We start from the raw sequence: 205,547 nt of genomic DNA, 5'->3' as shown, positions 1-205,547 counted from the left end.
CATAATACACACTTATATATACACTCACATATACACAACACACATGCTCACATTACAACACATACACTCACAACACAACACACACTCACACACATACACACAAGTCACACACAACACATTACACACAACTCACACACACTCACAACACAGCACACACACACACACTTCTACAAACATGTCTGCCATTTGAATAATTCTCAACATGTTTCTACATGTGAGGTTTGGTTGGTTTTGGTTTTTACTCCTCTGTGAAATTTTACCTGTAGCTTCCCAATTTTACTTTGGATTTTATCAGGGTCCCTTTTCTCCTTCATCAAATGAGGTCTGTTAAAAGCTCGTATGTCCCAAAGCAAAGCTTTTAACCTTTTCTTCTGAACTCAGAATCTGTTTTTTTTTTTTTTTTAAATCACTTCTACTTAGCCCAGCATTGTAGCCCAGCATAGTTAAAATGACTCTCACCTGTAATCCAGCCCCCAGACTCTGAGGCAGGAGGGCTGACTTTGGGGCTAGCATGGAGTCTATCGACACCCCACCCCCAACCTCAAAACGAAGCAAAACAACAACTAAACAAACAAACGCCAAGGAGAATATAGCTAAGTTAATATTTTTTAATATCTCAACTTAAGAGTTTTTAGGTAAAAGCTCAAAGAAATACAATATTAAGACCATTTTTCAAAACTACTCTTTCTAACAAAGAATAAAGTAATACCTTTTTTTTCTTTTACTTGTTCACTTTTTAAAACATGACTTTTCACTTTTCATGAGTTGTAAACACCTATGATATCAATAAAGAAGTTTAATTTAGGGGAAATTCCATTTGATAATTTGAACTGTTTTGATTTAGACTAGATTTTAAGGTTCTAATGGTTTGAAACCATGGTAATAATTCAATAATACTTTTGGTTTTCAGGAGATTAAAAAAGAGAGGCACTTGCCCAGCCTTTTTATTTCCTCTACTTTCCCCTATAAAAGGGCCCCTGTAGTCTATTAAATTGTATTCTCAGTACTATGGGAGCAGAAAACAAAGTGGTAAAGTTTAAGAAGGAAAAATTTTGGTTTTAAGATGAAATTTCATAGCCTATGACCATATAGTGGGGCAGGAGGTCTCTCTTGGTCTTAGACCTAGGGGAGGGGAATAGGGTGAAAGCGGGAGGGAGGGAGGAATGGGAGGATACAAGTGATGGGATAACAATTGAGTTGTAATCTGAATAATTAATTAAAAAAAGAAAAGAAAAAATCTTGGTTTTGGGAACAGCTGGTCCTCTCTCCCTCCCTCCCTCCCTCCCTCTCCCTCCCTCCCTCCCTTCCTCCCCCACTCCCTGCCTCCTGTTCAGTCCTCTCCCCCATTATCCCCCTCCCCGCTTTACTGTCTATCAGCTTCATGTCAGTATCCCCAGCACTCAGAAGGCCAAGGCAGGAAAACTATGAGTTCTAGGTCAGTGACATGTGATTTTAAAACAAACATACAAGCAGCCCCGCCCCCCATACTCCATGTATACATTGTTGAAATTAACACAAGAATTTTGTTTCAAGTGTTTGACCTTTACTTTTGTTCACTGTGACCCTGACACATCTTCTTGAAGCTTAGTCTCCTCAGAACTCCATCTGTGAGATGAATGAGAAAATGTCACATCAGGCTCCCAGCAGGATCTCAAAAACTGTTACTCATCAAGCGTGCAACAGCATTGCTTGTTCTGGTAGTTACTTCTGAGCATCAGAGCAGAGCACTACGGGATGGCTTTCACACGTTGTTTCCCTTCTAGCTTTCTATCTACCTGCTTTCCATTTGACTTCTGTATCTCTTTCTTTCTGATACGTAAAAAGCAAAACAAATGCAGTCTAATGAATAAATCTTGAAAAAGCTACAAATTCAAGATTTCTTTATGGAAGTGTTTTTCTCGTGTGTGTGTGTGTGTGTGTGTGTGTGTGTGTGTGTGTGTGTGTGAATTTAAATCCTTGGCTTTATACTATAAAACTAAGTATATACATACGTATATTTTCTAATATAGTTTTCTAAAAGATAGATAGTATATTGTAATTTTATATTATAATATTATATAAAATAGAAAATATTAGCCTGGACTGGAGAGATGGCTCAGCAGTTAAGAATGATCAAAGCTCTTACAGGGTTCCAGCACCTACATCAACTGTGTGTAGCTTCAGCTCAGGAAACACAATGCCCTCTGGCCTCCTTGGGCACTACATGTACATAGTACACATAAAACTCTCTCGTCCCTGTCTCTGTCTCTGTCTCTGTCTCTGTCTCTGTCTCTGTCTCTGTCTCTGTCTCTGTCTCTGTCCCTGTCCCTGTCCCTGTCCCTGTCCCTGTCCCTGTCTCTGTCTCTGTCTCTGTCTCTGTCTGCCTGCCTGCCTGCCTGTCTGTCTGTCTGTCTGTCTGTCTCTCTCTCTCTCTCTCTCTCTCTCACACACACACACACACACACACACAGTTTTGGTGTTTGTTTTTCCTAGTAAAACAGCTCAGGGGTCATGTTTATCACTGTTGTATTGCTAACTGCACTCATTGCTTTGAAGTTTTCCCTGTGTGTTCAGTGTCTTCTAGAAGATGTAGGGATGTGACCATGTCTCCGCCTGGTTGAGGTCCTCTAGTCTAAGACATGTTATTTTGGTACAGGTATTCTGGAAAAGCCTCTCTTTCTTACTGAGATGCAGGTATCTAGAGAGCAGAAACCAAACTCTATTCATCTCTTTATACCCAGACCCACTATACCTACTATGACTCCAACCAAGTAAGCGGATCATCTACGACAGATTCTGGGTGTTCAACATGTAAACCTGAGCCTGGTGTGCAGTTGGTGCCTACACCAACTGAACCATGCCTCCAGAACCTCCTTGGCTATTTAAAAATTATTAAAATAGTAGTGAAGTCATTAACTCAGTAATGTATGGAAGTTTAATGCTTTGAGGCCCTGTCCTAGCAGAGGAACTATTGTCAGCTGATGACTGCCAGAGGAGATGGAGCCATTCTCCCCTGGACATACACCCACTTGTAGGCTGCCCAAGCCCTGGTGGATGCCCCCATATCTGTGCACATAGGGAATCAGTAATTAAATTTAGGGAGTTGTTAGCAACAATAAAGAAAGAGAGGGGCAGGCATGGTAGCACATGCTTCTAATCCAAGAATTTAGGAGGCAGAGGCAGGAGGATCTCTCTGAGTTTGAAGCCAGCCTGAGCTACACAGTGAGCTCCAAGGTAGCCAGGGCTACATAGAGAGGCTCTGTCTCAAACAATAACAACAACATAATGATAGTAATAAAAAGAAATGAAGTTGGGTGGTAGATAGGGTGAGGGCCCAGGGGGGAGTTAGAAGGAAGTCTTGGTGGATGGATATAATCAAAATATACTGTACGAATGTATGACGTTTTCGAAGAATGAAAAAAAATCTTAAAAAGTCCTATGCTTATCCTTCCTGTTTATTAAACTTCCTGCCATTTACGCATATGCAAGTTCTCAGGCTCGGCTTTTGATCCGGACCTTACTTAGATAACTGTGAACCCCTGCTTTTAGAGATATTTTTTCTTAGAAATCTTTGGACCCAACTTCCCATTTTGCTCTTGATGAACTCTTAACCTCAATTTTACGTGTCCAGACCTGGGCTTTCTTAGGGCATGGCTTCAGGTTCCTTCCACTATGCTTTTAAGGAACAGAATACACACACCCCCTTCATGAGAGGCCCCTTCCCGCTCCCACCGCCCCCTTGCACCTGGGTACCTCTTTCTTACATTAAAAACTGAACCCTGTGAGCTAAGTGGCTTCCATACTTCTTGCCGCTGCAGTGGCCATCGGAACGACTTCCCTTCCAAGTTTTCAGGGTGCCAGCCCTGGTACCCCACACCCAAAGAAGCATTTTTCATACATTTGGATGTGAAATTTGGAATTCATTTTTTAGGGTCTGATGATTTGGCACAGACCAGAGCTCTGTTTTACATTTTTGCTGGATTTTTTGATGTTTGGGGGACTAGTAGGTTGGTCATGCATCACATTTATACATTTAGACAAATTTGTAGAGGAGGGCGAGGTGGGGGTGGGGAAGGATGTGGAATGATGCTCTGGGGGTGGGTGATACTTTGCTTATTGACAAAACATTTTGGCATGTCATTTCTTGCATGGATATATTCTTTTCTTCCCAAAATATTTTTTCTGATATTAATCTCTCATGAAGCCTGTTTACTGTCTTAATAATATGCTTTTATAGTGCCCATAAATAAATAAATACATTTACTTATGTGTCTTTAAAATATATATACTTGTGACTTTTTATGTATCTGTGTGCATGAGTTTATATGTACTGTGTGTACATCGGTGCCTTTGAATGCTAGAGGTTACATAAACTTCTCAGCAAAAGTCAAACAGCTTGTATGTGAGTGCTCACCACAGCATCGTTGTCCGTAAGCACCACAGTGGAAACTCTGATGTCCATCAGCAGGTGAGCAGATAATGACTAATGATGGGTGGTTAGTCAGCAAAGGGGGAAAGGAGTGGTGGTGGTACAGCACTAGGCTGGCATACTCAGAGCCCCAAGTACCATCCCCTTCCCTCCTGGGACGATACTAACAGGTGTTACAATACAATACTGATGGGCGCCCCAAAACACAGTAAATAGAAGGAGCCAGACACACAAGTCTGGAGAGCGGAAGATTCCTTTTACAATGCAGTGACCATAACATGTAAATTCACAGACAGGGAAGTAGATGAATGGCTCCTGGGGAAGGAAACTGAATGACAGATAACGGACAGAGTGTCTTTGAGGGTAACAGGATACTCTAGAACAGCAGTTGAGACCCCCTTTGGGTGGTAAGCCACCCTTTCACAGGGGTCACCTAAGCCAATCAGAAAACAGGCATTTACACTATGATTCATAACAGTAGCAAAATTACAGGTGTGAAGTAGCAACAAAAATAATTTTATGGTCAGGAGCCACCACAAAGTGAGGACCTGTATTTAAGGGTCACGGCATTAGGAAGGTTGAGAACAAGTGCTCTACAATGAGAGAGATAGTGACAATTAATATGAAAACCTACTTAAATTGTGCATGTAACCTAGGCATGGTGGATCACAGCCCTAGGGAGTCTAAGACAGTAGGGCTATGAAATCAAGGCTAGCCTGGGCTACATTGTAAGATAAAAGAATATATTAACTAATTAACTAAAAGGATGATTTCACTACATATAAATTGTATCCCAATAAAAATCTATTTAACAATAGGGTTGGAGAAACACTAGTCTCTGTACTGATCCCTTACCAGGTGCAGGCTTGCTGTTTCTTTTCTTAGCCTTCTCCACTCACCTGCCATGCTCCACCAGCCAGTGTGAAGTAGATTGTGACTCTGCAGCAAAGTAACCAACCAAGTACAAAAGGGGCTGAGATCCAAGACCCTTCTGAAGGAAGGCCTGCCTCTCTTTAGTTCACAGAAAAGTGTCCAGCAGTGGCCTTGATCTTCTTAAGAGCATTTGGGGCAGAGAGAGTGGGTAAGCACATGACCTTACTCAAGTCTTCCATCTTGAACCTGAAATCAGGAGCTTTAATGACTATGATAGCATCACGATTTACACTCACAATACCTTCTCCTGAGTGGAGAGCCCTTGGGCCTTCTTTTACCAAATTGGCTCAAAAATTATCTGAGTTTTTTTTTTTCCTTTGATACAGGGGTCTCTTTATAGAATATGCTGGGCTTAAGCTCAGAGATCCGCCTGCCATTGCTTTCCCCGGGACTAATGTCAAAGGTCACCACCCAGCTGTCTGATTGATCCAAAGAGCAGGCTTCTGGGTTGTGTGTTTGGCTCCGTCACACTGGCTTTCTCTTTTGCTCCAGAGGAATTCAGGAACTTGTTCAGCTTTGCATTGTGGTCCCTCTAAGGGAGGTCCAGGGTTTGAACTCACAAGCGCCGTGACCCAGCAGGTTTCTAAAGGCACTGTTCCATTAGACTTTACTGGCTGCATTCCTCTGCCGATTTCAAAAGAGCTCAGATAATTGTATTTGCTACACTAAATTTAATCGGTGACTCAGTACACATTTATTGAATTACTATTATGTTCAAAATAACACTCTCTTCCAAGCAGGAAGAGCCTCAACTCCTAGAACTTGACATAGCGCGTGCTGTGGGCTGAGAACTTGGCCGTGTCTGTAGATGAACCAATAAACGGGGAGCAGTGTTATTTATTTGTGATGCCTAAGGAATAGACAACAGCTCATAACCACTGACCTTAATAGATCCTTAACTCACGTCACATTGGAGAATAGACACTTTCCAAAGGAAAGAAAAAAAAAAGTGAAATAGTTTGGAGCACTAAAATAAACCTAAGGATTCTGGCATGTCAGCAACTGCTCGGCTTAGCACTCACTGTAGTATTTCCAAATGATAATTTTTTTTTTCAGGAATTTTTGCTACTTTACCCACTTGCTTGTGAAGTATTACTCCAGAAATATTGACTTTTAAAATCCTAAAAGAAAATTTAACAATTAAGTATCAGTTTTGAAAGCATAGCTGAGCGTCCAGTGTTTTTTCTTAACGAAATATTGGGAGGAGGCCTGCTATATGGCTCAACAGGTAAAGGCACTTGCTGCCAAGTCTGATGGCCTGAGTTCGATCCCCAGGACTTACATGGTGGGAAGAGAGAACTAATTCAAGTGGATTGTCCTATGACTTCTACACCTGGGCTGTGGGCACACATATATGTACAACAAACAAACAAAACACAGTAACTTGCTAAACTGGAAGTATTTTTAAGATTTATTTTTACTTTTTAAAAATAAGGTACTATGTGTGCATTGTACAGATGTTAGCAGAGGCTAGGAATGTCAGACACCTCTGGAGCTAGAGTTACAGGCAGTTATAAGCTATCCAATGTGGGTGCTGGGAATCGAACTCAGGTCCTCTAGCAAAAAAAGGAGTATTCTTAACTCCGTCAGTCTTCCTGAATAGGAAGGTCTAAATAAAGTCAGATTCCCCTCATTTCTAATACAGATGCTGTTCTTCCTTCTACAATTCAGTGCTTGTTATATACAAGTAAACTGGTGAGTCATCTCTGTGATGGAAAAGCAGGGGCCAGATAGTCAGTGCTGTGTTTTATTGTGTGACTTGTAGAGAGAGAGTCAAGGGAGAGAATCGCCTTCCCAGTCATCTGAGAGCTGTCACTTATGATGCTATCTCTCACAAAGAGTCGGTTTTTTTTTTTTTTTTTTTTTTTTTTCTCACGGAAAAAAACTGTGTAATCCCAATAGCTCTTGGTAAAAAAAAAAAAAAGCAAGCTGTGGAAACTGTAAACATATTCACTGTGTGGAGGAAACAGTTGGTATTCAGTAAATAGCAAGTAATTTATTGACTTGGCAAGATTCCCTTGGACTCTAGTATATAGTTAACTCTTAATTACCTCAGAGCAGATTGACTATTTGGTAAATTCTTTGGCATGTTATTGAGCCATCATCTGGCTAAATTCTAGGCTCATAGGAGTATGACTAAGATTCCCGTGTGTTTAATTGAGCTGAATGGTGGCCTGGGCCAGGGCTCGCTTTCCAACCCTACAAGGTATGTCCTTCTGTCCCTGTTCTGTTAGAGTGAAAGACGGAAGCCACTTGCAAAGAGACCAGTGTAATAGAAAGGCAAGCCCGGAAAGAAGAAACAGAAAGACAAAAAGGTGGCACTGTGGTGAAAGCCCTAATCTCATTCGCCAGGAGGCCACACAAGGCGCAGGAGGAGATTCTCAAGTTCAGTGCTAGCCTGAGTGATACAAGGAGACCGGCCTCCAGGGGAAGTGGGGGCAGGGGCGGGGGCGGGGAGAGAAAAGGGAGGAGGGAAAGGCAGATGGAGAGATAGGGGACAGAGAAATGGGGAAGGAGACAGGGGTGCCAGGAGAAGGGACAAACGGGTGAAGAGGGATGGTAGAGCGAGTAAAAGAGTACTCTTGCGGACAGTACTGTCACGTGACACAACAAAGGCAATAAGGGCAGGCCGGGTGGCTTTGGGGAAAGACAAGATGGAAGCTGTGAGCACAGTTTACTAAACAACTACTGCAAACATCCCCGTCAGATGAACCATTTGAGTATCACTTTTTTATTTTGTTTTTTGGGTTGGTTTTGTTTTGTTTTTTTTTTGTTTGTTTGTTTGTTTGTTTTTTTAGTTTTTTTGGTTTTTTGAGACAGGGTTTCTCTGTGTAGCCTTGGCTGTCCTGGACTCGCTTTGTAGACCAGGCTGGCCTCGAACTCACAAAGATCCACCTGCTTCTGCCTCCCAAGTGCTGGGATTAAAGATATGCCCCACTATACTTGAGGGATTTTTTGTTTGTTTGTTTCGTTTTCGAGATGGGGGCGGAGCTGAGCGGTGACGCAAGTATAAAACTCCGGATTCGAATCCGAGGCATGAAAACAAAAGATAAATGCCAGCCAGGGACATGGAGAGCTCTTGCATGGGGACTTGGAATTGACTGACTTAATGAGGGTAATTTAGAGAGATGATTTTATTTGTCTTCGTATCTCAGAACCTTTTCGCTGTACACTCCAGTGATAACATCCCGCGGGGTGCCGCGGGCTCCTCTGTGCTTCCCCCTTTCACCCACGGTTGGGTTGTTCTAATGTGGGACTGAGTTACTCAGAGCTCCATGGTGCCCAGTGAGGTGCCTCCTCTGATCTTGCTGTGCTCCTGAAAGTGATTGGCATCCCAACCTCCCCCCCTCCTCCGCCCCTCCCCGCACCAATTTATCCCTAAGATGTTAAGCACATTTAGATCCGTATCGCAAGGATGTACAAACAGATCGATACTAGATCTTGGTTCATTCCTCCCGGCGATGGTTTTGTTCAATACAGGAGATTTTGATCTTCTCAAAGGAGATTAAATTGTTCCAGAAATGACCAGAGGGGCTGGGACCGGTCACAGCGGCAAGGTGCTCACTGAGCATGCGCACATGGTCCTGGTTCGGTTTCGCAGCATGAAAAACGCAAAATGAACCCAGAATTCAGAGTATCTATGGCCAACCGTGTTAAGTTACTTTATTTCTTCTACTTCAAAACAACTGCTTTATGTGGTATGACTATGTTCTTGCTGAAAGGAAGACAGAAATTTCCAGAACAAACTATTCGTGTCACCACTCCCCCCCCCCCCACATACACACATAGACCATCTACATCATTGTCTAAATGAGACATTTTTTTCTCAAGTCTCTTGTCTGCACATTATTCTAATTACATGCTTCCATACACACATGGTTTAGCACATGTACACCTTTACTGGCGTTTAGCATAAATGATTTAAAGTGCATTATTCCATGGATTTTTCATTTAAAAAGTGCCTTTTAAAAATCAGAACATATGCCTGGTGGTGGTGGCGCACGCCTTTAATCCCAGCACTCGGGAGGCAGAGGCAGGTGGATCCCTGTGAGTTCAAGGCCAACCCGGTCTACAATGCGAGTCCAGGACAGCCAAGGCTACACAGAGAAACCCTGTCTTGAAAAACAAAACAAAACAAAAACAAAAACAAAAAAAATCAAAACATATAAGCCTATTCTTGGTAAATTCCGTGTACATTTAACTTTCGAAATTTGTATTTATTTATTTATTTGAGATGCCATCTCCTTATAATGCTCACACTGGCTTAGAAGTCAGGATTCTCCTACTGTGGTCTCCTAAGTAGCTGGTGACACAGGCTTATTCATTTATAATTTTTTAAATTGACACGAGATAATTATATATGTATATATCTAATGTGTATATATTGAGAGAGTACATTGTCAAAATTATACACACATGTCATATCAGGGTAATTCATATTTCTTTTTAGTTAAAATTTTCTTGTTTCTCTATGTTGAAAGGGTTCAACTTTCTCTGAGGTCTTTACAAATGTTTAATCGGTATAGGGACGTGGCTAAATGCCACAGTACGGGCTTAGTATCCCCAGACCTCTGGGTTCAATTCCCAAGGTGAAATAAACGAAAATGAAAATTAACTGTTATAAACTGTACTCACTCTCCTAAGTACATTTCAGGGTTATACTCCACTCACTCTCCCGCCTACCTGTCTGGATCCCGGAGCCTCTGCTGACCCCCACTCTACTTTCTTCTTAGGAGACCATCTTTTTTGCTTCCACAAGGAGAACATGTGGTACTTGTTTTCCTGTGCCCAGGGCAGCTCAGAATAAAGTTTAGAATTTATCTTATATATAAGAGAACAAAATAAAGATGACTTTGCTCTAAAGCCCTTGATCAGCAAACGGCAACAACTGCATCAAAACTATTTCTCTATTTAATTATTTATTTGAGAAGATATACTAACAACATTTTTCTTACATTACTCTTTTCTTAACCGTTGTGATATACAGAAGGCCTAATGTAAATATTTTTGCTTAAAGCCCAGTATTCTCAAAAAGAAATGCTTCAGTAGAAAAATAGTAGAACGCCATTTAATGAGCATGCATAATTTAATACTCTGGATCCCACAAGGAAGAAATAAAAAGAAAAATACCAAATATCTTAGGATAATGGGAGTTCTTACAGCATTCAGAGACATTGACTATTCTTCTAAAATTTATTATTCTTGTTCATTGATATCTAAAATAAAAAATAAATAAAATAAAACTTTAGCTAGGCATGGTGCCATGCATCTTTAATCCTGGCAGTCAAGAGCCAGCAACAGAGTTTCTGGCAGAGCTGTGAGTTTGAGGCTCTACCGGTCTACAAATTAACACTCCAGGCCAGTTAGTTAAGGGCATGTTGTGAGTCCCTGGCCTTAAAACAAAACTAAAATGTTGCCAGCTCCCACTTACAGATGGGTTCTGCATGGATAGCGGCTTTCTCTTGTGGATGGCTTTCTCTTGGGTCATTCTGATTCTTTATCTTTTTCTGAACTTCCCAATTTAAAAAACAACAAATATGCATTGGTTTTCCTAACTGGAGCAAAACTGAAGCATTACAGTGAATTAATAGCAAAGGCCGCAGGATGACGACTGTGTCTCTTGAGGAAACCAACTCTTCCTCTCAGAGCCCGGCGGCAGCTCAGGAAGGGTTCCTGTCTAACGTGCATGAAGCACTTGGTTTGAGACTTGGGAAATGGAACCTCTCTATGTCTGCATTTCCCCAAACTACGCTGTCTTAAGTAACTACCAATCCGTACCTTTAGCATTTCTAAGAACACAGAGCAGGACCCACCCGTTCTGCTCAGTGCTTGTCACACACACAAATGCAAGACCCTGGGCTCCATGCCTGACATCAAAAGAAAAAAAGTAAATAAATTCCTTTGGTCATTTGAGGCAGAGGCAGGAGGATCTTTGTAAGTTCGAGACCAGCCTGGTCTACAAAGCGAGTCCAGGACAGCCAAGATTACACAGAGAAACCCTGTTTCGAAAAACAAAACAAAACAAAACAAAAAAGCTTACAATTATAGTCTTAGGTTAAAAAAAGAGATAGATTTTAAGATGTAGAAAAATACATCTAAAGCAGTTTCCTTTAGTAGCATTGGGCTAATACACACCACATACATTTATTTACTAATTTGTTAAATTACTACTAATAATTTTTACGTTATAATTTTAAAATGCTTATTGTCACTTCAAACATCAGGGAAGCTGGGCTCGGCAGGGAAGTTGCCAGGAGTTTTTCACTTAGTTTTTTTTGTTGTTGTTGTTGTTTGTTTTGTTTTGTTTTCAATGACTTCTCTTACATAAGAGCTCTGTAATCTCTCCATAGGGAAAAATAACACAGGGCCACATTATGTCTTTAATTTTTCCTCCAGATAATGTTTACAAATGAACACAGAGAAGTGACTCCATGTTTAAAGGCAACGTCAATGTCCATTGCCATTAAGGACAATTGGTAATTTTTAACAATCAATGAGAGTTTATTTTAGGAGAAAACCTACTGAAATTTGCAGGAAGTAACCTTTTTGTTCCAAAACAGCTGTCATTGAACACCATTATGCCTACAACAATTAAAATTATCTCTGGTGACTTTTAGCATCTGGCACGGCTCCATTATTGTTCAGTTAAATATTTTTCAAGTTAGTTAGGATTTTTGCCCACCATGTCCTTTCAGCTCTTTATTGTCAATATGTATCTTAGATTCACCTTTGTGACACTAGTTTTTTGTATTATGCGAGGCTGTGTTAATTTCTGCTATGAACTTCCATGAGAAACCAAGTGATATTTATGTGGAAACTGCCCTCCATATCTACACAGCACTTACAAAAATACAAACTCCATTTACTCCCTGAGAGTTGGCAACGGTGTCCCTGTGTTCTTTTTCTAGAGCCTTGTAAAAAATAAAAAATTAAAAAAAAAATTAAAATCTCAGCTTAAAGAATTAGCTAATGTGTATGGGGGAGGGGGTAGAATAAAGAGCAAAGGGCATCTTCTGGTGGTGTCATTTTGATACATTTGATTTAAAAACCACGAAGAAAAGTATCCAAGTTGAAGGGAGTCACTCAGACCATCCATGTAGGCAGGGTTTGAGAGTCAAATACAAAGAAGAAAAAAGTCTAAAAACATATACCAACTTCCACTGTAATAGAGGAGAGGAATAAAGCCCAGTATCTCCATAAAAATAAGCTGCCTTGGAAGCTTTGAGAGGATCTGCTCTCCCGGGGCTGCCTGATAGTGAAGCAGAGGGCACTGACTGAAGGAAGGCAACACCCTTGTGCTACCTCAGGCAATCGCTCACTATTAGTCCATGATCCCATTTCTAGGGAAAGGCTTTGTTTGTTATGATTTTACTGAAACCACATGGGTATTGGAAAAATAAGAGATAGCGCTGGTGACTTAAAGCCACCAGGGAACACTTCTCACACGCTGATACTTTTCGGAACGCTTGCCCATCAAGAAGTAACCTTCCAGATTAAGATATAAAAGTTCCTGGTGAGGACTCACAGGAGCAAGTGGGGGTGAAATTAACTCCTTTCAAAGATCTGCTAAAGCGACCCCAGCCTGATGTGCTGTCAGCATGCACACTGTCACTCTGCACAAACTGTTCTCACGCTGACTCTGTCTATTTTTATTCCTAAAGGGTCTCCCACGCGCGTTTCATTTTACATAATCAAATCCTGAGCTGCTTGTGAGGGGGATAGCAGTAGCTCCTCCCCGGCTCTCCCCACACCGCTGGTGCCAGGACAGAGGCCATGCAGGGCAGTATTCACAAGCAGCAAGAGGAACTTGTATCGGATTTTCAATGGACGGAGAATTCAAGCCAAAGTATCCACATTGCTCACAAGATCTTCACACCAGGGCACAGAGGTCCCATGATTTTTCCCCCCTCCCTTAATAGTTTTGAAGTTTGTAGAAATTCAGCTTTTAGTTCTAGAGTTTGTGACAGTGCAAAGGCCAAAGCTGGGCCAGCATATCCTGTAAGCAGCAGACACTGAAACCTGTTAGAGAATTCCAGAACTCAGCACTAGTTTTTGTAAAAAAAAAAAAAAAAAAGGCATCCAGACCTCCAAGCCTTTCCTTTCATTTGTGGAACGTAAAGTATATTTTGGACCAAAACGTGGAACATTCTAGACAATGCAGAAATCTAGAAAGGAACTGCACCTGTATCCCCCCACTCACCGCCAACAAAACGCAGCCACTGAATAAATACTCGCCTTAAGCGAGGGAAAGGGATCGAAGTCAACTTTCCCACTGTACAGAAAAGGGAAATTTTGTTCTTGGCACAAATCTGTTAGAATGTGCAGGGCATCAAATACCATGAGGGGTATCCCTCATGGTGTTTTTGTTTTTTTTTATTACACTGTTAACTTTTAAGCAGGGACAACGTTTTGCAGAACACAACTGAGAGGTGTGTCTGACACCATGGGGAAGAATCTTTTTCATAGGACAGTGTGAGGTGACCTCTGAGGGGAGCTGCAAGATCTGAAATTGCAGGCAGATGGGCAAAGAGATGTTTGATGTTTCAAAAAAAAAAAAAAAAAAAAGTCAAATTATGGCTAAAGCATTTTAAAGCAAGAGTTGTTAATGTGGGGCAAACTGTGATTATGACTTTTACAAATGTTTTCAGAAGTTGTAAAAGAATTCTGACAGGGGGCGCAGGGAGAGGGGGAGGGAAGGCAAGAGATAAAAAGGGAAGCTGACAGAATCCGGGCATGTGACAGACATGTGACTTGGCCATTATGTCTATTTTCTATAAACCTCAGACTAAAGAGGAGAGAGAAACGAAGAGAAGACAGGTTAAAATGTAGTCCCCTGAAGAGATCTTTTGCTTGTATATCCCCCCCCCCCATGCCATTGATCATTTGTTAGGTGATTTTCATGGTAGAAAACCCCTCCAACATTCTCTATCTTGGGAAAATAAAGAGAAATTTAGTATATAAAACTATTTTTAGTCATATATAGAAAAGAGACCAAGACTTAGTCTTGAGCTTGTGTTTTAAATTTCTTTTTAAAAGTGATCATTGTTGCATTGTTATGAAATATATATAGTGGGATTTAGTGAGATAATGAACACACGTTTAACAAGGAATGAACAACAACAACAAAAAAGGTGAGACCTTACAATTTCTTTTTTATTAGCACATAGGCAAGAGGATGCTGACCCTGAGGCCACGAAAGGCTTCATGGTGAGACCCTAGCTCAAGAGAACAACCAACAAAAAAAAAAACACCAGTTTTTTTCTTTCAGGTATCTTTAAAAAAAATTTCAAAGCTACAGCAATGGCTCAGCCTTTAGGAGCATGTACTGCTCTTGCAAAGGACCAGAGTTCAAATCCCAGCACCCACAACAGGCAGCTCGCAAGTGCCTGTAACTCTAACCTCAGGGGAGCTAGTACCGCTGGCCTCCACAGACACCTTCACTCACGTATGTATACTCACAGACACACATATAATTTAAAAATAATTTTAAAAAATGAAAAAGGATCTACACGCACGCACACACACACACACACACACACACACACACAATGTACACTCTATGTATGCAGTGCCTGGGGCTATATTGGTGCTGGGAATTGAACTCAATCTTCTGTAATAGCAGCAAGTAGGGTGTTGGCTCCTGTTGCAGGGATCTTAACACATGCTTCAAGGCCTTGTTGTAACCAGTTCCCATCTGGTAAGATGTCTGCATTTCTTTCTTCATACAGCTTTATTTTCAGACTTTCCATTTCTGTGTGTATCACTGCCTTAGAATGTTCTCTCTTCCATGCACATGTTTGATGGTATAACTTATTACCTTTCCATATGCATAATATATATAATATTATGTGTATAACAATACAATTACATGCATAAGTCCAGCATTGTGTTAGATAGCAAACAACTCAGGAAAGTTTTCATTTTCAAGGTACTCCATGTTCTTGCCTCTAAAAATGTTTATTAAGTTTATACAGGTTCAAACGCAACAGTGGCATCAAAAATAAAATTTCCTTTCTAATTTGGAAACCATGAACATTAGGCATTATTTCTTTCCTAGTAATTTTCCACACACCAATCATCCCATCTTGGAAATGCCCCTCAGCCTTAGGCCGGACCTTTCCTGGTGTATGACTTTTCCCATGTGACCCTTTAAATAAATGCTGAGATTTTTTCCCATAATTAATTAATCTCAGAAATCAAAATGAAACATGTCACCAGGGTCTTATTTAAAGCCAAGAAATATTGGCTCCTTTCCAGACCTCTTTCTAAATTAAACAACCCCACGCGGGCTTCTCACCATTGTAGCTTCATAATTTGAGACATTTCTCCTCAGATAAATGGGCCACATGGACGATATATATACACACCTCAATTAAGACATTTAGAATTTTTTTTCATTACTACACAAGGAACTTGTCATTTGAAATATGTATAGTCATGTGCTTAAAAATAGATTCACAAGAGGCTGGAGGGATGGCTCACTGATGAAGAGCACTGGCTGCCGTGCCATCTTCTGTCCTCTTCAGTCACTGCACACACACGACACACATACACACATGCAGGCAAACATCTGAACACACTTAAAAAATATATAGAAATGTGAAATAGAAACCAATCTTCCCATCCTCGATAGTAAAATGCTATTTTTGTTTGCCTACTTCTTTACTTACTTTTAAGATCTGGCCTATATGTGTGGAAGACTGAACCAACGGCCCATGTGTGTCAAGTACACATTCGGCCTCTGAGCTTTTCCTCCAGTCCTTTGTTTTTCATTTTTTGAATGATCAAGGAAAAAACAAAAACAACAACAACAGTTCACAAATCATTTTTTAACCTTTCAGTTTTACGTTGGCACAACCTTTATGCTTCATAGATGAGATATTTGGATTTTACTTCATCTTTGGTGACTCAACTGCCCTTCACCTTTGCTACTTAACCAGGTTCATGGATGCTGGAAATGAGCTGATCTCACATGGGTTATGTGTGTAGAGATTAATCGTGGGGTGGGACCCCAAGCCGAACTCAAGACTGCCCATTAATTTACTCTTACTTAGTAAATAATTAGACATAAGTAAGGGGAAAGCTAAGCTCTCCCTTTTCCTCCCTCCCTCCTCAGTCCTGTACCCCCTTCCTTCCCTCCTTTTCTACCTCACTCATGCGTCTTTTCTAATAAATGTCCCCCATCTTAGCCTAAAGCAACTCGTTCTTTGCAGCAGGGAAGGTAGGACACATCGTGTTCAACTCTCGCTTTAATTTCACCCAGTCTTTAGGAAGCCTCTGATCTGGCTCAGACTGTTGCTCCCCTGGTGTTGAAATAAATGGCCTCTCAGTTTTCCTACAGCGGCCACCTTTGCATACATCAGACCTAAAAATAACTACATTTCCTTGAGGTGGGAGAGCCCAGCTTACTCTGGGTGGTGCCACCCCTGTGATATAATAGGCTGAGCAAGCCACAGGAGCAAGCAGCATTCCTCCATGGCCTCTGCTTCAGTTCCTGCCTTGTGGTCCCACCCCCCCACCCCCCCACCCCCCCCCACCCCCCCCCCCACCCCCCCGACTTCCCTCAGCGATGGACTCTGATGTGGAAGTGTAAGCTGAAATGAACCCTTTCCTGCCCAAGCAGCTTTTGGTCATGGTCTTTATCACAGCACTAGGAGCCCTAACTAAGACAGATGGCATGGTTAAATTTAACTTTAAATTTCAGATAAACAGCTAGTAGTTGTTGAATGTTGAGTACATCCTATGAAGTAGTTGAGGTGTCTATTTTAAAAACCAAACATACTCACTGTTTATCTGAAATTCTGATTAAACTGGATGGTCCATGTCTTAGGATGGAGGTCTTCCAGCCACCAAGGAGATGCCCTTGCAGTAGACCCTGGAACTCGGCCCTTTCTTGTGTTCCTTTCTCATTTTCTGGCCCCAAGGTGAACATCTTTGATCTAACATGCCCATTGGCCCATGAAAAACTCTACCTGCCACAGTCCCTAAGTATGGTGTGGACAACCAGTCTCAGACTGAAACCTCCAAGGATGTGAGCCAGAATAACTTACTCTTTATAAATTACACAAGTAACTGCTGCTTTCTTCTTCAAGGCGGATGGACATCCGGGCCGTGTCCATTGTTTAGCCTCTATGAATATGTTGATATGAGCCTTAGTGCACCAAATTTTACATGAGGATGTGTTTTTATTTCTCTTGGCTAAATACCTAGGTGTGGACTTCTTAGATCTAATGGAGCCATTTCACAATAAGAAAAACATGTCTTTGGTTATCCACAATTGAGCTGATTGCCCTACATAAAACCATAACATGGGTCCTATTTCTCATCTGTTGGAAGGTATCCAAACTGCTAGCACATTGACTAAACAGATTTATCTTGGGCCACTACCTAGTACTAGTAGTGCTTTTAAGGGAGTAATTTAAGTGCTATTCACAAACTACATGATTTTAATTTATTTTCACCGAAGATAGGACAAGGGTCAAATATTAAAAATTTAATTAATTAATTTATTTACTTGTGCGTATGTGTGTGTGTTTTGTGTGTGTCTTGTATTTTGGTAATAATGAATCTAACCCATTCAGTGAATATGGATAATGGAATATTATTCAGCCATTAAAAAAGAAAGCAGCAATCTATCTGGTACTATCTCAGAAAACTGGGAATAGGGCTTCTGCAAGACCCAGCTATTCCACTCCTTGGAATATACCCAGAAGATGCTCCAGCACACAACAAGAAACTTTGCTCAATCATGTTCATAGCAGCCTTATTCATAATAGCCAGAACATGGAAACAGCCTAAGTGTCCCTCAGTAGAAGAATGGATAAAGAAACTGTGGTACATTTACACTATGGAATACTACTCAGCTATTAAAAACAAGGAATTCCCGAAATTTGTGGACAAATGGTTTGAACTAGAAATGATCATAATAAGTGAGTTAACCTAGAAGCAGAAAAGACTCAAATGGTATATACTCACTTATATCTGCATACTAGCCCAAGGGGCATGTCCCATGAAAATCTTCACCTACCAGGAAACTGGAACAGAGGGGAGGACATCCTATTGGGACTCTAAATGAGAGAAGCATGGGAGAATAGCAAGGTAGAAGGATCCAGAGGGTCCTAGAAACCTACAAGAAGAACATTATAATAGGCAGATTTGGGCCTAGGGGTCCCGCTCAAACTATGGCACCAGCCAAGGACAATACAGGCCGTAAACTTCAAACCTCTACCCAGATATAGCCAATGGACAGGAAATTCTTCACAGTGGAGTGGAGAGTGGGGTATGACTTTCACATGTACTCTGGTGCCTCATATTTGACCACGTCCCCTGGATGGGGAGACCTGGTGGCACTCTGAGGAAGAATAGCAGGCTACCAAGAAGAGACTTGAAACCCTATGAGCATATAAAGGGGGAGGAAGTCCCCCTCAGTCACAGTCATAGGGGAGGGGAGTAAGGGGAAAATGGGAGGGAGGGAGGAATGGGAGGATACAAGGGATGGGATAACCACTGAGATGTAATAAGAATAAATTAATAAAATAAAAATTAAAATAAATAAATATAAACAAAAAAAAGCAGCCCATTTTTGGAGAAGGATATAACATGGAAGATGTAATGCTAAGCAAATAAACACAGAAAGAAAAGTACTGCATGACCTCATGTAAATAAAGGATCTAAAAGGAAAGGAAGGAGTCACAGAGCAAAGGTTGGGATTATTGCCAGAGGTGGCGAGGTCATAGGGATGTGTCGAATACAAGCTTTGGTTATAAAGGAAGTCCAGGAATCCTAGTGTCCAGCAATGCTGTTATAGATGCACTGTGTTGTATTGAGTTTTGTTTTGTTTGCAATGAAATCTCACCAAGATGGCCAGGTTGGCCTTAAACCCTCAATTCTCTTCTTTCCAGAAGCACTGGGATTACAGATGTGTTATCAGCTAGCTTGGCTAATTAATTTCATTGTGGTGACCATTACACAAGGCATACACACATAAAAACACTATACTGTACACTTTGGATGTTTTCAGTCATTGTTTGACAAATTCTTTTTGGAGGCAAAGTCCTCTTCCCAAACCGCCTCTGAGGTTGTCACTCTCACTACTGGGACTATTTACAAAGAAAACAGTAGCTAAGAAGGGCAGAAACTGTGGCTTTCTAGTGTGGGGGTGAGGGGTGGGCAGAATGTGAGTCTCGCTTTAGGAGAGCACTCGAGTAGAAATATGTGGGGTGGTATAGCCCTTGGCACTATGTAGTGGCGCGCAGTCTTTAGCACTGACCTCCGTACACTGGAGAAAGTAGGGAGCAAAAAACCAACAAGGAGTCTAACGTCTAGACCATGCCTTCCCATGAACCACTCCAGATAGTTCACATAGTCAGTAAGTTTAAAGAGCCAAACCCCCTCCGTCTTTATTTGCCTGTTTGTTTACTTTTGAGATGGGTTCTCGTAATGTTTGTTCCTTGCTCCGACCTCAAACTTGGGATCCTTTGCCTCCACCTCTAAAATCTCTGGGATTACAGACATGCACCACTCTACCCAAAGAGTCAAAAAATATTTGATGGGCTGGCAAGATAATGCGTGCACATGTGCACACACATACACACATAAATTTAATTAAATTTTTAATATTTGACCCTTGTCCTATCTTTGGTGAAGGGAAATAAAAACCATGCAGTTTGTGGATAGCATTTAAATTACTCCCTTAAAAGCACTACTAATATTAGGTGGTGGCCCACGCCTTGAATCCAGGCATGCTGGAGGCAGAGGAAAGTAGGAGTCTATGAGTCTGAAGCCAGCCTGGGCTACATAGCAAGTTCCAGGATAGCCAGGGTGTCTCGCAGAAAGAGGAAGAGAAAGAAGAAAATCTGGTCTCCTGCACTCATGTGGCACACACAAACTCATGCGGACTCGCGGACATACAGATAAACAACAATAAGATCTTAGAGTGAGAAGTGGATTGTGCATGTCCATACATACCTTTATGCCTTCATACCCTTTATTCCTTTGGACTATGATGACCAAGATCAAGCAGATCAATTTTAGAACTAGACTTTTAGCAGAGTAAAACTGGCAGACCTTGGTTGGCTCTGAATGAACAAACCAACACCAGGAAGTTGTAGCAGGACACCCTTGTCATCCCTTCCCTTTGTCTTGCACATTTGTTCTTCGGGAAGGTTCTATTGCAGATTTCCCACCTCACCTCTCTCTCTCTCTCTCTCTCTCTCTCTCTCTCTCTCTCTCTCTCTCTCTCTCTCTCTCTCCCTCTCTCTCTCTCTCTCTCTCTCTCTCTCTCTCTCTCTCTCTCTCCCTCTCTCTCTCAACTGGAGAACTGCTAACTGAGCTACATTTCCAGCCATTAGAGCTTTGCTTACTCTTGAGAGAAAGACACTTTGACCAAGAGATCTCTGCAGACGGCAGTCAGAGTTGGGTGGCTGTAGGTATGGTCTGACACACTAGAATGTCACAGCACAGAAAATGATGTCAGGAACTGGCTTCTTTTAGGAATGCAATCACGGGGCTAGGGATTGAGCTCAGTGGCAGAGAGCTTGCTCCACATGTCTGAAGCTTGCATTCCACGCATGGTGTCACAGAAGTAATAAAAAGACAGCGGTGGCCTAGGCATTCGAATGTGTGGTTTGAAATAGAGACTTGGGCTGCTGTTCTGGTATTTAATGAGGAAAAGCCAAAGAGAAAAAGTACCTGAGAAGGAGAGTCAAGATGGTTCCCACCCCCCCAGGACATTTGCAAGCAGAGTAGATTTTCTGCTGCCTGGGATAGCACAGACCAGGTGGGCTGTGATAACGATCGCTTCAGCCCCAAGGGAAGCCAAGCCAGGGCTGGGGCCTGCAGAGACCCAAGGCTCGTCATCTTTGTCTACACAGGCCTGGGAGATAAAGCCCTGTGTACCATAAAAAGAAAGTCCATTTTCAATGTGGAAAAGATTGGGAAGCTCGAATTCACATCAGGCTGGATGGAGAAGGCACCGAGGTACCTGGTATCATTCAATGAGGATGGGAACTTGACACATTCACAAAGATAGACACCCATACGGTCACTGTAAGCCACCCCTGTTTTTGAATATAGCTTTAGAATCTGGTTTAGTTTTTCATATTAATTGGGGCATCTCTCCTATCTTTAGGGAGTGGCCAATGAAGGGTCAACACCAGCTCTGCCTCTTGTTTTAATGTGTTTCTTGGATTCTCCTAAGTGGGGCTCTCCCTGTGCCAGCCCCTCGATACCTATTTGGAATGCTACCCCAGCTCCCTAGAACGCCCCCCCCCCAAGCGTCTTGTCCTTAGGACTCTTTCCTCTGAAGAAATGAAGTTCTCTGCTCCCGATACGGAGTGAGGGCTTTCTCGAAAGAAAAATAGCTTGTGGAGAGATGCTGTGACAAGAACAAACATGGCATGTCTGGTGGACGCTCGGGGTTCAGCGGGACTGAAAAAAGAAATGGAAAGACCCAAGAAGTGTCATACAAGTAGAGAGTTAGCGAGGAATACATCATAAATGCCTGCGTGTCATCAGAAGAGTATTGAATGCGCTTGCCTGTCTGGGGAAACAAACACGACACATATATAATTTTAAAAAAGAAAACAAGCTGGGTGTGGTGGTTGACACCTTTACTCCCAGCCCTCCAGAGGCAGAGGCATCAGATTTCCATGAGTTCGAGGCCTGGTCTACATACATACAGAGTTCTGGGCCAGCCAGAGCCACATAATGAAATCGTGTCTCTAAGGAAGTAAACAAACAAACAGGGTGTGCTATGATGGAATACTTTAAGAATAAAAGATATTACCTATTTATTTTTACAATTGGTCTGGTAGTAGGGAGGGGTCCTAGGGCCTCAGACATACTAGGCAAGTTCTACCACTGAGCCACACACCAGCCCTCAGCTTATTTTCCATGTCTGACAGATCACTACTTAACATGAGTGGAGGGGTCTGCTCTGACCATGGAACTTTTCCATCACCTATTCTTCCATACAATTCTCCCTGAACACAGTGTTAAGCCTGCATGACGCCCAGGCCCCAGTCGCAGCCCAGTGATGCTGGGTTCTTCGGAGTTTTCACATTCTAGAAGTGCAGCAAATGTTCTCATGTCTACAACTTACATTCTGCTCTGACGGTCTCTTGTGGATGGTTTCCTGACAGTAGAATGTTGGCTCAAAGAGCGAAACACTTTACTCGAATTACAGTTTCCACAGCAGTGGTTCTCAGCCTTCCTACCACTGTGACCCTTTAATGCAGCTCCTCATGCTGGGGTGACCCCCAACTATAAAATTATTTTTGTTGCTACTTCATAACCGTAATTATGCTACTATTATGAATTATAACGTAAATATCTATGTTTTCCAATGGTCTTAGGTGACCCCTGTGATGACCTCCAAAAGGGTTGTGACCCATAGGTTGAGGACCACTGCTGTAATGCTTGCTTTTTATATGGGACTCACCCACTGAGCTTGTTTTACCTCCGCCATTCTGTCAAGCAAACAGTAACCTTTGTTTTATTTAATTTTCACTAAAAAGTAATGTATTTAGAGCATAATCTTTTGGTCGGTACATGGAATATAGGAAGAGAAAAGACAAGCTAATTAACATACACATCACCTTTAAGGATCCTTTTTTCTATTTATTTATTTATTTTAATTTTGAGACAGAGTGTCACTGTGTGGTCCTGGAATTCACTTGGTAGAGCAGGCTGCTCTGGAACTCAGAGAGATCTGCCTGCCTCTGCCTCCTGAGTGCTGGGATTAAAGGCATGCGCCACCACTTGCAGTACAAGTTATATTTTGTGGAGAGGACTGAAGAATACTTCTAGTAATTTCAAAACACACACACACCACACCACACCACACATACATGCATACATACACACACACACACCACCACCACCATTAACACAGTCCCCATGCAGTACAACAAATTGCTTTGAAATCCATCAGCTACCATCTGCCCTTCCTCCATTGAGCTCCCCTGAAGCCCCTGGAAACCACTACTGTGCATTTTATGCCTATGAGAACTATTTTAGGTTCTATGTGTAAATGCGATCATACTGGGTGATTTGTCTGGTTCCCTGGACCCCCAGTTTATTCCTCAGTGTACTAGATTCACCATCAAAATGACAGAGTTCCTTCTCTGTAAGGGGTCTTCAGTGTCTAATGGGATACATATGCCATGTTTCCTTCACCTGCTCATGCACACTTAGCCTGCTTCTTGTCTGGCGGTTGTAGACATGAGTGTGTACACGTGTCTTGGACGTACTGACTTCAAACCTTTTGAATATAGACTAGGAGCTGGCTATGTGGCTCAGTTTTAACTTCCTGGCGAATCTTCATATCTCCCATAAAACTGCGTTCTCACACGGTTGCAGATGTCCCTAATTCTTTACATGTGTCCTTTTTGTTGTAGCAGCTTCTCTGACAGGGATGAGATGTGTGGTGATTTTGATCTGTGTTTCTTTGATGACTTGTGATATTGAGCACTTTTTTTTTCATGAGCCTGATGGCTGTTTTCACATTTCCTTTTGGTCTTTTACCTGATTTTCAGTCAGATTATACTTGTTTGTATTTTGCTGTGGAGTAGTACTGGCTCCTAGCATATTTTGGATCGTAAGCCCTCCTCAGAGCTATGATTTGTGAATATTGTTCCATTGGCTGTCTCCTCTGTCGATTGAATATTTCCACCTCTACCTGGTGGAAGTTTTTTAGTGCCATGTAAATTTTGTCAAATCTTTCTTCTGCCACTATTGACATGCTCATGTGCTGTTACCTTTCATTTAGCTAATATGGCTTATCACGGTCTGTGATTAGTATCTGTTGAAACATCCTTGCATTCCATCAGCACATTTTTTAATGTTATATTTGATTTTATTTTATGTGTTTGAGTGTTTGCCTACATGTATGATGTGCAGTGTGCCACAGGAGGCCAGAGAGGCCATCAGATCCTCTTGAACTGGAGTAACAGATGGTTGTGGGCCGCCCATGTGGGGTGCTGGGAACTGAACCTGGGTCCTCTCCAAGAGCAATTAGCACTCTCAGCCTTTGAGGCGTCTCTCTAGCTCCTGAGGGGTAAATCTTACTTGATCACAGGATGGAACCAGTAAGGCAAGTTTTCTATGCCTGAACTGCATTGCCAGTATAGCTGACCTTCTCTGCTGCTATTTTCTGAGGGGTTAATACATCTCTCTTTCCTCCTCTCTGTTTATTGATGTATAAATCAATCACAAGTGGGCTGAGATACTTTAAGGCAATGCTTCTCACGAACCTAAGCCTTGCCTTTGCCTTTGGAGTTACACATTAGACCAAGGCCCATAAACTCTGGGAAAGAATTGTCACGGGCACTATCCTTTCTTCCTTGATGGTATGGATTAACTCAGATTTAGTTACGTTTTCCTGGAGCGCTAGGTGATACATATGGATTCTCCCTGCTCCTATTTGATAAGTCACATAATGCACTTGCCCTTTGCTGCTTAGCATCACCCACTAGAGAAGTAAACACAACTACGTACCAGCCATGGCTTCATACACATCAGCCAACGCTTACAAATCTGCCATTAATTCAGTCAAACAGCAGAATCATAAAATAGACTCCTAGGTTATACTTTATGACCTAACTCTTAAGCCCTGTGAGGCAAGCCGAACTGCACCCCAGGGAGTTTACTCTTCCTAATTGCTCCACAACCTAGGGCCACGAAGTGACTTGAGTTAGTCTGGTCTCTGTCCAACACCTGCTGCAGATGTTGATGGTAACTTAGCAAGAAAAGCCCAGGAAGTGAGCTGCTAACGCCCATCAAATATGAGGCACCTAGTACATGTTTGTTAACCTCTTTTGGGGGTAGAATTTCCTACCAATTCTCATCCTATGTTCTAGTTTTTTAGTTTAGTTTAGTTTTTTTTAGACATGTTTCCTCTGTGTCTCTGTGTAGCCCTGGCTGGCCTGGAACTTACTCTGTAGACCAGACTGACCTCAGACTCACAGAGAGCTATATGCTTCCATCATCCCCACCCCCAACTAGCTTCTGTGTTCTAGTTTTGTTTGCATTATTGGGGGCGGGGTGGTGTATATGTGAGATATATGGGCCTGTCCATGCACAAGTCAAGTCAGAGGTTGATATCACCCTCTATTGCACTATACCTTAGTATTTAAAAAACTTTTTAACATTTGTGTGTGTGTGTGTGTGTGTGTGTGTGTGTGTGTGTGTACGCACATACAGAAACTTATAGCATAAAACTTGTGGGGAAATTAGAGAGCAAATTTGGGGGACTTGGTTCTCTCCTTCCACCATGTGGGTTCTGGGGATCAAACTCGGGATATCAGACTTGGCAGCAGTCACCCTTACGGAGTTGAGCCATCTCTCTGTCCCTCCACCTCATTTTTTGAGACAGAGCTGCTGATTGATCCTGGAGCTTACTCACTGGCTAGACAGGCTGACCGGTGAGTCCCAGACTCCTCCATCTCTTCCTTCCAGTGCTGGGACTGCAGCTGTGCACCCTGCCCCCAGGGAATTTTACAAAATGCACTCAGGTATTCATGAGTGCTTAGCAATGCTTTTACCTATGGGAGTCATCTCCCCAGGCTCTTGGTTAGCTTTGTAACTAGTGAACTGTTAATCACCTATATAACATTGACATGAGGCTCTCCCTTCTTGGGACTCCTGAAGTTGCTCTGTTTTTCTAGGTTTGTCTTGCAAAGTTATACGGAGTAGCATAGATGTGTGTGTGTGTGTGTGTGTGTGTGTGTGTGTGTGTGCGTGTGCGTGTGCGTGTGCGTGTGCGTGTGCATGTGTGTGTGTGTGTGTGTCTTATGGAGAACCAGAACATAATCTTACATCCTTACACTCTTTCCTGATCAGCTTTATCCTATCTCACCCCAGATGAGACTTTTAGGGCCATGTCTTTCCTTCTGACTACAAAATAATTCCCAACACTCCAGCTCAGGTGCTGTTTGGAGAGGAGTGTTGAGGCCTGCCATTGCTGCTGGTGGCTTCGTACTTTGCTTCCTTCATCTGGATCCAGGTATGCACTCACATTCCAGAGAGACAGAGTGACTCAGACACATTCCTTCCTCTCTGTTCCCCTTTGAGACACCATCAAAATGACAGAGGAAGGACTTTGCATTCAAAGAGAAGCACCAGAATAAAGGAGATTTGAAAGGCAGGATCATAGAAATGAAAAGAGGGACCTGTGGGGACTGACTAGAGTACAGAGTGAAGACCGAAGTCTTCCAGTGATAGAGGCTGACAACTCGTTCTGCAGAACCCCTGAAATTTTAGGAATTGATGCATCAGGTAGTCCTTGGGGAAGAGAGTGTGCTGGCTTGATTCAACCTAGAATTACCTGGGAAGACAGTTTTAATGAAGAATTATTTAGGTCAGGTTGGCCTACAGGCATGTCTGTGTATTGAGGGGGCGGGGACTTGATTGCTAATTGATGTAGGAGGATTCAGGCCACTGTGAGCAGCACCATTCCCTACTCAGAGGCTCCTGAACAGTATAAGAGAGGAGAAGACAAACTGGGAGCAAGAGAGTTAGGATGTATTTGCTCCCTTTCTGTTCTTGCTTATGGATGAGATGTCACTTCCCCAAAACGATGAATTGTGACTTGGAATTGTAAGCCAAACAAACCCTTTCCTCGTCTACATTGCTTTTTGTCAGGGCTTTTGTTGTTGTTTCACAGCAACAGAAGTGGAACTAGAACAGAAGAACTGAAGATGGGTTACAACTCTGCTCCCAGACCACTTAGTTCCTCGACTCCACCTCTAGTCCATCCAGCTAAGCCGTGCTCCCCACTGTCCTACAGAACAAAGCAGACTTATTGTTTTCAGAGACTAAAAGAGGCAGAGGTTCTAGGTACACAGGACTGTAGGCAACATGGACGGCATACTTAGCAGCTGGCAAAGCTCTGCCTTGGGTTCCAGTATCCCAGCTTATTTCCCTTAACTATTTGTCCAATCCTTTCTCTTACCCTCCCCCACCATTTCCCAATTACAGGACCAGGGGAGCCTGGTGAAACTACCGTGTGATCAACATCTAAATGTCGAATGTTCTCCAAAGAAACTTAACAGATTCTGCCCATGACTCATCTGAGATATAGCTGGTCCTTCTGAGTAATAGTCAATGTGAAGGTCACACAAAGGAGATAGATAGGGTGGTGGTTGTGCACTCCTTTAATCCCAGAAATCCAGAGGCAGAGACAGATAAATCACTGTGAGTTCGAGGCCAGCCTGATCTAAAAGTGAGTCCAGGACAGCCAGGGCTACAGAGAAACCTTGTCTTAAAAAACAAAACAAAACAAAACAAAAAAACCAACAACAACAAAGAAGAAGAGGATAGATGATAGATATATAGATAGATAGGGAGGCTGAGAGAGACAGAGACAGAGAGAGAGATTGAAAAAGGATGGCTAGCCAGGCACAGCGGCACACATCTGTAATGCCAGCACATAGGGAGTTTGAGGCCAGCCTGGTCTACAAAGTCACTCCAGGACAGCCAAAGCTACACAGAGAAATCCTGTCTTGAAAAGCCAAAAGGGAAAAAGAAGAAAGGAAGAAGAAGAAGAAGAAGAAGAAGAAGAAGAAGAAGAAGAAGAAGAAGAAGAAGAAAAGGCCAATAATATCTGGAGTGGGGGCACTGCATCCATGAAATAAAAAGAACAAAAAGCAAGAGCTCTTAAAAACAAGAAACTGTCCCAGAAAGAACTAGAAAACCTAGGCATAAAAAGGAGGGGGGGGGGGGAGATAAGAAAATCAGAGGATCATGCAGGTGTTTGGGAAACAAGAACTCTAAAAGCAAAGAAGGGATTGAATGAAAAGTCACTGAGGAAAAAAAAAAAAAGCTAAGAATCCATACCAAGGACAAACAGTAAATGCATGCTCTGTAGATGAGCAATGAGATCATAAAAAGATGAATGGACAGGCAGGGAAGGAAAGGGAGTTGCCAGCTTTCTGTTACCAAGTACACTGAATAATCAACTTATAAAGAGAAATAACTTAGTAAGGCTCCTACTTTTAGATGGCTGATTGGAGGCCTTTTAGGCCTTGATGTGGGCTTGTTACGTAAGGACAGGCGAGGGCACTGGAGCAAACCTGTTCATCTCATGGTGGCCAAGTGAGAGAGAACAAAAACCCAGGGCCCAGGATCCCCTTTGATGACTTAAAACTGCCTAGGAGGCCCCACCGCTTAGGTTATCAGGCTGGGCACTAAGGCAGCACACAGGCTTTGGGGGATGTTCAGGAGGCAAGCTGCGGGGCTCTTGTTTTTGACAGCGTGCACAAGAGTCACCGGTCTAAGTGAAGGGAGGGCAACCACAAATCACTTACTGTATTAGTAAATACTGATTCCAGCAGGAATCGTTAATGGATGCAAAGCCTGGAGAAACTGTGCGGGTTCAGAGGATACAGAATGATTATGAAAGGTCTTCTCAAACCACCTAGTGCAAGAGGACAAAAATAACTATAGAAAAAAAAGTGAACAGTATCTTAACCAGGTGGCCAAACTCAACATCACTAATAAGGGCAGACGGGCACTGAGTGTCTCTCACAGCTCATGCCTGGGGAAGGACATAGGATCACTGGTGTGGTGTTCTGATCGGGACTATACTACCTGAATCTAACAAGACATCAAAAGGAGAAGAATTCTGTAAAATATAAGGGAGGGGCTTTATTTGGTTATTTTTAAATTCATAGAAGACTAAGGCTGCAGCCATGTTTCAGATGAAAGGAAACTGAAGACCCAGCATAGGCAAATATAACCCTAGACCTAAATGCAACATGGATCCCAAAAAATATATACATAAAACATTTCTGCATCAGTTGAGGTGAATATGGGGAGGGAAAGATTTGATGAAAGTATTGCATCAATATTACCCGTACCAAAGCTGCTGATATGTAGGATGATGCTTTCAGTCATGTGGGCAGTTAGGGATAAAGGGCCACAGAAGCTAGCTCCAACCGTCTCAGAACTCTTTCACTTAATATAAATGTACTCTCTCTTTCTTCTCTCATTCCCTGCCCCTCTCCCCTCCCTTCCCTCCCTCCCTCCTTCCCTTCCCTCCCTCCCTCCTTCTCTTCCTTCCTCCCTGCCTTCCTCCCTTTTCTGTCTGTCTGTATAAAAGCAAATAATAACAAAACAGACAAAGTGGGAGGAACAGAGAAGAGGTGACTATTTGATGTGCAACTCTTGTGGCTTTTCTGCACAATTTAAAGCTATTTATAAAGAGTGTCTCTTGAATCACCTCCCGCTCACTTTTTTTTTTTTTTTTTTTAAACAACTCTACTTGAGGATCTGCTCTAACAGAAGACTGGTGTAGACTTAATTACACAGGAGACAAGAATCCAGGAAACAGAAGAATCAGCCCCGGAGAAAGGAAGGGCCATCCTCAGGATGACTGAAAGCCGGCTTGACACTGAGCAGACAGACAGCAAGAACAGCTAATCCTGCCTGGGGTGGTGTATAAGGGACTGCCAGAGAGATGTCTCTCCAACCCTCAGAAAGACCCGTGCAGATCAGCTGCCCGATGGGTCTGTGCTGGGTGGGATTTTACATTTCTTTTGGAGAAAGGGGGCACCTAGTGTAGTTACTAAAGGAGGTGGTGGCAGTCAACCCTAGGGAAAAGCTAACAGGTAAGAAAGGAGAGAGCCATACTCATGACTGACTCCCTCGGCTCAACTGTGACCAGTGTTTACGCAGTAGTAATAATGCAAATATGTGTTCATCTACCCAAAAACTTATGATAAAATTACATTGAGAGAATAAAAGAAAGGAGAGGACAGTGACGATGCCAAAGTTGAGGGATGAAGAAAAAGACTGGGTGAGCACATTGGGTAGAAAGATCAAGGTTTGGGGGTTGGATCCAGCTGTCATTTACAGAGCTAAAATAAGAAATCTGTATCCAGGATGCACTCCAAAATACCTGTTCAGTGGCAGGCAGACAAAACATCCTTGCAGCAACCCCAAACATACTTCTACATATTCAGGATGGTTTGGCTGGATGTTCACCTAGCTTATTGCAGGCCTCGAGAAATGGGCTGTGCGGAGCTTGGGCCTTTGTTTTAATCTGTCTCAAGTTAGGTTGGGGCTCTTTGCTGTCAGGGATTATGATTGGGACTCTTGCCTTCATGGTCATATGCATACATTAGTTCATAGTGTTTTGCACAGACAGAAAATAGAAAGATTTGTAGCCCAAGGCTTCCAAGCCAAATCAGGAATTTGTTGAGTTTAATTTAGTAGTTTTGTCTCTAGTGGACACGTGGGAGATTTGGGAGCAGGGTTTGCTTTCTTTTGTTTTAATGCAGTAGAAAGCAGCCAATCATGACGTTGCCAAGTTGTCATAAAAAAATAAAAATAAAAACCTGAGGCCAGTGCAAGGTCGAGTATCCTTTGGAACCACAGAACTGTCCTGAAGAGGCAACAGCCAAAGGTAACTTTGTCTATCTGTCCCTGTGAGAGAGCCGTTCTCACAGCTCACCTACTACTCCATGTGTAGAAATCAGGAGGGGAAGAGACTCAATCAAGTGAGTGAAGAAAGAAAAGAAGGAAGGAAAGAACAAAAGAAGGAAGAGGAAGGAGAAGAGGGAAGGAGGAAAAGAAAGGAAGATCAGGAGAAGAGGGGAAGGGAATGGAGAAGGGAAGAAGGGAAAAGGGAGAAGGAAGATAGAAAAAAAAAGGAAGAGAAGGGAGGAGTGTCTCTTTCCAATAGCTTTATCAACATATTATATGTCTCCATACCTGTGAGTGGCCTATAGCCCCACAGCAAAGAGTTTGCATCCCACAGCTCTGACACAAGTGGCCAGAGTTAAGAAGGCAGCAGCAAGGCCCCTCCTGCCATTGGTTGCTGTTTTAACCAAGGAGCCATGCCGTAACTCCGTGGGGAGCTTATTCATTCTTCCATGACTCCCCAGGCTCTCTTCCAGGAACTGCCCTGCTTTACTGTGGCGGAAGAATAGATACAAAGCAAAGAAGAGCAGGGCAGGAGGCTACAGCGGGATCCACAGAGGAACCCAGCATGGAGGGCTGACATAACCAGCCTGTGGTCCCACAGCCAGCGACACTGAGCAGGCCTTGTCCTGGTTACCTGCTTTCTGCCTCTCTCTGGAGGACGGCAGCCTAACCTTGCTCCCCCTGCTTAGCTTCTCTTTCTCTCAGACTTATTTCCCTCTTCTCTCTCATTTTTATCTTTTGCCTAAACAAATCTTTTTTGTTTTTTGTTTGTTTATTTGTTTGCTTTTGAGACAGGGTTTCTTTGTGTAGCCCTGGCTGTCCTGGAATTCACTCTGGAGACCAAACTGGCTTCAAACTCAGAGATCTGCCTGCCTCAGCCTCCCCATAGAACTATAAAAGCAGACTAGGCTGTAAGGTTGATCATCTTTTTTCTTCCTTTTTATGTTTTTGTTGTTATTGTTTTAGGCAATGCTTTACTATATAGCACTGGCTGGCCTGGAATTCCCTATGGAGACCAGGATGGCCTCAAACTCACAGAGATCTTTCTGCTTTTACCTTCTGAGTGCTAGGAATAAAGGCATGGCCACCAAGCCTGGCTGATTAGTTTGTTTTTAAATTAATTCATTTACGAAACCCCTTGATTTTTTTTTTCTTTTTTGGTGTTGAACTTTTGTGTGAGCTAAGCCCCCACTCTACCACTGAGGAACTCTCTGCACCCCCACTCTTATAAAACTCTGAATTCTCCCTCACTGGACCACAGCTGTATTTGCCATGCTGTGGCCCTGCACCAGCTTCCCTTTGGCACCCATCAGAATGGGAATTACTTTCGCGCAGTTCTCCTTACACACTGCTTACCACAGCACCGTGGAGACGCACTGGCTTAATAAGGAGTTTTCAATGTGATGACAGCAACAGTAATCAAATGTACCACAGACACAGATATCCTTATGCCTGGCCCCCAGAAATGTTTTCTTGGTATCATGGTTAAAATTCTAGTTGTTGGCCAAAGGAGATAAGTCTTGTCAGGACCAATCTCTAGGAGAAGAGTTAATTAATGAAGGTTATGGCATCCTAGGAAAAGCACCCTCCTCTCCTGGCCTCTCAAGGCAGCATATGTTCGGTCTATTCAAAATATACTGGCATTCTGGTTAAGAAAGGGTTAAAACAGAGGCTAAGGTTTTAGCCCCAGGAAAAACTGAATATATTATTATTTATTTTTGGTGTGTTTAAAACAATCAAACAACAACAACAAAACCCAAAAAGCAGAAAACAAAGAAAAAAAATGGGACAGCAAGGTGGCTCAAGAGACAAAAGTACTTGCTTCAAGTGCGTGGTGACCGGAGTTTGAGCCCCAGAACCTACATAAAGGTGGAAGGAGAAAACCGACTTTACAGTGCTGTCCTCTGACCTTTTCATGAGCACCATAGCAAGTGTATCTCACCCATCTCTCTCCCTCCCTCTCTCTCTCTCTCTCTCTCTCTCTCTCTCTCTCTCTCTCTCTCTCTCTCTCTCTCTCACACACACACACACACACATACAAGCACACGTAAACACTTTAAAAAAGAAATAGAAAAACACTGGTTCATAAAACTTCCTTAGATTGACATTGGCATGGTGATGCATGTAACAATTTAGGTGGCAGAGGCTACCCAACCAGGTCTGTATAGCAAGACTGTGTTTCAAAAAAACAAAAACGAGTCTTCTTTAGGCTTATGGCTCTGCGATTTGGCATCATGAGTTCACTAGTATTCAAAATGTGCAGTATGTCTTACACTTAAAATGAAAGCTGAACAGCCAACGGTGACTCACCCAACAACAAACATGAGTCACAACTATAAGAGAAGGAAGAAAAGAAGATGCCTGAGAAGAGGGGGCGGGGCCGGGGGTGGGTGTGGGGAGGGGGAGGGGGTGGGTGTGGGGAGGGGGTGGGTGTGGGGAGGGGGGAGGGGATAGAGACAGGGAGGGGGTATTCTGGACACACAGTGGTTGGACTGCTCCAGAGCATTAGTTCAACTCTTCTCACTGTGAGGTCGGACTTGCCATTTTGAAGGCACTCAGGTCATCTATCTCTGAGATAGCAGTTGTGGCTGGATAGTCCGTGGTTTTATTGGTGTTTGCATTGCTTTTACTTGCCCCATTGTGGTCTGAGATTTCTCTGTGCTGTTTTTCCTAAGACAACAAATTCCCATTTTTAACTTTCTCCTGCTACATGTCAGTGCCTTTACTGGGGCGGCTTTAAGTATGTGAAAGGAAAGAGTCTTGCTTTCCTTGGCTTGACACTTCCAAGAAAAGAACAGTAAAAAGAAAGATGGGGGCTGGCAGATCCCTTAGGCCAAGTGCAACTAAAAACAACATATTAACGAGATCTGATCTCTCCTTCACATAACTCAAGGTGAGGGAGAACAGAACGCACATTCATTAGGGTGAAGACCGACACTCGTTCTTTGAGTGTCTCATTCAAAAACAATAGATGAGCTATCATTAAAAAGGCTTATGGGGAGCTGACATGTTTATAGTCCTGTATCCAGAGCGGCTACTAAATCTCCTCGGCTCTAATGCCAGCTGGGAGCTGACCCCAGGGCTTGAACTCTGGCAATACTGAAGGATCTACGTGTTGTCGACTGAAATGCTTTTTGGTGGAAACTGACTTCCAAAGGTTTGCCACACGAATTCATATTAGACGTGCAAAAGGTTGTTTTAAAAGGAAAGTTCTGCTAACTCACTTTCAGTAAAATATTTAGCATCTCCAGTAAAACAAGTGTGTGCGTGCATGCATGTTGTGCGTGCATGCGTGTGTACATTTGTATAAATGGTTTCAGAATTGGCACAAGATGAATCAGCCATTTGAGCTCCACATATCTGTAAATAGAGACTGTAAAGTATGTGCACCCCAAGTGCTCTCTTTTGCCACAGCTGCACTACCACAGAGACTGCAGCAGCTGTCAGCGAGTTCAGTCAGGGGCTTTCTGCTTCCGGATCATCTGTGGACCTGGCTTGGAAGCAGGAAATAAGACACAGTATGGTGTCTTTGGCTGGTACCTCCCAGCCCTCCATCATTCCGGAGTCACTCTCCTGAGGCCTGCCCTCTCCTCTCCACCCCACCCCGTGGGTGAGATTGTCCTCAGTTGTCACCTGCCAAAATGCAAATATTCTCTGAGGAGGAGGAGGTTAGGGGGTTGAGGGGGCTGCATACCCACCCCCACAGGACTCCTGTCTGCTGGTTCTATTTTTCGGAACGGCAGTTGCCGAAGAGCGAATCTGAGAACGACATGTAGGAGTGACAGTGACATGCGTGGAGACGTGCACAAGAAGTAGACACTGCTGCAGGGGTCAAGCAGAGGATGTTCTCTGCAAAATGGTGGCAGAGACTCAGAGAGGAGGATGGAGCCCCCCCCCCCCCATTTCCCAATGCAGCGGGTACCTTTGGGCTATCAGAGCTACGCTGGGATGCCTGCAGCCAAGCAAGGGGAAGAATCCTCCCACAAGAAACTCGATTCTTCCCATTATTATTCACTTCTGGTTACATGTTACAAAACTGAAACTCTCCCCATGAAGCACTAACTTCCTCTCTCCCCTGGCCCCAGTCCTCAGCCCACTGACTTGGTCTCTCTCTGAGCTTGACTTGACAATTCTAGGAACCTCATGTGAGTGGAAACATCCAGCACCTGCCCTCGGGTGACATTAACACGATGTCTTCCAGGTTCACCCACGGTGCAGCATGTGTCAGAGCCTCATTCTTTTTTTTTTTTTTTTTTTTTTTTTTTATGGCTAGTGTTTAATGAGTACAGAGTCTTAGCTGGGGATGATGAGAAGGCTCGGGAGCAGGAACGATGGTGGCAATTACACAATAATGCACTCACTGCCACAAAATTGCACATTTGAAAAGGATTACAATGGTGGGTTTTATGTATACTTTGTACAGCGAATGGTAAAGAAAAAGAAATGCTCTTGCTTAAAAAGTCCTTGGGAGATAAGCAGCTTGTGAGTGCACTTTTAAGTGAGTGTGAGATAGGAATACAACTGAACTATAAAATAAAGGAGACAAATGAAGGCAAGGTGCTCCCTCCCATGTGCCCAGTGGCTGCTGTGACATGGGGCTGTGTCAAGAGGAACAAGCAAATTCATATGTTGATACCCTAACCCCAAATACTTGAGAATGTGACTATGTTTGACAGGGTTTTTTTTTAATAATAAGAATGATTCCATTAAATTGGGTTAAATGGCCAGAGAGATGAGAGATAGAGGAGCGAATGAGAGGGAGAGGAAGATGAGAGGAGAGAGAGGGACGAGGAGAGCGAGGAGGGCGGAGAGGAGAGAGAGAGAGAGAGCGGAGAGAGAGATGAGGGAGAGGAGAAGAGATGAGGTATAATGTCCAACTTGAATCCAAATTCTTAGTGTCCTTATACAAAGCGAAACTTTGGGGCCGGGCGTGGGGGTGCACACCTTTAATCCCAGCACTTGGAAGGCAGAGGCAGGCAGATCACTGTGAGTTTGATGACAGCCTGGTCTACAAAGTGAGTCCAGGACAGTCAAGGCTACACAGAGAAACCCTGTCTCAAAACACACAGAGAGAGAGAGAGAAAAGAGAGAGAGAGAGAGAGAGAGAGAGAGAGAGAGAGAAACTTTGGGCATGGACACAGATGGAAAACCATGTGATAATACAGAGAGAAGGTGCTATCTACAGGCTCTGAAAAGAATCCTTAGATAGATCCCCATATGGCCTAATCTCAGAGTGCTAAACTCCAGACTGTGAGACAGTAAATTACTACTGTTTAAGCCTGTGGCATTTTGTTATAGCAATAGTCACAAATTAATACATTGCAGTGATGTGCACCTTTATTTAGTTCAGCAACATTGAGGTAGGGTGTGCATGTGTCCAGGCAGACACCATGGAAGCCAGAGGTCAGTGTGGGCATTTTCCTCAATTGTGTCTCTACCTTATTTTTTGAGCTAGTGAGTCTCTCGGCGAACCTGGAGCTCACCATTTCAATTAGGCTGGCTGGGTAGCAAGCTTCTGGGATCTGCCTGTCTCTGCTTCTCAGTGTTTGCCTCACAGATATTGCACTGCCATGCCTGGCTTTTTACATGGGTGCTGGGGATCCGAACTCACACCTTAGAGCTTGCACACGTGAGCACTTTACCCACTGAGCTATCTCAACAGTTTATGATGTACATTCTTATAAACATTTTACAAATAAAACTTAATCCTTACAATGGCCATGGGAGGCAGGGGTTACTATCATTTGTGTTGAACAGGACGGGGGCCAAACATAAGGAAATCAAGAACCTTGCCCATGGGCTCATACTTAATCATTGCTAGAGCTAGGATTTGAACCAGGGCAGGCCTGCTTAGCCCTTTTCGGTCTCCTGGGATTTAGCAGGGGTTCTAAGATGCAGAAACAGGCTGAAACCTGTCCTTACAATGTTGTGTACATCTGCTTTTTACAACCAAATGCCACACTGTCCCCTATGCCAGAAAGATAGAGATCAGATTTCATAATGTCTTGCTAGATGTTCAAGCTTCATATTGAGGGTGACAACTCGGGATTCCTTGCAAAGGGGGTCCTTGCAAAGGACCTGCTGGTCCATGAGGGGACACTGGGAACTCCAGGTTTTGGGTGGAGCTTTTGTCTTTAACCTGGCAGCATTCCATGGAGACATGAGAAGGCTAATGCTGTCTTGGCCAATACGGAGAACTTCTGTGCAACACAGAAGGCCATGCTTCGAGGCCACAAGCACACAATGGGTGTCCTTGCTGTGTCCTTGGCTGTAAGGGAGACTCCACTGCAGCGTTCAGCTGCTTCGGCCCAAAATCAACCCTCTGGTAAAACCAACTGCAGAACCAATGGATACATGTTCTAGACCACGAGCAACTAAGGGAAAGAGGGAACTCTTGTCTCCGGTCAGGACACGCAAACCTTTCGAAGCCTGGGGTTGTCTCAGAGGCATTTTCCACAAGAGCCATCAGAAGCTGTCTGCAGTTCAGTGGGGACTTAATTTCTTTCTAATTATTAAACGGACGGCAAGCACACATGTCTGACCTGCTGAGCATGCCGCTTCAACCTTGCCTGCTCTGTGCTGCAAAGCTTCCCACACCCTGTAGTTTCAGCGCGAAGCCTTTGTTTGTAGTCCTTCCTTGCTCATAGTCATGTGTGCGAGAGCCAGAAACACACCTCTTTCCTTTTTTCTCTTCTTGCTGACTCACCTGTCGCTTTTATGGAGGTGACCATAAGAGGCCAAGGCAGGGCATGGGAGGCCACGATGGTGCCAGCAGAAGTTTGGATTTTAATGAATCAACATTCTTAGTGATTAAAAAGATAGACCGAAGGGAGGGGCTTCTCACACTACAGGCATTCGATGGCTTTCCACATCACTCAGGTGCAGGACCCCAGCTGTGCAGTGACAGTTCTGAGAAGGTCAGTGACAACCTGTTCCAACTGGGACGAGACACAGAGAGCAAAGTACCCTCATCAAGAAGCCTGGCATCTTTATAAGAACCAATGTGGCTTTCTGGCTTGTTCAGATAGGAGGCGTTGGCATTTCTTTTCCCACATTATCTCTGGTATTTCTAAACAGGCCCCAGTCCCAAGATTTCTCCTGTGGAGACATCCTAGGCAAGTCTGCTGGCAAGTCTCTCCTGTTGTATGAGCCAGCTCTGGCCCAGGTGTGCTAACAGGGACATGAGCTGCACAGAGCCATCCGAGAACAAAAGGAGAGACACATTATGAAACGTGATTTCTGCCTGGGATGTGCCAGGTAGGAAGGAAACACCTTTGTCAGGAAGCAGGTCTCAGCCTGAGTGTCAGTGCCCAGCAAAGAGGATGCCAGAAGGTTTGCTCTAGTGGCGGCGGTGATGCCGGGACGGGTGGGAGGTTGGCATAGAAGGATGCTCAGGGATTTCTCAATGGGGCTGCCTGGTTCCAGGGAAACAGCAGGATGCTGACATGTCTGAGTGACAGCTGTCAGCACTTGGCCAAGCCAGGGTAGGGATGCAGCCATTCCAGGAGGAGGCTATCCCACTTCAAGGTAGATGTAAGAGGCGGGGTGGGATTCGCCTACTTCAGGCATGAGAACACTCTTCGAGAAGCCAGCCGAAGAGATTTCATAAGAACCCGGGGAGACGCTGCTGCAGTTCAGATCTTTGTAGTCTGAGATATCGTTGGAGATGTGGCTAGAGAGCACAGTTATAAGTCAGCTCAAGGCGAGACTTGGGTTTCTTGGGGTAGTTCAACCCAAGTGGTGAACTGTGGAGAATTCCAGCCTTCCGTGTCGTGCTAGAAGTGAGATGAAGCACTGCCCTTCTTGCCCCCACCCGCCCCTCCCGTCATACCAGAGTTCTTTATCCCTTTCTTGGGGGAGACATTATGAGCACGCAGCAGGTGGCCGTGTGCTCCCTCAGGTCTCACATAACTCGCATAACGACATTGCTAGATTATCGTTTGCAGCTAAGTCAGGCCATACCTGTCCTGCAGGATTTCTAGGTAAAAAAATGATTTGCTCAAAGAATCTGTCCATTTCTCATCTGCCTTGGTGACTCCAGAGAGACTGACAAAGAGCAGAGATAGGAAAAGAAAATATTTGCAAAAGCAAATCAGAGTCCCTGCTCCCTCTCCTCTGCGGCACCCTTTGTCTTCCTTGAGAAATTTTTCTAAGATCCGGTCAGGTTGAGAGCTCAGCACATGCCTTCCCATTGTCACACTGCCACTGTGTGTATAACGGCTTGTCTGTTTCACTCTGCATTAATGAACCAATGCATGCAGATGGAGCCTACTTCGTAGGAAGAATACAAGCTTGCACTTACTTTTTTGATCACAGGCCACGGGACAACTTGCTGGAGGAAGTGTGTTATGGCACAGGCAGCTCTTTCTGAAAGGAACATGCGCGTTTTCTGATAGTTAGCCTAGGACACTGGGTTCATCTAGAGATCACACACACACACAAGTCTTATAAGGCTATTCTTTAAAAAAAAAAAAAAAGCTGATATTGATGAAAGTGTCTAACATAGTTTCTCATCCCCCACTAACTCTTGTTGGTTAAATTATGCTGATGGCTTGCATAACTGAATTAGGAACTAGGAATGCCTAAAACCCACTTGAGGTTGAGAGAGCAACAGAGTTAGAATAACTGTGGTCACCAAGAAATGGAGTCGAGAAAATGCTCTGGGTTCATGGGAGTGATTTGGAGAGAAAGTAGAAGGCGTTCCATGGTCATGTGGTAAAACAGACTATCAAGAGATCTCAATGGGGCAGTCCAGCTCTCATGACTGTTGTACCACACTGTATGCGTGCCACTCTAGGGAACTCACTTCTGGGCTGCATATGTAGAATGGGATGCTGGGTTGGCTGGTGTCCAAGACGCCTTCCGTGACTGCTAATCTGTCAAACAGGTTACAGTAGTCTATAGTGTGCTGGTTTGGGGGCAGTGATGTATTTTTTGCTTGTATGTGATTTAACTAAATTAAAATTTGTACTGCATTATAATGCTTGGGATCCCCCCCCCCCTCGCCCCAGTGGCTTTTCTAATCCCTATATTCAACTGGGTTAGCCAGGCTGCTTAAATAGTTTCAAACTAAAAAAAATCTCTAGTTGAAATTAATGCCAGAGGGAGGTTATCAGAGCCAACTGTCAAAATAGTGGGAGGGATGCTGGAATCAAAGAAAAGAATGAACATGTAAGGCTCAATCTAGCTGGGGAACGGGGATAGCAAGAAAGGAGAAAACACATGTTCATAATTGAAACCAAACAAATCTTTAGTTTAAAAATATAGAAAATAGGATAACAAAAATGAACATTTCTAGTACTGAAGAAATAAGGTCCTAGAACATAAAAATCACTCTTGACACCTCATGGCCATGAGCAGGTAGAGCTGTCTTCAGTAAAGACAGCTCTCTGTGTAAACAGTAGGTGACACAGTGATCTATCTGATTTAGCAATGGTTCTGCCTCCCAGGCTCATACACCTATAGGGCCGAGCATGGCCTCCAAATAGTAAATGGGGCCATAGTTGCGGGGTGGGGGGTACATACCTCTAATCTCAACACACAGGAGAATGTGGAGTCTAGGGCCAACTTGAGTGACATAGGGACACCTTTTCTGGAAACAAAAAGAAAGTTCCAGAAGTAAATAATTACGCAGTTTTAAACTGTACTAATACGAGTAGCTTAGTAAAATCTCCCAGTCCCACCCCAGCTCTGAGTCATCTCTTTGTCTACCATACCCATGCTGTGTGTGCTACCCACCCATTCGTCACTTGCCAGTCACCTCGGCTACCAGCCTGAACATTATACCCTGTCACAGTGCTTGCTTTCCTTAAGAGGGCCCCAAAGCCCAAGAGCATCGGTGCTTGCAACTCAGACACATCATGGGGAAGAGGCAAAGTGCCTCCGCGGAATTAAAAGGTTAATGTGGTATGTGGCAGCACACAACTGTAAACCCAGCACTTGGGAGGCTAATGCAGGAGGATCAAGAGTTCGAGGTTATCCTCAGCGACAAGGGAGTTTGAGGCCAGCCTGGGTTACATGAGACCCTACGTCAAAGAAAGGATAGAAAGACAGAAAGAGAGGGACAGGGGGAGAGAGATACAGCATTCATGCAACCTTTGTCACAGTATATAATTCTCTGTTATTTATCATTGTTAATCTCTTCCTGTGCTAATATCTTCACATTAATTTCTAAACTAAGCTTCACTGTGTGTATGTACAGGTAAAATTCTTTATAGATAGGGTGTAGTACGGGCCAATGTTTTGGGTCGTAACCAGGCTTCTTGCAGTGTATCCCCCATGTACATACTGGGGAAATATTATGGAAGCACTAATTTGGAAAAGGCTTTATTAGCATACATTAATTATGTCAATATGTTTCATCATGACATTCTCATACATGCATACACATATGATTGCATATTATTGGGGAACATGGAGCTCTGTACATTCCTCTTATGGATGGCAAGGATGTTACCTCTTCAACATGACAGAGTGATGGAACCTCAACTGAGGTCAATTCAGCTCTGAAACAACGCTACTCACTTGGAACATATCCTCTGTCTCTCAAATAAAATGAAAAAAAAATATATATATATATAGTTGAGCAGACAATGGGTGTCATGAAGTCTGTGCTCCCAATTAAATGAATTTAATTCATAGGAAAATCCATACACGAAATCCAGCAATAATAGTCTCTATGCCACATTCAATTTATATTGGATTTTTATTTCAGCTTAGTTCAATTTAATATCCTCTTCCTAATAGGAAGATGTGGCCACTACCAATGATTCTGTGAGAAAAGGACCAAAGAAAATGGCACGAGACAGGAAAAACATCATAACTACAGGGAATAGAAGTCTAGAGCTGGGGGAAAAAAAACAAAACAAAACAAAAGTCTAAATACCTTGTTATGCTTAAGGGTCCTATTGCACTGTGGCTCACTGCAACTGATAATTTATAGTGTGTTTTCAAGAAAATGCTACCCTATATATTTTATTTATAAGGGGAAAAAAAAAATGTCAGGAGGATTTCCTTCCTGGATCGTTTATGTTATGGTGCCAGGGATGGAACTCTGGCTTCCAGAAGGCTAAGCACACACTCTACCACTGAGCCACACCCCAGCCCAAGATCTTATTTTATAAGCTTGGCTGCTTCTTCATGGCCAGCCAGGAAGTCAGGCTACCCAGACAGTGCTCCTCCTCTGAGGGTTTTGCGGGGCTAAGTTATGCCCTGCGTGTAAACACGGAAGGCAGAGGTTAATGGGCACAGCTTCAGCAAAGGCTTTAGTATGGATCTGTTTGCAGCATAGCCAGGTAGCAATACTTTAATATCCTATTTCTTTCTTTCCTAATCAGGCCTCCTAGAGAGCAGGACAGATAAGCATAGGACCAGGTACACAATCTCCCAGGTGAATTAGACAATTAGAGGTGCTTTTTAAAACCAAAAAAAAAAAAAAAAAAAAAACCCACAAAAAACAAAACAACAACAACAACAAAAAAACCAAAAACAAAAAACCAACACATTTATTTGTATGTTTAATGTGAGTATGAACATGCTTTGTCTGTGCTTACCACATATGCATGTAGAGGTCAGAGGAAAACTTTGGGGGAGTGCTTTCCTTCCACTATGTGGGTTCTCGGGGGGGAAAAAAAAATGCAGGTTGTCAAAGTTTGGCAACAAGTAAGTGCCTTGGTCTGATAACAAGGAGTTTGAGGCAGCTCTTTGCCTTTGCAGCCATCCATCTCTCTCTTGCTATGCTTGGAACTCACTGCCAGGAGAGAGAATCTGGCCTTGGCCAAGTCATCATCCTTGGACAAAAGCAAATATCTAGTAGAGAGCCGGCAAAGTGCGGACAGATCTCACTGCGGCAGAAGTGCCTATGTATCTGTGCCTTCCCAGTGACTCACCTCCACGTGAGGAGAAATTCTTCCTCAAAATGTATGGAGCTAGAACACCAATGGAATTGAGCATTTTGTGAACCGCTGACTCATTGTGATGCACGGAGCCAGAAGCTTATGCAATTGCTCTTTTATCTCCGGAAGATCTTTAGTAATTGCTGGCACTCCCCTTATTTCAATAGCTTCAGAGAGGGACTGTTGACACCTTAGATTAAACCAGTGGATACATGCCACCATTTCCATTCATAAAGTCAAAGAACTAGGAGGTACTGAAAGTAAAGGATTGGACTTACATTTTTAAACCTTATAGTGTTTTTGGTCTTCCTTAAAAAACAAAAATCAAAACCTTTTTTTTGTTGTTCTCAATTCTGTGACACCATATATATGGGTATGTGCATGTGAATGCAAGTGCCCTTAGAGGCCAGAGATGTCCCATCCCTCTGGAGCAGTCGTTATAGGCAGTTGTGAGCTACCTGATCCCCTACCCAGACAACCTCTGCTAGCCAAATCCCTCCCAGAGGACAGAGGAGTGCTGAGGACAGATGAACAGTGACCATGGCTGTCTCTCACTCACCTGTGTCAGCCTCTCACAGGGCACTTAGCAGACATAGCATAGGCGATTCAAAAAATGTTAGCTTCGTGGCTAATTTTTTTTTCTCAGATAAAGCGTGAAATGTTTGCTAGGCCTCAGAGAGGAAGCCATCTACCAGAAAACATTAGGAAAACACTCAAAATAGGAACCAGGTCCCCACAATTTACAAAACCCGAATGCTGAATGTAAGTCAGGAGAGGCAGTGGGCCACACTCCCCCAAAACAGAATCTTAGATTTTTATAAAGAAGCTATACGATTTCTCCCCTCTGTGAAATGATGAAAAAGAATGTGCCTGGCCTGATCGGCACAGTTGGTTGACTGACTCCTGAGATTCCTGAGCAAACTGGAGCTCTGCTGTTTGTTCATTGGTGAATCATGCAGGAGTGGAACTTACTCCACATCTGTAACCTTTTAAATGCTGGAAGGAATACAGCAATGCCGTTGAAGGCAGCATTCCGGTGGTGTTAATGGTTAATTAAAAGTCCATCTCGAAGGGGTAATTTCTGAAGTATGCCTGGCCTTGGGGAAGAATGGGTCTTCATTTAGACAACGTGATGCATTTCAGGTGAGCTGTTGAAGTTTCTCCAAGCTGTGGGAGACCCAGAGGCAATCTGCTTGACCACATCTCTCTCTCACTCACTCACTCATACACACACCCATCCCTATTTTACCTAAAGTAGGAACACAGCCATAAAGAATATTGTTCATAAGACTAGGGAGTGGATTAGAGTCCTACATCCAAAGATAGTGGCATTACTGATACCAGATCTGACCTCCAGCTGGACAGATGAGAGAGCATACAGACCGCAGAACTGAGACTTTAGGAACAGCAGCGAGCAAAGAAACCCTGGGGTCACCTTGGCTATCAGGACTGCTGCTTGGGAAGGGGGAGCTCATGCCAGGTGTGCAAGTCTTACTGAACAAGGAGATGAGAGTTCTGGGAGGCTGGTGAGATACAGTTTTTCTGGGCAAGGAAATTTCCAGAACTATTGCCTGAGTTCTTTAGTTTGTGGCTGGATGGTAAACTGAGTATCCATAGGACAACCCTACCCAAGGCAGACACCACTGGGAAGAGCATAGCTCTCAGGAGTTCTAAGACAGGCAACCCACAGAGCTCAAACAGGCTAGGCGATGTCTTTGTTTGTTTAGATAGATTGACGCACAGCAAAGGCTGGTCTTGAACTCACTATGTAACTATGAGGCTGTCTTTGAATCCTGATCCTCCTGCCTCTACTTTCCAGAGTGTTGGGACCACGGGCATATATCAGTATGTTTGACTAAATCCAGTCCTCTTCCAACATCCAGGGTATTTAAGTAGAGACTCCAGAAAGGCCATGCCTTAAAACAAGGGCTGACTTGGGGCCAGCCAGATGGCTTACACATTAAAGGTGCTTGCTGCTAAGCATGACCACCTGTGCCCGAGACCCAGCCTCCACAAGTTGAAATGGGAGAACTAACTCCATATATGGCAGTGGCATGGCTGCACACACACACACACACACACACACACAGAGAGAGAGAGAGAGAGAGAGAGAGAGAGAGAGAGAGAGAGAGAGAGAGAGAGAGAGAGAGAGAGAGAGAGAGAGAGAGAGAGAGAGAGAGAGAGAGAGAGAGAGAGAGAGAGAGAGAGAGAGAGAGAACTAAATTAACCATATTTAATATTGATCTATGGCTACATAAGAAAAACAAATCTTAAAGTCCTGCAAAGAATCCAACTGATCATAAAATATTTTAACAGCTTCCCCCTACCCTCACAACACCCTTTGAAGGAAGATACACAATCTAAACACTTAAGACAACACACGATGATACCCAGTATCCAATAAAACATTACTAGACTCAAAGAAGGAGGAAGCATGAGCTTAGAGTACAAGCCCGTAGAGACAGCCCTAAACGCGGTGGAGGTGGTAAGAATACCAGGCAAGGACTTTAAGCTACTGTAAATGTATGCACGGGTTTATGATGAAACTAAAGATGCGCTAAAGAACTAAATGAGCACTTTCCAGTTGAAAAAGAGAACACATAATATGGAAAATCCACCGGATGGGGTTAAATGGCGCTTTAGATGATACAAAATAAGACCAGGAAACTCAAAGCTGTAACTACAGAAGTTATAAACAGCAAAAAAAGAGAACTAGGGATACACCACTGTGGAAAAGCACCCCCACAGCATGCACAGGCCCCCCTCTTTCAAACCGTATATAAACAAACAAATTAATAGAAAAACAGATTTAAAAAATAGGGGAAGTCTTTGGGACTTCGGTAGAGGAATGCCTTGAGTGGATATAGCAGCTGTCAATAAAACGTTGTTTAGCCAATAAGCTGGGTAGGACAGGAAGTGGGAGGCGGGCCTTCCAAGGGAGGAGGGAGGAGCCGGGAGGAGACAGTTGACAGTTGGTGGAGAGAAGCCACCGGAGGAGGATCATATTGGCAAGTGATGGGGATATATGTAGGTTATGAGGACATAGAATTAGAACAGTTTATTTTAATTTACTAGTAGATAGTAGTAGCTCAGCATAGTGCTTGCAGCTTTAAAATACACTACAGTCTCATTGTATCAGTTATTGGCTTCCTAGGCCATACAGTTAAGATAATTGCAACAGGCTTATATGACAAAACAAAGTGGCCTTATGTGAGTTAATACGCTGTTAGTGCTCTGACACAGATATTAAGTATTATAACATGAATATTAAGTAGTCTGACATGAATAGTCTAACATAAATATTAACAAACCTAATGTTATATGGTCTAATGTCGAAGAAAAAAGATAGAAATAATATGAATAAAGGGTACCAGATACAGGATACAAACCTGTAAAATCATAGCACCTAAGAGGTAGAGGCAGGAGGATCATAAGTTCAAGACCAACCTCAAACACAAAACAAAAAACAACCAACCAAAAATAAGTAAGTAAGTAAGTAAATAAATAAATAAATAAAAGCCAATTTACCACACAGGTTGGAGGGAGGGGAGAAACAACACAAGTATCTTATGCTGGTTAATTTTTTTAATTGTCAGTGATACAATTAGAATCACGTGAGAAGAGAGACCCTCAACTGAAGAACTGTCTCCATCAGATTCGTCTATGAGAATGTCTGTGGGCAGCTGCCTTGATCGATGATTGACGTGGAATGGCTCTGCCCACTGTGGGAGGCATCATCCCTAGGCAGGTGGCTAAGCATGCCAGAGAAATCAAGTCCGCATTTTCTTCCCTGACTTCCTTCAGTGATGGACTGGGACCTGAAAACTCGAGATGAAATAAACACGTCCCTTCCCTAAGGTGGTTTTTTTCAGTGTATTTTATTATAGCAACAGAAAGCAAATTAAAAAAACACCTCTACAACCTGAAAATACGAAAGACTCCGTGGATCCTCACCAAGATAAAACACCAATGTAGCGACATCAAGGCATATTGTAACCAATTTGCCAAAAAGAAGTTATAAGGAGAATATTTCAAAGCAGCAGAGAAAAGAGACACATTATAATGAAGAAAGAAGAAAAAAAAAAACAAAAAAAAACCTGAGTGACTTGTCTTCAGAAACCATGCAAGCCAGATGAGTTTTAATGCTGGAAGAAAAAAAGATAATCAGCAAAAAATATCTCTGAAATATAAAGGTCCAACAGGAACCGAGAGAAAAACAACAGAAGACCCACTTCCAACAGACCAAGGTTGCAAGAGGTATTTAACGTTTACAGAAACATGAGTTAGGGTTACTTACTGGAGCATGGGCGACTTGCCAGTGGCCACACTGCTGAAGAAAATGACTCCTACTCCTCTAGCAGCCATGACCTGCCAATAGCACACAGGGAGGGTAGGGCCACAGGAGCCCATCTCTCATCCATGCAGGATGCTCATGGGCCCTGCCTCATGGGGATCTTGCTCAGGGAGCCATAGCCACTGTGAGTCAATGAGTGGCCCCTGTCTAGGAGTCTTTCCTTAGTGAGTCAATCTTGCTTATTATATGTCTATTCAGATTGTTGGTTTCTTCTTGACTCGCTTTTGGTAGTTTGTGTGTTTAGGTTATGCAGTTTGCATAAAAGTATTTCTCATATTCTCTTACAAACCCCCCTCCACTCCCACCCCCAGTAAAGTCAAGAATAATGGCTTCTGATGTTACTAATTTTATTTTATTTTTTTTCAGGTCACCTAACGAAAGGTCTTGTCAACCTTTTTCAAGAAGCATCTTTTGGTTCTGCTAATATTTCATATGTTCTCTTCTTTCTGTCAGCTCAGGCTCACCTTGCTCTTCTTTTCCTAAATCCTTATGTTATGTGGTTAGGTTACTGACTGGGTCTTGTCTTTTCTTCAATGTAGGCTTTACCTAGAAATTCTCGTCTCAGAAGTTTCTACCACATTCATAAACTCCAACACTGCCCCTTCCCCCACCCTTGGCCCTTTGGTTATTTAAATATATGTTAATTCCTAACAGTTTTGGTTTTTTTTTGTTTTCCATTTAGATTTATTGAGAATTGTTTTTCTGGTCTTGAACATGTTCTACCCTTGAAAGCATTTCTTAAACATTTTGAAGACTGTGTACTCCGAACTCATTGAATGGAGTGCTTTATGGGGCTAATTGGTTTATAGGGCTGTTCAAGTCCCCCATTTCCTTATTGTTTTTTCTATCTGGTTTTACTGTTATTGAAAGTGTGTTGCTGACATCCTCTAAGGACTATCACAGTCCTCTGTTTGCTGCCTTTTATTCTGTCCATTTTTGCTTTATGTATCTTGGGTCTCCACTATAGTCACATATATGACTAGAATCATTATTTTTTCCCCTTGGGTTGAGCTTTTATCAAAATACACCTACACGTGTTCTGTAAACTTTGACCTATACAAAATCCACATTCTCTGGCAATAAGAAAGCCACCCAGTTCTCTCTGGCTACCGTCTGCATGGCATATGATTTTCAGTCCTTTTACTCTGATACATTCAATGTTTTCATCTATGATTTTCTGCAGACCCTGTAGAAATGATCATATTTTAAAGTAATTCCACCAATCGCTGCCTTTTGACACTGAGTTTCATTTGGCTATGGTGGTTACTTAAAGCAATCACAGATGAGGAAAGAGTTCTTTCCTGCTGCGTGTCAGATGCTTTCTGTTCTTCTCCTAGCAGTTCTTTCTGTTTGTTTTGTTTTGTTTGTTTGTTTGTTTGTTTGTTTGAGACAAGGTTTCTCTGTGTAGCCTTGGCTGTCCTAGACTTACTTTGTAGACCAGGCTGGCCTCGAACTCACAGCGATCTGCCTGCCTCTGCCTCCCGAGTACTGGGATTAAAGGCGTGCGCCACCACGCCCAGCTCCTCTAGTAGTTCTTAAAGATCACTTTGCTGTTGACGGCACAGCAACTGTTTGAGTCCCTCATCTTTCATTTCTGTCCATCTTTAAGTTGTTCTTTCCTGTGACTAATCTGGCCTCTACGCTTCTCCACTCCTCATCCCTTCTGACAGTTATCGCCACACATTACGTCTTTGGACCTGGTGCGTCTGTCTGTGGATTTAAGCAGTGGCTTCATGCATTTGCCTTTTAAACTACGTAGGAACAAAAGTACAACCACCCAGGTTGTTATCTTCATCTGTGAAGTTACCTTTATCCTGTTTCTCACATCGCTCTGGGTTGTGTCTGGTGTCATTTCCTCTCCAGCCGTAGGAGGCTCTTGGATATTTCTTAGGGGTCTAAGAAATTTAGAAAATTATTTGAGGGGGTGCTCCCTTTTCTTCTTTTTAAAGGATGGTTCTCTAGAAATGAAGTTTGGGGTTGGATTTTTTTCTGCTTTTTTTTTTTTACCCTCTTTTTCTTTCAGGACTTTAAGTCTGTCTGTCTTCCCCATGCCTCCTGGCCTCTGGAGTTTCTGATGAGAAATCAGGTCATCTTACTGAAAGTCCCTGGGAACAAGCAGCTTCTTTCTCTCTGGCTTTGCGTTTATTCTGCTCAGGGTTTGACAAGCAGCTTCATGTCTTTCATCAAACTGGAGGAGTTTGGGCCTTTCTTTCTTAATAGTTTTCCTCTTTCTTTTTTTCTAATGTGCTGATACATTTGATGTTATCCCCTACTTGCCTCTGCTTATGTTAATTTTTTTCTCCTCATTGTTTTTATTTCTATTCTGTACGTTGGGCTATTGTAGTTGCCTCTTTTCAGCCATTTGTTTTACTTTATTTTATTTGGTATTAGATTTAGTTCTGGAATTTTATTTTATTTTATTTTAAATTCTATACCTTTATTCACTTTTATTATTTTATTATATGCCACCAGATATCTGTTACTGTTTGGTTGATGGTTCCTCTGAGCAGATCAAGTGTATTTACCACAGATGACTTAATGTGTTCCAGTATTCAGTGCAGTATCTAGACTGCCTGTTTTTATTTAGATCAAGTTGTTTTGAATATCATAGTATGGTCACTTGGAAGTTGACCCTCCCTCTTCTTAGGGGTTGATAATGAAGGCTTATAGATTTCAAGGCCAGCCTGGGACCTAATGTAGGGGTGACCAACCCTTTGACAGTATAACACAACACTGAAATCTACAAGTGTATTGGGCCACATTCATAGCTATCCTAGCACATATCTATAGTCCCTGGACCACAGGCTGAAAGGGAAGGAGGTTCTGTCTCCTTCTGATAGACACCAGGAAGCTAATACAGCCTAAGGGGGTTGAAACAGAGTGTCTACCCCTAGTCCTTCAGAGAACCACTATGTCAGGCAAAACATACCATCAGAGATTTGGGGAGACAAAGTCCTTGCCACTTACTGTCTCCAACAAGGCACCCTGCCAGTACAGGTGCCAACAGCGGAGTGGGGTCGAGGATAGACAAGGGTGGCTGAATCTATACGATTTCTGTTACCAAAGTCCAACAGCCTCTTTCCTCACAGAGTGCACTCATGGCTAAGTACACTCTCATATAAATGTCAGATCAGGTTCTAGAGCTCTGAAAGAGTCCGTTCTCATCACTGTGGCTTTCAGCTTAGTGTTTGTTTCTGTGAACAGCTGAGTTCTGGGGCTACCTACCTCATTTCTTTCTGTTACCAGAAAATATATCCTGTTCAGACACCACACTATGAGTGAGAGGTAGAACATCATGGGGCTGTGCTAACACAAACATGCACACTGAAAACTCAGAAAGAAGCACAGAGTGCCAGGCCATATGCCAATCAATTTTCCATTTTCTGGTAAAAACCAGTATTCTAAAAATGTTAAGTTAACCCAAAGGAGGCAGGAAAAGGCCAAAGAAAAGGAACAGAGAACAGATGGGAGAAATGAAAACAAGAAGCCGGGTGCAGTGATGTATGACTAATTTCAGCTACTCAGGAACCAGAGGCAGGAGGATTGAGCTTTCGAGCTCCCTAGGCAACTTAGTGAAACCCCCATCTCTAATTGATTAAATAATTAAAACAACAATAACAATAAAGAAACAGCTAACGAGACAATAGCTCTGAACTTGATCATACCTGATTATATTAAACGTAAATGGTTTAAGCATTCTAATCAAAGGGCAACAATTCTTAATCTTAATTTTTAAAATAGTCCATGAAACATGGAGAAGGACAAAAAGATCCTAAGATGAGACATCACTTGACTGGGACAGTGGTAGGGGAAAGTGGGGACCAGAGTAGGGGAATGATGGAGAAAAGGAGGGGCTGCCTGATGGACCCATGTATGGAAACGTTACTTCGAATCCCACTAATTGGTGCAATTAACATGTTCAATAATTACAAAATCCCAGATGTAGCTCTTACAAAAGCACATTTTAAATATGAAGAAACAGATGAATATAGTATATTAGCACATACCTATTATATGTAACATATGCATATATGCATATATATACATATACACATATATATCTACTATATATTTACACACAAATATACACATATGTTTACCTGGGCTGGCAAGATGGTTCAGAGAGTAAAGGTGTCTGTTACCAAGCTTAAAGACCTTAATCAAATCTCTAGGGCCCACGTGGTAAAAGGATAAAACCAATTCTCATAAGTTGTTCTCTGACCTCCACAACTGCCATGGCACATGCACAGACACACACACACACACACACACACACACACACACACACATACACACACACACACACACAAACACGCACTCCATACAGATAAACAAGCGTAACAAAAAACTAAAAAGAAACACTAATAATTAAGTGATAAAAAAAACAAATAACCCAATTAAAAATAGGCAAGTATCTGACTAGATAACTTCTCCAAAGGAAAGCATAGACACTCAGTGATATAGTTTAAGTTTTAACTGACCCTCTCCCTCTTCACAAAGGTTGTTTGTTGAAAGGCTTGATCATCAGCTGATGGCACCTTTGGAAAATGCTGGAAGCTTCAGGAGGTAGTGCCCAGTTGGAGGAAGTATATCAGTGAAGTGTGCCTTGAAGATATATTGGGACTCCAGCCTCTTCCTCTTTGCTTTCTCACATTCCCACTGTGTGCTCCCCCCACTGTGTGCTCCCCTCACTGTGTGCCGCCCCCACTGTGATGCACAGGCCTAGAGCAACCATGAACTGAAACTTCTCAAACCATGAACCAACCCAACCCTTTTCTCCTTTGGTTTTCTTGTCTATTTTGCCTCAGTGACAGGAAGGATATAAAAAGATGCTTAGAATCTTCAGCCACCAATGAAATCCATATCCACTGGGATGGCCATGAACAGAAAAGACAGATAATGCCGAGTGATGGTGATAATGGGCAGCAGTGAACCCCCTCATACAATCCAAAGTGAAATTAGCAAGTTAAGATAGTATAGAAAGTCGTTATTAATGTACATTGTGGTGGTTTGAATAGGAATGGCTCCCATATGATTATATATTAGAATGCTTGATTTTCAGGGAGTGGCACTGCTTGAGAGGGGTTAGGAAGTGTGGCCTTGTTGGAATGGGTGTGGCCTTGTTGGAGGAAGTATGTCATTGGGGTGAGTTTTGGAATTTCAAAAGCTAAAGCCAAGCCCAGAGTCTTCCTTTTCCTGCTGCCTGGTGATCTGGATGTAGGGCTCTCAAGCTGCCTCTCTAACACCATGTCTGCCTGTGTGCTTCTTGCTCCTAGGCATGGTGACAATGGACTAACCCTCTGAAGCTGCAAGCCAGCCCCAATTAAGTGCTTTCTTTTATAAGAGTTGCCTTGGTGAAGGTGTCTCTTCACAGCAATAGAACACTAAGACATATACCCAACAAGGTATAGTTGGAAAGTACAGTTTTAAATATACTTATATTAATATCCCCAAACCATGAATTATTTAGCAAAAAAATTATAAAATATGTATAAGTTTTACCTATACAGTGAAAAACTGGAAAACTAGCCAAAAGAAGATCAAATTAAAGAAAGCATTAAAATCATGTTCTTAACTTAAGAAACTCAGTCCACAGATTAAATTACAGATCATAGTCCAAAGCAAAGTCTCACCAGTCTTTAAATTTAAAAAAAGAAAGAAAGAAAGAAATTTATAACTTGATTCTATAAGTCATACTGCAACCTGGACAAATCAAAGTACTTACTTTACCTGATTTGAAGACATGCTATGAAGCAGTAACAAACAAAACTGTAGTGTTGGTATATGGAGAGAGCTATGAGATGAGGGCTAACAGGACGTCCATAAATAAACTCACAGTGCATAAGAGCAATGAAACAGTCAGACACGTGCCAGCCTGAAACCATTGGCTGTAAATGTACAACAAAAAGCAGAGAACATTCAGGAAATTCTGTCCAAAGAGGATACTGTGTAGTTCAGGTCTTCAGAGCTAACAACAGTCAGTGATGAGGAAGGGAATGTGTGAGTATGCTTCACCATTTTATCTTCTACTGTGGAGATAAATGGACCTGATGGGAAAAGTGTGGACTTAAACCTAATTACAATAATAACAGCAGCTATCGGTGCTTATGGGGAACAACCAGGCTCCCGGAAACAAGACACTGAACACTCTTTTTTTCCCCTTGTATTGTCACCCCTTTGTGGTGAGCCAGTGAAATGCATACTGTTTCTCTTACCACCCACCACAGATGAGGAAACTGAAGACCTGGAGGGTGAGCAACTTCAACTGTGCTTGTACAGTTTATAATCTAGGAAAATACAGGAATTAAGCTCAAGTTTACTGATCCCGAACCCTCTTTCTAAACTATTTTTCTGCTTCAAATTACAGTTGGGTATTTTTTTTTTTTTCAGCTGCGTGTCCTTGGGCAAGTAACAAGATCCCAGAGCCTTTAGCAAAAGACTTGAAGGCAAGAATGATTTAAAGAGGGCTGTAATAAAGATCAAATGAGATAATTCAAGCTAAAATGACTTAGCTTGGCACTTGGAAATAATAAGATAAATACTAGAGTTTTTTCTCCTCCTTTTCATTTTAGACTTACTTACCAGCTTACACACAATATAGAAGAATCAAATGGGGGAGTTACATCCAAGTCCCCACACCACCACCACCCCCAACAAGAAAGCTTAATTTTGATGACTACGATAAATACATGCAAACATGAGAGAGAGCTAGTGACAGCTTTTATATAAAATTGCTTTGCACTGGGGATGTACCTCAGAGGCCGTGTGTCTCCCTTGTATGTGTGCAGCCTGAGTTCAATCCTCAGTACTGCAATAAATAAAATCAATTTATTAATGAGAAACAAGAAAATCAAACTGTTGGGACCGCTTTAAGTTGCTAGTTTCTAGCTAGTATTTGGGGTATGGTGGTACATGGTTTTAATCCCAATTTTTAGGAGGCAGAGGCAGGTATATCTCTACAAGTTTGAGGCCAACCCAGGCATCTACATAATGAGTTCTAGGTCAGTCAAGGCTACAGAGTGAGATCCTGTATAAAAATAAAAAATAAAAAAAAAAAGAGCTAGTTCCCAGATACACCTACTCAGGGTTGCCTGTAAAACAAAGGTTTCTGGGTCACAGTGTTTACCATGTCTAAAATCTCTAGCTGGCGCCACAGCCCTGGGATCTAGATCATTCTAGCTCACCACAGTGTCTGGGAATGACTTCCGTAGGAACACTTCTTTGTCTCTATCCATCTTTAGCAGCCATTTAAGGTATATTTCTCTGCCAGGTCCTAAGACCGATGCTTTGCAGTCAAGGATGTCAATTATTTATAACTGGAGCCTGACGTACACGATGGCATTCTGTGTGGGGTTGTGAATCATCTCCACTTAGTGCTGAAACCATTTCGTAATAAATACCCACTTTCAAAAAAAATAAATAAATACCCACTTTCTGACACACTTTTCTTCATTCGCCAGGGTCCTCTCCAGAAACAAAAACAACAGGACAATACAGCTGCCCTCAGCACTCACAGATCCTGCATCCTTACGCTCAGCTGATGGTGGACCAAGAACATTTTAAAAATATCCTCTCAGTACTGAACTCACAGCCTTTTTTTTTTCTTGTCACTGTCCCCTAACAATACAGTATAACCAAATATTTATTTAAATTTTATGTTGTTAGGTAAAATTGATCCGTAGAGAATTTAAAATACACAGGGGGATATGCGTAAGAAACTGGGCTTCTGATGCTTCTGGTACCTGTATGGATTCCGGGAACCAATCCCTTAGGAGTAATTGATGAGGGGAAGGGAGGGGAAATCAATCTGTGTGTCAGGGGGTGAGAGAGAGAGAGAGAGAGAGAGAGAGAGAGAGAGAGAGAGAGAGAGAGAGAGAGAGACCTAAAGTAGATAAGGGCAAACAGAATAAAAGTACTGATCCATGCTACAACATGGGTGACAAGCAAAATATGATAAATGAAGGACAACAGTGACAAAAGAAAGCTTGATACAATGGCACACACTTGTGATCTCAGAACTTGAGAGGTGAAGACAAGAGGACCAGGGGCTCAAGGCTGGCTTGGGCTACAAAGCAAGATCCTGTCTCAAAAACAAAACAAAACAACCAACACCAAAACAAAACCTGTCAGATAAAAATAACGTACTTTGGTGTTGAAGAGATGGGTCAGTTGGTAAGATGCTTGTTCTGTAAGCCTCAGGACCTGAGTTCGGATCCCCAGCACCCAGACACAAAGCCATGGAAAACTGGACACTGAAAAGTGCAGCTGTAACCCTAGCCCTGGGAGGCAGAGACAGAAGGCTTGCCCACCCAGCCAGGCTAAGCGAGCAAAAGCCCCTGGCTTAAAAGAATAAAGAGAAGAACTATTGGGGAAGACACCCAACGTCGGCCCCTGGTCTCCACACCAGCAGGCACATAGGTGCAGACACACCCACAAAGAAGAAGCATCTTGTTTGACTCTGCTTATACAGAATGCCCAACACAGGCAACTGCATAAAGACATAAGGTAGATCACCGGGCATCAGAAGCGAAGGAGAAGAGAACAATTCCTAGTAGATCCACGAGTTCCTTCTAAAGTGGCATGAATGTGATAAGCTTAGATTAGAATAGCGCATAAACCTGTGGGCATATTGAAAAGTACTGTAGCCTCTACAGGGTTACAGAAAAAGATGTCAGAAATTCTAATCGAAGAGAACTGTGGGGGCTATAATGACACCACACAGCATCATCATGCCTGACAGAGAGACAGACATAGGCGATATCTGAGGCAAGACGTTGTGAAAAAAAAAAAAACTTTATTCTAATAAATTTGAAATCTTAAAACAATGGAAAAACTTCTTCTAAAACACACCCTTCCAATAGCAACATATAAAGGCAGAGGAAATGCGAATTATGGTTTATTGACTAAAAAACTAAATTGTGATGAAAAACTTTACTAAAAAGAAAATTCTAGGTCAGACTGTTTTAACAGTAAGCTTTGCAGATATTTAAGAGAAAAAACCACTACAATGAAATAGAACAGAACAGAAGTGATCTACCCAGTAGGTTTCATCAGGCCAACACACAGTGATGACACTGGAGCTTGGAAAGAAAGCCATGATTCATACAAAAAACAAACAGAATACTGGCCAAGAAAATCCAGTGTTAAAAATAAAAGAATACATTATAACCAAGTCATGGTTGTGTGTGTGTGTCTCTGTGGTTAAGATTTACTTATTTTATGTGGGTGAGTTTGTTCCTTGCATGTATGCATGTGTACCACATATGTGCAGGCCAGAAGGGGGCATCAGACCCCCAAACTGGAGTAACAGACTGTTGTGAGCTGTTATGTGGATGCTGGGGACTGAGCCCTGGGCCTCTGAAAGAGCAGCCAGTGCTCTTAATGGCGAGTCCCCACCAATTCCCAAGTCTTGTTAATCCCAGGAACCAGAAAAGTTGGCTTTCAATTTGTAAGCCAAATAACCAAATCCACAAAGGAACAGATGAAGATGAAAACCCATGTGATTACCTAACAGACAAATATCATTTGATAAAATCTATTCACAGCTTAAAATTAGGGACACTTCTTTAATCTGATAAAGGGTGCTTTGAAGAAGAAAAGAAAAAAATCACCAGGTTGTGTGTAATGGTGACATATTGAAAGTTTTCTATTTACAGGGGTATCTGCTATGTCCACCTCAGGCAGAATTATACTAGAAGTTCCAGACACTGTAACAAGTCCAGAGAGAAAAAGACAAAAAAGCACACAGGCAAGAAAGTAAGAAATGGAAATGCCATTGCCTACATATAATAAGACTTCAATATGTAGAATCCAAGATAATCCAACTACTAAAATATGTGAGCTTGGATTACTGGGTATAGGTCAAGCCACAGAGGCATCTGTTATATTTCTATACACCAGATATAAATAAGAGGATACAATTTACTTTTTATCAGCACTAGAGACTGAACCTAAGGTGTCATGCAAGTTAGGCAATTCCTCTACCGCTGAGCTGTGTGTCCCAGGCTCTTCCTACTTTCAGCTCTAAGACAGAGTTTCACTAAGTTGCCCAGACTGCCCTTCAAACCTCTCTGTAGCCAGAAAGGCCATGAAGTTGCAATCCTCCTGCCTCAGCCTCCCGTGTAGCTGAGATAACAGGCCTGCATTGCCAGGCTTTGCTAAGAGAATACAAATGTTTAAATTACACCTGCACAATAGGAAAGAAACAAATCTCAAAGAAAAGCAAACTGGCAAAACATGTGGCAGAGCTGTACAGAGAAACCCACAGAATGTCACTTAGAAAATTAAAACAGCTGGTTAAACGGGACACACCATATTCACAGACTCATGAACTCAGCACTGTGGCCGTGCCAATTCTTCCCAAATTGATCTTACGAGTTCCTAATTAACACGACAGATGATTTTTTAACTCTCCAAGTTACTATCGTTCACACTAACGGTTCATGGGGACAACCTCAGAGCCTCGTGTGTGCTGTGCCCTCCCTTTGCCACCATGCCTCACTCCAGCTCCCGTCATAATATTTCAGAAGCCTCCAAAAGTTTGGGAATCACTTTTCTATCAAATGATCATATAAGCGTCAGACATTGTTTCTTCTGACCATCAGGGCACCTACCATTTCTTAGTGTCTTTGTGTTTCTCATTAAGGAAAAAAGTTAGCTAATTCTTTCCATTGAAGCAGCTTTTTACATTTGTTAGTTTCAGTTTTTAATCTTATCAACTTTTGCTTTTATCCCTACTGACTTTTCTTCCCATTGATGATGCTCCTGCTTCTTAGTCACACGCTTAAATTAACATTCATCCAACCGGCATTTACCATTATCAATCTCCTTTCGGGCCATGCTTAGCAGTACTGCTGAGATTCTAAAATACGTTTTCTAGAAAATTTAAGGAATCATTTTACGTCTCTCCTTTGATCCCAGAGCTCTTTGATAATATTTTCAAGAACAGAAGCTTCTCTTTTTCTTTTATCTTTCTCCATCCCTTTTTTTTTTTTTTTCAATATTGCAAAATTGGAAATAACAGGATTTGAAAGCATGAAGTTTTACTGCTGATCTGTGGGCGCTTGCAAACTTGATTTGCACAGCTCCGTGCCAAGTTTGCGATGGGTACGTTGGGGCTTGATGCCCTCTGACGTTCCTTCCAGTTCTACATGTCTATGCCCCGATCAGCGGCGGGGGGGAATCTGTTTTTAATGACGGCTGCTCTCTTTAGAAAGATTTCCTGCTTGCCGAGGAAACTAATGCCCTCGGACCTGACTCACACCAACCTGGTTGCAGGGAAGACTGGGCTGACTTCAATTGGGTTTGAAACGTCTTAAAGGCAGTGAGTTTGGGACAAAGTACTGGGAGCAAAAGTGGGGGATTCCTACCCCAATTACTGCCACCACCAAACACAGCCATGTGGTTCAGGGCTACCATCTGGTGTCACTCTATCCCACCACAGACTGATCATGCTGTGGTCTGTTGGGAGTGGGCTTCATACACTATTTCTACCCGACCATGCAGCAAGAACTGTCAGTCTCACTCCCACACGGGTACCGTGAAGGTGTTGGTCTGCAGCTAGGACTGCTACTGTTTTCAGAAGAAAGCATGGAGTAATTTTATGTAGAAAAGTGTTGCTTCCTGCTTCCACACGACAGCTTGAACTCTGTGTTCAGAGGATGCGTGAGCCTATTTTCCCCTCAGAAATGTTCTGCTCATGTTTTCTGACATCCACTTTCCTGTCTGGCTTTTAGCGGTGTTTGACCTACAGACAAATACATACCTTCAAAAATCTAGCCTTGGCCATCTGGCTTTTTCCTAATTTGGCTCCGAAGCTACTCCCTTGGAGTGTACTTTCAGGGTGTCTTTAAAACCCAGTCGTACCTAAAAGACTGACTCCAGGTTTGCTGTGGTTGCTGAACCCCACAGATGCTCAAGTCCCCTCTAGCTTCCCTTTAGGCCTGATGCCATGGAAACCCCATAGGACGAGGTGCTCAGTGTTGGTTAGGAAGTGGTGACAAATAAATGGTCTGTCCATGATCAGTACTGAAGCCACCATCCCAGGTTAACAGTACGTGCCGTGCAGAGCCCAGGGTAGGTCTGATTCACTGTGTGAAACCCAGAATGAGGAGAAGCACAGCCAATGGGATTTTAAATGAGTTACTTCCTGCACAGAAATCTGTACCTTCTCTTTCCCTCTGTCTCCAAGCCCTCCGGCCTCTGAGCGCCCCGGGCTCCTCGGAAGGCAATAACACCTACGTCAGGGCTGAGAGGGGCTCTGGTTTTGCCCTGCCTGGGGTTACACTGAGAGGCTCTGGAAAAGCACTAACAGGGCCTTAGTTCCCCAGTGCTCTTCCGTGTCAAAGCAGAACTCTGCACATGGAACTTGATATGAAGACTCTCTTCCCATAATACCTTTCACATGAGCATCTGTTCCAATCTCCATTGTCTCCATTTTCTTGTGTTGTTTTTGTTGTTGTGTTGTTTTGTTTTGTTTTTGTAGTTTTTTTTTTCCCAAGACAGATTTTCTTTGTGTAGCCCTGGCTGTCCTGAACCTCACTCTGTAGACCAGGTTGGCCTCTAATTCAGAGACTCGCCCCTGCCTCTGCCTCCCAAATGCTGAATTTAAAGGCATGCCCTACCACCTCTGGCTGTCCAAACTGAATCTAGTTAGCAAGAATTCATGTATTTTCTAATCACGAATATTTAACTTGGGCTTGTTTTCTTTTCTTTTTAGATTTATGTGTTTTGTGTGTGTTAGTGTTTTGCCTGCGTGTATGCATGTGCACCACACGCATTCAGATGTCCATGGAGGCCAGGGGAGGGTGTCAGATTCCCTAGAACTGGAGTTACAGGCAGTTGTGAGTTGTCTTGTGGGCTCTGGGAATCAAACCTGAGGCCTATGTAAGAACAGCCACTGCTGCTAACCCCTGAGCCCCTGATCCAATCTTCTGAAACCTTGGCCTTCCTTATAGGAAGACTAACGTGACAAAACAGCAGGGCACAGATACACTTTTAATACCTTACTTAGCCTTGGTAATCTCTCATTAGACTGCTCCTGTCTCTTAGGGTAAACGTTTTAATTAAAATGATATTTCAATCAGCCAGCAGCCCCAGGCTAGAAGCGGTCCTAAGGATAAAATACTGCCAGGGAGCCCAATCCTATTTTCCAAGGTGCTTGCTCCCTGTGGAGCACCTCATGCTGCTGGCCTGCCTCCTCTGAGCTGCAGGCTGTGGGCGCTGATCCAGATGAGACACAGCCTCTCCCAGAACTGCAGATGCAGCACCGGGCACACACACACACACACACACACACACACACGCACGCACGCACGCACGCACGCACACACACACACACACACACACGCACGCACACACACGCACAGACTCGCACGGACACACATGCACACACACGTGCGCGCACACATGCACATGCACACAGACACATGCACACATACACGCATGCAAGCACCCCACCTGTTATTCTCTGTTGAAGGGCCAGGCCTCTCGCATCCCAGGAGGAGTTCATATTAAGAAGCACCTACCTCTTCCTGTTGCTAAGGGCAAGGTGCTTAGCTGCAGCAGAAGCGGGATGCTGACTGCCTGGTATTTGAAGACAGGCTGGGGAGCAATCATCTGCCATAAACAGTGGGTGGCAGGGCTGGCTCTAGTGGGGACCAGATCAGTATCAACTGTGCCTGAAGACACCGCTTCCCATGGCAGGAAACAAGGACCACCTTAGGGTGTGGTATGGGAACTATGGAGAGACCAACTCACCAGTGTGTCTGACCCACATCCCTGAATAATCAGAATAAATTCACTACAGTCTGTTCTGAACATTTAAGTTCCATGTCAAAATCTTTTTAAGAAACAGCATTTGGGAACCAAAGAAAAAGTTTAACAGCCACTGAATTAAAAAAAATTTTTTTTTTCTTTAAGGTTTATGGATTTCCTAGCACATGCCCTGTCTTATAGGACTTAATCTCCACATGTCCTGAGGACTTTGAACAGGACTCCAGGTTCTGAGAAAACTGCTTGAGCAGAAGTCAGTGCTTTAAAGAGGTGATTTGGGTGTTTGTTTTTGTCCTTAATTCTAAATAAATGAATGCCATCTTAGCACTTAAGGAACTAAATCTGGCCCTACAGAAAAGGCTGGAAGGCCATGAATATTCTTTTACATTTGGATCCACCTAATTTTCCCCCTGAGGAATTAAATGCATGAAGTACAGGGGTTTTGTTTGTTTGGGTTTACTTCTTTTTGGTTCGAGCCTAGCCTTCAATAGCCGAGCCTTCTCTCCAGTTCATCTTTGACTCTTTCAAGCAGACCATGGTGGGATCCAAAAGGTCTCTACAGTCCCATGTTCACTGGAGCAGAGATAAGGTTTGGATCCCTAGTCACTGGGTCATCAGAGATAACTTCATTGTAAACCATGAGAGAGGGCTCTAGAGGTTGGGACTCTGTGGATAAGCAGAAGGGAAGGAAAGCCCAACTCTCTTCCTCCGAGAAGAAGATGGGAGCAGGCAGGATTGTAGTGGGGGACAGCTGGGAGAGAGGCCATCAGTGTGGAGCAGGGGACATGGGGGCAGCATAGGCAGGGTGGATTCAACTTCTGTTGGCTGAAGGCCTTGATGATAAGCTGTAGATTGGAGTCTGTGCTCTAGGCAGTGGGGAATTATTCTGGGTATGTGAGTCAGGGGTACACAATGACGAAAGTGGCGCTTCGGGCTTTATCTGGCCTAGTGTTTTAGAAGGGACGGGGGAAGCTGACTCTGGGAGCAGCAGGCCCATCATGAGGCTCTAGTTTGGGGTCTTGAACAAAAGGCAGGGTTTGCCTTTGAACGCTGTAACATCAAAGTCCAAAATGGTGGCCTGATTAAGGAGTAGTCAGAGATGCAGGTTGGCTGGTTAGGCAAGAGTGTAGCTGCCTGGCTACCCCCTCGAGGTTCAAGGAGAACAGGGCTGCGCTAACTTGCCCCTCCAGATGGAAAGTGTCTCTAGGCTTGCTCCGTGATCGGTTTAACCACACAAAGATCTAGAACAGCGTTTTCAGACAAAAACCAAGGAAGCCTGGGTTGGGGTTTAGCTCCACATGGTAGAGCAGGTACCGAGCATTCCCGAGCTCTGGATCACCAGCATAGAACAAACCAAATGCAACCAAGCAAGAAATCCCGCTGATGTCTGTGGCACTGGACAGTTCTCTAAAAAGGTTTATTTTGGGGTAGGGTGTTTGAAAAAAAACCAAACAAACAAACAATCCCTTCTTCCAATAATATCTCTGCTACTTCGAAAGGCCACAGGTCTTCTTCTGAGAGAAGCCACACTCCAAGGTTAAAAATACAACCACAGACTAACACAAAGATGTGAGATTTCCATAAATGCCATGGCCCTCTAAGACGACCCACTTACTCAGACCGGGCTCCTTGCATTCCCAAGCCATCGGCTAGCAACGTCATCACGCTGCAAGAACCAAATAAAAAACCAGCTTCTTGAGAAATGTCACTGACTCAAGGCAAAACTCCAGGGGAGGCCTACTCTTAATACATTTTTGTCGATATTTATCACTCAGCTGTGGTATGAAATACTGAGTTCTTACAACATAGGCATGTATTTATCAGCAGATACAGGCAGCTGTAAACTGGCTGCAGCTCTCTTAGACCTGCCCACCCATTTTAAGGTCCAGTGGGAGTTTTTGTTTTGTTTTGCTGGGGGTGTGTGTGTGTGTGTGTGTGTGTGTGTGTGTGTGTGTGTGTGTGTGTGTGTGTGTGTGTGTGACTGGGAGATCTCAGTGAGTTTTTGCAAGCGTGAGTAATTGTGCTGCCTTCCAAGCCATTGACTGACTATGGTCCTATCACCAGCCCCATGCCAGGGAGAGAGAAGGATGAAAGTCACTTGGCAGAAGTGGGAGTGTCAGCAACTTACAAGGAAGAGCAATGAAGAAGAACCCAAGACAAGGCTCTGCCACTCAGTCTTCCCATGGGTCACAGGCAAACTCTGAGGACTATCTAAACTGGTGTATTTAGTAAATACAAAATAAGTAAAAGGGGAAAGAAACAAGAAAGCTTGCCTATTTAGACAGCCCAGTGCCTTTGGAAATGGCAACTTGAGAAGAAAGCATCCCACTGAGGATATGGTTCAGCCAACCCATTCACTTTGTTTCATGGCTGACCTCTGATGTCAGAAATATGAAGACCGGCTTTAGAGATGTCTCTGACTTCTTTCTTTTCTGGTGCTAGGGGGAGGGGTGAAACTTGAGGCTTCACACATGCTAGGCAAGTGTTCTGCCACGGAGCCACAGCCCTGGGACGGACTTCCCTGAGACCAGGTATGGACCCATCTCTTTACCTTACAGAGGGAAAGGAGAACCCTGTCATAGGAACGTGAAAGAAACACCACAAATTGTCAAACAATTCTCCAGGAGCAGAACCTGTAGACAGCTGTGAACCTGTAGACAGCTGTGAGGAAAGGCCATGTCTCCTTCATATGTTCTCCGGATATTGGAAAATGAAAGCCGGGCTCTGGGGCCCCTCATAGTTAAATCCTTACCCATGAAATTCTTTGCTCCTGCATTGGTCACACTCCCTGAGTCTAAGGCCTCTTTTGCCTGAGCGCCCTCAGCCCTCCTGGCATTGGTGTTGCTAGTCACCGCGTTAACTGCTGAGCACAGGACAGCCCCTATGGCCACCTACCCCAGGCTGCACTTTCATGACTCCCTCGGAGCACGTGCTCTTCTCTGCAGGGATGCATGAGGCATGTGTTGTGATTACAACAATTTTGCAGTCTCATCACCAGGTCTTGTGGAAGATAAAGAGATGACTGACACATGAAAGCATTTGCAGATTAGCACTGAAGGCCCGGCACTTGTCTTTTGGGATGCCTTTGTGTTTTTTAGTAACTTCTTCCTAGAGTCCTTTTCTAACCCAAACTGGGTTGGATCCTTCATTATCATTTTCCTCTTTATAATGATCTGTCCAACATCAGTCATCCCCACTAAGTGACTTGTTCCACAAGAACAGAGCCTTATTTGTTTTGTTTCTGGGACTTGGCAGAATAGTAGATGATCACTTTGTATTCTATGGTTAAACAAAGTTTAATTGCTTGATGCCTTAGAATGTTAGATTTGTTGTTGTTTTGTTTTTTAATGTATATAGTCGGATGAATCAGGTTATAGTCAAAGTTCTTAGCAGATCAAACAGATTTGTAATGAATGATTCTTGAGGCTGATACCTGCAATTGACTACATAATACACACAAATAAGACAGACCGTCAGGTGCAGTGGGAAGCTCACATGTGGGAGACGGGAGGATAAAGACTTTATTAGTTGTACATATAGGCAGTGGGTACAAGATGCTCACTGTTCAGCTCAACTCTGTGAAAACCTTTGTAATAAAAACCTGTGGGAAACACGGGGGTTTCAGAACAAGGCCTAAAACAAGGCCTTTGGGAGAAAAGCTGAAGAAACAATTTAATGTTAAAAATCAGTAACAGAGCTGGGCTTAGGTGGTAAAGTGTCTGCTGAGCAAGCATAAGGGCATGAACTTGATCCCCAGCACTCATGTAAAAAGCCAGGTGTGGTAGCACATGATTGTAATCCCAGTGCAAAAGATTACCAGATCCACAGGGCTTCTCATTAGCCCTCCTTGTCTAACTACCTTCAGGTGAGATACTGTGCCTAAAAAAAAAAAAAAAAGAAAAACAGGTGGACAATAATACCTGGGGAACAAAGCCCAAGGTTGACCTCTGACCTATAGGCTCACTGGCACAAGCACACATATCTACCTACACTCATATAAACACACACACACACACACACACACACACACACACGCACACACGCACGCACGCACACACGCACAGGCTCACATGCACATACACAGACACCTACAGGGAAAATAACAACAGATCAGAGTGGTGGTCTGAGCCTATGGGTCAAGCAACAAGACAAAAACAGGGATCTTGAAGTTTCTATGGATGTAGTTGCAACTGGAGGGGACAGATAAAATTGTAAAGTAGCCCTGATGAGAGTCAGATGTCTCTAAGCTCTTCCTCTTTTCTGTGAGGGATCAGCCTATGCTGCCTGGAATATACTATCTCACTTAATCTTTACAACCACCACAGGAGGTAGGTTTTATTACGGCCACAGGTGTGGCTAACGAGGAAGCTGAGGCTTAGAATTTGGTCATCTGCCGAGGTTGCTCAGCTACCGAGTGGTAGACCCAGTACCAACACCAACCCACGGCCTATAGACTTAGCCACTGGACATGCTGTCTCCCTGGGAAACAGAGGTTACTCTCCAGAGGGCCTTCAAGACCAAGTTTAGGAGTGTGAACTCTACTTCCTGAGCCTGGGGATTCACTGACGAGATTTTGATCAGGAAAATGACAAGGTCAGATATTTTAAACAAAGTGTGTCTGGTGGAAGTGGGTAGGAGAGTACAGCAGGAAGTTCAGTGAAAAGGCTATCACAGTGATGGTGTGGACTGAGGCCCTAAGACAGAACAAAAGAGCGGTCCTTGAGAAGAAATAACTGACTCTCCTCCTCCTTCTGATAAGATGTGGACTGTATTGAATAATTATTTGCAGTTAATGTTGGTTTGTCTATTTTAGAGACAGGGCCTCGTGTAGCCCAGAATGCCCTCAATCTATGTAAAGATGACCTTGAGCTTTTAATCAGCCTCCCTTCACCTCCCGTACAGTGCTCGGATGGAACTCAGGGAAACCCAGAGTCTTTAGATTCCAAGGGTTATGGTGTGTCAGCCTAGTGAACTCCAAACACCAAAGCAGCCGCCTAAATTTATTCTAGCCCAGAGCCCAAGCTCATCAGAGACCAGGGTGATTTGAGATCTTCAATTCAGTAGTTCATGGTTTTGGCCTTTTTAAAACCTAACCTCATTTTTTGCCCCCTGTCCTTACAATGTAGCTCCAGAGAGAAGCAAGAAGTCAAACCTTTGTTGTCCCAGGACAAATCCTACAGAGCCATACTTCCTCCGAAAACTAGATTTACAACTAGAAGTGTCTTCTTTTAAAACAGGGTGGAGGAACTTAGCCTGATCTGCTGGAGAAGCTTTGGCTCTCAGCTGAGAGCTGCCTGGAGGAGCTGGCTGACAGGAGGAAATTCTTATCAGAAGAGATGAATGCGGAGTAGCTGAAAATGACCAGAGGGGTGTCCCTTGGGGAGCATTCACCTACAAGTGGGGTGAGGTCTCTGTAACAGGTCTCCGATGGTCTCTCCCACCCTGTCCATCAGGTTATCACCCTGATAAAAGTGGAGGGGGATAGGGTCCACAAAGTAAGAGTAAAAGAGACATGAAAATACAGCCCAGTGAACAAACATGTATGTGTGTGTGTGTGTGTGTGTGTGTGTGACTATTAGAGAAATAGCAAATTCTCAGGCTGATGGGGTGTTGAATAAAATGAGGATAAACCAGAGGGAGAGACTAATTGTATTGTTTTTCTACATGTTTACAGTTGACAGGCTTCCGGTCCACAGAGACTTATGAGAGGAAACAGAACATTCAATTATGAGACCCTGTCTTTAAAAAATTCTCACTTGTTTATATTTGGACCTCACATATACTGTAGATCAATCCTTCGACTCGATTCCCAAAGAGAAAATTTCCTTGAAATCCCAGTTTACTCCCTAAGATGACAATTCTTAATCATTCTCTGTGTATGTCAAAAAGTCTGCTAAAACGTACACAGAACGCACAGAGCAGTTCGTCCAGGAATCTCTGGATTCCTAGGTTTAAATTTCCTGATCTTCCTCAAGTCACAGAAATTCAAGTAATGTACTTACAACAGATGTGCCTAAGCAGCAGCCCGGCTAGAACACGTTTAGTCTCCCGGAGGCATGGCTTCGGAGGAATCCAGACCACAGTGGGGGGGGGGGATAGTGGAGGAGGCGGGTTTAAGAGTGGGTCTGTGGTAGGATGGAGAGACAGGCTCTGATGCAGAGCACCTGCCTTGCTCTCAGAGAACCTGAGTACAGTTCCCAGTTTGGCTAGGAATTCAGCTCACACCCACTTGTAACTCCATCTCTGCCAGGAGGGATGGGGTGTGTTTCAGGCTTCTGGCTTTTCTGGGTACCTGCACTCACATATACCCAGACTCCCCAACACACACACACACACACACACACACACACACACACACACACACACACACATTAAAAATAGCAAAAATTAAAAAAATAAACCTCTTTTTAAAAAATGCTGGACTTGGCAGGTAGAGCTAGGTGAATCTCTGTGAGTTAAGGCTAGCCTGGTCTACATAGTGAGTTGTAGGCCAACCAAAACTACATAGTGAGACCCTGTCTTAATAAAATAAAAAGTTCATGAGAGTCTAATGGGATTTTTCATTTCTATACCTGCAAAGGTTACAGTGGAGGGGGGGGGAACACCCATTTGCTCACAATCTATCATTGCCAGTGGGAACCTTGGCAGCTGCATCTGTTTCTCCAGGTGTCCACCCTCAACTCTAATTCTCCCTCAACAGCTACAGCCTTAGGTCATTTCAGCTGGGTTTAAATTGCCCTAGAGCCCACTAGCCTGAGAGCGGGAGAAAGGCACTTGGCTACTTTGGGAGGCGTCACATGGCAGGGGGAACTGGGTGTTCCTTGAGACAGAGGTGGAATTTATTGTGATGGTCTCAGAAACAGCCATTGTTAGAAGTGGGCATTTAGCACATTAAATTCTTAAATTCACCCAGAAAAGGGAAATTGGAGACAGAAAAGCTAATAATCACTTGAAAGGTCAAATCAATTAGCCAACAATTAGCAGAGCCTGGATGTAAACTCACACTTGATTCCAGCGCTCTCCACTGGCTCACATTATCTTCCCCCTTCCTCCTGGCCTGTCACCTGCTTCTACACACCTCTCCTTGGAGAGGAAACCCATTCCATTTGGCTCAGGAAGGACACATCCTACATGATCCTGAAGACAGGATTAAGGCCTGTTTATTTGTCTACTAACTCCCATCATGACTGTGGTAAACGGCCTAAGTGCCTGGGCCTCGATTTTCTCATCTGTAAAGAAGCAGTAAGACTAGTCACTTCTTTCAACTGTAAAGCTCAGGGAATGTACTCTTTGCTCCTACCCCTCTCCCAGCCGGCAGGCCTCCACAGCTGTGGACTCGTCCCAGCTCTCCCCTACCTACCGTGTAGGCTTTTCTGACCTGGAGCTAGACATCCACTCCACCGAGACACGTACAGCTTGTCCGTCTTACATTTGCCTAACGCCGCTTACTCAGTCTCTTTCCACATCTTATCCGGCCTCATCTGAATCCCTCACGTATTTTAACTCAGACTATTCTCATTTACGAACGAGTCACAATATATGATTTAACTCCTACAGTGAGGGACAATTGTCTGTTTCCATTTTAGGTTGGGTTTTGTTGTTGTTGTTGGTGGTGGTGGTGGTGGTGTTTTTTTCCGTGTTGCAACCAATATTCTTTTGCTTGCTTTCCTTGTATATATGAAGTTTCGACAAGTACCCAGAAGTGAGAGTCCTGAAGCACAGCTGGGCACTGTCGGATCGTGTTGGAAGTGATGCCCCCACGGTGGTAGCGCCCACACATGTTCCCACCAGCAGTGTGTAAGCGTTGAGTTTCCCACATTCTCGTTGATAACTGTCAAGCTGAATTTTCCAAGCTGACTCCATGACTGCATTCCTTAAGACAGTACACTTGCTTTCTCTGTTCACACCATCTCCCCTATAAGGCTGTAGATTTTGTGAGTGCAGAAACCTTGGTTAACTCGGTTTTATATTCTTCCCATGAAATTTGTTGAGCTGAGTGAATACACACAGAATTGTCAGCAAACTCATAATGAACAGAATTTATTCACTTGATCCAGGAGATGGGGGCACCCTATGAAGACAGGCATGGATCTTGCTGTTTGCTCCTCTGGGCTGAGATTGTCTGAGGGAATTCCACAAGCTATAGAGAGGTAATCTGATCTGCATGGAGGGCAGGGCTGGCCTACAAACCGAAAGATTGTGGCCCAACTTTTGCTCATTTTCACTCACACTACTCACTGGATGTTTGACTATTGTACCGTCTTCCAAGTCTCTCAAGCCATATTAAGTACCAAGAGGCCTGTTTCTCAATGGGATATCCCCCCGACTCCTACGGATCTATTACTAGGGGGTAGGTAGAACTCCTGGGTCCCTTGGACTGGGGTACCGCATGACTATGGCAAACGCCTCCCCTTTCTGTCACCCTAACAGTCCCTCCAGGGTGACTCATTTTCCTAAATAAGCTACGTGTGGTTTTGGTTTGACATCACATGTGAATGAATGAGTAATTTTTTTAAGAACCAGACTTATTTTTGATCCCAACAAGACATACAGTGCTTGTTACTCATAGTTTTACGCCAGGGGGTCAACACTGGTAACAAGTCCACCAACCTTTTACCCCTTTTCCTCCCTTGGCCAGGTTTGCATATACATCATGTGGCCACACTGTGAAAATTTAGTAAAATTATTCCTTATTGATCCTGCCAGATTAAATAAGATACAGCAAAGTGAGTTAAAGCCATGTGCCCCGCTGTGTTACTACTTGGCTTTCTCTTTGTAGTGTGCATATGTGTATGCATTTGCGGGTGCGACCACATGTGTGTGCAGGCCCACGTGCATGTGTGTGAACACATGTGGAAGCCTGAGCTTGAGTCTGGATCTCTTCCTTGATGCTCTCCACCTCATACATTGAAATGGGGTCTCTAGCTGAATTTAGAACTCAACCTTTTCAGCTCTGGGGATTCCCTCTCTCTGCCTCCCACACACTAGGATTATAGGCAGGCAGCCACTCCCACCTTGCTTTTCCCCCACGGATTCTGAGCATCCAAACTTTTATTTGGTCTTCATATTTATTTCAGGTTTGTTGTTGTTTTGGTTTTTTGAGGCAGGGTTTCTCTGTGTAACAGCCCTGGATGTCCTAGACTTGCTTTGTAGACCAGGCTAGCCTTGAACTTACAGAGCTCCACCTGCCTCTGCCTCCTAGGTGCTGGGATTATTTTCATCCGAAGGCAATATGCATCGAGAGGCACAAGGAGGGTTCTCTGACCTCCCTTTGTACCTGAAGCAGAACTCAAAACTCTCAGAAGAAGGCGTTCCCTCACTAAACCATACAATAAGAATGTTTTTACTACCAGACTAGGAATTAACATGGGAATGCATTCATACAAGCAAAACCTTACTCAAGATTTGTGACCTTTCTCCTTCACTATTTCCCCATGTATATCCCAATTCCTTTCCCACAGTTCCCTGGCTTTTGACCAGACCTCTTTGTATTGTTGTTTACATTGATGTGTGTGTGTGTGTGTGTGTGTGTGTGTGTGTGTGTGTGTGTGTGTGTTGGATCTAACAGCTTTTTTGAATCTTCATTTTTCTTATGAAGACAGAATGCAGATGCTGACCTGGGCCCGCAGAGGTACAGTGCTTACATAGCGTGAGCAAGACTCTGAGGCCCTGGGTTCCATCCCCAGGAGGGAGAGAAAGATCCCTGTCTTGCCCTTTGGCTGCCTGTAGGTATGTGTACTGTGCAAGGAAGGATGAAGTCACCCTTTAGGTGCCATTCAATAGGGATTGGGTGTGGGAATCCTACTTCTTGACTTACCTGCCTCAGTTCTTGGACCCTACAACCATGGGATGAGTGTGACTCAGAAAGGAGGCCTGGTACCACAGCAATTCATTTTCTTCCCTCCTGTAATCCCTGCTTATGAGCACACTGGTGGTGGGGTGGAGCGGGGGTGGGGATGGGGGTGGGGTCAGACAGTGGCATTTCAACTGAGCGTTAACTTGTTCAGTTCATGTCCCATGGTACCACATGCCAGGAATTACGTAGCTAAAATGTTAACACACTGATTTTCTTTTTTCCTTTCTCTTAAACATGTGTAAATGTGGACTTTTTCTTCAGAGCACTGGTAGTCTTTGGAAACATCCTCAGCATTTGACTCACGGAGAAGTTGGACTAAAATGCCTTAGGACCACCCCGGCGGCGGGCCTTCAGGATGCCTGAGCTACAGCTCAGATGGCTGCTTCTACCTTGTTGGGAACTACTTTGTAGACTTTAGCTGAAGATCTTGAGCTGTCAGGAGCTGTCAGGATACTGTTTAAGATACAGACACATTCTTAAGACAGACATGCGCACCTGCCATCCCACGTACACATAGCAACAGCAGCTTTACCCTCCTGGGTTTTTTCCACTCCTTCCTCACAAACACACTTGCATGCCCCACATATGCGTTCAACCTAGACAGGTTCAGGGGCATGGGGGGCGGGGTGGGGGGCGGGGCGCCCAGGGGAACGGGACCCCAGGGTTGAATCAAATGCTGATTAATGCTGCTACTTTTATTACACCAAGGTCTTGACATTCGTTAGGTGAGGAACACAGAGACTGGTGGGCTGCTGTGATAGCGGCATGCATTCTTTCTACAGTGTGGCTTAGGGAGGCCGAGGTTACTGCAGCTCACACAACAGAACTGCTCTCCAGAGGGAAGAAGGGAGACACTGCAGGTCCTTGTTCCCTTGTATCAGCAGACACAATGAACTTCACCACCATAGCAGCCTAGGGGGTGCAGGGTCAGGTGAGTGTGCTTTCAACAGATGCCACAGGAGACCCAGCTTTGACAGGAAGTTCCTAAAACTTACAGCCAACAGTACTTCTAGGTTAAGTACATACTTCCCACATGTTGCACTGATTACAAGGACATGCTGAGCTCTGTGTCTGGGCTGGGTTAAGCTGCCAGGAGTCCTCAGTTACAGACATCCTGGCTTCACAGGGAAGAATAAGACACGATGGCTCTGTCACAATAAGGCCACTAAATTCACAGCAACAATGACTTCAGAATAAAGCTCTTAAGACTACAGGGAAACAGCTTTTCCTCTCTTGTCAGGTCCTTCTCAGGGTAGGCACTTGCCCTGAGACTGTCACATGGTCATTTCTGGGCTGCACAAATAACTGAGCACAAAGGAACAGAGGGGGGCGGGGAGCCACACATGTCAAGTCATGAGACATCGCCACCAAACATGGCAGACTGTTGTTGGTGAATGTCTTAGATGCCTTTCCTGGTTGGGCCGGATGCCCTCCTGTATCTGAAGAGCTAATCTGAAAAGAGGCTGGCAAAGGACTTCCTCAAGCTCCGGATGGTTTCCGCTTTGGCTTCATCCTCATTGGCTGAAGACCGGAAGAAGGAGGAGTCAGAGAAGCTGAACGCATTTGTCAGGGACTGCGACTTGCTTGAAGATAAAAACCAGAGAGAACATGAGGAGGGTGTTCCAAGTGAGGCAGCGAAGGGCTGTCACAGGAGGGTACACAATAAGAACGCCCCACTCCCTCACTCCCTCCCCAGGGAGGACAGGGCAGCAGGAGATGGTTGGGAGGGCGATGCTAGGCATTGGGAAACCCTTTCGCTACTTCCTCACCTTCAGTGCTTCTGAAACAGGAAGGGATGGGAACAGTGTGGGGACAAGACAGAAGGGCGAAAGAGACAGGGGAAAGAGGAAGAATGGGTGACTCAAAGGCTATGTCTTTTATTTGAGGCTAAAAAAGTCCCCAACTTCTAAGTACAGATCTAGGCAACTCGCACCCTTTTCCTTTCATGAAAGCAGATGCCAGCACTTATTGGGCTCCTGGCCCATTTTCCATCCGCTGTCAAGACTGGCTTAACACTGGAGTCTTGACTCTGCCACAAAGTCACGTCTGACCTCAGGCAAGCCATGTGTCACTCTGGCCCTGGCCTTTCGTGACGATTTTGGTAGAATGATGACCTCTGGGGCCTCTCGGTTCCTCCGATTTTTCTATTTCAAAGGAACCTTCAGCTTGATCCTGAAAGTCTAATACCTCCATTACTCTGGTCTTGCATTTTTTTATTTTTTATTTTTAAGAGAGGACTAATGTAGCTCAGGTTAGCCTTGAACTCCCTGTATAGTTGAGTATACCTTTGGGCTTCTAGCTCCTAAGTGATTGATAATAGGCATAGACTACAACACCATGTTCTATGGAGTGTTGGGGCTCAAACTGATTCTGCTGACTGTGCTACATCTCCAGCCTCATGTCTTTGATGATGATGATGGTTTTGGTTTTTTTGAGATAGGGGTTCTCTGTGTAGCCTTGGCTGTCCTGGACTTGCTTTGTAGACCAAGCTGCCTCGAATTCACAGAGATCCACCTGCCTCTGCCTCCCCAAGTTCTGAGATTACAGGCGTGTGCCACTGCACTTGGCTATGTCTCTGTTCTTAATATGGGCACAGTCACCCCATAGACGACTTCCTCAGAGGACCCTTGATATAAGGTTTGTGGGGTTCAGGGTACACAGGAGTAAAAGAGACACTTTATCAGGTCATGATTAGTACTAAATATTATAATGGGAAAAAACCACAACCTCCCATACACACACACACACACACACACACACACACACACACACACACACACACACATACACACACACACACACACACAGAGAGAGAGAGAGAGAGAGAACTTATTTTTCCATAACAAGTGATTCAGAAAGAAAAACTGTGAAGGCTGAAAGGTGGGGGAAAGCCAACACCACAATGCAGGAGGAAACATGAGGTTTGGCTTCCCTTGTGGCCTGGCTTGTCTTGACTCCCACTGAGTCCTTCGGGCTCTAGCATTCCTCTGGGACCTCCATCCCTCTCCTAAATGTTGAGTGCATCCAGGAAAGTCCCACCTGTGTGCCATTCTCTCCTCCCACAGGGGCTGTGGACAGGTGTCCTGCCTTTCGTCAGAGCTGGTGACAAGCCCTCACATGCTGGCCTCTCGGGAAGGAGACCTCTGCGTGCACAGGCAGAGGGCACTGGGTACAAGCCTCCAGTTCATCATCAGAGGCTGGCTCTGCTCATCAGCTTCAGCCCAGAGGCAACGGCAACCCAAAAGTTTGCTTTAATACTGGGGCCAGGGCAGATACGATGATCCCAGTCAGTAAGTAGAAACTGTCCCACTGGGGAAGTGACACGGCAAGTTGGACGTAAGAAGTGCTCCTGGCTTGAGCTGGGGAATAAGAGTAGCCATGTAAGATCAGAAGACCTGGAAAAGTGACCATCTGGATACCCAAGGCCCAGGCCAGATTCATCGCTGGTTTAGATGGGTGCCTCTGAGCAAAGTTTTCTTCTGTGTGCACAACTCATCAGTGCTCACCTGGACTCTGAAAGTCCACAGCCTCCCTCTGAAGACTCACTGTCGTCCTTCATTTTAGAGCAGTGGTTCTCAACCTTCCTAACACTTCATGTTGTGGTGACACCGCCCCCCCCCCCACAACCATAAAATTATCTCACTGCTACTTCATAACTGTAATTTTGATGTTATGAATTATAAATATCTGTGTTTTCCGGTGGTCTTAGGTTATTAATGGGGTCATACCTCATAGGCTAAGAACCACTGCTTTGAACCTACAAGCAAGGGTGGACCACCCTCGTGTCCCTGAAGCTGCTGTGATCTCTGCCAAGAGTGGTGACAGAGTCTGCATAGGCACACTAAAACCAGCACATGTGGCTCTGGGGAGTGTGGGGAGCAGACTGCATGGGGGCCACCCTCCACAGACAGGACCACTGCTTCTCTGTGCAGCAGAGCACTGTGCAGGGGCCCCAGGGCTGGATGTTGAGAATGACACTACAGGGAGTATGGGTCTCTTTTGAACTTTAACTAGGTGCCACCTTTGTTAGCCACGCTTCCTCCAAACAGAGCTGAAGATAAAGGCGGAGATGGAGTTAACTACGTATTCCTTTTCCTTTGGGAAGCCTTGCTGGTTGCATACTCTTGAATCTGAAGTAGGAATGACTTTAAGGGGTTTTTGTTGTTTGTTTTTTTGTTTAAGTTTGGGAGATATGCATATGGAGGGGGGGAAAAAGAGTATGAGCCCTAAGTAGGCAAAACAGAAATGGACCAGTAACTTGCTGCAATTCCTTATGAAGAAGAGTGGCTGTGAACATCCAGCTTAACCTGAGGCAAAATTTAACTTCCTTCATTTCTCCCCTCCCTAGTCAATCTAGCCATTCTTCTCACACACACCAGAAAACAAACAAACACCCACAAACCATCACCACCACCACCACCACCATCCCCAGATCATCAATATCTGTGGCAATCTGAAGGTGGTTCTATAGTAGTTCAGAAGCCCACAGCCATGAAGGGGAACAGGAAAGGGGGTAAGGAACTGCTGGGTTATCTTACTTGAGCTGTGGGTGAGGCTGGGGCTTCTGTGGTGGAGCAGCCGGGGGTGGCTGGGCCTCTGCCAGGGAGCTGCTGCTGGAGGATGCATCACCGTGGGTGGTGGTGGGGCCGCCCGGCCTCTGAGGAGCCGAGGAAGAGGAGGAAGAGGAGGAGGAGGAGGAGGAAGAAGATGGCAGTGATGGTCCCGAGGGGAGCCGACGTGGAGGCAGCACCTTGCCTGGGGGCTGCATTCCTTGGGGTTGCCCAGGGCCCCCTAGGTTCAGTACAAGAAAAACTTCATAATTTAACCATATCAAAGGGTTCTCTTAGTAGATTCTATGCCTCAAATGGTGTGGTTAGATCATTGCTAACAGGATCCGTGTAATTGTAAATAGCTACCCAGGGCCCTAGAGGGCTGGGAGGGGAGTCCTTAGCCAAGATGTCTTCACTGCTTGCTCCTCCTTAGACACTCAGCAACTTAGCCAGAGCAGAAGGCAGAAGGGCGGGGAAGAAGGCAGAAAACTGGGAGGCCCCACAGAGAGAAGCTTCCTTACAGAAGGCCTCCTCCGGCCCAGAGGGACTGTGATCTGCTTCCCAGAAATCCTTACGAAGGAGCCATCTTGCCCTAAGGCTTCCTAAGAGCCCCAGATTCTACACACAGGATGCAGGAGAGGGCAGGAGACAAACAGGAGAACGAGAGTCAGAACATCCGAGAAATAACCTATCGGTGACACTCCCCTAGCAAGATGCCAAGCTTCTCTGGGCCGTAAACCATTCAGAAGGCCTACCATTGTGTTTTAAAGACAGTAGTTGTTTCAAAGATGATGAAGGATGAGGACGTTGTTCAGAAAGGGCTCTGTGTCTTAAGACCAGCAGTGACTAACATGGTTTTAGTGGAGCTGCCCCTCATCTGCTCCAAGCCTGCAGGTGTCTGATTGCCACACCCATCCCACCACCTGACCTTCGCTGGAGCATTAACTCCCATGGCCAGGATCAATCCTTTCTTCCCAGACACTCTTTGCCTGAGTGCCATCCTCAGGGGCTCCAGCACAACAAACCGCTCAGGTGTGTGGGGAAATTCTCCAGACAGCGAAATCCCAGTCTCCCCCAGGGATGTGGGTACCATCTGGCAAACAGCCCCCTTACTATCAGCATACCTTTCACTCAACATGAGACACAGAACCATCAGACAGATGGCCCATTGAGGAAAAAAAGCTCTCCTTTGTCTAGGGGATGACGAACAGAAAGTGTGGTATCAACTCATATTTTTCAGAAGGGGATCTGGACATCTCTGAAGTCAAAAGACCCCCACAGACACATGCTGACTAGTGGGAATGATCCTTAATTGTCCTGGGAAATCTAGTTTCTCACTTCAATCCCAGAGTTTACACTCATGGGCCCGTTGCAGCTAAAACTGGTGCTGTTATTTTCCTAGAAACCAGAACACCCCTATGTCCTCTGCAGAGGCAGGAATGTGTCTATGCTACTGTGCACCCAGGACCACCAGCTAATTTCCCTTCTATGTGGCAAGGGCTCCCCTTTGTCATCAGTCACCAATTAATAGCAGGGTATGTTACACATAAATACATACATATATAAAGTATGTGGAATTCTATATGTTTAAGGGTTTCAAAGCCAAGCTAGATAACTAAATGACCAGCCAATTATTTCATGTGAACCAGCTTCTGCCTCCTGAAGTCTAACACCAAGACCATTACCTCATTAGCATTATTGCTGCATCGGTGTTATCAACTCAGGTTGATAACTCAGCCTCCTGTATCACAAACCTGAGTGCTTTCCCACCTGTACAGAGGTCATCGAACAGCCAGAAACTTTACAACTGAACACTGAAGACAGATATAACTTTTCCTTTATTGCACATTGAGCTGTACAAGAGAATCACAAAGGAGAGGTGGTCCATCACACTCCCACCAGCGGCTGAGGACCTCCCAGCCGTATTGGTACAAAAGAATGGGGGGGGGCAGGGGGAACAACATTGGAAAAGAAATGGGAACAAAACACCTGAACAGAAACCCTACACTGTGACAAAAGTGCTCCCCAGGCCACAGAGTTGTCCCTTAGCATGCTGCCTGAGGGCACGTGATAGTCAGGTGCTGCTGTCTGCTTGCGTGTGGCAGTGGGAGCTGTAATCAGCTTCTAAGCCCCACCTGAGAGGCCTTGGCTGATGCCACCCTGTAACCTGACTGAATTCAAATGGCAACTTTGTATTGTGGCTCACAGATGTCACACAAAAAGCACCTGGATGTAACACACTGAAAACATGCAGAAAAGCAATACCACCATCAGCTCGCCACTGGGACAAAGAAATAAATTAATTAATTAAAAAAAACAAACAAAAATGTATTCCTCCATTCTGGGAAATGTTCCTTCATTCTATTCTAGCATTTCTTTAGACCAGGAGGTGTTTAAGGTCCTGATTCTCAACCCACCTGGAAGTGCATATATGCATATATATGTGTGTATATGTCTGTATACATACATACATATATATATATATATGTATGTATTTACAACTGGCTGACTACTATCTTCATCTAAGGGAAGGGTCACAGATGTCAACATTTACACTGTATGCATTTCTCTAGAGCCTCAGATGTTTCCAGAAACCAAGAGAAAACAAGGCCTATGCCTGTTGACTCAGTTACATACAACCAATACTGCTTACTCCTTAGACTTGGAAATCCCAAAGCCAGCCATGTCACCACAAAGGTGGGGAATGTAAAAGTACAGACAGAAGCATTTCTTCTAAAAGGCAGATGGCTGACATGAGCTCCCATATGGGCTGTGGTACTACAGAAGGCCACTTGGAACCTATTCCCAGTCCTGCCCACAGACGGCAAGATGAGGTACTACGGACCCTCGAGTTCTGGCTTAGTTAACAGCTACATCATCTGTCCAGGGCTCCTTGTCAGAAGGAAGGACAGACACACCGGCAATGGTTCTCCAAAGAAGCCAAAGCTGAGAACTAAAGTGGTCAAGCCCAGAGTTATGTTGGCGGAGTGCCCACTCAGGTGACATGAGACACATCTGATCTGGTCTCATGTTGGGAGCCTGGGGTGTGTTCAAGTCCTTCTCAGACTGTTGGTCCCTGCATTCTCTGTCCAACACTGCTGGAGAATCAGCTCTGTTCATAGGTCAAGCTTTGAGGAATACATGGCAGCCCAGTTCCACAGAAGCACATATGGCCACTTCAGAAACAGCAACAACAAAGAAACAACTGCAGGCACTGAGATCAACATATGGGAAAACACGAGATCATTTAGTTATTGCACATCGGCGGCCCCTTAGTATTATTTTTATTTTAACCTTGTAGCTAGTTGATAATCAAAACGGAAGGGTACACAGGGTGTAAAATACAGAACACATTCCTGGAAGCAGCTGGTTCTTTGCATTTCATCACTAAAAACACAAGAGCTCTACAGGCACAGCCAGCTTAATTCACACACACTCGAACTGCACCAGACCGTAGCGAATGGAGAAAACGATGTATGCCTTCAAATTCAACGGATGGAACTATGAAAAGCAGACCTCGAAAAGAATCTCTTGGAAGTGCTATCTATTTACCCTAGTCATGCAGGGAGGAAGTAAAACACAGTTCACTGAAGACCCCAAGCACTCGTGGAGGTAAAGTGGGGAGGTGGTGAGTCTGAGCCCGAGGGAGGAGGAGAAGAGAAACTGGGCTGACTTTGTGGTAGCTGTCTCTCCCCATCCACCCCAGCGCTAGGACCTCATCCCTCATTGTGTGATGCTTTAACAACACGACCAAACCACCCGGAAGATAGTCACGCTGGACTTAAGAGAGGCACGACTCTTTTGTACGCTGTTGACAAACAGCCCTGGAACCACAAGGTATACAGAAGAACGCGAAAGCATTGTAAGCACAAACAGGGACAGGTAAACAACCAGACAGGGAGCTGACACTGCATAGGAGAAACAGTCCAGTCAGCACTGAGAGGGCACAGCAGTGCACCACTCGAGGGTCTGCCGCTCCCCTCCCGCCTTCCTTTCTTTTCTCTTCTTTTTGTTTTTGGCTTAAATTTTCTGCTTTGAGAAATTAACTACCAATCCCTTTAAGAAGCTTGGACTTGTTTTGGACCTACGGCAATGCCATTACAGTCGAGAATATACTGTAAACAACCTTGCGGGGGTGGCCGCTGAGGAGGGGTCTTGCTGGAGTCCGGTTCCTTTAGTGCTCCACTCTGGAAGACAAAAACAAAAACAAAAACAAACAAAACAAAACACAGAGATAAAAAAACAAAGCTCCGAGTGAATGCCAAAGACAAGTGCAGTGGCAAGGCTGCAGGGGGATGGGGATGGGGACCCAGGGTCTGCTCAGAAGTCCTGGTGTTCAGACCTCCAAGGCTTAGACTTCTGTAAGGAGTAGGCAGTGCGGGGCTGAGAACTATGGTGCCGGGCGCCTATGCCTCCACTATGCTCTTTCGTTTTGCTCGCTGCAGACTTCCTTTATTGGAAGTTTATGTTTGTGCTTGGTTTGCACTCCACACACCCTGCCACCCAGGTTCTACTTGTACTTTGTAAGCCGCCTTATGAAAGGAAAGCAACTGGGTTATGCATGGCTCTTGGGGAGGGTGGGGTAGATGTGTGAGCTTAGATGTGGCTCACTGAGGATCGGGATGACCTGTGTGTAGAATGGGTTCAGCTCAGGGTTGGCTGGGGTCTAGTCAACCACTCTTTGGGCTAGGCTGTGCTGCCCGAGGGAGAGGGACCCGAAGGAGGGTAAGATGCTGCAGACGGTGAAGCTCTCAAGGCCAAGTTGTTTTGCTGTCTCGAACTGCAGAATTATAGTCTGCCCAACGGCATGGCTCCACTCCCACGCTTCCTCTCCTCCCAGCTGGGATTCTGATTATGTCCTGACAGGATCAAAGATGCATGTGACTTGGTTTGTCTCACACTTGCGTTTCAGGCAGTGCATGTTTGGAGCTTGTCTTCAGTGTGCCGGAAACATCCTCTAAAGCCAAAGTGTGCCAAGTGGGTCGATGGTGATATCAGGGTGTACCTCCCCAACAAGGGCTGAGAAGTGGGCTAAATGTACCTCTGAGCAGCCTCCCACTTCCCTCTCAACGCCCTCATGCCTGGAGATAAGACCCCGAGCCCTATTCCCACATCAGTGCCATTTCTCGCCCCCCCCCCCCCGCTCCCCACTTGGCCTGGGCTGCAGTCTGGCCACCTCTCTCCTCCTGCTCTCTCTGGCCAGTTTTTAGTTCACATACCCTGGAAGTAGAAGTGTTCCCTTTGCAGTATCTCAGTCTTTCAATAATGACATCATCTCCAACTGTACAGGAGTTTGTACGGGAACAGGCCTGGCCTTTGCACCTCACAGCAGGGAAGCCCATCTTACCTGTCAACCACCTTCAACACCACCACAGAAAAACGGACATTTCCACCCATTTCTTCCAAGCACTGTTTCCAGAAGACCTGTTCTGAGCCCTGACACTGAGAGACACACATACACATACCCACTAAGCCAATTGGTGGCCACCTAACCCATCAGGGCTCCTCAGTTCCTCCCTCTTGGGACCATCTTCTAATTACCAGCTTTGATCAAGCATTTATCAGTTTCACTTAAACAATAGTGTCCTAGTCCTTTCAACTCATCTCTCTAATCTTTCTTCTGCACGGCCATTGCTACCCTTTTAATATTTCTCCCTAGTTGTGCCCCTTCTCTCAGTAGTTTACATCTGGAACTTCTTGAGTGTTCACTGTGTGCTGGGTCAATGGGCCCATTAGGTGGCCTCTCCCTTACACCTAACAGTGGCTCTATCTGGTAGATGATGCTTTACTGACATTCCCAATTGCTTCAGCACCAGTGGACTCAACCTCTCCAGCCTTCAGTTCCCTGATGTCCTAAAAAATATCCAAACCTTCTGAGCCTAACCTTATTGTTTAGTCTTTTTTTTTTCTTTTCTTTTTTTTTTTTTAGGCTGTATGTTCAGTGTCATGGCCCCTCATTATCCAAGACAGAATCTCGAGAATCATACAGCCCAAGCCTGTGGAGCATGTAGACTGATTCTCTCCCTCCAGTGCTCTGCTCTCCCTCAGGCCTCATGGAAGGCACTCACCATGCAGGCTGACCCTGGCTCTCCTCAGTCACAGAAATATACATGTGAGACATCCAAGGATAAAATGAGCTCCAAAGTCCGCTTCCCAAAGCTTTAGGGGAAGAAGTCCCAGAGGCAGTCCATAGGGCTAGACCCTGGGAATGTGCCTTGGCTATACTTGATGGTGCCTAGAGAGCGTCTTCTCCTGTCCCTGGTTTCAAGGAGGTTGTAGATGGAAGACTTCTTGGGGGCTGATGGAGGCCAGGAGGAGAGTCCCCCAGGACTGTCCCTTGCCAGGCTGAGACACTCTGGCTCCTCCCACAAGCCTGCTGTCTTCCAGGGGCTGAGGGCTTATTCCCTACGGGGTTTGGCTACCACGGGATCTGTCTCCAGTCACCAAGAGCCTCCTGGGATGCTGAATTCCACAGAAGTCTGGCCACTCTGGCGTCACTGCTAAAAATCTGGCCTATAGCCAGCCCAAGGCAGGAACTCATGGTCAGCCCGAGAAGTAGAGTTTCTCTCAGGAAGCTGATTGATTCAAACAGGTAAGGATGTTTAGCCCAGCTCCTGTGACCAGCTGCACACAGAAAAGGAGGAAAGCAGCCTTTGAGCTGCCTAAAGAGCCCCACGAAACTCTGACCTTTATGGAATGACTGCCAGAGGGTGTCAGTTTGATGCCACTGCCAAAACTGATGTGACTGAAGGTGCATCTGTGTCTTAGTAAGGGGGAGGAACAGACCCATTGCCTTCTTGCTTGGTCAAGTCTCATGAGAAAGTCCTCCCACCACTTCTGGGCACCTTTTTGAGCAGGTGCACTGGCAGGGTCTGTGAAGAGTTAAGAAGCTGAGAGACTGGAAACATCTTCCCTTATGTAACTTTTGACAAGTTACTTCATCTCTGAGTCTCAGCTTCTCCTAATGGTCAGACTACAAGGACTAAATGGTGACGTGACCCTGGCAGCACCGGTGTTAAGTGTGAGTCACGGCCAGGGGTAGCCTAGGTAATAACGACTCTCCCTCCGTGAGAGCTCTTCATCTAGCACCTAGAAAAATTCAGCCAGAGATCTGTAGAGGGGACACAAGTTGTCATAGGCAGATGACTTCTGTGGGCTCTTCTGGCTCCAGGCTTCCACTAATTCTCTGTGCATTTTCCAACTCTCTGGATGACTGAGGTAAGAGATAAGCCCTTCTTAGCAGTGCAGTCTTGAGGCAAGAAAAGCCCCAGGGCTGCTGGGCCTGAACAGAGATATCCTGCAGGCACAGGCTTTGAGGGACTCGGTGAAGGGAGTATGCTGCTGCCCTTAGAGGCTCACTAGGCTAATATCCTGCTCTGCTGGGTCTATGGGGCTTTAGCAATCAGAGGAGCCAGGGGCCAGGACAGATGAGCCTCCCGTGAATCAGCTGGTTGAGCATCTGGCTGTCAAGGGAGGAGAGCAAGCTTCCTCATACAGTAACCCAAGTGCCTGGGTTTCTCTTTCTTTCTTTCTTTTCCCCATGTTCTCACAGGTGCATCAAAACACCATGGTGTAATGATATTGTATAGAACCCCCTGAGCTGGGGGGTTAGAACGCCCAGCTCTCCTTAGCAGCCAGGTGACCCTGGGTAAGTCATGTTCATTGTCTTTCCTGATACGGGGGCACACACACGGAATTACCATCCCAGTTTCTCACACGAGGGCTTCGAGGTTTAAAAATAACAAATGAGCTTTATAAACTATCAAGTCCTAGCGAGTGACTGACATAAATCAGCATCATCGCTTCTGTTTAAACAAGGGCAAATCTATCGTGTGAGAACTGCGTGTATCAATGGAGAAGATATTGTTAAATAGCTTTCTGTCATCTTGTGCATAGTGGTCCTTGCATGGGAGAGTCTGGGTTGGGTTAGACCGTGCTTTCCCTCTGTGCATCACCGCCTTAGTTTGGGCAAGATCCACTCAGTTGTGAGTCACTGTCCTGGAAGAGAAACCAAGCCCATGGCTGAGGATCTATGGGATTCCTGCTAAAGGTACATCTTATTTTCCACCCTGTAGCTTTCGCTAGCAAGACTGACAGAGGAGCGCCTGAGTGAGGCCCCAACAGGATGGAAAGCTGAGGAAGGAAAGACATTGAGTGACTCAACTTTTGAGAATTGTTGGCTTAACACCAGCTGCCCCCACCAGGAGGAAGGCCTGTGCTTGCTCAGCATATCTGAGACAGGAAATTGGGAAAGGGTCCCAGGGTCTGGCCCCAGGAAAGGGGCCAGGCCAAGCTCCTTGCTGGCCACGCCACAGAACTATTCTGATCAGCTCCCCCAGGCCTCTCTTCCCCGGTCCAGTACTCCAGGGAGAATGAAGCAGGAGGCAGGAATGTGGTCAGGAGGTTGTAGAGCAAAGGGGACGGTGTGTTTTCAGCACCTTGAGACCTTTCTGGACTCGCCCTTTCAGACGCTGCTGTCCCCTTTCCTTCCTCTGCAAGGGTATAAAAGGTATCCAGGGGTGAGCTGAGGCTCCTTCTTTCCCAGGGGACCCGCTCTGTGGGCAAAGACCATTGCCTGGACCGTAGCCCTCCCATAACCTGAGGACACCAGAAATGGTCCGTGGAGGCCACAAGTCCTATGGGGGCTCTGAGGATCAGGTCACCCTGGGTCAGAGTGTCAGTTTCGAGTGATTAAAGATGTCCCCGAAAGTAAAGACAGTCCAAAAATAACCAGTTTCTCTTAATAGTTCGTTAAGGGATCCAGACACTGGTGGCTTTATCTGAACCTGCCCCCAATCTCCTTGAGTTCTCAGCTTCTACTCACTGGGGAACATGGTCTCCGAAGCCAGTCCTGCTGTGGGAAGCAGGAAAGCCTTGGTTTGTCCTAACTTTACCTCTTAGAACAAGTGAAACAGCCCCGATGTGGGGCTGGAGGAATGGTTGTGCCTCTCTGTTAAGTGTCCAGCCCTGGAAGTTACCCTTCTCAGAGTGAAGAGACCTCTTTTCATTCTTGGTCTTCTCGTTGTACTTACGAGCTCAAGGGAAAAACGTATTTATTTTATCTTATGTGTATGAGTGCTTGCCTGCATGTATGGATGGATACCATGTGCATGCTGATGCCCACAGAGGTCAGAGGTAAGTGTCCTTATCTCCTGGGAGACTTGGATCCTCTGCAAGCACTGAGCCATCTCTCCGGCCCCTCCGTCCATTTAGTCTAAACTCTTCCTCCTACCTCTCCCAGGTCTGGTGGTTACATGCAGCCTGGAGCACAATGCTCTAGCTCTGGAAGATTCTGAGAGTTACTTGCTCCATCAGCTCCCACCCACCCTTCCTTTCACCACCTCCCCAGTAAGTAGCTTATCCCGCTGAGATCTGAACATTAACGTGGCAGTCCCACGGTCCAGAGCGGCAATCTCTGCTCTCACCATCAGTGGGTTGATTCCATATACAAGGCTAAAGCCTGTCTTCCAACAGATTTGCCTCTGGGACCATTTCTAATCCGTGACGGCATCAGAAAGCTAAAGACATTGAGTCATAGGCTTCTCGAAGCGGCTGGTAGCCGAGTTCCTTTAACTTGTTTTGCTGTGTGTGAGACAGGGTCCCACGTATCCCAAGCTAGCATCCAACTCTCTGTATAGTCAAGGATGGCCTTGGAACTTTTGATTCTTCTGCCTCCACCATAAGAATGCTGGGATTGCAAGGGTGCCACCACACCTGGTGCTGGGTATTGATCCCAGCGCTTCATGCGTGCTACGCAAGTCCTCTGCGACTGAACTACAGTCCCTGCCACCATCCTTCCACCTTTGTCCATAGAGTAGATGAGCCACGAGCCCCAACATCCTGGTCTCTCCTCTGAGAACACTCAGTAGGAATCCATCCTTTTACACTACCAGCCCTGGACTAGAAGCAACATTCAAGATTCAGGGAGAGAGCTTCATCTTATCCCAGGTACCAAATGCACATCAATGCTTCCAAAGGCCTCGTCTTAAACTAGGTCTCTATGGCTCTCACCCACAAGCCAAATCGGGAGATGGCTAAAGATGTAACAAAGGGGCACTGGAGAAAGATCAGCCTTGCTTCACTCGTCAGCATCTGGAATTCCTGCATTACTGCTTGGCATTTAATCTCTGGGAGATTTCACAGGAAGATAAAAAGTGTGAGATTGATGTAATGAGACATACAAACAAACAAAACCCAGCAGCCACATGAAGACAAGAAAGTCATCTCTCTTGGCAAAAACCTGAACCCTCTGGCTACCTGAAGGTCTCTCCCTTGTTTCTGGGAGTCTGGAAAGCAGCTCTCAGCTCTCCAGAGCCCCAGCTTCAGGCCCAATGATTCACCCCACACTTCTCAGCTATTTCCCAGTCGTCAAGCTGTTCTTGACATACTTGGTGGCCCTAGGTACTAGATTTTTCCTAAGCTCTAGAGATGAAGTTGTGAACAAGTTCCTACTCTCAGACTGAGTATGTTTGGGGGATGGGACAGCAAGGGTGACTGGCAAAGAGGGTCTGTAAGTATGGACCACAGAGGCTCTGCAATCGTTGGCCACCAGGTGTCACTGCCACCCTGAGAACAGCATACCCTGTTTAGAGGTTTCCTTGAATGGGGCAGCTGGAGGCTAACAGGCCAGGCCAGACTGAGACGGAGTCACTGACAGCCAAATCAAGCTTTGCTGCTCATCTCTCTGCTTTTGGTGACATGGTTGGTGCTTCCCTGATTCTTAGAAGGATGCACAGCAGTTAGCTGACTTGTGTTTTCCATGTTTAATCCACTACTCCAGGTAAGGGGCAGGCCTGCAGCAAGGCAAGGCATACCCATGCCTCGACATCCTCTCCTCCCTCCCTCTAGCCTGCTTCAGGTAATGTTTAATCATAGGAAGGAACTCTCTAGTGGTAGAACAGGGACGGACAGAGAAAGAGGCACCGGCAAGTCACAAATCTGTCCTGGTCCTCTTCTATATTACTGGGCAAAGGGCAGATCATAGGACTTTGTGATTTAAGCCAGAAATCTTTTCTCTTTCAGCCTGTGATTCCATGGTCACAGCTGAAGCTAACAAGAGCGGCTTGACTGAGGATTGGCATACATGACACAATGCAGGGACTTGGCAGGAGACATGACACGTAGGCTGGGGGCCCAGGCAACGTTTCTTGGTTTACATCTCTTCTGCTTGCACACTACCAAGGGTCCCTTAGCATCCTCACATTAGCTCCAAATAGAATGATAGGGCCATTGAAGGTGTTGGTTCCAAATGGGGACACATCGTCAATTATGTTCTATGAAGCCTACTATAGGGACAGAGGAAGTAAAGTAAAAAAAAAAAACTTGCCCGACCAGGAAGAGTATTTTACCCTTGCCATTTAAAAAAGACCTGCTACTAAACTCAGAGATGTTAAAAATAGATTTATATTTGTTATTGTGGTTTACATTTTCTACAGACAACTGACTGCAACTTGGGCAAACTGCTCTCAACCACCTTTTTTTTTTTTTAAAGAAGACCTGTGATGTTCACATGTGCTGCATAACAATATTTAGCTCAATGACTGGCCATACACATGATGGTGGGCTCATGAAATTACATTGCCTAGTCATGGCATGCCCTCTTAGTTTGCACTACATCAGTGAAGTCACATGAGATCAAAACTCCCCAGGAATATCCCAGTTGTAGAACCCTGCATGACTGTATCCAATGGCTGCTGGGTTCTGGAGGCTTTGCTAAGCCCTTGAGATGGAATGGTAAACAAATTCCTACTTTCAAAGTGTTTGCATTCTGGTAGAAGTGATAAAAAAGCAAAAAGAAAAGAACAATCTTATCCAATGGGAAGTGGGGAAAACACAGCTCAGGGAAGGAAGGGTAGCAGCTGCTAAGCAGGTGGCAACTTTGGATAATTGAAGAAATGTTGTACTGTTGTGAAAGTTTCTTTACCAAAACAGTGAGTTGTGCCAAAAACAAAAGAGAGAGGGCGTTTTAGGGAGAGGCTATGAGAGATACATAGGCCTTTAGGACTAGCATCGCTTGAGTCTAGAGCACAAAGTGCAGATGGCACAGGGGTGAAAGGTCGGCGACATCCTATTTAAGTAGCTTGGGAAGTGTAGGCGAAGGGAGCGGATAGGGTGTTGATGGAAAAGCCAGGACTGGGCTTTGGCTATGCTGTATTGAGACAGGCAAACGAAGGTGCTGAGCGGGCATTAGACACATGACTCAAGAATTGCAAGGAGTGGTCAAGGCAAGAGATAAATAGAGGCTGGCCAAACTTAACAGGGAGTTTTTCAAGTCGGGGTACATCTAGAGATTTATCAGAAGTGGAAGGGCCAGGAAAAAATATCTGGGAAAGAAATGTTAAGACCAGGCTGCCCTGCTTTAAGTTATTCCACACTGTATAAAACAGTTGTTCTTGTAGACTGTGCCTTACTCTAAGGGACTCTATTTCATGAACAGTTTTGGGTCCCATTTTAAAGATAGAGGACACCTGTGCCCTCGGGCGTGCACACACAGCACCATCTGTCCAGCACCATCTACATGGCACCATCTATTTGGCATAGACTGACAAAGTACTTGTTCCTGGAGTAAAAAAAGATGCCATCGTATAAATTTATTAGGGTGTATTAAATCACACCAGGGAAACTGGGCCTAAGAACTTATCAGACACACCAGATAAGAAAGGATATTCTTTCCTGGATACTCCCTCCCTGGTCCCAGAGGCAGACTCCCAGAACTACAATGATAATACCCCTCACTGACGTGTCATCTGGCCAGCCTATGTATGCACGAAGGACTGGCAGACAGAAAACTCCTGACTATCCTTGAGCTTTGACTCAGTCCCCGCTGCTGACATGGCTATTCAATTTCCTCCTGCCTGTGTGACCTGCCATTCATCCCACTGCTCATCCCTCCCTCTAGACTTCCCCTGCCCCCTTGCCTCTGCAGACAAACTCACCTCCATACTCCACTCTTAAAGCAGCAGCTGACAACCGACAGCTGAAGTGACAGCTGCTTCTTCAGCTTTTTCCCTGCAGCAAGGTTTAGGTCACTCTTCTCCTAATCAATATAGACTCTGTTTATACTCCTACCAGCCCCCTTCTGAAAAGCTCTTGACTTTAGCCTGCTGTAGCCACTCTTTAATCTACATACATACATGGAGAAAGATACTGTGAGGTGTGTGATGAGCAATCTTAGAGTTAATATTTGTAACTCAGATTGCAGTGAAAGAGCTTCTGATGCCTTTGCTAGGTCACCATGAAAAGGTGGGAATATTTGGCAAGCTGACTGTTAAAAAAAAAAAACACAAAACCATTACACCTTGTGAATTTATTGCCGTTCAATAAATTCTGACATTGCGGGAATGCACAAACACGTTTGTCTGTTTGACATAACACATTCACGACAATAAGTCACCGAGGTAGAATGAAATACAAGAAAGAATGCGGTTACAGAGTCTTATCAAGCAGTACCCTGAAGGAGTCAGCTGTATCAAATGCTATTGTGAAACCAAGACAAGAAGAGACATAAAAGTCAGACTCGGTGACGTGGAGGTGACTCTGCTAGGAGCAACTTCAGTGGGATGGTGGTGGTAGACTGTGATTTGACTTTGGGCGGCCCAGTAGCCAGTCCACATCCAAAAACAGTCTGACACCACCATTGGGGTAGACTGAGAAAATATGATATGATAAAGAGGTGACAGTGGGAAAAACAGTGTGGGGGGGAGAAGTTGAGCTAAAGTGAATCGGGTTTGAAGGGTGTTTTATTGCTCTTTGTTTTTTTTTTTTGTTTGTTTGTTTGTTTTGTTTTTTTTTGTTTTTGGTTTTTCGAGACAGGGTTTCTGTGTAGCCTTGGCCATCCTGGACTCACTTTGTAGACCAGGCTGGCCTCGAACTCACAGCGATCTGCCTGCCTCTGCCTCCTGAGTGCTGGGATTAAAGGCGTGCGCCACCACGCCCGGCTGCTCTTTGTTTTTTAATGGGAGATGTTTCCACATGGTTGTGACCATTTGGAAAAGGATAAACTAATTAAGGAAAAGAGAAGGAATACTTTAAAGCAGATACCATTTCTCTATAATCAGAAAGGATGGAAATATTCTAATCCCCCCAAAATTTATTATGTGTATATTGGGCTTTTTCAGATAAGGTCTCACTATATAGCTCTGGCTGGTCTGGCACTCGATTTATAGACTAACTCCTAGAGATCTGTTTGTCTTTGCCTCTCCAGCTGTGATTAAAGGCACCCACCAGGCCTTGCTCCAAAGAAAATTTTAGATTGGATCGCCTGTGATAGACAGTTAAACAGAGCCAGAGACGGGTCTAACTTATCAACTACCACATTGTTTCAATTTAGTCAGTTTTGGCAAAAATATTTATTATACCCCATGTTTCTACCTACTTTAAACAGCATACATTCTACTGACTAAAATGACAGGTCTCTTGGCAATTCAGGTTCATAATCCTGGATGTCAGCCTTTCTGTCTACAGTTCTGCAATGCTTGAGTGTTTAGGGTAATTAGCTTCTACCCTAAATAATAACCTAGTCTGATTCTGCCTGCCTGGTATAAACATCCAGCCCTTTATTCTTCCTCAGTGAAGGCTTTCTAGAAGGCTGATAGCTTGCTCGTGAGTGCAGTGCAATCTTGGAAGGCATTTGGTCATCGCCACACAAGGTGGTTGTGTTTCTCCAGGCCTCAGACTGTACCATTTCAACCCAGAATGCGCCTCTTGCACACGCCAGCCTTCACTGGGGGCTTCATGTTGTTCTGCCTTGTTTTAGGGTTTCTTCTCTTAATTCTCACGATGCTCTATGGACATGGACTGTGGTTACCTTTTCTTAACTATTGCAATGGACCTTGTCCAAGGCCATAAAGCCAACAGATGCAGGTTTAGAATCCATATTCGGGTGATGGTCATTTCAAATGGACTACACTGCTCTGTTCTGTTCTGTTACAGTCTATTCCCAGAACTCTTTCTAAGTGAATTTTGAAGGAAAAGGTTTCTAAGGGAATCCTAATACAAATGCCAAAGCCTGAGCCTCATTAAAGGGAGATGATTCCTCTCGAAGTTGCACAGATGCCTTGGGAGCACTTGCTAAGACTCAGTGCCCTGATTCGCCATCCAAGTTCTTATTGCTCTGCTACGTTCAGCACAGAGAGTCGTGGAGATATGCATTTCAGAACTTCAGACCTGAGGTCTTCTCTGTTCTTTGGCTAGTTGCAGAGCTGCTGGGCCTAAGGTTCTGCAGAAGTTTGCGTGGGTTTCCCAGTTGACCGGCATCGAGGGTGCTGCCACTATGCTGGGAGTCGTGTGCCACATTAACCGAGAAATGCCCCCTTCCTTCCCAGGAATGAAAGCAGGTTTCTAACCTGAATTTTACCTTGTTAGTCTTCCTCAGAACTGGGGGCTGACTTTTTCCTCCTTCCAAACAAGCAGCCTTCTAAAAAAGATGCTGCTACATACACCAGCAGTGAGGAGCCAGTGAGCCACTGGCCTAGACTTCCCTCAAAGATCTCCTAGTTCAAAACAAGGCTTCCTGAGTCACAGGAGAAATGGATCGTAGCTCCCTGGAGCCCTGGGTACTCTGCTCTGATACTGCAGACTGCTGAAGAGCAGGCCTCTAAAAAGGGGTACTTGAAGGTAACCCAGAGGAAGGAGCTGAAGAGGAAGGAGAGAGAAAAGACCTTGGATCCCAGCTAGGCCTGTAGGTATCTGACCTCTGTCTCTTCCCAGAGCCACAGTGTCTGCAGCAGTGGCTCCCGACTATGCTGTGTCTCTTTGCAGTTCCTTACCTGTGGCTGCTGGGTGGTTAAAGGTCTCTGAGGAGACAGGGCAGGAGTCCTGGACAATAGCTGGTTCATCTTGCTGATGACGAGATCAGTGATGAGTTGTCTGTCCTCCACTTGGTGGTCCCCAATCAGTGGCATGCTACAGTCCATGACCTAGTGAAAGATGTGGAACTGTAAAGGGTCCTCTGTGTTTTATGTTTTATGGGAATGGATACAGTTTAAGCCAGCAGAGGTGGTCAGTTGGCTGGAATCGTGTTCCTCAGCCAAAACAAGAACCGTGTGCTCCTGATACAAACATTTGCCATGACCCCTTTCCTTTCCCTTTACCGGAGCTGAGATCTGAGATGCAGACTGGCTGGCTCCTGGGAGTGGGAAGAGGAAAGCAAGGAGAAGGTATGGCCTGGGGCTGGAAGGTTACAGTGAGAAGAGCAGGAAAACAGGAAGGGACTGCCTTAAGAGCAGGCAGTTTTCATCTTCTGACTTTTCTTTGTCTGTCTGTCTGCAAATGTTCTGCTCATGAGCAGCCTGACTCTTGCCCTTGCTCCTGATGGGTACAGCTTCTCTGCCTGCCACTCATCTTGATTCTTCCTGTATCTAGGGCAATGTTTCCCTGCCCCCTTTAGGAAATATCTGCTTTAGGAGGCTCATAGACTCTGGGGGTCCGAGTCTCACTTGGTGAGGATAAACAGGCTGACCTAGAGAGGGTGGTATGGTTATCTAGAAAGCTCCATGGTACGCAGGCTATGGAGTAAATTCTGAATCTAAAACCCACTTCGGCCTCCTGACACTGGTATCCTGGAAACACCAGAACTCCTATACTCCCAGGAAGACTGAGCCTAGTGGGAGGAGAGGGTGGTGTTCACACTGGCATAGCTTTCCCTTCAACAGGGGGAAACAGTTAGCCAAGCTTGGTTAGGGGACCTGGCAGAGTAGAGCATCTCAAGGCCAAGAGATGGTAAAAAGAACCAAGTTGACACTGATTCACCCTGAAGCCATAAGCACATTCATGGCAGAGAGGCTGTCCTTCCTCACTTAATAAAGTGATTGGGCTGGACTGAATGATTCTCAAAGGTGGCTTTCTCAGAGTTAAAAAAAAAAAAAAAAGATACAATCACTATAATGTCTCCATAAAGACAGGCTGGGGACCAGGAACCTAGATGTGCCATCTGTTGTTCTTTGCGTGGCTTGGCCAACAGCTCTCTGCTTAGAGAGGAAGCTTGCTATGCAGATCCACCATCTTGGAGCTCCATAATTAGAAGACTCTAAATGTAGTATGGGATAGTCACACAACTTTTGAGCCAAGAGTCCGGTACTGCACAGTTATCTGTCCCTTGGACTTACCTCAAAAATGTAGTCTTTCCCATCTTTGCCATGCACAGCTTTGACTGCACAGATGTCCAGGCCACCAAACATCTCAGAGCAGGCATCTACCCAGAGCTTGTACCTGGACGGGATAGGAAGATGTCCTGAGGCTAAGAAATTGAGCTTCCATCAAGCCTCCATTCTGGTAAGGTCTTTCTGCCCTACCCCTCCCATCCCCCACTTCTATTTCTTTTCTTCTGCCCCATCAAGCACAGTCCCTATTTATGGCACCTCCTCTTCCTTATCTACTGAACCTACCCATATTTCTAAGACCAGAGTTAGGCCTCACCTTGTCCAAAAGGCCTTCCAGACCACACTGTTATTTCTTTATTGGAACTCCTATGGTACATAGCCCTTATCTCTGTAACAGCATTTGACTTGGCCCTGCCAGATCTTGCTCACTGGCTGCCAGAGCTTCTGTGTTTTATTAATCGTCTCTATAGAAAGCCTCCCTCCCTTTAGATGTGGCTATTTCTAACACATCTTTATTGACCTCTCTCACTCACCGGTCTGACATGGCGATCTGCTCCAGCATTGCGGAACCAGTGTTTGTCTTCCAGTTCCCTGAGATGGATGTCCTCCTGAAACAAAGCCCCACCAGGAAAGGACAGGCTGTGAACCATACCAGGAAAGGACAGGAATTCCAGAACTACAGATTACCAGATCGCCCCTGTGTTCCCTACCAGAATTCCCCTGAGCAACCAAAGGGTCTATCTGTTGGGCCTAGAGTCACCTGTGATGCCTTGTTTGCTCAACAAAGGTCTATCTCATACAGCTCTGGCTCCATGGAGCCTGCCCCAGTGTTTTCAACCAGAGGAGCTCTTGCTCTATTTGAACCCCTAAAAAAACGACCTATATCTCACTCGTAATCTTAGATCTACTTTTTACCTTAACTATTTGAGCTGAGTTGTAGGCCAAAACTTGACCATAACTATATCAAAGTCTTGGGGTACCTCTGCCTTATGCTCCTAGCAGCCTGTTTAGAGTCTGGACTGACTGAGAGTAATGCATGAACAGATTCCCACTAGCTCTCATGGATATCTCCCACCATCTTTACCTGGACATTTTTTTAACAGTTACCCTCTGAGGGTCTCTAGAATAGTAGCAGTTTAAACTTAGTGAGTCACTTCCCCTTTGGGGCTTGCCTCAAACAGCTGAGGAATCAAGAACCAGCCTCTGCTAGGTTGTGCTCCTCCCATGAAGCCAACCAATTCACAGTTTGAATAGAGCCAACTAGTCCTGGCTAAGTAGGCGGTAGATGGCCAAATTTCTGGATCTGGATTGGCTGGGTGACCCATAGGTCACTCTATTTCTCTGACTCTATCTTGTCTGTGAACACAGGGTTACCATGAGGGCCAACTGGTACAAGCTTAGATAAAGAGAGCTGTTTCTATTGCTGAAGTTATTGGATTTTACCTCTATCCAGTCAGGAGGGAGGGGGAGCCTAAGGGACCAAAACGCACTTTTTAAATTATGGGCAAGGAGCCGGGCGTGATGGCGCACGCCTTTAATCCAGCACTCGGGAGGCAGAGGCAGGCGGATTGCTGTGAGTTCGAGGCCAGCCTGGTCTACAAAGTGAATCCAGGATGGCCAAGGCTACACAGAGAAACCCTGTCTCGAAAAACAAAAACAAAAACAAAAAAAAAACAAAAACAAAAATTATGGGCAAGGCCTTCACATGCTGTCCTTAGAACTCAATGCTACGTGGAGGGTTCTGGTGCCGGTTCCTAGGTGTTTCCTCCCTGGTAATCTGATTCCAGACACTGAGAAGCCCACAAACACAGCCAGCCTTTTCAGAGCTTTACAGTGATGCAGTGAGTGAACTAATGGGGTGACAATAGTCCTCCCATACATGACCAGTGCAAAATGCTTTTGAAAGTGCACCACGGTCAGAAAGTAGGAGTCTGTCCAACTTTACAGATAGGAAGAATAAGGCGCAGAAGGCTTCTTGTCTGTAATTACATCTCTAGTCAAACCAGACATGAGAATTTCAAAAGTCCTGGGTACCCACTACGCCAATCAGAAATGAAATGAGATTCTTCAAAGCTAAATTATACCATAGGTTAATAAAGTTTAACAGATATCTACAGAATAACCCATCTAACAGATAAGAAATACACCTCTCAGAGGCTCATAAAACCTCTAAAATCAAACACACAGAGGCCACAAAGCAAACCTTAACATAACAAAAAACTGAAATAATTTCTTATGTCTTATCAGACTACAGTGGAATAAAACTACAAGTCAATAGCAAGAGAAATCACAGATCTACACAATTACATGGCAAATGAAAAATGCACTTTTGAATGAATAGCAGCTCATTAAAGCAATCACAGAGGAAACTAAAAACTTCCTAGAATCAAATAAAAATGACAGCATAGCTGATTAAAAGCTCTGATACAGCTAAGGCAGCTTTAAGAGAAAAGCATATAGCCAAAGTCCTAGTGTAAAAAAAGGAATCAGCTAGGTCTCAAACAAATAACCTAATGATGTACCTCAAGATTCAAGAAAAGCAAGAAGCCAAACTCAAAATGTAGTAACTGGTAAGAAATAGAGATAAAGGTAGAAATTAGGAAAACAGAAACTAAAGGACAATATACAGAACCACAAATTTAAAAGTTGGCTTTTTGAAAAGAGCTAAGCGGAAGAAACAGAAGACTAAAAACCACCAAAGTAGAGATAAACAGTAGATTTGTGACAAGAGACTTTAATGATAGCCAGGGATCATTAGAGAATATTTTGAAAACCTATATTCTAAAAAGCTAAAAATCTAGAAAAATGAATGCATTTCTAAAAGCACATATGTCCAACTAAAATTAAATCAAAAGATATAAATATCTTAAACAGACTCCTAACAAGCAACATGATTGAAGCATTAATTAAGTCTAAATAGAAATAAAAACAAGGACCAGATGGAGTTACTGCTGAATTCTATAAAGATTTTTAAGAAAGACATGACATCAATACTTGTAAAACTTACCAAAAATGGAAAGGAAAGAGATATCACAAAAATTTATTATACAAAGCCAGGTAGCCAAACCAGGTAAGAAAACGAAACAAAAAGAAAACTTTAGACTAATTTCATTGATGGATATAGATGCAAAAATTCTCAACGAAATACTTACAAACCAAATTCAAGAATACATTAAGAAGGACTGGCAAGATGGCATAGCTGACAAAAGTGCCTGCCACAAAGAATAATGCCCTGAATTTGATTCTTAAGTCCCATATGGAGAGAGGCAACTCCAACAAGTTGCTCTCTGACCTCCATGCCTGCACTGTAGCAGTGCACACACACACACGTGCACACATACATGCATGTACTCATGCACACACGTTCATACACACACACATAAATAAATGAGATAAAACATTTAAAGACACATTAAAATGATACATCAAGGTCAAGTTGGTTTCAATCCAGGGATGCAACACTGATTTGTCATACAAAAATACAAAGAAAAAAAAAAAATAGCACCAGGCAGATCTGGGCCCAGGGGTTCTGCTTGATCTATGGCACCAACCAAGGACAATATGTGCAGTCATCATCAAACCCCTACCCAGACCTAGCCAAGGGACAGGATATTCTCCACACTTAAGTGGAGACTGGGGACTGACTTTCACATGAACTCTGGTGCCCCATATTTGGCCATGTCCCCTTGATGGGGAGGCCCGATGGCAGACTACCAAGAAGAAACTTGATACCCTAGCATCATATTCAAGGGAAGGCGGTCCCCATTAGTCACAGTCACAGGGAAGAGGAATGGGGTGAAAGCGGGAGGGAGGGAGGAATGGGAGGATGCACGAGATGGGATAGCAATTGAGATGCAATATGAATGACTATTTTTCAACAAAAAAAAATTTTTTTAAATAGCACCATATAAATAGACTTAGTGACAGAAGTCACATGACTATCTCAATATACATAGAGACAGCACTTGGTAAAATACAGAAGAAAGGAGGAGCCCTTTTCCTCTATCATCTGACCCCAGCCTAGCAAGTCTCACCTGGTCCAGTCCGAGGACTAGGGGGAGGGGGGGCAGGGAGGAAGAGGAAGGGAAGATGGGACTGGGAGGAGGTGAGGGAGAGGGCTGCAGTCAGGATGTTAAGTGAATAAAGTAAAAATAAACAATGCTTTTAATAGAAAGAAAGAAAAGGAAAGTGGAGACAGATCTGGAAGCGAGTAGACAGTGGTGGTGGTGGTCAGCCAGTGATGGAGGGTGGACCTGTAAGAGGGGGAAGCCAGTCTGACACTTTTTTCATGTCACTTTTGATAAGAGTCCTCAGCTCCTGAGCCAGAGGGAAACATCCATTTCCTCTGAATTAAGAACTCCACATGAGGTAGTAGTTGGCCTGAAGGGGAGGATGCGAGAAGACAAACAGGGTTGGAGATTTGTCATCCTAGCTTCTCCAGACAAAAGTGAAATGATTGCTCATGAGTCACCAGAACTGTAGATGCCAGGACAGGGATGACGGACATTCCTTCTAGCTGCTGCTGCAGTTCCTTCTAGCCGACACCGCTGGATGTGAGGTCAAGATTTGATCAGAGCCGCTTAGGTCAGCTTGTCCACAACGGATCTACCTCCCTCTGGTATGCAGCGGTGCCATAAGAAGGTCAGGGAAAGCCAGATGAAAATCGGGCACTTCATACAACTGCCCAGATGTTTCCAAATAGCTGAGTGAATACTTGCTTTCAGCTATGGGGGTGTGATGACTGAGCTTCTCACTTTTGGTTTAAAAGGGGGAGTTGAGTCACGTGATGCTGATTTACCTTTTTACTAACTCAGTGAGAGAGGGAGGGCATGGGTGAGCAGGACACCTCATGTTTTGGAGGCAGAACTGGGAGGAACTGGGCTGCGCACGAGAAACTAAAACCAGGTAACCAATTGTCAAAAAAATTAACTTTAAAAAAAATTAGAAGAAACTAGAAACAAAGGACACCTCAGCATACTAAAGACTCCAAGCCTATAGCCAACATTATTCTAAGTGGAGGAAGCGGAGAGCATTTCACGTAAAATCTGGAGTAAGACAGGAGTGCCTGTTCTTGCCGATCTTAGTCAATAAAGTGCTCAAAGCAGGAAGGCATCCCCAGCACGCTTCAGCCTTCTTCAGTGGTGCTCCCTAAGCCCCTGGGTGCCCACTGCCATCCAAGGTGGGAAACAGCACTCTCATCACTCTCCCACAGCAATTCACTGCTGAGAAGAGCATGCTCTGTGGGAAGGACTAAAGCTGAGTGGGGCAGGGATGGGAAGGAGCGCAGGGAAGGGGTATTTCCCTCTCTCCAGAGGAGCCAGCAGTGAACAGAGCGGGAGGAGACTGGGCAGTGAGGGCAGGTGGGTATGGCAGAGGGACAGGAAGAAGGCATTCACCCTCATGTGCTGAAGCCCTGAGTGGCAGAAAGCAAATGCATGTGTTAATGATGTTCTTGATTTGTAGAGAAAGCTACGTCTTATCCAACTTTTTAAAAGGCCAGAGGTTATTATCTCAAAATTGGAGCTGTACACTATCTGCATATGTATGCCAGAAGGAAAGCCCGGCAGACCTTGAAGTCTTCTGTGTTCCGGACATCCTCATTTTTCCCTGTGGATGTGGCTATGTGGAGCAGCCATCCACTCTTGCGAAAGCGAGGCCTTCAGTGTTTGGTGGCATTTCCAAGGCTGGTGTTTACATTAGGGGCTCAGCTGCCTCTGTGCTCTTGCAGTCTGGTGAAGCATGCAGAGCCCGCTGGTAGTATGAAATGTGTAGTGTGTGTAATATATAAAAGAAAGTACACAGGGTCACATGCTACACATCCATTTTTTAAAAAATATATCAAAATAAGCATTTCTGTGAACACGATGTAGCGGCAGGTTTAATGTCTGCCATGGTTTTGGAAGAGTAAAGACGGGTTAGTGTCCTCGATGTTTGTCATATCCTGCATGACAGTGGGATTAAAGAATTCCTGTAACTACTGTTAGTAAAAAGGCCCATATACTGCATATACCTCATATTCTGCAGTCTACAGCCTGCTCCTGTCTGAGGAAAAAGTAAAATCTACTTAGAGGCTAGTGAACTGGCTATAATTTTATTTCTCGGACCCCTCCCCACCCTGAGCTATAAGGAAGTCAGGCTAAGAAGCCTGACATAGGGCCACCCTCTCCCTACTGCTACCTTCTGGATCAGATGAGGTTAAACTGAGGTTGCTGGGGGCAAATGGAAAGTGCCCGCTGAACACCCCACACACACTCACATGTAAGCCTTGTAGTTGTTGCCAATCTTCTGAACCCGGATGTCATACTTGGCGTCAATGAAGGGTTCTGCTGTGGCATAGGTTTGGGTGAGGGCCACCACACTAGCAATGTCCTGGAAGTCGTAGTGATTTTCCACTTTGACCTAAGGTTGATGTAAGGCACACAGGAAAGGCGACATGTGCACACAATCACTGAGAAGCCACAAGGGGCTGAAGCCTCCAAGCCAATCACATAGTTTCTAATACTGGCAAAACATGAGCATCCCATCTCCCCAGCAGTTCCTTTGTGTCTATTCCCTCCCCAGAGCCAAAGTCATATTTGTTGCAAAAGATCTAAGGAGCCAACTGGGTTGGTTGTACCCTTCCTTGTATGATTGGACAGAATCTATGGCTTCCAACGGACCTGGTCAGGTCCTTGGGAAGAATCCACTAATGAAGGAAGAAGAGTAGCTTGCAAATTGGCTTGCTGACAAAAAGCCCCTTTTGACTCCCCCCAGGCCACCACCAGCCATTTTGCCTTACCTTGCCCATGCCTGAGTGAGCATGGCCAATCTTCACCACCACAGGGAACGTAGGAAGTGTAAGCTGAGAGCAGAAAAGGAAGAAATGGACTGGTCAGTAAGTCTTTTCTCTTTGGAATCCTAAAACATTCTCCTTGGGAAGACCCTTTAAAGAACCAGTGCAGGGGCTGGAGACAGCTCGGTGGTTAAGACGGCTTACTGCTCTTAGGGAGGACCTTGGTTTAGTTCTCAGCACCTACCCCAAGTGTCTCGGAACCATCTGTAACTCCAGCTCCAGGGAATGTGACACCTTCTGGCCCCTGCAGACGCCCACATGCACACAATGAACATGAATTCATACAGGCATACATACATCCACACAGACTTTAAAAAAAATTGGTGAATATTATAAAAATGCATAGCATGAGAGTCTTGAATAATTAATAGAAATACTGAAATAAAATAATGAGTGCAGCCTACTGGTCCTATACATGGGACCCACAGAACGACAGCAGTGTTTGCAAGGTCTCACAGGAGTGGAGGCAGAGCTGTTCTCCTGTCTGGCGCTCCACATCTCACTGCCTCAGTTTTCTCTGTACTAGACAACCCAGGCAAGACATCCTCTCAGCTAAGGAGGATTTTATTTATTTATTTTTAATTCATGAAAGAGTAAAAATTGCTGTCTGTGAGTTGTACTGTAATAAACTAGGAATTGTCTGGAATGCATTTTGAGCACCTTGATGTCTGCTGAAACATGCGGCCCTGCCCACCTCTCCCTGTCAAGTGCCATCTTCCCCATGTCAGCCGTAACTGTCCTCTCTCTCTCTGTCACACTCTTCACTGCCTACCAACACCACAGTCTCAGTACCAAACACAGTCTGAGTATGCGGAGGCCTTTCTCTGTCCAGCTCAGGATTTGGAAGAGATGACATAAGAACTCGGTAATGTTTACTCTTGGGAGACATCCTTCAGCAAGTAAACTCTTCCTCGAAGCAGCCCAGTTTTATCCCAGGAGGAGTAAGATTTAAAGGAGCAAGAACCCTCCAAAGGCAGGATTTTGAGCTACCACAAAATGCAGGCAGAAGTAGCATGGAATCGAGACAGCGTAGGGAGAGCGCCAGACACCACAGCGGCAGGTGAAGGCTCCAGTTCTGTCAGGTCACTTGATGGCACCAAGCCTCTCAGCTTTCACATCTGCCAAGTGACAAGAGTGGACTGATGCTTTTCAGCTCCGGGACCTGTCACTTGCCTTCGTCTGACTTCGTTCTCTTCCAATTTCTTTCTTTTTAAGCACCACCACCACCGCTACCATCTAACTAATGTCATCGAAAGGAGATGGACATCGATGGTAGGGAAAAGTCAGATTGTATAATGTAAACTCAGAGTTCCACGGAGTGTAGCTCTGATCAGAAATGTGGGTTTGGTGTTCTGGACAGCAAAACTACGAGAAGGAGAAGCCATGTAGTTCAGTCCTATTTTCTGGAGAGAGAGAGAAAGAGAAAAAAAAAAAAAAAAAAGAATGGGGCCCAGAATGGCAAAGATCACGAAGGGACCCAGTGGCAGTCAGAATCAAGACCCAGCCTCCTGTCCTCCCCCAGGCAGTCATTCTACTAGCTTCTTTCATTCAAATTCTTGGAGCACTTTGCTGACAAACAGTGGACAAGGCTTGGGTCACAATGACCCGAATGCCTGGCTTGTTTGCTAAGCGGCTCTACCTTCTGCAACATGGCAGTCTCCAGGGGGCAATGATGTGCAGTGGGGGGAGCTCTGAGGTCCAAAGTTTGCCCTGAGCTACAGGACATCCCGTATTTTAAACCCCTTGGAAAGAACTGCCCCAAACTCTCAGCAGAGTCTTAAGGCTCTGGCTGTTTGAAAGGGTTTTAAAGCACTGGCTACTTTCTCTGACATCCTACCCCACCCCCCAGCTGACAGCGCCAAGACACACACACCCCAACTTTCTCTGTCCTGTTCCCTGACTGTTTGCTGTTGCTTTGGAGCCTCATAAATAGGGCATTGAAAACACTTCCTGCGGCTGAAAGAAGCCCTGAGTAGCTTGTCTCATTCCCAGTGTGCAGCTCAGCGAGGGGTCCGTCCTCCTCTGTCACTGTCTCTTTTGCCTGTTGTAATTCTGTCTGCCTCTGACTTGGCCTGTGTCTCTCTGTCTATGCCTCTCCTCCCTTGCTCTTAGTGCCGGAGCCTTAGTCCCTCATCTTTCTGCCTTCTTGTCTCTTCACTGGTCTTTGCTTTTCTCTTGCTGCCCCTAAGGCCCGCCGAGTCTTCCTCTATTTCCAGGCTGCTGCCGTTTTAGGAAATCTGCAGGCTTTCCTCTGCATTGCTGGGTCTGTCGGTCCGGTCAGGAGGGCCTTGGGTCCTTCAGCCGTGGGTGGCCTGGTGCCAAAGGAGGGAGGAGCCCACGGGGGCGGGATTGGCCCTAAAGCCACCTCATAAAGACTGAGACTGCACGAGGCTTTCAGGAGGTGTCCTGGAGAAGCTGTTTGTTACGACTGGCAGACCCCAGGAGCTCAGCTGGGGCTCTGCAGTGTCATGCCCTGGAGTCCCCTGGCTTCGCTGAGCTGGGCACTGGTGCTGCGGCTGCTGGCCTTGCTGCGGCCACCCGGGTTGGGTGAGGCTTGCAGTTGCGCGCCTGCGCACCCCCAGCAGCACTTCTGCCACTCAGCTCTAGGTGAGTTGTGGACCACAGCAGGGGTTGCCTGTGAGAAAGTTGGTTTGGGGCAGAGCTTTAGACCAGGAGTCTGAGGGAAGGGGTGGAGCTCAGATCATGTATGGATGCCTCCTGCTGCTGCAGCGGATAGGTCAGAAATGGCTATTGCTTTATTGACCTTGGAAGTGCAAAGCCTGATTTGTAAGAGAATAAATGTTCTATTATGGACCTCCAGAGTCCATTAGCTAGCTTGATGGGCCCTAGCTGTCTCTGGAACTATCTAGTAGTTTTCAGAACTCCTGGGGTGCCGAGGGTGGGTAGGGGGGTGGGGTGGGGTATTCGCATTACAACACCTGCCTCCCTGCCTGAAGCTGAAGTTGCCAATGTGCCCCAACAAGACACCTCTCTCACACTTTTAACTACTATTTCCCCTTCACTCTTCTGAAGATTTCTTGGTTCCTTGCTGATGGGTGCTGCTATTTTTCCTAAGGTGGTCTCCACTAGATGAACCTCCTGCAGGGGGAGGACCCTGTCACTGAGCCTCATGCCTAGTGCAAGGTCAGACAGAGAGGAAGAACGTTTAAAACAGACTTTTTCCAGGACTGTACTTCAGTGATAGAGCATGTGCCTCTCACGCCTGAGGCTCTGAGTTCAGTCTTCAATGCAAGGGGATGGGTGGGGGGTGGGAGGTGGGGAAGGGGGAGGGGAGAAAGTAAGGAACAAACAAACCAGTTCTTGACTAGATGACAAGAGATGAACTTCCTCAATGGAGAATTGAGATACTTAGAAATTCGATAAACACATATTACTGTCACTTCTAGGTAAGCTATGGGGTTCTAAGATGTATCTATAACACACCAATTGCCTTGAAGGGACTCCTATTCTGCTCACTGTACCCATGGCTATGGAGAATTGTGGAGCTGTTGGAAACCAATAGATTAAAAGGCCAAAAGAGGACAGTTTGAGGACCTAACAGCCTTGAAGGGTTTAAAGCTGGCAAGCACTGCAGAGTAAATTCCAAGTCTCTTCTCTCATACTGCTGAGAACCCAAAACACTTGAACCAAAACTTCTCTGGACACTCAGAGGACCCCAGACCATCCAGATCCCACAGTGTTGGACTTTCCCTTTTTTCTGTGCAGTAATCCGGGCCAAAATATCCAGTGAGAAGGTAGTTCCTGCCAGTGAAGACCCTGCTGACACTCAAAAAATGATCCGGTATGAAATCAAACAGATAAAGGTACATGGGGGCAGCAAGGGGCTGAGCCATGATGGGGTGATGGAGGGCTGGGGTTTGTGCTACGGGAGGGATGAACCTGGTGGGAGTCAGGCGGTGGGCTCAGGCCTCCTTATGAAGGTGCCAAAGTGGAACTGTGTGAACTGCACAGGGGATGGGAACCAAGCAATATTCAGGGTGGGGACTCGCTGTTTATCCTGTCCTGCAGCTCTCTGTCCATGGGACCTCCTCATCTCCCTGGGGTACACTAAGGTTTAGACTTAAACAAACAAAAACAACCAAACACCAGCAAGGTCATCTGTATACCAAACCTGAATTCGACTCCTGTGTAACGTTTGGAAAGAAGTGAGCGTCTTGTAACCTGCTGCTGTGCCCATTGCACGCCTGACCCAGTGCTGCCTTTCAGATGTTTAAAGGCTTCGAGAAGGCCAAGGATGTTCAGTATGTCTACACACCGTTCGACTCTTCTCTTTGTGGTGTGAAACTAGAAACCAACAGCCAGAAACAGTATCTCTTGACGGGTAAGCTAAAGGGCTAAACCGAGTTGTGGCCATGATCATGGCCTCTTCATTGGGAGGCGCAGTGAAACTCCCTTTCAACGCAGGAGTCCCTCTCCTGCGATCTTGGCCACTGTTTCACCATGTTAAGGGCAGGATACTCTACCAATCTAGACCAGATAGTTCCACTGGGAAAGTTTTAATTGGTATAAGGTGGGGTTTTTTTTTTTTTTTTGATTGTTTTTTTGTTTGTTTGTTTGTTTGTTTTTGTTTTTTTTGTTTTTTGGGTTTTTTTTTTTTGTGTGTGTGTGTGTGTGTGTGTGTGTGTGTGTGTATCTTGAGCCCCAATATGTCTCTGGAAAATGCTCCCTGTTTATCTCTGCCCTGTGCACAAGCTTGACTCTAACAGCTCCACTTCCATGAGTCTGGGGCTGGGCCAGCCTCCTCCATACTGAACTAGTTGGGAGAGAACAGTCGCTGAGCCACCTATCCAATACAGCCAAGAATATGACCTGGGAATAAATGGACACAATACTAGAGTATTCTGGAATTCGGGAAAAGAGGTGCTGGTGTAACTGGGAACGAGAAGGGCAACATCACTGCTTGAGTGGGCTCTTGGATGTTCTACAGATAGAATAGCCATAATAAAGAACGCAAGGAAAATAAAAACCATAGGGCTCATAGGGAGAACGGGGAGGAGTTATTCGTGGAGCCAGCAGATGACCATATATACTACACACTGCCAGCCCCTGGGTAGGAAAGTGGAGATTCAGGAATAGGTCATGGCCCTCAACGAGTTCATAGTCCAAGCATGTCTCCTGAAGAGTGATAGGAACCAGAGGACACAATGAAAGGGGCTTCTTGGCTCTAAGGATGTGGGATTGTGCTGCCCTGGCAGCCTCTGCAGAGATAGTACATGACATCGTACCCTCTGCTTCCCTCATAAGCATACCAGTCCCTTTACATCTCTTGATACCGCATCCTGTTCCTAAGCACCCACTTCATGTGTCTCACCCTCACTGAGGCACTGAAGTATACCAGGGAAAAGAGAGCCCAGGGTGTCTGTCCTCAAGTGGGTAAAGAACAACCAAGGGTGAGGATACACAAGAAGAGCATAACTGCAAACAAACAAACAAACAAAACAAAAACAAAAACATGTCAATGGCGCCCATGTCTTCATGAGAAGCCAATGGTTCCTTCATTGATAAGTAAAAGTCCTTTGTGACTAGAACACTGTGGCCATTGTAGCTTTTTCTTTGTCACTTGTCAGTGACATAGTACCTTGCCTCTTCCTCCCTGAAAGCTGAAATGAACTACCTGTAGTTGCAAGGTAGATGGCTGTCCTCCTGCCTTTGTCCAGACAATCCCAGTGTCCAGAGGCCTTTGCACTTGTTTGACAGTGAATTTGCACGCATCCCTTCAAGGAAGTTTCCTTTGTCTATTGTCTTCTGCACTTGGGGATAATCATGCTTTCCTTTGTTCTTTTATCTGGGCAATTACAGTCCAGTAACCTATGCCAACTTCCTTTCTATCCTCCTAAGGGGCAAAATCCTGTCACATTGACTTCTGCATCTGCTACTAGGTTATAGCATCTGCTCAGTGAATAAGTGGTTGAGTGTCCAAGTTCTAGAGGGATGGCTTTGATGAAGAGATGTACTGGGAAAGATCAATAGGGCCAGTGAGATGGTTCAGTGGTTAAGAGCACTGGCTGTTCTTTTAGAGGACCCAGTTCAATTCCCAGCACCCCTATGGGGGCTCACAACTTCTGGGCTGCTTAAGAAAAAGATCTATGAAGCCCGGTGTGGTGGCGCACTCCTTTAATCCCAGCACTCAGGAGGCAGAGGCAAGCGGATCACTGTGAGTTCAAGGCCAGCCTGGTCTACAAAGTGAGTCCAGGACAGTCAAAAATAAAAAATAAATAAAGAAGAAGAAGAAGAAGAAGAAAAAGATCCATGAAAGATTAGAAGTAAATTGATAAGTTTTTAAAAAGTATTTTCTTAAGGGGAAATGCTCATTAAGATAGATATCAATGGAGCAAGAAAGGCCAAAATGGATATTGGAAAGGGATGGATAGCTTTTGTGGGCCTACAGCTGTACTGAGAACTCTGTAGACATTCTGTCAGCTTTATTATTTCCATCCTCCATTTGAAAGCTCCTGTAACCTTCTTTAAGGTTATAGCAGCTAGTATGTAAAAGAGGGAGTCGGGCCCCACTCTCCCCACTAGGGATCTGGCTCAGGCCTGCTCACAAGCTAAGCATGTACTCTACTACTGAGCTTACTCCCAAGCCTGCAGTCGGTCATTTTGTTGTTTGGTTTTTTACCTGTCCCTTTTGCTTGTTTCTCTAAGAAAAGGTCTTGCTATGTAGCCCAGGATGACCTCCAGCTTTTGATCCTCTTGTCCCAGTCTCCTGAGGGCTAAGGTTACAGGCACGTGCCACCAGATCAGACGAGCTACCATCTGCCTTTAAATCCCACCTTCTTTCTGCTTCATGCTAGAGCAAAAGACCTTCAGCAGATCTCAGAATCATGCCTTGTGCAGACACCATGCCCTAGTCTTTGCTTTAAAGATTATAGGGATTTCTCTGGTCCCTTCCCCTAAGTTGTCACTGCTGTCAAAAAGCCATTTGAGACTAGAGTTTTCTCTGTGTTGTATAGTGTATGTTTAGCATACATAGGGCATGTTTTTAGTGCGCACGCGCACACGCGCACACACACACACACACACACACACACTCACACACACACACACACACACACACACACACACACACACACACGGAGGGAGGGAGGGAGGGTAGGAAGGAAGCAAGGAAGGAAAGAGAAGAAAGGCCATTACAAAAGTTGCTCTTTTGGACTGCTTAGTGACTGGAACCCCTGGTCTCCTAACTGGACTCCTTTCCCTCTCTCCACAAAGGCCAGATTCTCAGTGATGGAAAGGTCTTCATCCATCTGTGCAACTACATTGAGCCCTGGGAGGACCTGTCCTTGGTGCAGAGGGAGAGCCTGAATCATCACTACCACCAGAACTGTGGCTGCCAAGTAAGGGAATGTCCATTTCCAAGGTCTTTTTTGTGGGTGAGGGACACGTTTAGAGCCTTGTGGTCGCATCCTTCATGTATTCCTCCACATACATGTATTTACTCACTTCCTGTACTTAAGTTGTGCCATGAAGGTTGGGGACGGGAAAACAGGGTCCATAGTACCTTACCTCAAAGTGCTCATACTCAGGGTAGGACACCAGCAACCACAGCTGGCAGACTGAAATGCTATTAAACCACTATTTAAAGAGAATGTGACCCAGGCCGCTCCTGTAATATCAGTACTTGAGAGGCTGAAGCAGGAAGGGGAATTCCAAGTTTGAGGCCAGTTTGGGCAACACAGTAAGACATTGTCTTTTTATATTAAAAAAAAAAAAAAAATAGAAAAGGAAGCATGGAAAGACAGACAAAGTACTCTTTTCCAAGCCCTGTAATAATTTTATTTTCAAATTTTAATTTAGTCTGTAAGAAATTTATGAAGAAGTAAGATGCTTGTTCTAAGGTAAAGAAATAAAAGTTCTGAAGAGTTTTTACAGTCATGGTGAAATAGGCCCATCAAAGCTGAGTCTATGTGACACCAGGGAGATAATGCTGTCCATAAGGAGACGGGGAGAGAGCTCGGGAGGAAGTCTGGGGCTGGGAGAAGACAGGGGCAGATGAGATGGTGGTGAGAGCACAGGAGTGTGTGTGAGAGGCAGCAACAAAAAGAGGATGTGCTGTTCACTCTCAAATTGTCTGATCACGACTAGATCACCACTTGCTATGCGGTGCCCTGTACCATCTCAGCCCCCAATGAGTGCCTCTGGACAGACTGGCTGCTGGAACGGAAGCTCTACGGGTACCAGGCCCAGCACTATGTCTGCATGAAGCATGTTGATGGCATCTGCAGCTGGTACTGGGGCCACGTACACCTCCAGAAGGAGTATGTTGACATCATCCAGCCCTAGCAAGGACCAGCGACCACCTCCTTGGAAGAGTTCTGAAGACCAAGCCAGTTCTCAGTGGTACTCTGACCATCACCACCTACCATGTTGCTGCCAAACAATGGGAAGTGACAAGTGGATGGCCTGGCCAGCAAAATGGAGGCTGTGGGGGCATGTGACACCTTATGTCCACATCTCAGGCTCACAACTTTCCAAGGGCTGGGAAGGTAGTATGATTTATCTGCCTTGCCCTCGGCTCCTCTCCTCAGTCTCCCAACCCTTGTTAGTCTAGTTTACACCTATTACTGAAAGTTTGTATTCTGGCTCTGTTTAACTGGCTTTTCTTAACTCCTACGATAAAGGAGCAGCTGTGACTGTCACAAAATGGCACAGCCCATTGCGATGTATAAACACGGAAGGTGGGCCAGCTGTATCCTGAGTGGGCTGGGTGGCTAAAGTGAGAAGAATACAGTAAAGCTCCGTAGCCTCTGCTCCCACTGTCTCGGCTTAGCCTAATCCTCTGACACACTTTCATCTGCTTGAAGGACACAGTGAGAGCTGAACAGCTTGCTCTTCCTCAGTGTCCTGCAAGTCCCCTGATACTACTGCTGGCAGAAGGTCTAGCCCAGTTGGCACACATCATTGTACAAGAAAAGACTTACATACTTGAACAAGCATTTTCCCTCAGGTTAAATATCTCCATTGCCTTCTATTGGTGACCAGGGACTTCTCTTCAGCCTCCTTTGGGTTGCTAATGTCTCTGTTCCTACTTTAGAACCTTGTTTTTAAACAAGAAGGGGGGAAGGGGCAACAACCAAAGTGACCCCGAGCATGATCTTTTCCTGAGGCCACATTTCAGTAGAGGGTGCGAGGGAGACAATACAAGGACCCTCTAGGGACAAGATGCTAGCTGGGGACACACCTTGCATTCACTTCAAGTTTCTTCACTCGCTCTCCTTGCTAAATGTTAGAGCGGGGGTGGGGGGTTGGGAGGAGGGGGAAGCCAGCTGTGACCCTGAGAGTACTTCCACCCTTCAGCTCAGTCCCCTTACCCCTGTGTCTTGGACTCTAGCTGCCAGTCCTGAAAGCTCCTCCGCCTCTGTAAGTCTTCAGGCTTTGTCTAAATGGAAATAACACTGACAGTGGCCTCTGTGGTTTATTAAGTCACAGAGCTCAGCATCCCCAAACTTTTTCCTGGGGAAGCTCTAGAAAAGATGGTAGAGGGTATCAGTTCTTTTTTGACAGCTCAGAACTATGTTTCACTTTTGATATGTAGTCAGCTGGTGAGCAGGGCCATGTGTGCTGCACTGGAAGAAGGTGCTGGGTTCAAAGGCAATGATGGAGAACCCTTTTGGAGGAGGGGGTTGGAGGGGCCAAACATCATCTCTGTCCCAGAACACAGGACTTGGCAGGTTCTGGCAGTGATGTCTCCAAGTAGGACCATCCATCCAGTGATAATCCCCATAGCATCCTTGGGCAGAGGATGAGGGGATAGGGAGGAACATGGAAAGTAACCTCCAGGTCGCTCAGTATGAAACATCCTCACAGCCTTCAACCAACCATTTTTCTTTTCCTTCTGACCTTTGGAGGTGGACTCAGAGGAGGCATAGGAGTATCTGTGCTTTGTCACAATTTGGTGGTGGCCAAGGACATGAAAGCCTAGTGAAGAATAACAGGAGCAACAGCTTTTATCTCAGGAGGCTGCATACCTACCAGAAGGCTATCACCTGAGGAACTTGTCTGAAATCATGTGTACACTGTATTAGCTATCTTGGTCCAGGGCAGCTATGCCCTTAGCATGGTTGGGAAACTGACGTCCAGTGAAGGAACGTTAACACGCCAGTGACACATGGCTAAGCTAGAGCTACACTCAAAATCATGAAACCTCCTGACTGTTGGGTCACAGTCAGGACTGTTGGGTCACAGATGTATAATTCTCTCCTGTTAAAATGCCTTTTGTTTCTGCTCTTCTCTACTCTGTCAGCTAGCTACCTCTGCTGCTCTAAGCAGCTCCACAGCTGCCTGAGGTGCTGTCGAGGCTCTTGCCAGACCTCTAGAGTCACCATGTGGCTAAGAGTAGGAACAGCAGAGAGTCAAAGCCCCACTTAGCCACCTACCATCTCTCGGTGATTGGGGTAGTATGTCTGCTCAATGAGTGGAAATTTCTCCCCTCCCAGCGTCTTGAAGATGGCCACCATCTGAGCAAACTGCAAAGACAAGAAAGAATTTCAATGTATCTTCAATCCCTGGAACAGACAAAGCATCAGTTCATCAAATAAATACAGAACCTTTGCTCTGTAGAAGGCAATACTGAGATACTGAGAAAGGCAAGGTACATACAATTTCTATTCAAGGACGTATGCTTTAGTGAGGGAAGGCAAAGATAAAGCTAGTATTCATCAAGGGCCTACTTAATTGTAATGACTTCTACATAGTCCCTTTTCAAATTGACAAGGCTGCAAAGGCATGGGGGAACTTCACTTGAATCATAGAACTGGGGCTGGGAAAGTGGTAACCATCTGTAATCTCAGCACTCAGTAGAGGTAGGAGGTAGCCAACCTGGGCTACATAGTGAGCTCCAGGCCATTGTGCTGGGTTACATGGTAAAATCTTGTCTCGAGGAAAAAAAAAAAAAAAAGAACTAAAAAGAGATGAATCTAGGATTGAAACTTGAGTCTCTAACTCGAAATGCCTATGCTTCTGAGTAATGAGAAGTATAAAGCTGAAGAGGTAACATGCCAGGTGAAGAAATAAATGATACACACACACACATCCATGTGCTATGCAGAGTCTGCACAAGACCAGAGGGTCAGTGGGAAGATGGTACTGACTTACTGGACTTAAGCACTGAACTTGCTCAGCCCCTTTATGTGGTAAAAATGAGAAAAAGCACAAGGTTCAAATATTCAGCACTGGGGCTGTAAGGCTTCTGGGGTACATCTTGTACTCCTTGACCTTTCAAAAGCAAAGAAATTAAGAACAGAGAGGTCAGCGGCCCAAGGTCACACTCTTGAGCCAGGTTCACTGCTAGACCTTTTATTCAACCTTCCAAGTACCTACTTTTCAGATTCTGCATACTCTTCTCACAGAAAGCAGAGGACCTCCCCACCTAGGCCAGTGATCCCACAATGCCAGCCAACCCCAGTGCATGGGCAGCAGGGGAAATCTAGCATCTTTTCTCTAGTGGGATCACTTCAGGCTCCAAACCACTAAAAGCTTGGTTGGCTACATGAGCAAGCTATTAGCTAACGTGACCTCTAGTTGTCAGAGACCTTTTTACAAAGTTTAGGTCCTGTTCTCTGTAAGGAATATTAGTGTGTGCACTACACAGGATGGCTATTAACAAAGTAGTCTTCTGGTGTTTTTCCCTTAATTTGCTAGTTAAGTCCAAAGGCTCCTCCTTCCCAGACTCCCTCCTCAGATGGGAGTGGAGAAGGGTCAGTTCCATCAGCTTCTCACACTGTGCATCAGGAAGAACGTCTTTTATTACACTCCCCCCCTCCCCAAACTCCTCTATCAGACCACGGTCCTTTTTTTTTTTTTAATGAAGATTTTATTAAAACATGAGGACACTTGAGCCTTTCTTGGCCACAGCTTTCAGTGACAAGAAACTTTAGAGTTCTAAGACTTCCTTTAGGACACTTTGCTGTTGAAAAAGACTTCAGGCAGACTCCATTCCAGGTCTCCTGTTTTACGTGTGAGGAGACTGAGGCTGGAGGAGCCTCAGGGCACACCTGCTATTGAGGCCATCCTGGGAGAGTGCCCGGGTTTCTTTCTTCCTTGCCCACTGCATCCTCTGTTGTTCTTTGTTTACTTCCCATCCATGGGTTCTCCCATTTTCCTCTGACTGCCAAGACTGACCCTCCGCCCCTTTCTTCATTCTCCGGTCCCTCCTACCACTTCACATGACCTTCACACCTATTTGCCCACCTGGACCTGGCAGGATTCCTTCTGTGCCCAGGCTTCTAAGACTCTCCAGCATCCTCGGGGAGCTGCTGCCAGCTCTGCCTAAAGACCTCTGTCCTGCTGCAGCCCACACTCTGGCATGGCACCAAGACATGTGGGGCCCTATCTTCCCTTCGTGTGGGTGAGTTACACAGACAAGCACAGAGATGCCAGCAAGGCCTCCGGCAGACTCCCAGGGACCTGGGACAGCCAAGACTAAAATGACAGCCAGTTCCCAGGCTCCAGTTGGGTCCCTGAGAGCTCACTCTACCCTCCCCACTCCATTCTCTGTCTGATTAATGTACTGGGCTTGGCATCAAACCTCTGCCTCCCTGGAAACTTAGATTAAGTTGCAAGTACACAGTTACCAATTAAACAAAGGTAATATCTGATAAGGGCTATTTCCTCTATGCGGATTGAAAAAAATGAATCTGAGAGCTGGTGTGGAGTTGGCAATGAAGAGAAAGATGCTTACTTAAGCCACTTATCTAATGACTCAAGAAAGAATTCATTGAAGAAATGGGTTTTCAGGTTCTATTTGAATAAGGTGTTATGCCTATTTCTCCTAGACATTAAATGCTTTAGTTTTTAACCCAGGTCCATCCATCAATCTCCAAGTAACCCAGAATTGAGATACATCCAGAGCAATCAGGGATGGTGGCATTCTTGCTTTCTTTGCACTGTTGCTTTCACTGACAGAACTACTTCTTCTGAAAACACATAGCTGGCCTGGCCAGTTTTGGGGATGACAGAGTCATTGCTCAGAGTCATCCTGGTGCAAGGAAATAACCTTCTTTAGCCCACCGGATGGCTCTCTTCACATCAAGAGCACCCCCAGTAAGAAATATAGGAAACACGAGCCAAAGTGATCCTATCAGAGGGACAGTCCCCTCACTGTCACTAAATGTGTCCACTTCTACTGACAAGCTGAGAACAACGTGTAAAATGTCGTTTGTGTGGCAGCTGCTTGGTGAGGCTGCAGGGAGAACTTGGCACGTGGCCAGCAAGCCCTGTTGTTCCCATGCGATGCCAAAGGCAATGTGCTGGGATTGGGACTGGGTGAGAATGTGACCCCTCACCAGATCCCAGATCCCAGGAGGGATCTCTCTGTTCCTCCCTTCTCTAGCTTTTATCACAGTTTAGGAAAAGAAAGCACGGGGCCATTTTCTTTGGACGGTCTCAGTATCAGGGAACTATAATAACTACATTGGCAAAGTAACAACATATACTGTTTTTTTTCCTTTTTAAAAATATTTTATTAATTTATTCATAGTACATCTCAATTGTTAGCCCATCCTTTATATCCTCCCATTCCTCCCTCCCTCCTGCTTTTCCCTATTCCTCTCCCCTATGTCTGTCACTGAGGGGGACCTCCTCCCCCTGTATAACGCCATATACTGTTAATCACAGTTAATAGTATACACAGAAACTGGGACATATGAGATGGTTAGTCACAGGGCTGCATCATTCAATCACTCAGTAAAAGCTGATACCAGTGGCATCACCCTGTGTAGCTATGAGAGAACCGAATTCTGACAGGAAGTGGGATGGAGTAGGTTAGGGCATATGTCAGGAGGAAAGTCATGTGACTGAGAAGAAATGGGAAGTTCCCAGAAAAGATATTTGACAGACACTTCATATGTGTTTTCTGAGATAGACAGCACACTCAAATCACACCACCCTTTTAGCCCATTTCTGCAGAACAGTAGGATTCCAGATGTCACAGGCCACACACAGGGGAAAGAGGCAAGTGAAGCTTAGGAACCCAGCCCCTCCTTAACCACAGCAGCTCTCAGACTCCCTCCTCATGGTCCATACCTCTTTCTCCTACACTGAAAGGTCTCTTTGGTATCCAGGGAGCAAGAAAGCTACCCATTTAAAAACAAAAGAGTCAACAGCAGAGTTAATAGGCCCGTGTGGTTACAGAACACCCCTCCAGCTCCCAGAGTGAAGATGTTTAAGGTTCAGAAATGTCACAATAAGTTTGGTGGACCTTGGCAATCAAGCATGTGTGGAATTTGATTTTTGAGAAACAAGATGAAGAGGATATGATTGGAGACAAGCATTTCCTTCCATGAGGCCAGCCTGCGGCAGCAGAGCTTGCAGTGGGGATTACTACCCCAGTCATCCGAGCCCCCCATGTCTCATTCTTTCAATGTTTCCTCTTCTTAAAAGTTTCCACAGCCAGGGCTGGAGAGACGGTTCAATAGTTAACAGCACTGTTTGTTCTTCCAGAAATCAGAGTTCTTCTTCCAGAGTTCGATTCCCAGCAGCCACATGATGGCTCACAACCATCTATATAATGATGCCCTCTTGTGTTGTGCAGGTGTATATGCAGATAGAGCATGTGTGCACGTGCGCATGCACACGCGCGTGTGTACACACACACATAATCTTTATATAGATATATAATAAATCTTTAAAAAGAAAAGTTTCCACAGCTCTCCTAGGTTTCTAGACTGGCTGTGGAAGAGAAAACCAAAGCCGCTCTCCTCCACTCCATGTGAGAGGCAGTGAGACTTAGAGAAAACCTGGCTCTGTAAATTTGGCAAGGGACTTAATCCTTGCTGGGCCTTATTTCTCTGTACAAAGTGAAAATAATAATACCTCCCTGGTAAGCTTATAATGAAGATGAAATGATATTACGTAGAATAATCTCAGAGGGTGGCACCATACAGAAAGAGGTTTCATGTGCCTCGCTTTCAAAGGGGTAATAATACTTGACTATCTCAAAAGAAACTTCTAACTCACATTGACATTCCTGCAGGTGCCGCTGAATCTGATGTCAAGGATGCTGAGGCACTGATAGAACTCTGTCTCTAACGCCCTTCTGAATTGGATCTCTCTGCTAGCTTTAGGCCCTTCCAATAGTTTGCCCATTTTAAGAAGCAAGAGGCACTTTCCCCACTGCAGCCCCTGGTCAAGGAAAGACCTAAAGGCGTGTAAGGATTTCATCATAGGATCTTTGTGCAGCACAGCAGAGAGGTCAAAGGTCAACTCTGCAGCAAAAGTGTGCAGCCGTGACATCCTGGTGATATGCTACTGTAGTGGTCTGCCCCTCCCAGCCTCCCAGCTGACAAGTCTCTCAGATCTTCTCAGTCAGGGCTACTGGTGGAGTTCTGGGGGTGGGGGCAGGGGTGTTGGGGGCTAAGGGTGCCTTACCACCCATGGCTTGTCACAGAAGTTGTAGATGGACTCCAGTGAGTTGATGCTGGGGAGGCCTGCATACTGCATGCCAATGACCAGGTGGCGGAAGTCTTCATTCTCCGCCATGCCAAACGCATGCTGTCGGATGAGCACGAAGTCTGGTCTGAAGGACCTGGTAAGAATGCAGGGGCAGACTTCCATTAACTAACACTTCAAGTGACACATTTCCAAAGCCTAAGACAGAGAGGAGATGCCAATGACCATCCGGTCCATGACCCTTGTGTTATTACTGCTCCTTTCTGGATGGGGGACTGAAGTATCATGACGCGTTCCAAAGGAGACCTGAGGACTATGTTTCTGAATCCCTCTCATTTCCTTTGGACTAAATGTGTTTTTTTTTTTTTCCTAGTATACAAGTACTTGCAGGCTGGAAGAGAAGACACTTTTAGATCTCCACACCTTAAGTGAGAGAGATTTTTCTTTGTCCTCGTATGGTAGTGTGAAAGCCTGAAGTGCCTGTGGCTCCAGAGTTGGTGCTCAGATCAGGTCCTGGAAGACCACATTACTACTAGATCTCTGGTCCTGACGTCCGATTCAATTCTTTAAGGCTGCTCCTTAAAATAGGCAATGCCCTCATGAGGCCCCAGGAGAGCAAAGGAGCTAGGCTGGCTGAGGACACATGCCAAACTCCTCAATGTTATTCTTCCAAAACGGACGCTAGGGAGGGGTACAAATATTTTTCACAGAACTGAGGTTGAGCAATGGGGCTGCAGGAAGCAGTGAGAGTACGGAATGTCCCCGTGCATGGGAAAGCTCCCCTGGTTTCACCTCTAAGCCAGCAAAGCTCCTAGCCCTAGCCGCTTTAGAGGACTAAGTTGCCTGTCTTCATGGCCTAGCTTCAGAGACCTTCCCAGAGAGGCAGTTTGTGGCAGCATCTGCCCCCAAGGCTCTGCAGTTCAGCATTTGACACCATGTACAATGGCCTACCTGGTCCTCTGCCCAGGCACTCATCCAACCCCCACCTACAGATCCGGCCCAACCCAGCTCAGAGATTGGCTCTGGTAGTGAGGGTTAAAGGAGCTTCTCTCAGTCGTTCAAGCGCTTACTACCATGATGGTATGATATGTGCTTAGGGTGCTCTGACCTCATGTGGGTCCAGATAACCCCTGCTGTTGGACACTGAAGCCCAGCTGTAACCCTGATATCAAATCCCAATCCTTTATCCCAGTTACAGCAATAATCCAAGCTCCCACATTGGCAGCTGCCCTGGAGTCCTGTTGCTGGACCTTCTGTCACTACCTGCCTATGTGTGTATCTGCATGGCACATTCGACCCATGGACGAAGCCGGTCTGTCCTGCTGTAGGACCTGCCTAAGCTCACTTCACACCTAAAGGGGCATCTGCTTTTCCTCTGCTCCTCTTCACATCCCAGAATGGGCAAGCCAACTTTCCCGTCTCAGACATAGCCAGTCTGGCCTTTCCTGTTGTTGACCCAGATCCCATTGGACACTAGACTCCTAGGGCTCGGGGTCCCATGACTGAGGTGAGGAAGAGAATGCTATAGCGAACCCCTCCTCGAACAAGAGAAAACCTAAAGCAACACTAATCTCCTGGGAAGAATAGAAGCCATTCCTCCCATCTGGAATTCTCGTTCCCTCCCTGAATGAACTGCCGTGCATACATCGACATCCCAGACTTAGGCACCCAGAACACCAAGGGGCGTGGGCATGCTCAGCACCTGGTTATTTTCTTCCATCTGCAATGTCTATTCCAATATTAGATTTTCCTGTCAGACACATGAATTGTTCGGAATGAGGACTAAAGAGAGGATACGGGGATGAGTGCTGAAGGAGCATGCATCCAGTGCAGGCCTTTACCACACCAACTGTGCATGAATCTATGCAAATCAGCCTAAATAGGAAGGTTGGGTGTTTTAAAAAGCAATGGAGGGCTGGAGAGATGGCTCAGAGGTTAAGAGCACCATCTGCTCTTCCAGAGGTCCTGAGTTCAATTCCCAGCAACCACATGGTGGCTCACAACCATCTACCATGTGATCTGATACCCTCTTCTGTAGATAAAGCACTCATATACAATAAATAAGTATTTAAAATATACAAAGCAATGGAACCTGGTTTTCCAGGGGAACTACTCAGAGAGATAAAAGCACAAACTCATGCTGACTTGAGGGTAGACAGCAGTCCTAACAGAATCCAGTCACCTCTAAGTGAGACTGGGAGACTTAAGGTTGCTTTCTCTGCTGTCTTCCCTAGCACTTCCATATAACCCACAGTGCGACTTTGAAACCACCACCACACCAAGTCAGAGGTGACAGCAACCCAAGGACAGAAAGGTCCTTACCGGACAACCTTTGTGCCATTCCGGAGCACCTGCATGTCCACAGCATAGGTTCCATCTGCATGGGCCACCAGGTTAAGCTCTGAAAATTCTGCCTGGAGAATAACAGTACAGCAGCGAGTCAGTCTCAGTGCGCCTTCATTTAGTTTCTATGTGTTCTCACATTTATTAGATTTCACCCAATACTCAGTCAGGTGCTAGAGAGAAAACTACCCCATCTACCAAAGGAGAAAGCTGCCTAAGCCTCTCGACTTTCTACACCTATCACTGTGTCTGACTCCCAGCTCAGCATCCTCTGAGCCTCTCTACAGAGATAGAATGTGGCCAGGACAAGCATCTCCTTTCTCAGTCTCCGCATGAAAGCACTGCGTTCTGGTTAAGCTAATGGGTTTCCATCTCTACTCTCCTTGACACAGCATGCCAAGTGAGGTACATGCCCTGCCTGGGTTTCTGTTTCTTCACTTTCCAACACAGGGGTAGCTTTTTATCAACCCAGAATACCTAACAAGGTTTTGTTTTGTTTTTTAAGATTGGAATATAGACTGGGCATGGTGTTGCACCCCTTTAATCCTTGCACTCTGTAGGCTGATCTCTGTAAGTCTATTGTTCCAGGACAGCTAGAGCCACTAAGTAATATCCTGATGTGAAAATGAATAAATATAAATAAATAAAAGTAGTGATAGACAGGAAAAGTATCCAACTATTCTACAAATCCTAACACACAAATAAGGAATAATTTCTATTATATCACAGAAAATATATTATTTAAACAGGACATCTCCCCTACCCCCAAGGGACCTAATTTTCTATTACCAGAGTGCAAGAGGCAGAAGAAGGTAAACAAACAAAGGAAGAAACAAAACAGCCTTTCAAGTTCCCTTTAAAAACAAGGGGATGTTCTTTTGTGGGTTCCCTCTGAAGTGTAGCCTCAGGGACTGAGTAGGCAGACAATTAACAGAAGGCGTGTGCCCACCCAGAATTACACTGCCATCAATAGTACATGGGTGTGGCCAGTAGCCTAGGAAGACACTCCTTAAGGCTTCCTGAGTTTAGGAACCCTGCAAAGCAAGAGACCACGGGGTAGCACATTGTTTGCCTCTGAACCAACATCTGAACTGTTAAGGGTCAAGGAAATGAACCACTCAAGGACAAGAGACACAGCGGAGGACCCAGTGAGGGACTGAGGGCATGTGAGGCTTCATGCTGATTACCTGCTCCACCTTGATGTCATAATCTCCAAGGACTTTTTTACCTCGAAAGCACTTGGCCCTAGAGAGAGGGAGGGAAGCACACAAATTAGTAAGTGTGTAAACGCATACATGTGATCTCCACAGTAAGAAGACTAAAGCAATGAACCCCAGACTGAGAGTCGGGAGACTTTGGTTCTGGCTCTTCACTTGCTTTGGGCTGCCATAAAGTCTCCAGCAAGCCACTTCCTTTCTTTTAGCTCCATTGACCTGCCTGCACAATTATCCACAGGACCCTTTCACTTTCAACTGTCTTATTATTTTATGTTCTAATCCCCTGTATTACACACACACACACACACACACACACACACACACACACACACACACACACGTCTAGAAATAGGAATTTCCTCTGTATTGTTCACTTGATAAAGACCAGGTCTATCTTATACACTTCTGAGTTTTCTTGTTACCTTGGTTTTCACTCCATTTAAAATTGTCACACACCTGTGGACTTTTAGGATTTAAAGAAATCCCTATGGACTGGGTGGGTTGCAGTCAGTTGAGTTGTTGGCTGAGGGGACTCCTGTGGCGATTCCCAAACAACCCAGGCTGATGCTAGGACTACGTTAGCTCTCTGCAAACTGTCCCATTGCAGAGGACAACATCCACATGGCTCACTGAACATGGAGAGGAGAGGTTGAGCGGGTGCCTGCACAAAGCCTTCACCCTTACATTCTAATCTCTTTGGTGTGGGAAGGCACTCTGCGGGCTACAGAAAGTGAAACATGGCCACCAACCTAACCACAAAACCTTTGACCTACAATCTCTCCTGCCTGCAAGAGGTGCTGGGGCAATCGTAGCCCAGAACTTGTGGGAATGGCTAAATGATTTCTAATTTAACTTGAGGCCCATCCATGTCCAACACTGCTTGGATGACCAAAAACCAGAGGCTGGGTAGCCCAGAGACTTATGATAGAACCAAAAATGATGTGTCTAAAAAAAGAAAATCAACGAAATGGTTCCTAACGGTATTCCACTATACTCATAGATTAGTGGCCCCTTCTAGTCATCATCAAAGAAGCTCCCTCCAGCAGCAGATGGAAGTAGATGCGGAGACCCACAGCCAAACTTGAGAAGAAAGAGTCTAAACTGTTGGTTTTCACTGGGTCTCTACCATTGGAGCTTGAGGAATACCTCAGAAGAGGGGACAGAAAAATTGTAGGAATAAGAGAGACTAGAGGACACCAGGAGACCGTGGCCCACCGAATCAACTAAGCAGAGCTCATGGGGGCTCACAGTGACTGAAATAGAAGCATGGGGCCTGCATGAGCCTGCACCAGGTCCTCTGTGTATATGCTGTGGCTGTTAGCTGGGTGTTTTTCTGAGACTCCGAACTGTGGGAGCAGGTGTGTCTCTGACTCTTTTCCTGCTCTTGGGACTCTTTTTTTGCTGTCTGGTTGCCTTGTCCAGCTTCGGTGTGAGGGCTTTTGCCTTGCCTTGTTGTATCTTGTTTTGTTGTGTTTGGATGTTGTCTCTTGGAGACCTGCTCTTTTCTTATGGGAGACAGAGGAGGAGTGGATCTGGGGGAGAGGGGAGATGGATGGGAGCTGGGAGGAGTGGAGGGAGGGGAAACTGAAGTTGGGATGTATTGTGTGAGAGAAGAATATTGTTGGTTTTTTTTTCCAGCTAGAATCAAAGTGAGAGAGAGAGAGAGAAAGAGAGAGAGAAAGAGAGAGAGAAAGAGAGAGAGAAAGAGAGAGAGAAAGAGAGAGAGAAAGAGAGAGAGAAAGAGAGAGAGAGATCGGTACGAACTCTGATTCCTTCCTATGCATACCAGGAGAGCCAACAACCAAAAAAAGCAACTGCAACAGCATAAAACTCAGCCTGTATCACAGACACTCAGGAAAACAATGGTGCCGAGTTATGTAGCCCAGTGCCTTCTCAACCTGTCTGGGTTGAGAGGAACTTCATGATGATGCATCAATGGCACTGGCCTGTGTGAGGAGAGCACGTTCTTGCACATAGTTACATAGTCACATTTCTTCTTTCCTGCCTCTAATCTTCCTTCCCTCTGTAGGATTTTTTTTTCCTCTCTGCTATTTGGACTTTGTTCTCTGTTTGTAAAGAAGTGCCTGGTTACCTGTACCTAGTAAGCTAAATTATGCTTTTTTTTTTTTTTTTCCAGTGCTCTCCACTTGCAGTTGGCTTATTTTGTCAGAGGTTTTTTTGAATCTTGCCACAAAAAATAAAGGAATAAACCGATATTTCATCTGACGTTGTGTTCTAGGTGCTATATACTAGTTGCTTGTAAAAATATTTCATTTAATCCTCAAAATGACTGACTAGACAGGGAGACAATTCTCTGAAACAAAGAAATTCAAGATTCGTGGGAAGAAAATGACATTTCCAAAGTCATTTGGCCCTGAGTGCAGCAACCCCATAGCACCATCTTCCTCTGCTGCTATGTCCTTCCCGCTCTCCCACACTGTGGAAACTGACTTACCATATGTGCTGCACCAATTTTTTTTTTCTCGTTTTTTTCTTCCGCTCTGAAGACTTAATGATGCTATAAGCACTTGTCCCATCACAAATACTTCCTATCCTGGTTCCTGTCAACTTACTCAGGATGAGGCCAGGCTATTTCCTTTGCTCTATGGATTCTGGAACAGAGCGTTCTAGGAAGTTGTCATTTGTGCTATCCAAGTCCCTGGCCACCCTGAAATTGCTCCTCTGAGGCACAGGGCCATCCTGGAGCCGGATCACTAAGTCCAACCCCCCTCCCCCACCACCTCTGCCCTAATTCCTTCCTAAGTTTCACATCAGCTTCCTTCCAGGACCTTGATCAACATTCAGAGACCAGCATGGCCCTCGGCAGGGGCCCTGTACCACATGCGAGTCTCTCGACACTTCTGTCTATGCATCTCTGTCCCTGTTGTGCAGACACCGGACTCTGTCAGACTTTGCTCTTGATTACAACAAGGAGGAACTAAAATAAATGACCCGTGAGATGGCTTTTCTATGGTTGCATGCCTACAATGCTTTCACGCATGCTTTTCTGATGCTTCTTCCTACCTTTGTGTACCAAATAGCTTTTCTGTAGGATTAGCCTCCGAGGCCGCAACATTAACCTTCATTCTGTGTGAAGGCTACCATTTTCAAAGCACGTTCTTTGACATACTAGTTTCTCACAACTCTGTCCATTGGACCGCTGGGGAAACTGAAACCCTGAACAGTTGAGCAGCATGCTGATTCACAGAAAACATCGTAAGTTAAGCTGAGAACTGAGGGTTTGCACCTAGAGGTTCACGTGTTGCCAAGTTTTTTAACTTGCTCATTTATCTTGTGGGTTTTGAACAGTGCTACTCAGGTATATTTATAGATCTTGGCTGGGTTCATCGGCCACTTCCTGCACCTGCCCATTGACCAAATTGGCTAAAGGACTGTTTTCATGCCTTTCCTCCACCCCAACCTTGCAAGCTATCCTGATTCCTGTTGGAAATCTTAGTTTGTGTTTCCTGGCTCAGGGTCACTGACTTTTCTTTGCTAAGCCACCATGTTACCATAATAAAAGAGCTAATATGGCAGCAGATGGGGCACAGATCCCTCTCCTAGAGGATGAACAGATTCATGAAGCAACTGGCCCTTGCACATTCTGATTTGTTTTCTAGGAAGAAAAAAAAAAACTTCATAAAATAAGTTTTATAACTTGCTATCAAATGACAGAAACACCTCCTGAGCTTAAGAGGGCACTAACAGGAAGCAGTGTGCTGGGACAATCTCTGCAGCTTACTCTGGGGCACGAGTGCTGGCTGCATCCTTTCCTGGCTGTGTGACCTTTGGGAAAGACCTTACATTTAAATAAATAAAAACAAAGTTGTTTTATATTGCTATTTTTATTGTTTGTATTACTATATTTATATTAAACCCATCTGTATTCAAAACAACATAAAAGGAAAAAATGTAAATGTTCCATGTTTCTATTCATCTCTTATCACATACAACCCCATTGTCATTTGCCAGCATGCCCTTCCATTGTGGTGGGGATGTAGACATGACTGCATGCTCTAAACACACACATCTTGCTACAAAAACTTTTTGAGCCTTGACTTTTCTCTCACTCAAGAGCGTGTCTCAGTGATAGGCTTTTTAGCACACAGCGGTGGGATCCCTGTAGCAGCTACAGGAAATGCTCTACGCGGTGATTTCATGGGTGTGTACTGCTGAGTAGAGCTCCGTACAACACAGTGAAGTCTTTGCTTCACTCGTACCACAGGCCCACATTTTGCGGAAATGATTTTTGTAGAATTCCTGGTGCAAGAAATAGACACTGCTTCTTACAGAATTATTAAACTGCTTCCCACCCAAGGAAAAAGTTATATCACACTTCTTCCTGTTTGAAAGTTTAGGAAATGTATTCCACCTGCCTCGGTTTTCACATACTATCTCTTGCATAAGAGTAGGCACTTAGCATGGGCTTTCTGATTGACAATCTTATAAAATAATCCAGGCTCATACCTTTGTTCTCACTCCTAAACAGAACCCAAGATGTACATCCTTGCAGCACAGACTAAAAATATCTGTGGTGCCTGCATTGTCAATTTCCCCCTATTGTAACATTTTCTTAACAAGCCTAGCAGCTGAGGATCCATGTGAGTTTAACGGCTTGCAGCTTCCTTAATGGACCAGGTAATAAACCATCTCCCCTTATTGCTAAAACGGGCAGAGACATCTAGATATAACTCTTGTTATTCAAAGAAAATAATATGAGTGGTTCATGATGGGTGGAAAGATGGCTTGAGCCCAGAAGTTAGGGACCAACCTGGGCAACATATTAAGACTTTATCTCAAAACAAAACAATTGTGAGCTAATGACAAATTTAATAACTAGCAGTAAAGACTTGGTGATAATCAAATAGTACATGTTTTATGTACTTTATCATATTTAAAAATACCTGGCCTGCAGATGCTATGAAGGGAATGATGGGTGTATGTGAATATGGTCTTTCACACATACATGTGTGAAAGCTTCATGACAAAATCATTATATATAATTAATATATACTCATAAAAATAAATTTTAAAAAGGAAATGAAGTCTGGTGAAAGTGTTTTGAAAGCTCTGAAATACTAAGGAAATGTAAATTACTGTTAGAAAAACACAGCAAATATTGTTTATATTAATGTAACCAATGTGATTTCCTCATCTTCTAGATGTTTACCATATTTGTCTGCTCATGGCACTTGGCTCACAGCAGTTGCATCTAATACCACCTTTCAAAGTCAATTGTCTAATAATTGGATGCCTGCCCCACATGCACACCCATCCCTTATGTAAATCCTGCCTTTTCCAGAATCCCTTGGATTTAAAATATCTACTATGTTCTGTTCTGGGACTGTATGTTCTAAATAACTATAATCACTATGTATTAAATGTCCAAATCCCTCATCAGTCTCCCACTTAGCAGGCTCACAATCAGGAGCTGCTTGCTTGCTGGAGATGCTGGGAGTGGTGGTTTGTGAAGGGCTGACCTAGAAAACCAGAAGCCATTCTCAGGACCAGTCTGTCTCTGCAGACCTACATGCCTCTCTTCATATGTGCCCATGCCAGACTGTCATGTCCTCTTGTCCTGACCCTTCCACACAAGAACACGTTTTCAAACTCTAGCTACAGTGGCCGATCAGGGGCCAAGAAGCCCTACTGTAAGTCTTCCCCAGATGCCTGAAATGTGCACAAAGACCGAACTTCAAACTGAGAATAACTGCTAATGCGGCATCTGTAGGCTCCAGAAGGCACAGAGAAGACTTTCCTAGAACTTTGGAAATAGCCCAGGATTTAATAGATGCCTAGCACTGGTCTAGACATTTATCTCTAACAAAGTGTTTCTGGCTCTTGGTGACTTGTTATTTTGACCAAGCACCTCATTAAAAGAATTTGAAAAACTGGAAATACAAGATTCCTGTTTACACACACACACACACACACACACACACACACACACACACACACACAATCAATCAAGCCTGTCTGACTGTTCTGCTGAGTTTGTGGGCTCCTGCTGCCACCTACTGGAAAGATGTGTCTTGGAATTTTACCTTATTGCTTGGTAACCGCCACAGTCACTACCCCTCCCTCCTCATCCCTCCAGGTTGGTTGGTGAGAGCTGTGAGAGCTTGAGTGTAAAGGGCTTGCCTGACATGCTCAGGGCCCTGGGCTCTATCTCTAGCAAACAACACAATAGAATTGAGAATTTGTTGTTTGTTTTAAACCTTTTTCTTTCTTTCTTTCTTTCATTTTATTTATTGATTAATCAATTATTTTTCTAATAAATTCATGAATTGTTTCTTCTAAAACACACATATCTGCAGAGATACCACACTAGAGAAATAGTACTTTGCAACATGCATAAAAAAGGGAGGGGGGAGCTGTGGCACATCAGTAATTTCAGCAAGAGTTTGCTGAGTGGCCAGTGTTAAGTTCAGGTGAGATTGGTGGGGTATTAGCAGTTGCTAGGTAGACAAAAATATCTACAGAGGACCAATATCCACAAATGATTGCTAAGGTTCCTTACAACTCTTAAGACTTATCACTGACAATCACACTTCTACTCTTCAGTCTTTCTAAATATTTTAAGATTTAAAGCATACAATCACAACGACTATATAAAAACAAAAGGTTCATATAGATCAGAAAGTTTTCTCAATCTTCAAGGCACATAAATAAGTTTTCTCTCACAGGTTATTGAGGAGACAAAAACAACCATACAAAATGGTGGTGCAAGAAATAAGCCACAGAAGCACAAACAGGCACCATCGGAACTCAAATAAAAGAGCAGCTCCTGTCCCTCCATCAGAGTAGTAGGGATAAGGAAGACAAGATTGAAACGTGAAGGCAAAGGCCTGGAGACTCGAGGAAGGCTCCAGATACTGCGGGACTAAAGCTCACCTTGGCTTAGCAGAGAAAGGGGCTGCATATGTGAGACTTAAGGGCTAGCCAAGATTTGGGGTGTGTGTGTGTGTGTGTGTGTGTGTGTGTGTGTGTGTGTGTGTGTGTGTGTGTGTGTGTATGTGTATACACAGCACTGAAGGAGGCCAGTAAGGGAGTTGGATCCCTTGGAGCTGGAGTTACAGGCAGTTGTGAACAGCCTGACAGGAATGCTCTTAACTACTGAGCTCTCTCTACAACCCCTAAAAAAATATCAGTTTTTTTTTACTGTGGAAAATTTTAACCTCAAAACACTATTTTGCCAGACCTTCACATCTTTGTTGCTGGGCTATGGTGTAAGGTTGTCTGTTTGCTTGTTTTTAGACAGTGTCTCAGCTAGCCCAGGCTGGCCTTGAACTCTGGATCCCCCCTGCCTCCACAGGGTGCTGGGATTAACAGTGTGTGCCACCACACTTGGCTTTGGTTAAATATTTCAAAGAAAATCCCCAAACCTATTTCTCCTGCCCATTTTTCAGTAATACCTTTAACTGGTCAATGGTTTAATTTTATTGTAGAATAATACACATAAACCTTTCATGTTAACCACACATTTAATCACATTACATATACTCACTGTGCTGTGTAACTGGCCCACTATATATTTTTACAACTTTTTCATCATCCCAACTAGAAAACACTCCTCTGTTCCTTCTGTCCTGGAAACCTTGAATCTATTCTCTCTTTCCACAATTTCCTAGTCTAGGATAATGGCAATCCTTTCAGGCATAAGACCATGCCATCCCATGAACAAAATGAATACTTTTATTAACATCTTTACTGAGTCTATGTTCAAGCATTCCCAACTGCTTCCAAAAATACTATCAAAGATTTTAAGCAGTGAGGTGACATAGCCAGGAGAGCCCAAGGTCAGAGAAACCACGTTGAGACTACAGGGGCTAATGCAGGGCTCAAGAGCACCCGGGGACTTGTGGTACAGTGGGCCTCAGAATACCTTGTTCCTCTGAGACATGACAAACACAGTTATTTTATAGCACTCCCACGACAACTCACTCACTTGTTTGAGGCCTGGGAAATTGGGACACTACTTGGGCTATGACATTAGAGCTGAAAAACAGGATTTAGTGAGATGAAAGAAAGTGACAGAGAACTCCACTGTGAATGCCCCGGAACAGAGACTACAAATGAACCCTGAGATAGTCAGGTTGAACCTCTTATGTTGGTGAAGAGATTATTAACTCAAATTTGGATTTGAATATAATGAATTTCTTTCAGGACATGGGAAAATTCTTGTTGATTTAGGAATAAAAAATTAAGACCCAAAAGACACTGACACGGCCTAGGTAAATGCAATATTCATGGGCTGGTTTTGTATCATTAATTCTGTGATTGAGTCACTGGATCAAACACTAAAAGGAAGGCACTGTTTAGATAGAGCAAGTGGCATGACAGCTTAGTCAACATTCGTATAAATGATTTGGAAGAGAGTGCATGGGGAAACTGCCAAGTTTGCAGATGGCATTCAGCATTTCCAGGGATTAAAATGCCAAGCTGATTAGGGGTAAACTGAAAGAAGATGTGCACGTGGGCAGAAAAGTGGCAGAGGAGTTTTAATGTGACTAAGTGTAAGAAAACACATTTTGGGGAATACATTTCAGAATATCATTAACCGTTGTTCAACCACAATGTGGTAAAGAAGCCCAAATGGCAGAAAATTATTCCCTCAAGAGAGTCCTGAGAGATGTCACAGGGGCGGGGGGAGACTAAGAGAGAAGTGAGGGGAAAATGTTACCAACAAGGGGAGTGGGAAGTCAAGTCAGCACAGAGGGCTTCTCACAGCCCCACCCTGTCTTACACAAGCTGTAGTACTTAGTGATACAATGCACTGCGTCTTGTATTCTACACCAACAACACTATGAAGGTAGAAATGATAAAGAGAAAAAAGAACCCAATCAATAGCTCTGGTTTTGGGAAACGACAGTAGTAAGCAATCCTTCCTCAAACTGTAGGCATGAGTGTGGAGAAAGGAGAATGCCTGGATAGCTAGACTCATTCACCCCGCCTACATTCATCCTTACACTGTGTAGTGACCCCTATAGCAAAGCCACCCCAATGTTACTGATTTTATGGGGAAATGAATCCACTGTCTTGCTTAAAATTAATAGTTAGTGGGTGTCACAAGGTATCAAAATCAAATGCTCTTCTGATGATCATGTTTAGAGACTGGACATCTCTGTCTGTCAGGCTGTGTAAGTCTCATTTTTGTATACCCAATGCCTGTTCGGCTGCTTGACATAAAGAAGACACACAGGAAATATCTACAAGGTTATTAAATTGGCTGCAGCTCAACATCTGGATATTAATATCAGAGAGGGAACCCAGGCTCAACCTGACAGAGTCCTGGGCTTAAACACCCCTGAGAGTTTGCGCTTGGTCCTTTTTTTCTGAGCTTATTAAATTCCTTCAAGTGACCTTCAGGAGAGCTTCAAGCCTGAGCTGACAGATGGGACCCCTCAAAGGAAAATATCAATCTCAAAGCTCTAAAAATAATGAATTCCTGAGTAAGCACTCAGTTGTCACTTCAGTTGGAAACAAATCCGATTTCCTGAGCAGATTTTCTGAAGACATCTATATTGGGGAATAATTGAATGATGCAGCATTACACGATAACAAGATGATCAAAATTAGGGAAAAAAAATCTGTAACCCAGGAGAACACATGATGGGAAGATTGGATGCATTGTCTGTAATTATAGTGAAGCCACAGAACAGAATGCTTTGCAGTCATGGGACAGATTCTCTTGCCATGACTGGCTTATAAAATTACATCAGGCTGCTTTGATGTTGAAGCAAAGTAGGCCTGTTATCAAGTTTGCTTTGGGAAAAGATCAGGCAAATATAATTTTCAAAAGATAAGGACGTATTTCATGTAGGATAAATACGGTTCTCGGCATTGAGAAAGCTCTAGGTTTACCTCCCATGAAGGGTTACAAATCATAGCCAACAGTCACTGCCACTGTGGGTCACATTTCTATCCTTCAGCAGCAATCTAGACACAAAGAAATGCTCTCCACAGTGACACACTACCGCTCTGTTTCAAACTCGGGCCTGGCTAAGTCAATTAGGAAAAGGTCTTTTCTTTGGGTGCTTGTACAGGATGCTCTTCTGCACTGGGGCACGTGGCTTGGAAGCACCGTGGGAGGCCTTCCAGTCACCACCTGAACCATGTACACAAACATACATAACAACTGCTACCTACAGTTACTCACCTACCTCTTCCCAGTCACCACCACTGTGCCCCTGTCTTCTGCAGCCACACTGTCACCATCCTTTAAGGTCCCTATCTCTTCTTCCTACAATAATTTCTTTTCTTTTTTTTTTAATTTTAAAGGCTAATATGAGGAGCTGGAGATATGGCCTGGTAGCTAAGGGAGCAGGCTGATCTCATTTCCCAACTGTCACATGGCAGCTCACAACTGTCTGTAATTCCAGTTCCAGGGATCCAACACCTTATTCTGACCTCTTCTGTCATTTTGTGCACATGGTGCACAGACATGCATGCAGGCCAAATACCCATACATGTAAAATAAAAAAAAATTATGTAAAGAAAGCCTAATATAAAACCCATCAACTTGTCACTTTAAGTAGACTCAAACCAATGTAGCTAAATTTTCATAGTTGTATCTCCTCCTTTTAACCATATCACAAACCTCATGGGGGTAACAGTTTCTTGAAGATCTTACACATCCTATTGTTCAACAACTCACCCTCACTCACTTCTACTTTATATGAATCACACCTATGACAGTTACTTTCATATGTCAACTTAAGTAGAGTATTAGGTGGCCGGCTCTTTTGTTAAATGGTATTTCTTATCATGTGAAAGTGGTTTTGAATCAGTAGACTAAGCAAAGCATATTGCCTTCCCCAGTATGGCTGGCATCATCTAAGCATGAAAGTGAGTTCTCTCTCTCTCTCTCTCCCTCCCTCCCTCTCTCTCTCTCTCTCTCTCTCTCTCTCTCTCTCTCTCTCTCTCTCTCTCTCTGGTAGACTCTCACCAACTTAATTCTAAACTCAGGCTAAAACTTTTACTATTGGTCACCTGGGTCTCCCAGCTTGCCAACTGTTAATCAAGAACTTCTTACTCTCCATACCTGTGGGAGCCAATTCTGTTTCCCACCCTGTGTGGGAGACAGAGACAGACAGACTGAGAGATATAGACATAAAGAACATTATAGCAATGATTTGCTGTTGCAGGGACTGCTGTATTTATCTTATGTCCAGCTCAAATATACGCAAAAAACAAACATTTACAATGAACACTTACTCCAACATGTGACAGGGACAAGCTCTATCTTAATTGTTTTGGCTTGTTTGTTTGTGGGGGTGGTTGGTTCTTTGAAACGAACCCAGGGCCTTGTGTGTGATAAGTTAGCACTCTACCATGAGGTGCACCCCAGATCTTAATACGCTATTTCAGGTACAAATCGACATGCCAGTTATTGAAGAGCTTGCATATTTTATTCTCATTATAACAAGAACACAATCTTCTCTCATCTCTCTAAGAGAAGGTTTTGCTTAGGGGCCCTTCACTTATTATTTATGAGGAACAGGCCCACAGAAAGGAAATGTTTGACTAGTTCAAGATCTAACAATAGATTGACGTCTAAGAGCACACACCTGTCATCCCAGGACTCAGGAGGCAGAGGCTGGAAGATCACAAATCTGAAGACAGCAGGAACTAAGCCCTGTCTCAAAACAAAAAGAACACCATCAAAAAGGCAGGACGTTGCTCATCCTGCCCTGTGTTAAACCCCAGGGGGAGGGGATCTAACAGAGGCTTGAGCATGTTCCCTTCCATCCCTCAGTGCTACCTCTTTACAGTAAAATTTGTAATTCTCCCCAAAACCAGATGCTAAAGTGGAACAAAGATCCTGACTCCTGCTTAGAGCGCTTGTGAGACAAGGACCAGAAAAGGCCGAGCAGGGCTGAGTGCAGTGGAGCTGGTTCTTTGTGCTTCGCCCTGTGGATCTTGGGCTGCTGAATAGCCAGAGCATGATTCACAGAGCAAACTGCAAGAATCAGGGCGCCCCCCCTATGCTCTATTCTCATTAGCAGAGGGGGCTCCAGCCTCCTTTCTCAGTCCAAGAGCGAGCTGCGGGGACTGGCATTGTCAGCCCACTCACTAGCGTAGCTCAGCAGAAACATCTTCGTATCTCAAGGCAATAACGCTTTGGATTTCCAAATCCCAGCGCAGGTGGCACATTCCATTCCACAATTTTCCAGCTGGCACCACGTCAGGGAGAGATGCTGTTCACCAGAATAGGTCCTCACAACTGATTCTGGCAGGCTGGAAAGAGACCTGGCACTGTCCTGGAAGACGCATGCCATGGTTTCCAAGATGCACCGGAGTACAGCAACGAGAAAGCGAGAATGTCTATAGGTGCCCTCTTCTCGTTTTCATGGGTGGAGAAACTGAAGCTCAGAGGAGAAAAGTGGCCAACATCACAGCATCTGAATCCCGTGGGAATGCTGGTGCGATAGGAAGCTCATGCCAGGTACTGTTCTGGCTCTCTTCTTTGTCAGTGTGTCCTTACCTCTAGCCACTGTTAATGACCTGAAATAATCTTCACGCGCAACAAACCCTGAAGAGTTGTTTTAAAAAACAACCCAATCCTGAAGACATACTGAAAAGAATTATTTGGTACCATTAGTGAAATATATTCTACAAATCCCTTAAATATAATTCTCATTCATCTACTCATTCAACAAAGGTCTATTAGGTTGGGCACCTATTATTGGCTCGTCGATAGGCCAGGCACTGTGTAGGGAAAGGTCGCATCCAGCTCTAACACAAAGAATGAAAAATGAGACGGTGTTGGTAGATTACTTACCTGGAATATATGCACTAGAGTTAATAATGGATAGCATTTCTTACATATTTAGAACTGGCTTCTGTGTTAAACATTTTATTCACCTTATTCAATCTTCAGGTGAGAACTGACGAGGAGAGAACACCACTTCCCCACTTACTCCTTCACTACTCTTCTAACACCTAGCATTATTTTTTAAAAAACAACAACAACAACAAAAAAAAACTTTAGCCAGGCATAGTGGCGTACAACATCTCTGTTAGTTCAAGGCTAGCCCAGTCTGTGTAGTGAAACTGTGTCATAAATTAATAGATAATAAATAGATAGGTATAAATAAAACCAACAATAACACTAACAAATAGAACTCTTAAAGGGCATCCGTTCACATTTACATCCATTTGCATTTATTTGATATTGTAGATGAAATAATTGAGCATAACAACTTCCATTAATATTAGAACACATGTTTCCAAGGAAACATGACTCTCCCATGTGTCCCTCTCCCCCTCATGCTGGACCCTCCCTCCCTTTTCTTAATGGTCCCCTTATACTTTCATATATTCTTTTAAAAACACAGATTTTGTGTATGAAAGAACACAGAATATTTGCTTCTGATCATGGCTTATCTTGATCAAAATGAATTCTTGTTCTATCTATTTTCCTGCAAGTTACATACTTACGTTCTTCTTTATGGCTGAATAAAACTCCACTGTGTATATACACCACATTTTCTTTATCCATTCATGAGCATCTGGGCTGATCTAATTGTGAACAGTACCACCTGTGTGTTTTGAATGAAAATGACTCCCCCCATAAGCTCACAGGGAGCCACACTGTTAGGAGGAAGTGTGTCATTGGGGGTGGGCTTTGAGGCTTCAAGTGCTCAGGCAGGCCCAGTGTTTCTTTCTCTTCCTGCTGCCTGCTGATCTGGATGTAAAACTCTCAGCTACCTCTCCAACACATGACTGCCTCCGTGCCACCATGCCTCTTGCCATGATGATAACAGACTAAACCTCTCAACCGTAAGCCAGTCCCAACTAAATGTTTTTCCTTTGTAAGAGCTGCCATGGTCCCAAAAAAAAAAAAAAAAAAAAAAAAAAAAGAGCTGCTGTGGTTGTGGTGTCTCTTCACAACAACAGAAAGCATCAACCTGGATGTACAGCTATCTCTATTATGTGACTTAGGGTCTCTCAAGCATACTCAGGAATGATGTAGCTGGGCCATATCGCAGTTCTCTTTTCAGATGTTTTGAGGAAAGATGTTGCTTTCACAGTGACTGGACTAATTCATATTAGTACCAGGTGTGTACAGAGACTTCCTCCCTATCCTTCCTTGACGCTTACTGCATCCTCACTGGCACTTTTTTTTTTTTTTTAACTTTTTCTTTCTTTCCTTTATTTTTAAAGGCAGGGTCTCACTTTGTATTTCGGCTGATCTCAAACTCCCAGTCCTTCCACCTCGGCCTCTGCAGTTCTGAGATTTCAAGTGTGCACCGCCACACCTGGCTTTAAGCGCTTTCCTTTACCAGGCTTATAAGCTACTCTCAAGCTCTTGAAATTAAACTTTTCACTTTCTTGATAGCTAAGGCGCGCGCGCGTATGCACGCACACACACACACACACACACACACACACACACTTTTCCTTCCTTCTCCTTTTCTCATTAAGCAGCACTGGGTGGACTCGCACTCACACGCACACACACACACACACACACACTTTTCCTTCCTTCTCCTTTTCTCATTAAGCAGCACTGGGTGGACTCGCACTCACATGCACACACACACACACACACACACACACACACACACACACACACTTTTCCTTCCTTCTCCTTTTCTCATTAAGCAGCACTGGGTGGACTCGCACTCACATAGACCAGGCTAGCCTAGAATGTGAGAGTCTGCTGCCTTTGCCTCTTCAGTACTACGATTACAGGTGTATGTCACAATGCACAGCTGTATGCATGCTTTAAATTTTTCTTTATCAGTCTTATTCAGGAAAATATCTCGAACTCCTTATGTTCATTTCTCCAAGGTCACATTTCCCTAAGAGATAGTATGTTCCAAGGAAGCTTCACCGAATAAGAACTCAGGTTTGCCCAGCTTCTAGTACTTGCTACCTTATCAGGTCTGCCATGACCATAGAGGAGAGTGTGCTTAGGTTCTAAAAATGCTCTGAGAACTTGGCCTAACATTTCTGGAAAAGGAAACTTCCGTCTTAGACTGAAGAACCTTACCATATGTGGAATGTTTATTCACCACTCGGCATTGTCAATCTTACTATTTTTCTTTATTTTCTTTTCAGATTTTTTAAAAAAGAAATACACCATTAAAACCCACTGCTGATATCTCTTATACAGGAAATGATAATTCTGACTCAATTCTGGTCATTTCTCTATATGTATTCATCTAACTTTACTACATGGGTCTGTACAACAAACTATATGTTGTACTTACTTGCTTGGTAGGGAGCTTTGCATAAGCGGTATTTATTATCCTGCATCTATCCACCTTTCTCACCCAGTGTTACATTTTTGACATGTATTCATGGTATTAGACAAAGCCCTGACTCATTTCTTTTTAACATTTTAAACATATTCCAATCTATCCTGCTAATGATGGATATTGAGGTTCCTTGGCTTGTTTTAGACAAGTAATGCTGAGTTCCTCTTTCTCAGCTTTTCTTTTCATAATTGCTTAGTAATTATGCCATTTGATTTCTCTTTTCTTTGAGGTTACCCCTTAGCTCTGACACATGCGCACCTTGCTTAACTAAACAGCAGTCCTCCTTCCCTCTCTGATTTTAGGAAGCTTTAATATTTGTCAACCCTCTTCTCTCTGTATCTCTCTTCTTTGCCACATACTACTGTTGCTTGATATTTTAATTTTATCTTGTTTTTATACTCTCTGAATTCACTGTTTTTGTTGTTTTATATAGTCAAGATTTTTCTGAGTTTTGTTGTTTTAGATCTATGCATATTTACCAATTTCTTTGTTAAATATTGATTTTTATGTTATTACATCCTTTTGGATTTACTTCCTGATAATGTTTGGGTTTTTAATGTATTAATTTTAGGAATTATCTATAAATATTACCACAGCCCCCTTACCTTTCTCTATTATATTCTCATCTTCAATGAAGGTATCCAAGATGGAGTGAAAGCTTGGGACTGACCAGATTTTCCTCTCAATATTCCGGCCTTGCACCACAGTCTACCTGTGATTCTTCACTGGGGGTTTTCTTTTGTCTTTGGATGCTCTTAAGACCTGCTTTTGTCTCTGACGTTCTGTGACATGTCTAAATGTGGCCTTGCTGAACCCTTGAGATGGGATGTACACTCTTGTTGCTTTGGAAAACCCTGAGCCATTACTCTCTGAACAGCGTCTCTTTCCATTCTCTCTTCCTTCCATTCAGAATTGTGATTGAACATACATTTAAAATCCCAACTGTCTCATTCTATCTTCCATTCCTCCTCATTTTGCTTTCCTATTTCTCTCTTCTCTTATCACACTTCTTGTTCACACTTCTGTCTTGCACACACTTGTACACACTAGTGTGTAACTTCCTCTTTTACGAGCTGGGGCTGTAGCTCAGTGATAGATGCTGTCTAGCATGCACAAGGTCCTAGACTTAGTCCCCAAAGCAGCAAAATCACAACGAAAGGAAAGAACAATCGGGGAAAAAAAGGTAAGCTCTTGTTTTTGCAGTTGTCATATTTAGTTTTTATTTTCATGTATATATGTATGGGGTGTGTGTGTGTGTGTGTGTGTGTGTGTGTGTACACGCGCCAGAGCACATATGAAGCATTCAGGTGCATGTAGAGGCCCCAAGTTGACTTCGGGAGCTTTCTTATCTGCTCTTCCATCTTACTCACTGAGGCTTGGTCTCTCAGCCACTCACAGAGCTTGCCAATATGGCTTTTCTTGATAGCCAGCTCACTCTGGGGATCCGATCTCTACCTTCTGTGGCTGGAACTACAGTGAGCTGCCATGCCCACACCACATTTATGGGTTCCAGGGATCTGAACTTTGTGTTAAGCTGTCACTGGCTGGGCATACCTTTTACCTAAATATTGAACTTATAGGACCTCAAATCACCCAGGCTGTATAAACTCAAGTGAAAATAGACTTGTGCTTATGAATTCTTAAAGGGAGAATTTTTCTATTAAAGATTGTCAGCTGATATAGACAAATTTCTTATGTAAATGTATAAATGAGAGTATTATTTCCTAGCTATCATTTTATTAAAGGTCTCAGTTTTTTCAAAGGCCCACTTTCCAAGACTCCTGTCTTGTGACAACTCAAGCCACCTTCTCCTGTGTCTTGCATAGGTATTAAAAGCTAAGCCCTGAGGTTACTAAAGATAGAATATCCTCTTCTAATCTTACTACTCAGTCTGTCTTCATTTTCAGGATATGCTCTCGCTTCCTTGCAAGCTTATTCGTGGATTTCAAAGAACATTATTTTTTATTTGGAGTTGTTAGAATTCAGTGGTGGAGGATTTTCAGGTTACTGAGCTTAAATGATTGGTGGCAATAGAAAAATTTCTGAACTGCAGATAAAAAGCCTAATTCAAAAACATTTATTGGTTGGTCATTGACTGTGATGATAAAATTTTATATACCAATTTGTCTAGGCTATGGTTCCCGATTACTTTATTAGACATTAGTTTAACAACATCTAGACTCTATATGTTGCTCTGAAGGTATTTTGTAGATGTGATTAGCATCTACGATCAGATGACAGTAAGTAGGAGTTAACCTGAAAATGTGGATGAGAATACTAATTATTTGAAGGTATTAATGAAAAAAAAAAAAATACCAGGTTTTCCAGAGGAGGGAGATCTCTACTGTTAGTCTGTAACAGAAAGCCCCACCTGAGTTCCCAGCCTGCTGGTCTACCCTAGAGATATCAGACTTTTCTGCAATGCAAGCTTGAACATCTAGTCTGCAGCCTTCTGCACAGAATCTGGATTTGTCTGCACCCACAACCAAGAGTCTATTTGTCTGTCTGCCTGTCTGCCTGCCTGCCTGTCTGTCTGTCTGTCTGTCTATCTATCTATGCACCTGTTCATCATACTGTGTCTGTCTGTCTAGGGAACCCTAGACTACTGCACTTCTTATGAATTTAAAGGGAAGAAATAGATTATAATCATTCATATCTCTATGTACACGTGGATTTTAAACTGCTCATAGACAAATAACTATTAAAATGTATAATATAATTCAAAACAGAGTAGTCCTAATTATTCATTCATCATGTTTATTAAGCACCAACTATGAGTGGATGTTTCTGGAGGGTAGAAACACAAAGAAGAGGCACAGGTTATCTCTCTGGGAACACTGAATAGTTTGGTACACAGATAAAACAAGGGTGTGCACAGGATCCCGAGAGGAACCTAAGCAAGCTTGGGTAGGAGAGGACAACTTGAGAAGGGATGCCTAAGCTCATCCTAGATTTAAATAGCGCTGAGCCAGACAAAAGTAAAAGGAAAGAGTAGAGCAAGACACTCTGGGCCAACAGCCTAGAAAAAGGCACAGATATACAAAACATCGGAGCATGAGCAAAGATGCTATGCATAAAATACGAGAAGGGGAACAACAGAAGACAAAGGCTACAAAGTTAACCAAACAGCAGAGGGAGGTTGCACAAGATTGGAAATTGAGATTTCCTGAAAGAAGCTTGCTCTGGAAAGACATACATTATTTTAATAGGCAAGAACAAGGAGGAAAATGCAGAAAACAGAGCACCTGGGAGAAAACCCGGGGTGCAGGACTTAAAACACTAGGGATAAAAAACCATGAGACCACAGAGAACGCTGAGTGATGGACTGCTCTCAGCATAGAGGCTGGAATCTGTCTCCCTCAGGGAGTGGCTGGGGGCCTACTAAAAACAGGAGGCAGTGAGGAAATTGCGGTTACCAACACCTACCACCTCCAAGGGCTTGGAAGGCCCCGAAAACACACCTGGCCGTGGCATTCAGCTTGTTCTGAGACACACAGCCAGACTGGCCAAGGGACAGGAAACATCTGTGCCACCTTGACCTGCCTGAATCCGCTCTCTCTACCTATCCTTCTTGGCACCACAAAAACTGGGAGCAGAACAAAGGCTGAGACAAGCCCCGGCCTGGGTCCCAGAGAAAAACAATAACAAGAGGGGGCCAACCTGATCTTCTACAAGGGAAGGAGAGGTAGACCCTGTCAGATTTCATCAAGGGGAATACAATAAAAGACTCATTGTTCCTGCTTCCTCCCCTTGGGAAATGAAGCTCCAAGCAGTAAATTGTGGTTAGGAGAGCACTGGCCTGGAAAGGAACCTTGCATTCTGGTCCAGACCCTGCTCCTAGCGTACTGTTTGCACTGGGCACACCGTCTCATTTCTCTAGCCTCTGTTCTCCCAGTTGTACTGGGAAGGAGTTAACACAGCTCTTGGCTCTCAAACAATGTTCCGCGGTGCCCTGGAGTATTTCTAACTTGTTTCAGCCACGGCAGCTCCATTTTCATACACAGGGTTGTTTCGTGGGGGGTTGGGGAACATTGTTATAAAACGTGAAACCCCCTGGACTTTGCAGCATGAGTCATCTGTGACTGTGGTGAGGTCAACAGACCCTGAATGCACAGGAGCTCAGAAAGAGCAGAGGTAGGCGTGCAGGAAGAAGAGAAGCCGCATGCTTGGGGAAAACAAAACAAAACAAAACAAAATACCAGACAGCACAGAATAGGCAGCTGACTAGCCAAGCTCCAAAATGACCCCACAAGCTTTCCAGGCACAAATCAATAAGGTCAGATAACCAGAAAGGTGACTGCACAAAGGGATGCTGGAGAAAAAAATGTGGAATTGTTTTAAAATTCTGCCCATGCCTTTTTTTTTTTTCCTCACCAAAAACAATGAGAGTTGCTTGATTGCATCATCAGAGAAAAAAAAAAGCTACTGTTGAGGACGGCAAACAGAGATAGTGAGGTATTCAAGAATAACTCATTTATTTGTTTAACTGTAAAATTTTACCAAGTTTCTGCTAGAGGTCAGACCCCATGCTAATTGGGTGAGGTTGCAGAAATGAGGAAACCCCCATCCCTGTCCTTACAGAACATGGTTAGGGATCAGACTGGTCCATAAGTAAGGTGCAATGGAAGTCCAGTTCAGAAGAACTTACAGAGAAGGAAAGGCACAGGACAGAGACCAGCAGCTGATTTCAAACAGCTGGAAGAGAAGTCAAACAACAGAGTGTATACAAACCGAACCAAGGGGAAGAAAAGACTGTCTCTAGGGCCAAAAGATAGGAAATAGGCAAACCCACCAAAATAAAATAATAAGCACAGGAATTAAGGTTAGAAAGACAGAACCAGAGAGGGGTAAATGGAGACTGTGGAAGGCTACACTTTCTAACATGAGCCGTCAGCCATGATGGCTGCTGCTTAGCACCTATAAGCAGATAGCGTGCTATGGGGATTATACACACTCAATTTGGGAAAATCGGCATAAAAAAGGACGGTAAAGCATTTCATAGAAACCCGTATTAGCCTGACATGGTGGCTTTATTATTTACATGTCTTGTTGCTGGGACAAAAAGGATTGTTTTGGCTCATGGTTTCAGGGTAGCCCATCATGATGGGAGGAGCTTAATGCAGGCACATTGATGGATTCTTTGCTCCCTCTCTCCTTTTATTCAGTCCTGGACCTCCAGCCCGTGGCATGGTGCTGCCCACCATGGTGGGAGGGTCTTCCCACCTCAGTCACCCTCATCTAGATACCCTTCATAGACCTGCTTAGAAGTTTGTTTCCATGGTGACTCTAAACCCCACTAGGCTGACAACCAGAAGCACAGAAACAGAAGTCTCCAGTCCTATTACTCAAGAGACATAAGCAGGAGAATTGTGAATTTGAGCCCAGATTTTTCTATATTAAGTAAATGTTAAGAAAAACTTTGAGGAGCTGGCAGTGGTGGCACAGACCTGTAATCCCAGCACTCAGGGGGGCAGAGGCAAGTGGATCTATGTAAGTTCAAGGCCAGCCTGATACAAAATGAGTCCAGGCAGGACAGACAAGGCTACACAAAGAAACCCTGTCTGGAAAAAAGAAAAGAAAAGAGAAGTACTTTGAACATAATGTGTTAAATACAAGTTTGTTTGTTTTTTAAATGTTTACTGTGGCTACCAGAAAATCTGAAGTTTTACGTTTGCAATTTGTATTATATTTTTATTAGGGAATACCTTTAAAACTCTTTCAAACCCAACAACTAAGACAGTATATTACTATAAATAATAGCCTTAGGTTGGAATACGAATCTACAAATTCTGTGTGGTAGCACATGCCTGCAATCCCAGGACTTGGGAAGTCAAGGCAGAAGGACTGTGAATTTGTGGCCAGTTTAGGCAACTTAGCAAGTCCCTGCTAATAAACAAACAAACAAAAAAGCCCCAATATTCCTCACATCCTGCAAAAATACAATTACATAGGGCCAAAACTATATCCATTATATTAAGTCTTATGGAAGCAAGGCAAAGAGGCATAGCATGCAAGAGCAGATGTGGCATCTGCTGGCACAAGCACGGGAGCACGGCACAGGTGGTGGTCTGTCTCTCTGTGTCTGTTTCCCCACATTAAAATGGGACACTGTTACCTTCCACCTGCTTGTATTTTAATTTGAGTTTCCAAAGCTCCTGGTTTAGTATCTCACTTGAACCTAGAGGTTTAAGCAGGTCAAAAATTTTACACTGTCACTGCCTTATTCCTTGTTTGTTTGTTTGTTTGTTTGTTTGTTTTAGGTAAGTGAACTAAAGAAAGTTAAGTTCATTCACACACAGCCCTTTGAGTCTGATTCTCCAAGAGCAGGCCCAGTGTTCTTGCCTCACTTCATACCACCTCCCTTGCCCAAATATTTCCTGTTCGAAGCCTAGTCTTGCTGTTTATTTCGCTCTTGCTGTGCACAGCTCAGGTTCTGTGAGTACACTGTACCCAGGTTCACCTTTGTAGCCACCATCCAGCGCTCTTCATGCTGTCTAAACTCGGCATCAAGACTGCAGCCCAGGTGGGGCACGATAAGAAGGTACAGGAACCCCCATTTCCAACTGCCACAAACTTCAAGGCAGGAAGGGCAGAAGACAGAAAATACAGTCAGAGGAGCCTGACAGTCTGTAGTGCAGCCTCTAGGCAAATGCTTTTAGCAGGTTATACAACAGACACTGACTACTCCTGCCTTCCAAGACATCTTTGATCCATCTCCAGATGCTATCAAGGCTGGTGGGCTGTACTGAGGAAGCATTCTATCTCCCTGCGCCTTTCTAAACAATGTGTGGCCCAATCTTACACAGACCCTAATCCAGAACAATGCAATAAGTCGTTTCTGTGAATTTTTTTAAGACCGAGAAAACAAGATACTTCTTTTCCTAATGATTGTTTCTGGTGCATTATTAGGGACCAAGTCTATCTGACTCAGTGTCTAACCCAAAGCACCTGGCAAAGCTGTCACTCAGTAAACATATGCCTAATGACTCTTCAGCCATCATTTGACTGGTCAGTTTTCTCTAGGAAGAAGTGGGTCAAATGTTGTGAGTAGGGAGGAATTACAGTGATGGTGCCACTTAACTGTGTCTCTTACCTATCTATAGCAGTGGAGAAAAGCTGCTTTATGTACATTCTAACCAGTGTCCACAGAAAATTCCTGGGTAACATGGACACTAAAATGCCCTTTGCTTAGCCCCAAGATTAAATCCCAGTCAGGAATATTCTAGAACCTAGTCTACACCAACATTTATAATCAACAAACAGGAATCCTCTTGGCTACGGAGGATAGCTATCTTAAAAAGCCTCTTCCCTTCCTTCCTAACCTAACATGTAAAGCTCACTTGGAACTCTAAGGTCCTGTGAGAGTAGAAAAGTAAATGGTAGCTAAGGACACCACAGCTGAGACAGTGGCTTTTCCACCTCCAAAGAAATGGGTCTCTAGCAAAAAGTCCATTTGCCACCAGATACCTACCATTCACAAAACCAGCGGAGGCCAAAGCTACTGTTATTTCAAATGTTCTCTTTCTGTGTCTCTGCCTCCCACTCCCACACCTTATGTGTGTGTCCCTTACATCTCTCCCCCGCCCACCTTTGTCCTTCCTTTTGTTATAGGTTTGGTTATAGGTTCATTGAGAGTGGAAGTAGGCAAACACAGAATGTTTGTTAAGGCCTGAAGACAATCTTTTCTTTAAGACAGGGTCCCTAAATGGCCTGGAACTTTGCACACAGGCCAGGCTAGGTGGCTGACAAACCTCCAGGGATCGACCTGCATCTGTCTTCCATCTCCCTACTGGTGGGATTACAAGTGTGTGCCACCATATCTCTTACATGGGTTACTGGATTTGAACTCGGCCCTTCATTGCTTGCAAGGCAAGTGTTTACGAGTGGAGCCATCTCCCTGTCCTCCGTCTGTTCTCTTGCTACCTTCCTCCCTTTGCCCTTACAACCCTCCCTGTCCTCTCCCAACCTATTTCCAATCGTGCTCTCCCTTTTTATTAGCAGTTTGAAACTCAGCAACCTCAGAAAAATCACTACTTTTAAGTCCAGAAATTTGATTAAGAAAGTTTTCATGTCTTTTCCTCGGGAATTCAACAACATCCACTTTTTTCCTGTCTGGAGGCTATAAGCTCATTATTGCCAGTCTTTGATTTATCTAGGTCATTTCCCTCAAAAGAGCTGATATGTGGCCCTATGAATCAGCTAGTAGACTCAGTCTCTTTTCTGGCTATCATTAACCCTCTGATCCCGATCCAGTGACTCATGCAGGGTTCTAACTCTCTCTGCTGAGAAATACCTTGTTAAATAAGCAGCCATCTAGAAATGAATCCAATTAATACTTTTAAACAGTTATGGAATACCTGTTATATAATTATGAGTATCGCACTCCAGGAGATGGGTTTGTAGAACTCTGCTATTTGGAAGACAGTAATGAATGACCTAACACCCATAAAAAGGTCATAGACGGGCCTACTATGTTCTACCTACTATGGTGAGGGTTAAAGGTCATAGACGGGCCTACTATGTTCTACCTACTATGGTGAGGGTTACAGGAAGACAACACTCCCAAATAATCTCTTAGCCTGACATAAAATTAGAGAGGAAAGGGACCAAAGACGTCCAGTGAGGACCCTAGGGACTAAGGCAGGTATTTAAATTGTAATACTATGTCCTTTGTTCACATTTCCCCAGGAATTGTTTCTTAAACAAAGATGGCAGGATAGGTAAATAAGTAAGTGAATGAATAAATGAATATTTCATCTGATATGTGGCACAAAAATTCATATTATTAACAGCCCATTTTCTTTGTGCCTGTTGTAAAGAAAGCAGAAAACGGTCTACAGCTGTGATGGTTGAAACAATTCTCATGTGGCCACCGAGAACAGACTACACACTCTCATCTAAGAAAGGTCAATCTCACCTCCAGGCTTGGGCTCAGAAGCATGTCATGTCCAGGCAGCAAACAAGAACGGGAATATATAACTTGGGGCGTTCTGAGTTTTTGTTTCTTTCAATTATTCAAAGAACTGGTTTTGAATGATCATTTGTTTGATCCAGGTCCAAATTCTACCACTGATTACCAGTTTGACCTTGTACAAATAAATGATGTGACATTTCTTTCAGAATATAGTTCTGTCTCTCACTCAATTTTTCTTTCTGTAAAAATGTCTTTATTCAGATTAAAATTAGATTATTCTTTGGAATGAAAAATAAGAAATCGTTTCAGAGCAAGACATTGCTCCAACAACAACAGTAATTAAGGATAAAAATTAGGACTGAGAGGCTGGTTTCTTTGGTACATGCTGTAGAAGAAATATCCTGAGTTACAACATAGAGTCCAAGCTAACAAAGGAGATCTGAGGTAGAAAGTGGCCACACAGTGTGGAGTCCCCACATTCATCTTGCCTCCACTAGCCATATGTTGACTGCACCATTAACACTTCAACACTATACAAAAATTAACTCAGAATAGAGCTGGCAACAAAAACTAAAAAACTTAGAAGACACTTTAAATAGGCTGTATGTGCCACTTACACTTCCTGTGGGATACTTCCAGGGAAATACTTCCCATGCTTCCCAGCTGGATGAAGCAAGAAGGAAAGGTCTTCAGCACACCATAAGGCAAGTATTGAGGAATAGGAGCGCAGGCTGTCCGTGGCGTTCTAAGCTTAATCCTTATAACCACATTTTAAAAAACATTCCTCAAAGCTTGTATTTCCCCCATCTCTGTCTTTTGGTTGTGAGCCTAGCCTTTAACGGCTGAGCCATCTCTCCAGCCCTCCCATCTCTGTCTTTTAAGTAGACAATCAAGACATTATGAGAAAACTGGCTCTCAAATTGATTGTATCTTAAACAAGCAAGCAAACTCACTAAATATGCAGAACCTCACACATTAATGCTCATTCCTATAGTGTAAATACCAGAAAGACAGATGAATTAGTTCACACTAGTATCAGATGTCTTTTTAAAATAAATACTTTTAAAATGTTACGAATGAGTGTTTTCCCTGCCTGCATATCTGCAAACCACATGCGTGCAGTACCCTCAGATGTCAGAAAAGGCCTGGGATCCCCTAAAATAGGAGATCCTTCTCCCTAGTCCTACTTCCAAACAGTAACTCAGCCAGAATTAAAGGCATGACCATCTTAAGGGGGGTAAAGTCTCATAGCTAGGTCCTTTTTTCAGTTGTGTTAAGTCCTTTAATGCACAGTGCCATACTCCAGAAACCCCACATGCGTCATCTCAAATGGGAATGACCTCTCTAGATGACCATTCACCACTGGACTAAGTAGAGAATTACATTACCCAGCCTGATTACAGTGACATCATTATGCTGACAAGCTCTCTGTTAGCTATCTGCTAATCTACTTTTTCAGTAGATTGTCAATAAGGGTGGACTAAATGTCATTACATTGTAACAACATCCATTACAGAAAACTATGGGTTTAATAAGATGTAAAAAGGAAAACATTCAAGCAGGAAGGAAACCATTTGGCATTAGATAGTCCCAAGGTAAAGACATTTCAATCTCAAAGATAAATTTATCTTGAAAGCTATTGTGGTATCTGCTTGGATGTGGGCAGTAAGAAATAGCTAATACTTCTGATATCTAACTTCAGGTATTTTCCCTTTAAGTAAGAAAGCTTCTATGAGATATATGCAAGGTTTATAACATAGGGATGCTTTACCACCTGGCCTGTATTTGAAATAGTTACATAGGATATTAAAATGTCTTACCCCATAAAACACAAACACACACCTCACTAGGTAATAGACCTGAATCCATCATTTGTCACCTATTCAAGTCCACTTGTGGAAAAAAAAAAAAAAAGACACTTATGTGAATAAACAGCAGAATTTTGCTTTTAGTCAGGCAACGGTGGCACACACTTTTAATCCCAGCACTTGGGAGACAGAGGCAGATGGATCTCTGAGTTTGAGGCTAGCTTGGTCTACAGAGTGAGTTCCAGGACAGCCAGGGCTACACAGAGAAGAGCTTCTCTCAAACCATGCCCCCCAAAAACCAAAAACCCAAAACCCCCAAAACAGTATATCTATGCCGTTGTATTAAAATTAAAAATAACAAATATAATTTTAAAACATGTTATTCTATATAAGACTCAGAATAATGGCTATAACCCTGAATTGCATAATAAATAATTACTAATTTCTTAAATTTAATTCCCTAAACATTTATTAAAGTCACACTACATACATTATTTTCTGTGTTAAATACTTGAACAAAAGGAAGACCATCATTCTTTTTTTTTTTTTTATTAATTTATTCAGATTACAACTCCCATCACCTGTATCCTCCCGTTCCTCCCTCCCTTTTACTTTCCCCCTATTCCCCTCCCCCAGGTCTATGGCCGAGGGGGACCGCCTCCCCACTATATGGTCATAGGCTATCAGGTCTCATCCTGGTAGCCTGCTTATCCTTTCTCTGAGTGCCACCAGGCCTCCCCACCAAGGGGAGGTGAAGACCATCATTCTTATATGTAACTCCCAATTTTAATTTTAGTCACTAAAAATATAAATATTTACTTACTAACTGAACTATTGTACCAGCTTACCTCAAAACCTACAGATCTGAAAAAAAAAAAAATGACTTGAAACAGAATACAGGTGTGACATACAAAAACTCTCATACGGTACCAGGTGTCCTACTCTAACCCTGGGTTATTGGATGTGGTGGATTTTATATGACAAAGCCAACTAAGACAGGAAACTGAGCCAAGGAGCCCTGCCATATCAACACGTTCGTTAAAACAGAAGCCCCTTTTTTCCTGCTGGTGAGAAGAGAGACTCAGAGATTTAGAGCACAGGACGATGTGAGAAGGACACACCCACATGTAAAGAAATGTAGGTAGCCTCCAGATGCCAAAGTGGTTGCTGGCTAATTTCAGTCTATAACCACAAGATACAGAATTCTGCCAGCAAGAATGAGCTTAAGGAAACAGATTGCCCCAGCACCTTCAGAACTCACCCAGATATCTCAATTTTGGCTTTGTGCGACTCTAAGCACAAAACCTACACACATTATGTCTGACCGCAGGGCTGTGAGCTAGTAAATAGGTGAGACATGGCAAAAGAACTACACAGACATTGGCAACATAGGAAACCATGGAACTGTAGGACTTTATCACAAGGTGGGTAGGTATGCAGTAGGACAGGGTCTACGCCATGCTGGAGTTTTCCTAGGAGTATAGAATTCATGTTCTCCCAGAAATCTGACAAGAGAAAATTTTGTAATGCAGTTATGTAAACAATGCAACAAAAGGACTCTGTTCGTCAGTTTGTCTTTGTCTTTCTTTTCCTGGATAAGGCCTCCTGATGGCAGGTTTTCCTTCCTTCGTTTTCCCAGACTTCCAGAGACACCCCTAGGACGCGTGGATCTTGACTTTTGCTCTGCACTTTATCAATCACTGAAACATTAGTTAGTTGTCCATTATGTCAAACACCGAGTATAAATAAAAGACTCTAGTGTTCAGGAAGTGGAAGTTACCTCAGGCCACATGGGGGGCAGGGAAGGCATATCAGGAAAATAATATCTGGAAAATCTTCTTCACGCTTTTTGACACACAGGAAGGTCTACACGTAGGGTCAATAACGGTGAAAGCAGGATTCTGCTTCTGAATACCAAAGTCCTTATTTCTTTTGCTTAACAGAAAGCAAACTCCTAGTCTAAGGCAACAGCCAGTGCTTGAGCTGGCATTCGCAGGCTAAACCGAATAGCTAAAAGCAGACTGCTCAGACAGTTCAATTATGTTGTCAAAGACACGAGCAGTTCCTTCTCAGCTTGCTACAGTGTCTGGAAACGGGGTAAACGGACGCATTTCAAAAGGGATGATCATAGCTTCAGAAACAGCCAAGCGTCTACACTGTGCTTACCGCTGCCTCGTAATGCTCAAAATCAGGAAAGGCTTTTAAAGGAAAATCAACTTCATGCTTAACTACAGGAGTAGCACAGCTCTCATTAAAGTTTTGTTATTTTGCCTTTGAAAAGGGTTTTGTGTGTCCTTAAAAAGGATTTCTGTTCCCTAGTAACTATGAGACTGTCTACACCTCTGTTTATCAGGGGATTTCCTTTTGTCCTTGTTCATTTTGATATCAGAGTAATTTGACCTTAAAAATGAATTTTGATATTCCCTTTCTCTTAAAAAATTTTTTTAACTCTTTAAATGTTTAGTAGACGTCAACAGTGAAGCCATTTGGTCCTGAGCTTTTCTTTAGCAGGATGTTATTGCTTATGAATTCAGTCTTATTATAACTTATTAACCTGTTCAGGTTTTCTGTTTCTTCATGAATCAGTCTTGATAGGGCATATGTGTCCAGGAATTTACCCATTTCTTCCAGGTTATCAAATTTGTTGGTATAGAGTTTGTTAATAATAATTTCTAATGATCTTTTGTATTTCTGTACTGTCAACTATGATGTCTTCCTTTTTGTTTCTGACTTGATTTATTTGTAGCCACTTTCTCTTAATCCAGCGAAAGGCTTGCAACTTCTTCCCATTTGAAAAGCCATTTTTTTTGTATTGTTCTTTTGTCTTTTTCGGTCTGTATTTTATTTATATCTGCTCTGCTGTTTACTGTTTCTTTCCTTTGGCTTTTTAAAAAACTTTTCTAACTTCTTAAAATACTCTGATTAGTTGAAATCTTTCTGCTCTCTTAATTCTATAAATTATACTATAAATTATACTATAAATTATACTATAAATTATACTCCCTTCTTTGTGCTGCTTTTGATGAACTACATAGAGGTCATCAAAATATAAGAAGCAATATTTTTATTTTCATTTTTTCAATAAATCTTTTCATCTCTTTTTAAATTTTTTGTCAGTGTTAATCTGTTCAATTTTAATTATTTGTATATTCCCAAAGTTTGTTTTTTTAAAAAATTGTTGGTAGTGGTTGTTGATGATTTCCAGTTTTACAGCACTGTGATCAGAAAAAAGGAACTTGCTATGCTTTCTATTTTTAAAACTTTTAGACTTGGAGAGATGGCTCAATAGTTAAGAGAATTTACTATTCTTCCAGAGAACAAGAGTTTGGTCCCCAGCACCCATACCAGGTAACCTACAGCCACCTGTAACTCCAGCTTCAGAGGACCCAATGCCTCTGGTCTCCAAGGGCACCTTCACTCACATGCACATACCCACCTGCTGACACACATACATACACATGACTAAAATAATATTTATTAAAAATTTAAGTATTTGTGGCCTACCACACGAGCTATCCTTTTCCTTTTACATGGGATGTATGTGGTGTGCATGCATGTGTGTGGATGCAAATGTGTGATCATGTGTGCATGTGCATATGGAAGCCAGACGTTGACATCAGGTTTCTCCCTCATTTACTCTTCACTTTATTTATAGAGACAGGGTTTCCTGATGAACCCAAAGGTCACCACCTCAGATAGTCTAGCTAACCAGCTTGCCCTGCAGATAGATATTCTCTCTGTCTCTCTCTGTCTCTGTCTCTCTGTCTCTCTCTCTCCTCTCCCTCCGTCCCTCCCTCCCTCCAAAATGCAGGAGGCCACCATACTTGCCAAACTTTTATATGGGTTTTGAGTATCTGAATTCCAGTCCTCACATTTGTCTGGCATTTATCTATTAAGCCATCTCTCCAGTCCCCATCCTCTATTTTTGAAGGAAAATATCAGATATATACATATATGTGTATATATATTTATTCATAGATGAGAATCTTTACTTATTCCCAGTATTTTGAATGTGTCAACTCACTGCCTTGTGCTCCTGTGGTTTCTGATGAGAAATAAGCTGTTGATCTTTCTGAGGCTCTCTTGTATGTGATGAATCATTCTTTTTCTTTTCTACACTTCAAGTTTGCCATTCAATGATCTGATTATATGTCTAAACTCTTTTGGGTTACCCTACATGAACCTTTGAAGTTTCATGGATATGTAAGTTCATATAGTTTTTTATAAATTTGGGAAATATTTTCATTAATTCAAATATTCTTTTAGCCTTTTTCTTTCTCACAGTGTCTCCTATTGGGACAATGGCTGGAATTTTACAGTTATCTGAGGCTCTGTATAGTTTTGCTTTTATTTATTTTGACCCCCACACTATATAATCCCAATTAACCAAGGTCTACTGATTTCTTTGCTTGCTTAATTCTGTTTCAGTTATTGTACTTTTAGACTGTAGATTTTCTACTTTATAAATACACATGTATTATAAGATATTTACAATACCTATATAGTTAGTTAGCTCTATTTTATATATAACATGTATAGACACATACATACTCTTTCCATCCTTTCATTGATAGTAAAGAAAACGTGTCCTCATATTTTCCTTTATTCATTCAGTTACTAGAACATATTTTAAATAGTCACAAACAGCAGAAGCCGGTGACACAAACTTGACAGTAACATCTAGGAGCAGAAGTTTTGTAACTAACAAGATAAATGAAAAGCCATTTGCTTTAAACTTTGAGAAAATGTCATTTGGAATCGGAGTATTGAAAATGTTCTCCCAGAGCTCTGGACTGGTCTCAGACACCTGGGTGCTCTTCTGAGCCACCCCCTGGCCTGCTGTGGGATTCTGAGAACAGCCAGCACGAGTCAGCCCTTTAATACAAAAAACACTTAACTACATACTTAACCAATTCATTTCTGTTTAAATCATTTGTATTTTCCCCCCTCTGTTATGGAGGAAGGTTTATAGAATAGTAAGTGTGAAAATAGGAAGAATATAGAGGAAGTTATTTTTGAGTATATGTGAAAACTGATGGTGATGTGGGATAGAGAAAAAGCATAGAACAAATACAGGGGCATAAAAGATTTGATTCTTGTTAAACTAGGTGAAATGAATGAGGACAGGGAATCTAAAAGTGACCTCAAAGTTTTCTCATGGCTGAATGGAAGGCAACAGCATTTATTAAGATGGAAGTAAGGTATTAATATCTTAGTTTCCTTTCTGCCGCTGACATAAAAGGCCTGGAAAAAGTAACCTAAGGAAGAAAAAAGTTTATTTGGCTCACATTTTAGGTTACAATCCATCACTGCAGGGAAGTCAGGTGGCAGAAATTTGAAGCAGCCTGTTATACAATATCCACAGTGAAGAGGAGAGTACATGAGAGGTGGGATGGCTCAGCTGGTAAAGGAACTCGCCATCAAGCCTGGTCATCTGAATTCAATCTCTGGGACTTACACGATAGGAAGAAAAAAAAATCAATTCCCACTAGTTGTCCTGTGACCTGTACACATACACATATACACATGTGTATATACACTAACTAACTACATAAATAAATGTTTCTAAAAGTAGAAAGCAATGAAGCAATCAACAAGATAGTGTTCACCTTGTCCTCTCTAGTTTATACAATTCATAATTCTCCGCCTAGGGAATTGTGCCATCCACAGTGGGCAGGTCTTCTTATGCCAGTGTCAGCGCCATCACAACTCACTGACATTCTCAGAGGCCTCTTCAGGTGACTCTAGATTATGTCAAGTTGACAAAACTAACCACCACAAAAATTGTCTTCATTTTTTTGTTGTTGTTGTTGTCATAATAAAATACTCTGACAAAAGCAACTTAAGGGAGAAAGGGTCACAGTTCATCATTGTGAGGCAGTTAAGATGACGGGAACTTGAAGCAGCTAGTCACATTATATCCACAGACAAGATCTGAGAGCAACGAGTTGATGTAAGTATATTAACACTCAACTTGCTTTTTCCACTCTTATACAATCCAGGACCCTCTACCCAGAGAATGATGCCATACACAGTAGGCAAGTCTTCCCACCTCAATTATCATGTTGAAGATAAACTCCCACAGACGGTCCACAGGACAATTTAAACTAGACATCCTTACTTCTTGATCATGCAAGACTGAGACTCCCTTCCCAGGTGACACCAGATTGTATTAGGTTGACATGTATATAAGAAATGTAAGTAGAGCCTTTCCTTGTGGAGGCAGGGCTGAAACAGAAGGGCGATCACAAGGTCTAGGTCTGTCTGAGCTACAGAGTGAACTCAAGGCCAGCCTGAGCAACTCAATGAGAACTTCTCTAAAAGAAAGCAGAATAAAAGGTGGGTTAGAGATGTAGCTAAAAGAGCCAACATTTGCCTTGAATGTGCGAGGGCCCGGGGCTGCATCCCTAGGACTTCACCAAGATGTGATGAGGGGATAGGCACAGAAGGAAAAAGAGAAAAAGAAATATAACTAGGAAACATCATGTAAATAGCTAAAATTCAAAGATTATGTCATATTGAAGAAATCTTAGAAATAACAGAATAAAAATGGGAAGAACTCTATGGAAATCACTGAAATTACTTAAGAAAAGCTTTAATGGAGAAGAGAAAACGGGCTCATATCCGAACCCAGAGGAATTTCAAAATTTAGAGATCAGGTAGAGCGTGTTTAAGTAGGGAAGGGTATTAAACGTGAGCCACCACCAAGGCAGTGAAAAAGCATCGGATGCCTAGTTGGGCTCAACGCTGCTGAGAGAACAAGTTTGGTGGTGGAGAAACCAGCACAAAATTCATACAAATGGAGGTAATGGTCCTTTAAAAAGATCCATTAGCGATCTCGCTACCTCTTTACTTCTCTACTTCTCTTTTTTTTTTTTTTTTTTTTTTTTTTTTTACCTCTCTTACCCACCCCCCTCTCTGGGGTACCTCTTTTCCTTCTTCCCCCATGCTCATCTAATAAACTCTGTATAACATTTTTTTAAAAAGCTCCATTAGCATCATAGGAATGAACAAAGACTGCACTTACCTTTTAAAATAAGGCAAATAAGTCTACTTAAATAAGCAAACTAAACACACAGCTGGATGTTCAAAGCCTGCAAGTTTGAGGCTAATCTGGGTCCCATGGGAAACTCAAGACCAACCTGAGCTAACAGCAAGATCCTGTCTCTAAAGCAGCAAGTAATTGTACACACACAAAACAATGAGATGGTCATACAAGACTGAGAAGGACCAAATTGCACAACAGGTGCATCTTAGAATATTAGAGAAAGGTTAAAAAAAAAAGTGGTTAGGGATTAAAAAATGGTAAAGTAAAGGACTTTTGAGAATGACCAGTTAGAGCAGTTAAAATCATCAAGGGAAAAAGACAGTATGGGGAAAAATCAATGATAAGCGCAAACTGATTTCAAGAGAAAATGCTTAGTTCTTCCAGATCAAAGTACTCATATTGCGAAGTTTCCTTGTTACAGCTGAAGTTCCCAACAGAACAAAGGAAAATCCAGCCCGTTACTGAGACCAAATATTCTCTAATGATGGTCTACCTACCCAGGAAAGGGAACTAAACACACACTGACCCCCAGATTCAAAGATAACCCAGATGCCATGGTGTGCTTTGAAACTATCCAGTTGCCAAAATGGGTCTAGTGACGCCAGTCATCTTTCCCTACCTCACATTCTCGGCTGCAGCTGCTACTGCTTAAAATGAAACCATTCCTATGTCAAGAGTTTCCTTTGATTAAAAGCCCACAGGAAATGCCAATACTAATATCCACTGAGTCTGGAGCGTAAGTGAAAGTTTTATTCTCCAAAAGTTGGCTTTTATGTCAAAGAATCCTGCTATGCCATTGTCCCCAAAGACCAGCAGAGTCTGGACAGCAGCAAGACAGAATACCAGAGCTGAAAAAATACCGTCAAGATCAATTTGATGTTAACTTACTAAGGAAGACACAGAAACCAAAAGAAAGGAAGTGATAATTTCAAGGCCAAAGAGATCCTGAAAGACAGGAAAGGATAGGAGAATGGTTAACACAACTTGGAAAAGAAGAATCTCAGCATTCTACTGGTAAGGATAGCCATGAAGATTAGGAAAATGGGAAGAGGCTTATAGAGCTACTTTCAGGTCACCAATGGTACCGTGATCTTTCAGGAAACTTAAGAAGTACTCCAAGAAAAATAAAAGAAAAGAAAAACAGAAACAAACCAAAAAAAGTACTCCAAGTTGGGCGTAGTGGCACTCACTTTTAATCCTGACACTGGGCCAGGCTGGTCTACAAAGCAAGTTTCAGGATAGCCAGAGCTACATAGTGAAGCCCCATCTCAGAGAGAAAGACACAGAGACAGAGACAGAGAAGAGACAAGGAGATAGAGACATAGAGACAGACACAGAGACAGAGGTGGGAGAGAGAGAGGGGGGAAGGGAGTACAACGGAGGGGAGGGGAGAAGAGGAGAGGAGAAGAGAGGGGAAGAAAAAAAGAGGGAAGAAAAGAGAGAGAAAGAAAGAGAGACAGAATGAATGAATGAATGATTCCAGTCATCTCAAACTCTGATTCAATATACTTCTAACATCTCTTGAAGGTTCTAAATTGTCAATCTGTAAGTATTTACTGTACGAAGAAAAGTCCTAGGTCAAGAAAATGTCAGAGAAATGATAATTGGTTGAATTAAGTTTAAGACATGAATATAATAATAAACAGAGAACTGGAAGAAAACTTTCATACTTGAAAAAAAAGACTGAAGCATTTGTGGGACCTGAACAAGAGAGAAGGTTGATACAGCCAGTGTTTATCTATACTTGGTTACATAAGAACTACCCAGAAATCTTTTTAAAAGAAAATGCAGGTTCAGCAGAGAAATAAGATAGAAACTGGAAATCCTTTATTAAAACAACAACACTGTATGGATTTTTTTAATGCACAGCTAAATTTGATAACTGGTGGCTTGGATAACAATTAAGACCTTTTTCACTCCTAAGAATTTCTTATTCTCAGCAAACAATGAACTCTGTCTGAAGTATTGTATTTAAGATTCAAGGGTTCATCCCACGAAAGCCTTCACTTACCAGGAAACTGGGACAGAGGGGAGGACATCCTATTGGGACTCTAGATGAGAGGAGCATGGGAGAATAGCAAAGTTGAAGGATCCAGAGGGTCCTAGAAACCTACAAGTAGAACGTTATGATAGGCAGATTTGGACCCAGGGGTCCCGCTCAAACTAAGGCACCAGCCAAGGACAATACAGGCGGTAAACTTTAAACCCCTACCCAGATCTAGCCAATGGACAGAACATTCTCCACAGTTGAGTGGAGAGTGTGATATGACTTTCACACGTACTCTGGTGCCTCACATTTGACCATGTCCCCTGGAGGGGAAGACCTGGTGGCACTCAGAGGAAGGATAGCAGGTTGCCAAGAAGAGACTTGATACCCTATGAGCATATACAGGGGGAGGAAATCCCCCTCAGGAACAGTCATAGGGGAGGGGAGTAAGGGGAAAATGGGAGGGAGGGAAGAATGGGAGCATACAAGGGATGGGATAACCATTGAGACGTAACAAGAATAAATTAATTAAAAAATAAAATAAAATTCAAGGGTTCAAAGACTCAAAAACTTTAGGATAGTTAGCCATATTACTTAATCTTCTAAGAACTCTTTGATCATGCTACTTTTTTGATAAAACAATAAGAACAAAAATAAAACCAACTCATGGTGCGGCTGTCTTTCAAGGACCTTTCCACCTTTTTGAACCCGCCTAATCTCTGAATTTGCCCCTTGCCAATTCCTTTCCATACAGCATATAATCGCAGCACCATATCATAACATCTACTTTGAAATATACAATTCCTGCTTGTTCACTTTTATGTTATTCACTTGGACTGGAATAATTAAATTCTTGTGCATACCACTATTGTCCATTGTCAGTCTGAGGAAAATGTATTCATCCTTCAAAGCTACCCAGATTCTCTCATCCAGCCTGATGTCATAGAACAGCTGCTTGTGCTCTATTTAGAAGTTATAGTCTCACGTCTTACACTTGGGTCTTTAGTACACTCTGAGTTGATTTTTGCACATGGTATGAGATAAACATCCCACATCAGATCTGACTTGCACAATCCCGTTTTCCTACCACCTAGTCGCTGAAGACACTGTTCTTTCCTCACATGTATTCTTGGTGCCTCCAAGGAAAACCAATTAACTATAAATGTGTGTTTTATTTCTAGATTTTATGTCTTACTCTGCTGGTTTATATGTTTTCTGTCATTATCATACCATTTTGATCACAATAGCTTTGTATTTTGAAGTTAGGAAGTGTGATGTCTCCAGATCTGTTATTCTCAGGATTGAATGTTCAGGGACTTTCTCTGGTTTTGTAAGTATTACAGAACTTCCTATTTCTGTGAACAGTGACACTGGAATTTTAAAAGGGACTGCATTAGATCTATATATTGCTTTGGGTAGTAAAAAATGTAACAGCATCCTTTCAATCCATGGGCACAGTATACATTCAAATATTCTTTTGCCATCTTAAACTTCTTTCTTAAATGTTTTCAAGTTTCTGATATATAGGTCTTTTGCCTCTTTTGCCAAACTCATTCATAGGCTTTTAAAAATATTAGTGTATACAATTCATTCATTCATTCTTTCTTTCTTTCTTTCTTTCTTTTTTGAGACAGGGTTTCTCTGTGTAGCCTTGGCTGTCCTGGGATCACAAGCTGTGGAATTATTTTTGTCAAAGTCTTTTTTTGTATAGTTTGTTGACAGAGTTTAGAAATCTCATTGGTTTTACAGTCTATACTTTACTGAATTTGTTTACTAGATTTTTTGTGTGTTTGTTCTGACAGAATTATTAAGGCCGTTTAAATATATAAGAAGAAATCATGAGCAGAGATAATTTCATTTTTTTCTTTCCTACTTAAATTTTTTTCTTGTTTCTGCCTAATTGCTCTTAGCAGGACTTCTAGTACTATGCTGAACTTGTTTGTTTGGTTGGTTGGTTGGTTCGTTGGTTGGTTTTGTATTTTGTTTGTTTGTCTTCCAAGACTGAGTTTCTCTGTATAACACTCTTGGCGTTGTAGACCAGGCTAGCCTTGAACTCACCAATATCTGCCTGCCTCTGCCTCCCAAATGCTGGCATTATAGGTGTGTCCCACCATGCTGGACCACTGAACAGAAGTTTTAAGAGCAGATGGCCTTGTCTTATTCCTGATCTTACACAAAAATGTTTCACTTTTTAATCACTGACTTTACAATATTATTCTAGGTGTGGACTTGTTGTACATAAGCTTGATCATGTTGAGATATTTTCATACTAAACCTAATTGTTGACAGTTTGGATCATGGAAAATGTTAAATTGTGTAAAATGTTTTTCCTGTATTTACTGAAATTATCCTATATTTTTTGGCTTTCATGTTGTATCACATTTGTTGTTTTTCACATTTTAAAATTTCATTGCATCCACGGGATAAATTTATTTGATTATAATGACTTTGCTGATATACTGTTGAATTTGGCCTGCTAGGAATTTGTTGAGGCTTTTTCTATCTACATTTAGTAGAGGCATTGTCCTATAATTTTCTTGTCTTGTTATTGAGTTTGATTTTGCTGCTTTCTCTTGATTTTTTGAAAGTTTTTTTAAAAAGCTATCCTTACCTGAAAACACAAGGTAGACATGATGATGAAGGGCCATGTTCCGCGAGAGCAGCAGCCTTTATCCAGGCTCTTTATGATATAAGCATGAGGGCCCACAAGACATTCATTACAGTGCTGCGAGAGTTTCAGAAAGATTCCATCACTTTTAGGGGTTTTTTTTTTTCCTATGTATCATGTTAAGCATAGAGGCTTTCTAAGTCTCAGAGAAGTTCTCAGAGGAAAGAGCCAACATTTGTACTAACCTCAGTTCTGCCCTTGACCTTTCCTAACTTCAATGACTTGGTCTACCAGCCTCCAGAAGAAAGCAGAGCTCCAACTTTAATCTAACCATTAGTGGTGGTAATCTACCACCACTACTTACTAAAGGCACTACTTACTAAAATGAAGAATTGTCCAAACTATATAACTAAGAGGAGTAAGAATCATTAAACGTTGTAGTGATGGGGGCTGGAGAGATGGCTCAGCAGTTAAGAGCACCGGCTGCTCTTCCAGAGGTCCTGAGTTCAATTCTCAGCAACCACATGGTGGCTCACAACCATCTATAATGAGATCTGGTGCCCTCTTCTGGCGTGCAGGCCTACATATAGGCAGAACACTGTACACATAATAAATAAATCTTTTAAAAAACATTGTAGTGATGTAAAATTTTAACTTCAAGATCATAAAAAAAATTTAAAGAAAGTAGCCCAACAGGCTTTGTCAAGAGGCAGATAAGAACCTCTGAGATACACAAATCCAAATCCTTTATAAATTCATTTAAAATATATATTAAGGAGAACAATGAAGAGTGGCAGCACCCAGTCAAAACTCATATTCTGACTTCTAACCCCATTACTCTCTCCTGTATAATTAACGACTAACACATGAGAAAAACTAACATAAAAAAGGTACGCAATATATAAATAATATATTGTGAGACTTATGAAAGTTACAAGATCAAACAGCACCAATGGGCATGCTAAGTAATTTTAAGCTTCTCATACAGATTTTATCCACCTGTATTTTAAGTACCTTTTAGTAACAAGGCAATATTTACTTCCTGAGTCAGCTTGTGATAGCATCTCAGAAAGGTCTTCATAACACCACACTTGGCAGAAAAGAGTTAGGAGGCACGAGATTGTTGGCCTTGGCTGGCAAGTGGTGACCTAGATTCCATGAGGGTTGAGGCCATTCTCAGAACTCCAGAGAGTGGCTTGCTTTGGCTGAGACGTTTGCACAACGTAGTTTGTGCTGAACATGTGCTTTCCTGAGGGTCTGAGATGCTGGTGTACACGAGACAGCGTCTACATGGCGAGCCTCGGCAATGACTGAGCACACTGAGTCTCTAAGGAGCTTTCCTGGCACATAACATGGAACCAAGCTCATATCGTAACTTGCTTTGGGGAAGATAAGTGACTCCTGGAAGTTTGCACATGGTTTTCTCTACGCCTTGTCCATGTGTCTCTTCACTTTTTGTTATCTTTGCTTTTTAATCCCTTCACTGTCATGAATCCAGTCCCAGTGGTCACATGCTGAGTCCTGTTGTCCACCAGAGTTGGTTTTAAGGATGCCACAGTGAATCAAATTCAGACTTCCTTAGTCTCTTCCCTCAGACCTTTAGCTCCCACCTTTTGAAACCCAGACACGACATTGATATCTATAAAATTTGGGCTCAGGAATTGTGTAATAATTTTTAAAAATCAAACACACACACACACACACACACACACACACACACACACACACACACACACAAATCTCATACTGTTCTAAGTAAGTTTATGATTTTTGTGTTGGGCTATTTTCACAGCTATCATTGAGCACATGTGACCCAGAGGCCACCAGTTGGACATGCCTACAGGCTTAGAGCAGATGCTGAAGTTAACAAAAACAACCAAGACACACAGGAAGAAGGAACAATATAAACAATACAGGAAAGCTCTTGAAACAAAGTAATACTTGAGTTGGGCCTTGAAAAAGGAATGACACAGACAAGTAGGAAAATAAATTACAAGTAAATCCATTTAGGGAATCAAGGACGAAATCTGAAAGCAGACGAAGACTGAGCATAGTGGGAAGGAGGCATGCATGGTGCCTGAGGGACGAATTACATAACTACTGAGAAAAATACTTCTGGGATTCTGATTCTCTGGTTTTCAAGCACAGATTTAAAAAAAAAAATCAGATGAACCAACTGAACACTAGCAGAAAGGCAGAGAACACTATCTCTGAGTCTAACAGGACTGATCAACTGAACAGCCTCCTCGAGCACTCTTTTAGAAGATGCATGATTTGCATTAACAAAAAAAACAAAAACAAAAAAACAAACAAACAAGGGGCTAAAAGCTCAACCATCTAAAATTAACAACCTAATTACTATAATATGTACTAAAATTAGGGATGCTGAAAAGCAAATCCTTTTAGTTACCTTTTATTGGAGAAGTGCAAAATACCTGGAAACAATAGCTCATTCCTTCTGAAACCAAAGGGTGCTATATTACATATGCCACTTTCCTTTAGAGCAGATCCTCTTGTGATTTCACATTATAAACCCACTTGTTGCACTGTATTGAGAAGACAATTGCATTTGCATGCAAGAAAAGCAGATTGTTTTCTTTTCCACATTTATTTACTTACTTACTTACTTACTTACTTATTTGTCGGAGGGGCATACCATGTCACACAGGAGAGCAGAGAACAATCTGTGGAAGTCAGTTCTCTCCTTCCACTATGTGACTCTTGGAACTGAACTCGGGTTGTCAGGCTTGGCCATAAGTGCCTTTGCCAGCTGACGCATATCATCAGCCCTATTTTGTGTGTGTCTGGCAGGGGTTGGCTAAAACAAATGTTTGTTTTTATGTGTAACTCAGCTTCTAGGACAACCCTTCATTCTAGCTGTGTGCACTAAAGCAGGGAAGCAGGGCATTAGATAAGAATGGGAGGAACGGTCACTGTCACATCTGGCGGGAGAACAGTTTTCTTTTTCCGACTTCCTTTTTTAAAACATCTTATTGATTCTGTGAGAATTTCCCATCATGCTCCATCTACTCATCTCCCCATCCTCTCATACACACCCTTGCAACCTACCCTCAAAAGAAAACAAGACAAACAAACAAAAGCTCTCCATGGAAGAATTTAAAACACATGTTCACAGAACTTACACACAAATGTTCACAGCTGCATTATTCAAAGCAGCCTCAAGTCAGAAACACAAATTGTGTTTACCCTATGAACAAATAAAGCACAATCTAGACATACAGAGAAATTCCATTTGCAAGAGAACAAAGCATGAGTACATACCATAAATGTTTGAACCTTGGAAAACATTATTTTAAGTGAAAGAAACAAATCATAAGGGAGAACAAATTTTCTCTAAATAAAGTACCCACAAAGCAATTCTGTAAAGATAGAATGCACGTCATTAGGGCTTGCCTAGGGACGACAAGGAAGGGGAGATCGCGGGTATGAACACTGATGGCTTTATGTTGAGGTGATAAATAGTTTCTAAGACCTATGATGGTGGTGTTTTCACAACTCTCAATATATATACCATAGTCACCGGGGTGCACACTTTAAGTAAAAAAAAAAAAAAAAAACAAAAAACAAAAAACACTTAAGGAAAATTACATCACAGTAAGAAATGCAACTGGAAGATGAGGAAAAAAAAACTGCTGAAAATATTTCTGGAAATACAGAGGGAAGGAGTCATCATCATAAATTCAAAAAGAGGAAATTCTAACTACCTTCAGATAAATGAGTGGGAAGAGGTTACACTTAAAAGATGGGGTACCAAGCCGGGTGTGGTGGTACACGCCTTTACTCCTAGCATCGGAAGGCAGAGGCAGGCGGATCACTGTGAGCTCAAGGCCAGCCTGGTCTACAAAGTGAGTCCAGGATAGCCAAGGCTACACAGAAAAACCCTCTCTCTAGAAACCAAAAATAAATAAATAAATAAATAAAATAAAAGATTGGGTACCAAGTGGTTTCCAACTCCCCAGGATAAATGCTAGACGCCAAAAGGAAACAGAGCGGTTATCAACATTCTAAGAGGAAATTACTTCCAGCCTAAGATTGTACAGACAGAAATGTGTCAGTTAAGTTCAAGAGTGACATAAAGATGTTTTCAGAAAGGAAAATTGTTTCTATAAACATGAGTAGATGAAGCCGGGAAGATGGCTTCTGAGTAAGTGTGGTGGCTCTGCGCACGTGTGGACTGGAGTTCAAAGCCCTAGCACCCAGGTGAAAACCCAGGTATTGGGAACCGGAGAAAAGCCAATCCCAGAGCTCATAGAGTGGCCAACATAGCCTAGCCAAAACAGTACAGAGAAAAGTGCTGTTTCAAGGCCTCTGCATGTGCACCACACATTCAAGGGCATTCACCACACATAAAACACACACACACACACACACACACACACACCAGGGATATCAAGTGTTAAGTACAACCAAGTATACTTAGCACGTTTGAGTTTAAATTTTAATTTAAAACAGTTAAAGATGGCTTTAAAGTTGCAGGCACGATAAAGAGATGGAGTTTAACACAGAAACATAGGCGTCAAGAAAGCATTCATTCATCTTCTCCCTTCCCCTGCTCTCCCTCTTCCTTGCCTCTCAAGGGAGTCTGGAGCCTATAAAATATAAATGCCATAGAAAAGCGTGTGTGAGCCTTCATGTATGATGCCATGAAGGAGTCACACGGATACTCGCTGTATTTCTAACAACTTTCAGGGCCAAATGCAATCAATCCTCACATTGCATGTGCGCCTTCCTATCTACTTTGCTGCCCTAAAGCTATGAAGACCATAAGTTGAATCTATCTGGGAGAGTAAATTCCTATCTGACCATGTGTGAAGAGCTAAGCGAAGAGGCAATCACTACAGAAGTGCTGCCTAGGAGAAGAATATTGATTCTCTGGACATGGTTGTAATTCTTGATACTTCCATTGCATATCTGGAACTCTAAGTAAAGTCTATCAGCCTCAACTTAATACATTACATAGCCCTCAAATGCTAACTGTGGGAAGGACTGTAGTGACCACCTAGTCCAACGTTCCCACTGTAAAGCTAAAGAATCTAAGGTCCTGAGAATACAGTGATTTTCCTAAAGTTAAATGATTAAAAATGGTTTTGAGCCAATAATGCTGTAATATGATTAAAACTACAACAAACAAACAATTCTTTTGCTATTTAAAAAGCAAACAGGGTCTGTAGCTCAGTGGTACAGCACTTCTCTAGTATATATGAGGCCCTGGACTCAATCCTCAGTAAGGTGGGTGAGGAGTGGGGATATGAGATTCTCGGACAGTCGGAGCTGGACCTTAGCAGCCCACATCCAGTGTTCTCATATTCCTTCTACCTCGGCCCGCATCAGTTACAACATATTTTACACTTGCCACTTGCTATAGTTTTCAGTGAATATTAAGTTCATTCCTTGCAGCCTGATTAAATGTTTTTCATTCTAACGGTTTATTTTCTAGAACAAATAATTCTAATTCTAATTTTGTTTATTTTACTTCTGATGTTGAAACAACTACTTTCATTTTGTAAAACTAAACCTTATTATTTAAGACAGTTTTAGATTTCCAGGAAAAAAAAATGTAAGAGTAGTACACAGCTTCCATTGTCCTCAAATCCAGATTCCAGTTAACATCTTTAGTACATTTGTCACAAATTAATGAACAAATACTGATCCATTGTGATTCATTATTCTGTTTATTTTCATTTTCTTATTTTTACTGAGATGTGACTCACAGACCATAGAATGTGAATATCATAAAAATACTTTGCTATATTCATCGTTATATTATTCTAGACCACTTTTGCTGCCTAAAACAGAAAAAAAAAAAAAAAAAAAAAACCCATGCACCCACTGGTAGTCATCCCAGATCTCCGATGCCTACATCCAGTCACAGGCTACCATGAGTTGCCTTATGGACATTTTACTTCATGTAAATGAAATTATACAATAGGTAGTTTCTACTTACTGGCTTCTTTCACTTAATATAATGATTTCAAAGTTTATCCATATTATAGCCTGTATCAGCATTTCATTCCCTTTGATTGATAACTGACACTGCCACGCACAGCCACACCGGATTCTGTTGGTACATGCATCACCAGACAGACCATTTGGATTGTTTCCACTTTTTGGCTAAATGAAAAGACATTACTTTAAACATTTGTGAGCTGTGTGTGAAAAAGTTCTTGAATATACCTACTAATAGAATTGTCAACTAATAAAATCATCTTGTGTATAATCTTTTGTGGGACTATCATTTCCCAAAGTATACTATTTTATATTTCCAACCATAGAATAAAAGGTCTCAAATACACTTTTCTCTATTCCCTACAGTAGTATAAGGGTCCCAAGTACACTATTCTATATTCTCCACAGTAGTGTAAAGGGTCCAAATTCCCCCTCACCCATCCCTTGCCAGCACTTTTAATTGGCTTTTGTGTGTTTTCTGCAAGTTTTTTTTGTTTGTTTTTAAAGATTTATATATTAATCATACTATCGTCTGCCTGCATGTGTACCTGCACGCCAGAGAAGGCAACGGATCTCATTAGAAATGGTTGTGAGCTACCATGTGGTTGCTCAGAATTGAAACTCAGGACCTTTAGGAAGAACAGCTAGTGCTCTTAACCTCTAAGCCATCTCTCCAGCCCAGCTGTTGTATGTTTTCATGTGTGCGTTCACAAGTGTACATGCATGTAGAAGCCAGAGGCGGACCTCAGCTGTCATCTTCAAGGTCTCTCACTAGGACCTGGGGCTTGCTCATTCACTAGCTTTCCTGCAGTCACTGGAGACCCTCTGCCTTTACCCACGACCCCCAGCACTGAGATTACAAGTGTATGCCACAATGCTCTGGGGATCAGACTCAAGTCCTTGTGCAACAAGAACCTTCCTAGCTGAGTCATTTAATTGTCTATTTGATCACACTTGTCCTTGTGACCATCAAGTTACATCTCACTGAGGCTTTGGTCCCTTATGACTTAATGGCCGTTCGGCAACATGTCCCCTGCACTACAATTGTACATGTGCTGGGGTGAAATGGCTATTCAGTCCCTCTGCAGTTTTAAAGACTGGGTTGCTGTAGACTGTTGAGTTCTAAAAGGTCCTCATATGTACAGACACTAGAACCTTCTCAGTCATATTATTTACTTTGTTAATATTAACACTGAAGAGCACAAGTTTTCACTTTGATTAGGTTTCTAGTGGTGAAACCTATGAAACTTGAGGCTTTTTTGAAGACTGCCACCCCAAGAGTTTCTCACCCCGGCCCTACACCGACACTCCAGCGGTTTACCAAAATGCCCACGTAAGTGTTCCTGCCAGTCTACAACCAGCGTCTTATATTCTGAGAAGCAGCTCTTGGTTGCTATTTCTTAGCTTTATCTCTCCATACTTTAGAGTAGCAAACTAGAATTAGTTTGTTTTCTGTTGTTGTGATAAAGCACCTAAACTAAAAGCAAACTGGGAGGAGAGGGTTTGTTGCAGCTTACACGTTTCAACTGGTCATCAAAGGAAGCCAGGGCAAGAGCTCAAGACAGGACCGTGGAAGGATGCTGCTTACTGGCTTGCTTCTAGGCTCATATTCAGTTACCCTGCTTACATAGCCTGGGCCCATCTGCCTAGGAATGGCAGCGCCTACAGTGGGCTGGACCCTCCTCTATCAATTAGCAATCAACACCCATACCTACAGGCCAATCTGATGGAGTCAATTCTTTAGCTGATGGTTCCTCTTTCCAGGTTTGTAAACAGACAACCAAGATCAGCCATCACAAGTAGTTTGTTCTGGAATCTCAGTTCTTAGAAGAGTCCAGGAAAAATTAATGATTTTCACATTGTTCAGCTGTTTACAGGACAAGGCTAGAAGTAACAGCTTCTAACTTCTTTGTTAGAGTTGTTAGTTGTTACCTGCATTTTCACTGGCAGGTTTAATAACAGTTTTCTTGAGGAATTATTTTGTGTTGCGTGTAGCCAACCGGGTAGATCTGGGTCCACTTCAGTGGTGACAACTAGTTTGGAGCCAAATATTAAGACCCCTAGAGTTATTCTGAAAAATGAGAAAGTAGGCAGGACTGTGGTGGAACTGGAACAAGAGGGCTTCTGAAAAAGTCAGGGAGGTGGTTAAAAGGACAAGTACTCTCTCTGACAGTGGTGCTCAGCACCGACAACACCACAACAGGACCTCTATATGGGTCGGGGTAAAGCCATCCCATTAGGTCTCCAGCACTCACATTCCTTTCTGGGTTTTAAAATCTATCTCCTATTCCATCACTGACTTCACATCCCCCCTCCCTGGTGCTTTTATCTTGATTTATTCAGTGCGGCACTGACTGGCATGATAATGCTCAGTGTTATCAGCAGGGCTAAGAGTGGAGCACATGGAGCTAAGTGAGCAAGTCATCCAGCACTGGAAGGAACAGTTTTCTTGAGATGGAACAATCACTGTCAGGAAAGGAAGTAAATTACTATTATTCTCTTACGGCACAGCCACATGAAGGTTAATAACTGGAATAACTAGCATCCACTCTGGGGAATGTGAATTCTGCTTCCTTTTTTTTTTTTTTTTTTTTTTTTTAATCATCTGTCCCCTAAGTAAACAAGAAAGAAGACTCACTCAGAACACAAGGTCCAGCTCTAACGCAAGCCAACGTCCAAACCATGCATGGCCGTTTAGCTTTGTCTCAGCCTCTTCTTATATCTAATATGTGTTATGGGAGCCTTTTCAACGTGACTGAGGGAGAGTATGATAGAAACTACATCTGTAGAGTTTGCTTAGAAGAGAAGAGGCATCTTCAGGAGAGTGCGTTAAATGAAAAGGACCAGCCTGGTTGCTGCTTCCTGAGAGGAGCTGACACATAACTGCCCTTCAAGACCACGATCCAGCCTTGCAACGGGAGAGCAGCAGAACAGAACAGCACGCTGTATTAAAAATAGCATAAGAAGGCTTAAAGGGAAGGAGAGGCTTCCTTTAAAACCTGGAGAAGAGCTGCATTTAAAGGACCACTTAAGAAAGAAGCTGCCATGGACAAAATGGTAGTGGCAGCGGGGGTGGGAGCGTTGGGGTCTGAGGAAGATCTGGGGGGAGGAGAGCTTTCAGAGAAACCCCCATTGAATACGAGGTATGTGACTTTGCTAAGTTTTTGGAGGCTTGTGGGAAGTTTCACACACCACATGAGTAAGTTTGGAATAGCTTGAGTGACAAAGGAGCATGAAAGAGCCTGGTTTATGGGAGGATCATAAACTAGGAGTCAGAGCACAGCACAGCTTTTTAACTATCTCGGAGGCAGCTGCACGGTCTAGGAGTGAGGACAGGGAGCTACTGACCAATTTCTTCAGGCTATGGGAATCTGGTCTTCGGAGTACGAGCATCTTAAAAGGACAGGCCTATAATCTAACAGCAATAAACTCAAAGCTGCATTCTGGGGGTCAACAGAAAGTAAAGTGTACCAGCTACGTGTTCAACCCCCCTAACCTACCACTTATTGGAAGGCTAAATTACAGGGGTGATACTAATATTCTTGGCTATGTAGCAGCTCTTTGAATGAAATTAATCTATTTTTCCCTCTTTTCCTGAAGAAGGAAGGCATGACTAGACCTGGCTGCCACTGGGGATCTTGATTAGAATACCCTTCTAATGTTTTCTTGCCACTACTCTGCCCTCCCACGGATCAGCTACTCTCTTATGCTAGCCATAGGACCAGGAGCTAGAGCCAGCCCAGGTCCCTCAGGCTGTGTCCTACCCCTCTACAGATCTGTTAGCTTTCCTGCCCCATTGCAATTTTACTTCTTCTTGCTCTCTTACAATTTAACTCTTGGCCTTGGAAGATGACCAAAAATGAAAGCTTAACAGCTGCTTAAGTTCTGCTCCATCTTCCAAAAAATGTGACTCCTGTGGAACTGTGATGTGTGTGACACATTTCTTCTAATGCTAAGTACACTTCTAATCAGGTGGTAAGTACTAAAAACCAGAAATAAATGGAGCACACACTATTTAAGCTCTTTAAGTTTCTAGCTTCTTTTCTATAAAATGTAATGACCTTTCAGAAAAACTGAGTCCTTTAAAATTATGTGTGTGTGCAAATGTGTATAAATGAGAGATTCTAGCACAATGCTTAGCATATAACCAACATTCAACAAATGTTTGCTGACTCCCCAAGCTAAACTGTAAATACTATGCACTCCATATGACTAGTGTGAGGATTAAATAAGGATGTGCCAGCGTATTAGTAACCGAAGCATTTGACAGGTGCATAATTATCATTGAAAAGTGCAAAACAAAGGAACAAAATGAAGAAGAATCAAGCCAGAAGCCAACCCTGGAAAGCTCCTTTCTTAGAGAAGTGGGGGAAAGCCTGAGGAAATCCTGCCTGAAGGGGTAGCATCCTGACACCTCCAGAATACACAAAGCCTTGTGCAGATGCAAGTCCAGAGTGTGCCAAAGGATGGTCTTTTTTTAATTGAACTACTTAAAGACCATCCTCTCTGCTCCAGGGAAGATGCTTGGTAACCCATTTCCAATGGGCTGATGCAGGGACAGACTGGGTGCTCTGTGTCAGAGAATGCAGAGCCACTGAGTGGTAGCAGGGCAGCTCAGAACATACAGCACAGGAAAGGAAGTCCACAGAACATACAGCACGAAGAGGAAGTCCACAGAACCTCTGACCTTTAGTCCTGGTATTTAGGAATCTGCCTGTATTGTAAAAGCTATGGGAGTAGCGGCAATTTGAAAACTATACTGTTACCATGCCTCTGTTCAAGAAAGTATTCTCTGAGCCCATTCAAGAAACACAACTGTCACTGAGCACATCAGCTTCTGCTTCTGTTCCAGTGATAAAGAAGAACCTCCACCAAAAGCCACCACGGAAATCTGAAGAAAAGGCACCATCCCCTTGCTGTAGCTTTACAAAGTTACCTTAAAACTCCACTAGTCTAGAACACAAGCTGCAATGGAGCTCGGTGGTAGAATGCCTACCTCACATAGGAGAGGCTCTGCCTGGGTCCAATGTCCAGCCCCAAAAAAAGATTAATTATTTTTAGCATTATTATACAGAATATTTTACTTTTTAAAACACGTTATCTGAACTGCCTTTATTGAGAGACGATTATAAAAATCAAACATAGCTCCATTGTATAATCTCACAGTAATTATGCAAAAAGTCTTGGATCCTGTTCTGTGCTTACTATGTTCCTTTTGCCAAATACACTTATCTTTTGTTATTCTTCTTTTGGGTGTCTTTATTCCCTATATGTAAAATGAAGAACTCAAGCCAAGTTGGTGGTGCACACCTTTAATCCCAGCACTTGGAGAAGCAGAGGCAGGCAGATCTCTGTGTGTTAGAGGCTAGCACGGTCTATATATAGAGATTCCCAGTCAGCCAGGGATACACAGTGAGACCCTGTCTTTTAAGGAGAAGAATCTATTCTGATAAAACTTAGCATGGTGAGACTGTAAAATCATCACAGATCTGTGAACTGCTGGGTTCACTCACATGGCAGCAGAGCACAGTGCTTGGAGCTCTCCAGGGTACTGATTTCAGCTCTAGCTGGTGTCTGCCTCTGGACACAGAAACTGTGTCCACCTAGGCAAAGATGTGACACAAAACATACTGTGTATTTCCACTGGGCATATGAAGGAAAAAAAGAGAAGACCGTTACAGAAGAAAACATCAAAGGATTGCAAAAACAGCTCCAAACAGAAGTTTACTGATTATTTCTTAAGATATACTCTCCAAGTTGCAAATTCACAAGCCATGACAATCTTACCTCACACTGAACCCAAAACACCTACATGAATTCTTGGGGTTTAGATATACATGTGATTTCAAAATTCCCACAGAAGCTCATTTATACATATATAGAGATAGAGACATACACCAAAGAATGCGCTACTCTCTTGATTACGGCAATTCTAGTAGAGAACCTGCGGCCGGAGAGCATGAGGTTGATCTCCAGATATTAGACACTTGCTTCACAACCTGAACATGTTACTTACCTTCCAGAACTTCACGTGTTTTTTTCAGTGAGGGAGAATAGTATATAACTCCAAAAGACTGAATAGAGAGTTTTTAAAGACACTACATTAAGAGTGCTCACCACTGAGAAACTCCTTAGATTGTCTTCGGCACTGCACCCCTGGCCTAGTCCCAGGTACACAGTAAGTTATAGAATAAGTGTTAGCAACTGATCCTGCAACTGAAATGAAGACTTTATAGGTGACAAGTATCCTTATAAGACTCCTACACTTTCAGAAAACAGATTTTAAAAAATGCAATTATCCTGAGGAAAGTAAAATGCAGCAGACAAGGTTGACTTATTTAAAGAAGACATTGTTTCCTCTGTTCTTGGATTATTGTGATTTATTGAACTACTTTAATTCTGAATGATGCAGAACAAAAAGCATGTTAGCTGTTTCCTTCAAACTAAAGAACAGCCATACACTGTCCCCATAATACTGACAACAACCAAATGAGAAAGGGGTCACTTTTTTAATTTTAAAAATTAATGCAAACATTAAATAAATCTGATGTGTTTGGACATTTGATATCCACTGTCTCCGTCTCTCGCCTGCCTCTATATTCAGCTTAAAACTCCATGATCAAGGATTTCAATTATCTAAACATCCTTTCATTTTCTGCATTCATCTGTTAGAAACCTAAAATAAATGCTGGTCAGCTCAAGTATTCGTTCACCTTCTGCATCTCCAAGTTGCTAAAATGCCAGCAGGGGAAAAAGTAGCACAACAGAGCAGACTGTAACATCACGAAGGCCCCCAGTACATGACAACTCATGTTGGTCTGGTCAAAAGAGAACCATTTCAAATCTTTTCTTTCCCTCAAATAGCTCCCCTCCATCATCTCTCCCTTTCTCTGTATTGACCTACCCGCCTACTAAACAGAGAAAATAGAAGTCACCAGATGGATGCATCCCTAACTTCCCACCATCCGATCTACACAGCTTTCTGTAGCTTTGCCCAGTTTTCCCCACCACGTCTGTTAAAATAATAAATCAGGTGCCCTCCTCTTACCCAAGATCAAAATCACCTATGAGCTGGGCCTCATTCATCTTCCTTCTAAAGGAAGCTCACGGTATCATAATGTTCTTTTTCCATGAAATTTACCTTTTCCTTAAGTTTACTGTGGCATGTAATTGCAGCCTCAGTATATTCACTCTGTGGTCACTCCCTCACTAGGAAAAGAGTGAACTAGTTCTTTCTGTCCTGATAAGGGCCAGTCATGGGATACAGTATGTTCACCTGAACTTCAAACCTCTATGCCTAACCCACTACTCATCTCCCCCTAAACTCTGCCTTTTCAGGCTCCTCTTCTCCGTAAGGGTTACCTCTATACACCCTGCCATGCTGTGAGAACCTCAGCGAACGTCCATCCTTCAGCAATTTCACTCCCTTCATCTCTCGTCTAATCAACCAAGCCCTGGCTATCTAATTACACATTCCTTACACCATGCCCCTTCTCTCCACTCCACTCCCACCTGACAGCTCAGTCCCACCTGGGCTTCTGCAGTCATCACTTCCCAGCATCTAGTCTCCTCTCCCTGAGTCCACTCTCCGGTAGATGAGGCCAGGTGGCGAACTATCAAAACTCTTGCACAGCTTCTCCTTCCACTTAGAATACCCTTAGCAGAGTCGCTCAGGCTGATTCGAATTCACCTAATCAACTTACCAGACTTTCATTTACTCATTCAGCAAATCTTTGCTGCTGTGCTAGGTGCAAAGACTATAGCTGCCAACAGTATGACTCTGTGTGTGTGTGTGTTTGTGTGTGTTGTACATGTGTACACATATGTGGAGATCAAAGGATAACTTCACTGTCATTCCTCAGGCATCGTAAACCTTGTTTATAAACAAGGTCTCTACTGGGTTGGAGCTCACCGAATGGCAAACTAGCTGGCCCGAAAGCCCCAGTGATATGCCTAACTCTGCCTCCTGGCACTGGGATCACACACACACAGCCTTTTCAATTTTTAACATGGGTTCTGGGGATCAAACTCAGGCCCTTGTGCCTGGAAGACAAGTTCTTTAATACCTGAGCCAGCTTCCTAGTTTTGAAAAATAAATTATTTTTAAAATTGTATCACAGTAGAAACATACAGCACAGAATAACCCCTAAATAGTAAGTTAATAGTAGTTGTAATAAATACTGTAAAGTGCAATGTAAAATGCTCTGAGAATAAAAATGACTGTCTAGTTAAAAAAAAAAAAAAAAAGGAGGGGGGAAATAATTAACAGCCATATCTGTTCTCCAAGACTTTTCCTTTCTAGAATATGGTGTTAATTGAATCTTTTTTTTTTTTCTAAAAATAACTAAATTTAGCTTCTTTTCTTCCTCACTTCTCCACTGTCCAATCTGGTACTTCCAGGAGGCATTACAGAGCTGTACATGTGCTAACCTGGTAAAATTCAACTCCACAAGGCCCACAAAATCAGTTTCTTGAATCTGCAGTCCTAGGAGACCATAGTGAGGTAGGGATTCAACACATCACAGGCATCCATGCAGAGGACTATGTAAGCACAATAGACAGAGGTTAATTTTGTCTGGGGTATGACACAGTTCTAGGACTGTGGAAAACATAAAACACTATGTGAATGTTTCTTATCAGTGATGGTAATCACAGTGACAGTCTCTCTAAGCAACAGAATCTCCCAAAGACAGAAATAATGATTCAAATTGAAGCAGTCAAGTCATTTATTTAACACATAAAAACCTGAAGTACATTTCTGCCCATTCGTTGTTTTTTTTTTTTTAAGAAACCAAATTTCTTCTTGCAGCCAAAGATCAATTAATTTATGTTTCTCATTTTTATCCGTTCCCTTTTACTGAATCATAAATCTGTCTACACTTTTCACTCATTAAAAATTATAATCACATCTCAGTCACTAAGCAGTTAACGACACTAAAATAAACTAATTGCAACCAACAATCCCCATTTTCACAATTCAGCACTTGTACTGCCTCCTGGCGGTAACACAGTGAAATGACACTGGGTTGTAAATTGAGGCTTCAGATTCCTGGAAAGAATACCGAGTTCCTGAGCTCCCATGTCCTGAGCTAAGGACAATGAGACCAAGAACACCTAGATCACCAATCTGGATTATTCTAATAAAAAATCCTATTTTAAAAAACATATATTAACAAGAAGGTAAGTCTACTGCTTAAGAACACAGTGTAGCAAGTTCCAGGACAGCCAGGGCTACACAAAGAGAAAAGCTGTCTTGAAACAAAACAAAAGAAAAAAATATTTTAGCTTTTATTGTATAGACATATTCTCTCTAATCCTACTGTCTGTGGAACTTTGATCATGAATAAATGTTGTATTTCATTAAAGAAGTATTCTGAGTTTATACAGGAAGAAAGAAAGAAAGAAAGAAAGAAACCCAGTGCACGTATTTTAAAGGTAAGGTTAACTAAAGCATGTCTAAATTGCACATGCCAGTATAAATAAGGAAAAAACCAATTCACTAATATACACATTTGAAAAGTATAGGTTTTGAGATAAACAGCTTCTAGAAATTCAAATGACCTAGGTTTTTTTTTTATCATGTTTGTTTCAGCTTTACTTGTTGACCCAGCCTTACACCTTCCAAGATTCATGCTCAATGCAAAAAGGACAAATCTATACTCTGAAAGTATGAATCAAAAGTAAAAAAATGATAAATTCAAACTAAGATTGGAAGGTCATACCTAAACTCTTGTCTGTGGTGAGAGTGTAGTGCTCTTATTAGCAAGGGTTGACATACATGCTCATCCTTGGAGTCAGGGATACAATGGGCTCTGTCCAAAGTCTGAGCTACTCCCCAGAAAAACCTAGATTTCTCATACTTAATGGGAAAATGACACTCAGACACAAAAATAACACATGTTTTCTACAGGGATAATGTGACGAGTCAGATCTGGGGCCAGAGCTCACATTCAGACTCCCAATTTAGGCGTATTTCTATTGTCCCTTCTTCCCTTGGAGAACATACTATTAAAGAGGACTTCAACCAACTCTCAGTGTTAAATTGTCAAAGCTAAAAATATTTTGTCTAGGGCTATATCTCATAGGTAGAGGGCTTACCCATAATTCACCGGGACCTGGATTTGATCCCTGCCATTAAAAAGAAAACTTACAGGGTATGGGGATGCCTGCTAGAGACTAAGGCAAGAAAAATGGCAAGATCAATACTGACTTCAGCTACAGAACACACCCCAGAGCAGCCTAGACAATTTAACAAGATCCTGTCTCAAAATGAAAAAAAGGAAAGAAGGAAGAAAGGAGGGAAGGAAGGGTTATTAAGCCTAGTAAGTGGGAGGCTAGAAAAAAACCAAACTGCTAGGTGTGGGATCAGGAAAACAGAAATGCAACAAACAACAGGTGTTATGAAAGAGGATTCCTGGTAGGTAATATGGAAATGAGCAAATGAGCTCCACTCCAGACAACTATAGCATGCGTGTACAAATAAGAAGGCAGGATTCACACTGTCACAGACTGCAAAAAGAGTGAAGCAGATGAACTGCTGTATACTTTCATATGAGGGAGAAATAGGAAAAAAGAGAATAGGTGATGTGAGACCTAAGAGAAGGTGTCACTGTGTGGGAGGTGGAGAATAAGGTGTCAGGAGAGACAAGGCTGGGAAAATCTCAGGGAAAGCAAAGGGCTACATGTGACCTCCAACCCTTCTTAGCTAACCCACCATTTACAACTTTAGCCAGTCAAGCATAGACAGACCGTTTCAATTGGGTAAAGTGAAAAATGTGTAATGCATAAAATGTCTTCTATTTACTGTCTCAGACTAAACGCATGAGACCAAGGTACCTTTAAGGCTACAAGGAACAATCTGTGTCTTGTTTCTTCCAGACTCGGCCTACTATCAGCAATCCTTGCTTGTCCCTGGTTTGTGGCTCCGTGAAGTCTTCTAAAGTCCTGTGAATGTGTGTTGCTGACATGTGGATAGCCATGTCAAGGACCCCCAGTGCCAAAGAACCATGGGAAATACATCTTCTTGGGTAAACTCAGGGAGACGGCAAAGCTTTCCCCTGGTCCCCTGGTGATTGCTGACAGTACAGTGTATACTGAAAATGTCCACTGTGGCTTTCTCCCCCGGCCACAGCCTCAACCATGTGGGGTTACAGGCGACTGTAAAAATCACCTAATGTGGATACTGGGAATAGAACTCAGGTCCTCTGCAAGAGCAATATACAGCATTAACTGTTGAGCTATCTCTCCAATCTTAAATATCAGCACAGGTAAGGAAAGGAAGCACATTCTGTGACTTCAAAGGGCTCATATTCAACCCAAAACACTTCAAGTATGATGCCATCTGCATTTAAATTATTTGGAAATAACTGTGTATGTCTGATAAGTAGAAAAAGATATTAATCTACAATAGCTTGAAGGGAGGCAAAATTAAGCTAAATCTCACAGGACAGACAGGATTTAGCTAGAGGAGAAAGAACTGTTTGGAGAAAGAGGTACAGGTAGAGATTAATACTCTGTCTTGGGGGACAGAGAGGAGATAAGCCTGCCAGGAGCAAATGACAAATGCTATAAGGGAGATAAGAAACATGGGTAGAAATAAATTTCAAAGCTAGGCGGCATGATGGACCTGGTGCAGTTCGGCAGGCACTGGGGCACCCGAATAGAGTGCCATAATGAAAGCAGGGATTTGTGGGGATTGCTTGGCACTGTTTCCAGCCTACATTAGCAAGGGTGAAGCTGGAAGCAAGGACACAAACTAATCCAAAGGATGCTCATCTTCACAAGCTTCTAAAATCGTGACTGGTGGCAAAAATCTGTAATTTCTGGAAAGCTGCTTACTTTTTAGAGAATACTGCTAAGCCTTTCCTAGTCCCCCACGCACCCACAGCATGTCCTGGGCTGACTTCACTAGGCCCATCACTGGACTGCACAGAAGCTTCCGTTTCCTATGCATCACAGTTCCAGGGCAGAGGAGGACCTGTAAGAACATGAGTGAAAGCTCCAATTCAACTTAAAAGTCCCCTCTAAAGCAGTATGGATTGTGGGAGCCACTATAGCAACTACGAAATGGCCATCTCTCGAGTCATCATCCCTGAGGGCCAAGGCCAAGCACATCAGCTCCTTAGAGAACATGGGTGCAGCTCTTCTCTGAGGGGTCTTAGTTCCGTACTCCTAGAGCAGGAGGAGGAATGCCATGATCCTGTAGCTCTTGCCAGAGATGCAAACCATCCCCAGTGGTGGCTGGTTGCAGAGAGGCAAGTCTGAGTCAGTCTGTCAGGCAATGAAATCCTCGCTCCATCTGTTCTGAGTAAGTTCTATGCCAAGTTTTGATGCCTGGACATATGAGCTCCCACACCCACACCCATCCCTTTCTCTTCTGAAACAAAATCTGTTTCATATCTTCATCTTTTTCCTCTTCCCCATGTTCCAGTTCTAAGGAATTACCTCTCGCTGCAGGATATAGAAGAGAACCGAGAAGCACAAGCTACACTAGTATCTCTGGGTGGGTAAAGGACATCTGGCTTCTGTACCAGTAGCATCCCTTTTCTCTACCTGTCTTTCTTTCCCCACCCCCACCCCTTTTTTGAGTGAAATATAAAAGATTCACGGGTATATATGTGTTATATATGTGTGTGTATTACATTTTAAAGAATGAAGCTGAACTCCTAATTCACACTATAAACAAAAATGTAGGCAAGATGATTCAAAGGCCCAAATGGAAGAGAAAATGCTATAAAAGCATTGAATGATCTAGGGGTGTAGCCCAGCAATGAAGTATTTGCCTAACTTGTGTAAGATCTTGGGTTGAATCTCATGGAATATATAAAAAACAAAAACATACAGGTAATCTATGTGAACTTTCACTTGATAATACTTTCTTTTTAAATATTTCATTTAAATATTTCACGAACTATAAATTTAACCTTAAAACTTGTGCCTCAGGCATACCAAAAGTGCCAGGAATCAGTAAATCATGTATCTAATAAGGAATTCGTACTTAGAACACATAAAGAGCTCTTACAAAACAATAAAAAAAAATCCCATCTAATTAAACCAACCCACTTAGCCTGGCTAAATTAGAGAATAGAAATCGCATAGATATTTCTCTGTGAAATTAAAACACACAAATAGCCAGTAAACACACCAAAAGATATTCAGCGCCATGTATAATTAAGGAAATGTGAGCCCAAACCACAAGGAGACATCAATTCACACACATTAAGATGACTATAGTAGTATTTGTTTTAAAAAGACAATAACTAGAGTCAAGTACGTAATAAATTAAAGGTGGAGGCCCATATAAAAGATAAAATGGTGCAACCACCATTGAAAAACAGTCTGGCTGTTCCTCAGAATGTTAAACTCAGATGCACCTCTACTCCTTCACACATAGTTAAGACTACATCAAGTTCTGGGGAATAAAGGGTGAGGAGGAAATGAGACAGTAGAAGGAGGGAAAGATAGAAGAAAAAAGAGGGAAGTAGAAATGAAGAGGGGAGGAGGAAAAGGAAGAGAAGAGGGGAACAAGGAAAAGAGATATTTGCTTGTGAACAAATGCTCACAGCAGCATTATTTACAACATATGGAATAGGAAAAAAGAAACAAATCAAATGTACATTAAATGATAAAGAAAATGTGGTAAATGTATACAAGGAGATATTCTGTAAAAAATAAATAAACACCAGCTAGACACGGTGGCACGTACCACTTAACACTCAGGAGGCAGAGGCCGGAAGAGCTCTGTGAGTTCAAGGCCAGGCTGGTCTACATACGAAGTTCCTGAACAGCCAAGACAACACAGGGAGACCCTATATCATTAAGAAAAAAAAAAAATCCCACAAAAGGGAACAAAATGTTGAAACACTAAAATGTGAAAGAACCTTGAAAATGTTAGGCTACAAATGAAAAGCCAGACACAAAGGGCCACATACTGTGTTGTTCCGTTTTTTGTAAAATGTCTAGAACAGGGCTGAAGAGATGGCTTAGTGGTTAAGAGCACTGACTACTCTTCCAGAGGTCCTGAGTTCAATTCCCAGCAACCACATGGTGGCTCATAACCATCTATAATGTGATCTGATGTGCACTGTATAAATAATAAATAAAATAAATCTTAAAACGATGTCTAGAACAGGGAAATGTACAGAAAGAGCAAACAGACTTAGTGTTTGCCTAGGACTAGGGTAAAGAGAATTGAGGGATAAGGGCCAGAGGTGAGTGTGTGGTTTCTTTTGAGGTGAGGAACGGGCTTTGGAATAAGATAATGCTGGCAGTTACACAAGCTTATGAATGTACGACAAGCAATTAATTACGCATTAAGTAGTGAATTTTATAATCTCTAACTAATGCCTCAATTTTAAAATGCCCAAGCTTCAAATCACAGTTTCTTGTGTCTTGCTCGGCCTCCCACCTGAAACTTAGCTGACTTAACCAGCAGCCTTGGCATAAGGCTTAACTCTCAAGGTAAAGAAGGTACTGGAGCTGGGTCTAAGCCTGTATACTTCATGGAGGCTGTAATTCTCAGTACGTGCTCATTCTCTAAACCCTCTTTTTCATATAACTAACTTCCTCCTCCTAAACTTTCTCTGCTGAGCTACGAATTTTTTGCTTAACGATATGGCTATTCTGCTGTCACAGTAATGAAGCACAAAAGCACAAGTTATGAATTCACACCCAAACTCAATCCCTCGTTCGCCACTTTGTAGCTGTACTGAAGTGAGTTAGTTAAGCCACTGCGCATGTATAAAATGGAAACAATCCCTCTGAAAATGCAAGTGTTCGGTGGGGGGATGTGTGCAGTGCCTGCTAACATCATCTCAACAACCACCAGTTCACTCCGGGTGAATAGTAAATGAATGAAATGTCACATTCTCTCATCTAGCAAGATACTGCCCCTGTTCTAAGGCTCTTCTTACTCAGGACAGAAATTTCATAGGACCCAGAAATACCTGACAACCACAATGAGGTTTTTTTTTTTTTTTTAAGGATAATGAGTGAAACACCCTTCATATGTGTTTAATTAGAAATCTGATTTCAAACCTAATGTAATTCACAGACTCATTATATCAGGCTCTAAAGATCAACAGGCAGAGGACAAGGGTATTTGACAGGAAAATGGAAAGGCACTGCTCCAATTACCATAAATGGAATACATTACAAATAAACATGTTTCTGGGGACAAGTGAAGAGGCCCCTTACGGAGAGGAGCTGGAAAGTGAGCCAAGAGGCTTACTCTACTTTTTTACATAGGAAGCTAAACTATAATCTTCCAGTTCTAATGATGAGCTTTAAAAGCAAGGGCACTGCTAATTTTTCAGTGTGAGACTTACTGCTTCTCAATACAGCCTCCAACTCCTTACCCCTTTGTTAGATACAAGTGGTATGCACATATCCAATACCCTCAAGCGGAGAGGAAACCAGTGTAGACCTTATGTCATCAAGGCTTTCTCTAGTCAGCATCACTTCTGAGTGTATGCACACTGGCCCTGGCCCCTGCCTGAGCTAACATCCAAATACTGCTCTGTGTGTGTGTGTGTGTGTGTGTGTGTGTGTGTGTGTGTGAGTGACAGCCCTGCATCTGCTAGCTGCTAAGTGAGGCAGGTGCCTTCAAGGCAAAACCTAACCCTTACAGTGAGAAAGGTTGCTTTAAAAGCACCTTTTAAATGTACCTTCAAAGTTTTACATTTTATTCAGCTAATACTCTATGGAGAGACAAAAGGAATGGACTGAGATCACCAATTCACCCTGCACCTACTCTTTAGGTGGTCTGGAGTACACTTTGTTCCTTCTCTGTCTAGCACTGGGTGCATGTCACCTTTCACTTTTGAACATGCTCTCTGTGGCCTTACGCAAAACATGCTCAGAATGTGTCATCGTCTTTCTTTTCTTAAACATGTGCTCTATGACTTTGAACTAAGTATGCTCAGAAATGTATATCTTTGTTTCAGACAAGGCCTCTCTATGTAGGCCTGGATGTTCTGGAATTTTCTATGCAGTCTAGGCTGGCCTTGAACTCACAAAAATCCACCTTTGGCATGCACCGTTATGCCTGCCTCAGAAGTGTATATCTTAAATGAGCATGCTCAGGAATGTGCTTGCCCTGCCTTTGCTTTCCTATATGAATTGAGTATAGATTTCCCAGTAAAGTCCATGTTTTCTTAGCTCAGAGAAAGATTACTTTGCGAGCAAGCCTAGTGCACTCCTCACTTACTACAGCAGAACATCCCCACTTCTATACTCTCACTGTGCTTTTTGATTTTGCACTCACCAAGATATGAAACTAAGTTGCTTTCATCTAGTACAGCTCAATATTCATCCAAAAGATATATCCAAAATATATTTATTTTATTCACTATAACCACTATAATACTCAAAACCTTTTATACGGGAGCCCAGGGACACTCCCAATCTTATCTCCTAGTGTCCCTCAGTCATGTCCTTCCCATCATAAGCAGTGTCCATGTCAAACACAGCATTCCAAAATGGCAATGTCTTTCCATGCTCTCCTGCCTCGTTCCTCTCCCTGAAATGCATTATTCCTTCATTTTTAGGATCCACAGAGTCAACCTTTCTTCCTTTAAATCCAGCCCGACTTTTTGTGTTTGTTAAGCTTTTACTAATCATCTATTCCTGGCAAATTAGTTAAATTGCTCTCTATTCCCTTATGATCGTCAAAAGACAACATGAGGTCTTGTGTACATGTAAAAGAAAGGTAAAAGCAAATATTTTGCTTATTTCAGCTTTACCATTCATATCTCTCACTACAGTGACAAGATTCTTAGTGGGGAGCTTCTTCCTTCTAGAAGAAAAAAAATCAAGCACATTATTTGGCAAATAGTACTTTGCTTTAATTGAAACCACGGAAAGATGCTCAGCAACATACATCAATTAAACCAGAGATGTTCTGGATAAAATAATATGGAAAGGATGCTACAGAATCCCCATGGGGGTCTTCTCAGTGTAAATTCTAAAGAGACCCCGTAAATGATGCAATCAACATGTTCTCTTTACAAATTAGGAAACCTGCAGACAAGGTGATCAACAATTTAATAATAAGGTCTCATGGGGAAAAAGCTTAAATATTCAACAATAACAGAATAGATAAATAAACTGTGATATAGTCACATGACAATCCAATCACCAGTGAAAGAGAATAGACTAATGTTGTATAAAAGGACGCAGCAGATGAGTCTCATGAAGACATGGTCAAACCAGCAAGACCAGATACAAAGGAGGTTACACTGTATGATTCTGCTTATATAAAATAGACAAAATTAATATGCAGCAAAGGAAGTAAAACTGATTGTCATCTAATAAAGAAGAAATGATGAGAGCTGGTATTGTAGAGGCTGAGCAGGAGCTGGTAATACACACATACTTCATAAAAGTTACTGAGCTATATAATCATTACTTGTGTGTTTTATGAATGTCATTTCATAATGCAATATTTTTAAGGCTCATAAATGAACCTATCAAATAGCTGAACTGAGAAAGAGCAGAATAAGGGCATGAAGTCCAAGAGCTCCTTTAACCCAGGACTACATCCTGACACCATGAATCCATCCCTACCTCTCCACTGCTCAGATTCTGCTTAGATCAAGCTTCCAATGCCCCAGGGCTGTGCACATTCTTCCTCTCCACATTTGCTGTACTTTCACAGCACTGCACTGGTCAAGTCAGCCTCTGACCAACACCATCACTACTTTGCACTAGCCACAGGATAAAGCACAAATCCCAATCTCATTCTAGGATCCATTCATCTCAACCAATGTCTTCAATAAAGTGAAATATATAATTCAAACAAAATAGATCCTGCACTCTGTCTTCTTTTCATTGACCTATATGAAGAGTAATCGGCCAGCAATAGCTGTGTGCTAATGTGATAGAACGTTAACAAAGTCTACAGTCTTCCCAAAGCCAATATTCTTCCTCAATATTTCCTGAATGAGGTGGAAGAAAGATATATTTAGAAACTTCAATTTCATCTTCCAATGATAAAAATTAGTTGCAAATCACAAAGATTAACTCAAAAAGAAAAGAAAATTTTAATCTATTCTTGTGTTCCCTACACTATGGTGATACTGACAGAAGTTTTTATTTATGCAGTACTTTTGAGTATATAGAGCACTTTCATAACCTTCTTTATCTCAATTACATCTTAGGAAAACCCTAGAATACAGCATACACACACACACACACACAGAGAGAGAGAGAGAGAGAGAGAGAGAGAGAGAGAGAGAGAGAGAGAGAGAGAGAGTAACTAAGAGTATCTTCCAGTCTCATATTTGTGAGATTCTCTGCAATAAGAGAAGTTTATTTCTGAGGAACACTCCTTCATTGCTGGTGGGAATGCAAACTAGTACAACCATTTTGGAAATCTATCTGGTGCTATCTCAGAAAACTGGGAACAGGGCTTCCTCAAGACCCAGCTATTCCCCTCCTTGGAATATACCCAGAAGATGCTCTAGCACACAAGGACATATGCTCAACCATGTTCATAGCAGCCTTATTCATAATAGCCAGAACATGGAAACAGCCTAAGTGTCCCTCAGTAGAAGAATGGATAAGGAAATTGTGGTACATTTACACTATGAAATATTACTCAGCTATTAAAAACAAGGAATTTCTGAAATTTGTAGACAAATGGATTGAACTAGAAATGATCATAATGAGTGAGTTAACCCAGAAGCAGAGAGACTCAAATGGTATACACTCACTTATAACCAAGGAGCAAGTCCCATGAAAGCCTTCACTCATAAGGAAAGTGGGATAGAGGGGAGGACATCCTACTGGGACTCTAGATGAGAGAAATATAGGAGATGGAGAAATAGAAGGATCCAGAGTGTCCTAGAAACCTAGAAGAAGAACACTATGATGGGTGGATCTGGGCCCAGGGGTTCTGCTCAAACTATGGCACCAACTAAGGACAATATGTGCAGTAAGCATCAAACCCCTACCCAGATCTAGCCAAGGGACAAGACATTCTCCAGTTAAGTGGAGAGTGGGGACTGACTTTCACACGTACTCTGGTGCCCCATATTTGACCATGTCCCCTTGATGGGAAGGCCCAATGGCACTCAGAGGAAGGATAGCAGACTACCAAAAAGAGACTTAATACCCTAGGATCATATTCAGGGGGAGGAGGTCCCCCTCAGTCGCAGTCATAGGGGAGAGGAATAGGATGAAAGCAGGAGGAGGGTGGGAGGAATGGGAGGATACACAGGATGGGATAACAATTTAGATGTAATATGAATGAATTAATAAAAAAAATTATAATGCAAAAAAGTTTATTTCTGATATGTTCTGTGTATGTGTGTGCATGCATGTGTGTGTGCATGTATGAACATGTCTATGTTTGTATGTGTGCAAATGAGTGCATGTGTACACAGAAGCTAAAGGTTGACATCAAGTGTCTTCTATCAATATCCACTTTATTTTTGTTTATTATTTATTTCTTTATTTTTGGTTTTTCAGGACAGGGTTTCTCTGTGTAGCCTTAGCTGTCCTGGACTCACTTTGTAGACCAGGCTGGCCTCGAACTCACAGAGATCCGCCTACCTCTGCCTCCCAAGTGCTGGGATTAAAGGCGTGCGCCACCACCGCCCAGCCATTCACAGAACCTGAAGCTCACAGACTGGCATTCCAGTAAGTGCTGGGAGTCTTCCTGCTCCACCCTACCTATCTCTGAGGTCATGGACGCACACAGCCCATCTAGCACTTCCATGGCTGTTCGCGGGCCAGATATCATTCTCACGCAGCAAGCGCTTTACCTCCTGACGCATCTCTTCAGCCCCTGAAAGGCTCTTACAGCTCTTATGAGTGTGTTTCCCACCAATCTCCACTTCATTACTATTAGGTGTCTACTCCACCCCTGCAGGGTGCTGTTCTCCTACTGTGGTTATAATTGCCAATACGCTGCCTGAAAGAACCATCTTTTTTCTATACGTACTAGTTTCCAAGAGACCTCCATTATCAGAAAGACCTGAGAGCCAGAGAATTAAATGAGATTTTATGCAATACAAGATGAGGTACGAGTGATATTATTAGATAAATATTCAGTGCCCTGAGAACTTCATATTTCTTCAACAGCTATTTGAAGTTTACTCTCAGCCAAGCTGCTGAATGTTAAGGAAATAATAAAACAGGCCTTTACCTCAGAGGCCTCAGTCCAGCCTGAAGCCCTGTCTTTATCTTAAAGAATTCCTTTCTAGGGCTGGACATGGTGGTGCACACTTTTAATCCCAGCACTTGGGAGGTGGGATTCTGTGAGTTTGAGGCAACCCAAATCTGCACAACAAGTCCCAAACCAGTCAGAGCTACACAGTGATACCCTATCTCAAAACACCTCCCCTAAAGTCCTTTTCTTAATGTCACAATCACTGATTATTTTACCAAGTTAAAACAAATACCCAAAAAGGCATATAGCTATCACCATCCACTCCTCTTCATTGACAATGAACACACCATTTAAAAGTGCACAGTTCATATATTTTAAGCAAATATAAACAGATATTAGAATATTTTAAAAGTCAAGTTAAAATTAAATAATAGCCTAGCTCCATGCACAGCTATGTGAAATAATTTGTATTTGGATAAATATTGACAAGGATTATAGAAAGATGTGATAGCCACTGCTCTGTACTCTATTGCCATGCTAAAAATATAGAGAACATTTTCCTATTTAAAACGTCCTCTGAATATGTTGACATAACAATTAAAAACACTTTATTGCATTGCTTGTTTAATTTTTGTCTCTACCACTGAACTATAAGCTTTGTGAAGAGAAGGCAGCACCTCCTGTGTCCAGCCTCGTCACACCAGTTTCTATGGGATAGTCCATAGAAGAATAAGTGAAACCTCAAAATAAATAATCCCAAGAAGAGGAGAGGAGTTGGACCAGTTAAAACAATCAAAAGGCTCTTTGTGTCTATTTCTAAAATTTAACTACAAGAAAAACTAAATTAACTCATTGAAGAGTCTCTAAGGGCACTTTCTTCTTTCCAAGATCCTGGTCAGTTCTTTGTTCCTAGGGCTTAAAGCGAGATATCTAGGAGGTATCCAGGAAAGCAGGGAGTCCCCAAGGTTTCCAAAGAACTTAGAAATCTTTTCCCTTCCTCCAAAATTTATCTGTAGCTCCCAAAGCTTTCCATATAACTATAGCTGGAATTCATTGGAGAAAGGAGGGTATAGCAAGAAGGACTATGTGGGGTAAAAAAGGCAGGAAAAAATACATCAACAGAAAATACTCCTTTTAGTGGAAAGTTAAGTCTGACACCACCCTGAGTTCTAAGATATAAACTTATAGTATAAGAAAGGCGAACTGCTTTAAAGAAACTGTGTTCTTGAGTGAAAATTCCCTTTCCTGACAACTTAAAATCAGTCTGAAATATACCAGAGGCAACAGAAGGAGTTCTAAGTTTAAAAAGTATTACAAGAATTAACAAACACACAAGGAAAAGAGACAGTCCTCAAGTGAGTTTTCAATCAACCTACGCAACACCTGTCACAAACCATACAGGCTCTTTCCAGCTTAGGCAGCTTTTATCTGAACTTGATGCTTCCACGCAAGAGCATCATCAGTTGACGAATGCAGAGCTCAGAATGCAGCTGGGCTGCAGAGAACAGGGGACGTGAAGGAGGAAAGGGTACACAGCAGGGGCTAAATTTTAGCTAAATTATAGCAACTTCAAGAAAATCACAAACTTTCTGAGTCTTAGTTTCCCAAAAAGAAAACTGTACTCATTTTTTTCAAGATTAGATAATGATTAAATAAAACAATACACAAAGTCAATGTATATGGCAAATTATAACGCTTCTCTCACATATGTAACCTGTTACAGAGTCACAATGTCCTTCCAGGGTCAGCTGAGAGCATTTTTTTTTTCAACTAAAACTGCATAGTTCATCTCGACAGTGCAATAAATCAGTCACATTCCACTTTGGCAAATCAAATAATAATTTATGTGTCCACAAGTTAACTTTCTACTTAAGAAAGTAGCTAAGAAAAATTATTCATATTTTCCCATCATCTTAGTGTGAAGAATTCCCTAATTCCATTTACAGAAATTTTTGTTTTTATAGTTCTTTCTATAGAAATGCCAAAAATATGAAAACTACTGCCAATAACCATTATAACTCATAGTTGAGCTCGGCTTAACTCTACCTGCTGGAAACTAACTGATAAGAATAGAAATGCCAACAGCACTTTGGCCTACATTTCCCAAGAAACTGGTAATTCAAGTTTTTAATATCACTTCTAATCACCAAAATTTCTCCCAATTTTAGCACCTAAAAATCTTCCCAAGTGGCAGTAAACCTACGCCTCATGGTGCAACAGGGAGCTTTATGAGTGAGCTGGAGGTACCAGGAAGTGTTCTGAGTAAGGAAGGTGGGCAGAGATGTGCAACGCTGGGAACCAGGCAAAAGATGAGTGGAAAGAAGTTTGACCTTGAAGCTTACCTTTCCCCCACGGGAAGACAGCCATTTGCAGAATGGTTTCCTGACCACCATTCTCAGTGTTAATAGATCTTGGGTTATACACCAGTGGGGGCGGGCAGGGTATTCTGCAAGGGGTTCTGAAATCAAACTTGGAAAGCTCAGAGGCAAAACAAACAACACAGTCTTTTGTTCCTTAGGAATCTGAATATAGGTCCTAGTTTCAGGACCCTTCTCGAGCTCAGCAAATGAGCTCCCAGATGACGACTTGAGTTTTTATCCTCACACAACAATGCCTCCCACTCAGGAACAGCCTGAAGCCAAAATTTGTTCCACCTGTGAGCCTGGGCTGCCTAAAAACACTGAGGAGGTGGTCTCAGCTCCTGTAAACATGGCAGCCTCTGTTGTGTGGAGAAAGAAAGCTTATTGCCTTCGAGATGCCTTTGGTGGTAATGCAGTCCCCACAGCGGGTAACTGACCACTAAGTCGAAAGTCCTCCAGCTTTTTCTGCTTCCTGTGAAGTGAGAACCCAACTTTTAAAACATCCCCTAATGATTAGCAGATAAGGGGCTTTTGCTTTGGTAAGTCAGGGTTTGAGGGATCAGTGCCAAATTCACCAGTTTTCGTAGTCCATGTTACAAAGCAGGAGGGCACAAATTATGTCTAACATTTCCTCTGAAAACATGACGTTAATTTTATGTTGCTACTATGAAGAAATCAATATATCTGACTGATTATGAGCTGTGCCCGTGTGGTGGCTTAAATAAGTTTGGCCCCTACAGACTCATGCATTTGAACACTTCACCCATAGACAGTGGCACTATTAGGAAGTGTGGCCTTGTTGGGGTAGGCATGGTCTTGCTGGAGGAAGTGCATCACTGTGGGGGTGGGCTTTGAGGTCTCCTAAGCTCAAGCTCCAACGAGTGTGGAAACCAGTCTCCTGGCTTTCTTCAGATCAAGATGCAGAACTCTTGGCTCTTCCAGCACCATGTCTACCTGCATGCTGCCATGATGATAATGGACTAAACCTCTGAAACTGTAAGCTAGTCCCAATTAAATGTTTGCCTTTATGAAAGTTGTCTTGCTCATGGTGTCTCTTCACAACAATGAAAACCCAAACTAAGACAGTCCGTTTACATGTTTCCTAGAATAGGGATATTTAAATATCTGAAAAAAAATATGTGTGTGTGTATATATATGTATATATGTGTATATATACATACATATGTACACATATATATTAGCACATATGTATATGAAATGAGGCATGTAAGATAGGTGATATCCAGATTAACAAAACTGTTGTTACTTAGCCACACTAATCAGTAAGGTGTCTGTGTATTCACTGATATATATTCTGTATTTAGTAAACTTAAAATTTCTGCTTCACCTAATGAACTGAATTCTGCATATTGACTGGCATAACCTCTAGTGTTAAAGTTCAGATACCTCCTTTGGTGACCAGTTGGCAGCTACAGGAAGTCCTCAGGCAACCTATCATCATAACACCACAGAAAATGAGACCTGGAAATACTGTGAAATAAGCAAAAGAAATTCCTTTTTTGGTTTTGTTTTACATTTATAACCTAAATCCAAACTCAAAAATACAATCACTCTTATAAAATTTCTTCTATAAAGAATTTTTAGTATTAGTAAGTCTAAAGGTTAATAGGTTAATCTATGAATTATTCCGAAATAATGTATCTTTAAAAAACTCACAAAAATGATTTCTTCTTGGTAATTCTATTATTCCTATAAAGCACCTATGAATATTCTTTCAAGTGATAACATTAAAATATTGACACTTACGTTTTCAGTGTTACTGATAACCAGCTTAATCACTCAAGAGTTGCTGATGAGTAAGTTAGAGTGTATACATGGGTTCCCACAGATCTAAATAATGGATAGGTGTAGATGTATGGTACACATACCTGGACCTGCGTGTTTTGTTTTATACTTTCAATGTGAGAGAAAATATTTGGGGAAGAAAGAATATTCCATACAATTTATCGCACTGGAAAATAAGACATCATATATCAATTTTGTCTCAGAAAATATGTTCATCTCAGGAAGAGGCTCCAGTTCCTATGGCAAATGTCCATGGGCAAAGAATGGGAGGGAGAAGGAGGGAGGGGCCTGGGGAGGTGGCTCAGTGGTTAAGAGCATTGGTTGCTCTTCCATAGGACCTTGGTTCAATTCCCAGCACCCGTGCTCACAAGTATAACTCCAGTTTCAGGGGACCTGATGCCTTCATCTGGGTTCTGCAAGCACTGAGTGCACACACTGCAGACACACATGCAGGCAAAACACATAAAAAAAATTTTTCACTTTTCCCCACAGCTCTAATTAGAATCAGTATCTTTGCTATGAGGAAACTATTCTCCAGAATTCTTACTCCTTATAACTAGAAAAGCTGCCTGTAATGATACTTAAGAAGATGTTAAATGGAAAATTCTTTTACTATCTACTCCACATTCCCCCAGTTGCTACAGTCTCCACCCATACAACATACTGAAACCCACTGTGTGTACTAGACCATCAAAACTCTCTGAGACGTCATGAAGAAAGCACTTTAGGTATCTTAACTGGAAGCTTAAGTGTGAGGAAATGGATGCTTAGAACTATCACCTTGTTGTGGCCTGAATTAAACTGCTCTGAGCTTTGCAATAACCACCTTCCAAAAGAATAAGATAAAACAGCTCCTCGCTAGCTTTTTAATATCAGAATCAAGCAATTCTACAAGAAAATTCTCAGCTAACACCATATGATTTGGAAAATAAAGAAGTCCATGAAGTGGCTTGAACAGTTGAAGTTTTGTCTACATAACATGTACTTCCAACCAGAACAGCCAGTCACTTAGTTCGAAGATGCCTGAGACTCAGTCCAGGAAGCCTGTAGAAATGCACACAGAATAAAATTCAAAGACTTGGAACTTAGTCCTGATGCAGTAACTTGCAGGCTGTGGGGCATCAGGTAGTCATCTTAACCTCCTTAGAGAAAAGTAAAGGATTAAACAAATGTGGCAGCATTCAAATGTAAGTATAAAGATTCTAAAAATTAGCCAGTTTAAAAGCATCTTCCTAGCCAGGCAGTGGTGGTGCATGCCTTTAAAACCAGCACTTGGGAGGCAGATGCAGGTGGACCTCTGAGTTCTAGGGCAGCCAAGGCTACACAGAGAAACCCTCTATCAAACAAACAAACAAACAAAATCATCTTCCTTGGGCACTGTTATAAAGCAAGGTGTGGTGATACATGCCTGTGATGCCAGCACTCGAGGTGGCAGAGGCAGGCAGATGTCTGTGAGTTCAAGACCAGCCTGGTCTACAAAGTGATTCAAGGTTACACAGAGAAAGCATGCCCTAAAAAAAAAAAAAAAAAAAAAAAAAAAGCAAGCAAACAAACAAAAACACACAAATAGTTGGTATTTTTGTAGTCTATATGCAACAAACCAAAAGGAAATTTATTTCAACTTATTCTCCTAAGAACCCTCTAAAATATATTGTATTTCCTCTTTACAAATGAAGGGTATAAAGAAGGAATGAAATATTCACCTGGTTTTGTTCCTTCTCTAAAGCTGTTTTGGTGCTATATAAACCTGTATACAAACAACATGACTTGAGTTGAAGACTCCCGTAACACCGCTGCAGTGAGCTATTGTCTTTAAAGTGCTACAAAAATCTACCTATCATGGTGGAATATGCCAGTCATGATGGCAGGCATTTCCAAAGTTCATTTCAACTGATCCTTCTAAGAACTCTCTGAAATAGATTCTATTTCCTCTTTTAAAGAATGAGTAGCCGGGCGGTGGTAGTGCATGCCTTTAATCCCAGCACTCGGGAGGCAGAGACAGGTGGATCGCTGTGAGTTCGAGGCCAGCCTGGTCTACAAAGTGAATCCAGGACAGCCAAGGCTACACAGAGAGACCCTGTCTCGAAAAACTAAAAAAACAAAACAAAACAAAAGATGAGTAATACAGAGAAGGAATAAAATACCCAGTGTCAGGGCAGCTGGCACAGCTCAGCAGTAGTTACTTAACATATGCAAGGCCCTAGAACCACAAAAATATATAATGATGATGATGATGAAGACGAAGATGAAGAAGGAGAAGAAGAAGAAGAAGAAGAAGAAGAAGAAGAAGAAGAAGAAGAAGAAGAAGAAGAAAAGAGAAAGCTGCCCCACCTCAGTCATGTTTCTGTATCACAGACATGGGCATGTCTGCATGAGAAGTATGGGACAGGATTATCTGTTGGAGAGAGCGTGATGGCTAGGAGCATGGGTACAGGGGCTAGACTCTTGGGCCTAAGCCTACAAGCTTTAGTTCCTCCATTTATAAGATTAGGTTGTAACAGAAATCTACTTCATAACATAGTAAATAAGCTAATACTTCTACATAAGGCAGTTTCTGACTGACACGTTGTATATGGCTGAATACATCCTGTATTATTATTTCTCTGCACAAACCCTTCAGGGCAGTTGACCTAAATCTGCATCCCAGACTCGTCATTATTATACTTTTGCTTTTATTCTTGCTCTTCTTTTAACTGAAATACTTCTCACTAATCAAAACCCCACTCATCCTTCAAATTTCAGATAAAATCTGTCCCTTCTTTGAAACATCTTCTGACCTTCGGTCCACAGCCATTTTCTTCCTTCTCTGAGCAACTCTTTAAACTGCCAAGGGATTCAAATTTTAAAAATCACTCAATTTCAAGAAATTAATTTGCAAGGACCTTGGAAGACAGAAGAGCTCACATTTCTAAATTTTTAAATAGAAACTGAGGACCCAAGAATTGCCTACAGTGGTGACACTAGTTTTGTTTTCCTTGAGATTCCACAAAAGTTCTCAGAACCCATACACGCACATACGTGCGCGCGCGCTCCCTCCCCCCTCCCCCCTCTCTCTCATGTTTTTACCAAGTATTTTAGTGGCTTTCATAGTAGCTAATATGCTAGACTTAAGAGTTGCTTGTTCATTCTCTTTCGTTGGAACCCTGTGTGAGAGAACACACAGCATTTTAGACATTAAATTCTCAACAACAGTTATTCATCAGGAGGAGACAGGGACTAGGAACCATCCTGTATTGTTATGTGTCCCTAGAGTCACATCGCCAGACTCAAATGTGAAAGGACTCAGTCTTCTTTGAAAGCCCCAGCCTCTTTGTAAAAGATTAAATCAAGCTGAAGCTATTGAAGAAAAATGGTTAGGCCCCTTACAAAGAAGCAGACATGTTTATATCCTGGAAAAATGAATTTCATTTGTTCCTGAAGAACTGGAATGGGAGTTTTGCCCCTTACCATTCTTTCTTTCAGAAGACAGAAAGACAAGAGCCATAGTAAGAAAGGCTCGAGTACATAGTCAGCTCTGGGTCCCAGAGAAGCAGAAAATGTGAAGCCATTCTCTGAGAGGTGCATAGAAACATTTCACTTCACCAGAGAGGTGGCTTAGACACGGAACAAGCTTATCAACAGACAAGCTAAGGAAGAGTATGGGGTGCAGATATCAAGCATTAACAATTGATGCTTTTTATAGCACTTTACAGTTTATAAAAATGTTTATAAATATAACCAGGTGTGGTACTTCAGGCCTGTAATTGTAGACACATGGAAAGCTGAGGCAGGATGGCAAATTCAAGGCCTTCATGGACTACAGAATGAGTTCAAGCTCAGCCTTGAGCTGCTTAGAAAGATTCTATCTCAAACTGAAAGAGAGCCGAAGATTAACATTCGGTGGGCAAGCACTTACCTAGCATACCTGAGGTTCTAGGTTTAATCCATAGTACTGTGAAAATGAATAATTCATTAATCATTGATTAGCCATCTTGGTTAGTGTGGCTGATGTTTGTTTTTCATATTTATAAGAAACAAAAAGAGTGATTTTGCTCATCATTGATAACTTTACGAGTTTTTAATGAATCACTGGTCAATTCTTCAGTTGATTATTAAAAGCCATCTTTGTTCTACCTACACTTAAATAAAACTTATAGTCATTAGATCAAAGGTAGCAGCAGATACCCGGCAGAAGGGCTGAATGTTCTAGAGTCAATACCCTGGACCACACACCTTAAGCCTTCTTTTTTGTTGTTTTTTTTGTTTTTGTTTTGTTTTTCTAGACAGGGTTTCTCTGTGTAGCCTTGACTGTCCTGGACTCACTTTGTAGACCAAGCTGGCTTCGAACTCACAGCAATCCGCCTTCCTCTGCATCCCAAGTGCTGGGATTAAAGGCATGCACCACCACCACCTGGCTACCTTAAGCCTTCTTGATCACCAACACTAGACTCTCACTGAAACTATGAGTGAATCAAAGAAGGACACATGGTGGCTGAGCTTGGGGAGCCCCATGGCTCAACTGTTGTCAGGACCAACTTAATCAACATGCCCAACCAACACTGTCCCTGATTCTTGTGGTCTTGTCCATGTTTGACACACTCGTCATGAATTCTTTCTGCCTGAGTTTTATAAGTATGCCTTCTGTGTGAAGTCTACTGACAGGAAGATAATGAGCAATATGATTGGCCCAGGCCTGCGCCTCTACTACAAAGTGCCTGAACACTGGTTCGCTGATTTTTAGCATCCTTATGATCATTATCTGAGTCACTATTGTCTCCACCACCTCTGTGGAAGTCTTTGAAGCCATTTCACATAGGATACCACATTCTAAGTTTTAGTCTTACCATGTGCTCTGCCATTCACAGCTGCCCCTCCTCTTGGCTGAGGCCCAACCCTTTATACCACACATGCAAATATTACTCTCACACATCTGTCTACAGATTCAATCAAATGCACAGGGGGACAACTGTTTTGTTTTGTTTTAACATTACAGTCATTTCCTTCAAGGGAATCCCAGAACTGTTGAAGGTAGGGAGATGAGAAAGACAGGCAGATCTGGCATTTCACCCTTAAAAGTGTGTATGTAGGACAGGCAAGGCCCCTAAAATACACTGTTACAACATGAAGGCCACAGCTACTAATACATTCTATTCAAGATGTTTGTTAAGTGAGTGGATTATAACTGCTCCTGCTGTACTGGGGGAACTGCCAGCTGTGTGAAATGATGAATACAGTGATGTGTTCCTCTAGCACAACCATTTCAGTACATGGGTATCACATAACATCAACTCTGTAACCTTGGCAAGCCTTGCACTTGTAATTCTCCTCCCTCAGCCTCCCACTAGCTGGGATCACAGGCCTGCACCACCAGCCCTGGCTACATACCGAAAAATCTTCTTAGAATTGTAAAGTGATAGAAGTGTTAAAGCTTTACTGTTAAATAAAACATCATAATACAGTGGGTTAACTATTATAAGAGGTAAATAAGCATATTGATTAACAAATTGAAAAAAATTTAAGGAAGGATTAACTATAGCTCTGTATCTAGAGAAACCAATAATTGAATTTTTATTATTATATATACTTCAAAAATGTTTTATTATATGTATTTAAGATATACAGTATGCTATGTGATACCTATACAGTAAAATGTTTATGGTAATATAATAAATTACATATATTTTTAGTTACCAAGAAGAGTTATATTATTAGTTTATCAAAAATCTTAAATAGAATACACTAGTAACCGAGCCTGCAGTTGTGCAGTATTTTTTTTGCCCTTCTCATCCTACATATTTTTACTTTGTGTCCTTTTCTTTTGAAGGCCAAATATATAGGGAGAATAAAACAGTTGGTGGCAGGTCAAAGAATATAGAGCAACCACTGACACAGAATTAGGTCTTACTTGTTCAGAACTACCTAGGCAGTGGCAAGGGGAAAGAAAAGCCTTTCTAGCAGTGCAGTGGTAATATAAATGCGCATAAATGATAACACGAGGCCATGGCACATTTGGTTAATTCAAGCAGTGCAGCATGGCTACATCAAATAGGTAGGGAGTGGAAAAAAAGGTAAGCCTAAAGAAGCAAGCAAAGTCAGATCAGATCTTGAAAGTTTGTTGTGTAGTTTTGGTTTTGGTTTGTTTGTTTTGTTGTTGATTATTTTTCAAAAACAATGCTATTTTGGCTCTCCAAAATTCTGTCCTATCAGTATACAGTTTATAACTAATTTGTTCCTTTTTGAGTGAAATAAATATACTGTTTGTGATAGTTTTGAATAATCCTTGTAGATCAGCAAATTAAACCACTCCCACACTCCCAGTAAGCAGGAAGCTCCTAAGAGCTATTTGGAGAAGGCACACAAGGCTTTGGTAAGAACACAGGCAAAGCAATAACACATGGGAACTAATTCTCCAAAGAAAGAAATAAGTAGCTTAGATGGCCCAAGACTGGAGTTTTACATTCAGGGAAAGGTTTCTGGATGAAGCAAGAAGAGGATTAGCTTAAGAAAAATGGCCCCTTGAAAGCCAAGTGACAAGATAGTTAAGTAAGAGGAATTTGAGCCTGTATTTTATTTCGTTTGCCTTCACTCAATTAGAACTGATATGGACCAGATAATGTGTCCCACTGGTGTGGGTTGCCATAGCTTTCACAATCAGAACTAAAACCTCTAAAGATGGTTGATTTCTGGAGTTTGAAAATTAGTAGTTATCTCTCATCATACAAGCAATCTAAAGCTTATATGTGAAGAGAAAAATGGTTGACCTCAACACAATAATGTAAGTGTCTCTGGTGGTTTGAATGAGAATGGCCCCGTAGTCATAGATTTGAATACTTCTTTGGTCACCAGGGAGAGAGAGACACTGTTTGAAAGGATTAGGAGGTAATGCCTAGTTGGAGGAAATGTGTCACTGAGGGAAGACTTTGAAGTTTTAAAAAGCACATTCCAAGCCCAGAGTCTCTCTCCTCCTGCTGCCTGAAGATCTAGACGTAGAACTCTCAGCTACCTCACACCATGTCTGCTTGCACACTGCCATGCTTCCCGCCATGGTGATAACGGACTAAACCTCTGAAACTGTAAGCCGGCCCCAATGAAATGTTTTCCTTTATAAGAGTTGCCATAGTCATGGGGTCACTTCACAGCAATAGAACACTGACTAGCACAATGTGTAATCCCAGAATAATTCTCAATTGACAATGTGCCCTTCTATCCTTTTTTTCAATATCCCAGTCTTTTTCTGCTCAACTCAGTATGGCAATGATTGATTTACTTCAAAGCATGCGAGGCCATTATGTTGTATTGGCTATAAAAATTAAGAAAATACTAAGCCTATGCTCAAAGAGCTCAGTCTACAGGTGGAAGCAGACAAACAGATATTACGTTGTATCTAGGGATAAAGATATTCACAGACTTGGGCTAGCCAGATGACTCAGCAAATAAAAAGCCTTTGCCACCAATGCTGACAACCTGACTTTGATCCTTAGAACCTACATAGTGGAAGGAGAGAACCAACTCTAGCACTTGTCCTCTGACCTCCACGTATAAACTATGACACACGCACACACAATGTGGGGCCAGGGGAGAGATCCTCCATAGAGGATATAAAGATGCCAAATTACCAACAAAGTCTAGGAAATTGGAAAAGACTGTTTAGAAAAGTAGATACCTGTCTCAATCTCAAAACAGAAATGTGGATTTGGTCAAGCAACAAAATGAAAGAGCAAAAGTAATTACAACAGGAGTTAACAGCTGAATACAAATAAGAAGGAATGCCATAATCTCTGTACAGATTTGCAAACACTTTAGAATGACTGGGAAATGGAGATTGGAAATGGCTGGAAGGAGGCAGGGAACAAAGAGGTCAGGCCACAGGAAGACCATCAACAGGGCGTAAGAAGCTACTGAAGGGGTTAAGCAAAGGACTAGACATGCCATTTACATTTAAATAGCTATTTACACTTAAAAAGCTCTTCAAGTTATTAAGTAGAAACAATGAAGAGACTTGCAAAGGTTCCAGGTAGAAGTTAAAGAGGCTTTGAGGTAATAACCCGTTGTTGTGGTGGTTTGAATGAGAATGGCTCCTATAAGCTTATGTTGGAATGCTTGGTCCTCAATTGGTAGAACTCTTTGGGAAGGATTAGGAGGTGTGGCCTTTCTGGAGCTGTGTCACTGGGGGGTAAGCTTTGAGAGTTCAAAAGACTTGCACCATTCCCAGTATGTCTCTCTGCCTCCTGCTTGTGCATCAAGAACATTAGCAGATGTAGTGGTGCATGACTTTAATGCCAGCACTCCTGAAGGAAGAACATGAGGATCTCTGTGAGTCCCAGGATGAACAGGACTAAATAGGAAGACCCAGTCTCAAAACAAACAAACAAACAAACAACAACAAAGATATGAGCTCTCAGCTGTTTCTGCCATCATGTCTTTGCTCTACCATCATAGACTCTAACACTCTGAAACCATAAGGCTGATTAAACCCTCTCTTTTGTAAGTTGCCTTAGTCATGGTGTCTCATCACAGCAATAGAAAAGAAACTAAGACACTGTGTATCTCTAAGTAGAATATGAGATGAACTGAGACAGAGGGAAGAGAGAAGAAATTCAATATTGGACCAAATGACCTTGAGTTGCCTTTAACCACCTCGATGGAAATGTCAAGCAGGCCACTGAACCAATTTCTGGTTAAAGGTTAAAGGGAAGGGGGGCTGATTACATTTAGGAAGGGACATCTTGAGAATAGATGAACCAGTGAGAAAATGTCAAATGGAAAAAGAGAATGACCAGAAAACAGTCCCCTAAGAAACAGCTGCATCTAATGAAAAAAAGCAAAGGAATCTTAAGAAGACAGCAAAGAAAACAGTGTTCTGAGGCCAGGGGCCTGTTAAAAAGAAGATAAACACTGTCAAACATCAATGAATCACACCCTCACTAGGTTTTAGCAGTTCAGTACCCGAGCAAGAACAAATTTCACCAGTACATCCAGTAACTGTGGATAAGAACAATTACAGGACAAGGAAATAGACACAAAAGAGTCTCACTTCCAAAAGAGTTGATTAAGAGCTCAAAGATAGTTTGCTTGCCTGTTTGTTTGTTTTTCTTGTTTCTTTATAACCAACAGAAGACACACTCACTAGAAGATGGGAGTAAAGAAGAGAGAAGGAATGGGAGTAAAGAAAGAATAGGAAAAGAAGAATAGGAGAAATAAGAAAGGAAGGAAAGTAACAGGGCTTTTTAAATAGGCAGAACTTTCCTCCTCTGAGAGGAGAGTGAGGAAAATAAATGTTAAGAAATACATAAACCAAGAGCATTCCAGACAAAGGCAGGTGAACAGCAACATCACGGGATCCTTCCTTTAAGTCCAGGGCAGGCGCAGGGAGAAGGCGATGCATAGAATGGTGGAAGTGACCACGAGAACACCAAAAGCAGTCTGAAAAGGCATGCTGCAGCTTACAGAGGAAGACCGTGAGCATACCAAGCAGCGTATTAGAGAACACCAAGCAGGGACTAAATGACTGGAGCTGAGTATGCTTTGTTTGTTTGTTTGTTTTATTGCTCATAAACACTTGGAAAGCAATATGAACAATGGACTGGATAGGAGAAAGAATATAAGTAACATTTTCTAAATACATCTGCATATGTCTCTCTTCTTTCATTTCCCTCTTAAGCCCCTGTTTTACCATTTATGTAGTCCTGTCCCTAAATTAAGACAAACAAATCAAATAAATAATGCTACTTCCTAACAAAATAAATAAATAAATTTTTAAAAATTACCTGAGCCTGTAAAATGGCTCATTGGGTAAAAATGACGTATGCTTCACGCCTGACCCCTGCAGCTACATCTCTAGCAACCAATATGAGAGAAACTTCCCATAATCATCCTTTAACTTCCACAAGTACACTGTGGCATAAGCATACGCACACATGCACATATCCACGCACACACAAATAAAGAGTAAATAAACAAATAGGATTTAAGAAGCAGCTAGTCCTGTGCAGTGACACATGCCTACCTATGATCCCACGATGCAGACACTTAGGCTGGAGGATCAGGAGTTCGAGACCTGCCTGAACTACAAGAGCGAGTCAGACCCAGCCTGGACTACCAGATAAACCACTAACCAGAAACACTGGAAGAGAATAACAGGTGGAACCTGGAGCTCCCTGGCCAGAGAGTCTTGGTGATCCTGGGAGTTCAGGGTTCAGTGAGAGATCTTGTCTCAAAAAACAAGGTAGAGAGAGTCATAGGGTCAGATAACAACATTGACCTCTGGCCTACATACATACATACACACACATGTGCACAGGTGCATGTATACATATAAATGTGTATATAGGCATATACTACACACATACATGTATATATGTGAGCATTTATATAAGCATATACTACACACACATACATGGGGATGGAAGTTAGTGTCCAAACAGGTTGGATACCTACAACTGAAAACAGGGGTGTATGAAGCAATAGCACAAGTGGCTCTTCGTCGTTTACAAAATGCCTCAAGACCTTATTTATTTCTCGCAACAGCAGTTGAAATATATACATTCTCACAACAGCATTTTGAAATGTACACATTGTTATGTCCATCTTTCAGATAAAGAAACTAATTTTGTCTGTTTTATTCCAGGATCCAGAACAGTGTCTGGCATATAATAGGTCCACACTGAAAAGTTATCAAATAAGAGAAAAGGAAAGCTGAAGCAGTTATGTAATTCTGATAGTCATATTGTTAATGGCAGGGTCAGAGCTCAATGCTAGGTTGTCTGGTCCTCAATCCTGTGTCTTCACTGCCTCAGGCTGATAAGGAAAAAGAGGTAAGGGGTCTGAACATAATGTTAATTTACTTTACAAACATCTGTAAGGTGGTTAAAATTTCCCAGATGGCTCTTGTGAAGAGAGAAATACCAAAGTTGGTATGGCCTCCTACTCTTAAACACATAAGCATGTCTGGAGTTCAGACATCTGTGTTATTTACTCACTTTATTGTCTCCATAGGTAACCTGCCCTGTTCTCAGCTACCTCTTCCTGCTGTACTGAAACAATAACGGGAGGAATAGCTCCTCAACCATCGTGTCCTCTGAAGTGGTAGTATTGTAGCCTTTTGGTCTTTAATGGCAACTCCATGGGAAGAACAAAGGAATACAATGCAACCCACTGTGACAGACAATGTCCCAATATTTATTTATTTATTATTTATTTCTAGAGAGCCACACATGGTGGGGTTGCGATGAAGCAGGTGGAAATAGAGAGAGCCCTCCAACCTGTAAACCACAGTACTTAAACATGTCCTCACTGCACACAGTAGACATGGCTCTAAAAGCCCTGTGTATAACCTCGTTTTGTAAATGCAGTAATATCAAAAACAGCGAGTGGTTACTACTTAAATGAACCATATGTTACATTTTATTGCGAAATAAACCATCTTTATATATGAAAAGTATTTATAAGTGGGTATGGTAGTTCTCATCTGTAAGTAATCTTGGATAGGCCAGAGCAGTAAGATAGGACAGGGTTCCTGAAGAGGGGGTCATCATTATAACACAAGTCCTAAGAACAACAGCGGGTTTTTAGTTTTTTATGACTAGGTCTTCAAGAGTTGCTTTCAGCAATTTTAGAATGACCTATGCTGAAACATCACTATCCCACTAACAGTATGATTTCTGCCCTTGCTATTATGTGATATGCTTAAGTGCTCCTAACAACTGCTCAATGGCTCTTTAAAAGATTAAAGATATAAAGGGGGCTGGAGAGGTTGCTCAGCCGTTAAGAACACTTCCTGCTTTTGCAGAGGACTCAAGGTGGGTTCCCCGCACCTACACCAGGCAGCTCACAACAACCTGTATCTTCAGACTCAAAGAGTTTGATGGCCTCTTCTGTCCTCCTTCGGCACCTACACAAATATGGTATATATATATACACATAAATAAATATAAAAATAAAGCTTTAAAAAAGAATTGAAGGAGATATTAAAAGATTTTTTTTTTCAGAAAAGGTGAGATATCTCAGCAGGTTAAGATACTTGCCACCAAGCCTGATAATCCAATCCCCAGGGTCCAGATGGTAGAAAGAGAGAACTGACTTCAGGAAGGTGTCCTCTGCCCTTCCACTGGGTGCCATGGCAAGTGCACGGTCTCTCTTTCCCTCCCTCCCTCCCTCTCTGACAGAAACAATAAATGCACATTTAAAGCATTTTTAAGGAGAAAAGAGTCTTACCTGGAGGATGTCCTTAATAGTAATTTTTTTTTTTTTTTTTTTTTTTTTTTTTTTTTTGGTTTTTCGAGACAGGGTTTCTCTTTGTAGCCTTGACTGTCCTGGACTCGCTTTGTAGACCAGGCTGGCCTCGAACTCACAGCGATCCTCCTGCCTCTGCCTCCCAAGTGCTGGGATTAAAGGCGTGCGCCACCACGCCCGGCTCTTAATAGTAATTTAAGAAAAAAAATATCATAAAAATTCTGAAAGAAGTGAGTCCTATTGCCCATTTTGTTCTTAATTCTTTTTTAAGATTTGTTTTGTGTGTGTATGTGTTGGAGGGAAGTGGAAGGGAGCAGTGAGAGTGCCTGTGGAGGCCAGATGATGGCACTGAATCCTCTGGAGCTGGAGTGGTTGTGAGCTGCCTGGCGTGAGTGCTGGGATTTGAACTCGGGTCCTCTGGAAGAAGAGCAGGTGCTCTTTACTGCGAGGCCATCTCTCCAGCTCTTTGTCCTTCAACCTTTAGCCTTCAATGGATTGTTTCATTGCTCTAGGCTGAATGATTATTTAGTTTCTTTCAAGTTTAAATGCTGCTATGAGTATAAGCTCAAAAGCCTCCACCAACAGTTGAGAGAACTGAGAATAGAAATGAAAGGATGTAAGAAGTTAGAGGCTGAAATCACAAATCCTGGTTCTGGTTATGTCAGTTACTAGCCTAATAACCTTAAGGAAGTCACTTACCTTCTTCAAACCAAATTTTTCCTGTTCGCAAATATCCCAAATGACCATATTTCAGCTATAATACCCTAGAAGGTTAAAGTGCAAATTATTGTTGCTATAAACAATGAAATTCTATTTTTAAAAAACTTTATGTTCCTTCTAATTAGGAATAGGAGACATAATATCTGTCAAAAAATAAAACCTGAACTTTCTTGGAATTCCACGCCCACCTGAGGTGTAATCCAAAGACTTCCCTAGCGCCACTCCTGAACACTGATCCAAACAGACTCCGTATCTTTCATTCCCCTCTTCTTAATAAAAAATGCTCAAATGCTAGCTATTAAAAATCAAAAAGTCTGAGCCTGGCATGGTGGTGCATGCCTTTAATCCCAGCACTCAGGAGGAAGAAGCAGGTGGATCTCTGAGTTCAAGGCCAGCCTGATCTACAAAGTGAGTTCCAGGACCTCTTCGTGGGCTTTTTTTTTTTTTTTTTTTTTTTTAATTTTGCTATGGACTAGGCCATACCCTCTTCTCTTAAGTCAAGTTTCTTCAAAGCTCAGTTTGAGATCACTTCTTTTTTTTTCCCCTCTAGGTCTGTTCCTTCCTTCTTTTACATGGCGTCTCATTGGCTTGAACTCAAAACAATCCTCTTGCCTCCGCTTCTTGAGTGCTAAGATGGCAGGTGTGAGCCATGGCCCAGACCAGCCAGTCATTCTTTTACCACACAGTGGTCACAAAGAGCAGATGACAATTTTAGAACTCAGTATAAGATCTTGTATATAGTGATTGCTCAATAAATGACAGTAGTTGTCATGTTGCCGCACTAACAGCACTAGTCTCGTGTTCTTCAGTTCAGTGTGCTTCAGATTTGATTATGAGATCCTTGTTTAAATGCAAAATATGTTGCAGTGGGCAGAAAACAGGACCTGAGACTGTTATTCAAGATGCTTCCAGTAGATGCAAATGCCATTGATCCAAGGGGCCATACTCTGAATACCAGAAGTAGACCTTAGTAGGCTTTTTTTTTTTAATGTGTATTTATCTTATCTACTGAGCTGGATAGTAAGCGTACCCTATAAAGATATTTAATAAACATCTGTTGACTTATTGTATCTGCTGTTTCTAGATGGTCAAGAATGCTTGTGCCACAGTGATTTTCAAATCAAGTGCTGAAATAATGCCAGTAGGAAGTGTTTACTTGACCACTGGAGTCACAGGTGCTTGCGTGCATGGAGGCAGGGGAGCACCTGGTGGAAAACTTAACCTCTTCATCAGTGAGGATGTGACTGAAGAAGCAGAGGTGTGTCAAGTGGCCTCCTTCGCTATAATAAAGCATGAAGATCATAAAGTACAATCTTAACTGCACTTCAAATATAGCTATGAACCCTAAGTAAGACATGCATTTGGGGCAATACAAAAGCTATAACAAATAACACACACACATACGCACGCATACACACACACACGATTGATTTCATTTTTTTAGTGGCATACATATTTTTCAGTAAACTTTTGGTGTGCAATTAAGCCAAAGCTCTCGGGCTATGTTAAAATTTCAAGGAAAAGAAAGACATACTCTCCAATTTTCTCATGAGCCAAGGTAGAAGTCAGGGCTCCAAATCACACTGCCCACAATTACACTGATAAGAAATTCAAAGGGATCTTCTGTATATTAACAGTGACGTGAGAAGATGTTTTAAGCTTTTCTTTCACATCCGAAATTATTTAGATGCTTGTTTAAAAAAAAAAAAAAAAAAACTCTTTATGTCAGCGTCCTTTAATTCAGACGGGACCAATACTCCTAGGTTCTACTGGGATATTGCATTCTTCCTACTCAGGCACCATAAAAATGGCATTGGGTATATATAACACCTGATTACTCAATTCTGCCTAGATAGCTTAAACTGTGAGACAAATTATTTAAATTAGCCTTGAGGAAAAAAAAAGCACCCTTGTAAGTTACTGTGCTTGTCATAAGCAGCCACCTGCTCCTTAATTCAGAGACCTTTCAATAAAAGCACTCATCAGTAGTTAACTGAGCTGTCTTAAACAAATGTAGACATGCTAGAAGATGAGAAAATTCTTGGGCTTGCTATTGACTACAAATACACAGAAGCACAGAACTAGCATCAAGTCCCTGACTCAAACTTAGCTTAAGGGTTTTAATAAATCAATGTTACTACACCAGAGAAAATCATAAAGCAGTTGAGAGTCAGCCCACAGGAAAGCGAATCCTATTACTTCGATCAGAAGTCTAGTCTCTAGGGCAAAGCAGGTTCTCCGGTTTATCCCGGCTCTCTTCCTAGGAAATAATCCTATTCAAGGAGAATTTCAAATCTCACACCCCTCATTTCTAACTAAACAGACTCAACTGCAAGCCTCATCACACTCATATGGACACTGATCTACCTACCTGTGGGTCTCTAACTAGCAATTAGAAGCAAGCAAATGGCTTCTGCAGTGGGGTGAGAGACCAGGACAACACTCAAAAGAATCAGAAGCTCGCCTGGAAAAGGGAAGCATCAATGTCAGCCTCGGTCCTCCCCACTTCCTGGCTCTTCTTTAATGATTCATTTTTAAGCGCTCACCAATATCTCTAGATGTCACCAATTTCTTTAATAATCTTAACCAATAACTCTAGATTCCTTTTGTTAACTGTCTCAGGCTATCTATTGTGTCACCCAAATTAGTGTGGGTTTTCCCAAAGGCCCCCAACATTGTCTAACCCCTAAAAAGGAAGTGTATTATTACTACTGATCACAGTAACATTCTAATAACAAGACAGTACTGTCGGGTGGCAGCAGTGAAGCCAGTCTTAGCGTCACCGTGTTACTAGCTGTATGGCTGTAAACTCACCACTTACCTTTTTCTAAGCCTTAGTTTTGTGGTGAAAACGTAATGGAATATCACATCAAGAGTCCTGACCAGAAAGTTGGACATACGATGGGGTGCTTAAACAGAATGCAGTTACCTTCCTTCCCTCCTGAATAAACACTTGTTGATTTGAACGGAGACTCATCCCAGAGGCACTATTACCATGCCTTCCCCATTGCCCTCTTGCTGGTGGGTACCTTTTAAAATTTTTCTGATAAAGGTCTTGTGCACCCTGGTATCTTGAAAAATAAAGACCAACCACACAAAGCACCCAAAGGAAATGATTCCATCATGCCAACAGCAGCCAGTAGGAGGACACACATCTCCAGGTGTACATCTCCTTTCCACCAGCTCACGCCAGCACTCCCTCTCTCCCTCCAAGTCTCTCGATGAAGGCATGGCAGAAAAAGCAAAACAGGAAATCTGCTAAAAGAGGAATGAACATCTCTGGGGTCCCTGTTCCTTCCTCTGGGGAAGAACCCTCAGATCCAAGCATCAATCACCTCAAGCCTTTAAGAAAAACAAAACAAACAGAAACCCTTCCTCGAATTCCTAAGGAAAAGGCACCTTAGATTCCTGGCCTTTTCATGTCTTCAGACTCACCAGTCAGCCCACCATCCACTATCTCTTAAGTCAGCTTCCTGCTGCATCAAAGGAGCCACTCTTCATTAATTAGTCTTCAGTGGACCTCGTTCGTGTATTTCTCAACTAAACCTAACACCTTCTCCAATCTTCCCCAATCCCTGTATCTCTTTAAAAAGAAAAAGAAAAAGCATTCTTTAAGTTTCCCCCCTTACTGCATTACGGCCAATCATTTTATTTGTGCCTTTTAACAATCTGTAATATTTTACCTAGGTCTTCATCATTCAGCTAGGAAAAAGCCACCATCATTTAGACAGACAGACAGACAGACAGACAGACACACACACACACACACACACACACACACACACACACACACAGAGAGAGAGAGAGAGAGAGATTTGAAAAACATACATCCCCTCCTCGCTGCACATATGCAATAATCTCATCATTTTGAAACAGATGCCAATCACACTGAGTTAGCACATCTGTGATCTAACCCACCTTGATGTCAGTACAGGACACCAGCTTTCAAAGGTAAACACTATTTTCCACTCCAATTCACTCCAAGCCCTGCAGCCCAGGGTCATTTTTTGGTGGCCTTTATTTTAATGGTCATCTGGGGCCATTTTCACCTTGGCTGGTATGTGTCTGAACTGTTAAGTCTGCCCCTTCCAAAAGTATTTTTTTTTTCTTGTTTTGCTTTTGTTTTTTATAGTTCTTTGAAGATGATGTTGTACAACCTGTTTTGATCATAGTCACCCTCCCTCCCCCAACTCTTCTCAGATCCATCCCCCTTTCCCTTCCCACTTTATGGTGTCCCCACCATCACCATCAGAGCCAGTGTGTGTTGCCCAAACAGTCTTGGCTGTGTGGCCTTCCTCTGGAGCTTGGTGGACTTATCACTATTTTTAAGCCCCACGGGTGCTTAATGTAGTAGCAGGCTCTGCTGCCAGCCTGGAGACCACCGAGCCATTCACCTCTGGGAGGTCGATGCCTACCCTCACCCCTCCCACACACGACCACCTGCTCTTCCCGGATGTTCTCCCGGGTGACCTCGAGGGTCCATCTTCACACCCTGTCCCCGGCGGACCCCGCAGGGGCCTACCAGTCGGTTTGCGGCTCGTCGACCACCAGCAGCACCTTGGCCTTCCTGGAAGCTGCCGAAGGCGCGGGCGCGTCCACCAGGCCGGCGGAGGCGGCCGTCTGCTTCACGGCTTGCGACAGCGAGCTGAAGAAGCTGCTGCCCACCGACGGCGTCGGCGCGGGCTGCGGCGCGGGCTGCGGTGCAGGTGCCTGGGCGGGTGGCGGCCTGCGCTCGGGGCTGGGCGAGGCAGCAGAGGTAGCCGCGGACGCCGGAGCGGCACCGGGGCCGGGGGCGGGCGGGGGCTGCTGCGGCTCCGGGCGCTGAAGGTCAGTCATGTAGCCATTGGGCAGGTTGGCGATGAAGCTGCTGTCCGACAGCCGGCGCCTCAGGAAGTTCATCATCTGGCTTGAGGGGCTGTGAGCGCTCGAGGCGGCGGGCCAGACAGCGCCGGAAGGACGGCGCGGGGCGACCAAAGGTGGTCCGCGGCTCCGGAGCCCAGCAGACAGCCGCGGCGCTCTGGGTCTGAGGAGCAAGCCTGCAAAGCAAGAGAGCGGTGGGCGGTGCTGAGGGCGTGGCTAGTTCTGGCCCTGCCCCTCGCCGCAGAGCCGGCTCCGCCCCCGCCTACTCGCTTGGGCCCCGCCTTCAGGCTCTGTCGTACGTGGAGGGGGAGAACCTGGCCTCCAGCCACCAGAGCATGACTGTGTGGGAACCAGGCGCCCTCGCCGAATGGAAGCCGAGAGTCCCCCACCACCACCTTCATGCTTTGGAGAGGAGAGTCGTGTCCCAGTTGGAGGCGAAGATACCACCCTCACGCCCTTTAGGTTGAAGAGAGGCGTCAGCTTCCCTACCCTGAGGTGAGAGGAAACAGCTACCTTGCTAGGGCACGTGTACGCGCGCGCGCGCGCACACACACCATAGCACATCATTCAGTGAGCAAAAAGAAGCGGCTCCTTTTCAGAAGCTCAGGAGAAAGAGGCCAATAACCCCAACCGCCAGGTGAGGAGGAGCGGACTAATCCGTCCCCGCTAACGCACACCCGGTATGCTAAGACCTAAATTAATGTATAAACAAAGCTGCCCACCCCTTCATGCTGAGTGGGAAAAACCTTCGCCTAACCCAAGAAGAGGGAGTCCAGACCACAGTGAAGTGGAGGGCCACCTCATCCTCCTTGAGGAGAAAGGGACCTAAGCAGGCACTCTCCACACTGCACAGGACAGGCATTTGGAGGCAATTTCCTTGGCCCACCTAACAACACAACCAGAGAGAGGAAGCCACAGGAAGGTTGGAAAGGTCTCTTCAAGACCCCTCAGATAGCCAAAGCTACCCCTCAGTTTGATTCCCTGACACGCATTGGTGTTTTCCAGTGTTGTAGGGAGACCTGGTCCTTTAACTGACCATCTCCATAAAGGTTTGTCTGATTGCCACCACCTCTGTGCACTCTATAATTTGTGTGCCGTTAGGACCTTGGTTTTGATCTCGTTTCATGTACGTTCGTTCCCTACATTGTATTAGGACGAAATATAGCAGATGCACTGGACTGGCAGACCACCCGGAGTGATATATGAGCTTGGACAAATTACTCCTCTGGACCGCCCCGTTTCCCGGACACACACACAGCTAATAAAAAAGAGATAGCACTTTTCAAAGTTGTTAGAGTAAATGAGAACATGTAGGTCAGGTGCCTGCTACACAGTAGATATTTCTGTAGTGGTGTCTACATCCTTATTATTATTTGAATTGGTTCTTGGTAGTATTAACTGGGCTGAATGGAACCATTGAGTGTCTTGTCGCTAACACTAGCAGGTGCTCTTGTTTTGTACATCCCAGCAGGTGCTCAACTCTGAGCCAATGGTATCAGAGAGGTCTGCAGCCAATTGTGAAAATAAATACCCAATAAGATTAGAAAGCCATCCTTAGGTAAACTCACAACTGGGAGCAAGGAAATCAAGGAGGGAATTGATACAGAGATGGGAGAAATTAGCCACATTGAGACGTGAGAGATTCTGTAATGCAGCTGTATAAGATGGTTTAGAAACAACAAAGAGATGGGGTTCACTCCCCTCTGAGGCTTAGGAAAGGCTTCTCAGAGGAAGTAATGCTTAAGATAGGTCTTGAGGCATTTAGTAAAAGTTAACTGAACTGGG

The 205,547-nt window shown here is 43.2% G+C and overlaps 2 protein-coding genes across 3 annotated transcripts; one reads left to right on the top strand and one right to left on the bottom strand.

The window, feature by feature from the left end:
* Positions 1-71,307: 71,307 nt before the first annotated feature.
* Positions 71,308-203,952, bottom strand: Syn2 (synapsin II). The gene is made up of 13 exons (XM_051155111.1): positions 203,425-203,952; positions 118,063-118,120; positions 116,855-116,946; positions 114,512-114,668; positions 109,522-109,611; positions 99,071-99,133; positions 98,549-98,691; positions 92,826-92,900; positions 92,299-92,401; positions 90,961-91,110; positions 79,320-79,380; positions 75,182-75,434; positions 71,308-72,226 (listed from the first exon to the last, which is right to left on the bottom strand). The coding sequence occupies exons 1-13, from the start codon at positions 203,802-203,804 to the stop codon at positions 72,091-72,093; spliced, it is 1,761 nt and encodes a 586-aa protein (XP_051011068.1). The 5' UTR covers positions 203,805-203,952; the 3' UTR covers positions 71,308-72,090.
* Positions 101,144-107,727, top strand: Timp4 (TIMP metallopeptidase inhibitor 4). 2 transcript variants are annotated; one of them, XM_051155113.1, is made up of 5 exons: positions 101,144-101,731; positions 102,851-102,948; positions 103,352-103,466; positions 106,358-106,481; positions 107,249-107,348. In XM_051155113.1, the coding sequence occupies exons 1-5, from the start codon at positions 101,593-101,595 to the stop codon at positions 107,346-107,348; spliced, it is 576 nt and encodes a 191-aa protein (XP_051011070.1). In that variant the 5' UTR covers positions 101,144-101,592. The 2 variants fall into 2 exon arrangements, with proteins under 2 accessions (XP_051011070.1, XP_051011069.1); XM_051155112.1 differs by having other exon boundaries at positions 101,360-101,731; positions 106,358-106,482; positions 107,231-107,727.
* Positions 203,953-205,547: the final 1,595 nt, after the last annotated feature.

The sequence above is a fragment of the Acomys russatus genome, chromosome 13 (genome assembly GCF_903995435.1).
Source record: "Acomys russatus chromosome 13, mAcoRus1.1, whole genome shotgun sequence".
NCBI classification, from domain to species: Eukaryota; Metazoa; Chordata; class Mammalia; order Rodentia; family Muridae; genus Acomys; species Acomys russatus.
This window is presented reverse-complemented; position numbering and strand designations above follow the sequence as displayed.

What these genes read in the sequence shown, in the direction of transcription:
- Timp4 (XM_051155112.1), top strand. Translation starts at nt 101,593, where the DNA reads ATGCCCTGGAGTCCCCTGGCTTCGCTGAGCTGGGCACTGGTGCTGCGG. An exon ending in CTTCTGCCACTCAGCTCTAG is followed by an intron (nt 101,732 to 102,850) that starts GTGAGTTGTGGA and finishes TTTTCTGTGCAG; the next exon opens with TAATCCGGGCCAAAATATCC. An exon ending in ATGAAATCAAACAGATAAAG is followed by an intron (nt 102,949 to 103,351) that starts GTACATGGGGGC and finishes GCTGCCTTTCAG; the next exon opens with ATGTTTAAAGGCTTCGAGAA.
- Syn2 (XM_051155111.1), bottom strand. Translation starts at nt 203,804, where the DNA reads ATGATGAACTTCCTGAGGCGCCGGCTGTCGGACAGCAGCTTCATCGCC. An exon ending in GACGAGCCGCAAACCGACTG is followed by an intron (nt 118,121 to 203,424) that starts GTAGGCCCCTGC and finishes CCCTCTCTCTAG; the next exon opens with GGCCAAGTGCTTTCGAGGTA. An exon ending in CAGCCTCACCCACAGCTCAA is followed by an intron (nt 72,227 to 75,181) that starts GTAAGATAACCC and finishes TTTATCTTCAAG; the next exon opens with CAAGTCGCAGTCCCTGACAA.